This window comes from Phasianus colchicus, chromosome 3, assembly GCF_987193195.1.
Source record: "Phasianus colchicus chromosome 3, bPhaCol1.hap1.1, whole genome shotgun sequence".
NCBI classification, from domain to species: domain Eukaryota; kingdom Metazoa; phylum Chordata; class Aves; order Galliformes; family Phasianidae; genus Phasianus; species Phasianus colchicus.
Window position 1 is genome coordinate 89,681,817 of NC_143438.1, and position 288,358 is coordinate 89,970,174.

Sequence of the window (288,358 nt, forward strand, 5' to 3'; positions counted from 1 at the left end):
TGTCTCATCAGGAGTGTCAGTGTATGATTAATGCCTCCCTGTCACACTGTTCCCTTGTCCTTTCTACATGCAGTTCATGGTCCAATAAATAAAATTGCAAGAAGGAGCCCATACTTTCAACATGTGATCTATCTAGAGACCTAGAATCCTAGAATATCTAGGATATTCTCATTCTCAGTTCATACAAACTCCAATAAGAATATTGCCAGAGTCAACAGTTCTAAATCAAGGTGCATGATGAATTCATAATTTAGCCTGAAAATCTGTTTGGAAACCAACCTGGATAATGAAAAGTTCATCATCTCTTTAGGCTTTTCTTATCAGTTGTGCATATTTCACAAGTCAAGACACAAAAATCCATTTCTGATTTCTAGGTTTAAACTAGATTGATGAGGGCAAGCATTCTTCCATTTCTTAACTCAGCTTCACCAGTACAAGGTGATGAAATGAAAGCCCAGGCTCTGATGGACTCTTCTTAACCTACAAGAAGTGCCAAACTTAGGATGCGGGAAGCAACTAGATAGCTGATGCAAAGATTCTCCCCCTAAGCAGAGATGGCTTTGCAGGGTCATCAAGGAGGACTCCTCATGTTAGGATGCTCACCCTGTGCAGGACTGCCACAAAGCAGCATCCTTTACCCTCAGCAGCATTGAAATATATCTGACAGATCGAAAGAGGTGATAGTGGATTTTTTTAGTAACTCAATGTTTTATTTTCTGTTATTTCCTGGCAAAAGGACAGTACATGTGTCTCGCTCCGATTTATAGGAGGGAGAGGAGGTTCTTTTAATATCTATATCCCCGGCGTGAGATTAAGAAACAACGGTTCAAATGTTGGTCCGACCAGTTTATTACAGATGTTAATTAGGGAGATGGTGAAGGGGAGGACGGACGCTATTATGAATTAGGGTAATGGGGAAGGGAAGGAGGGCAATAGAAAAGGTAAGAAAGAAGAAGCAAGCAGTCTTTATAGGAAGCAAGAGGGACATAGTCACCACCATGGATCCAGCTAGGTTTGTAGTTCAGTCATTGATCTTCAATAGCAGTGGGTCATCAGGTGTTGTTGTTCTGTTGACAATGACGATGGAAACGACAACGACCATGGTGATGATGGCTCCTTTTCAATGCTTTCAAAGTGGTTGAGTCAGCTGTCTTTGGAGTGACAGCTCAAATCCAAAGTGGTTGAGTCAGCTCTCCTTGGAGTGGCAGCTTCTGGCTCTGGGATCTCAGCAGAAATTCCTTTGTTCCCACCTTCCAGGCCGTGCCAGCAGATAAGAGGGAGCAGGGATGCCCATCTGCATCCTGTTTTTCACAGGACACGATGGTACCATTCCCCAGTTTTCCCATACCAGGCTGGAGCTATTTAGTCACAGGCCAGATCTTCCGCCAGTAAACACTCCTGAGCACTCTCTTCCAGAGGTAAGCAACTCTGGAGGAAGGGGCTTTCAAATGTTCCCAGAGGGATGTCAATTGTCACACGGTAGCACCCATCACTTGCCTCCTCAACAAATCAATCAGAGTCTTATCACAAGAAATACCTCACGAAGCAAGCTTTGAGCCAAAAAACAAAGAAGGATTCTCACAACATGTTGATACCATAACATTGTCCATCTCCCTGTGCCATTCCCATAGTACTGAACACTTCATTGTCTGTAACACATCCATCTCCATATCAACCCAGTAGCAACATGAGTCGGTGTAATGGTGAAAGACACTTATCAGAAACTCTTCTGTCAACACCAGGCTAGTTCAAGTAATGCAGCCCAGAGTGCTTCAGCTGATTACTTTAGGATGCTTATCCAGGGTCCAAACCTCTCACTGGAATCACCTAAATGCAGGTGTCACAGCCTAGCTCTGAGCATGAGATTCAGGAACCTAGACATAAACATCTCACATCATTTGAGGTATACATAATCTCCCTCAGGGAAACTCACTGAAGATACTCCCAGGTCTTATGTTGTACCTGGAAGTCTTTTAGACCAAAGAAGAAGAAGAAAGAAGAAGTTTTTTACTATAAGAATACTGAGGTACTGGCATAGGTTGCCCAGAGATGTAGTGGATGTCCCATCCTTGGACACATTCAGTGTCAGGCTGGACAGGGCTCTGAGCACCCTGATCTAGCTGTAGGTGTCCCTGTTCATTGCAAGGGAGTTGGAATAGATGTTCTTCAGGGGTCCCTTCCAACTCAAATGAATCCATGAAATACGCTCTCAATGTCTCTGGTGCCCAACATTCTCAGATGATGATACCCAGATATGCATCAGCATCGCATCCTGTTTCAGAAGCTGCCAAAAAGCAGCCTGTAGCAGCTTAAGGCTTGGACAGTTTTCGCATTAAAAGATCAAAATTTCTCCATATTTTTATTTTCTTTTAATTTTAATTGTATTTTTTCTTAATAGTCCAGAAAGTAAAAGATGTGCTCATCTCTCTGACAGTTCTGTACTCAGAGCATGGACCCGAGGCTTAGCAGCTGCTACATTTTTATTGCATTTCTGGAAAAACACACACATTTGTTTCAGTCCTGAGCAGTACCATTTTGCTTTGATTACACATTTCTCGATAAACATGTGGAACTGAGTTCAACCTTAGACAGTTTAATTATCCCATATTAACGAGAGGTGTGAAAAGGACAGCTCAGAAAAACAACATCACAAGGCTGTAATGAGATGAGCCTCTCCAAAGCAGCAGAGAAGGAGAATAATTTATTCCTTGCTACAGCTCCAAAAAAAGCTAATTTAGAGCAGTTCAGAATACAAGTGTAAATTGTTAAATAATGTAACACAAAAAACTATTTTCCCGAAATTAATCTCTTTAAAATTTAAAATTATTTATTTGACAGGCAAAATATATAATGGAATAATAGTTTGTTTGCTATAACTGTAATAATTTACACAATTGATTAAAAAAAAAAAAACAAAAAACACTCCAGCAGTATCATAAGATGTGTGTATCATTAGCACCATGGTTACATATAGACAATGCATTCTCTGCCTCTCTAATTCCATCTTATCAGTATATTCCCTCTTATCACATGGCTGGCCAAAAAAAAATCATACTAAAATAACAGTGGATTCCTGGGATTAAGTCTCAGACACTGAATAAACTTCATTGTGATGTACCAAATGCTTTGTTTCTGAGACAGGAACATTGAGATGCAAAAGCCACATCCTCATCTTGTTCAAGAGTGGTTAGTAAGCAGCCACACACATTACCTCTGCCCTATCTTTCACCTCCTGCATCCATTGCTGCCTTGCAAGCTGTTTGGCAGACAGTACTGGGTGGCTATAAGCACCCCTGCAGATCTGAGTCTGCAGCAAGTGTCTCATACTCCTCACTACTGACAGACTGTGCTTGGTAAATGTCATGTAGAGGAAACAAGATTTAAGAAAAAGCAGGGAAATGGCATCCACTGAACTCAGAACACAAAGGTAGGAATAGACTGAACAGGTAACAATAAAATAGAGAATATGCTATAGCAAAGGGAGGTAGGCTGTCTCCCCTTTTCTGGTTACAGCTGCCCACTGCAAATTTTTAATTTCTATTGAAGATGTCGGTGTGTCTTGTTTTCCTAACGCAGAGCACTGCTGGCAGTGGCTTTGAGAGACTTGCAGATGAAATGAGTTATCAAAGAAAATAAAAATAAAAAAGGACAAAACAACAAAAACTCCAGAATCTCCTATCTCCTTTATCTAAATTCCAATGTACCATTTTGGAAAGATGAAAGACCCTGGAATTTGTTCAATAGAGCATAATTATATATTTACCTATCACATGGTATACTTGAGTGTATTAATGTCTGTGCCATGCATGGTTTATGCAAATATGCACGATGCAGAGTTTGAGGAGTTTCACATCACAGAATCATAGAATCATAGAATCATTAAGATTGAAAAAGACCTCTAAAATCATCTAGTCCAATCATCAGCTTATCAGTCTTCACACCATTAATGTACTAATATGGGACAATATATGCCTGACCTCCATAAAACCTTCTCATTGCCATGATATTTATTCAAAATGATGGCTCATACTATGTTGAGAGGTCTCTCCCGAGTAAGAAGCTTATTCTACATCACCACTAGAGGAATAAAATCTCATTCATCCTGGACTAGAAAAAATGATGATGTTAAATACTATGTGATCAACATGCTTGCATAAAACTGAACTATAGAAAGCATTACAGTAACATATACTATTGAGGGTTACTAAAAAGCAGTATGCTTTTCATTTCATGATATTTTCACTTTGCTAGGTCTTTCCACAGACAGAATCACAGTAAAATCCAATAGAAGAATTTACTTGCATAGGAAATAGCAAAAATTGTCACCACTGAGATCTACATAGAAAAGGCTTTGTTTAATCTTCTGGGTAAGAAAAAGGCTCCAAGGCTTGCAAATAGTCAGCTTTGGGCTTATAGCTACAGTGTCTGATTTTGGGATGGTTATAGACAGCTGTGCCTTCTGCTTGGCTTAGCTAGTTTGGAAGCACCATGCCACATGGTGAACATGCCAGCAGGGCAAGGGGCCACATTTATCTCTCCAAAAGATCAGATGAGATTTCAAAACAGATTCAGCACTTGGTGTCTGTATCACTCTGGTCCCTCAATACAAACTGCTTATTCAGAAGAGTTTTGGAAATCTGGCTCTTCCATGTGTCTCTGTCAGAAAGTTAGATTGAAAAGTGATCAGTTGTGAATGTCTTCTCAGCCTCTGTCCCTTATTTATTTTCTCAGTGAATTCCCAACATGATTTTGGCAATTAGCTGATAGGCAAAATGGCCTATGTCTGAGTTTTGGCTTTCACTCTCAAACACAATTTCCTCAGAGTTTCTGAACACCTGTCTGTTCTGACTTTTCATCAGAGATGAAAACCAGCCTCTAATCTCTCACGTCCCTCTAAAACACAACTTTTCCAAGTTATTGGAGACTTATGATATGGTGTATCGTTCAGAACAGTGAAGTCCGATGACACTTTGCTTCCTGAGATTTTTAACAGTAGAAGACATTCTGTGTTGCACTGGCAGAATTCTCGGGTGAAGAAGTGATAGATAGCTATGTGTGCATTGACAATGACAAGTGGAATTGGCAGCCCTGAGCTGATGGAGAATAATATTGTGGCTTTTTCAGAGGCATCTCCCTGACAGAAGGAAGATAAGCTCCATCTGATATGAACATACCCTTCAGCTACTGAGGTTATTGCACAAGGAACAGTGATCCAGGCCTCACTGTGAGATTTCACATGGTCCAAAAAAATTGGCTTCTATAGAATTCCAATTCTTTTGCGGACAGAATAATAAATATAAAAGAGATCTTCTAGGGAACACCTTGCCTGTCTATAACTGTATGTCCATTGTGAGCTGAGTGTATTGGAGATCTCTTCCCCAGTTTTGGCATGACCTTATCTTCCTGTCCTCTGTGTGGATGGCAGCTAGTACCACAGTCCTGTGATTACACAGTTAATGCCCCATGCTGCACAGTGCAGGATTTAATTTCAGTTTCAAGGCTAAAGCTTTGGAAAGAATTAACCACAAAAAGGAAAAAAAAAAATTGGTATCAGAATGGTTTTGCATAAACTGCTACACAATGCATCAATGTTATATGCTCTTCAAAAGAAAAAAAAAAAACCCACATTTTTAATGTTTTAATATGCCTTTGTGTTAGAGAAAAAAGAACAAATTCACATGTCACATCAAAGATAATAATAATAATTATTATAATTCATAAAAATAATCTGACCGACCGGCAGCATTTGTTGGCTTTAGAAGGCCTCCCATGAAAGAAACAAAGTTGAAGACATCTGAGAGCTCTTGGCAGGCTGTATGAATTCAAGTTTTAAAAACAAGTCTGGAGATACTCCCTGTATCCTAGGGCCCTTTGACATTGGCGGGCCTGGCAGCCAGGCTTGCATAGTAAGCGCACTGAGCGGGGTCACACTGTCCATTGGCCCCTGGAGGTCCCTGTGGGCCCATGAGACCAGGTACCCCAGCTTCACCTTGAGGGCCAGGTGATCCTGGTATTCCATCTTTGGCATAACCAGGCTCCCCTGGGAGGCCTAAAATAAAAACAAAATGCCCTTGGTGAGCGGCACCTTCAGAGTGCAGTACTTAGTAGTACAGCATCACAGGAGATGGCTTTACTGCCTATACCGGGATGTAGGCATCACCTTCCACAGATTTGGGTCTGGCTGACATATTTCTATGAGAATATGGCAAACATCACTCCTCTGAATGCAAGATTTCCATCCTGTATGCATAATTGGATTAAACAACTGTACTATGTTCTCACTGTGCTGTTGAAGTTGTGCAGCTGCAGAGGTAATGACATATAGTCCTCACAGGGAGGTGGCAAGAATGGGAAAACTTGAGGCAAGAGTCATTTGTGGGAAATAACTCATTGTATGAAGTATAGTGGATTCACTGTTATTTTAAAGCAACGCAGGACCAGCATGCCTGATGCAGCCTATGGAGTAATGAATTTTTTTCCATAATTTTCTCTCCCACCAAAGCAGGGTGAAGGTAAAGCTGATCGATGGCTCCTAATTACAAATTAGAAACAAAATTTATTTGCTTCTTGTTTATCAGCAAAGATAAAGCTTGAGCTGTATGCCTGAGACAGAGGCGTTACATACAATCTTTTATAACAGGCTGAAGCTGCCTGGATCTCTGCGTTCAGCTTGGTCACAAGAAGATTCTGGAAGTGCAGATAAGGCACCACACTGTGTATCTAGTAAATAAAGCCTCACTTTGGACTTGTCCCAAAGGTCAGTTAACCTAACTGTTACTGACATGGGTCATTGTGTTTGCCAATCAGGCTGAAGAACTAAGGTGGCCAGATATGATGCTAGTGTTTTATTTCTTCCCTTTGGGCCACTGGCTATAGAAATAGTGTAATGTCATTATTTATGTCAACGTGATTATTTATCTAATATAGAAGAGACCTTTGCCTTTGTAAATGTTCTGAGTTTTATATATATATATACTTTTGTGTGTGTGTGTGTGTAACTTTCTGAAAAAACATACCTGGAATTCCTGGAGGACCTATTTCACCTCGCTGGCCAATGCCAGCATCTCCTTTCTCACCCTTCTCTCCTCTTTCTCCTGTAGAGAGGGGAAAAAGACAACAATTAATTGATAAGCATTATCTATAGAACAAACTACCACAGGTCTTTTATCCACTCTTAAACCAGTGTATTTGCTAAAAAAAAATAGTTCCTAATTGTTGTCGCTCCTCTGAGAAAGGGAATAAGTGGGAATGAAGATGTAACCCACTTCAATTCTGACCAAAGGTAAAACACACACTCTGCAGTTGCTGGTCATGTTCACAAAATCTACTTTAAAAGACTGAGGCTGCTTTTAGCAAGAGTTTTGAGTACTACTTTGATGCTATTAAGAGAAGAGGTGAATACCAAGATTTTAAGCAATTTCAGCTTATTGCTTATGTCACTGCAACATCTTAATAAAATCTGCCCAAGGCAAGTAAGACTATGATGCAAACTCAGGTCTTAGGTATTCCCAGGACACTCAGATATTTGGCAAGCTATGGGATGGTTGTGTTGAGATCATCAAGGCTTTCAGGAATTACAATTCTTAGGGAGAAAAAACGCCGATAAAAAGCTTAATCAATTTGAAATATTAATTTTTCCTTTTAAAATTAATAGAACAAAATCCTTTTCAGTTTGCTTCATTTTTTAGCATTTCACCAGAACTACTTCTCACACCACTCCTCAGGATATTCTTTCTGGTACTCAGTGCCTGCGCTAAAGAACAGAATCATAGAATAGCTTGGGTTGGAAGGGACCTCAAGGATCATCAAGCTCCAACCCCCATACTGTGCTGGACATATCTCTTTAATGGATTTCCCAAACACACCAGGATTGCTCACCCTTGGGACCAATGGGTCCGGGTGGTCCTTCAGATCCAGTCTGTCCAGGTCGGCCAGGCTCTCCTGGAGGGCCAGTTCTTCCTGGTAGTCCTTCTTTCCCAGGGGGACCAGGAGGTCCTGGTCTGCCATGGGATGCTTTTACATGTGCAGGTGGTATCTGAGCCAAGTGATAGGCTAACTTTGCTGCAAAGAGAGGGGAATGGAGTTTATCAGACAAGAATATCAGTGCTCCAAATGATGGAGAGCTGGAAACATTGATCTAGTAAAGTCCAAATAGGGAACTGATGAAATTTTCAGGACCATTCATTTGTTGTTGCCACATAACCCTTTCCCAAACATCACGATAGTACCATACCCATTGTAAATGATTTCAGCCTAATTTCTCCATAGTTTCATACTGCTCTTGAATATCATGCGTAATCCTAAACACTTATCTCTGCTCCTTGTTCAAGGAGGATCTGAATGTCCTTTCTTTAACAGTACAGCTGGTGGATTTCTGTAGAACTCAGATCATAGCTGATCTGAAAAGAAGAATGTTTCCACTGCTATGCAGTGAGATGCTACGTGGCAGCTCTTTAGGGAGAAAGCTTTCTTTTCTTGTTCTGGGCTGTTACACAAATGGACTGAAAGTCAATGTACTTATCAGCCAATGTACCCTGCCTGGGAAATCAGAAATTGCAACTAAGGCAGCTCCCTGTGTCAACATATCATCTGAATTCCATGCAGCCATATTGCTCATAGCTCTCAGATTCAAACTCTGAGCAGCCTTGAGGGCTCTTTAGACACACTTAGCATCACAAAAACATCCAACAGAATGAAGGGAAAAGGGTTTTCTATGTTCTCTTCAGTGACGCAAACTCTTGACTGCTATTAGAATGGGGTGGAAATCAAATTCTGAGAACATGTAAATAAACTCCTTCAAACAAATCACCTAATTTCACCATGATCTCTAGAATGGAGGAAAATGTGCTTGGATATGTTTCAGCTGCTCCGAGAGCTGTGCGTAGAGAAGCACTACAGCTCTGCAGTTCGCTGTAGATCTAGGTCAATACTGGCCTGCAATTCAAATACTTTGAGAAAAACAGCAACCTACATCCACTCTACATGCTCTCCTTTTACTGGTGGGCATCAAATGTCATTTTACAGAAATGTGCCTTCCAGTAGACTTGTTGCAACAATGCCTTCCATAAGCAGGAGAGTTTCACGTGTTAGCTACAACACCACAGCTGTAGAAAGTTATCTTTCATGCTCTCAGATCTATCTGCTATCTTCTCAGAGCTGATTACTTACCATCTAGCTGCTTAGCTAACTCCTCTTGGATGAGTCTTCTCAGAGTCTCTAGAGACGGAGGTTCCCCCTAGGGAGTAATAATTGTAGTAGTAACACAATATAATAATCACAGCCTGGGGATGTGAAAGTGAAACTTCAGATGAAGGGATTAGAGGATTGCATTTCTTCACCCAATGCACACACAAAGCTGCAGAGACTTGCAAGAAGAAGAACATAACGGGATTCAAATCATCCATAATTCCCATGCTGTTGGCAAGCTGTGGACTCAATGGTGTAAGGAGGGAGCTTGGTTGGAGACTAAATCATAAAGTCATAGAATCATAGAATGGCTTAGATTGGAAGGGTCCTTAAAGATCATCAAACTCCAATCCCTTGCCATGGGCAGGGTTGCCACAGGCTGCCCAGGGCCCCCACTCAATCTGGCCTTGATAAAATCTCTCTGTACACTAATAGGATGAGTAATAGAAATTGGATCAGGAGACTTCTGCTCCACATGACCACTGTGGAAAGCCTGACTCTTTATTCAGCACTGCAAGTTTCCTCCAGGATAATTAAGGTGAATACCCAGAGTAGGTCCAGGTACTGATACTGGATGTATGGCATGCTGACAGGCCTTATCTCAGCAGAACAACAGCCAATCTACCCATTTACCCATTCTTCCAAGCACACACAAGGTTCTGCCTGGCTGCAAACTGTTGAAAGGAGGCAGGGAGACAGGGCTGCCCGGTCCTGGTCCATCCTCTATGGATTAGTGTCCTTTGTCACCTCTCTCAACTCCTTTGTGTGACAGTACATCTTAAGCAGATGTACTACCCACTAAAAGTTATGTAACATTGTGTGTCCACTTGAAAAACAGATGAAAGCATTTTTGGTGGACTAGAAGAATATTTTTGGCTGAGACCTTCCAAGAACATAAAAAGAATAGTTTTAGGGAAATTAGACACGTCTTTGCATATTTCACAAACTCAAAAGAATTATTTTAGCTCTGTTTCAAAAATAATTTTGAACCAACAAGATCAAATATTTTCCTTTGTACAGTGATATGTTTCACTTGAAAAGTACTTTCCTTTTTTTTTTTAATTAAAATTGCTCTTTCCATCTGTTTGAAAATATTTCTCATCAGCCTGCATTCTTCTATGAATTTACATGAAAGTGTTTTTTTTTTCCCTCAGACTTAATACTTCTAACATATAATAATGCATACTGTCTCCCCTGTTTACAAAACCTTAATAAAGTCTTCTGAATCAGAAGTTATTATCCAGTAACAAATTTAGATTTTATTAAATAGCCAAGAGACATTTCAATTTTAACCAGTAAAATTGCTAATAAGGATGGAGTTGTCCATTTGCTGCCTTCTTCCCACAGCAAATTTTGTGTAAGGAAAATATGTGTTTGATGGTGACAAAAGCAGCAATTTTGTCATTACTACTAACCATTTGTGATGGCTCTTAGTGTATATCCCAATAAGCAAACATCATTGTGGAACATAATTTGAAGGCTTACATATTATCTTTTGACATTTTAACTCTATTAGTTGCATTAAGTCTCCACAATCATCACTGGATAGCATCAAATCTTTGTTTTGCTGAGACACACACACACAAAAGATGTTTTGTCTAAAGTTTACCCAGCATTTACATTACTGGAGATTACTTTACTAGTTATTACCCCCCTGCAGTAATCTCAGATTCAGTCTCAGGATGGACATATCAGCTTCACTAATGTCAGGTCAGTCGTTGTTCTCATTCTTGTACATACATTACCCTCAGGCGCTTTCAATAGACAGATTGTTTCCCATTAGAAAAAAAGAAAAGAGAAGAATATTAAACGAAATAGGATTTCATGAATTCTGATGAGCTGACTCCAGAATTTCCAGGAATAGAGCAGTGACCTTTCCATGGCTCAGCACTTTGTCTCTCATAGCAACCGGCAGCAGAGGAAGACATAAGAGCTCCGTATGAAACACTACGCATTAACACCCAAATAGCAAGAAGCTTTTTTGGACTCCAGGTATGCATGGACATAGCTGCATGACCTGATTTAGGCTGTTATGGGAGTCAGAGACTGGCCTCCTTGGCTGTCGGTCTGAATTGTTCAGTTCTTGAAGTTTAATCCAATACCCTCAGAAAAAATAGCTCTGCTTTTTATGTATCAAGAGATGGGAGATAAAAATGCTGTCTCCCTATTGCAGCACATACTTGCTCTGGCTTCTTCCAGCCCTACCACAACCTTAGAAGCTTTTCTGATCTCCCACTATGGCAGTAAAATTACTGTACAAAGCCTTTATCTGGCAGCCTTACCCGTGGTCCTGGAAATCCTGGCTGTCCTGGGGGACCAGGAGGCCCAACTTGCCCATTGTCTCCTGGTGGTCCGTGGGGTCCCATCAGACCTGGATGGCCTTTATGACCAGGTATCCCAGGCTCACCTGGAGGGCCCTTTTCTCCCGGAGGACCTTTTTCGCCTTTGATGCCAGGCTCTCCCTAAGCAAAAAAAATAAAAAAATAAAAAAAATCTGACCTTACCACCACAAAATAAAAGGCAAACTTCTGATTTCCATGCACTGCAAAACACAAACAGCTGAGCTGGCAGTTCTTGAATACAACATCTGGTGAATTACAAATGATCCACAAATTATTACTGACACTGAATGATTAAAGAGAGGGCTGGGAGGAAAGGGGGAGAGTATAAGATCTCTACAGGCCACACCTCACTTTTAAATGATCCCTTCCCCAGCCCCTACCTCAAAACAGATCTCTACTTCAATGTAAGGAGCCATAGAATCATAGAATGGCTTGGTTTGGAAGGGACCTCAAAGATCTAGTTCCAACCCCCCCTGCCAAAGTCAGGGCTGCCAAAAACTAAATCATACACTAGACCAGATTGCCCAGGGCCCCATGCAACCTGGCTTTGAACACATGCAGGGATGTGGCATCCATAAAGAAAGAACTAATAATACTCTCCAACCTACCCTCTCTCCTTTGGATCCAGTTTCACCTGGTTTCCCTGGTGCACCCTGCAACAAAACAAAGGTTAGCACGAAAGAGTCATAATAAGTAATAAAGAGCATGTATTCACAATGATTACTGAGATCTGGAGAAAATATATTTCCCTGTTGGTCCTACAGATCTCTGAGATCTCTGTTTGTTTTCAAATATCAAAAAATCAAGCAAAAAGAAACCCAAACATTTTGATATAACCCAGGTGGCATCCCTGTTTGTTTTTTTTCCTGAGACACCAGCACTGTTTCAAAACAACTTGGAATCCATCTTACCTCCTTTCCTGGAGGGCCTTTTTCTCCTGGATCACCCTGAGAGGTACAGAGAGTGAATTTAGCACCATATTGCAGACTTGGAAGACAGAGCCTACCTTTTATCCATGAGTTTTGCTTTGTGTCTAGAGCACAATTTTTCTGCCACACAGAAGTGAGTTTGGAATATTTAACATTAGCCTACTGCTATAGGTCATTCCTGGAAAGGCACATCCTCTGATTTGTAGTTTTTTAAAAGTCTGTACACAGTGTAAATGTTTATAAATAGAAGGAAAGCCTATCTAAAGAACCAGCTGAGATTACTTTTATTGAAAGCGTGTTCCTGCTTTCAAAAACTGTATTCCTTTTTCTTACAGATATTTCACAAAGCTTCATAACCTTTACTTCGACTGGTTTAATCATGGAGTCATAGAATTATAGAATCATTACAGTTGGAAAAAAACACTAAGACTATCTATTCCAGCCTATTTAGCTTAGGAAGTTCTAGTGTTATAGCCATAATAGTCTAAAGATGTAAAGGAAGCATATTTGTTAAGTAGAGGTGTTATCCTGTATGACAGTAGCTGGATACAGGATATTGAGCCATGGATAAAGAAACTCTGAGCCTGAAAACTTGCCCATATTTTAGAGGTACATAAAATAGCCACAGCCTTAAACAAGCACTCCATCAGGATTTTTTTTTTCGATACTCTGCATTTATGATGTGCCAATAAGGCAGAACAATCTCTGCATTTCAGCATTTCAGCGAAAAAAAAAAAAAAAGTCACTGCAGTCCTGAAGCACACTGCAAAAATTCTATCTACTTGCCTATACTATGAATGGAAGGATGTATTTACAATTCACAGATGTGATCATATCTCTAATGCATGTATGCATACAGTGCTTTTTCCATAACCTGAAAATACACAGAATAGCTTCCACTGCACCGGAACACATCTATGTATGCATGAGCAGTGTATCTAATCACAGATGTGTGATCACATCAGCTCCAATTAGGCAGCATCAGACCCACTTGAATGTTCCTTAGGGCCACTTCAGCTTTAAATGGCCGCCGCATTTGCTGCATTAAATTAATTTTCCAGAGAAATATGTCCTTCTCCTCATCACAAGATTCCCTTTTCAATCCTTAAATTAAAAAAAAAAAAAAAAAAGGAAGAAAAAAAAATGATTCATCCTGTAGAAGACTCATTTCTGCTAGGTTGACATGAAAACAATTACAATCTAATTTTGTCGCACCAGAGTTAGAAATGAAAATGAAAACATTTACCTAACATTCAATCTTTTCCATCCTTCAAGTAGAATTTAACATATTTTTCTTGCCTTGGTAGGGCTAAAGATATGGAATTTCAAAGCTGTGATATTTTCACGTGAATAGGTATTATTTTAGATCACTTTGGGAGCTATCTGAATATTTTAATTGAGATGTACCTCTGTTGAAGGTAACAAAAGAATTTTCCTGGGAACAGCAAATATCAAGAATAACTCTAATACTATCAGCACTTAAAAATTCCCTATTTAGCCATTCTGGGATACATGCAGAGACAAAGTCTGAGTAACCCCATGCCCATGTAAAGAGCAGTGATGAACGAGCCCAATTAATGCACATAAAACCAGTACTGACTGACAAGAACCAGTTCCTCAAATGGGGTCACAGGTGTTTTCCCGTAAGAGTAATGCTAGTCTCTGCAGTGCAGTTTTCTTCTGAAGCGACGCATATGGCTTCTGGATTTGTGATATCTCCTGCCTATGTTTTCTACCTAATTGAAGATGACTGTCTTACCTTCATTGTCCAACACATAAAAGCAGACAATTAGCAGCTCTCATCCATCCCCAACCATACTTACAGGTGGTCCTCGGGGTCCTATGAAGCCAGGGAGTCCTGGGCTGCCATTTTCTCCTTTATTTCCTTTAGGACCCTTTGGACAGAAAGGAGGGAGACACCTAGCAGTCCCTTCTCCAACATCTCTTTTCCAGAGCATGCATTTACTTATACACTGGAATGGGGAAATCTCTCACTGTAGCAGCAAGACTCCCAAAACCGACAAGAAAAGGCAAAACGAAGAAAAGCAGATTTGCAGATACCAGGTCTGCATTATTAACAAGCTGTGTGGGGTCCCTGTGAAAGGTTGATAAGGAAGTGACAGTTATGGAAGTGACAGGAGGTGTGTTCAGCAGCTACTTCTGCTGCGATATGACTTATAATGTGTTGGTGTGCCTGTGGAAATGCTGTGATGCACAACAGCAGGGAAGCAGTGCAGATGGTCATATAGTTCAAATCTGAGAATACATTTAACAGACAACAGTTACTGAGCTGCTCCTTTGCTCTTCTTTTCAGCTTCAATTTAAGAAACGTCTGCCTTTTACTTATCTCTTGTGATGTTCTGCCAAACTGTCCTTTCTTCTTACAGATCAGGGCAGCTTAAATGTCAATTCGGGAAACAGATCCATTTCATATATACTTCTGATTTTTTGTAAGGCTTTTTTTCTTTTAACCTTTTCTTTCACAACTTTGTTTGACACCTTCTAATTCATAATGCAACTTTTCATCTTAGAATAAAACTTGCCTTTGTTTTAAGTTTGCTTTGTGCCAACAAGTAACCAAGCACATGGCTTTCAAGTAGGCAGACTCGAAGTACATGATGCAATGATGAGAAAAATCTGGAGATTTCAGGGGGTTTGTTGTATTGCTGTACACTGGCTTAAGCATGAGCACTGCTGAGCAGTATGGGCACTGTCAAATAAAAGGAGCAGGTTCCTGGCAAGTGTTGTGACTACAACTCAGCAATGATACAGCAACTCATGTGGTGGAAAAGAAATCCTCATTGTCACAATCATCTTTCTCACTTCTCTTTTTCTTCAAACAGAAATATAATACATTGGCTTGTCACACAACATTGCAAAGGAAATCATTGCATTTCCAGACAAGGCTGGAAATAAATGGACTAGTGTACAGTACATGGAAGCACTTCTCATAATAACCTTTATGAAGGAGAGAGGATTCATTTTAATGACAGAAGAATTCTGATGAGAAGACTGTCTGTTCTGCTGACCAATACTGTCATTGTTTCCCCTTTCTCATCCATCTGACTTTATCCTTTTTCAATCTCTTATGTTATTTTTGGAGTATAAATCTTCTGAAGCAGAGAGTGCTTTAGTTCTGTGTTTGTGCAGGAAGGTGCCTGACAAAACTGTGGGTCACTACCTGACTCTCTAAGGAGGTAATGGAATAATGTGATGATGACCAAAAGCTAGTCCTTGTTTGGCACTCACAGAGCATTCCAGAACCCCAGCAACCTTGGACAAAACATGAGCAGCAACCTATACAGCCAAAAAGCAGTAAAAGGCAAAAGGCATAAGGAGGGGAGGTGGGCATGATGAGAAGAAATGAAGATTGAATGGGCAACAGAGGCTATCCATATGGTAAGAAGCAATGGCAGTGGTCTAGGCAAGGTAATGAGTTGCAGCAAGGACAAAAAAAAAGCAGTAGCAATGATTTTGGACTGCAAAAAGGCTGGTAGACTGCATCACTTCTATCCCACCTGTAATCTGCATGCTGTCACCAACCCATGCATAAAAGGTATTGTTTACTTCTCTGTGAAATGTTAGGAGAAGACATCCTGGCAGCAAAGAATCATATGATCATAGAATGGTTTGGGTTAGAAGGGACCTTTAAGATCATCTGGTTCCAACTTTCCTGCTATAGGCAGGGACACCTTCCACTAGACCAGGTTGTTCACAGCCCCATCCAGCCTGGCCTTCAATGCTTCCAGGAAGGGGGCATCCACAACCTCACTGGGCAACCTGTTCCAGTGTGTCACCACCCTCACAGTAAAGAATGCCTTCCTAATATATAATCTAAATCTAACTTCTGTCAACTTAAAACCATTTCCCCTCATCCTGTCACTACCTACCCTTATCAAAAGTCCCTTCCCAGCTTTCCTGTAGGTCCCCTGCAGGTACTGGAAAGCCGCTATGAAGTCTCCTCAGAGCCGTCTCTTCTCCAGACTGAAAAGCTCCAGCTCTCTCAGCCTGTCCATACAGGGGAGGTGCTCCAGCCCTCTCATCATCTTCACAGAAACGTCCTCAGGCCAAATGTCAGCAAGAATGCTGAGATTGCTTTCAGGTAGTGCAAGGGCAGAGTACTACAAAGATGAGTGAAGTCCCACTGCAATATTTTTCAGATTCCTTTTGTTATGTCTTTGTTTCTTTTAGAATTTGCCAGACCAACAAGATGTAATGTCTAGGTGGGCAAAGGGAAAGAAAAGCCCTGAACTGCAAAAGGTGCTGCTGGACAGAAAGGTTCACTTGCATGGATATGCTGAATCCTGAACAATTTTCAGCAGCATAACAGAGAAAAACTCTTCTTTCTGTGCTCCTTACAGCACTTCATTACCATTCTATTCTTCCACACAGGATGGCCCCGGGGGATTCATTCTGCTCCATGATCTTGGTTTACTGCCCACTACCTGCTCTTCCCCCATGTGCCTGGGGAGAATTTCTCTACTGCTGCTATTCTTTCATGGCAGCCTGCCAACTCCCTGAAGCCCTCTCCTTTCTTGTGACAGCCCTCCACTGGCTGCAGTGTCTCTGCTTGACAAAATTAAATCAACTGGTAAAGATGAGGCATGCCAATCTTTTCTCCACGCCAGGTAATCAATCATTTCCTTTTTTTTTCTTTTTTCTTCTTTTTTTTAAATGACCCAGCTAGCAGCTCAATTCCAGGAATGTAGCCAAAACCCCTCTGATATTATGGCTAGTCAATGATTTTCAGGTCACTGACCTCTACCTTCAGACATGGCAACTTGACAGACCGTAAGCAGCTACACATAAACCACCCCATCTGTACTTCATCAGTCACCTCTCCCTGACATAACTGCTGGATGAATTTCCCTTTGTGGTACTTACTGGGTTACCTGCTGGGCCAGGTTCTCCTGCAGATCCAGGCAATCCATTCTTGCCCTAAGGTGAAAAGCAAAAAGATCAGTGAAACAAAATATATTATGATCAATAGAAGTATCCACCTGCTGCTATACCAGCAAGGATTTCTTTAACATTTTCCAACCTTCCCTCTTGGCAGATAACAGAGTAAGGATTTCCTATTTTTTATTAACCCCACAAATTCTGCATCTATGACTGCATGGCTGACCACATCTCTGGATAAAAAGTCAGAGATGAGGACGCAGACCCCCTAATGTGAACAGGGGCAAACTAGCACTCCTTCTCTGTCTCTTCACCCTTATTCTTTTCACATGAATCCTGTACAGACAGAGCTACCCACTATGGCAGCTCCATTAGTCAGTGTTTGACAAACTCTTGGCAACTCCATGATCAACATGAAAACAATCTGCACTCGCCAACAGATACCTCCAGATCACCCCAAGCCTTCTCATGTTCAAAAAATTCCTGTTTCCAATGACTAAGATAGGTTCTGCAAACCACTTTTCAGATGTGTTCACCATTGCACTGGATTGATAGTATAGACCAGCCTTTTTACTGTCTATATTCAAAATCATACCTCATGCTCTTTGATAAAGAAGAAACAACAAAAGAAACTGATACTTTGTCCTTGGCCATACAAAAATCCATGTAGTTCTCCTCTAAAGAAGAATGTTTTGGAATGGTGATAACTTCCATTTTCTCAAACATTTTTATGCATTTCTGGTGTTGTGAAGGGGCATGACCCATTAGTGAATGATGCTAGCAGTGCAGAAATAATGAGGTAAATTATCAGGTAGACAGAGGAGCTTTCCATATGTTCCTACAGTGTAATATAACCCCCTACCCTTCCAGCTCCAAGAGATCTGTCATTCCAGCTCCTGGAATTGCTGGCTGAATCAGCACTTTGCCCTGATTATGGAGCATGTTGTAGAATGTTTCACTAGCATATCTTCCCAGAAGGAAAAGAAATCACTCTTATTATAACACATTAAAGATGTGCTCATGTTCAGCAACTGAGATATGCATTCAAATTTGGAAAGGATTGAATTTTAAAAGAGAATTGAAAAGCCTATTAAATTAATACAAGTAATTTCTCAGCCATTCCAGATGATACTTTCAGAAATGTTAACTGAATTGCCATTTCTCCACCATTTGTCCACTGAAGATGTAATCAAGCTCTACAAGTGTTCAATTAAATAAATGTGTTTTTTTTCTCAAAACTATGCTTTTTTTTTTTTTTTTTTTTTTTTTTTATCAGTATAAATTATAGAGAGGATGACAACGATGAATAGTATCACAAACAGGATCCCAGGTATCCCAATATTGTTACCTGCAACTACTGTCTGCCTTTGAAAACCACGTGCAGAGGCCATGTGATAAGGACTGATATTCCAGTGGCAAGTCTGGAATACAAGCACTTCTGACACTGCAATCTTGGTAGAAATCATTAAACTATCTTTCCCACACAAGTCAGAAACTAACATTACTTTGTGCTCCATATTAGTCCTCATCAGTTTCCATCAATCTAGTTCTAATTTGTTTTTCCCAAATTTAGGTAGTATTTCATCAAACATCACCTGAATATTGCATAGCATTCTTCTTCCAGACCACAGGTCTAGACTGCAGAACATCCCCACTAAATACAGTATACCTCCAGAAACTGCTTATCAGGAGAAAAACTCACCGGCTGCCCTCTGAGCCCTCGAGGGCCCTGTGGTCCTATGGGGCCAGTATCACCCTAAAATGAAGAAAAGTATTTTGGTGAGTAGGAAAGATCTGATAGGGAGACAAACAAGCCATCATTTTAAACTGCTCCTATTAAATTAAACTGTTCACGTATTAAGGAAAAACAAGAAAAGCTTCACTGTCCCCTTCCAGTTATGTATGACTAGCCTCTTGAATTTCAAACATTTATCACCCAGTGCAGATCACAAGCAGAACCCATTAGATCATCTGATGTTAAATCTGGATTCCTTAGGGACTGGAAGTCCTTCACTCTCCCTTAAGCAAACCTTAAGATGTTCCTACCTTCCCTGAGGGGTTCCCCTAGGCCTATCTTCCATTTTACTTTGTAGGGTACTATTGACAACACAACAGCTTTTCCGTGTTATTAGGGGTACAAGGGAGAAACAACTTCCCCAGATATCATGACACTGGCATATCAGCCACTCAGTACATTACTGAGCAGCTGCTGCAGAATGCTGCTTCAATTGTGCTCTCCAGAGACTTTGCTATGTGACTGCATTTGACGCTAATAATGTCAAAGGATCTGTCTGTACCATCTCTCTTTGCTCTGAGCAGAAGCATCTTATTCCACAAGTATGTCATAGATTGTGCTTCAGCTATGCATGCAGTAAGGTACACCTTTTGCAGAGCAAGTGGAATGAACCCTGTCCCAGTGGGATCTTCAGAATGAAACACAGTTTGGAGAGGAGTGGCAAAAAGCAGGTCTGTGGCTACACAGCACAGCCTGTGATTCAGACAGTATAGCTCTCCCTCCTTTTCCAGAGATATCCCTGATATTTACGTGTCAGCAGCTGAGTGGTGAGAAAGGCCCTCAAATCTGTCGGTACTCTAATCAGCTTCATACAAATCACTCTCTGCACTGCTGCAGTAATTTACCCTTTATTTCAGTTTCTGCAGTTGTTTTTAGTGAGGGGTCACCATGAATGATTTTTTTTCATTTGTCAGGGAGAAGATGAATGTCTGCTCAAAATAGTACACTTACGTCCTTTCCTGGTGGCCCCTCACGCCCAGCAGGACCTGTCGCACCTGGTTCCCCCTGCAATTCAGCAAAAAAGGAAGAGATATCAGCTCAAGGTCAATGGCAGACCAGTAACACCACTGCAAGTGGTGTGCGGTTTCAACTGAGCTCAGTGAGGAATTTCTAAAGACAATAAAAGCCTAGTATATCATATGTGACACACAGCTTTTAAAAATAATTCAGAAGCATCTTCTGATAGTGATGCACAGGGCAGTACAGTGCTTTCCAGCAGAATATTTATTGCTGCTAGTATAGTAACTGAAACCCACCAACACACTCATGGTATAGAAACTACTGTAATGAAGAAAAGATGAGCTCAAGTACTGGATTGCTCAGCTAAGGTACTCCAAGCAAAGTATTTTCCTTCCCCGTGGAGAGTCAGTATTAATTAAGTAGAAAAAAATTCAGTTTTGTATTCCACTGTCTACATTAAGGAACATTTTGTACTGCATTGCTCAGAAATGAGAACTTTACATGCAGGACTTGAGTTTTGAGCTTCATTATGAATAGGCAACTAAGCCAAATGGCTAAAGTCATTTCTGCACTCATTTCTTTATGTTTTGTTCTGAACATATTCTGCATGTCTTAGGCATTTCTGGAGGAGAAGTGATACACATTCAATGGCTGAAGTAAGGTTCCTCACCTTCTATATAAGTAGTTTTACAAGTAGGATGTTGTGTGGAGGCCTCCTGTGAAAATTTCTCACACAGGTCTATTTCAAAGGCAGTTTCAGAGGACTCAGATCTACCAGTTGCCTCACCTTATCTGGGAGCAGAACTTCAATTCACACCACCCTTCTACAAAGGACCATCATGCATGCAGTGCAGGTTGCTTACCCGTGGACCTGGGGGACCTGTATCTCCCCTCTGTCCTTTGAAACCCTGAAAAAGAGAATTAAATAATTGCCCATTACACTAACACTTGAAGCAGTGAGAATGCTCTATCTTGACCATGAACTTAATAACCTTCCCAAAAGTCCTCCTCCTCAGGGCCATTCTTTATCCACTCACTGCCCAGCCTAAATTTGTGCTTGGGATTGCCCCAACCCAGCTGCAGGACCTTGCCCTTGGCATTGCTGAACTTCTTGAGATTCTCATGGGCACCTCTCAAACCTTTCAAGGTGCCTCTGGATGGCAACCCATCTCTGCAGCAAGTGAACAACACCACACAGCTTCGTGTCATCCACAAGCTTACTGAAGGTGTACTCAATCTTACTGTCCACATCACCAGCAACGGATGTTCACAACATTAAGAGTTATCATCCTCTGTCAAAAGCTTCCTAGCTACAGTACAGAAGAGTTACAGGACTGAACCTACCGGTAAGCCTCTGGCACCCTCCTGGCCTGGGAGGCCTGGTTCTCCAGGTTTTCCCTATGGGAAACAAGGCAGAGACATTTCCACATCTGCACTGTCATGAACATACACTTTGAACTTCAAAATCAATCCAAAACACCTTTGGATTGATGCACCTTCACAATGTTTTTCTTTCAGAGGGATAATGCACACAACTGCAGCAATACCTGGTCAGCACGTAAAAAATCAGTATGTGCACACAGAAACCAGCTGTTTTGTTGGAAGCAGTTGGAAGCTTGTTTGTTGCAGCTGTTGTGACAAGCATTTCTCCATTCCCCGAAATGACTGGGGACTTGGCTTTTTACAGAAGGACTAAGTCCCATTTGACAAGGTACAGAAAGAGGCTGGCAATGCCAGACAATGAAAGCACATTCTTCTTCTAAGAAACACAGTAGTAAGGGATAACATTCACTGCCCAGTTTATTAACATTTCCTTTTGGCTATCAACTTCATGGCTCAGCTTTTTTTTTTTTTTTTTTTTTTTTGCCTTCAATAAATGCAAGCATAGACGAAGTAGAGAACATCAAATATAAACCTCTCTAATCCTGGACAACAGAACCATTACAGAGCAACTCAGAAAAGGCTTTCTTTTAAGACACCTCCTCTAAACTTTTTATGCTCCATAATCTTCTACCTAAAAATGCAATCCTTAGATTTAATGTTACAAGAGAATCTTCTTTCTTTGTAATATTTGCAGTACTTGTAAAATGGAATCACTACGTTTTGGAGTATTTATAGTAGTTGTAAAAGAACCCAGTTTCTTTTCAAGAATCCCAGAGAGTGAATCTTATAAATTGCTTGAGACAATACAGCCCCTCTGGTGTTATAAAAAGATGTGCCAGCAGATTTCCTGCCCCCATTGAGCCCACAGATAAGCAGCTACAAAAGTAATAACTGGATGTGGTCTGTGATTGCCTGTGTGAAGCACCTTTAAATTACATTACCGGTTCTCCAAGAGATCCTGGCTTGCCATCTTTGCCATCATTCCCAGCAATGCCCTATTAATGAAATGCATAACGAGGTATAACAAGGAGTTTATAGGAGAGATTGGTATTCTTGTGTCAGTATGAAAACTCCAAATAGCACCTCTGCTTCATTGTGACTGTATTTAATTTTGCCCAATGCGCCAGAAATTCTGTTATTTCTATAGCTCAGACATAAACTTTATCTGTAGGGAAACACTTTGTGCTTTTTCCCTATTCAGTATGGCAGTTCTAAGGGGCTTCTTCCTTCTCAGCAAGGCAAGCATGTTAACAGTCTTAAAAGGTTTCTAAAGACAACTGTTATAAATCATTATAATACCATTATAATGGCATTCACCTAAACTACTTTACACTGCAAATAACTCTAGCCCTACTCCATTAAGGAAAAAAAAAAAAACAACTAAATTTTGTACTAATGCCTTTTCCAGAAGAAAAGTGTTTATGCCCCAGATGCACTTGAGTCAGTGCAAAGGAATCATTTCAGCTATGGATTGAGAGAATTGTGGTATTCCAGACTATGAATTCTTATTCCCTTACACTGGTGTTATTACATTAGTTCTGTGTCCTGTATAAGAGTATTTATGCCAAAAATAAAAATAATTAAAAATAAAAATAAAAAGAATTTTAAAAAATGAACAGGCAGATGAGGAACAAGCCTGTTTCAGATAGTTTAACGCTTAGATTTGAAGTGATCAAATCATTATGTCCTGGGACAAGGACATAGCACCAACATTACAGGTATCCCTTTAAAGATCATGCAGTTTTCAGAGCACCTCAGGAATCTGTTTGGTTCACGTCCACATATGCTTATAAACATTTCTATGTATTGAAAGAGAAGGAGCTGAACTGCACTCACAGGAAGTCCGGGAACACCTGGTGGGCCCTGTGGACCTGGAGGGCCATCTTTACCCTGGAAAGAAAGTAGAAACACCAAGGTTCAGATGAGTTTCTCAGATGCTTCTCATATAAAGATCAAATGCAATGTTTGACATGTCACACTGTGAGAATCTGGTCTTGCAGCTCATCTCATGCTGTGTTCGGGTTTTCTTGACTTCATTTCTGCTTAAACTTGAAAGTTTTTACAGAAAACATACAGTATTATTTATAAGTTGTTAAAGTCAAAGAAACCACTAAAATCACCAGTATTTTATTCCTCAGTTTAGTTATATTTAGCACTGAGTGCTTAGCTTCTGTCATGAAGTGTCCATCCAGAAAACAGAAAGTCTATATTTTATATCTCTCGAATCAGCAGATATAAGAAGTGCCTTGTTGACTGTCCCAAGAGAGAAATCTCCTCTTATTCATAGAATCATATAATTGTTTGAGTTGGAAGGGTCCCTTAAAGGATATCTACTCCAACTCCTCTGTAATGAACAGGGACACCTACAGCTAGATCAGGTTGCTCAGATCCCCATCCAGCCTGACCTTGAATGTCTCCAGGGATAGGAGACAGGTCTCACAAAAGCATATGAGGTCCTTTAAATTATTTCAACCTTAACCATCCGTTTGAAAGTTCAGCCAGCTTGTCCATGCAATCTGTGTCCTCTCTGATGGCAGTGCTGACTAATTTCACAGCAGCCACCAGAAAGACAGTTGTTGGGTCCCTTATGATTGAAACAGATGTGCAAAAGGTGTCTTGCTCACCCTGCTCCAGAAATTAATCACAGAATTACAAAGTCCTAAATCGTAATATTTTTTTTTTTAACTTTTCACACTTAGGTAAGCATCAATCAGATTCCAATCAGACTATCCTTCTCTCCTACAGTTTTCTGATGCATTACCATAAAATAGGATCTGAATGACCTTCAAATGAAACAGCAGCAGCAAAATTCTTCATGCATTTCTTGAAGTTTGCCCCCATACAAGTGTTTGCAGTGGTGCCAAGGAATGGTCCAAATGTGTGGGACCCGAGCTATCTGTGGCATTCTTTAAATGCCGAGGCATTCTTTAAAATGTTGCTGGTTTTGTTTTGACAATCCTCAGGCATAATTCAAGTGTTACCCTGGGTCAAGCACCAGCCTAACAAATTAAGTTATTATGCCACAGGGGCTAAAAGATGTTAATAGCAAAGATAGATGCACGAGATATACAACTACTTCCTTAGATGGTAGGCCAAGAGTGCACTGAAGAAGTTCCATATACTGGATATTTCATTCTGGCTAATTTGAAGCAACAGGAACACAGTAATCTGTTGTTATTTGTGTGGGTCCTACTTGCAGGTATAGAGTTGTTTCAGAATGGACGATGTGGGAAGCTTTCAAAAGACATTACTTCAGTTCCAGCTCAGCTTTATTCACAGGGAAAAAGCTAGGTTAAGCTAGTGATGAAACACATAGCCGAGAGCTTACTATGTCTCCTGGGTTTCCTGCTGGTCCTATTGGTCCTGGTGCCCCATCTGGTCCCTAAACAAAACAAAGCAGAAATAACATGAATAATTAACACATTTTGTACATTTGTCAGTGCTCCCTACCACCCTAGAACCACAGGTCCATGCAGACAGAGGAAAAAGGCACATCAGGAAAAAGAATCCATTGGAACATTGCAACTTGCTCTCCTTTGACAAGATCAGTTTTATTTTTCACATTTCAGTTGACTCCATTCACACTCTCTTTGTGACTCCCATGAGGATGTCATGGGACAGCTTTAAGAATTTTATTCCTACCAAAATAAACCTACGGCTGCAGCAGTAAATGTTCCCATATTATCAGTTTCTCTTAAAAATATGCTTCTTAAAATGAACTTGCAGTAGTGCAAATGACCCACAAAAAGGTCCCCATGTATTGTCCTGGTGGCTAAGCACTCAGCAGCCTCCAGGCATTACTACTATCTGAAAGCAGAATTTTAACATGGTCTTTTCCCTTCCAGTACCTCCTTTCCTTTAGGAGTTACAATGTAAACTCAGCTTTAAAGAGACCATGCTGATTCCCATAAAAGACAAATGCTGAAAACCCTTATCATAGTGGAGTCAGATTGCTCTGCAAGCAGCTGTGTGAGTAGTAATGACTGTAGGCAAAGACAGAAGGTTTGGAAAGAAAAGCCCTTTGCTCAGGAAAAGTCCCTGCTCCTGGAGACTGCAAATGGAGAGCCAAGTTATTTCAGCCTTGCTTCTGCAATGACACCCCAGTATTATGACTTTATATATGCAAAGAGGCATAACTGTAATTGTGGAGAGAGCAGAAGAAGAAATAAGGATTGTGACACAGCAGGACATGAGTAAAAGGCCTCTTAATCCAAAAGTAATCCAGAGGATACAAAAATTGGAGAAAATTCACTATCATATTACTGCATAAAACTGAAAACCAAAATCACTTTAGATCTGCCAGTTCCAGACTGACAACATATTCTGCCTATAAGTAAACACCTATACATGTACTCCTAAGTAGTCTCTGTGGAAGAGTTTTCATGATCATTGCCTTGTATAAAGAGAGGGACTGAAGCTTAGCATCAATTTACAGAGTGAGATGAAGCAATCAATGAAAAGTGGCTGATGTATTAAATAGCAATTATCATGAGCAGAGAAATCTATGACACTCAAGGGACTATTAGGAACCCACTGGAATAGGAAAATGCAATGTGCAGGCAGGTGAGAATGGCCCTTTCTGCGGATACTGTTATTAGTAAGGAAAATATAAGACCATCTGCTTTGCAACAGAGGAACTTACAGGTGGGCCAGGGTTTCCAGGAGCCCCTGCAAAGCCAGGCATTCCAGGGTGTCCCTGCAAAATAAAATGAGAGACTTTATACATTATTCATATTTCTACTTGTATATAGGTTAATTGATCATTGGGTACTGTGAGGTAACATCAAAATGAGACAGTACACAGAGTGCTGGTTATAAGGAAATAATGGACTGCAGCTTTTTAAATCAAAGTGCTGGTTTTCAAAGTATGCACTTCAGTAATGAACACAGTTAGATTTAGGGTGTACTTTCTGTAACATGTATTTCATGGTATGTTAATAGGAGCTGAGAACAAATATTGTGGGAGACCAGGCTGGAAATCAATGTTGTTTAAAATATCCTACAATTTTCTTTGAAGACTGAATTTGCACCTTAAACTACTGATTCAGCCCTTGACAAAAATAAGTGTAAACATTTTCTACAATTTGGACTATTTTCTTTCCTGTGGCACATCCTATAAGAGTCCATCACCTTCTAGGATTAATAGCAAAACTGGCCTTTTCAGTCCAGAGGTGTTTAATCTCCTGGACCTCATGTAGATGTTAGCTGGAGAAGTGAACAGAAGTTGGGTACTGCAGAGAACTGAATGTATTGAATGAAGAGGTGAGGAAAAAATCATCTTGGAATCCAGCAACACAACATAGGAAAGATTTGAGTCAGAGATTGGAAGGGAATCCTGAGGAGGACTTCTATGGTCCCACTCTTTAATAAAGAAAAGGTTTAGCAGTGATGGACAGCTTTCATCTTTCCTCTCTTTTTTTCAAGTAGCTGTATATTTCAGCATTAGAGCAACTGTTGATAGAGAAGGAATCACAGAGAAAGCACTATTGGAAATCATAGTTAATTTTTACCTGTTCGCCTTTTTCTCCTGCATCCCCAGTTATTCCACGGTCTCCTTTAGCACCCTTGATAATGAGAAAAAAAAGTCACTGAAAGTCACTTAGATTCAGTATTTTATTCGCTTTTTGACTTATTTCATAAGGCACTTGGTCATCTTATTATAAAATACAGAAATGAGAACTGAACCCTGCTTCTGCTCCTCTTAAATTCTGCCTGTGATTTTCCCTATCAATACTGGAGCTAGCAGTATATGGGAAAATGGTCTTTGAACAGACCCAGGATGGCTTTTTACTTATATATATATATATATATAATTTTATTTTTTTGGCTTAGGGACACAAAGAGGACATAAACACCCCTAAAAATGAAAAGGCTGTTAGGCAACATACTAAATGGGATTCTGGTAAGGAATCATTTGGCTCAGTGAAGGCATCTACAGCATTAGGTACTAATCTCTTTTCCCTTCAGGGCCAACAATGTCAAAACCAGCATTTCTAAGGTGCAGCCAGAAAATTAATGCCCAATCTCTCTGTGTCTCTGACAACAGAGCAGAAGCAACTAACTCAAAAGTGGATGTCTGTATTATCTGTGCTTGGAGTTGCTTACAGGCAAGATGAATGTCACACAGCAAAAAATACTCAGATGCTGGGTATACAAATTACGACCTGAACAACACAGAGGACACTAATGAATTGCAGGCCATTGAAATGATTCTCTGGTTCATTACATGAGAGCTAAGAGCCAAGTAGGGAAGGGAGTGTTGTATAAATTTGCATGGTGCTGGTAGAGACAACATATTGCACTTCCAAAACTGCAGAGCTCTCTAGATTTTTCACCATGAAGAGCCTCCTCAAATATTTGGAAAGGAGTCACAGTGACAGCCTTTTACAAGAGTCTTTGTCTCTTCTTTTACAATATTTGCTCTTAACAATTACAAATGCCATGAATTTGCCAGTTTACTGAATGCAAGTCAGATTATTTATCAATTATTTGATTTTATATTATGCACATGTACAGTCTAAGTCTTGTTATATCATAGAATCATCATCATAGAAATCATAGAATTGGCTAGGTTGAAAAGGACCACAATGATCATCTAGTTTTAACCCCCCTGCTATGTGCAAAGTCACCAACACCAGATCAGGCTGCCCAAAGCCACGACCAGCCTGGTCTCAAATGCCTCCAGGGATGGGGCATCCACAACCTCCTTGGACAGGCTTCAACTAAAGAGGTTGAGAAGTTGTTGCGAAGAGCCTCTGCAGTGAGAGTTGGGGTTGCTCAGCCTGGAGAAGGCTAGAGAGACCTTATAGCAGCCTTTCAGTAGCTGAAGGGGGCTTACAGTAAAGTTGGAGAGGGATTCCTTATCAAGGAGTATACCATACACCAATAAGAGAAAGAGTCGTGGTCTTAAACTAAAATAGATTAGATTTAGATTAGCTAAAAGAAAGAAATTATTCATTATGTGGATGGTGAGGCTCTGGAAGAGGTTGTCCAGAGAAGCTGTGGTTACCCCATCCGTTGAGGTGTCCAACACCAGATTGGATGGGGTCCTGGGCAACCTAACCCAGTGGAAGGAGTCCTTGTCCACAGTAGGGTGTTGGAGCTAGATGATCTTTAAGGTCCCTTCCAAGGCAAATCATTCTATTCAGTCTTGTTACTCAGACCTCCACTTTTGCATAGCATTAAAAAAAGCAGCATATGAGAGTCTCAGACTACCTGGGTTTTCCACTGGTTATTATCTTTATGGGATGCTAATTCATTTGAAAATTTAATCTTGGAAGGTACTCTCATTTTGATCGGCCTTAATGTTTGCTTTTGAGACTCTACTGCTCACCTTCAGCACACTTTAATTTGCAAGATTTAAAATTAATTCATGAATCAGTATTAGTTTGTCCTACACTAATAAGTGCAAATACAAAGATGTTAAAATAGTAGAAGTTGTTTTAGACAGTAGATCAGGACAGGGAAGCATGTAAGGAACTGTGGCCTTCATTTCTTCTCTCTCCTTCCATTGGTTTGTTTTGATTTATTTCACATTAGGTAGTTTTAAAGGTTTTGACTGACCAGGCACTGGCACTGTGAACAGAATGCTGACAGAACTATTGGTGGGAAATGTTCAAAATGTGATATTATTGGAATCCTTCAGACACTGTGTTTGATATTGACCTACATCCCTAAATCATGAGGCAGAAAGATACATCTGAACAAAGTCGTTCTTTTTACAGTGTATTTCAGGGAGCATTCAGGATCTGTGGATCTGCAAATACTACAGATAGTGTATTTGAAGGCCATACTTCAATTTAAAGGGATTCCAACACATGGGATATAGAAATGAGAGAATCAATGCAGGAAGAAGGTTACTGCTGAAACTTTAATTGCTTCCTCACCTGATTTGGACTGACAGTTGATTCTGATTTCCAACTCTCTCCTCAAAATATCAGTGAAATGAAATTCTTTATCAAGAATAAAACCCTTTACATTTTGTTTTGTTTCATTTCTGTTTGTTTGTTTTTGTGAACAGAGGGATGGTAGAAGACTGTATTTAAATGGAACAGTGTTCACATAGAGAGCTGTGCAGTTCTGGGCACCCGTGGTATTCCACTGAATAGCCAGTGCAGGGCCCACCCAATAAGTCAGTGCTACTCCTTAATATAAAGATGGGTCCTACCAAGAGCTTGTGTCAACAGTGCTCTAACTAATCACAGATAATTTCTGCCTACAACACTGAAGATCAACAAACCTTTTGGCCATCCAGCCCAGGTGGGCCTGCAGGACCTCTGGGACCAGCATTTCCCTGCAATGCAGAAGAGGGAGAGGTAAATACCAGTTTCTTACAGATCAAGAAGGCAGAGCCTGTCATCCTCCATGCTGGAGCCAAGGTGGTCAGGCCACCTTTATGCTCAGCACTGCAGACTGAACTGTTCTCCAGCACCTACTGTAATATGCAGATCTTTTTGCATATGGCATTGAAAAGTTCATCAGCACATTATGTATGCTTCCTGGTTAACCTACAACAATGCCTAACACTGTAGTTGGTTCTTTTCCAAACAAGCTAACCCTTAGAAAATCTTTGTGGTTATACATATCAGCCTTGGCCACTGCTGGAGACACATAATCTCAAGGGGAAGCCACAACCAGAGTGTCAACAAGGATTAATTACAAGGGAATTTCCCATGTGAAAAACTCTGGAACCCATCATGCCAAAACCCATATGGTACAGTATGGTCAATATCTCGATTAATTAGAATAGTAACATTCTCCATGTAACTTTTTACAGGAGTGGCTGATTTCCTGGAGCAGTAAAGTTTTGCTTTTCTTCTTCCAAATTCCTCTTTGCAGTTCAAATGGGATGCATTAAAGCTCACTATAGACAGATGGGTCAAATTCACAATTGCACCATACATTTTTTCACTCACTTATTTTCACTTAGAACTGTAGAGATCTACTAGCATGACAGATGGAGGGAAACTGAAACCGAGAACATTAGATGAGCTTTTCTAGGGCTGTGAAATAATACAGGATCTCTGGATGGTAGAGCCATCACTTTTACTCTCACTGTTTCCTGACAGATAATTGAAAAGGTTAAGGGATTAATTTCAGCACATGTCATTTATTAAAACCCTTTAACCTCCTTCCTTTATTTCAAGTCCTCTGCAAAATCTGTGTCTCTTAAACAATAGCTACTCCTAAAACTTCCCTTAGGCATCCTTGTAGCCAGCAAAAAATCCACATAATTATCACGTCTCAATCAGCAATGTACTCCATGCACTCCTCAGTCACTGCTCTCTACTTTCCTTTTACATACCACTGCTATTTCTGCTTCTGAACAATGAACATGACTGAAAAACAGCTTCTGGGTCATTTGGATTCTCCTACAGAGTAGATGATGGACAAGAACAGGTGGACAGGTAGTGTTTTTTTCTATTCCTTCAGAGTCAGCAAAGGCTATTAAGAAGACCAGGAAAACCCATCTCATAAATATGTGGCTGATAGGCTGGTGCAATCACATGAGTTTTGTTTTTTTGACCATGGAGTGGCTTACCAGGTGCCTGTCCTGATGGCTGCAGATGGGTCTCACCAGTCTTAAAGGGGGAAACAGATCCTAGGTCAGGAGATGGCAGGGCTCATTGAGATGGTTTTAAACTAGGTGTGAAATAGGAAGGGAATAAAATAAGGCTCACTAAAGATGAGTCTAGGGGAACAACAGGATGACAGGATTGGGAGTGAGGCAAATGTCTCAGCTGAAGTGCATCAGCACCAATGGACACAGCATGGACAACAAACAGGAGGAGCTGTCATCCATTGCATGGCAGGCAAACTGTGATTTAGTTGTCATTACTGAAACATGGTGGGATTGATCCCACAACTGGAATGTTGCAATGGATGGCTATAAGCTCTTCAGAATGAAAAGGCAGGAAAGGAAGGGTGGTGGCATGGCTTCCTATGTTAGAGACTGCTTTGATTTGTTGAGGTTGTGGCTCACAATGATAAGGTTAAGTCTATGTGGGTAGGGATTAGGGGGAAGGTCAATAGGGGCTGACATCCTGGTGGAGGGTCTGTTATAGACTGCCTAAGCAAGATGAAGAGATGGACAAGTTATTCTACGAGCAGCTGGCAGAAGTTGTGTGATCACCAGCCCTTGTTCTCATGGGGGACTTCAACTTCCCTGAAATATGCTGGAAATATAAAACAGAGCAGAAAAAGCAGTAGGAGGTTTCTAGAATGTGTGGGAAATAACTTCCTGATGCAACTGGTAAAAGAGCCTACCGTAGGAGGTGCCCTGCTAGACCTGCTGTTCAGAAACAGAGAACTGCTGGGAGATGTGGAGGTCAGGAGGTGTTTTGGGCAGAGCAACCAAAATGGTAGAGTTCTCTATTTTTGGTGAAGTCAGCAGGGGGGTCAGCATAACTGCTATCTTGGACTTCTGGAGGGGAGACTTTGAACTATTCAGGACACTGGTAGGGAGGGTCCCTTGGGAATCTGTCCTGAAAGGTAAAGGGCTCCAGGAAAGCTGGTCACCATACTCAGCTCTGGTGAGGCCAGACCTTGAGTACTGTGTTCAGTTTTCGGCTGCTCACTACAAGAAAGACATCAAGGCTCTGGAGTGTGCCCAGTGAAGAGCAATGAAGCTTGCAAGGGGTCTGGAGCACAAGTCTTATGAGGAGTGGCTGAGGGAACTGGGATTGTTTAGTCTGGAGAAAAGAAGGCTCAGAAGAGACCTTATGGCTCTTTCAAGCAGCTGAAATCCAGTCCGTTGACTTCAAAGACAGCTATAAAAGATTCAGTTCATTGTAACTGATAAAAATAAAAATCAACCATGTAAAAATATTGTTAGGAAAAAAAAAAAAGGTTAAATCATATCCAAGGGAGATAGTTAAACCAAATCCAAGGGATGACCACTTCCCTAGCTCTCTTACCATTTTCCCATCCTGGCCGTCTCTACCTGGTGGTCCTCGGAGACCTTTATCACCTTTGAAACCTGGGATGCCTGGCAGTCCTGGTGGGCCAGGCGGGCATTCAGTGCACACATCCTAGGAGAGAACATTAAGAAGTAAATTAGCAACAGATTGAAGGTATCTAGTAGAGCTTGCAGATGCTGAGTATGAATGCAGCAGTGGGGAGCTATCATAACCTGTAGGCCATTGAACTTTGACCACATCAAGGAGGAGCTGGGTTATATCAACGTACAGTGAAGTGAGATTAGTGTGAAGGAGAGAGAGGGCCAGCTGCTGAGCTTCCACAGGATCTCTTGGGGTGTTTTGGACAGCTCTTAACTGATCTTAATGATCAAGAAACTGAGGAAACAAGATCAGATAGCCACAAAGCAACATTGTCAAGAAAAGCTTTGTTTGTAATCTACAAGACTACTTGAAGAAAACTCTGTCTATACCAGTCAAAAAGACCCGAGTTACTGCTAAGAGGGCATACTGCTATGGAAAACTCCATTGTTGCAGCATAGCACCAGAAAGGCTGTTCAGCAAAAAACTATTCTGCAGATAGCCTGTCTAAGGAGAACTCATCTGCTGGAGTTCATGAAGACATCGAAGTGCCTTGGCCAATCTCGGTCATTAGAATTATAACCTCCCTCCCTCAAAAATTATTTGAAGCATCATCTCAACACTCTTTCCGATTCTGCTGTCTTCAAGGTATGACGTTTTCACTTCAAAGACAGACTTCCATTAGTAAAAGGGAAATGAATCCTGGATATGAAAGACAACATAGCCCAAAAGATGGGATATCAGGTCAGCTTAGTACAACTCCCAACTCAGCCAATGATCCATTATGAAATTGCAGGGTAAAATGTCTTTCTGAACCTCAGTTCCTTCATTAATATTTTCCTACTGAAAATGTAAGAGCTTAAGAGATATCCAGAACAACAGAGCCTTCGTTGCATCTGGGGTCTGAAGTTGATGCTATATGTAAAGCAGGGCCAGGTATGGAGTGAAAAAGTAGAAAACATAAAGAATATGCTGTGTGTTTGCAACTGTAACATAATTGAAGTAAAAAAAAAAAAAAAAAAAAAAGGAACATCAAAATGACATTCCGTACCCATGAAACAGTCTGTTGCTACTCTCTTGATCAAAAATACCAAACAATGCAATATAGTGAACTCTCTGGAAAAAAAAAAATAGTGCTGCCTGAGAAAAACAGCTCTTCAATGAAGTAATTTCAAAGCAGCAATCTTAGAAGGGTCATTTTATTAACGTGGCTAGTAAAAAAAGTAATTTTTTAGTTTCTTTTAATCAATAAGGAAGGAATTCTTGCCATGTCTCAAACCTGCTTAAAAACCTCCCAACTCAGCCCACGTAAATCTTTAAAGATTTTGCAATCAGCACCTCTCAAATACAGACTCATTTTCCAGACAACTGTCTACATGGAGAGTAAAAGCAGACAGACAGATCACCATGTTTGAAACACAGGTGCGTGTGGGGTTAATTACCTGCATCCTTTCAGAGGCATTATGCAAACTGAATTTGCACCCACAGTGCAAAGTGTGGTCACTTGCAGGTGTGCGTGAAAGATCAGCCATTTGATTAAAGTGGTTTCCATTTTCTGCTTTAGGTAATACAATTCACAATAGTTATTCCTGCTTCGAAATGAAAGCCTCCCAAAGAGATGAAAAAGTCTCAAAGTTTTTACAACTTAAACCACATTACAAAGATCTTTGTAGGCCATGTCACTAGTGTGGGCTGTTGGAGAGCACTGGGTTTTGATCTCCAGCACATCCTTGTATGTCCCAACAGCTGTGTCAGTAGGAGACCTGCAATTTCCAAGCTCTGCTGAAGTAGTTTAAGGCATCTTTTGCACTTCTAGCTCTGACACTTTCCCATCGCATGGTGTTTGTTAGGTTTCAATCAAACATACATATAAACTCCCATCGTCCTCAGAAGCTGATTACCTTCACTAAGAGATTTATGTCCTCTGGAGAGAGCAGGGGTGAGGTACCCTGTGGAGTGAAAAATTCAGGCAACATTAAAAGGTGTAAATGTAAGGAATCTACCTGAACATGTCTGTGGCCTGGTATAAGTTTCTGTTTGGGCTAAAAACATACCAGTTCCCTTACATTATCAATGAACATCATATCTGAGACCTCTGTGTATTTTTGATCATGTACTTGCTCACAGTAAACTATAGTGTTTTAAGAATTTGCCTTTATAATTTTGGCTTTTTTTTTTTTTGCATGCAAAACATTCAGTTATTTTCATAGTGTTCCAAACCATCACAGGTATTTTTATTATAATCCTTTAATAGTTCCTCGGTTTTTGTTTGTTTGTTTGTTTTTTCCTGGGAAGAGCAGCAGAGAAAAAACACTGAACCGTATTCGAGACAACTTGTACTGGAGGAAAATAAATGAGATAGAAAAGAACAGCAAGACAAAAATTTTGGGGGGATACAGCATGGAAGAAAAGTTACATACTGGTTTTCCAGGAGGTCCTCTTTCCCCTGGATTTCCAGGTAGACCCTATAAATATAGAAAAGGAAAATTCTATGAGATTATGATATGCTAACCCTCTGGTTGCTCCCAAATTCTGCTGATTGCTTTGGACTAACAAACGTTTCTGCTGAGCACCACTGCTGTCTACATGTGGCACACAGTCAACTCCTCCATGTACAAATTTAGAAGTTGTCCTTCTCTGTTTTTTTGCTGTTTCTTAATCACTTCTTCTCATTCCTTCCTAAATCTCTCTTATCTACATTATGACCCAGTGAAATTCATCTGAGTCACACAACTGAAATTGCTCTGGCATGTCTCCTGGTCCCAGGAAACACTATGACTGCAGAAGTGTGAAGGATGAAGCTTTAAATTCCTGAAGACACCTGTAAAATGAAAAATCATGGCCTCTCTTTGCATTAGTGTTGCAAACAAGTCCTTGCACCTGAAACAGCAGGTAAACTTTTTTTCTTTCTTTCTTTTTTGATGTGAAAAAAAGTATTTGTGTCAGCTTTCATGAGATGAAAATAAGGAAATGAGCAGCATTCTTGGAATTTAAGGTGCAGGAGGCCATGGTTGGGAAAAGGGAACCCTAATGGGCATCTCTTGCCTGTTATTAGCAAGTCATTAATTTGTTAAAAAAAAACAACAACAGTTTGTTTTGAATCTTTGCATTAAGTAATGCTTACATGGGGAACTGAGTCTCTTAAACAGAACAGCTGGTCATTACTCAGACAGTGAGAGAAATCTTCAGTGGCATTTTCAGTTGGACTGAGATTTCCAAACCCATTCTCTAACTTCTCTATCAAGCTAGCCTGCTGTCCTATGTAATTAGTCCCATGTATGATCCATTATTATTGATCGTCTTAAACTGTATACAAAAGACTGACCTACACAACCACATTTGCATGTGCAGAACAGTTTCTACTTACTATTTAGAAGTATCTTGTGCTCAGTTTGGCTGCTTCTGCAGTAGGACCCACCTGAGGAGGTCTCTATGACAGTGCCAGATTCCCACCCAGGACATTAATCAACAAAAATAACGTCTGTAAATTGGCCTAGGCTCAGCACACCCAAGGAACACCTAAGGCTACACAAATTAGAACATGGAAAGCAGCTTTAATTAGTCAAAGGCTTTGTTAGGAACAGGCTTAGGAATTATGTCAATCACCTGAATTCAAGTTGGTCCATCATTTCCAATAAGTCCATTATACTATTTATGAAGCCAAGTAGACAGGGAGTTCCTGGGCTGACTGGGGATCTCATGATCTATGTGCACAGGGTGTGCACAGAGGCACAGCTGTGATAACCTACTATACCACAGTTACAGCTATAGGGCAAAACAGAATTTGATCCTTGCATCTTGCTTATAATTTAAATTCTATAGTCCATGTCAGAGCAAAGAGAAAACGAAAAACGTTTGCTCTTTTTCTATGTCCATATTAAACACTTCTGAGTGAATGACAATACTTCAGTTACCTTGGCTTCCTAAGAGATGAATATTAAATATGAACTTAAGTGACATTAGTGGAACTGAAGTCGTACTGAATTCCATGGATGAAAAGCTTCTTTTTAGAGGAAGCTAAACCTTCCACAGGTGAGATTCAAGAGAAGGTAAAGCGTGAAGGAGATATTCACACATTAACTATGTTGAGGAAGATTCACAGAATCACAGAATCACAGAATCACTAAGGTTGGAAAAGACCTATAAGATCATCCAGTCCAACCATCCACCTATCACCAATGGTTCTCGCTAAACCATATCCCTCAACACAACATCCAAACGTTCCTTGAACACCTCCAGGGAAGGGGATTCCACCACCTCCCTGGGCAGCCCATTCCAGTGCCTGACCACCCTTTCAGAGAAGTAGTATTTCCTAATATCCAGCCTGAATCTTCCCTGGAGCAGCTTGAAACCATTCCCTCTAGTCCTATCACCAGTTATACGGGAGAAGAGGCCGACCCCCAGCTCGCTACAACCTCCCTTCAGGTAGTTATAGAGAGCAATAAGGTCTCCCCTGAGCCTCCTCTTCTCCAGACTGAACAATCCCAGCTCCCTCAGCCGCTCCTCATAAGGCCTGTGCTCCAGACCCCTCACCAGCTTTGTTGCCCTTCTTTGAACACGCTCCAGGGCCTCAACGTCTTTCTTGCAGTGAGGGGCCCATAACTGGACACAGTACTCAAGGTGCGGCCTCACCAGAGCTGAGTACAGGGGAACAATTACTTCCCTACTCCTGCTGGTCACACTACTTCTGATACAAGCCAGGATGCCATTGGCCTTCTTGGCCACCCAGGCACACTGCTGGCTCATGTTTAGCCGAGCGTCAACCAACATCCCCAGGTCCATTTCCTCTACACAGTCTTCTAGCCACTCCGCCCCAAGCCTGTAGCGTTGCTTGGGGTTGCTGTGGCCAAAGTGAAGGACCCGGCATTTGGTCTTATTAAACCTCATCCCATTAAAAATCACACAGCATTTGTTTTAAGGAGTTCAACAGAAAGCAAAGACTTGAGCCATGAGAATCATCCTTGATGAGAAAGTAACTAGAACTGAAATTCTCTTAAACATGGCTATGATATCTACATTGCATCAGATTGCTTTGAGACAAAGAGATAGACCTGTCTTCTTGAAAGCTGTACGATGGTGATATATTTTAACAGGATGTAAATAAATCAGGATGAGAAATGCCATGGTTGGTGAACTTGAAAACAACAGCATCTCCAGGAAAAGCCAAAAAGTTAAAATACAAGACAGCAAAAAGAGAGTCTCATTTGATGAATGACTGAGTTGAAATATAAGACAATGGCACTTCAGCATATTGCATTACTGCAGAATAGGCAATGGGCTGAGTCCAAAACAAAGAAAACACTGCTGAGCTATGGAGACCTGGAGTTAGAAAAGCTACAAGCTGCAAACTACTCTAAGTTGACTGAAAATGACAGAAGGTACAGAGTGTAACTGCAGTTCATATTAGAATATCAATTAATAGTGACACTGGATATCAGGGAGGACAAAGCAGGCAGTAACAGGGAGGTGTGATGCACAGGATCCAGAGTACCTGATTGGCCTGCAAAAGCTGACACACACAAATGGTCCCAAAGCGTGAATGGATGGAAGTTGTGTAAATGACATGTTGAAAAATGAAAGAAAGAAAATTTATAAGGAAGCCAGCCACATGCAACAGTAAAATCAAAAGCATATGGTTGGGAAGTAGTACTATAGAAAACTAGACATAAAATCACTAGCATAGATGTGTTCTGATTTCCAGGAATAACAAGAAAAAAGGAAACAATGAGTCTCCTTTGATTCGTAGTGCATGAATTCTAAAGCAAAGACAAAAACTCCTTGGAAATGGCCTTCTAACTGCATGGGAAAACCAACCCCAGGAAAGAATAGCCTGTTCTTCAGACCCAGTGGCAGTAATGTATGCATACATTAAGTTTTTGCAATTACAAAAATAAATAGATGGGAAGATTAACTTCCCAGTAAAATTGGAACGTAGTTATCAGTAATAATTAGCACATTTAAGAATGATTAATGTTTATGTTAATTAAAATTATCATATTCAAAATACAGAAAGACCAAATCAAATGGGTGCCCTCAGTGCTATCTGTAGGACAAGAGACTTTGTCATTCAGATTGTATTTTAATTTAAGGTATGCTGAAAGGAAACTTTTTCTCTCACAGGAGACAAGCAGAGAGAATGGATGCTTCCAGAGAAAAGCATAGAATCATTTTCTGTAGCTTTCAGAGCATGACACAGACTTGGCCAATTTCTCTGGATAAATTACTTAAGGCTATGCTTTTTTAATAGTTGATACAGGAATACTGCCAGCTTTAAATGTGCTTGGATTTTTCTTTTTTTCCAAAAGCAAGTAGAATTAATATTTGAAGTAATTTTATTGAGGGAATGAAATTAGGCATGTAACAGTCCTATTATGGAGAAAAGTAGTCCAACTACAGGGAAATACAAACTATAGAATAATATCATGGAATGGCTTGAGTTAGAGGGGTCCATAAAGCCCATCTACTTCCAACTCCCTGCTATGGACAGGGTTGCCACCCATCAGATCACTCTGCCCAGGGCTTCATCCAACCTCCAGGGATGGGGCAATCACAGTTTCTCTAGGCAACTTGTTCCAGTGCCTCAACACCCTCTGAGTAAGGAATCATCTCCTATAATCTAATCTAAATCTCCCTTCTTTTAGTTTAAAATCATTCTGTTTTACTGAACTTCATTAGGCTCACATGCACACAGTTTTCAAGTCTGTCCAGGTTCCTCTGGATGGCGTCCCTTCCTTCTGTCGTATCAACTGCACCACTCAGCTTAGTATCATCAGCAAAATTTCTGAGGGTGCACTCAATCCCATTAGATTGTTGATGAAGATATTAAAGAGCACCAGTTCCAGTGCAGACTCCTGAGGGACTCATCACCAGTCTCCCTCCACCTGGACACAGAGCCGTTGAATGCAACCCTCTGGCTCTGGTTATGCAGCCAATTCCTTATATTCCATATTCCTTATGAAACACAACACCCAACAAATCCACATTTCTGCAATTTACAGATAAGGATTGTTGTTGTGTCAAAGACCTTACAGAAGTCCAGGTAAGTGACATCGGTTGATCTTCGTTTGTTGGCTGATGCTGTTGCTCCATTCTAGCAGGCCACCAAAGAGGGTAGGCATAATTTGCTCCCGGTGAAGCCATGCTGGCTATCTCAGATCACCTCTTCACCTTGCATGTCTTAAAATAGTTTTAAGGAAGATCTGTTCCATGATCTTTCCCAGCACAGAGGGGACTCTAACCAGCCTGTAGTTGCCCAGATACTCCTTTCTACCTTTCTTAAAAATGAGAGTGATGTTTCCCTTTTTCCAGACAATGGGGACTTTGCCCAACAGACACAACTTTTCAAATATGATGGAGAGTGACTTGGCAGGGACCTCAGCCAGTTTCTTCAGCAATTGAGATGCATGATATCTGGCCCTTTGTCTTGTATATATTCAATCTCATCAGGTGGTCTTAAACTCTCTCTCTGCTTACAGTGGGAGGGATTTTGCTCCCCCAACCTCTAACTGGAGGTGCAGGGACATGAAAGATGTGGAAAGTCTGATCGCCAATAAAGACCAAGGCAAAGAACATGTTGAGTATCTCAGCCTTCTCTGCATCTACTACAGCCACTTCTCCCTTCTCACTTATCAGAGGGGATACACTCTTCTTGGGGATATGCTGTTCTTTTCTAACCACTGAATCCACCCAGAATCTCTATTTTTTCTTTGCTTCCTTTGCCAAGTTCAGTTCCATCTGTTCCTTGGCTTTCCTCTTCCCATCCCAAACATAAAAACAAAAACAACAACAAAAAAAAGAAACAAACAAAAAGAAGAATATAAAAAAGTTTGCTTTAAGTTCAGCCTTTAAGAATTGGGGCTTTAATTAATTAAAATAAATAAATAAATAAATAAACAGCACAAATTTAGAGAGAATAACCCGGGTAGACCAGAGATTATATAGAAAATAAAAAGCAGTAGATTCAGCTGTTCACTGTTTTGTCCAGAAGAAGAGGCTCTGCACAGATTTGTAGACAGATTTTTTTGATCACAGAACCATGGAATCATAGAAGTTGGAAGGGACCTCTGGAAATCATCCAGTTCAACACCCCGTTAAAGAAGGTTCCCTTCAGAAGGCTGCACAGGAGAGTGTCCAGGTGGGTTTTGAATATCTCTACAGAATGAGACTCCACAACCTCTATAGACAGCCTGTTCCAGTGTTCTGTCACCCTCAAAGTAACAAAGTTTTCCCTCACGTTCAGATGGAACTGTCCGTGTTCCAATTTGTGATCACTTGACTCCCACCCATTAGATATTTATAAGCATTGATAACGTCCCCCCTTGGTCTTCTCCAGGCTGAGCAGTCCCAGGTCTCAGCCTTTCCTCGTAAGGGAGATACTCCATGTCCCTCATCTTTGTGGCCCTCTGCTGGACTCTCTCTAGAAGTTCCACATTGAACTCTCCAGCCTGTGAGGTCTCACTGACCTGCAGCACAGCCTAATGGTGTGTCAGCCACTCCTTCCAGGATGCAGTCATGCAAAAAAAACCCGGTGTGTTCCTCTGAGAGATAATTCTGGTCAAAGCTACTGCAGAGGAAGTATTTATTCCTTCACCTCCCAAAATACAACTCAAATATGATATTACAGTATCACGGAATATAATAACCTATAAAAGACACATTTCCAAGGCCATCTGATGAGTCAGCAGCTGGAAAAACAAGGCAGAAAATAGACTGTATGTAAATGTGATTTAGAAGAATTAGTCAGTCTCGGGGAAAAAAAAAAAACAAAAACAACATGAAATACATTTGCAGGGGCCACAGCAAAAAGACAAGAGTGAGGCAAGTCATTAAGGCTGTTGCCACTTTGGAATTATAGCTTTGGAATTATGTGGCAAGCTCCTATCAGCAATTCAAATCAGAGTGCTTCTAACTGATGACATACTGTATAAACATAAGAGAATACAAAAATGGGCAAGCTTCAAAGAACACAGGAATGCTACACTGATACAGAAATGTGCAAAAAGCAGAATCAGAAATCCTTTGTACTACTCATAAATAAAAGTGGAGATCAAGAAACTGGGAAATGCAGGATCTTGTCAAACAAAGTATCCCTGCTGTTACACCAAAAAATGCTGGAATGTGCTCTGTAGTTACATTTACACAGAAACACAGGTAGAATTGCTTAATTGGTGATCAACCAGAAAACATAGTTCTTGAAAGGCATGCTGACTGCAATTAAATCAGTTTGTGTAATAGAAGATGTGCTTTCTAAGTACCGTAAGTGATGGTTTTGCTTGGGTAATTTCCTGCTGGAAATAGGAGAGAGAGAAAGACTGCAGTGCTGCCTCTCCAAGAGCTGACCAGTCAACACTGATCTGAGCAGAGCCAGAAAGAGAAAAGCTGGCTCTGCACTCTCCTCATATGCACTTGCAATAAGCTCACCTGTTTTATTTCCTGTATAAAAGCTCTGTATTTCTAGTTTAAAACCTCTTGGTTAAAGAACTCAAACATTTGCTATGGTTGCTCAGGGACACGAAGTGATAGACCATTTCTGCCACAATAGGCTTTTGAGGAATGCAGCTATCACAATCATTTGTCTTATGATGGAGCGGGTGAACAAAATAACCAAGACCTTCTTTTCCAAACGTTTCAGGAGGAAAGGAGATCTATTTTATAGAAAAGTGCACCCTTTATGATAATTGGTGTATGTCAATAGCAATGCATGAGTGAAAACATGCTCACAAGTACTTAACGAAAATTGGTACCCCTTTCAGATAAGAGCATAAGAAAGCTTGATGAGAAGGAGAGTTACAGAAGGCCACTATCCCTTTCCCACAGCATTCCTCCAACAGGCACAAATGCAAAGATTACATCTCTCAAAATCTTCACAGCCCCCTTGCTGATTTTCCTCCAAGGCAGGTTTCCATGTCACAGAACTGGCTTACCAGCAGAGGAAAAAACTCTTCCCTTTCTGATTCAACACTGTGACAAAACTGGGTAGCGAGAGGGCTCAGCTATCAAGCTGGGAGTCTGCCTTGCTTCCCTCTACCCCTTAGCTCCATGACTCAACTGCAAAGAGTTGAGTGAGGAAAATGCACAGAGAAGAGGTTACAGGGTCATCTCTCAAACACAGCAGCAGCAGTAAAATGAACTCATAAAAGCTTTTTAGTGGGGGTGGTCTTATTTTTATAGAAATATTATGGGTTATCTTAGAGGCTTCTCAGAGTTTTCTAGAGAGCTTAACTACCATCCTTTTCTACTATATCATTTCCCAGTGTACGCTGTCGCATAAGTTGTCCATCGCTTTCCTCTAAAAGTTACTCTGTGGCCTAAATTTCTTTTTCCCTGAAATCCTGAAATATAAGAGCTTCAGTTTTTGCAAATCATCTCCATTGGACTATCCTAGTAACACTCAACAACCAAGGTTGAGTACGCACACAATTTTTAGGGAAACTAGACTTAAGCATCAGCACATTTTGTAAGCACTTACACTTTTGTTTTACTTACATCCTGGCCAGGAGGCCCCTGTGGTCCAGGGATACCAGGTACACCACGAGGACCCTGGCAGGGAGAGAACAGACACACGCAGAAACGTGAGCAGTACTTGCCAGATTATCCTTAGCTGAAGAGAAAAAAATACTGAACTCAATAATTATTTGGTGAAAAAAAAACCTACCAACAACAACAACTCACTATGCTAACAGTTAAATAATTTCAAAAGAGATTAAAATAAAATAATTCCACATTAAACTATCACAGCATCAGTTGTTCCTGTGCCTCCAGGAACTGTAAGTGTATCACTCCAGTCAAATCTCACATACCTCACTGGAAAGGTAATAATGACTCTTTATAAGAAGGCAAGTATATGAATAGGGAAAAAATACAACTGATCGTGGGACTGTGGAGGAGGAAAGACTATTCAATTCCTTGGTCTCAAACTAGTAAACACCATGACTGGGCTATACCACTGGAAATGCATGCCAGCATATAGTGAAACTACAATAAACAGCTATTTGCTTCACACCTATTGACTGCATCCTTGTAAATTATTAAAGGAAATATTTAAATGCAGGGTTTTCTGTAAGCCTTAAGCAAGAAAAATGCTTATAAGTATTTATATGTTTGAGGCTTTGATTATAAGGCATAACAACATGCCTTGAATTGTCTGCCATGACGTACTTTTTCTTTCCATTTGTGAGACTATTCTGAGGGGTGAGGAAATGTCACCAAAACAAGAGTCTGGATAACTCTTTTTCTCATAACCCACTACAGCAAACGTAGTGGTAGTGCATATCTGAAGTCTCATTTGGCTAATCAGCCAACATATGACTCTACCATCTTTTGAAAAATACAGAACCAAAAAATTAATCACGATTTTATGAAATCGCTGATAGTAACAAAATTCATTTTTTTCATTGCCCCCTCCCCATAAAATCTGGCTGTAGTGAGAAAGACATACTGTACCAATGATCCTTTGTCTCCTGGGGGTCCAACAGGGCCCTGCAAATAGAGAAGACAGAGCAATCAAAATACTAGCAGAGCTTAAAATTAACATTCCATTTGGTTGAACAGGTGGGTCCCTGAAGAATGGAGATAAGAAAAAAGAGAAAAGAAAGGGAAAGGAAAAGGAGCAAATCTGACAGGCTGCCCAGAGAAAAATATGCAATATTCACAGTGGGATGTTCAGGGGTAAGATCAAAGGGAGAAACTGAGATGGATCATGAAGAAAAAGTGTGAGAAAAAAAGAGAGAAAGGGACTAAGGAGGACAGCTGCATGTTGACATGTTGCTTGTCAGACTGAGCCCTCCACTTCATCATCACATTCTGCCCTATCTTATCATTAAATCCCATTTGTTACACCCTTCCAAGTGGGTGAGATGATGAATTTGAGCCTGTAGGCCTGAATCTTGCTGAGCTTCAAATCAGACTAGCTGAATAGGAAAAGTGTGAGTGCCAACAACAGGGCTGAGTGGCTGTGAACCTGTGCTTTTTCATGATTACGTGAGTGTTGTTCAGGTGTACATGGGTGTTGATCAAGGCATTAGTTTCTGAACTGACTTGTGTGGTGGCATGTGAATTTGTGTACACTGTACATGCCCACTGGCAATATGGGCTCAGGCTTGCTACTGGCTGAACCCAGAAACATGGAACTGCAGCAGCCTTTCATCTTTTGGACTGGGACAGGAGAACCTCTCCATGGTCCTGAAAGACACTGTGTTCAACTTCCTCTAAAAGTAGGAAAAGCATCTCATGGGATCTGCGTGCTCTTTAAATGAGGTCACAGGAGGGAGTCCAGCAGACTTGCACACACTATTTGTTTGGGAATGCAGCTTACACAGGTGCATAGTGGAGTGAACACAGTAGAAGATATCCACTCCTAAAGGCACACTAGAGAAGTGGTGCAATACCTATATCCAGCAGGGATGGACCAATCTGACATTCCAAACACACCCCAGACATGGTTTGACCTCACATCCCTAGGGCTGTGTTTGAATAAATTGTTTCACACTATGGCTCCTCTCCCTTTTCTTTCTATTTCAGGCATATTAATTCACTAATCCGCACAAAGTTCTCCATGCAAGATGCCCTAATGCTCTGCTAAAGCAAGGGCTAAATGCATCATGTTAAACTCATTGCAATATGAAGAAGGAAAGGCAGATCACAAGTAATTCCCTTCAATTTGGTGCATCACATATTTCTATCAGGGAACTTGAACATGATCATGTGGATTCACCTCATTTCTCCACGCAGTCACTTCTGCTTTTAGTTCAGTTGGGAAAATCACACACTGCTAAAACTCACTTTATGGCTCAGTAGTAATACAATACTTTAGCAGACAAAGTAAAAGCAAACAACAACAACAAAACCCACCCTAATCTATCTAAACCTTTCACACAGGGAGCAAAAATCAAGAGAGATTAAGGGCACAGGAGGAAACAAGGTGAGGACTCCAATTAAAACAAATTGCTGACTCTTACCTATGAAACTGAAAACATTATATACCCAATTTTGTCATATTACTAGAAAGGGTATAGGCTAACACCTTTATTCAGTATATAATATGCACTGAAGCATCTCCACTGAGGATATTCTATTTTTTAGTGGGACTCAATATGTGTGAAAGCCTGATGGATTAAATGTTATACAGCATTTCTCAAATTCTTCAAATTCTGAGTCTTTAAAAAAAAAAGAAATCAATTGGGAGTTTTATGGTATGTACCAGCACCATCTACTTATCCTGACAGTGGTCAAACAGTGATGACATAATACAAAATAATCCTCTGGTGTGTGTCAAATGATGGCTACAAGTGATAGAGTGAAGTTCTTAGTCATTGCATGCATGTATGCAAAGAATAACTTTGGCTTCCTCTGTACATCGAAGTGCAGAAGAGAACTCAGGTAACCCTATAATGGATCTACAACTCATTAATTAAATACTAGCCACATCCTAGTGTCTTTCAAAGAAGTCACTCATTTCTAATTCAAATTTAATATTAATGACCAAACCTTAAGAAATGCAGCAACTTCACTGTTCCTTATCTAAATCATAGCAAAGTAACACTCAGTGAATCTTCTGTCACTGATACCATAGTTAAGCACCACAATGGCTATGATATGGTCACAGTGTGCTATGAAACCAGCCCAGTCTGCTTTACTGTACAGAGTATTCAGCAGGGTAAAACCAAATATTAAATGGAGGTACACCCTAGAAGGCTAGATTTATCAGCCAGTATCATACAATATGACTTATCATTTCAAGATAATTTTATGTACAAACTGAGAAACTTCTAAGCAGATTATTAGAGCATGAAAACGTTGGCTTTGACTGGTACAGTATCATGGCATGTATCAGGGGATATGAAAGGATGCAAGGATTCATGTTCTCCAGCAATTTTAACTAGGTATGAAGTTTGATTCCTTCCAGACTTACTTCACTTGTGCATTTAGTGGAGCAGGAGGGCTACAAAGTCAGAGCACTCTCAAATCCCCTTGATCTCAACAGTAGTCATGCATGTTAAGTGCTGGGATGATCAAATCCCAACAATATCATACTTTCTGGAATAAATCCCACAAACATCTCATGCCCACTAATTGTAGAACTTCAACAACAGCAGGAGATGATGGCAGAGCTGGATCAGATGTAACTTAATCTCTGAGGGAAATTATGAAGGCAATGGCTCTGTTGGAAGGCAGCGATTTAACTAATCTGATTTTATATTTCCCTATCAGAGTACTGTGTCACTGATGTGGACATGTGTGTCAGTGGCATTCCTCCTAATGAGGTGACAGCAGGGTTACATCTCCCTGTTAAAACAACTCTGGTAGCTCAGCACAAACCTCGGCTCCCATCCAGAGCCAGTGTGTCAATATGTTGCGGAAAAATCACAAGTAACAGACAGCTGCATCAGTCACTGTGATAGCACTTTTCTGCCTTTCAACTAAAACCAAATGCATCAAGAGCCCTCACAACAAACTTGTGGGCATCCAAACCATGAATGGTAGCTTCTGGGCTAGCACTGTGCATCTTCGGAGAGTGAAATGCTGTAGGCTCTTGGCACAGGTGAGTACAGGGAGCCCATTCTCCAGATCGTAACAGGTTAAAAAGTTAACTTTTTGTCTCATCACAGTTTGCAACAGCCTCTGCTACTTACAGGTGGTCCAGCCAGTCCAACTCCTGGCACACCTCTGTCTCCAGGCTGCCCAGGGAGGCCAGGAGCTCCTCTCTCACCCTGAAATAAAGGGAAAACTTAAAAGCTTTGTCCACTGCAGAGAAAATGTGCTGAAATACAACAGTTTTCCATCAGAACATAACACTGATACAACCTGACTTGATCCTGCCCAGTATGACATGGGATCAGGTTGTGGCAACACAGTTTCTGTCATGTCATGCCAAGAGAAGTGCCTCCCTACTTCAGAGGGAGCACCTACTTCAGAGAGAGCACTTTGTGAGCACTGACACCACATCAGCATGTGCCACATTGCATAAACTGAAAAGGAACACAGCTTCCACAAGTATTCTAATTCATTTTAGCACACAGCATCCAATTTCCAACAGTAATTCTGTACACGACAGTGTCTGATACACTGCACTAATTTGAGAACATCAGATTTTAGGTGAATAGGGCATCTGCTTTCATGGAGTTTCACACTTGCATTTGCAATTGCCAGCAAGGTGCTATGAGGCACTTCCCCTGTCTTGGGCAAACACTAAGCACAGTAATGTGTTCTCCTTTCTTCACACTTATGTGAAGAAATGCTTGCTAACCTGCAAGCATTGATAAATGCATATAATTTATACAGGGAAGACAGAATAAGGAAGTTGGGATGCATCTTAATATTCTCCTTTACCAACACAAGCTTGTTCATGGCAGTGCATTAACAATTTTTAAAAATCAATTCTACCACTCTCCCTAGGGGACTATACTACAAATGGAGAGATCTCCCTTCCAGAAAACTGAATTTTGAACATTAAAATTTGCAGACCACAGACAGCTACTTGGTGCTATTTAATGGGCACTGTAGACAGAGGGTTAAGAAAAAATCAGCTACAGTACTTAAATTTTATGTCCTTTCTCTTTCCCTGTTATAGAGAGAAATATCAAATAAGATTTTTTATGGATTATATTGCAGTTGTGAGAGTCAATCTCACTCTGGCAGTAGACATATAACAATGAGCCTTATTTATGTTATTTATTATTACACTATTTCCAACTGTACAGAAGCTTGATAGAAAAATGTTTACCCATGGATTCTACCTGGCCCAAGTTCATTCTGCAATATCTCCTACTTTATTTCTTTTCTTTTTCTTAAACTAATCTTCTATTTCAAAGAAACAATACTACAGGGACAGTGAGAGAAAACATATTCTCATTAGTTCAGGCACTCCTGCAGATCCCTTATCTGTTACTTTGTTCAAGAACATAATTTCAGTACAAAAATTTCAACAGTATTTTTCCATGCACAATTAAGATTCCTAACGTCTTGTGTTGATATTGAACAACGTATTTCATTAGATTTCCTTCAGTGTTTTTTTTTTTTCTTCTGATTTTTATATTACTTTCACTCTATTATTGTGTCTACCTTCTGAACTGTCAAAGATATATACAACAGAGTATAGTGTATTGATGCAGAATGCAGCAAAAACAAAAGAAAATGTTTCATAGCAGTTTGGTTATTTCAAAAATATGGGACTTAGATGGATCCAGTCTCATATTGCTGTATTCCTACCTACCATTTACAAAACCTGTTTCAATACCCTATTTTTCTTATACTCCAAATCGGGACATAGTCATTTCAAAGAGGAGAATTTCTGATATATCTGACTGAAAACTCAAGCACAATCCAGATGCTTCCAGAAGCAAATGCTTTTGCTGTTCTATTCCTTTCTTTACTTGCTATCTACTCGCAAAGGAATAAACTTCATTTTCAGTTGAAGACATTAATGTTGTTAACTTAATCAACAAACTAGTCTTTGTCTTAGCTGCAATACAGGAGGGCAAACCAGAACTACCCGGTCCCACTGGAAAACATTTGATTTCCTCTTGAGAGAGGTGAAATAAATAAGCGCTTTTGCTCTTTAGGGGCTGACAGGTGATCTCAAGTGTCATTCATTCTTTAGCTATGAAATGTCTCTCTTGCTGAATGGATTAAAGGTCCCCTGTCACGATTTCCCTGAAAAAGTATGCAGCATTTAGCATTTAATCTGTTGAATTTGCATAATGCTGGAAGAAATTTTAAATGTAGAAAATGAACACAATAAATTCATATCTTAATGTAAGCTTCGCAAACACTATTTTCCAGTGAAAAGCAGACCATATTTTCACCATAACTTTAATTTCAATTCTAGCAGTGAAAGGAAGCAGTCTGTAATAAACAATAAAGCCCATACTCACCTTATGTCCAAAAGGTCCTGGCAATCCTGGTGGGCCTCTTTCCCCCTAAAATGACATAACCAAAACCAGGGAAGAGTCATTGCACAGCCAGAATGGAGCCTGGCCTTTGAGGGAGGCAAGGTAGCACGAGTCCCCAGCACTCACTCTTCCTTGCTCTACACCATCCTGGTAATAATATTTTACTGACAGCTTGCAAGCACATTACAGTCTGCTAACTTAGCTAGAAGTAAATATTTTTAGGGGATTTTCATCAATCTCATGATGGTCACAACAATCATTCAATAGTTATTTGTTGTGGAGGCCATTCTGGATAGCCAAGATGACACACTAATATTCAGAAACTTCAGTCTTCTCTGCCTTTTTGTATACAGCACTGTGATCTGCAATATCCTACATAACAAAGGCTTTTATGCCTTCATGTGTCTTGCAGACACCCGTGAGATCTCAACCTAACACTCTACCTGAAGTCCACCATTCCCTCAGAAGCTGCATTTGTCAAGCTCACATTGAGCTTCTTGAGCACAGAGCTGGCCAGCAGTACTTACCTGTTCTCCATCTTTACCTTTGCCAGGCAAACCCGGCTGTCCAGGAGGCCCTGGCACCCCAGCTGGCCCAGGTAAACCCACTTTTCCTTCTTTTCCTGGGTCGCCCTGCAGAAGACAATCCAATAAATCTGTCAACCATACATTAAAGACCATTCCTGTCTGAGGTCTTTCACTGGGAGTAAAAGATCTACCTTCTAGCTTTCTCATCTGAACATCTCTAGTTATCATAGGAAACCCTCTTTTTAAAGGAAGCCTTTTCCTTCAGAAATCTCAGGGCATTTTATTTTCATTAAAAAAGCAAAACATATCAAAATGTTTTGGGTATTGACTAGGTGAGAGAGTCATTGATCCACACATGGCGCTTAGATGAATGTCAGTAACCTAAAACACTTCGAGATTGAGGAGGCTGGGATTTGTTTCCATTCTAAATCCTATATCCTACATATATGGGTCCCTGTTTGTGATTAATTATTCCTACTCTGGCAAAGAAAAAGAAAAAAAAGATGAGGACTTTGGCATGCTAGCTGCTTGTAATGTACTGGTAAACTACAAGCTACTACAAAAGCAAGCTTTTCTTCCACCTTTGGGTTTACAGTGGTAAACAAGCACATCTCACAAAGTACTGAATAGTGAGGACAAAAGATCATCATTGCATAAGTATGTAGCAGTGACTTCTACATATTCAGTTGTACCTCAGTAGTTTTATTAGGTAAACTATAAGGCTGCAACAGGGTGAAATCCTTGTAGCATGTGTAATAGAATAGGTCAGATGAGATAATCTAATGAGCCCATGTGTCCTAGCAGTGTATGAACCTATGAAATCACTTGCCAGTTCAAGCTGTTTCTGCTCCAAGGAAAAGGAACAAACCCAGGTAAGAACAAACTCACCTTTTCCCCTCTTTCTCCCTCCTTCCCTGGTAGTCCAGGGTTTCCAGGCACTCCCTGAAGAGAAAAGAACTTTAAAGACTAAAATCTTTTTAGGCAGCATTTGATCCTAAAGAAAATGGATAAACCAGCATGTTCAATATGGTCTATCTCAAGAATTAGTATAAGTTTTACACTTTCTTCTACAGACAACTAGAGAATTTAGAGAATCAGACAATCAGAGAACATCACAGAAGAGCTGTGTACCAAGTGCTTACATGAGGTTTGGGTTTTGTTTTGTTTTTTCGATATAAAAAAGAGCTGAACAGCAAAAGCTGGAATGGAGCTAATTCCAGATTTGTTCATTCTTCTACCAATAACATTTTTGTTCTGTGAAATCCTCAGCAGTTCCTAATCCATTACCAACAAATTCCAACTCCTCTCTATCAGAGAAGCCAAAAGTCTCAGAGTATTCCATTTTCTACAGCTAACAGTCTCCAAAGCTACACACTGGAATACTTAACTATGTTTGTTTTACCCTTCATTTCAATTTTTTGTTCCTCTTCAGGTCTTGGCAGATTCCAAAGCATTCCTTGTCAAAATATAGATGAAATCAAATACTGTAGCTTCCTATCTCACCAAAATGTGTAAATTTTACAGAGTTGTACTCCATTTTAAGATATTAAATGATGTTTTGGCACCATAAGATTGGACTGACTTCCTCTCTGAGTGGGAATGATGATTATTTTCTTCTATGTATCAGTAAAAAATATTTACTCATATTAGTTTTTATAAGTAATATATTGGCATTAGTGGTAAAGAAATTTGCTTAAAGGATTGTAAAATTGAACAAAGTCTTCATTTTAGATATCATCTTCCAATTTGAAATGAAATCATTGTGCTAATACAATTAAATGAAATGTAGCTTAACAATTAGGAGAAAGGCAATTTATTTGGACTGCTTAGTTGACAAACTGCCTTCAAGAGCCCTTAGCCTTTGTGCTAAACCATTGTTCCTGACCATATTTCAACCTGAGGTCTAAGTGTTGTTTTTCACTTACTCTACTGTAATTCTAAAGAAATCCCAAGCACTAAATAGAGAGTTATAATGGTGGAGAAGTTAGTCTAAAGGTTTCTGTGCAGACATGAAAAGCTCTGTCAGGCACAATATAATGACGGTGATGAATGTCTACTGAGGTAAGAGGATGTTGTACAACTTCAAGGCACTGATTGTAGGATCTAATATTTACATATTTTCATAACAAATATAGGAGCTTACTATGCAATCTTGATATCAAGAAGTCATGTTTTCAAAGGGAAAGGACAAATGGAAATGAGGTGAAGAAAACAAAACCAGAGAGACAATAAACACTGTAATTTGTCTCTTGAGGAGCTGGCAGAAAAAAATGTTTTTTTACAATTTGAAGAGGAGTGAAGCTTTTCCATGCCTCCCTGTTGTTACAAATGAATATGAAAATATGTTTCATAGAAACACCATTCCCAGGTGCCTCCACATCTTTTGATTCAATTGTAAAAAAGTGTAATGAAACACAGCCTTTTGAATCTGATAGTAAAACACTACGGGAGGAAAATCAAAACATTAAATAAAGAGACCAGGGCACAGATGAGAAAACAAATACACTGGTACATACATACCACACTTCCTGGCAATCCTCTTGGTCCAGGAGGCCCCACTGGTCCAACTGCACCCTGTTTAAAGAAAGTGAAATTTATGTACATATGTAATTCACAACTCGTACCACCATAGAAACAAGATGTTCTAAGTGGAACTGAAGTTTATGTCATACAAGATGTTGTACAAGCACAAAGCAAAAGAACAGCATTTTTTTTGAAACTCTTTGAAGTGTAAAGAAGCATGAAACAATTAAAAAAAAAAAAAAAAAAAAAAAAAGAAGAAGAAGAAGATTCTCAGAAGCTTAAATTACCCACATCAAAATAAATCCTAAGTCCAGCTCAGACTCAGGAAGAAAGGTCTGAGCCCAAAACATCAAAAGAACAGAGAAAAGTATGTTGATTTAAGATGAAAATGAATATCTTGGCCAACAAAATATGCTCTGTTGAAAACAAAAACCTGAAAAATACTCATTTGTGTTAGGTAGACAAGCATCAAAATCATTCAGAGTGTTTTTGTTCTGAATTACAGGTATTTTTGTCTGCAATCCTATTCAGCATGTATGCCTCCAAACATGCACGGGGGACATGGGAGGAAATATTTTCAGATTATGTCCCCAGAGACATGTTCTTGGGGTTACCATGCTGTAGTTAGACATTTTCTTCTAGACCTGACAGTATCAGGTCTAAATCATTATCTCTGGAATTACTCATCACTCTACACAGGCCAGGGTTCACCTGCTATCACAGCTTCACAAGGAAAAGGGTTTCTATCAGCATTTCTAAGCCATTCAGGATGAAAACAGGCAGACTATCTAAAAACATCTGCACTGGCAAAGTGAAGTAATCTACCTGACTTGGAATACAGAAACCCCTTCTACTGGAAGATCTGGGTAGCAATTTCTTGCATAGGGACAACGCAAACAGCTGGGAAACTGTGAAAATCTTCCACAGCACAACTATGAAGGGTATTCACAGCAAATGAATGACTCTCTATCAAGCTCACTGTAAGAGAATTAAAGGTTTCCTCGTTACTGTGTTATTTGCAGTTACTGGTCTATAAGTCAAAAGAAAAGTGGAGCAGTGACAGTCTATGATGGGATGGCAAACAAAAGGCATATGTGTGCATTTCCATATCATTAATGCTCTCCAAGCCACGTTATACTATGAAATAAAATCAGTGAATAGGTTTAGAGGGAGTGGGGGCATCCTTAACTGCTTTTCAGCAGCAAAGACAATGGAGACTTGAGGACAGGCAGTTGAGAGTTTAGGGTCAATGCACTGCTAAATACAATGTCTGAGCACAAATCCAAGCAGCGAAATCATAAACACAAAGACACAAGGAGAAACTCAGTGCACAAGGATTCTTTGCTTGGATTTCCTATGCCTTTCTTCTCCCATATACATATAATCAGAGAATTGTAAGGTCTTTTGAGTTGGAAGGGACCCTTAAAGGCCATCTAGCCCAACTCCCCTGCAATGAAAAGGGACACCCACAGCTCAGTCAGGTTGCTCAGAGCCCTGTCCAGTCTGACCTTGAATGTCTTCATCATCTCTCCCAGTCATTACTTGAATCAGTTCTTCAGTTTTCCTTCTCTGCTTACAAAGAAAGTATGTGGTCTTTTATTCAGACACAAAAGGAGTATACAGCTGCTATAGTAATAAAACAGGGCTTGAATCCTCAGCTGTCCTTTAGCATGTAGTCAGACAATAGCAGCACTCCGTGGAATACAGGCCTCAAAAAGTGGTACGTAATGATTCCTCTGGTGATGAGCCTTTATTAAAGAAAGCAAAATTGACTACGAAGCCTAAAACCAACTGTTATCAAAAACTAATTCTGGCTGCTGCTGGGAAGCTCACTCTGTGCACCAGCTGACTGCCTGGGCTGGGCTGATAGCACAGTGCAGCAGCAAGCTCTGCCTCACTTCACCCTGAGAAGTTGGCTTTTGTTAGAGAGGGAGACATCCAAAAAAAGACAAACAATTTAGAGCTGGGCTGATTGGGGCATCGATTGGTTTGGTGCAGCTGTGTCTGTTTGCCCACCAGCAGTGACTCTTCTTTCAGCTGTATTAGGATGTGCCCTGCTCCCAAGCAGCCTGGGACCATGCAATCAGCAAAGCAGGGAGGGACTTCCAAGTCCTCTTAGGTGTGTTATTGCCAAGGAAAAATGCTGCAAGGGAAAAGCTACTCACAGCCTCTCCAGGGGCTCCAGCTTCTCCTCGGGCTCCTTTCTGCCCCTTTGTCCCCTGTGCAGGAAAAAAAGAAGTACCAGCTGATTAGAGATGGGATGGGAATGCCTGCCAGACAAATAGACTTCAGGATGCTTGAACATGCACTCAGCTAATCAATTCGCAGAGGACTTTAACGGCTGAGGAAATGGCTCCCAGTTCTCTATGCAGCAAGAAAATGAAATATAAAAATAAAACCCTGAGACATAAGAAGAATTACTAATGACTGATCAGCTCAGAGGCTATTTCACTGTACTGCATGTTGGAACTTGCAGACATTCATCTGGGGGAATCTGCTTCCTATCCTCAGGCCAACCTGATGCTTCCATCCTAGCTGAACTCTGATGTTCTCCTTGCATAGGGGAGGTTTTGCCTGCAGTTCTCAAATACCAATAATCATGTAGAAATGGTCAAAATAGATTACAGTGCAGTGAGTTTGCTGTGGCCCTACATACTACTTAGTTCTTTCATTAGGATTTTGGCATGACAGAGTGGAGTCTATCCATTGATCTGCTCCCCTTTTAGCAAATGTTACTTGAAAGTTATATGGTATTATGTTTCTGGGTTTTTTTTGTTTGACTGTTTTCATGATGCTAAGACTGCTGTTAAGCAGTATTTGCTGATGATCCCCGAGTAATAGATGATTATGTGACTTGAATGCAACACAAATGAAGACAGAGTAAATGCTCTTCTATGTTTATATGGAGACATACCTCGTGGTACATGGAAATACTGTGCATGAGCCAGGGATTTTTCAGAAGATAATTAAGATTATAAATCCATTTAACATGAGCAATAGTGCTGTCAGGGTTAAGTAAGTTGGGGTTGAGTCTGAATGCTCTGCAACATTTTGTTAATACATTTCAGTATCTTATCTGTGAGACCTGTGATTTGGTGGCACAAGTACCAGGAGCCTAAAGTTGGAAGAAGACCCTCAGATGACATTGGTCTTTCTCCAGATATCACATATATCCTCTTTGAATCTCCTCATATTGTCCAACATGAGCAAATACCCGCACAGTAGTCCCTGTACTTAGAATGATGTCGGAGAAATGGGATGTCGATGTACAGGGGAGGAATTATTCACAGTGAGATGCACCATGAAGTCAACCCTCTCTGGTCATACCAAAGATTTGCTTTAAGTTATGCTCTTCTTACCTGTAGTCCTACAGGTCCTGGGACACCCTGTTCACCTGGGATCCCCGGTAATCCCTGCAGAAACAGAGGCACAGGCGGAAGAGCTGAAGGAAACAGTTCAATTTTTTCCCTTCATCAAAAGATGTTATTCCTCCCTCACACTGAGAATGGAGAGAGTGTTTTTTACGGAGACTGGGACTGCACAGGTCTCTACCTGTCCTGAGAGCTCCTTCCAGAACAGGAACAGAGCCAAACATAAATGGAGTAACCAACTGTGCTATTTAGACAGGCCACATTTCAAAATCCTTGATAAATCCTGTACAGCCCTACTGTCAGTAAAGTTCTGTCTTGCAAATCCCATACTCTTCTTCTCAGCCATAGGGTACGGAGCTAAAAAATTAGGTGCTTAATTTCATGTAATCTGTCTTCCTGTGGAGCCAAAGCCAAACAACCCTGTGGCTATTTTTGATAAGAGAAGATTTCTGGCTATGGAAAGAGCACTCTCTCTCCAAAAGAGGCAGCTCTCATGTCTTCTTACTAGAATTTAAAACTAAAGAAACACTTAGCTGTACTTACAGGTTCTCCACTTGTTCCTCGATCTCCTTTCTCCCCTTTTGGTCCTGGTTCACCCTAATATAAAACAAGATAAATAGTCTTGTTTTGTAAGAGGACTCATTTGATCAGATATCCATTTCTGGCATTGAGTATCTTCCTCAAAGGACTTTGGAGATTTTTGTCTAGACTTCTAGGACTGGTATAATACTAATTGCAAAAATATTCAGTTTTAAAAGAGTTTTCCTTCATTGAGAAGTTTTCCTTCATCAAAAAGAATTTGCAGTCCTCAAATTTGATCATTTCTGCTCCACTGTATTAATAGGCCAGGTGACATCCAACAGCAAAAGCACCAGGGCCACTGCATTGCATTGCCTCTCTGTAAGACCAAAAGCCTAAAGCTATCCTACAGCATGGAAAGCATCCTACATAGAAACAGATTGCTATTTCACCTTTAAGACTGAAGAAATCTTGAGCACTTCCTGAGATGTGTATTACACAGCTTTTCCAAATCTCTAGTTCAGCCAATAATTCCACACATTTGTGCAACTTACCCTCCCTCCTGCAATGCCAATTCACAATATCATGCACTATCATTAATAACTAATACGACAATATCCTTGTTCTTCCTCATTAAAGATGCTTTCAGACAGGCGTTTATCAGCTCTGTGTTGAGTTCTATAATAATAATCAGTAAGTCCATATTTCTGCTTTTTATAAATTGAATGGAACAGCACAATAATGAAAGCAGCCAGAGAAAGCCTGACACTACTTGCATACCCACGTTTGCTTACTTATAAGATCATATGTATTCAAGCAATAGCAATCATCATTTATTTATTATTTATCATATGAGGTGTTTCAATTATGCAATCAAAAAACAGGAAGAACAGCAGCAAATTAAGCTCCCCCAGCAGACACACGAGGAATAATGATCAGTAGAAATGCAGAACCCACGAGCAAATCACTCTGTATTTTATTTATATCTGCTATTTGCCGAACATTTCTGCAACACCTGGGAATCCAGATTCTGTTTGCAAATGGTTCTCTATCAGACAAAATAAAAGTAATAGCATAAATACTGCTTATGTCTGCTTTTATTATGCATTATGAATAAATATTATGCTTTGTAAGAAATAATTTGAAGAATTTCACTTTACAATCAGCACCCTGTGGGACCAACTTCCAATCAGGCAATCCCTGATGCCATCTACTGGCCTCCTGAAGGATAGTGCAACCGCATGAAGTATTTAGAGATCCTTTGTGACAAACCTGCTCCGTTGTGTCTGGAATTTGTTTTGTGTAAGAGAAGGGCAAAAAGGCACAGGCATATGGTAATAAATCTGTAGATAAGGATGGTATTACTAAATGGAAATAAGGACATGTGTTATTAGGGAGAACAAGACTGCAAAAGAGAAGAAGCAACTCAAGAGAGGTAAAAAGAGGATTTTTAAAAATATTCTCATTTTTCCTACATTTTTCCCAATATTTGACTTGCATGTCAATGCAAAATTGGCAAAATTCCAGACTGATGTCTTTGCACAGCCACAATCCTTTGATTTCCTATCCTACCTGTAAGTCCTTCCCAAATTTGCCAAATCCATAACTGCCCACAGAGACCATTAAGTCTTCCCACCAATGCTGCACATTGCAGACACCTCTGCCCCTGGCAGCTGGACTTAATCAGCTGCCACCTACTTCTTTCCTACAGCTCAATGAACAGAAATGCAATGGTGACAACTAACAGCTGCTACCAAGCTGGGCAAGATCTGTGCTCACAGCCTTCCTGACCTCCTCTCTTGGCAGTGTCCTCCTGTAGTCTCAATTAATGCATTCATCATTTTTTTGTGCCATTTAGAGGAAAGGAAACACAGTGGGGGCTCAGCAGTAACCAGCTGCAGTGGGAGGTGGAAGGCAAAGTGAGGAGCCATCTCCTGTTTTGCTCCTTTCTAACCATAATACCTAACCTTCACTGTGATTCTCACACACCTCATCTCCAAGAAGTACTCAATGCTCTGAATTTGCTGGTGTGTATATATATGGCAGAAACCTCTCTACTGCTCTGCTGGGTCATCAAATTTCTGTGGAGCCCACAGCAAAAGCTGCACCATAAGAACACAACTGAGCTGTGGTGATTGGCAAAGAGGAGCTCAGAGTCACTTGGTTAGAGGTTTCCCATTTCTGACAATTACTGTGGTGTGTTTTAAGTAAAATTGATTTAAGCTAATAATAAGGAAACAGAGTAATGGAGGTGCTGTCTTTTATTCACAATGTGTTTCCTGTCTCTGTCTATGTAAGTCACTGTCTGTTTTTATACACCACATAATCAGTGGTAAGCAGTGGCAAGTATTTGGAGATTGCATGACAATTTTCAGCACCCTGCTAGGGCTGCAGCCTCTAGAACATAATGACAATCTCCTAGGGTATATCACCACCTTCTGACACCTGTAAAGCTATAAATCAAAGGTAACCTCCCTTTTTCCTTCCAAAATTTGCAATGCTATATGCAGTTCTGTGCAATGGTAAATACCATTACCATTAACTTGCACATGGAGAAATCCCAGTGATCTGATCTGCTGACACATTTCAGGCCTTTTAGTCTTCACAGTCTTGCAGCTCATTTACAAGAGCGATGCACTCAAAACTAAAGAGAAAACTCCTGTGACTGCAGCACTACAAAGACCATGTAAGTTGCCATTATTCTGCATATTTCACAGAATCATTAAGTTGGAAAGAACCACTAAGATCATTTAGTCCAACCGTCAACCCATCACCACCATGCTCATTAACCATGTCCCTCAGTGTTGTGTTTTTTGAACACCTCCAGGGATGGTGACTCCATCACCTCCCTGGGCAATCTGTTCTAACACCTCACCAATCTTTCAGAGAATAAATTTTTTCTCATATCCAACCTGAACTTCCCCTGGTGCAACTTAAGGCCATTATCTCTTATCCTGCCACCAGTTACCTGGTGGAAGAGGCCAACCCCTACCTTGCTACATCCTCCTTTCAGAGAGTTGTAGAGAGTGGTAAGGTCTCCCCTGAAGCCTTATTTCTTTTGTTTATATAGCAGCAATCTATGAGCTAAGGTGAAGAGAGAACCAAAGAAATTGTCACCAATTCCAGCACTACCTCACATTCCCATTTCCTCCATCTCTGAAGAACTTGTCATGCACTTTCTTTCTCTAATGCCACACTTGCAGCCTACTCTGCCATTTACGTGCCCTAAAGCCTCCTGATCCTTAACAAGCTTATCTGCAAACCAGAGGTATGATCTTAAGAAATGCCAGTTAATTCCCATTATTTATGTACTCTACAATGCATTCCTCATTTAAACAGTGGACAGCATACAGCTGTGTCTTGGCAGAAGCTGGTTTGATGCTGGTGTAATCAGGACAGATGTGGGCTTCTCATCACTACACAGAATCAGACCCAAACTGACCTCTTAATGAAAGCATTTAAATAACATTGGAATTACAGAGGTACTCTAACAGACATTAGAGACAACAAGCTAGAGGCCATCTTTATTAGAGACATTACTTACAGGAATCCTAGGGTGTGGGGTGAAGAAGGCTGTCTGGAAAAGAAACCAAAGTATTAAAAGAAGCACTGTCTCTCTCCCTGGAAATGCAAAAACTTATGCATTCTCCTTGTCTTTATAGATAATGCATTCCATGTAACCATTAGTAGGTTTATAAATGAGCAACTCATTGTAACATCTTCAGTATGGTTAAACTTTCCAACTCCAAGGCTGAGCTCTCTGTTTTGTACCACTTATAAGACACCTCAGCATAACTAGTTGTCTTATGACATCGGTCATCCTGAAGGAATGGCCAAATATGAAAGGACTGCAATTAGTAGAGACAAGCAGCATCTGTTATCAAAACTGACGAAATCTGGAAAAAAACAAGTCCTTGAAGAAATGAGAATATGCTGAAATTGCTAGCTATCTTTACAGATGAAATGGAAATGAGTTTTCCCCTACAAACAGTAGAAGGTTGAGCTGTCAGGCATATCTTTTTTTACACCTATCCTCGGGATATTGCATTTATAACCTTTATTTTCCAAGCTTTTGATCAAGACAGGTTCATTCTCAATCACAATCTTCTCACATGATCCTATTAAGTACCCCTGGTCACAGACTAACGAAGCCCAGCCGATTGCAAGGAAGAACTTATAATACCTCCTCCACTGCTGTATGAAGGTTTGCAGATGCTGGATTTTCTCCAACAGATCCTGATTAAAATTCTCCTTCTGATCTGTGAATGAGGCAGCTGCAACCAGCTGTGGTGAGTAAAGCTGAAAAGTGGGTATTTGACACTTTCCAGAAGATCTGTAACAGGAATCAGCCTTTCTGTTGCAACAAGGAGCCTGTTCCTAGTGCTTGCTCCAAGCTGCTTACTCAGATTTTGCTGGAGGGAACTGTGAGGCTCACTGAGTGCCTGGAGTTAATTCTATAGTAATCATACTCGTGCATCTGAAAGGAATTGTTCAGGCTCATTTAAGAAACAATAAATAGATGTTTTCATCAATCAATGTTTCAATCAATTTATTGTGGTTTGTTTGTTTCTGTGCTAGATCCAGTTCTGAACCCAAATACCTATCAGTTTCTGTTAGGAGAAGGTCTTTCTGGGCTTTCAGCACAGCATGGCACTGTATGCAGCAAAGGCTACAGCACTGCTCTCCCAACCCATAAGTTACTGTCGGTGAGAAATGAAGCCCACTGCTCTTCTTGGAAAAAGAGGAATTGTTCACCACAAGAGAAAAGCTGTTGTTCATTGATATTTTCTCTTAGTGAATCAGTTTTACCACAAGGTCTCATGTGGGAAAACCTAAATCACCTAGAAAATCAGTACAAACATGCTCTTCATCTTCACCCTGATAATCTTCATCATCAGCCTCTACAGCTGCTGACCATATCAGAAGTTCAATTTAAGTGCTACCACAAAACAAGTGCACAGAAAAGAGCTGTTTGCAAAGAAACAGAAGAGTGCTTAACCTCTAAAAACTGTACAAAAGACCAATGCAACTTCATAGAGCTTCTTTTGAACCAAAGGAGATGGTCTAAGAGTAATGTCTTAATGTTTCAGCAGAGAGGCAAAGATATTGTAAAGCTTTGTTTCTGAGGCACTTGTGTGGCAGAAGTGTGACGATGCCTAGAATGTTTTTGCAGCACAACATCTTACTTACTGTTCCAGGTGTGCCTGGTGGGCCAGGGGATCCTGTGTCACCCTAGAGAGAGAAGAATATAACTATGGATATAAAAGGTGAGGAAAAAAAAAATCAACATTATCATTTAGAAGATACAACATTGTCAGATGAAATGTAACCCAAGGGCAACTGTAGAATTGGCATAGAGCTTAATTTGCATTTTTGGTTGAAGCTTGTCAGAGTTCTTGATTGGAAAGCATGTTTTAGCTAAAACTGTTGTAAAGGGGTAAAAGTAAAGCCACCACCTTTGTGTCTTTCCTAAGTGGCTGTTAGGGCCCACCTCAGCATCTGTGGACCCAGTCTGGGGGACATGGCCTCCATGCACACCACATTCACAAGTCCCCTGGGTGGACCAATATGGACTCACAACTTGCCTGATACGCCGGCCAAGGCCCAAGGTTTCCATCACTTGCCAATTGCTCCACCTTGGTTTGCTAACAAATAAACATGCACATCCCATGCACACCAGCTTTGAGGAAGATACAGGCATGGTCCCCCAGTAGCCAGCACCAGGCGTATGGGCTGTAACATGTGGTCCTGCTCTATCTAGTGGTGCAAAGCCCCCATCCTTACCTCACTCACACCAGTCTCATCCTAGTAGATGGCAGGAGAACACAATAGTCCCATACCAGTGGCAGAGAACATCATAGAATCATTAAGGTTGGAAAAGACCACTATAAAAATTTAGCTCAACATAGTCCAACCATCATGTCCATTAAACTTTGCCCATAAGTGCCACATCTACAAGTTTCCTGAAAACTCTCAGGGATGGTAACTCAACCACCTCCCTGGGCAGCCTGGTCTAATGCCTTACTGCTCTCTGAGAGGACATTTTCCTGATATCCAGCCTGAAAGTAATAGAAGATTTCAGTGCCTCAGTAGCTGGCACCACAGATCAGAGGTGTCCAATTCCCCAGTCTGACTCCCATAGCTGGCACCCACTTCAGTCATAGTGATCCACTTCTACCTAATCACTCCTTTTGGTTCCTCCTGCTCCCCCTTTCCCCTGTATGGGTTTGAGACCATATGGGTTTGAACTCTAGCTCCCTCCCCACAGCCCTATCAATCTTCTCAGTTGGAAAGTTCAGGTCAGTTTTTCTGTAAGTGGCATATGCAGTGTGATAGCCCACCAGTTAGTAAGAATGGGAGATGCTACTGCTCATTGTCTCCCAGCTTCAAAGTCATCGTCACATAACCCTGCTGGAACAGACACTGCTACATTTTCATAAGTTCTCCTCCATTAGTGTGACTGAAGTGTCTTGGTTCCCAACCCTGCCTCCCTTATCAACCCTGGATGCACTGAAGAAGTTCCTTGACTGGGTACCTTTAAAGGAGCAGACACTCTCCTACTACATACACTTACAAAAATCTTCTTTTGCATATTGGAAAAATCCTGTATTTTCCATCAAAAATACAACTTCCTCATTCCAATTCTCCCCCTAATTTTTGAGTCAAAATCTATAAGGTTGCTGGAGTATCTCATGAGAATTGTAGTCCAAATATCTTAGCTGTCATTGGTCTTCCTTCTGGCTGTGCTCCATGGACAACTTTAGTCCCCCTGACAACTGAAAGCCAACATCTATGAAAAGCACTAGTTAACCTCCCAGAGACAGGAGCTTGATGCGCTTCATTGGAGATGTCATTTGACCACCCATAATAGAAGTGCCACTGCCACAGATGGTCAAATTTGCAATTAAATTGAAGGCTGCTGTATCCCAGGAAGAAAAATAAGGAGGCACCTATTTCCCTATGGCTGAGATAACTATGCCAAGTCACGGGCATCTGCAAGGTCAGTGCTTCAGTTTCACTTTAGCAAAAATTTGGTAAACATTGTCTCTTTCTAGTCCTCCTGTTCTAACTATAGCAATGCTATAATGACAGAAGCATAGACCATTCCTTATTGTCCTATCAACACAGTTGGCAGGCACAGAAATGTTCTTTGTTTCAGGCTTGTTTCTATGAGCCACTGCTAGAACAAAGAAAAATCTCTGAATTAAAGAAACTGACCTTAGATTCCATCAACAGCTTACTATTTCTTGTGTTACTCAATACATGGTTGTATCTCTAACACACACAGTTTCTTCTGCTTCATCTTTGTAAGGATTATCTCAGAGACTCCAAAACTGTTAATCCACATAAGATTATCTCCTCTATCTCTTGTCTCTAAGGCCTTTTTCACATTTCTTATATAATGGCAAGTAGGAACAGGACAAGGGGAAATAGTTTTAAACTGGAAGAGGGTAGAATTTGACTAGATACCAGGAAGAAATTCTTTACTATGAGGGTGGTGAGACACTGGAACAGGTTGCCCAGTGAGGCTGTGAATGTGCCCTCCCTGGAAGCATTCAAAGCCAGGCCAGATGGGACTTTGAGCAACCTGGTCTAGGGGGAGGTGTCCCTGCCTATAGCAGGAGAATTGGAACTAGATGATCTTAAAAGGTCCCTGGCAACCCAAACTATTCTGTGATTCTATGATTCTATAAAGAGGAGCATGCTTATTTAATGACTCACCTTTTCTCCCCTTTCCCCTTTCAGTCCTGGGAGACCATCTTTTCCCTTTCCTCCCTAAAAATGGGAAAAGGAAGGTAGGAAGTATGCACAATTTGATTTGATTTAATCAGTTTCATTTTACATTTGCAGTTGACCTTATCTGTCCTCCAGGATGAAGTGTAAGCAATTAAAAGGGTAAATAATATATTTGAAATGGTTTCACAAAATTCACACTCTTTTCAAAAGCCAAATAAGAGTAACCAATTTCATGGAAAGAAAGGCACCAATCCTGAATCAATTTGCACATAGGTTTTGTTGACTGATGCAGTAACAAAGCTCAGAATTTTCCAATTGAACAAGAGAAGCAGAACACACTTAAGACTAATAGAGGACACTCATTCTACCAATTTGTTTATGCTGAAAGATTTCTGGGTCATCCACTCACTGGTGCCTACCTTTTTAATCACCCAGGAAACTTGGTGGAGATGGGAGATGCTTAACAAGGATGATGTGAATATTCCTCAAAGTGCATACACAAATGTATGTATTCAGAATTAAAATCAGAGATAGCTGACCTACATTTATATGATTTCATACATAGAGAGGATATATTGTCTCTCTCTATATATATATCCTACAGTTTGATGTACATATAATATAGCAAATCAAACAAGAAAATTTCAGTTGATTGTAAATCTTTCTTGCTCACATTCAAGCACATTGTTAGCTACCAGAACTAATGGCCTCACTGACCACAGCTAAATTTACTGCCAGGTCCAACTACTTTCCAATGTGTAGGTGCCTTTGAAAGTCTGCAGCTGGCAGGGACCTGGGTGGAAATTAAGCCATTAGATAAAAATCCAACCATCTGAAATGTTCTCCAGCACTTAGTGACAAGAGAAATTTGGGATTTTAGTCGTTTTTATCTTTTTAATGTTCTTAAGTCATGCAGATACATTTGAAAGTGAGGCCTAAAGGATTCTGTGCCTCTTCTACTGCCTAACTAGGAGTATGACACCAGTCAAAATCTTCTGTGTTCAAGATAGACATAGTTCATTAACATCTCCACTGCAATTAGCAATTGTCACGAGGCACTGAAGTACCCTCTTGGAAAGGCTACTTGGGGGTCTTCCTAGATGTCAATCAACTGTTCATCACAACAGGATCACCAAGAGAAAATATTATCAAGGGACACTTGAGATCAAGTCCTCCTGGCACCAAATGGACAAATAAAATCAAGTTATAGCTCGAAGATTCACCTGGTCTCCTTTTTCTCCTCTTGATCCAGGTAAACCCTGAAGACCAGGAAGACCCGCTTCACCCTGAAAGTGAGAGAAAATCATGTGTGAGATACAGGAATTTTCATCAAGCATGGCTTCTATTAAAGAACTTTATTAGTTTCAAATGCGATTAAGAATAAAAGGGAAGACTGGTGGGCCAACTCTTCACTCATTCATGTCAGATTAAAAGTCTGACTCTCAGTGTAGATCAATCTAGCCAGTGTCCTTACGCTAGGAAGGATGAATCCTTGATTTAGCTGTCTAATGGCTGATACTAGATGGCGAATTGCTAAGCATTCATAATGTGTGCAGATGGTTTCTTCTTGATACCTAGTTACACCATGATATATGTAGGCTATACTGTAGGCCAGAACCTGCCCTATTTTTTCCATGTGATTGATTCTGCAAGCAGCCTGCTGAGAGAGAGAACAGGATCTTGTTTAATTATCAGATAATTTCTTTTTCTAGGGGAATCATTACTTAAAACAGCAGCTAAAACCTCTTTTTTTTTTTTCTTCTTTTCTCTTTGTATTGATGTCATAAAATTTAGGATATATTTTCTTTGCACTGTTCCATAATAGCACCAAGTAAGCAAACAGAAAAGAGCACCTAAAAAAATAAATCTAACTGTTATTTTCATCTATTAAGGATCTGGTATAGTCTAGCAATGCAAACACAATACTTTCAATCTGAACAGAAAAGATGTTACCTGATAGGCAAGTCTAGAATTTTCTCAATGCATCTCATGTTTGGATTTGTTTCTGTTTTACCCTTACTTTTCAGTTTCTGCTCTCTGGAGTAATTGTAATCTCTGTGTTATGTGGTTTGTTATAAAAATAACTAAAATTCTCAAATTTAGCTCCAGGCTGAATCAGATTGTCACCTGAAAATAGACATGGTGCACTATATATCATTACCCTGCTACCCACATCTCAAAGGATCTCAGTCATGGACAGAACCCAACTGCAATATGTGGTGTATGAATATGAACCTAGAATTGCTAATCCTGAATTTAAAAAGATTAACTCTTTATGGCAAGAGTCTAAAGATTATAATGGTGTAGATGCAATGAATGCAGAGAAATCAGGTCAGGAAAAAAGATGTTTTGCTAACTGAGAATAGCTGGGAACATCAGGACGGTGTTTAATGAAGTCTGAAAGACAGTGACATTTGGTGACAAGACAGAGTGATGCTTTTTGAGAGCCACTGCAGTATCCTGGGCGATGATGAGATTCCAGAGATTGTAAGAAAGATGAACACAGGGCATAAAGCTAAAGAGGGAAAAAAGAAGGATTTGGAGGGGCAATTACTCGGCACCTGGCATGATGGCTGCAGATGGAAGTAGCCTGTCTCCGAGGGGTAAGAGGATCTTAGCCAAGGATCTTAGCCGAGGAACTGGCAGGACTCATTGAAAGGTTTTAAACTATGTATGAAGTGGAAAGGGGACACAACGAGGGCCACTGGGGTTGAGTGGGTTGTTTGAGGGATTGTACCAAAATTGATGGGCAAAGACAATGGAGTACAAAGGGATGGATTAGGGCAGGGCGATGCTGGGGATGCTGCTGTTCTACGGGATCTTAGATCCTCTATAAATGTGGTGAGACGGAAAGCCCAGCTGAAGTGCCTTTACACCAATGCACACAGCAGCCTGGGAAATAAGCAGGATGAGTTGATGACAAGTGGTGTCCCCCAGGGCTCAGTGCTGGAACTGACACTCTTTAATGACATTGACAGTGGGGTTGAGTGCACCCTCATCAAGCTTGCTGTACCCACCAAGCTGTGGGGATACACCAGAGGGACCGGATGTCATCCAGAGGGACCTACACAGGCTTGAAAAGTGAGCCCAGGTGAACCTCATGAGGCTCAACAAATCCAAATGCAAGACGTTGTACCTGGGTCGAGGCAACCCTCACAACCAATACAAGCTGGGGGATGAAAGGATTGAGTGCAGTCCTGCTGAAAAACGTCCTGGGGGTACTGGTGGATGCAAAGCCAGACATGAGCCAGCAATGTGCCCTTGCAGCCTAGAAGGCCAACTGTGTCCTGGGCTGCTTCAAAAGAAACGTGGCCAGCAGGTTGAGAGATATGATCCTGCCCCTCTACTCTGCGCTGGTGAGACCTCTCCTGCATCCTAATGTGGTGTCCTCACTACAGGAGTGACATGGACCTGCTGGAGCATGTTCAGAGGAGGACCACAAAAATGATCCAAGTGATGGAACACCTCTCCTACGAGGAAAGGCTGAGAGAGCTGGGGCTGTTCAGCCTGAAGAGCAGGTGACTTGATAGCAGCCTTTCAGTATCTAAAGGGGAGCTACATGAAAGAAGGGGACAGACTCTTTAGCAAAGTCTGTGGTGATAGAACAAAGGGAAATGTCTTCAAGCTTAAAGAGGGTACATTTAGATTTGATATAAGGAAGAAGTCTTTTACAGTGAGGTTGGTGAGGCACTGGCACAGGTTGCCCAGAGATGTCGCTGATGCCCCATCCCTGGAGACTTTCAAGGCAAGCCTGGATTAGGCCCTGGGCAACCTGATCCAGCTGTGCATGTCCATGTTCATTGCAGGGGAGTTGACTACATGGCCTTTAAAGGTACCTTCCAACTCTAAGGATTCTATGATTCTATGAGCTCAAAGACAGGAAGGTAAGATAAAGCTGCAGATCTTAATACAATACGGATCTGTTAAAAACTCATCATGTCAAATCCACTCAATTTCTTCCCTTGACGGGATAACTAAGCAGACAAGAAGGAAGCATTTCTGTGATGTATCTTGACATTAGTAAGATGTCTGACACAAGACAACATGATGTGCTCATTAGCAAAGTACAGAAACACAATGTACAAGAAGGGTCTCTGGAGGGTGGTGTAGAACTGATTAAAAAAACAAAAACAAAAACCTACATTCATACTTCTGTTACTAGCTGCTTCCTTTCAGATTCAGAAAGAGATAAAATCCTCTAATGGTCTATACTTACTATTCAGTATTTCAATTTATAACTGAGATGACAGAAAAGAGAACACTCATGTAATGTGTGGAGAATATCACACTATAGAGAGAGAAGTGTTTTAGAAAGTGGGATTAAAATTCTAAAAAGCCCTATTGAATATGGAAAAAATATGCGCAGTTCCTAAAATTGTTTGGGCAAGGAGAAACTAGCAAAACTTATAAAAGTCTTCTGTGTGAAACTTCTCTTTCTTCCTGTGCTCCTACTCCAGCTGGTGGCATAGATAGTGTGTGTTCAGTTTCATTACAAACAACAACATGGGAGCATGGAACCATTTTCTTCCTTCATCTTTACAGAAGTCTGGATTTAGAATGGTAGAAGTGAGAGATGACTGAGGCACTGAAACTATTTTGTTGCTGACTTATACTCTGTAACCCAGTATCCAAAAACGTATGCCGAAGATATAAGACTATCTTATATAGATATCTCTTTCTACAGATTTTATTACTGAGTTGAAAAGTTGATGTACAGATGACAACATTAAAATAGCTGGTTATTGCTCCACACTGGACTCCAGACAGTTGTGTGTTTAGGAAATCCCAGGATGTTTCCCTGCTTCCTTGCTGTTATTTGCTGAAACTTAAATCTTAATACATAATGATTAAGATAACTGTGTAGTTTCTGACAGTCACGTAGGGTTATTTCCTAGCATGCATTTATGATCCAGAAATGACTGCATCGCCCTCTGCATTACATAAAAAAGTTCATCATCATCCAGAACCATCACCAGCACACTGGTTTAACGTGAAGTGAAGGAAAAACTATCACTTTTATGCCACTCTGCCTTCCTTTTCTTCCTTATCTATCAGAAACAAGATGACTGAATTTTCTGAGATACAGGCAAAATATATGCATATTTGACCTGGAACTTTACTTTCTGCAATCATGAGCTTTATTTGCACTTTCTTTGGCAAGGGAAGTTATTGGCAAATGGCTTTGTTACTGCATGTGATCACTTTGCGCATTGCTCTGATGCAGGTTTGTTGCTAGCACCATTTTTTCTGCTCACCTGTTCACCAGGTTGGCCACGGCTTCCTGGTTCACCCTAGAAAAGTAAAAGCACAAAGTTAGCATTGCAAGGACCCAACTTTTTTGCAAGAATGCTTTCTCTTTAGTAAATTGTTCCTCCTACTGTCCTAGCTCATGTTATTCTACCCACTTTCTATAAGGCACTGAAATTATCTTCCTTGATGGCTTGGAAGCCCTGGCTACAGAGACCCAATGCAAGGTCCAGGTCACATCTTCCTATATACATAGACTAGAGAAAGGAACATCAAACAGGGTTTTGTATCTTGGAATGCAATGAACAGTGAAGGCACTGAGCCACATCTGTTCACCGTTTTATATTTCCAGCCTTAGAGGATCCTTACATCCTGACTTCAGTAAAAGGCCTTCTAAAATCACACCCTGAATGACTCAGTTGTTGCAGCAAACTTAGAAACAAAATACCTTACCTTAGGGCCAGCTTTTCCAGGAAAGCCTTCCTCACCCTTTTCTCCTTTTTCTCCCTGCAGGGAACATGAGAAATTAATACACATCTTGCAGTGAAACAATGATGAGGAATATTTTGACTCAGATCCCCAGCATCAGACTGAGGGTCACATGAGAGTATCTTTCCTAGGAAAGTTTTTACCATTTCAGTAGTATTTGCAGACACATCTCCAACAATCATCACCCTACTAGAATGTCTCTAGAATAAGACAAAGTTAACCACTGTTACTTTATAGATATCCGTAGCAAATTACCTGAAAAACAAAATATCCATTCCGTTTCTTCAAAATGTATGTGGTGAAAAGGTTTACATTTCCCATTAAGAATAGAAATAGGTAGCTATGGAATTGGAGCTTTGTCCACTGGGGCTCTTTGAATCTGATCTGTCACTGTGGGTGGTGTCAGGACAGAGAGCAGAAACTGGTGGATTAAGACCAGAAATACGCCGTGTATCTCAGAAATGCAGTCAATACTTCACAGAGATCACAGAGTAATTTGTTATATGCTCCAAATTCCTCACTTCTATTCATCAGTACACTCAGGCTGAGGAATGCTGGACTTGGGCTTCAAGTACAAATATGGTGGGTTCCTGGAAAAATTAGGGGTAATGATAACCAAGCACCAGAGCTGAGAAGACCATTGCTGATGCAGTGCTGCTGCCTTGGACTCGAGGCAGGTTATAGTTAAGTACATATTCCAATCTAGTGCAATCATTTGAGCTGTTGGAGGGGGTCCAGAGGAGGGCCCACAAAGATGATCAGAGGGCTGGAGCACCTCTCCTACAAAGAAAGGTTGAGGCAGGTGGGCTTGTTCAGCCTGAAGAAGGTAAGGCTCAGGCAGCACCACGCTGCAGCCTTCTTGTACTTAAAGGAAATTATAATCGGGTTAGATTAGATGTTAGGGGGGAAATTTTAACACACATGATGACACACTGGCACAGACTGCCCAACAAAGCTGCAGTTGCCCCATCCCTTAATGTGTTCAAGGCCAAATTGGATGGGGCCCTGGACATCCTCATCTGATGAGCGGCAGCTCTACCCACAGCCAGGGGTTGGAACTAGATGAGCTTCAAGGTTCCTTCCAACCCAACCCATTCTGTGATTCTATGATTTCCTAGATTGACTCTTATAGACAAAATACAGTTCATTCCTTTGTCACTTATTTGCGTGACTGTAGGAACTCAACAAGAGTTTCTCCTGCTCAAAATCTCCATTTTCCAACTGCAGAGGAAACAGAACAGCAGAGGAAACTGGCCTTCCTGAATCTGTCATTCATATGAACTTACAAACAGGGCACTAGAGGTAGGAAGGAACAAAGAGCCACCTCTCTTCTACATGGCCCCACAGAAGACCTAGGGGGATGGTATATTTTCTTTCCAGCTCTACAAAGAGGAAAAACAAATGTACTGGGGGCCCAATACACTCCACTGTTCTTTGTGCCTTGGACATGTGCCCTGACTTGCCAGCCTCCTTGGCTTCCCAGTGTGACTGTAGAAGCTTCTCTGTCTGCTATACTCAGTTGTGTCTGATGAATAAAATGCAGTAGCTGAAGAGCGGAAGAGGTCTCTGCTGTATTTTAATCCAGCTCAGTCTTCACAGGGACTCAGTACAGAACAATCACATCAGCTGGCTTGACCCTGGAGCTCAGGGCTGGAAACAGGTGATGTATATCTGACCCTGGAGATCTGCTCCCCTTTCAGCTTACACTTTCTAGCTCACCCAGAAAAGCTGCCCAAGCAAGCTGGTTGTGCTGGTGTATGTGGTGACACTTACCTTTTGACCTGGGAGCCCAGGAAGACCATTTAATCCATCTTTGCCAGGTGAGCCCTAAACAAGAGAAAATTATCAGCTCTAAGAGCCTGCTCCTTAAATTCCTAACAGCAAGATCAGAAAAAGCATGCTGAGTTCATCCTTCTTGGCACTATCTTAAGTTTAAGATTTGTTAAAACACCTCATGCATCTTCTGCTTTTTTCACTACTGTAACTCAAATTACCCAAAATTTCTGGCAATGCACAAATCTGCTTGGCTGTATTCAGTATGGCAGTTTTAGTGACTGACCACATGATGTCAGTGTTGTTACAGACAAACAACAAAGTAGAAGTTTTATGGAGCGTGGAGTCTTTAGAAATAGCATTCTCTGTAAATCTCTATTACCTGTAGCTGTAACTTTTTAAAAACATCTTTCACTTTTTGAATATCAGTAATTTCTTATATATATACATATATATATACAGGTTGGCATTACACAGCATAGAGAGATGGAAGTATTCAGCAAAATAAGAATTAAAATGACTTCTTGCAATACATTTAAATGGTGAGAAAAACTTTTGTCCTCTTTTCAGGCATCAGTTAGTCTTTAAACACTGCAGGCATAAAGTGGCACTTCTCAATACTGCGTATTTCATAATGCACCTTTCTTAACTTAAGAGTCAATAGAAATTGCAATGCTCTGCTATATTTACAATTTTAAGTATTATAATTGTAATTTTAAGGCCTGATTTAAGAAACTCCAGTTTGGAAGAGTCATATTTTACCAAATGCAAACTAAGTTTTGAAAGGTACTGTATAAATCATCATAGTCCCAGTGTGCAGGAATAGTACAGCTACCTCTGGTATGCCAAAGGGCATCAGTCTAATGCCTGTATTAAAGGAAACAGTGTTGGAGCCAGTACTAAAACTACATGTGCAGACAAGCTGCAGGAAAAGAAGTAAAGAGTTTAGAAGTAAAACATGTAAGGTCACAGAGAGAAGGGAGGCACTGCAAGCTGTCCCTCAAAACTTACAGCTGGTCCTGGTGGTCCACTTTTACCAGCAACACCAATTTCTCCTGGCAGTCCCTGAAAAAAGAATCCAGCAGACACAAAAAGCATCAGTATTTCTGCCCTTTACAGGCTGCTTTCAATTCAAATACAATTTTCCCTCCCAAAGTAGTCAGGTCTCTGCCATGGAGCATCCTGCAGATATTGACTCATTTGCTGGTAGTGCTAACATGGCTCCAATATTCAGTGCAGTTGTCCTGCAGGGCCAGATGGGGCTTTTCATGGTGAAAATACAACAGAAAGCATACATTGCCAGAGGCACTGACTCAGTTCCCACTGAAATTCAAAGTCTAAATCTAACATTCTCCTGAAGTGTTTATTTATTTATTTATTTATTTATTTTTCTCTCTTTGATGTAAACTAAACAACAGCGAAACCAAGCCTATTTCCTTACTGGTGCTCCAGGTGATCCAGGGGGTCCAGCAATGCCTGGGGGCCCTGGAGGTCCCTGTAAGAGAAGCAAAAAACAGCTCATTAATAACCATGATAGTGGTAGAAAGCCTCAGGCCCTTCCTGTATGCATCTGGGGCTCTGTTCCAAACAGCGTCAGCACTGAGCTTCATTTCATTAACTTCTCTCCTCCTAAACCTGCAAGATGCCAAACTGAGCTCCTAGGGAACTGTGCTCAAGAGCAGAACAGATCTCCTGCTTAAACCAGTAGTTACAGGTGAGCTCCATCCTGGGCTACACTACAAGAGATGGAAGCCATGCAAGACAGAGCATCCAGCCTACTTTAATCTTAATTAATGGTACAGAGGATATAGTAGATCAGGTATTTTAAAAGACATACCCCACCATTTTAGTGCTCTGTCTTAACCCTGTCAGGAGTGAAATGTCCTCACAAGCTCATACTTCAGTATATACATTCAGCTTCAAATACTCTACAAGTCTTACTCATGTCCTTGCAACAACTATTTCTCTTGGGAAAATATCATCTGAATAGATATCCAGTTTTCAGAGGGATTTATTTCTATGCATTGGTAAATTGTTAAAAGCGACTTCCTGGCTGAGGAGATTTTTTTCCATACTTGATACATCACTGCTTGAGATATAGAGGTGTTTGTTACCTTCAGCTTTGCTGAAGACAAGAAAGATTTTCTCCTTTACTTAAAATGAATCATTTGTTCATGTGTTTTTTTTTTCGAGTCAGGACCTAAGCATACAGCATAAGGATGAAAGAGAAATGGATACACAACTGAATTGAAACTTTAACCTCATCTGTCTCCTTCAGGCTTTCTAATACCATGATCTAAGTCATTTTCAGTTTCCAGAATAGAAGGAGTTCTGATGTTTGCACTCCAAAAGCACAGAAACAAAAAAACAAAAAGAACAGCAAATCCAAAACCAGCCAAAGAAAAAAATATCAGGAGGACATTTTTCACTCAGAAGCTGGTGAGGCCCTGGCACAGGCTGCCCAGAGAAGCTGTGGATGCCCCATCCCTGGAGATGTTCAAGGCCAGGTTGGATGGGGTCCTGGGCAGCCTGAGCAGGTGGTAGGCAACTCTGTCCAAGGCAAGTGAGTTGGAACTAGATGATTTTTCAGATCCCTTTCAACCTAAGCCATTCTGTGATTCTATTATATACACCAACCTATGCAAAAAAATTAAAAGTGAGCAATCAGTACAAGATAGAAAATGGTCAGTCAGCTTCTTCCTTGCTAGAGCTGTGTTACAATCCAATAACAAAAATCACATCTTTCTGTGATTGTGAGTTATGGACCAATATTAACATTTAAGGAAAAAAATGCAGCTGAAGAAGAGAATAAAGTGGCGTAAACAAGAATGAACAAGAAAATTTTGGTGTCAAAGTTTGATGGAGGAGAAAGTGGATGAGCTGTCATTTTAGAATATGCTTGTAAAAATCAGCCAGAACAAATAGTACCATCTCACCAATAGATGGTGCAAAGCAACTAAAAAAATGAACTAGCAGATGCACTTGGCTTATATATCACCCATAATCCACTTCCATTGCAACCGAGTCCAGAACAGACATGGAATCATTCCACAATAACATTAGTATTTGTAGAGCATCTCAAGTGCAAGCACAGCTCAAACATCTGCAGGAAGATATGCCTTGGGATCTACTGACACTGCTGACACAACACCTGAGGAGCCTAGTTTCTGGTTTAGAGGATGAGATTTCAGATGCCATTCCAGTCCTGTCAGAGGCAACTGGATGACCCCATCCATCATTTAGAAGATGCTTCACCATTCCAAACAAGAATCACCATCCAGTACAAGAAAAAATGTCTCACTGCACATACAGTCAGAGGGCAGCTGGATGGAGTGGCCTCAGATGTTAGGGGCCTGCTTGGCTTCACTCTAACCCTCCAAGGGTGGTAGGTATACAGTTGGCATGAGAACCAAGAAAGAGTTGCAATGAAGAGTGGATGCAGCACTGGGAAAGAATTCAAAGATAGCTTTAGATAAACAACAAGAAACTGATTCAGCAGCAAAGTAGATTATATGTAAGTAAAGAAAAGATGAAGTGCAAAATAGTTAATAGTAATTCTTTTGACTTCTTTGTGAGCTTCATGAATTCATAGCTCTTTCTCACGCCTGCAACAATGGAATCTAATAAGAAATTAACCAGTAAAGAAGACAGCCCTCCTTTTTGCCATGCTTGTCCAGAGCAAGACTTGTATACAAAACCCTCTTGTGCTCCTTCTCCTGACTTCTGAGTATACTTCAGAGCAAGAACTACTCTCCCAAGTTATTTGAGAGGTTCAAACTGGCAGTATTTATTTGTTAAAAAAAAAAAAAACCAGCAAAAAAACAACAACACAACCAAACAGCAATAGGACACTGTAATGTTTAACCCCCAAATCTCACACCATCTGTATTCTTCCTTTTTGACACTGAATCCAGATAAAAGCACCTGATTCTGTTAATCACATTTCTCATTGATCATTTGATGAATTATACAGATCCAGTCCTCAGTGTTGTCCCTCTAAAACTCCAACTCAGAAGAAAAGAAGTCATAGAGGGCTTTGTTTGTGGCTTTTTAGAGCTCTGATGTGTGCATCCTACACACTGGAACAAAACCTGGTACATAAAACCTTTGATGTCTAAAACAGGACTGCACAAACTCAGTTTGGAAAACAAATGACAAAACATGGATCTTTTATCAACATGTTTAAGTGAAGCTATTTTCAAACAAATATTTCAAGCTTCTTTAAAATCCAGATATCCATGGGAAAGTGTGTAGAGGTATGTGTTCAGGGAGGAACACCTAACAGACATTCAGGATTATATTTCATCCAGTTCCATTCCTAAGAGAAAGCAACACAGTTCTCAGGAAAGAAATCTGACACAGTACAGAAGGAGCAGCTGTGTCTGTCCTCTAGGAACCACAGAAAGATGCTCTCTTCTTCCAGCATGTACCCTGCTGAAAGACAGGCTGGGAAAGGCAGGACTGTTAGGATGTGGGTTCTGTACTCCCAAAGGAAGTTCTGCAAATGAACAAAAACCTTTTCATGTGAATACATCAGTAGATTGTGTGGCTCGAATCTATTTTCCATAAGAAAGGGGATGGCTATGTTTTAAAAGGTGAACGAATGTCATTACAGGATGGAAACAGGAGTCTGATGGCTTTTCCAGATATCTGTCTCTGGAGGAAAAGCTTGTAGAGACGTATTTTCTGTACACTATTTCATGCCAGTGCCTGGATCCTCTTGCATTGTGAAAAAGGCTTAGATAAGCCTTAAATCCATGAAAAAAAAAAAAACAGACTGTGGTGTGGGCTTTATAGGCTGTATGCCAGTTTTATGAATGAGAAAAACCTCCAGGACATCTAGAAGCATCTCGTCTCCTGCCACAGCTGCTAGCCTTGAGGAGCAGTCCACGTGTCTCACTATGTCCCCTGCTACCTCAACTCTCCATTTTTCCTCTACTACACCTAAGTAGTCTCTGTGATCAGGTCCTCAAATCTGCTTTTCAGTTATCACTCCTGGCACTACCTATGTCTACCAGCACAGCTCCTGTGAGTTATCTTCAGAAGTACTGCAGCAGAGCACCATACTGCTCTCCTTCCTTACAAACCAAGACAAAAATGAGAGGATATAGGAAACCAGTGTTGCTGATAATGCTGAAAACCAATAAGCCTGAGGAGCCAACAGATCTGCTTATGATGCATGTTATATAGAAAACTTCAGTGCTAGTGTCATAATTTATAAATGAATGAGGTCTTCAGTTGTTTCACCAGATGGCATGATATGTGGAATATTAGCATTACTTTAAAAAATAAAGTGCATTGAAGAGAAATTCTGTGAACTGTCTTTCCAGCACTGTAAGAGTGCTGAATAAAGTTGGCTCTGTACACAGCAGTCTCTGTAGGAGAATTCCTTCTTACAGCACAAGACAGAATTTGTTTAATTGCACCATTTAGTGTAAGATATGGACATCATGTCTTTTGTCTACAGATTAAGATTTATTGCCCTATTTGTTTACTTTCAGCTCTTTTACTGTGACAGGGTGGCAAATGAGAAAACAATAACAAAAACTCCCTTATGGTCTTTTGTTTCAGAACTATTAGTGGCCTGCACCAGCAAAGTCTTTTTTCTCTCTTTATTTTGTAAAAGGCACATATCTTATTAAAGATAGCTCTGAGTAGTATCTTCTACAATTTCAAGCAGCACTGACAAAGTCTGAATTCAATCTAAGCTTTGCAGCTGGGGCCAGCATTTTTTTCTTATGTTTCACAGTATTAACTTGCATTATAAAAAGAGACATTCAGAACACCATGCATTTCAAAGGATATAATTTATTTCCTCTGATTTACTTAAGACATTCACGCCCCTACAGATGAGCCTATACTAATTAATTCACTACCAGCCACAACCAAAAAATCGTAGAATCATAGAATCACAGAATGGCCTGGGTTGAAAAGGACCACAATCATCATCTGGTTTCAACCCCCCTGCTATGTGCAGGGTCACCAACCACCAGACCAGGCTGCCCAGAGCCACATCCAGCCTGGCCTTGAGTGCCTCCAGGGATGGGCATCCACAGCCTCCTTGGGCAACCTGTTCCAGTGTCTCACCACCCTCCACATGAAAAAAACTTGTGCTGGTTTCCTTCACAGGTCTTAGTTCTATCATCAGGTTATCTACCGTAAAGCAAACCTCAGTAATAGCCCAGACATGTTACAATTGTGAGGTATAGCATTTTTACTTAAATTTCCAATAGTTTTAAGTCATTTTGTTTTCCCACTAGTGGACAGCATGCAGCTGCTCGGCTCATGGAGCCAGGAGAGTGGCTTAGTGGAACCTGATTTAGGAAAGTTGAATGGCTATTAATACATTTATTAATACATCTTAGTAAATTGTAATAGGAGATTGGACATATGCACCTCCACCATCAATTGCTTCCAATCAAGAAATGTGTAGATTTGTTGCTTAGGGACACGGTTTAGAGAGCAATACTGGGGGTAGCTGAGCAGCTGGACTAGATGACCTTAAAGGTCTTTTTCAACCATAATGATTCTATGATTTTACAATTCTGTGAAGCCCTGCCATAGTAATTCAGTGTCTGAGCCCTCAGTGAGTACTGAGGTATCAACCCCCTTCTTTACTGAGCCAGAAAATGCAGCCCTCATGGCACACCTATATATAGCACATAGTGCCTAACAGCAAATCTCTTGTCTCCACAGGACATCCATCATGCCTAGAAAAGCAGCTGCCTTCAGCCTCTTCTCTGAAATCTTCCTCTCAACAGACAATGGGGTAAATGAGGTACATCAAGATCTCAGGTGGCCACACAGAAAAACACAGCCTCAATGTTGTCCATGCTTAATACTCTTCTACCTATTTCAATTGAAAGTACTTTACAGAAATGTTCATTTTTCAGTCTGCATTTGAACCACCTACTGTAATAGAAGTTTGACCCATGATTAAGTTTCCTACAAACGAGAATAGTGCAAATAAATAATAACAACACAAATATGTGATGTGATCAGATGTCTGTGCCTTTGCTGCAGGAAAATCATTCATATATAGAGAGGAAATAAGACCCAAAGTGTCTACTTCAAGGCTTAATGATGCTGCAAGATGCACCATTTCTAAAGGTCAACAGAAAATAAATGTTCATTTCTGGGGCAGGGCCAGCAGATACAGTGACAACACACTGCAGAGATGATGCCAGTCTGATTCTTAAGGACTGGGTGTCTTTATATTACAGAGTAAGTAGCAAATATGGGTAATATGGAACAAACAAAATCATGGACAGGCCCACCACGACAGCAGATCTAGAAGGAAAAAAAAAAAATCTTAAAATTTAGTTTGAATAGAGCATGTAAGGAAGGAAAAAGGCAAAACTTAGGCTACACAGTTGTCATAGCACATACCCAGGCTAGCTAAGAGGTTGCCTTCTAACTGCTGCCTCAGGATTTGCTACTGTACTGCTTTACTGTAATGTAAAGACACCCAGTCCTTAAGAGTCATACTGGCATCATCTCTGAAGTGGGTTGTCACTGTATCTGCTGGCCCTGCTCCAGAGCATCCCTAAGGCTGGCTGCCTCGCAGTGCTGCCTGTCCCTTCTGTGGCTTCTTGCTGGAACTGGAATGATGGGAATCATTTATCCTGACAAAGCCCAGCAGTAACTGCAGACATTAGGAAAAACTTCTCCAAAGGAGTGGTTAGATGCTAGAACAGGATGAGCAGAGAGGTGGTGGAGTCACCGTCCCTGGAGGTGTTCAAGAAATGTTTAGTTGTTGTACTGGTGGATGTGATTTAGTGGGAAATCTTGGTGATAGGTAGACAGTTGGACTGGATGATCTTAGAGGTCTTTTCCAACCTTGGTGATTGTATGATTCTGTCACTATGCCTGAGTAGACCTGAGTAGGAGGATTGGTTTCCTACCACATGTCACTAGAAAATGCAGTATGTCTCTGAAGGTGTTGAGAAATCAACATCTGTCTCACAGTAATGAAGTGGCTGGCCCACTCTTCCTTGAGATTTCAATGGATACTCAGAATAGGGATCGGGTTAACTGGCATCCTTTTGTGGCTTTCTCTGTGCTTTTCAGAAGCATGGCTTCTAAAGCTCCTATCTCCATTCCATTCTTCTGCCAATTCAGCTTTCAGTGGGAGCAGAAAGGTAAAAAAAATAAATAAATAAAAATAAAAAATTTAATTTAAAAATAGCAGAAGAAAATGAGGTTACTATAGTGTCCTAACCAAGTTTATGTATGGGCAAGTCAAGTTTGGTGGCCCCCAACACCATGGAGACAGCACAGGAAAAGGTGACACAAGACTTCCATAAATCATTTTTAAGAATATATATGTAACTACAATCTAAGGAAACATCCTGGTTATTCTTGGAATATAGTATGATTAAGATAAAATAAAAAAAAGAGAGAAATGCTGATAAAGTGCTTACAAACTTCATGTCACAAAAAATGCTGGTAAGCTGAAAAGTAGTTTAGTCACAAGTTAAACGTAAGCACTTTCTCCAAACAAAAACGTGGAAGATTGCAGTAATATATCCAGGACAATGTGCCACTTCAGGAAAAGGAGCAATATTTTTCCATTCTTACAGTTAGCTGGGAGGAAGAGTCAGTTTACGTATCCCTTGATGGGGCTAGCACACTATGCAGTTTTAATTAACTTCAAATTTGAAAACTTAATTTAGCCTGTGCTGAAAGGAAAACTACTTAATTCTGGGTCAGCAATTCTTTCATATAGGTTTATGAAATTGCTAACACATGCATATACATATTTTGTAAAGTTACAGAGAACTTGAGCTGAGCAAGATGTTGTTTAAGTGGATGGTCAGGTATATCAGAATTAATGAAGGAAGACAAATTTCCCCCAAAAGTAAGGAAAATCTTCTCCCATTTGCTACACACACAGTTCAGATGGCTTGAGGGGATCTTTTAATGTTATTCTGCAGGGGAAATAAAAATAAAAAAATGAATCTGTTGGAAATACTGTCTTCATTCTTCTTGAAGGCTGCTGCTAAAATACTTGCAAACCAGATGCAATACCAAAGGAAGAAGTCTTAAAAGTATATAGACCATTATCAAGTGGTGTGGCAAGGCCAGGTTCCCAGCTGGATACAAGGGTCCTCACCCTCACAGGATCAGAAACCACCAGATTGTATTGCTAGTGGCCTCAGCAGACATGGCTCATTATAAAATGCCTGCTACAGAATTCATGTCTAGATTATGTTCATGCTTACATAGCTTGGCAGAGGAAATAAGTGAAAAATTAGTACCTGCTATCGACTAGAGTGCCATTTATTGCAATATCTCACCAACAGCTGTAGCAGTAGTGGAGGTTCTTTATTTTTGCTCCACACTTAACTGATTATTGTAACAAAATCCCAAAGCCAAAGACCTAGTTTGTTAGCTTATTATTGAAAAAGGAATGGATGAGATACTCAGTTTTCACCTGAGTGGTTGGTGCATCTTCCTTGCTTGAGGACATCCCCAAACATATTTCTCTTATTACAGGGAATGACCCTACACTGTGAGTTGGGTCAACTGAATTTGGCTACAAAGTTAGCAAGAAGCCAAGCCAGAGGCAAGTGTCAGTGCTATTACAGTACACAGCAGCACAAGCTTTTCCAAGGTGGAGTCAAACCCACTTTGTCTATAAGTAATGTACACAGTGCACAGCACTATTTTGTTCTTATGAAGCTACAAATGGTGCAACTTGGAGCATTACCTTGCCAAAAGGGAGCTAATGGGAGTTCATGGGTCATGAACTTCAGACATCGCTCACAACCTTATACATTAGGAGAATAAGCAACAGTTTTAAACTGCTGTGTCTACCTTTCCTAGTAAGCCACTGCCTGACCTCCTCTAACAAGCAGAAATATGACTTTCAAAGCAATGAAAAAGAAGTTGTGCACAAATAAAGGTGCTTTCTGAATAGCAAAAATCTTTAAAACTGTTTCTTCCCTTAAGACTGCAGCACAGGAATCGTATCTGCAGTTACCAGTTCACACTGCCAATAACTCAGGCACTGTCCTAAATATCACAAAACACAGATCTTGCTTTCCCTCCAGAATGATACTGCTCTTACAAAAGCAATGAGAAAGTCACACACAAAACAGCTCCTTATGTCTCCATACAAAAATGCTGAAAAACTCTGGAAGCTGAATGTAATTGACACCAGACTTTTCTCTCTCACTCACATCAGGATAAATCAGTTTGGATCTTAAAGGAGAAAAGCCAGCCTCAAAGACAGTACAGATGAGAAGAGAACAAGGTCATGGCATGCTGCATTGCAGTTCCAAGTCACCTTTTGCCATAAAATACATCTTTCCTAAATATTACTTGAAAATGAAGAAATTGTCACTTACCTGAGGGCCAATCAGGCCATTAATTCCTGGGAATCCAGGTTCTCCCTTCTTACCCTGTGTGTTGAACAGAAAAACAAATCTTAGACACAAGGCAAAAACGGCTTGCTGAGACTTTCCAAAATTTTTTACCCCCAGACTGATACATCATCAGCATGGAAAACACAAGGGCTAGATATAATTATCAGTCACTGGATGTGCAACTCTAGTGGTCTCTGATAAGTGTAATGTCTGTCCAGTTTGTGGATATTTCCACAGTCCAGATTTTGCTCTTGAAAAAAAAAAACCAACAACAATAGTTTGGAAAACTGTGATTGGTTATCCAAGCAGACTCATCTCTGAAGGTACATGAAGGATCATGAAGAACAATTCCTACCCCTAACACATCAAGAAGAAAATGATGTTTAATGCTCACCATTTCTCCCACTTCTAACACAAACTTGTTATTTTCAAGCAAAGAAGATTTCATTGCTTTGAAATCACACCAAAATCAATCTAAATACTTGAGAATTATTTGCAAAGTTTCTATTAAAATATGGTTTATAAAATAAATACTTGATAAATATCGTGAGCTGAATGTAAGTTGAATGGAACCCAGCCTCCTAAGTATGTGCAACAATGGGGAGAATGCCTTTCTAAGCAGTGGCCACACTCCCCAGTACTGCAGAAAATTCAAATTCTCTCCATTATTTCCTTGCATATTCAGATCTACCAAGCCTCAAAGTCTGTATGTAGCCTTCAATCCATAGAGGAGGGTTGGTTTCATGCACCTTTTGGCCTCTATCCCACTCTGCAGTCATAACTGGGTGCTTCATAAAGAGCATCAGAGAATTGACAGTACTGAGATTCAGCCAAGGGTGGTACCACACACAGTAAAAAGCCTCACCCCTCCCCAACCAAGCCAAGCTGTGTCCTTTGTGCTTCCTGCACTGTCTTATGCATAAAGAAAGAAAATAATTAAGAACCCTGGTACATGGATGAATATAAAAGATTCACAGTCTCACAGAAAAGAAGAACACACAAGGCATTTCTAATTGGGGTTGGCATTATCACCAAGGGGCAGAGCTCACCAACTTCTTTGCAATAAAAAAAATTTCCTCCAGAAGAACAGGAGAGTTTCACTGGTGCAAGTAAAGGATAAGCCAAATCTTGGAGCATACCCATGTGGGTAGAATCATAGAATCATTAAGGCTGGAAAAGACCACTTAGATCACCTAGTCCAATCATGCCCACTAAACCATGTCCCTCAGTCACATGGATGCAGCAGATGCGCCTCCCTTTGGGGTTGACCTCAAGTACTAATATAGTAGGGAAAATATCCTATGTGAGGAAAAAGAGGAATAAAAGGCAGAGAAAGGATGCCTGAAGAACTAGAGTTAAAGCAGAAGTTTGGTTTGTTTCTCAACTCAAAAGTTTACTTGCTGTGTTACTTTGGGTAAGTCATATATTCTGTGACTCAGCCTCCTTGTAAAAATAATCTATCCTTCCCTGACATGTAATAGATACTGAATCATTAATACTTCTGAGGTTGTTAGTAATACACTAGGAGGTTACAAGATAAATCATGTAAATATCTGAAAGTCAGAGAAGTGATTTTTCTCCTCATTTCTACTTCTCATCAAAAATGATTTTCTTTTTAGAAGGATATTATAATTAAATAAGTTTTATGTGACTGACTGATGATGTGATTTGTCATGCAGATGTGCAAGTCTGATATATAATTTTTCCTTTATTTTTTTTTACTGAAATAAGTCCAGAAACAATTTATATAATTCTTGTTGACTTAAATGAGTGAAACAAGTAAAACATCACAAGCAAATCATGTTTACATCATATTTTATCTGATTTTGACTAAGTTCAGTTAGCTGAGATGTCAGAATCTGACCTTTTCCATAATTTTTTTCACAATAAAAGTATCATCTCTCATACACAGAAAAGTTTAAAAAGAAAATTAAATGAATTATCATGAAGTGCTTGGGTACCACGAAGAGTTTGCATTCATTACCAAGCTCCTGATATCAACAGGAATCTGCCTAATATACTTAAATACATGCACAATTCATGATAACTCCTTCCACCTTCTCAACATCTGTCACTTCATTCCTTGTCAAAGCCCATTTTAACTTCAGGGTCTCATGTTACCACATGAATCAACACGTTTTCTAGATAAAGACTCTAGATGGATTTTGCCAACTGCCAAAGTGACCACAGAAGACACCCTATTAAAATATTTGTATAAAATATTAAAATTAAAATATTTGCACCTCATCTTACAATGTGTTGCAACTTAGGTTCCATTTAGAAACATGAATTCAGAGAGCACAACTGAATACAGAGCAGAAACTTGATATATAATTGATACAACCCTTTTGACAACATTTTGAAGGAGCATAATGGTATTAGCTCCCTAAGTAATCACCTTAAATCATAGAATCAGAATTATTTGAGTTGGAAGGATCTTTTAAAGGGTCATCCAGTTCAACCTCAAATCAGATACTGAAAGCTGGAGACCGTGAGTACACAATGGTACTTCATATGACACCATAATGACTGATTGTCATGATGTTGGCTGGAATAGAGGCCTGAATGATGCCATATTTTAGATTCTTGATGTGATAACACAGGGATTAGTTGTTGCAGAGTATAGCCATGAACTTTTCAGCTCCTCACCCTGCTCTGAAAGCAAGGAGCAGGGGGCACAAGGTAGTAGGAGAGGACAGAAGCAGGACAGATGGCCCAAACTGACCAAAGAAATATAATATACCAGCAATAAAAGCTGGAGAAAAGAAAGAGAAAGCAGGGAACACTCGGAGTTGGTAGCATTTGTCTTCTCAAGAAGTGGTTTCACGTGATGAGTCCTGCTTTCCTCAAAGTGCTGAACATCTGTCTGCCAATGGGAAGGAGTGAATGATTTCCTGGTTTTGCTTTGCTTGAGCATACATCTTCTGCTTCATTACCGCCCATGAGTTCTTGCACTTTTATCTTTCCAATGCTCTTCCTCTTCCCACTTGGGGAGAGTAGGCAAGCACCTGTCCACAACACTGATGCATGACTGGTGCTCAGGACAGCAAAATCCCAATGAGACTCTTAGTGTTGCAACTGAAAAGATGTGAGTAATGCACAAGGATCTTATATTTGTGGTCCATTAAAGTTGTATGACTTTAATGACTTTGTAACTTAAGAGCATTGTCTAGTTGTGGTTTTCTGAATATGCTGCATTTCAGAAATCTGGTCCCATATGATAAAATTATTTGGGTAAGCTAAGGAACAAGTAGCAGCTACAGCTTCTTCCTGAGGTGTTCTTAAAAGCTGAGAAAGGGGAGGAAGGACAAATTTTGCCTCCTGGGATAAGTATATACTAGCTGCTCTGTTTCCACACATTGGCCAGGCACACTAATCTGCAGCAGCAATAACAGATGTGAAAGGAGCCTATCCTTTTCTTGAGTATAATACCGAAAAACTTTGCTGCTTTTCAAAACACCAAGAAATCCCTTACAGCAGCATATAATTATATTGACACAGAGACTGAGAGTGTAATTTCCCATTGTGAAGGGAACATTTTAGCTGCTCAGAGGTTAGCCAAAATCAAACTACAACAGAGTTACTCCATAATATTACAGCCTGTCTGGAAAGTACAAAAATACTTGCTGGGCGAAATTATACCTATGAGAGCAATGCTCAGTGAAATGTCACATCGCCTAATAATATGACAGAGAAAACTAGCAATTATGCTCTGTTACTTATGGCAAGAATCAGCTAAGTGTGTAAGAACGTCTACCCTTCCACTTTGTGAAATATGTTATTTGTCTTCATCAGCAATTTGAATAATAGCACAGTTAAAAATGTGCTTTATTGGAAATGTGTTTACCTCAGTGACAGTTATAGTTTATTTTTGGATTTAATCTACACCATCAATCCTTTCTTCCTTCTTTCTATTCATTTACCTAATTTCTACTTCTGTGCTGCTGAACTTCACACAGGGAAGGCAAAATCACCTGAACAGTTCAAGCACCCCCCAAATACATATAAACACAACTAACCTTTGGAAACTGGCATACAGAAGACATAGAAACAGGGGGAATTGATAGCTTCACACTGCTAGGAAGGAAATTTGGAAAGGCTTTAGCCTGTTTCTTCTCTTGCTATGCAATACCCTAAACAGCTGTATATTCTCATAGCACGGTTATCACTGAGATTTGGCCCCAACAACAGAGCTTTTGGTATAAAATACATAGAGAGAACCTTAACTGTGAACAGTATAACTGCTAGCATAAATGCCAGCTGTTTTCTATGTAAACTAGGTCAGATGATAGGATTATGACTTTCAGTCATGTTACTTTACCTCTATATAAACAGTAGTGGTAACCAATAGTTGAACTCCCTAAAGGCATCATGCTTTTACAGGCTCCATATGCACTGAACAAAAGCAGTAAATTAAGAATCAAGAGCATCTTCTTGGCTTGAGGATGCAAATACCATTGGGGATGGCCAGCATGTGGTTGATTACATGGAAGTGCTATAATAAAGAGAAATAAAAAACCTACTGGATTACTGGGTGTTAAGAGAAGTCACATCTTTGAACTGTCTCTTTCCAAAAAGTCTGCCTTGTTTGCTGGGAAAACTGTTTTTCATCTGGATTATCTCCCTAATGTTGGTATCTCTGGGGGAGGATGTGCTATCAGCACTTTCTTTCCCAATTCAAGTTATGAGAAGCCAGAACAGGAATATCACAGGCAACAACTCACCTAAAGAGGAGAGAGGTCGACGAGGGGAAAGTCTAATACCTGTATTTCTGTCCTGCTATTAAAACAGAAAGAAGAGTTCAGTAGCCCCCAGAGATCTGGAAAATTTATCTCCTACATTACAGCTAACAGTGATAAACCTTTCAAGTACTGGGATTCAAGTACTGGGAAGTGTTTTTTAACACCTCTCTTCTGGGTGGAGGGTGTGCCCTGAATTCAATAATCCCCAGTTTTAACAGAACCCTTCAGACTAAATTGTAAAACAAATATGTAGCACTTATTGAGACTCACAGCCTTGTTAATCTGGTTGTAAAGAGTCAAGAAAGCTGTTAAGCTTTTTGTGCTGCTCTGATTTCAGGGATAAACATTCAGGGGATGTGAACCCCGGCAGATGAAAACATGCTGAAACATGACAGTTGAATTAAAGACACAGAAGACCCCCTTAAGTAATTCATTCTTGGAGCTGCACTCGTTCCTCTTGCCTACAGCCTGACAGAATGTGATCCTGAACTTCAGAATTCACTCATGAAAGAAGGATCTTGCAGTATATTTTTTACGTTATCTCTGACATCCAACCAACTCCCATTCTATGCTTGACTCTGCACAAATTATCTTGTGCACCAAGTCGAAAAAGGTGGAATTACTTATCAGTCTGATTCAGGTACATTGAAGTCTTAATCATAGATAAGGAAATTCATTAAAGAGTACAATTTTTAAAACATATTTTCCATCAAGAATTTTTTTTTTCCCCCCCACAAGACCATTCTTACTATTCTATGAGACTTGTATTTTTTAGTGTTTTTCACCATTCTTTGAGAATGGGAAAATTCTGACAATACAAATTTAGAAAACTAGGCTGCAATGCATCACATCTGAAGTCAGTCTAGGTAGATGCTACCTCACACCTAAATGGAAAGTAATCTTCTAGGATAAGTAAGTGTTTTCCCTTGGTTTGTTTATCAAAATTTCAATCATTTGAATGAAATTGCACCATTTCAGTTGGATGGACTTTTTTCTCTATATTTATTTGGAGCACATTTCAGAAGAACCCCGTGCTTAGTCTAGATTACACGAAGGTCTGTATGCTTTTCATGAGCGTATCAGAGAAGCACCTTTTGTGTCTGTCATGAAAGAAAGGTTAGGATTATTTCCATTATTTCTAACAATAAGACGTGTCAAAAGACTTTGAAGTAGAATCAGAGTACTTCAAACTCTCCTCCATTTCTCAGGAAGAAGACAGAAAGAGAGGAGAATAAAAGAAGAAGACCTAAAATGAATCCAGATTCTCAGTGTTCTCTTTTTTTTTTTTTTTTTTCCAGGCAATTTTAGTAAAATCAGAGAAGGAGTACTGTCTGTCACTGAATGGTCTTAGGGACGGATGAGAAGAGCAATGCTTTGTTCTTTGCACTGTGTGCAATCAATATGAGGGTATTGTTGTCAAAATATAGACCTCGGGTGCCAGGCACTTGGAAGCAGCTGGCCAATAAAAAGAACATAATTCAGTTGTGTGGTTTAGGTTGGAATTGTTATCCCTTCCTCCCAAGACAAGTTTGGAAGATAGAAGTGAATTATCAGATTAGCAGTTCAGCAGAGGTACTGAGGGGATTATGCAAAATTTTTTTGTATCCATAAAAGACTTCAAGATCTGCAACTAAGCCAGGCTAGTGGAGAAGTTCTTTTAAACGTATAAATGATGATTTGCCTTCCCAACCTACGCTCTTCTTAGCATGTTGCCACTGTTGTGTCACCACACAAGATGTGTGCAGCCCTCCTATTAGCTTCTGTGTTGAAGATCTGTGTCTGGAAGTATGCATTATTACATTGAAAATACACTGTACACAGTAGTGCTCCTAGGAATGAGCTGCAGGAGGAAGAGGTTCATATACAGCAAGGTGAGCTTCTGATAAATTTGGCAATCACATTGCTGCAATACCATCAATTATTTTTTTTTAAACCATAACACCTCCTCCACTTCCTGCTTAATTTTTCCAAATAAAGCAATAGGAAGGTAATCAATCATACCCATAGGTCAGCTTGGGAACAACTTCTCTCTAAAGCCAGCCAGAGTCCAGTAGAATCTACTTCAGAGACAGCCCCTGCTGTCTCAGACTGCATCCTCTTGCAGAGCAGTGATTCCAGCCTTCAGGAACACTTTCTAGGACTCACTAGTTACCTCTGTGCTTTCAAGAGCAGATGTGAGCATCATGATCTGCTGTCCACAGCTTCTGAAAGAGCACAGTGGTGCTCTACGTTCCTTGGAGGAGTCTACATAACACACTTGGTGTCCATAGACAGCAATCCTTATTTGGTGGTGAGGCACCAAATGCAAAATATATGCATTACCCTGGTCAGAAGCCCTGGGCCATCAGAAGCCCTGATGATCAGTGTTCACCCCCCCTGGTTGTTCAGTCACGTTTCTGTGAAACATAAGCAGAACATTCTGCAGCTGCTCCAAGAATTGTACAGTCTAAGCAGGAGTGATTGGAAAAGTCTTATTTTGGACAAAAAGCACAATAAGTGCCTTTATATGAAAGATTAAGTTTGCAATAATCATTTTAAGAAATTAATCCTCCACTTCCTTTCCTATAACACAAATGGTGTCTCGGTAAATCATGTGCCTTATTTACTGCCAACTATGTTAACCCACATATTCTTTTATTTCTTCGGCAGTAACTGGAAATCAAAGTTCATGCCAAAAGAATATCATGCTTCCTTTTTTCTTAGAAATCTTTCTGAAAACTATGACTCTGCTCTTGTTGGCCAGACTATCATTAGGATATTTGGCACAATATGTCATCTTCTGTGAAATTTCATTTACACTGTGTAGGTGGCCCCAGCATCATATTTATGACATCAACCAACAATGGCTTTGTCTTCACAGACCTCAAAAACTTCCACTTCCAGTGGATTGTATTATGAGGCACACACTCCCCTATAAAATTGCTCTAAACATTTTTAGTCCATAAGTAGCCTATGTCAGTTGCACTACAGCTAATTAAAATGCTGCAGCCTTCTAAGAACTCCAACAGAAAATTGTATGTACCCATACATGTCAGGACACACATGTGTGTGCATCATCTTCATCTGAACCTCAACTGTGGACCATATGGCCAAGCTGAAGTTGAACCATACTGCAAAACAATAACTGTTCTACATCAAGCCTCTCTTTGCAGCATGTTACTTGAGAGTGTCCTGAAGTCAAGCAGATCAGAAGCTGGAATTTACCCCTGCACTGTAATCTGTCCATTATGTTACAAGATAATAATGCAGAACAGTTATATTGTCCCTCAAGAATGAAATTTTCAAGATATATAAACTGCTATAACATCACATCCTGAAACTTCACCTGTATAAAATTCCACCTGTATAAAGCAGTAGAGGGATCAACCAAGTAGATAGTGAATTTCATCTGTTCAACACAAGATCTACTAATAACACTGGAAAGGAGACCCAAATCTGCCATTGGCTATTTTTGACTTTCTGTCCTCACCAGAACATGGAAGGCTACACCTATGTTAGCAAATACAATGGGCCAGGGTAAGTGCAAAGATCACAGACATCTATGTTTGTACAGCCAAACTCTCCCTTTCACAAAGAAGAATGTCCTTTTATCATGTAGAGACATTTGGGGGAGACAGCTTCTTGGCATGACTCACAGCTGTGCTGTGAAACATGGTTAGAGTTAAACCCATGCTCTCACTACTGCTTTAGTTCTGTTTGGTGTGCTCACACTGTTATCTAACCATACACACCTGCCACTATTTACAGCAGACACAGAGATGAAGAGATGTGACTAATGTCTTGCAACAACACAGGGCTGGACTCACAACCAAACTCCAGCATCGTGACCACATCCTCACAATGCTGTGGCTTCAGAACCAGCTTTTATCTCACATCCAGTCATTTAAAAAAAGACTTTAATAGATACTTGCAAATATTTCTGTCCATGGCATTTTAAGTTCCACAGTTTTTTTAGAGAAATACTTGTTCTTGCAGCCAAATTTATGAGAGATAGTAATCAATGCCTGGATCCATGCTTAAACAAGAACTGTGCTAATGGTGAATAGCAGCATCTGCTAATCAGGTCTCTCTCCTACATCTGTAGGTTAGCCATGTAGCTCTGCCAACCTCAAGGTTTTGATTCAGCTCAGATATTTAATCATTGAATAGTGGTTTTTAATTAAAAAAAATATATCTATCACCTAAGATGCTTGGTGACTAATAAGGACCCTCAGGAAAAGTAACCAGCTAGACACAACAGAGTCAGGGAAACATTCAAACTCAGTGTGTATCAAATGACATTTCCAATCAAATGATCATTAGCAGGAGCATTTTGTATTGTGTGGCAGACCCTGACAGATCACTGTCCTTTACTCAGCTAATATGCTTTATTAATGTTATTCGAAAAGCAATGTTTCACAGCAGGCTTTAAAACCAGGCCAAATCAGAGCTTGTCAACTCATAAGTAAAGCACAGCAAAGTTATTTGCAAAAGCCATAATCTGATATTTTTCTAAACACTAGAAGACTACAAAAAAGCAGGTAAATGACCTTTTCCACTGTAGCATTAACATGAAGACTGCAAGCATCATCTTCTCCAGCAGAAGATTCTTAAAAGCCTAGCATACTTTTCAATTCAATATCATGCAACTCAACTGGAAGTCTGCAGAAAACCATCTACCAAAAAATGTATGTCAAAGTTGTATTGTCCTCTGCCTTCCCATATTCACATTAGTGTTCTCAAGATGAAACAAAAACAGAATGGCTTCACTTTGTAATATGTATTCTAAGCATCTCTGGAGTTCATTTCCAAGACAACAGCATTTCTCTGAAATTTCAACCTGTCCATCTTATTAGTGGCTCTACATTCAGATTCATATCTCAGTAGGGGTGATACTATTCTAAGTTTCACTTGCAGCAAGACTCTATTTTTACATTTTTAGGAATTAAAGCTTTTTTAAGAGTCTTCCAATCCATTTTCCACCTAAAATGAGGTGATTTTTTTAGGTCAGTTTCCAAGGCTTGGCAAGTTGAAAAATAGCTTCTATGAGATTTCCATAGAAAATTCTAGCAGATTTTACATTCTTGTAGCATTTACCAATAAGCATGGCACAAAGTGATATTTGTCAGTGCTCAAAATATATTTCCAGCAGATTTTTATTTTTTCTTATTAGTCACTGCTTTTTCTATAGAAAATATTTTGCTTTGTTTTTGAAAGACTAACCATTTGGCTGAGTATGACTTAGGAATATTCCTTTAGAAAATAAAGTTTCCATTAATTCTACCTCTGATAACCATCAATATAATTAACGTAGGATCCCATGGGGAAGAGGAGTAAGAATCATCTTGACAGCAAGGAACAGAGACAAAGAGAGGAGAGCAAAGGACAAGAAAGAAAATTTCTCAGGGCAACAGGGCATTGCAATACAGTTTGTGGAATCCAAGAGGTACTGAATGTTGCTGGACCATAAAGAGGGAATAGGAAAAAGGATCCAGGCTTCAAGGATCCTTAAATAAATGGAAAAGTATACATAAAATGAGTAAAAATACCAATACTTACTGAACAATGCTGTCCCTGGCCTACTGAGACTTAACATTAAATAAAAAGAGCAACTCACCCTTTGACCTGGTAAACCTGGGACTCCAGGCTTGCCCTCTAGACCAGCCTCTCCCTTTAAAAGTAAAAATATTTTTAGAAGGTTAACCAACTAAGAAAAACTAATGAACTTTTAAACTGTTTCCTAATAATGATGGGCTACAGTTACTGCGTGGCACTTAGACAACACTTATCTGATAGTTATGTTGTCCTGTGAGAAGAAGAGAATAAGAAAATGGGATACAGAAAAATGACAATTCCTTGATTAAATACAAAGTACACAACAGTGTTTAAATCACATAGTCAAAATCAGATTTACCTAAGTAAACCTTCACAACGCAATCAATTTTACAAAATCAATCAACAGTGTAACAAGGAAAAATTAAAAAGTGAGGAAATACAGACTATGTGCAAATCAGGCAGCAGTCTAATGTGAAATTTACTACATAGTTGTGTTATATAACGTACCTGGAAGACACAAATAAGTTAAAAAAATGCAAGTGTGCCTAAATTATTGCTAATACTGTGTTGTATTCCTTGCTGAGATACAAACACACATACCCACCTCTTATTATAGCTGGGACATTGTGGGGTAAAGCCAACCCCCTTGCAGCAAACATTCTTTGATCATCAGTCTATGACAGCTTACAGGTTTTTCTGGTGAAGAAAACTGTGGGCAATGTATAAGACCTCAGTGCCTGGGTAATGTATAATGTTGTGCATGTATGCCTCACATCAGTCTGTGTTTCAGTTTCTGAGGACTGTAAGCAGTAAGAGAAACTACTTACTGGGAGTCCAGGAAGTCCAGGTTGGCCTTGAGGTCCTCGTGGGCCAGGCTCTCCCTGCAGAAAGAAGTTAAGAAAAAAAAGGATTAAAATATTGGCAGGAAAAATCATATGGTTCTCATACAAGTAAGCTGTACAAGACCTACACCACCCCTCTCCTCATTGTTCCCAAAGCAGCAGTACAGAGACCAGCTGATTTAATTCTTAGCTACTTGAATTACCAGCACTGATTGCAGTGCATGCAGAATGATCCATCCATGCCTAGTCATCATTTAACCATAACTGACTCTCTCTTCCTCAAAGGTTGTAAGTTAACAAAGACACTGGGATACCCTGGATATTCCAGATACAGTTTCACAGAATCACAGAATCACAGAATTCTGAGCGATAACTTTTATATTAACACTGTCCAAGATTTGAAGAATTGAGTAGCTCAATCTTTCCAATTTACACTTGTCACTCATGTCAGATTCACTGCACTTCAGAAGGACATTATCCTTTTCCCTCTTGTTTAAGTTTATAGTCCCCACTATATGTTAACTTGTTTCTTGATTCTCTGACAATGCTTCTATCCACGTTAATTTTGAAATGCCATTTTAAAGCAAAATCTAATCCAACAGGCAGTGGAAGCACATGAAACACCTTTGCAATGGATGCACAGATATCAAATCTCTCTTACTTGCTCTCCTTTCAGGCCTTCAATAGGTACCTGTAATAAAAATGTAGAGTCATCAAGGGGAAAACTGAAAAAGACAACAAAGAGGTGCTGGAGTATGATGGTCCCACACAGTGTATTCTTCTCCCCCCATCATTCCCCCAGTGTGCATGCTGGAGGGATATATTCTATTCAAGCAAATCAGGGTTTGCTCACTCAGCTGCCTGTGACAGGGTTTGTATGGCTGTATAAGCAGTAAGATAATTCATTATCTCATCAATATAAATTAGTTAGCAAGCACTCCTCAGTGCAACCAAACTGGCTGTGACTGACAGCTGTCAGTCCTCTCAGTTCTTCATTAGCACAATTTTATATTCAGTGTTATTGGTCTCAGTGGCTGCTTTATTGCTTTCCACCAATAGACCTAAAGGACTATTTCCTTATTTTAATCCATTTTTTGGAAAGCAAAATGGATATACTCCAAAAGCTTTGTTACCATTCCCTGCAGAAATCAGTCTTAAACCTCTCCTATGCATACTTTTCTGTGCATTTTCTTTCTCCATACACTCGGAAATGAACTCTAGACATCTTGTGCCCCTGCTAATGATACTTTTGGTTTCACTGAAGGCATCATTGAAAAGAAAGGGATGCTTAAAAACATGTAAAGCTTGTGCCACAGCAAAGATCAGCCTCTCTTTATGTTCTCAGACTGCTCTTTTACCACTTTTGTCAGCATGGCTCAGTGATTGTCCTGAAAAACTCACAGTCATGTCACAGCATTGCTTTATCAGATGTACCTGAGGTGATGCTTTCTTTTCAAGTCCTCATCTTCACACTTCAGAATCTCCCAAAAGTATTGGCAGCACATCTCCTTATTTGAACTTATCATGGTCCTTCTTCAGAAATCTTAACTGGCATAAATTTCACTTTTTTTGAAATCCATTTAAGAATACTGCATTTAAGAGAGCCTTCAAATTCCCATTTTCCATCTTCTATTTTCACACAATAAAGCTTATAATATTTGATGAAGATAATAAAAACAAAAATCTTACTGAAGAGCCTGGCAATCCGGGGAGACCTGGTTCACCCTGAAAGAAAGGACAAAAATGAAAAAGAAAAAAAAGTAAGGTAAGACAAAGTACAACATAACACAAAATGTAACACAGAACAAAAGCAGACCTCTCAGCTTTTTCCAATTTCTGTACCATCCCAGAGTTGATAGATACAAATATGCAACCCATTTAACTTGTTTCTTCACTCTGCATATGAATACAAGCAGAAACTGATTGTCTTCTGTTACTATAATGATATACACCAATTTCACTGATACTGTCTTAAAATGGTGCCGTTTTCCTTAAGTCATTTTTACAGTGCAGAATGACGTTATAAGTATTTGCAGGACACTGAGATGCTACATCCACTCTGAATGATTTACTGCCACCCAGGCTATCAGTTTGTTCCAGCAGTTCGTCTCCAGCAGATCCCACTCTTTATCATGCTTTAAGACTCCAGCATCTCCTTTACTTTAGGTACAGTCCAATGCAAAAATGATCATTTATCTTCCTTTCACACTCTATTTCTTCATTATTTATGTAAGTCTGTTTGACCCAACATGCCATTCATTTTCTTTCCTCTTAAGACATGTTTAATTACTATTGGTTATTTATTCTAAAGAAGGTCCACAGTATGTCAGAAGGACTGAAGAGACATACATCATCTACAATGAAAACGGAACAAGGAGCTAAACATTTTCTGGAAGAGCCAGATGCAGCCACAACAGAGATAAGGATGAAGACTTATGAATCAAGATTATGAAGTTCTTTACTTCACTCATGCTGGAGCACAAAGATCTTCCTATCTCTTGTTAACTCCATAGAATCAGAGAATCACAGAATTGCTCAGTTGGAGAAGACCTTCAAGATCATCAAGTCCAACCACAACCTATGGATAAGAGCTCCTTCTGAAACCTCACTTAGATCTTCTGAATATGAACCAGAAAGTAATTAGATTCATTTTAATGTCTGTATTCTTGGGTAAGGCTCACTACTTGGATGAGGAAAGGAGAAATAAAACACAGAGCTAGGCATATCTTCCTATTTATGATAAACGGGGGATATCAAAAACATGTCAGCATGAGCAAGAAGGAAAAGATAAGGTTGTCCTGGAAACTTTAGTAACCCTGCAAAATAATGAAGTGCTTTTACTCCCACAAAGAAGGTTAAGCCTTGAGCAGCAGAGCTATAACCAGACCTGTTTACCCCTCACGTACATCTGTGTCTGTCTGAACCAATATCAGAAAAGTTACACATTTATATCTATACAAGTTTCACTCATACACAAATGAAAGAAGTACTAAGCCAACAGTCCTGATATTTCCAGCACTGGGGCTCACGGAGGAAGTAATAAATGTGTCTTTAAACCCTTCTCATGTATGCCATCCCAACTCACCTTTTCTCCTTTGGGCCCACTGCCACCTGGCGGGCCTGGGCTGCCAGCAGGACCCTGTGAATAGGAAAAAAACAAACAAACAAACAAACAAAAAACTGTTTTACATACACCAGGCCATCAATAGCAATTTCCCTTAAAGTACTGGAGAAACAGAAGGCTGCAGGTTTGGATGTTAACACTACAATCAGCTATGTCCAACTGCACAGTAGTATAAGCTAATGCACACAAGACTGCTTTGTCTCTACTACATAGACAAGAAGGGGAATAAGGATGGAGATGCCACAGCAAGCACGATAACAGCCCTTCAATTCCAGCTGGTTGAAGAGGATTGCACATCAAGGAGTGTATCAGTATCAAACAGAAAATTTAGGATAAAGTGCAGGCATGAAGATTTGCCCACTGCTAAGTGCAAGACATGAATAAGGCAGGAAAGCTTCAGAATAATGCAACTTCTGTAATAGGCTGTCAGTTGGAGAAATTGTTCCTGAGAAGCAGTAAACATCAGCATCCACCTTTACATCCCTCAATTTCTTGCTTCATCCACATTTGTTGCAAGTGCAAACCAGTTTTGTAAACAACGCAATGGGCACAGTGAACATAGTTCATTGAGATTGCAGTGCCACATCTAGCACCAGGAAACATTTCTGTCTTATAAGGGTAGTGATAAACACTAACCAGAGAAATACTTCATAGTATAGGATAAAACATGGCTGAGGAACAGTGCAGAGAGAAAGAGATGATTAACGATCAAACCTCCCACAGAGAAACAGGAAAAAAAAAAGTAGCATGATAATCTCTATCTCGCAGAAAGGAAGGTGTAGTTCAACAAAGGCTAGGATTGTTTACGACACTATACCTTGTCACCTCTGAAAGGGAAACAAAATGACTTTCTAACCAACTCAAATTGAACATCTGATCTCCAAAGGAGCAAAAGCAAAGTAGTTAGGCAGCTTCTCAACTTCTGCAAATGAGAAAACATGCATTCAAATGACCCTTTCCAAAGAAGGGAGCAGTGACAGATAGTGACTAGAATGCAGATGTAGTAGGCTCAAGGGTGGCAACAATAGCTGCATGACTTCTGCCAAATCACATCCCATTTTAGTCTCTTCTTCCTACTCCATCCTCTGCTATTTAGACCAGAAGATCCTTAAGAATGTCTATCATTAGGTATAGCACACTGAGTTACGAAATCCATAAATCCCATCCTGTGGGATGTATGGATAATAGTTTTAGATACAGAGCATTATCTCTCTAATCAGCAGAAGTGTACTGATCTTATAGAATATCTTTCCAGTTTTATCTTGTTTTAAAAATGTAAATAGTTCCAAGATTTTATACTGAAATCAAACACATTAAATTCAGTTCTCCTCCTTTCAAGTTGTGGATGGAAAAAATCCACAACTTTATAAAAGTCAGGCTCAGCTACATTTTTATGAATGCTTCCTTAAGTCTTTAATGAAAATTCAGACAGACTTCTAACCTATTGTGTTCCAAGCACTGGCATTTTTAAATGCGTACTGTGTTATAACTTAAGTCTTAAAAAGAAAAGAAAAGAAAAGAAAAGAAAAGAAAAGAAAAGAAAAGAAAAGAAAAGAAAAGAAAAGAAAAGAAAAGAAAAGAAAAGAAAAGAAAAGAAAAGAAAAGAAAAGAAAAGAAAAGAAAAGAAAAGAAAAGAAAAGAAAAGAAAAGAAAAGAAAAGAAAAGAAAAGAAAAGAAAAGAAAAGAAAAGAAAAGAAAAGAAAAGAAAAGAAAAGAAAAGAAAAGAAAAGAAAAAGAGAAAATATAAGAAAAAAAAAAGGAAGAAAAAAGTAGAAAAAGAAGAAAACGTGTAAAAAAGGAAAATAAGGGAAAAAGAGAAAAAAGAAAAGGGAGGAAAAAATAAGAAGGAATATCAGAGTGTGCCAACACAGAGCCTTAGGATAAGGATTCCAAAAACTGCAGATGCAAGAGTCCTGCCGTAACTCACCAGTTGTCCAAGATAGCTCACAAATTTAAGGCAATTTGTACTCACTCCAAAGAAAAGCCTCCAGTTGAGGATTTACCACATACCTGTTTCCCTTCCACACCTGGCTTTCCTGGGAACCCGTCTAAACCTCGTTCTCCCTGGAGGAGGATGAGAAAGAACCATTATAACAAATCTATGATGTTTAGACTAGTGTTTTACAACAGCCATCCATGTTTTTCCTTTCAAGCATAAAGATACAAGAAGAGCAATTCATATAATCCCAAAAGAGAAAATTCCTGAAGAGTTGTTCTCCGCAAAGTTGCTAGGAGCATCCAGAAACAAGGAGGTGAGCCAAGTGTACTGATTTATAAACTTTTATCCTTTCTAATTTTGCTAAGTGTTGGCACTTGTCTGTCTAGAAAACTCAGCATCAAGTATCCGGGATGTGAATTTTGAGATGAGAAGTGGTTGTATGCCAGATCTCCACCTGGGCATCCATCCTCTGCCTGCTGAGCCAGATTCCAGTAAACCAGATAAATTGTACCAGGAGAATATCAATTTGGAACAGCTCTAACAAAAATAATGAAGTCACAATGCAGCAACAGGTCACTTTTACACAGATAAATGCTTTATTTTTCACCTCTGTTTTCTTTAACCTGAGGGATCAATTAATCTATTCTTACATGCTTTCTGAGACGTACAGTCCCTAAAGTCCACAGGCAATTTATTCCACTATTTTACTTTCAATACCTGTAGATATGTTTTTTACCCTATATCTAAACCTGACTTTTCTTGCTACTGTTTCAAACAAGTACTTCTTTCCTAAGCCCCCTGGACAGAAAGAACAGGCTGTTCCCTTCATCTTTACAATGGCCTTTTATGTATCAGAAGACTTACAAAACTTCCCCTTAGAACTTCAAACCCCAGACTAAACCACCTTAATACTTTCAACTTTTCTTAAAGGCCATATTTTTCAGATCTCTTATCAGTTTTGCTTCTCAGTTTGGGCATTATTCAATTTTCCCATGCCTTCACTGTAACTGGATGCCTGAAGCTGAGCTCAAGTGGGGCTATCTCTGAGAAGAAAGACTATTTCACAATTTGTAGACTACTCTTCTGTTTAAATCCCAAGATGACACTTGTTTTACCCAAACAACCTCTTGCAGGGCAGGACCTTAATCTTAATTCCCAATCTGCAGCAGTGTGCAATTAGGGGTTCTACACATATGTAGCATCCTCTACTTGCTCCTTCTCAATATCACCTTCAGCTTTGTGGTATTACATTTTAAGGACCATTTTGAATTCTGATCCTGACCTCTACTGTACCCCCACAGTCAAACTTAATACACACATTTCATATTCTATAAAGCAGGTCATCAAGAGAAATGATGACAAGAATCAGTGCCATGCTCTCATTAAACTTATTTTTCCCTAGAGATTGTAACCCTTTCCCAGGTAGCCACTTCAGTTTAAAACTCTTTGAATAGGGTCTTTCTCTTACTGCATAATTGCTCAAATCTCTGTAAACATAACACTTTTTGCCTCAATCCTGCACATGGTGCAGAATTCAAAGGATCAAATACATGCACACACTGCTAGTGCTAACATAAAAGTACATGTGAAAACAAACTATAGAAGCACAAGGAGTGACAGCAGAGTATTAACTTTACTTTTTTTTAATGTTTCTTTTTGGTGTTTTTTTTTTTACTTTTTGGAATTTTTAATTCTTATCAATATCCCACAGTAAATCCATCAGACCTTTATCATTATTTTCATTGGGTTTAATTTGAAGTCTGCCTTAATTCAGCATTCAGAAATGGATTTGCAAATCAATTGACTTATTTTCCCCCTTTAGATAATCAATCGGCCTTGTAACAAAAGGTTATTTCAAAAAGATGCACTCAGGGAGTGAAATTAGAGAGACCTCTACCCTACAAAAAGCAGCTGAAAAACCGCTGTAAGATATCCAGACCTACTTGATACTGGGGCAGTAGTTTCCAAGTTCATAAAAACATTTGCACTGCCTAACTGAACTGTGAGCATCCTGAATCTGTGACTTGCAGGAAACGACAATCTGGTGGGTTGCTGACAAAATGAGCACTCGATTCTCAGGAGAATGTTTTAGCATCAATACACTGCAGCAGTGAGTACTTCACACATGCTCATTCATCTGCCAAAACAGAAAAGAGTCAATATTCCTACTGCTAGTAACTGGGAAAGGCAAATGTATTATTTATACAAATGCAAACACTAGAGGTGTTTGAAAATGTTCTAAAGAACTGTGCATTCCAATGTTTCTTCAGAAAAAAATTGTTACTTTATATTACTTTTTTCTTTCTTTGAAAAAAGGCCATTTAGATAAAGAACATTTTTTTCTGAAAAGAAAAAAAATCTCCAAAAGATTTATTCTCAAATTTTCACTTCAAGACCTTACTTTGCTGAAAGAAATTGATACATCAGTATGCACTGATTTGTTGAAAATAGAATTCTACAGAAGTCCACAGTGAGCCCACTGGACACTAAAAGATGTGAGCTTTCACTTCCCTTATGGAGTGGGTCTCCTGAAGTGCAGATGTAACCAACAGTACTGGCTTTGGGAACCTCACTATAAAACCTCAGTATTTTCATTAGGGGTCATAGGATATAAGAACATGATGGCAAGATGGGATACTACTATGGGATGTTAGGTCTTTTATCATACTAGGCATACTAGGGTAGATGTGACACTGAGGGACATGGTTTAGAGGGCATGATGGGGATGGGTTGAGAGTTAGACTAGATAATCTTAGTGGTCTTTTTCAATTTTAATGATTCTGTATGATTCTATGAATAGACCAATACTCAGTGCATGGGTTAGCACTCCTGTGTGATACAATAAACACTCTTTTTCTCAGGCAGAGAAGAAACACAGGTTGCGTAGGTGTCAGTCTTCAAATTACAGACTGAAGAGCAGACAGGGAAATATTTGGCCCGCCACATCAACGCCCACTGTTTTTTGCAGCAATAGCAGCTGGTGAAAGTTAAAGTAATGGCAGTGGGTGCTCTGAGAAGAGCATTAGAGTCAGGAAAAAAATCAAAGCACGATTGCTGTAGCAGAGATCTGTCTACTTCAGGAAAAAGAATAGAAAAAAATACAGGAAAAGAAGAGAGAGAAAAAAAAGGATCACTATTTGTTCATGTCTTTGTAATGAAACAAAACCTAATTTATTTCTTTTGCACTTCAATCTTTTTCTAGTTTAATCGGTCATCAGCCCACACACAGCTCCAGCTTCCTCTCCCATCATAGTGATGTCAGAAAGATGGATTTCCTTCTGGGAGCCAAATATTCCAGCAGATTAGACAACCTTACCTCCAGAAAAGCAGCAGAGGAAGCTATGCACAACACACCAAGCCAGTCCTGCCTGGAGGAAAAGATGGACAACTTTGGCTGGGCTGAGAGCATGGTTGTGCCACGTGTCCCAGGAAAGGATCTGCCCAGCACCCATTTCTCCTGGCAGTGTCATATCTAAGAAACTTTGAGCACTAGCTGGCAGGTCTGCAGCAGAAGTGTGGGCATATCTGAGATCTCTCCAAACATGACAAGCAAACTGAAATAATGAAAGGCTGTGTGTCTGCCCGGCTCTTCTAAATGTACACTGTGGGTATAATGGGCACTTAGTTTCTTTCCTTAACCAATGTAGTTCAAATCCTAGAGAGTCCTATGCTGTGTAAAACCACTAGTCCCAGACAGAAGAGAACAGGAAATTGGAAGCAGCACTTGTTGGATGAATCTCTTAATAGAGAAACTACCTTGTACTCATTAAAAACTGAGCTTACAGTGATGAGAGAATACAGAAATGTAGAAGTTGTATAATTTCAGAAACTACAGTGAGACAGAGAAATGCTGGATGAAGACTTATTTTAGAGATCACACTGCACACAGTGTGGACACCCCACTAACTCTACTCAGCGACATCCTATTACCCGAATCTTCCTCTCTTTTCCTCTCTCCCCAGCTGTAAAAGATCTAAATGTGTGCTTAGTAGACAGCAAAGATCCGCAAACTCCTCCTGCACTCTCACAGGAGGCTGTTTGTGGACAGTACTAGAAGGTGCAGAGCAGTTAAGAAACTCTCCATCATCACCCTTCAGAGCTTCTGGCCTAAAGGACAAAGGTAAAGAGTAGTGTGGCTTTTCAAAGTATGCAGAAGGAATACCTTGTCTCCTCGTGTTCCCTTTTCTCCTCTTTCTCCTTGTAAACCCTAGAAATAAGAGGAAAAAGGGATTATACAACTCAATGCAAGAAAACACATAGTTCCTCCAATTAGTCCCCAAATCAACGGATGTCTGCACAGTCTATTCAAGTGACCCTCAAGGACATTTACTGTGTTACCAGTCCCCAGAGCTGTCCACAAGCATGGTTAAGAAGACTCACAGCAAGGATGACCTGTGGACCCTGTGTAATAATATGTTACTGCAACTCTGCAATTGTTCCCAGACACCTAATCCTCCTGCCAGCAGCAATGTGGAGGGACAGGGAACACATCACAGCTGCAGACGATCTGGAAACCATCCAGCACAGAGCATTTTTCATATTGCTCACAAACAGACAATACTGCTGGAAAAACCCATTGCATAAACAAGGAAGAATGCCCATTCCTGGTGGTTTTGGATGCAGTAGCTAGTCAGACAGCAGGCATCTCTGAGAATCGACAAATGCTAAATAATCCCTGTCCTGGAGACCAAAGTGTATTTGAGCACTGTGAAACCAATGCTGGAGTTCAACTGGATGGTGTAATTCATCTTCTCCCTGGTACATCAGAATCATCTGCTGGAGACTGGTTTGATGAATGACAGCAATGCTAACACTGGAGATCAACTCAATGGGCAGGAATGGATTTCACCCTCTCTTGGCACAGGAAGCACCATCTATTTTGTAGCAACTGTGCAATCAGCTAATGGCTACAGGCGGACAAATACGCTCAGTCAGTAGTGACCTTTCTAAAACTGCTGAAGCTTAAATCACTTATTATAATATATTTATTTTTAAACTTTACACTACACTGAAGACTTAACTCCAAACTAATGAGAACTATCTGTCTGGAATTATTTGTTCCATAGGGTAACTTACCTAACTATTATGATATTCAGATTTCATGCTATGCTTGACTGTGAGCAAACTGCTCAGCCCTGTCTATCTCTAATGACCTGAAATGAGCATGCACTGCTTCCATACCGCAAAGCAATAACCATACTAGTTCCAAAAAACAGATGAGGTGAGGTTTTAAACATGGCTCTTTTAACGCAGCAATAACCATGAGGCCCTCATATACATTGTGTGGATGATTGCAGCCTTCTTGCTTCCCAACAACTCAAGCCAAATGTTAGTCTGATGATGGACATGAACACAGCCTTTGGTGACAGTGCACTACATGTAGATGCTTCGCTTCTCATACATGAAGGAAAGTCAAGGAGCAGGAGTGAATATTCTCAGATCTTTGTCCATTTATCTCATTCATGCTTCAAAAATCTGCAGCATGGGCAGGTAATGAGGTAATGCCACCACTGTATTCATGTCATTTTCTTCAGGCTAAACAGAGTTCAGCTCTATAAGGAAACTGCATGCACCTGTGCAAAGACAAAAGTGCCCATGCCATTCTGAATGTGCTGGGCCTCTTTGTAGTGAGTTTTGAAGAAAGACCTTGGCTGGTACAGGGAAATCTTCCAGTGTATGAACATGTCTGGTATGCCATTAAAGCACACTGATGTATAGCCAGGTTATTAAAAACCAAAAAATCCAATCAGTCTTTGCAACACCTGCTTTAAGGCTGCCTGTGTAATTAGAAAGGTGAGACCACAAGATGGAGACAACATGATTTATTTTGGTATTGCTGTCCACTCATTCAAGGCAAGTTTGTCCCATGAGCCCAAAGTGCTGCTTACTGACAGTTTTGAAAATATCATTGGAAATTTGCTGACAGTTCGTGTTTTTGTTTGGTGTTTTGATGAAGTTTTCAAGCACCATATAAACGGTGCATCAACACAGACCAAAGCAATTGCATTACAGTGGGAGTATCACAAAATTCCCAGCTGTTATCTTGGTAATCAAGTCATTATTACTGACAATTCTCTAGGTACAGCTTTCATTTAAAGAATTCAGCAGAAACTCAATGAAGTCAGGAAAGTGTTACAATTTGGGCACAGTACAGGTAAGAGGTCAGATATACAGTATGCAGGCTAATTAAAAAAAAAAAAAAAGAAAGTGGGCAGAACATACTGAAAAACTGGATAAAGTTTCTAGAGTATCAAAAACTTAATAATAGTCATAACTTACCGGTGCTCCTACGTAGCCTTTAATACCTGGGGGACCCTGTTTTCCCTCAGATCCCTGGCAAAGAATTGAGATAAAATAAAATAACAAACATTTTCACATAAAAGACTAAGGAAAAAAACACTTATTCAGAAATGTAACATACTTCTTGATTTATAGAAATCTGTTGAGACTTCCTGACTGTCTCAGCACTAATATACAGAGTAGCACTTGACTTTTCATCTACTTACCCCAAGTGGCACCCCAGTGTTTTCTGCTGTCCCTCTTGCTCAGGCAATAGCAAATTTTACTCTTCTGTTTTCAGTATTGCCCTACAAAGGCAAACTACCACATGAAGGTTCCTCTAGAGGTCATTTCAGAGGTGAAACACTTACTAAAGTGGGTGGTGAGGTGGGACCCATCAAAAGCGAAAGACATTTTATGGAGAGACCTGGCAGGCAGAAAGAGCAGGCAAGCAACAACTACATGACTACATTAACAAGACAAGGGCAAAGTTCTGCACCTGCAATGACATAACAAAAGAGCCCTGTACAGGCTAGGATCTTTGTTACTGAAAGGGACCGTGGTGTCCTGGTAGACAACAAACTGAACATGAGTCAGCTGCATCAGTGAAGGCAAACCATATCCCGTTTGACAAAACCTGCAGTACTGTGTCCAGTTCTACTCCCAGCAATTCATAAAAGATTCAGAAATGGTCCAAAGGAAGAGAAACAAAGACATGATCAAAGGTCTGGAGAACGTGGCCCATGAGGAAAGACTGAAGAAGTCTTGTAACCATGGAAGGCTCAGAGGTACTTCATCATCCTATTCCAATATTTAAAGGATGGCTGCAAAGAGTACCAGAGGCTCTTTTTTCAGAAGGAGACATATGGAGAAGACGAAAAGGGGAAACTGTACTAGGTACAACAAAAAAAGTTTTATCTTGATGTAAGAGAGAGGTTTTTTTTGCAGTGAGAACAATGAGTCACTAGAGCAGTCTCCCGAGGAATATGGTAGGATCTCCATCAGGGAGGTTTTTAATCATGACTGGACAGGGCGCTAGATAGTATAATTAGGTTCCTTCTTCTCACAAAAGGTTGGATCTTATGATCACTCAAGGTCCATTCCATTCTAGGCTGTTCTATGATTCTATATTCCCAAAGGCCAAAATAGACCACATCTTCACTGTAAATGAGAGAAATGCAAGAGAATCAGAGGTGTTTCAAAAGTTCTTCAGCTGGTTATGCACTGATTTTCTTCCTTGAGATGGTAAAATTAAATAGAAAGCACTCTTACTGATTGCTTTGATGTGCCTTTCAACACCTGTTAATAGTCTGGATCCCCAGATGAATAGGATTGGCCCTCAGAACAACCTGGTGGTGAAAGCCTTGGCCTGACAAGGTAGCCAGGAGAGATGGGTAGGCTTCTTACATCATCTTTCTGGCCAATTATCTTGTTTCTTATTTGACCTCCCTTCTTTTTAGCTGTCCCATCTGTTTAACTCTAGCACTGGATTGCTGCACTGCACAGGGCTTTGAAATAGATCAGGATTGCATTTTAAAATTATTTCTTCATTTCTTATTGATGGATGTTTCTTATTAAAATATATAAATTAAAAAAAAAAAAAAAAAAAAAAAGATTTAAAAATACAATCCTTGTCTTCAATGAACTGTTAGCAGAAATGGGGCTTTTTTGTCCCAACACAAGTGTTCTGGAGGCTGTTCATGCTGCACCACTGTTCACAATTTGCCTTAGTCCAAACGACGATTTCATTTGCAACAGTTGTTAAGCACAGACCTGGCAGGCTGGATGAACTGTAGTGGGCAAGCTTCTCACAACTGTTTTAAGCAAAGCATTGCCAAAACTGTCCCCTTCTTTTGCCACAGAGGACTTTGTTCTTTAAAACAGAGGAAACCGTGCCCTGAAGCTTGTGAGCAGCTCATCAGCCCAGTTTTAAAAGAATTGAACCCGTGTTCAGTATGGAAGCCAACCATGCCACAGAGTCATGGGGAGATTCACAAACAAGTTAACAAGAGTTGAGTATATGCACAAGCAAAGTTGGCTCTGGGACCTCTACATCATCAGGCACCTGAGGACCTCTGCAGTGTCAGCTGTGGAAGTTCTCTAAGAGCAGAGAGAGAGCAGGCACGCGCTTAATCTGTCTTCAAAGTGCAGAAAAATAATACTATCAAATTTCAGGTAAAACCTCTCGAGAAACAAAAGCCTGCTATTAGTTGTCCAGATTATCAACATCCAACTGAGACTGTTACATAAATCATGGTTATAACAGGCAGCAAAAGTTACAGATAGAGAAAGTGGATTTGTCTGGGTGGGAAGACTTGCTGATCCCACTCAAGGCCTGTGCTGAGATCATGTCTGGTAAACCAGAGAAGTGTGAGACCTCCGACAGCTGAAGTGAACAAGAATGAGGAAATTTGTCAAAATGAAAGCCTTACCTAATACTTTAAACTTCAAATACTTATTTTTTCTTCTCCATCTGTTTTTCTATTAAGTGCAGATATCTGTCAGTTCAGATAGCAATGCTATGTCTGTGTCAGTTCTACAGCAATGACAGCCATGAGAAAATCTCTTTAACTATTTATTAAAGATGAAGGGGGGAAAAAAAAAAAAAGGAGGAAAAGATTCAGTATTTGCTGCAGGATTGGAAAAGCTAAAAGGTCGTCTCAACAATTCAAGATTTGTTTAACTGCTATAGTGAAGCACATATAGCGTGCCATATAGTGAAGGGGTTGTACTGTACTCGTATTACTTTGAACCCACTCAGTATCTTTCCGGCTCCCATGTATTAATGAGAGAGGCTTCTCCACTGAACAGTGGATATTTCTTTCCATCCCAGTCTACCACAGCACCTTCTATAACCACACTCTGACCCTGATCAGCACAAGGCAAGTGCTGAGAGCTCTTCTTTGTTTCCACCCAATTGCAGCCAGCAAGATCAAATACCCATCTTGGTGAGCACTGAAGTTTACCCAGATAGTTTGGAGAGTGAAGAAAATCATTTTTATGATGAAGACACTGAGCCAGAAACAATCTACCTTGAAGACTTCATTGAGCAGCAAAAGCTGTAAAGCCAGAGATGACTTATCAAGGGCATTTCATTCCTGTAATCCATATGTGTACCCTAATCATCCATTTAGGGTACCTCTGGGGATTGAAGTCCTATTACCAGAAGTCTGCAGGACTCCCTTCTGTGCTATTGGAAATTTCATCACATAATTAATGAGGTCTGTAAAACCTGCACTTCCTTAAAAGAAATTGCTGGCAATTCCTATTGAGGCAAAAGATTGGAAATCATTCAGCCAAGCAGATAAACAGGGTGCTCAACCTCCTAGGGTGCATGTAAAGTTTCTGAGCACTGCTGCACTTGATCGCCTTAGTGGAAATGAAGATGATTGAGTTGGGAAGGAGCACATCCCAAATGACCACAGAAACTGCAAGGTAGCCCTCGATGGAGCCTTGGGGAGAGCATGAACCCTGTATTGATGCTGATGATTTAAAATTAAAATAAGTGATCAGGCAAAAAGTAATCATTACAACAGCAATTGGAGATATGAACTTTCCTAATGCTAACTCCACCCATCTCTAGACAATCCATTCCACACGAGCAAGGAAGCTGGGCTTTACAAAGGAGCATTGATTCATATTTTAGATTTTAAGGCCCTGTCAGCAAAACCTGGATTGTTTCTTAAAATAGCTCAGGCCAGGATCCAGCTCAAGGGCACCACATATAGTCAGTGCATCCATTAAAATAAGTAAAAGTCACTATGAAAGCACACAGTCATTTTATATTTAGCCATTGTACCTTAGAGGCTGGGGATAGCCAAGCTCACCTCTTCCCTGGGAGCACTTGGCAGTGTCTAACCAAACTGTGTTTAGGTTCAGCCCTATCAACACCTATCCTGCCCAGTCCATAATACTGAAGTTATTCTCAGCATTGTCTCATTATTTCGCCTGACAATCCTTGTGGGAAATATGAAGCTTTTTCCAGAATCAAGCCCTTATGGACGTATAGGTAATAGCCTCAATTTAGCTTGATTTTAAAAGCTTTGAGAAGCAAGAGTGAGGAACTCCACAACACAAGGAAACAGGGCACTATATAGCCTACTGGCTTTTAATTCCACTGTGGGAAAATATGCAGGGCACAGAGAAAACACATATTTGTTTATTATATAAAAGACGATATGCAGCTGATAGTCATTTCTGGGTGATGAATCCCATCATTTCATCTACTTCCTAATTCCACTGAAGGGCAAAACAACATCCAGAGTCCCTTCACACACAGCTCAGCACAGCCTGGCTTTACAGATGTCATTTATCCCCTGCTGAACATTCTGCCATGCCACTTCCACTATCAAACCCTTCGTGTTGCTGATGGCAATACAGTTCCTGCAGAGAACCATGGGATTGCTGCCAAGTATTTCCACTAGTCCACAAATACACCATTACTTCTGATACACTCCTAATGAGACTTAAAGAAATGATGAACGTTTCCCTCAATGAAAATTAGACATTTTGGAGAAGGAGCCTGTCTGTACATGAGACACCCAAAAGGATGACATCTAGAATGGTATTCAGGCATTTAACTCGTACTTGAGAACAAAGCTAAAAGTGAAATCAACAGGAGGTTTAGTTAAACCAGATAGCTCTTCCAGAAAGATGTGACACTCAAATACCTTTGCATGTATGGGAGCAGAACTGGATCAAGGAAGTCTGAACAACCAATCCATTATCCTTGCCTTGCCTTTCATAGGCTGAACTGAGCTTGCTGTGCATAATGTCCCTGAGAAAAACACTCATCAATGTAATGAGCCACCTTCTTTTTGTTTTAGGAAGACAGATGAAAGTAGCTGTTGGTGAGTTATCCTCTCACTAACCAGGGAGGCAAGGAGAGCTGAGATTTTGGAAAGAGGACAAAGCATTGCTCATGCGAAGGGCTTCAAAGCTTAGGCACTTTTCTGATGGTAAGCCAAGCCTCACCGAATGCTCATTCAGAAGCACATTGTTTGATGCAGTAATATGATGGATGGCTCAAGTTCTGTGACATTTTGCCACTGTCTACTGGTGCAAAGTGAAACTCCCATAACAGACAGAAATGTAATTATCCGGGCTAGGATCTACTATGATTTTATTTTTTCCAGTTGCAGACTAGTGACAATAATTCTCACCTGAATCTTTGCCAAAGTTGAGAACATTTATTGAAAACATGAAGCAAGGTTTGTGCCCCAAAAATGTGCTCTCTTCAAATTCTCCAGCTATACTGTTGATCAAATAAAAGGTATTCTCTTTATATGCCATACCTAGTTTCTGGTATGCTATCAGATGTCTTGATAGGAACGAGCATTTTGAGCTTCTGCATTCACCAATGAAAACAAAGGAGTCACAAAGAAAAGAACAGTTACCCAAACAATCCACATCTATAAAAAGTCAGTGTAAAAGATATACTTATCCATTTAAAAAAGAAGTGGCAAGCTTACCTTTGGACCTGCTGGCCCAGGCAGTCCAAATGCTCCTGGTTGTCCTGGTTCACCCTGTAAATAACAGCAATAGCAGCGGTAAATGCTGATCTTTTATCTTCTGGGGCTCATATAACTCAAAACATCATTATTTACAGCTTCAGGAATGGAAACTGGATCTATAGTGCTGAGTACCATTATGCAGAGATTTGAAAGTCTACTTTCTGCTTTCTTTGCAAAAAAAAAAAAAAAAAAAAAAGCTGGAAGAAAGGAAGAAACAAACTGAAAACTGAAGTAGCTATTCATGCATTTTTCAAACCCAACCTCTTAAATAGCAAGAAATGGGTTCTGTAAGTAGTAAACAGCTTACAGCAACTACAATCTGCAATTGCTGAGTCTCTGGAGATAACATAGTACATTTGATGGATGCAATAAATAGATCCTATAAGAAATTCTTTAAATCCACATATGTCGCTGTCTGATCACGGATTGTACCAGGCAGGAAGTTTGCATCTATTCAGGAAGCAATACAAGAAAATTATCACGCACCTGTCCAAGTGAGACAAGTGTCCAGTGTTGCACAAAGCAGAAACAGGATGTAAATGACAGAAAAACGAGACCTTTTCTGATATGTATCACTACTTTTGTGCATTTCTGCCCTTCCAATGAGTTCTTTCCCCAAGTTCATTCAATCACCACCAAATGGCTGCCACAAGAGGACAGCAAATAAGATTTTAAAGGCCTTTCCCCAATGATATCTAAGGTAAAAAGCTGCCACCCTCCTTGACCAGCTTAATGAACAGCAACAGAGCTGACCCTGGGCTCTCTCAGGATGGCTAATCCACAAGACACTCTCCGTTACTACTAGTGACTGGTGAGGCTATTAACCTCCTGCCATTTGTTTCTGCTGCTCCTAAAATTGTCATACAAATCCCCGAGACATGTTCCACTCAATACAGATTGATTTCCACTGCCTGGCTTTCACTGAAAGGCAAGGATTACACAGGAGGAATGAAAAGGCTTACGGTTTCTCCTTTTGCTCCATCCTTCCCCGGGGTGCCAGGCAAGCCAAGGGACCCCTGTAACAACAACAGAGCTGTCATCAGCACAGTATTAACAACAGTTGCAAGCGCAAGGACATAAGCAAGACAAGAATAAGGAATGAGAAGAAACATTTCAATGCAAACATTTATTATTTACAACGTCTGGAGGAACTGCTGCTAACATTAACACGCTACGGCCAATTGATGAGCTGTTAATGAAGAACAAGACACTCTTGGCCACTTATCTCACTTAAAAATAAATTAATATAAAGGCTATGCACCTGATGAGATACTGAAGTATTGAATCATTTTAATACCATCTCCTCTCAGCCTGTCCGGTCTTCCATTGTCACAAAAATCTGCTGTTTTTATAACTAAGTACTAATTTATTATTATTATTATTATTATTATTTATTGTTGACTCCGTGCTTGTACAGCATCCACCTCAAAGCTCAGAAGCCTCTAGGCATAGCTGTAATGCACGGATGTAATGAGCCTAAAAGCAAACAGAGAAGCCTTGAAAAACTCAAGAGTCCTTAGGAACTACTTTACCTACAGGGAAGTGAGTCTCAGAGCTGGTAACATGCAAAACTGGAGGGGAAAAAAAATAGTAGCAGAAGAAACAGGCATTGCTTCTTAAATCTGTCTGCCCACCAGGCTGAATGGGACTAAGTATGTTGAGGCTGGCAGCAAACACAGGGGAAAGCCACGTTTTGCTATGTGCAGCTGGCAATTTAAAGAATAGATGGGAAGAGAATAGACACAGAACAGGCAAGCTAATGTACATGGTAAGGAATGGACCAAGTGTTTTTAATTCAGGGATCTTCAGCAGGTTTGTCATTTTTAAGGTGGATTATGTTAAAAAAGGATCAAATGAGAAACAGGCAATCAGCGAGTGCAGGGACACTGATTAAACAGAATGAGTATATTGTGCATTAATTGGAGTGGGCTCTTGACTTGCAGTCCTGAACGTTTGCTGTTTTATAAAAGGTGGAAAATGTCTAAATTTTTATAACCCCTCCTGAAAATGGCATTTAAGACATTTCTGACAAAAGTATCCAAAGTAAATACAAGCTGATTGAGCAAGCTCAGTCCTGGATAATATTGGGATTTTGGGGGGAGTTTTGGTGGTGGTTTTTTTTTTTTGTTATTGTTGTTTTGTTTTGTTTTTTTATGAGGCTGCCACAGTAGGCAGCAAAAGACCACCTCAGTCCAAAGGTTATTTGTGTTCAGAGAAAAAAAGAACATGATAATCTTTTGCCTTCCGTGTCTCATATTGAAGAAACTGGTATTTCAGTATGATAAAGCGTTTAGCTCTGAGCCGTCTTGTATTCTGTTTCAGTGTTTTAAAGACTTCAGACAAAGTTCCTGCCCTTGCAGTCTCCACACATTTTTCAGATGTGGCTGAGCATGGTTACTCATCAGGTTTAGATGTGAAAGGATACTTTACAGACAAACAGCACAGCAACAAATTCTTCTCTTTAGAGAACTTTGCTAATACAAAAACAAGAAAACACAGAGGTAAAAGAATAAGACTTCCAAGAGGGGAAACTTTCCTCAATAGCTTTATAAAGTTCTAAACCTTACACAGTGTCATAAATAAAGGCTTAGACTTACTTTTTCTCCTTTATCACCCTTCAGTCCAGGAAATCCGGGGGATCCTTCTTCACCCTAAGGCACCAACACAAAAGTTGTATGAAATTACATATGTATGTGTATTTACACAGCACAGTTACCTTTGGGGAGTTGATATCAACCTTTTCTTGCTGTACTGATGCTGTTCAGACACCTTTAACTTGGCCATATATGAATTATTTCAATTCCAGTTTTCCATCCAACTGTCCACCTCTGGCTGTTTTTTCTTTTCTCTATTTGTACATATCAGCCAAGAGGAGTCCTTTTTTCCAAGGACAAAATAAAAGGCATACCTTATTAAATAAAACTATTTCAAGCATAAAAACATTTCACTGAGAAACTCTCCTATTGCCACATTTCAGGGTACTGGGACTTGAAATTTTCCATGGCCAACCTACTGCTAGAGATACCTTATTTTTTCCAGTTTTAACTGCTCAGTATAGGCTGAAATGTATGCTTTGGAAATCACACCATTTAGATCTTTATCAATAGCTACTCCTCAAACTCATCAGCTAATGTCTTCAAAGACTCAGAGCACGTTTCAGTGCTCAGTGGATGGAGCAGGATTATGCCTTCTGTTGTGGATTACTTGGTCGTGATCCAGCAGCCTGCCTATATTTGTTCTGTACGTTCATGCTCCAGTTGATGGCACCTAGGATCCAGCATTGCTGGATTTTACAAGAGACACTATCATGTGTCCTTCAGTGGATTTTTACCAGCACCTCCACTATATGAAATGGTAGGTATCTGTGCATAGAACATTAAAGCAGCTAGTAAGACATAGCACAAAGCAAAGCTAATCCACAGAGATCTTCTCCCTGTCTACTTAGGTACCTAAGTAATGGCAGGAAAAATGCCATCAAAAGAACATTAAAACCAAGCACATGAATATATGCAGCAAAACTGTCATTTTCTATGTTACCTTTAAACACGTATGGACTGCCTACATATGCAGATAAACAGGCCAAATTCTGCCATTCTCAGCCTTATTTGTTATTTTTTTTTCCTGCATGAGTAGTTCAGCAGACTTAGATGGATGTATTCCTAAGGCAAGGTTCCATTCAATGTCAGACAAAATGATAAAATCTGACCTTATTTATTTATAGGTATATTTGGCAGTTAGAGGTTAATAAAAGAAAGTATCTGGAAATTATCTATACTATATATGCAAATTAAAGTCATTAAATACTCTTATAATCACATTACTTGCTAAACGTGAGCATTCATGAAGCACTCGGCCTAGAATTTCCAGTGCAACTGGCGGTAAAAATCAAATCTGCTGTATTTGAATTGGTCCCTAATGAGATAGAAAACCCATAAAATAGCAAATGTGATTTTTAAGGAAATCACTTGTTCTAGGAGGTCAATATAACTTGAAGGAACTGCTGTTCCATGTCAAAGTGTGCAGTACAGGTAGAATGATTTTTGTCTTTTCTTTGCAAATTACAGGAATAAGGTTAATAACTTCTTTTGCCTTTTTTTTTTTTTTTTTTTTTTCTTCTTCTGTGAACTAGCTGAATAAAATAACCCTGATATCAGCCAGTAAGTTGCATGCAAGCACAATACTCATTAAGCCATCCATACTGGACAGAACCTCATAAGGTTTCTTCTCCAGCCTCACACTCAAAGCAACAGTGAACTCACACCAAGTTGTTCACAGTTCATCCATTTTGGCATTGAAGACCTCTGAAAACAAGGCTGCTCCTCTTCCCAAACACAATCGGTATTTGCATCCTATATTAATTGCATCTCAGCAGTGGAGAAAGACCTTTATTTTTTATTAGCTGAAATAGCATGATTTTTCCCGTTTGATTTTTCACACATCCCAAGAAGCTGCCTGCAGAGATGTGAAACCATGAGCCTTCGCAGCCAAGGGTGTGCAAGGGCATTTGCAGGGTAGAACTGCAGACTCTCTCCCTCTTGGTGACCATGTATGCAGAGGCAGCTGGTCAGCCCACAGATCAGATCAAGGGTCAGCAAGAGGGGGAGAGGGCTTTCAAGGTTGCATTAGGCTCAAAGAATATGTGATCCAACAATGCCTAGCACTCCAAGGAGCTCTATTAACAAAGTCATTTCCTCCACCCGTATCTATTGCCACAGCCTCTCCCATGCTGCATAAATTGAAGTGCTGTGAGGCACACATCAAGAAGCCTATTTCAGAACTAACCCTTCACTAGAAATAAAGCTGGAATGTTTAATCAGCTTGCACTGCCAATCTTCAGGTATCCACTGGCCTTACTAGGAAACTGTTCAGAAACAGCCTAGACTGCGGAGACAAATTTAACATCCACTTTAACAGTGGTAATACCACTGAACCCCACCACCCATGAGAGTGGAAAGGCCTCCTGCTTCTGCTACTTCAGTTGAAAAGTGTTGACATTGCTGTGCTCTCATGTAGTGCCAAAGGAACTGTGACAGAGGGGATGGAAAGCTACCAACAGCTTGTACCCTTAGCTTGCAACCAGCTGCTGAAACCCCCACTGAGGATGTAGCTAACTGGAACAGAGTTCTGATGCCAGAGCAATTTATTTCACTAAGCTACTTATTCTACTTTTATTTTTTAACTAGCCAACCTCATGAATGATATCACAGAACAATCACATTTTCTTTTCAATAGTCCACAGGAATTTTTTAATTAGGTAAGATCCCAACTATCATGCTCACCATACCGCCGAGACCTTGGGAAGTAATGGTGTACCCAAAAGGTGTCAGTGTCCTCCTCTCTCTACTACAATGAGGTCAATTAGGTTAGCAAAAGAGCCAGTGCATCTCTCCCGGGAACCACTTAGTAAGGCCCAATAAAGTTGCAATTAGAGAATGACAACATTGGCCAAGAAGAAATCACAAGGGCCCGAAATGATTTTGTTCAAGAGTAGATCATGCTGAGGAGGTTACAACTCCAGAAATTAGGCTCAAAAGGGAGGCAGGAGACTTTCCTGAGTACTTTTGTCCTATTCAGGCTCCTGAGCATGCTGTCCTTTTCTCACTGAAAATCCAGCCACGTATGTTTAGTTTCATCCTCTTTGTTGCACAGCCAGCAGCCTTTAATCAAACCTTCCCACAAATGTTAACAAGAGAATAAATCCATTCATTAGCTCACAGTTGGCAAAATACTTGTCAAAAGGACCTATATCTGGCAAACTGCCACCTGATCCAATGTGACCAGAGGAATTTTCATGTAGTATAGCCCTGGAGTGCTATCAGCTATACAGAAGCAGATAATGCTGAGTAAGAGTGGGCTGGTAGGTTCTGCAATTACTGATGGTATACACTGGCACAGACTATGAGCACAGAGAGTTTATATGTCAAATTTATAGAGATTTGACATATCTCTACAAATGCCACCTGATGTTTTTTTTTTTCAAAATTCATTCTGTGATTATTTACTTGAATTACAGCAATGCCTCATTTGCTTCCTTAGTCACTCTGCTGTGGACGCTGTATGAATAAATATTAAGTGACAGTGACTACACTTGAAAGCTCAGTTCAAAACTGCAAGTGATGAGTAAATATAACAAAGAAATAGCAGAGACAAAGGGCACAGGCTGGTAAAATAGCTGCCAAGCAAACATGGATGCAAGTGCACTGGGCTGAAGGATCTAGGCATTATGCTGTGAGAAACGGGTCAGCTTCAGCAGCTGGCATTAAGCCCTGGGGAAGAAAAGCTCATTGCATTTCTTGCACCAAGGCCAAATGTAGTCGTGCACATTGAGAAGGATAAAAATAATAGCGTGTATTCACAAGTTGGCTGTGCTCCCAGCTTCAACGCAATGAGATTCTGCTGGTGACATGTAAACTATACGTAATTGTTTATCCCATGTATTTCTACTGCTACCCCTCTACTTTGTGGATATCTGAATTTCCATTTGTTGCCCTTTCTGAAGAAACATCTGGACTAGACTGGAAAGTCAGAAGGACCGGACCTCAAGGAATTGGGAAGGAGAGACTACTACTAAGAGGAACAGGGTGGAGCTTCTAAGGCAACTTCTTTTTGGCTTAGCCAACACCTGGTTTTGGTGAAGTACATTTATGCTTTAGGTGGAGCAACCTATTGTTTATTTCATCAATAGTTTTGTGAAAAAAAGCTTGAGTGTGCATGCAGTTGTACCTGTGAGTAGGTGTATTAAAAAATACAGCAGTTTGACTTAGGAATTTCCAAAAATACTGAACACTACAAACTCTGAGGATGCAGCACTAGATGAATAACTCTGAAAACTCTTTCATGAAGGAATCGATAGAAATTCTGTGAGCAAATTGTGAATATTTTCTGAGCCATACTAAAAGAAAAAGATTTTTTCAGATCCGTTGGGCAAAAGGAAATGTCACATCATGAGGGAATTCAGAACCCAGGCAACTCTTAGGTGCTGCAGTGTATTAGAGAGACTACGAATAAAAATATACCTATCAACTTTGGTTTACTACTGAAAATATATAGGTGAGCTGTGGAAGTATAAACGTGCATTGACAGGTTTTTTTGTTAGCTTGTCTGCAATAACAGAGTTATTTCTAGATTTGAATGAAGATGTCTTCCTGGTATACCACTGCCATATGTCATGTCAGCTGTAGGTTAGGGTGTCCCTCCGTGCTCATAAAGGTCTTAAGGTCTTTTTTTAAAAATTATTTTTATTTTTTTTAAACTTCCATTCCACGCTCACCATATGCTCACATAGCTTTATTTGTTTTGTATTATCCAAAGATTTACCTCTCGGGTTATTTTCATACAATTATAAGTTCATTAAGGTTGGAAAAGACCACTAAGACTATCTAGCCCAACCTTCAACCAATAACTACCTTACCCACTAAAATATGTTCCTCAGTGCCACATGTAGCCTTTTCTTGACTACACCACCTCCTTGGGAAGTAGCCTCTTCCAGTGCCTCAATACTCATTGGAAGAAGAAATTTTTCCTAATATCCAGCCTAAACATCCTCTGGTGAAACTTAAGACTATTACCTCCCGTTTTATCACTGCTACCTGGGAATAAAGGCTGACACTCACCTCACTACAATCTCCTTTCAGAGAGCTGTAGAGAGCAGTAAGGTCTCCTGAGTCTCCTCCACTTTGAATAATCCCAGTTCCTTCAACCACTCACCATAAGACTTGTGCTCCACACCACTCACCAGCTTCATTGCCCTTCTGTGGACATGCTTGTAGCAAGAGACCCAAAACCAAACACAGTACTTGAGGTAAGGCCTAACTAGTGCCAAGTACAAAGGGATATTGAGCTTACTACCCCATATAATTGCTGAACACTATGTATATGGTCTGTGACCAGATTATATCCACATCCCATGTATATCCTCAGATGGCTGAAGGGAAATAATTATAAAATTACAAAGTAGATAGCCTAATTATTAGATGATATGTTTCCTCAGAGCAGGAACAACTGAAACATAGATTTTGCCATATCTAGCCTCACAGAATATTTTCTATGAAAAGGGACCTAAAATGGAGGAGGAAGCAGTCTGCAGATACTTGAAAAGATCACAGAATTACAGAATCGCAGAATGGCCAGGGTTGGAAGGGACCTCAGGGATCATGAATCTCCAACTTCCCTGCCACATGCAGGGCCACCAAGCTCCCCATTTAATACTAGACCAGGCTGCCCAGGGCCCCATCCAATCTGGCCTTGAACACCTCCAGGGACAGGGCATCCACAACCTCTCTGGGCAGCCTGTTCCAGCACCTCACCACTCTCTCTGTAAAGAATTTCCGCCTGACATCCAACCTAAATCTTCCCTTCCTCAACTTAAAACCATTTCCTCTCGTCCTGCAGTTATCTACCCTTTCAAAGAGTTGATTCCCCTCCTGTTTGTAGGCTCCTTTTAGGTAATGAAAGGCTGCAATGAGGTCACCCCACAGCCTTCTTTTCTCCAGGCTGAACAAGCCCAGCTCTCTCAGCCTGTCTTCATAGATGAGGTGCTCCAGTCCCCTGATCATCTTTGTGGCCCTCCTCTGGACCCTCTCCAACAGCTCCCTGTCTTTCTTGTACTGGGGGCTCCACACTTGGACACAATACTCCAGATGGGTCCTCAGGAGGGCAGAGTACAGAGAGACAATCACCTCCCTGTCCCTGTTGGCCACCCCTCTTTTGATGGAGTCCAGGATACCATTTGCCTTCTGAGCTGCAAGAGCACACTGCTGGCTGATGTTGAGTTTTTTATCTATATAAGACATGGAGATAGAACAATCCTGTACTACCTGATTCTAGAAAGACATCAAAAGCACACAATGGAATAACCCATCAGTGATGATTTTTAAACAATCTGCTCAAGTTTAACTGCTTTCCTTTCCTCCACTTGCAGCTCCTTAAGCAGCTGCCAAGTTTACAAATATTTCTTCCAACTTGAGAACAGCTGCGGACTATAATCACATATTTTATTTCAAACTCTGGGTTGTGGCCTTCGTTAATAGAAATGAAAGGAAACTAAATGAGAAAATAATGGGAAAAAAAATCAGTCCAAAAACACATCGTTAGATTCTCGTTTTCCTGTCAAATTCAAGTAAATCACTGGATATTTCCTTCACCTTGGAAAGCAGTCTACAGAAGATATACCACACTGAGGTCAATTCTATACACTTTCTTTTTTCTCTTCCAAACTGGTCTACACCTACCACAAAAGTATCACTTTTCTAATCCCAGAATGAGATAAAATTTTCTAACCCTGTCACAAAACATTGATAGAGGTATCAGTGGGTGACCTTCAAAACTCTGCTAAGCAGAACTCCATGAATCAGACACCCAGCATATTGACAGCACTGCAAACCAGGGGATCTATATCCAAGGTAGGCAATGAAAGCTGAATAAAAACAGAGCGAGAAGGGCAAAATGAGATGGAAACAAAAGCGAGACTGAACTGAGCAGTGCTACCACTTCTCTATTAATACACCCCTCTCTCCTTTGTTTATTAAACTCACAGTATCTCTGTGAAATGAGAATTTACAGCAACTGTATTATTGTTTGCACTCCAGGAGGGTGATGAGTCAGAGGTGCAACTGAACAGGAGACATATGGAAGGTCACAGGGTCTGGGACAAAGATAGAAACTGACAGCAGATTTCCTATGTCCTGGGTCAGTGCTCTAATGATAACTTTATTTTTTCTCTCTACTTGTTCTTTTACCTGTGTTCAATTTGCAACCTGACGATCACAAAGTATAAACCAGAGGACTAAGCAGCTTTCTCCATTGTATGAGAAGAAGAAGGATGCAAGAAATGTTGCAAGCTTAGTATTATCTTCAGCTCCAAATTCTTGAGAGCACTTCCAAAAGACTATGAGTTGGGAAGGAAGTAATATTTTTTTTTCCCATTCTCTAGGTTTTTTCTTCAGAAATATTGTCAATTCTGAATTTGGTGGGGATTTTTTGTTTGTTTGGGATTTCTGTTTCCAGTGAAGGTCAAGACTGATCTTCAGACCAACTGAGACACAGAACTGTAGTGTATATATGTCACTCAGCTCCATTTTCAAAAGCCGCCAACCAGACAGGCAGCACAAATGACTGCCATTTTCTAAGGCACAGATGCAGGATTCTATTAGCTTAATGATGCTAAAATCCTATTAATATCTTGGAAAATTTGACACCAAAACTGGCATTATCTTCTCTTCTAAAAGAAATGAGACATTCATCTTATCTGGGAGTTCAGTTCATTTTAAGAAAAGAAGAAAATCATCCTCCTTGTTCACTGCATTACATTCTGATTTAATAAACAGAAAAGCCATATGGACATGATGCACAGGAATCTGTAGAAGCTGTAGGGGTGCCTAATCTATCAGAAAACCCATTATTTAGTGAGCTGATTAAATGATAGTTTTGAACTTTTTTTTTTTCCAATTGTATAGATGTCACTTGGTCCCAAAAGGTACCAAGAGAAATTTCAGGAGATCTTGTATTTCAAGGATGTCTGAACCTTTTAACCTTATCATGAACATCATGGACCCTACCATGTGATCAACAATGGGTTTCTGAGCCTTCATCACATGATCCCAGTCACTGAATGTTTTTTTTCCTAGGGTAAGTGCACCTTTTTTCAGGGATCCCAATAGATACCTTTCTCTAAAGAAACATGATACTCCACCTTTGCTTCAAAATGGTTACAACAAAAGGTGTGTTATCAGTGAATTTGACACAATTTCACTCATAAACTTGGTGCTGCAGGTGAGAAGGTTCAGCAGACTTAGTTATTTGGTAACTAGCTATGCCTCAGTAAAGGTCATTGTAGAATTCATAATAGCCTGAGAACCCCCAAAGACTTCAAAGTACCCAATACCCTGTCCTGTAGCTTCACACTACCCACACCTTACTGTGACACTGTCATAAACTACATATGGGATTTCTGAAAGACGAGGATGGTCAGACATCTTTGGCAACTCTTGAACTATCAATGTTTCCTGCATCAAGGCTGCCCCAAGTGGAGGATTTACTTGAAGTATACATCTACCTCTGCAACAGAGAGAGAGAGAGAGAACATAGTAAATGTTTTATTTGGAGTTCTTCTATTTAACAGCTATATATGTTGTTAGATCAACTGACAAAAAGAATCTTCACAAGCTAAAAAGAAAACACAATTGTTTGCAGACCTAGTTTTGACTGAACATACTGAACAGGAGGCAGAAGGTAACTGGAGTTGATTGGTGCCACAACCCCACTAAAAACAAGAACTGCCAGAGGAAAAAATTGGATTCAAGGGGTTGGACTGCAAGAAGCAAAATCATTATTTTTTGTGAGGTGAATTTCCATGTAGAAAGAAAAACAATGCAAAGGCAAGAAACAACTCAGCTGGCTATGCTTGCATCTCTCTTGCTCTTCTGCCTATGTACCAATCCTTGCAAACAGCAAAAGTTTATCATGGGAAAGCAGGATGAAAGTCCCTGTGCTGATCAAGATGCACATACAGCACAGACTGATGGCCCCTGGAGTACCTAAGTGTGAAGGAGATAGCAAAAATGTCTTTGTGTTGTAGAACAACATGTATCAAGATGAGGATTGATTGGCAGATCATTTATATCCTGCCTTAACACAGTGAACACTAAAATCCCCTGCATCTGAAAGATAGCAAAGGGTTACAAATTTGCTTTGTGTAACCAGATCAGGTAGTAAGATTTCATGTCTTTTTCCAGTGACAATACATGCCCTGAACATTAAAAAATATATATATATTGGGACTTACGGATGATGTGAGCAGATATTTTGTTTTGCCCCGAAAATTCCTTTTGCTCTTCTTCTGGGAAGCCTTGAATGCTTAAGACCTCCACATACCTATCAAACATTCCAGCAGCATTTTGTACAACCAAGAAGAGTGCATTGGGGCAGAGAAGCAGGACTGTAGTACTCCAAACTCCAATGCTAATCTGCTCCTAAATGTTTAATGCTTGTGCTATTCCATATTCGTCACTTACAGTCTCCTTTTTCTGAGAGGAATTTTTCCCAGTATTCCACTCAAGACATTTCTAAGACTGTAGGTAGTGCTAAAGACAAAAGATGGGAGATCCAAGATTGTATCAAGGACAGCATAAAACAGCTTGACACACAGTTCTGCTGTGGTATCAGCTGCACAGTCAGAGTGCCACAGTGCCTAGCCATGGCCAAGGAAGATCAGCCAGGTTTTGATCGATGGAAGCGGAACACAGCACAGGAAGGAGAAATTTGTGATCCTCAATTCCAGCAGGAGACCAGAGCTTGTGACACTGCCCCTGCTCTAAACTTAGAGACTCTTGGAGGAAAAGCTTCATGGTTATAGTGTATTGGAGGAGTAGTTGTAAAAATGTGAGAGGGGCAGAAAAAACTTAAAATGTTTCTGATAGGTCATAGCAACCTGTTTTGTGTAATGCTTCAGCCATCTGTAATTCAATAGGCTAACAGATTCATTTGAATCTTTTAGAAAAGCCAGATCACGTTTTGCAACTAGCAGACAGCTAATCCATATCTATCAACCGCAGTATTGCTCTCAGGACCATCTTTAATTTGAACAAGAGTAATCAATGACAGAATCAAGAGAATAAATTGTTTTTCTCTTTTTTTTTTCCCCTCTTCCCTTCAGCTCTTCTATCAGAAAAAGCAAAAAGATGGGAAATTTTCTCATCTTTCTTCCTTTCTACACTGCAAGTGTAGATCTTGGCTGAGAACTCTAAGAAGTGCTGGAGATTTCACAAAGTCTGCTTGCCAGTAGATGTCATTATATACCAGCAATGCACTTGCAAGCCAGAATCTAACAATGAAAAAAATAACAACTGTTTTCTTAGTTTACGTAAGGAAAAACAAGTTACTAGTACTCTTGCACTGCTGAGAATTAAGCTGTCATGATGCACAATTAGTACGTGATCTGGCTTTGAGTTGTTTATTACAATCTTCAGCTGTTATTCTGGGTCACAGAAAACCACAAAACCCTCTAATTACTGTTAAGAAAAAAAACTCCATAAAACCACAGTTATTTAGCTGTGCAGAACATACTTGAACTACAGTTAAGAGGATTCAAAAATATTCAAGGTGCAGTCTGAAATCACAGAATCACAGAATGGCCAGGGTTGGAAGGGACCTCAGGGATCATGAATCTCCATCCTCCCTGCCACATGCAGGGCCACCAACCTCCCCATTTAATGCTAGACCAGGCTGCCCAGGGCCCCATCCAATCTGGCCTTGAACATCTCCAGGGATGGGGCATCCACAACCTCTCTGGGCAGCCTGTTCCAGCACTTCACCACTCTCTCTGTAAAGAATTTCCCCCTGACATCCAACCTAAATCTTCTCTCCCTCAACTTAAAACCATTTCCCCTTGTCCTGCAGATATCTACCCTTTCAAAGAGTTGATTCCCCTCCCCTCTGTAGGCTCCCTTTAGGTACTGAAATGCTGCAAAATCGCCTGCACACACAAGAGGATTCAGAATGTACTCAGAGCACTAAGTCAGACACTAACTTTAATACACCTTACTCATTAATGGAAAAGTTCAGAAAAGGAATGACAGACAAACAATTCCAGTGAGCTGCATTAAAGCTTTATGAAGTGGATGTGCTTATATTATACAGATGTGTAAGATTATATAGATATGTAAATACTGAACTGGGAAGTTAACCACTGAGTGACTTTAACCAGATGAAGTCAGTAGCTAAAAATGGACTCTGAGAGAGATGATTCCTAGCAGCAGTAAAGAAAAAAAGGAAAAAAATCTGCAGCTATCGCACTTTCACTTTTCATTACCAAGTCAATCTGAGGTATGCTCACATTATTTTTTTATTTGGCAATAAACTAACAAGGTCTGAGTGCTACGAACCAAATGCTGAGGTGGCAGACCTAGTCTCCAATGAATACCAATTATTATGTGACTGGGTTTTTCCTCTGCTTTCCAATTTCAAAGTCAACAGTAACTCTGAACTTTGAGCCATTCTCCCATCTTGTTACTCTCAAGATGTGTTGGCTCAAAGAGTACTGCTCACTGTGCTGGATGCTGGTGCTTTCCAAAGCTCTCTGAGTGCCTTCTCAGTCTGCCACTCCCGGGAGAATTGAGTTATATTTAAGAGGTTTTGGATTTGTTAACTATTTGAACATCACAGCAGCCCAAACAAGGCCTATAACTTCTCAGCAGCACCTTCTAAACTCCAAGGTTTCAGTGGTGAAAGGACACACATCAGCTCCTGGAGAGATCATTAGTCTTACTTGGAAGCAGTAAAGACCAATTTGACATCCTTTCAGTCATAAACTCCATATGGTGTAAGAGCTCAGGGCACATGACCTGTTCCTAGGAGCTCAGTTGGCTACTCCCCTTCCTTTATTTTCAAGCTGTTTTTAAGTTGAGACTCTCACATTTGGTGTTCGCTTGAAATAACACTGAAGCAGCCTGACCACGTCTCCAATCCTGACTTGCAGATTCAGGTTTCTAGCTTGGACTTGAATCAGTTATATCACTGGGGACCAGTCTGGTTATATGGGCTTTTGACAACAATGATCAACCAACTCTGCTCCATATCAGGGGTGTCATGGGACATGCCTGTGAGGTCCCTATGCTGCCAGCCATGGTATCTCAGCTCCCCCTCCATTCCTCTTGGTTTGTAAATAGTCCTTCCTGCACCTGGACACTCATGCACCTAAACTCCCAAACATTATTACTGCTCTGCAGGTCTAAAATGCCACTTCCAGCAACTGAGTCACATGCACAGCCCTTCTGGTCCCCAAATACATTCTTTAAATTCATCCAACCAAAAGCACTCCTTGCCCTCAAACCACCATACAATGCTAGACTCCAGCTACATTTGAAGCGCAGACCTGCACTCCTTTTGCTTGAGCCTCAAGTTCCTCTATGCCAGCCAGCCTTGATCAATATCCGCTGCTTTCATGGAATCATAGAATCATTAATGTTGGAAAAGATAACTAAGTTAATCCAGTCCAACCATCAACCCCTCACCACCATGATCACTATACCTTTTCCTTCAGTGCCACCTTTCCTTGAACGTCTCCAGGGATGGTGAATCTGCCACCTCAGCTGGGCAGCCTGTTCCAATATATCACTACTGTTTCTGAGAAGAAATTTTTCTTAATATCCAACCTGAACCTCCCCCTGGTGCAACTTAAGGCCATTACCTCTTGTCCCAACAGTAGTTTACCTGGGAGAAGAGACCAATCCACACCTCACTACAGCCTCCTTCCAGGGAATCATAGAAAGCAGTAAGGTCTCTCCTGAGCCTCCTCTTCTTCAGATTAAAGAATTCCTGTTCCCTCAGCTGCTGCCCATAAGACTTGTGCTCCAGGTCCTTCACAGCTTCATCTGTGAGACACGCTCCAGTGCCTTAGTGTCATTCTTATAGAGAGCAGCCTAAAACTGAATTCTTTCATCACTGAAATCTGCAGGTTTGAATGGTGCGCCTGTGAGGTCATAGGCCTTGTCTGGGCTGCTGTGCTCTTCAGATAGCTATTAAGTCCAAATCCTCTTAAACGTAGCTGAGTTTCACCAGGGCTGGCTGGCTGAGAAGGGACTCTGAAGGCTTCGGAAAGCACCAGCATCCATTCATGATAATTCGTTAGGTCATGCTGATGGCACAGTGCTGAGGTAAAGAAGTGTCATGGTTTTCAAGCGATACCCTTCCTACATTAGGTTGCCTCAGGGCAAAGCACAAGGCTGGACATGGATAAACTGCATATAACACGGTAGATTTGCACACCTTTTCCTAAAGCTTTTCCAGAATCCCTAAAAATGGGGATTTATCCAGTTTGGAAGACACATCAGAGGGGGGGATGCAAAGATATTCAAAGTCTGGAGGGAAAGTGGTTCTCCAGCTTCATATTACAGGAACAAAGACTTCTTGGGCAAAGTCAGCAAATCTGTAGGAGTCAAGCTTTCTGCCTAGGTCTCCAGCAGCACAGTACAGAGCCTTAGCTATCTGCCTGCTTTTCTATGCTTGGTCCTGCAGTAACTACATCTCTAATAAGCAAGCTACTTCAGAGATATTATACTCATTAGAAATCCTATAATAATTCCCATGAATTTTTATCAGGGCAAGTCATTACCATTAAAAAAAAAGAAAAAAAAAAAAAGAAAATGACATTGTTAGAAGAATATAGACTTCTAAAGTTGTTTCTCATTGCTGAATGTGTTATTATTTAGCAAGAAGAGGAATAGATAAAGCACAAATGGAAAACTCAGATACTCCTGGAAGCATATTATCAACAGAACTCCCATAGGGCACAGTAATCCATAATGAAACCTCCATTCAAGTCTCCACAAATGAAGATGGGTTCTCCTGGTTACTTTTCTCCTCTACAAAGTGCTAGAGTGGCTTTCTATGGAAAAAAATAATTAAAACTCACAGGAGCAATCACTTGACTCAACTCTTCCATTAAAACCCCTTTTTTCCTCTTCTTTGTTTTTCCTACAGGAAAATGTATTAATAACCAAGCTACTCTATACCTTTCCTCTGCATAATAGGAGCCAGAGACTCTTACTCAGTAGCTACAGTGTTGGACAAGCCCTCAGTGGACTGTGGAAAAATCTGTCCCCTCCTGGGCAATGATGCTGTTAGGGATATTCATCAAGAGTTGAACACAAACCCATAAGAATAGATAAGCCATATCTCATCTGCAGCAGTGGCCTCATTGGACACTTCAGCAGCTTATCATCCTGCTATTGCAGATCACAATTAAAAATGACTTGCAGACATCCTGAAGCAGAAACAATGACTTTGTATCGAATAGATCTAGGCAGATGTCTTTCTTCAATGAATTTCTAAGCATTCTTTTTTTAAACACACAACTTTTATCCTCCAGAGCAGACTGCAAAGAATAGCTCCAATGCATACCGCATTAAAAACAACTTCATTTGGTTCCTTTTAAACTAGATGATGGTAAGTTTGTTTTCCCTTAGCATTACCAACCAAATGAAAGAAATATTTCTTAGTGAAGTGCCCCTACCACTCAAAGTGGCTTATTTTCACCATCTACCCTACAAACTTACCACTTCCCCATGCACCTTCTCACCTATGGAGCCTCCTCAGCACAGTTGGCTTTGGGGATATAAGAAAGGGGCTCAGTGCTGCTGGACAATATTCTGTGCTGTGCAAGACAAGATGTAAGTTGCTAGCCTCTAAGCTAAACTTGTTACGGAGGTATTAAAAGGACAGGATTGCTTGTGATGTGGATGGCTGTGCCCCAGGAATGCAAGTCTCATACTGTACAGAACCTCCGTTGTCAAATGCCATTTACCTGACTTTGATCAAGAGTCACTGAAACCCTGTCTTGCTTGAATTACCCTTTAAAATGCTCTACAGTTGTTCTTTCCTCCTCACTCTTCTCCCTTTGGATAAGAGGTCTGAAGGTTTTTCTTATGAGCTCTACAAGACCAGGCTATCTGACCTAACAAATATCTATTTGAATAACACCTATGAAATAAAGGCAAAACATTACCTTCATGGTGTTCATGATATAGAGATCATGTTATAGATTTGGGTATTTCACAGTGTGAAAATTAGAACACTGGTCTCAGGACCTTGTTTAAAGCAAACCAATGAAGACACAGCATGAATTCATGAGCAGAAATGTAACAGACTATATGTAATCTAAACACTTCAAGGGCTGAAAGATGATGGTGAACAGCAGAAATTTAAGATCCAACACAGAGCAGGGGCAACAGAATCACACTTGAATAGGAAAGTTCACCCAAGAGCATATGACATTATCACCAGGAGGTGCATTATGTTACTATCTGTTTTTACATCTATGTGCAATTCTTTCATCATTCTCTGTCAAGCAGAGTTATTTAGGCCTGGCAGAACGTGCTAGGCTGTCAATTGAGACATCACAGCAAATTTCTTGGTTTTCAAAGTCATACGAGGCCTCATGTCAATATGAATTAGGTTTTTAACCACAGCTGCTGTTATCTTCTGGTTTACCACTAGTGATGTGGTTGGCCTGTTACATGTTCTAATATAAGCATCATTCTGGCTTGAACTTAGTGGTGTAACTAGGGAAATAGTCTGGAGAAGCAAGGCCAGTATCTCTGCAGTTGTCCTGGAAAAGCACAGGATTTGCCCTCTAACAAATGCCTCAGACTCCACATAATTGCCCTACACATAATACTTGGCAAAAGCACAGTCTGGCAGGTGTTTGACATTGGCACAGTAGAGAGCAGTAGTCTAAGGGGATGATTTCAAACTCCTCATCTCAATCCTCTCAAAGGTGAGAATCTCCGTCTATCAACACTTAGGATTGTAGCCTTGTCCTTACAAAGGATGTGAATAGCAAAGATTGCTTAGACTGCAACTGTTTGAAGTCCAGTGTCTGATCTGTTTTCCCAGCACTGGCCCATACACACAAAAATCAAGGAAACAAATCTGTCACAGCCAGTGAAAAACATGAATTCATGTTCATGCATCCATTACAGCACAGCAGGAAAACAAAAGGGAGTCATATGAACCCTTTCATTTCAGGTGTCACATTCTTCTGTCTGGAGAGGGTCTCATTTCCTACACCGCCGTCCTCCTTTTTTCAGAAGTATGGATGTCAATTAGCATTGCAGACACTTGCATCCCATCTCTCCACAGTTCTAGTTACCTCTATCTCATGGAGACTTCTTCTGGCACAAAGAAGGAGTCATGGTCTACATCCACTGAATGGAAACCTTTTGCATGGCTGATTCCCCCCAGCCAGCATAAAACTGCTTTCTCCCAAAGGCTCAACTTCACACCTGAAAGCTGACCTTGAAGATGATCTTTTACACTCAAGAACAATTATATACACATAAAATCATTAAGGTTGGAAAAGACCACTAAGCTCATCTAGTCTAAACATCAACCCATAACCACCATGCCCACTAACCATGTCCCTCTGTGCCATATCCCCAGACCTTCTTTTTATTCAAGTCAGTGAGTCACAGCAGATAGACCTGGGATCTCCAACAGCAAAAACAGTGACTCTAAACCATTGGGCACAAATGCATGGGGCACACACACATTGGCTACCACAGCTGAGCACACACTGCTTGAGCTGGCAGGAGTACCAAATAAACAAAAACTGGCCATTAACTCATGGATCTCTGTGCCCACATAGTCATTCAGGGCAGTCTATTTTGTTTGGCTATCCCAATCAAAATAGTTCTGTACAAGCACATCGTGTCTGTTGGACCTTCTTATTTTTACCTCCTGCCCTCCAGATGTGCACACCTTTTTTTTTTCTTCAGGTATGGGGATAACAGAGATGAAGTAATGTTTTCTACCACTTTTTGCAGAGATCAAAACATAAGAAAACAAGAACTTGCTTCAACTGCAGCACAACTTGCATTGTAAACATCATATTTCCCATCAGACTGCTGACTCTCTCCACCTGCCAAGCACAAGCTGGTTTCCAAAGGCTGAATTCTGAGTCTCAGAGGCTAAATACTGGCTGACAGTGGCAGGACTACAGGAAGATGGATGCTGAAATGTGTGCTTTACAACCCCCATGTCTCTAGCCCAGCTCAATAATATTTCCTGCCATGAGCAACCCTCATTTAGATTGTAATTTCACATGACGCATTACCACATTAGCAATCAATAAATCACAGTCACAGAAAGAACAAATGAGAAGATGCAATGGTCATAAATGCCATGTTCATGCTACTGCACCATTCTTCCTTTCAGACCACAAACCAATATTATTTTAAATTCCCTGAGCAGTTAGTTAACCACAGAACTCGTGGAAACCAGCTCTATAGACTTAATCCCATTTTCAGTAGGAAGCATGACTTCTTTATTTCATCCATTTGTCTCCTATACCCTCCTGTCAATGTTTTCCCATTCCACAACATGAAATTCCATTTTAGTGATAAGGAAAACATCCACATCTAGGTGTAATATGGAACTGCACGCAGAAACGGATACTTGTCCTCTGCAGTCTCATTTTGTTGAGGGAAAAGGGGAATGGGCTAAAATTGTCTGGAAACCCAGATCCTTATAAAGGTAGTTTAGTCCAGTTGTGTTTTTTTCCTCATTGTTAATCACAACTGCACACATTTTTCAAGACAGGTGACCCAGCAATTTGCAGTAGTTTTACTCTGTATCTGTAATTTGAAACCTCAAAGTCTTATTTCTCTGTCTCAGCTCATATTTGCAGTAGGAAAATACTCTGGCTTTCATCCTACAGGTTATTAATGAAAAAAAATCCAATGGCAAAAAAGAGTTAGAGCAGTGTCCTCCTAACCCAAATTTAATCCAGTTGAAAATTCAATAAACTTGAACTTATACATTCCATTTACTTTCCATCCTTCCAGCCAGTTGCTTTACAGCATTATCTTCCATGAACTCACAGCTGCTTACATAAAGCAAAGATTATGATTTCAATTTAATAGTTTTACATGTCCAGTGCACAAAGGACAGTCAAAGAATATGAAGGGGAAAAGCAATGAACAATTGAAAGATTTTCTTTAGAGGGAAGCTTAACCCAGCATAAAACTTAGCCACAAAGATCCAACTGTATCACATTTACTGCATCTTGTGCACTCCAAATATACTTTCTGAGATAATGTAAAGCAACAGCTAGCATCTCTCATTTAACTAGTCCAACGAAGGTTTAAATACTACATTACCTTTTCTCCTTTTTCTCCTCTGCCATAGGCTCTGCCCTAAAAATACAAAAAGAGAAGGAAGAGTACATTTGCTAGCAAGAATGTCAAAATGTGCAATAAATATGCATTTCATCCCTTCTTTGATATCTACATGCCACAAATACATACATACACACGTAGTCACAGAACAGATAACATGGGGAAAGTCATTTTTTGCAAAATTCCTTGATAATAATTCAACAGAAAACTCATCACCAATTCTCCTACTTCAGCACCAGAAAAGCATCTTATTTGATATCCATGTTGGAGTCTAAAACTACATTACCAAAATAAAAAATGCCAACAAGCATTAACAGAATGAGTTTTACTTAGGGATAAAGATTTTCTTGTGTAGAAACTCAGCCTGGCATTTGTATTAACTGAAGTTGGAGAAAGCTGGATCTTGGTCAGCTGGATGTATGTTTTTAGGACTGATTTGCATCTTATGAGTACAATTGCCTCTTACTGTCCTCTGCTGGATGTACAGCTGTGCTAAAACCAAGTACAGCCAAGTCACTGATTGAAAGGCTAATACTAAGTTAGTTATCAACTGAGGTCAGGGATGATTCAATTCATTTTCCTCAGATATACCAACAAATACTAGAAATACCAGCTTCTCCCTGATACAAAGGCCCAGCAAGAAAAACATTCAGAGTACCCCAGCATCACTGTAAAAGTTCACAGTAGAGGAGAGACTACTTGTATTCTATTTCCCTTACTTGAAATTGTTCTGATACTTCTTACTTACTGACTCCCCTTTTTCTCCTCTGGGTCCAGGAAGCCCTTGGCTGCCACTTTCTCCCTTGGAAAAGAAGAAAGGTCATTGGTAACACAGAGATATTTCACCCCCTTTCTGACAGGCACAGAAATAACAGATGAGATGTCCTCTTACACCTCCCTGCTGGCCTCACTTGTAAGTTGTACCACGTTGGTGCTTGCATTTCATGGGTAGCTTTGTTTGCTTTGGGGTTTGTTTTGGAAGGCAGTGCAATGAAAATTTGGCTGAGATTGTGGACACTTCTTTTTCCACCTCCCTCCAGTGACAAGATTTCAGCTCCTGTCAGAAGTCCAGAAGGAAGGATATGGTGGACTTCATTGCATTTATAACGACTTGGATGAATTATATACTTTTTTTTTTTTTTTCATATGAAAACATTGCTAGAAGTCTTCCAGGTGCACTGGCAAGGCACAGAGGTACTTCAAAAGTCATTATTTTCTGGTAAGTTGGGAAGGACTTAGAAAGTTGGTTTGCATAAGACCAAGAAGGTGAACACCTAAGATGTGGAAAAAAATAAACCTGCGAATATTGTCAAGATTTTAGAGTTATTTTTATACTTCCAATTTAAAACAAAAACAAAAACACATTGTTTTGACTCACACCACATTTTCAAGATCTGCTAGCAGAAAGGTACAACACACACAACTACTGTCACTGCTTCCTCAAATGGAAATGAAAGAAAGGTAACATACAAAAAGATGGCTAAAGAGAGATTTTTTTCCTCCTCCTATCAAAAAAATAAAAATAAAAAATAAAAAAACAGCCCACAAAGAAACCACAAAGAAACAAGTAGCCATTACTCTTTCTTCAGACAAGGACTGAATAAGCCAGCAGCTATTGCTAATCTAGTTAAAAAACAAGCAACCAACAACAGTGACAAAAACCAACACCAAAACCCAAACCAAAGCAACAACTAAGAAATCTGACTTAGCCTAGGAAAAGAGTGCTACAGTTGTCTCCCCTTTCTTACCATTATCAGCCTCTCCACAGATCCCCATTTTGGAACAAGCAGGTTGCTTTGGTTTTGAACACTGACCTAAAAGTACTCCCTCGTGGGACTAATTTCTCAGGTTACTCCCATAAACTGAATAATGAATCAGCTTCTTTCCTGGGTTCTTATACAGCTGCAGAGTCCCTTCTAGGGTATTTCTCAGTATTGGTCTTTAAATTGTTATTTGATAATGCCCAAGTGTCTACAGTCCCCCTAAATACTCCTTGAGTTCAAGTCATTTAGGATTTGATTTCAGCCATGCAAATCACTCCTAATTAGAGATGCTCCATACTAATAATGTCTCTATAAAAAATCGTGACTTCTGACTCAGAGCCCTGACATCACTGTTTCCACCTTCTTGTGATAACTCCTTTCCTTCTTAATTAGTTTACTTTAAATAGAGACATTTAAGTAATTACTGCATAATCTTTTCTCATGCTGTACTTGCTTGACAGCACATTTTAAACAACTACACTCTTAGGTTTGATCTTTATTTATTTAATTTACTTAGGCTTTCTTGAAGACACAGCTCTCTGATTTATGTCACACAACAGCAACACAGCTTTCAAACATAACTCATCTCAGAAATGAGGAGACAAGCTGAATGATTCTAAAACATATTATGGACACTTCAAAGCCATAATACAGAAGCCACTGATTTCTATGTGACCTGGTTTACAACATGTTAATATTGGGTTGCTGCAGATAGCATCCACTTTCTACCACTTCAGCATTTTAGTCTGGGTACCTCAGTAACACAGTGAGGAAGAGAGAGGCATTAGTTTCTGCACATAGAGCACAGACTGTGACAAGCTGGTCTTTAGCTGATCTCTGCAAGAACTGCTATTGACGATGCTAATAATTTAATTTTTGCTAGTAAGGAATCATAGAATTGTGCAATTGTAGAATTATTAAGGTTGGAAAAGACCTCTAAGTTCATCAAGTCCCACCATCAACTCGCCACCACTAAACCATGTCTCTAGGTGCCACATCTATTTATCAGTTTATCCTGAACAGGCAGCTCTGTCTTATTCTCTGTCATACTACTTGAGCCACTCCCTTCGACTACCCTCTAGAAGGTGGTCTTTTACCTACTTTAGAAGAGTTTTTCATGTCTAAATATGAATTACAATCATTGAAGGAAGGTGAGCCATACTAGCCATAGAGCTGGCCACCGTGATCCATCAATGCTGAGAGCTGGCAACCATCCCCAGAGACCAAAGGCATGCCCTGGGGATGAACCAAATCTGTGCTTTGCTAGCAGATAAAGAAGCTAAATTGTCTGTATTCAACCATCAGTTACGTTCTCATCCCCAGTTCTACGAGCTGTCACACAGTCCTGCCTTGGCAGTATGCAAGTCATGGACCACTAAACTGAAGGAGAAATGACACATAGCTGCAGAGCCACTGAGTCACCCACTTTGGGGGAGTGGGACACCCACTTAGGGGATCTGTTAATGAAAGCCTTCTGATGCAGTGCTTGGACATGCCCGTCAAGTAATCACCTAATATCTCCCACACAGTGCTGCTTTATACAGTACTGACATCCTCACCAGTGCAAAGACCTTTTCAAAGCAGAGAAAGACAACAGGATGTTGCTGCAGGGTGGTTTTATTATAATCATAATCGTCCTTCTGCAGCCTCCTCATGACACTACTGACTCCACCATTCTTCAAAACAGACCCTTATTATTTAAGCTGTCACATATTAAAATAGAAAGTTACTATTTATATTCTCATAAGGAAATAATTTCTGCAGTTTCAGTTGTGCACATCAGAGCATCAATGCACCTATGATCCTTATTGTCACGAGAAACATACCCCAAAGCACATATCCTCATAATTCAAAATTTCTCTCTGCAGGCAGGAGAGAAGCTGACCCATAAAACAACTAACAAAAAGAAACCACCACCAACTAAAAACAGTGCTGAGGATATCTGGCCTTCCAGAACCCTCAGATTTTTCCTCTTCCCTCCAACAGGGAGTTGTTTCAGGACAGCTGAATACCTTTTCCTGGGTTGCAGGTAGTTTTTTCACCAGTTTCACAGTGACTGAATTTTCAAAAGTGATTCAGATGGACACAGTTCTGAATACAGATTGTGCCCCAAAGGCTTTTTAATCACACAGATGGTGAAAATAGGAACCACCACCATGACCAACTTTCATCTCCAAAGCAATGCGAATCTCTGTTTTCTTCCACTACAATTGCTCCCCTCTCAATCTGCTGTTTCACATCTCTAACTGGAGCCAAACAAGAAGCAGAATGTTTGTGTTGAAGGTATACATATGGGCGTCGAAGAAGGTTGCAGAATATGCAGGATAATACGGAGGTTGCACTGTGAAATTTAAAGCAACAATCACAACCATTCTCCTAACCTGTTATCTAGGAAGAAGCATACTAAGGGTAGTGGTCTGTATTTAATAAAAGCTCATGACTCAAACACACTTGATAATAACAGACTGTGGGTAACTCATTGCCCCAGTCTCAAGAGATTTTGTAGAGTAATTGAGAGGCTGCTGCCTAACCTACAGCTCTCTATTGCTGCTGAGCAAGGCTCAGCACAGAAGGGTTTCCAGGTGACTCATCATGAAAGTTGTGCATGACATAGTCAATTACACTGGTTTGCAAAAATGCCAGTTTATAAGCAGCAGGAAAAGCTTTTGGAATACATTTATTCTAAAGTAACGTAGAATAGAAACAGAGATTCAAATGCAAACCTAGAGAAAAGATGTAAGTCAGGCAGAGCCCCCAGCACTCCAAGGATCATTGAAATGCATCTAAACTAAGTGATATGCTAAATTAATTCTTATTTCTCAAAATATTCAACTCCTCAGCATACTCTGAATTTTTTTTTTTTTGCTGCTGTTTTTATTAAACAGATGAATAAGCACATCCTACTGACCTTTTGACCTTTAGGACCTTCAGGGCCAATTGAGCCTCTCTCCCCCTAAAGAAAATACATGATTAGTCAGACTTCATTATATAATGCAGTGAGAGGCTCAGTCCCACAGCCTCTGAGAACAACAGAAAAGTTTTCTGGTTTTAGGGGATAGCAGACTGAAAATGACATGTCCTCAAGAGAAATGACTGTGAAGCTGGCTGCTCAAAGATTGCAGTCACAACCAACAGAAGCAACCACTTGATCATTAAAAGGTATGAGATTTTTTCAGCATGGCTATATTTACCTCCAGAATTTCTTCTTACTCATTTGAAGAAGGATATACACATCTGAAGTAGATAAAAATAACCTGTTTGTTTTCAAAGCTATTGCCAAGACCATCAGTGTAGTCAAAACTCACTTTGTTAGATTAAGAGAAAACATCTGGAAAGATTGCCATTACCTCTACGGAGATCTCATCTGTGAATAACACGTCTAGCTCTTTCTATTAAATACTTACCACCCTAGATCTAAAAGCACATCACAAATAAAAGCAGTCCTTCTTAGAACTCACTTGCATGGGTATCATGCCTCTATTTCCAAACCCATACAACGCACCAAAAAGAAAACACGCTCAGCACTCACCTTTTGTCCAGCAGAACAGGAGCAATTGAAAGTCTTGAGGTGGGCAACTTGCTCACTGCCAACAGTAGGCCTCACTTCCACCGGAGGTGCTTCTGTCAGGACCGTGACCTGGCACTATATCCAAACACTCAAAGTCATGATGAAGCCTTGATGATAGAAAGCTTTCTCTTCCACCCACTTTAGAGAAACTGAATAGGCATTACTGGATAATTCATAGTTAAGTATAGTTAGGAATTAAATACCATAAAAGCAATTCATTCAAACAGTAGAGGAAAATGTGGCAAAATGAACAATGAGACTCTTTAACCAGGATCGAGGGGAGAAGAGGGAGAGTGGAAGTGTCTACTGAGAGCTGGGCACAGGAAACTAAGCAGTTATTGGCACTGTGTTAGCTTTTCCCAAATAAAACCAGTGGGATTCATGCTGAATATTTTATGCTGAAGTTCTTTTGTTCCATCATCACTTTAGACTTTTGTTTGCCATGACAGTTTGACAGGGGAAAAGTGACTTGGAAACTTCAAACTCCTCATACTCATCACTTTACATTGGTTCTCTTCAGGCACTGCTAAATTACCAGTTATATAGCTAGGTTTGATTAACCATCCTTATAAAAATGATAAAACCACACTGTCATATATTTCCCGGTTTGTGTAATAGATTTCAACAAAGAGTGTTCATATGAAAATAAATTAATGACAAAAAGAAGCTTACTGGTCCTGTAGGAATGTCACAGCAGGTCTCCAGCTCAGCATGCCGAGAATCACAGTAAATAACCATCCGCTGAAGATCAAACTGGTAGACAAAGTGAGGCAAGTCTCAGAGACATTGAATTATTAAAGACTGCATGTCCTTTTGTTTGGATATGTACAGTGCAGAGGAATACAAATAAAATCCAGATAGAGCTAAATTCATAATGATTCTGTGGCTCTGTAGCCAATCTCTCTCCATCAATAATGGACCAGTACCTCAGCATTCTCCAAGAGAGCTGTGTTAATGAGCTTGATATGCCTATCACACCTTTAAGCAGTTTTTAATACAAATAAGGTTTGCTAATTTCTTTGTCCTGGCCAAATTCCTGTCTGAGAAAACATACTCTGCCCACCTACTTCCTAGAATGTCATCTAGACTTAAGTTTTGTTCTTCTTCTTTTGCACCTTGTGCCTCCTGACCATTTACCCCAGCATGAGAAATCTTATTAGCACTTTCAATATGCACATTCCATCCTTCTTGTGCAGCTTAGAAAGATTAACTAAGTCTCAAACCACCAAACAATCATGCTTAAGTTATACCAGGTTATCACAGCTACCAGGCAGTCAGATCCAAAGTGCAGGTCTCAAGTTCAATTGGAGAAAGAGACATTAATATCAGGTTTATTTTCCAAGGAGCTGAGACTATATTGTGACTCAAATGAGTTAACAGGCTTCCTTTTTTCACCTTGCTGTCACAGGTGGAAACTTTCATAATGCCAGACTGGACAACAAAACACCCTCATATGGGTAGCTCAATATTCATTTTGATAGTCTTTGTGAATGATTTTGTCTCTGATCTTAATGATACTGCTTTCTGAGACTGGTCAGAAATATGAAATGGGTTTCTCATTTTTAATCCCTTTCACAGAGATACTGGCAGTCTCACATAAGCAGGCAACAAGTCTTGTACACAGCGAGATGCCTGCCTGTTTTATCTACGTAACACAGGTAACATTTCAGCAGTGCTGCTTCAAGAAAAGAGCCAATTATAATATAAGCACCCCAAAACACAGCCACATGCTGAATGCTCAGTGCTGAATGCTACACCAGTTCTAATCAGCACACTCAGTACTTACATCAATGGGGACACTATCATACAAGCGTTTGCCAATCACAGTCTTTCCTTGAATGTCGATATTTTCCCTGTCTTCAATAGGCAGCATCTGCACAAGCTTGCAGTCTATGTACAGTGAGACAGCCGTTGACTGAATGCTGAGGGCAATTTTGTGCCAGCTGCGATCAAAAAGATCACTGACTCGCGCACTTCGAAAGACCACTCTCACAGCATCCTTGGTGAGCCCAATGGCATTGTACTCCACAGCTTTGTTCTCTCCATCCAGTCGAATCGAGACCTGAAAACAAACAAAAGTAATGCAAGTGTTACTGCTAATAAAACACACAGTCTCCTCCTTCTTACTTCCTACTTGCCAACTAACACTCCGAAGCCAGAGATGGTACAAGATGAGGTTAGAAGCCCAAGCAAAGAGCAGAGGACATTACTTGGGTATGATATTAAATTGGATGGATGCCTATAGCTGTTCTAAAAAACAAGACTGGGCAGGGCACAGGTTTGAGCACAACCCTATGATCATCTATAGCCATCACTCACGAGCAGATTCCTTGGCATGTTTTCATCCCATACCACTGTGATGCCTCCTAGGCAATGTTTGGGCATGGCTGAGTAGTATCACATGTCCAGAATGTCTCTCCAAAGTTTTACAGACAAAGCTGAGCCTGTTCTGGATCCTGTACAATCCTCCACTACTTCCCATCAGAATAGACTCTGCTATTTAGACACCATCACATGTTCTCAACTCATCCCATTGGGCATGAACAAATCCCTCATTTCCTGATAAGAAAACAGCCTGCTGAGCTGTACTGCCTACATGTTATTTCAGACACTTTCAAATGAAAACCAAAACAAACAATAATGATTATGCCTTAGGCTCAGAGGAGACCTAGGACCAGGTTTTGCACAGTATGGATTCAGCCAAACCGTGCAACTTAAAGACAGTGCTAAAGACTGGTTCCTGGCCTAATTCAGTTAATTAGAAATGGAAGAGACAGTGCTTAGGGATGCAGGAAACCTAGAAGGGATAAAAGATGGCCTCAATAGTCTTCTTTTCAGTATAAATCAAAGAAGTGTAGCACACAAGAAACAAAGTCCTAACTGACCCCTCTTGGGCAAAGCACTTTCAGTGAATGAAAACAAAAGTCCCATTTCATATTGTATTAAATCATGCCACTACATTTGAAACAATGCAGAATAAATAGCTCACCATTGCCTCTCTCCATCTTTCTTTTATCTCTGCCTTTCTGCCCCCACAAACTATTCTACGCATACCCCACGTTGCAAGTTATGGAGTGGGCAAAAATAGGCTTCTGAAGACATGATACCTTTAGTTCATTTACAAATTGATTTTCTCTTTTACAAAGTTAAGCAGTTACTAGCCAGTAGCAGGGAATGGAGCAGAGCACAGAGCCTGCAGGGGAAGCAGCAGTGCACTCACGAGTTGCAGACCTGGAAGCAGTTTGGCAGCACTGGCACTAAACTGTACCTGATGGAAGTCACATAGGCTACCTCTAGACTTCACCCAAAATATGCATGCAACAAGGACCATAGTGGCTGGAAATGCCCCCTCAGATCAGTGCTAGCTCAGAAGTGCCTGCAGTCCATAAGCTAAGCAGGTCTGCAGACTTACAGTGGCCCAAACACTACTGGACACACGAAACAAGGCTCTTGAGGCTCTAAGACAATTCTAGCACTATAGTTTAAGGAACTTTTGAAAACATTACTGAGAATCTAGAGTTCTTTTTCTCTCCACGTCCAAGCAGTTCAAGTTTCAGCTGTCGCTAACAAAACATACGAAACTGAAAAACAAACAACTCAACCAAACCACCTCCTTCCAAAGCACACCTGAACCTCTACACTACATCATGCTGCTAAGAATGCCACATAGGATCAAGTGACCCACTGTTACAGGATTTTTCTTCCATGTTCCTGAGAATACCTGCCAAATACTATTGGATCAAATTCTGCAGCAGCCAAGACACATAGCACAGTGTTATGTCCATTTCCTAAGTAAAGAGTCCATAATGTCTTCAGATGATAACTAGAATGTACGTAGGCAAACCTGCTATAGCACACTGCTCTCTTGTTCTGCTGTGTATCTGTGTGGCTATCCTTTCCCAACGAGGCAAACATCCAGTTTTTCATTCACCAGAACCCTCCACATCCTTCTCCACAGAGCTGTTCTCCTCCCAGTCTGTACACATACCCAGAAGCAGTTTCAAGAGCTGTATTTCCCCTACTCTTTCCAACTAACACATATATCTGCATGCTAACAAAAATCAAGGTCTGTGCAATACTTCCTCCAGGGTTCAAATTAAAAGTAAAACAGCAAGAAAAACTGAAAATTAAGGAGTGGGAGGTTAAGGCAAGAAGGCTGATTCATGCAGTCAGAAGGAAACAAGGCTGCTCTTTCTGGCAGCAAAGGGCCTCATACCTGTGGTATGCCATACTTGTCAATAATCTGCCAAATATACCAGTCTTCTTTTCTGGAAGCCTTTCGGAATTTGAAGGTAGTTACAAAGGCATATTCATCAGGCAGACCTTGTGGGAATACATCTCTGGCATGGGGAGGGAAAAAGACAGAAATGTATCAGGCATAGCAATGTAGAGCACAATTTCTAAAACTCTGCTTGCCCCAGCAATGCTTCCCAAAAATATCACGTAGCTCCCACAAAATCTGCTGTATTTGGCAGCCTGAAAAGCAATGAACATGAGCTTGTTCCCTCCATGTGGTTCTGTCCTTGAGGAGACCTTCTCTATTCCAACACAGAAGTTCTCAACTTAAATAAAGAACAGTGAAAACTTCATAATTGGATCCATCAGGTCAAAGCAGCTGAGTTGCACCTGATGCTTTAGCTCACACATTCAGTAAATCATATGCTCTTCTCTAGGTACATAGGAGATCTGTGACATATGGCAATGGACAGGCACACCTAAAATCCTCTATGAATGTACCAAGTTATAGCAATAAATATTGTAATATTTCCCCAAAACAGGCACAACACCTCATGTCTGCCCCAGAAGATTTTCCTTAGCTGGTGGCCTGGGAGAACAGTACCTTCTTGAATCACGCTTTATAATTATATTAGGCAGAAATTTACTCATTGTGACTCCATCATCCATGCATAAATCTGAATTTACAAAAAGCAGAACTGTTTGACTCAGCCCCAACATAAGAACATACCATAAGTGAGAAGACAGGACCAGACAGAAGTGATAATTTACCCAGTATCACCATTTTTTGTCATTAGCTGTAAATGGACATCTACAAATGAGAACAAACAAAACAAGCATGTCCTCCCTGCCTCCAACTCTGTGTGATTCAAGGGCCAATTTCAGAGACAACTACAATTACTATACTTATAACTTCCTATGCACGGTCTTTTCCGTTCTCCCCTTGACGTCTAGTAAACTTACAACATCCACAACATCCATTGGCAAGTAATCAACTACTCTACTACCCACTGTATAATGAGCCTCTTTTTGTTTATTTAGGACTTAGTTCTTGCAAGGGGAAACATAATGAACCAATTTTTTTTCTTTTTTTCTCTCTTTTTTTTTTTTTGGTAAATGCATTCATGATTCTATAAAATTTGTTTATATTGCCCCTAAGCTATCTCTTTTTTCCCAGTTGAATAGTCCCAGTTAACTTCATTGTTCATAATGCCCAAGCCAGCCTGCTCCTCTGATTAATCCTAAATAGGCCTTTCCTAAATATCATATCTTTGCTTCTGGACATCTGAGCAGAGAGGCATAAGCACTCATTAAAAAATACAGGCAACAGCAGCAATTAATAAAGAGGAATACACTGAAAAGTGATTTTCTTAAGGAATACTTCACAGTTAACCCAAAGGCATTCTCAACTAGAAGCTGTTACCGGCATTTAAAGCAAAAATCTCATACTCAAAATTTCCAAACTGTTGTGTTTTACAATTACAGCAAATGTTGAAAGCCATAATGTTCAATCATCTTTTAATCTGTGCTTTGAATTTCCTACTTTTTAGCCAAGTTAGAAATTCAGAACAAGTATTACTGTGGCTTCTTCCACTACTGTAATTTTTGCTGTATAAAAAGCCCATGGAGACTGTATACCATTACAAGCTGGTCTTCCCACTGAGGACATAGGAACTATCTGAGGCTTTCCATCACAAGAGAAAACATAGTCAGGCTCCCACCAGCTTGTTTACCACCAGTTTCTTCCCTTTGGAGAGTTGACAAGGTTGTCTCAATACTCAGAAACAGCTATTCACAAGCCATACCTCCCTGATACATCAGCATGCCAGCATCCACTTCCCTCAAGGCACACAAGATAACTTAAGATCCCCACTCTTTGGGCTGAAAAAAGAAACCTGTCAGACATCACTCTGTTGGCAGAGATGCTATGGTGAATAACACTGGTGTGACTGGGGCACTGAGAGCCACCAGGACTAGGGAATACTTGGCAGGAGGGAGCCATGTTGGTCACATCAGCCCTCCCAAAAAGGCACCCATCCAGGTCTCTTTCACTGCTGGCCTGTCTTAGCACAAGTTTCTTGTCAAATGGCTTTGTATACTTTCTGTCTCTAAGTTTGTCAGAGAAGAAGAGGCATGTCTTGGCTTTTACCACCACTGACAGATTGGGCTGTTTTCCTTCACCCCATCAAGAAACTCCACAAGGCAGCAATGCTGATAGTTGAAAAAGCATTTTTTATCAGTGCATCCTCTTGAACATTTCTAAGTAAGAGTGGTGTTAGTGGGAAGACTTCCCTGTGGCTCAACTCCTAAAACTTTGCTATTTCACAATATGAGTCTAATGCACTTTCCTCGCTCACTCCTTACCACCTACCTTCACCATCATAACTGGATGTAGTGAGCTTCAACCCAGCCCCTTAGGAACCTGATCTGCATTTTGGGCACAGGTCGTCCTACTGACTTACTCATCTGTAGTGACTCTAACTGTAGCATTACTACTTTGCAAAGGGAGTAGTTATACGAACGTATGGTTGGGTTTAATCCCTTGTATTGATAGCATAGTGAGCCTGACAGTCTGCAAGCAAATCTGGTGGCAGGCCTCCGTGCTCAGTCTCTCCGGATACCTCTGAGCTGGGAACATGAATATCACCATGAAAGCCAAATTCAGAAAAGGTTTTCAGATGCTTAACGCCCACAGAAAAAATAGGAGTTAGGCAGCTAAACATCCTCATAAGTCCAGCCGCACCTCATCACACTGTGGCTGACAAATAGTCCATTGAGTAGATTTAAAGTGATAGAAGACTATAATGACCTATTCGCAGTCACCCTCAGCTGATTTTTTAAGGTGTTGAAGAACTGACTGCAAGCACAAGCCAGAGAAGGGATTCCTGCCAAAAGCAAACCTGAAAACACTCTCATTGCTCTGAAGATATGACAAAAGCTGTTTCTGAAGTCCTTGGTCCCTGCATCTTTTACAGAGATGCATTACTGCATAAATAACAACACCTCTGTTTATGAGTTTTCATTTCTTTCCTCACTAAAAAGTCATCTCCATCTAGAAGCTCAAATTTACTCAGGAACTGCTGTCCTCAGAAATGTTTTATTTCCTTCTTTTATTCAGGCTGAACTGAGCTGATGATCCATATTATGGACCTTTGCTGGATGTCTGGTACCTACAAGGGAGCTCTCTGCCAGCTCCTTGGTCTATAACTCTGACAACAAGATGGATTGCAGAAGAACTTCTTATAAAACTCTAAGACATAAGAATCCCCCAGGTGCTGCAGGTTAGTCTAGGAGTTAATTAACCCATCTCCAAGGTCAGGTGAATCACAACTTCTACAAAGGAAAAATGGAAATGGTAATGGCCAAGGAGGAGGCTCTCTTAGCCATTACCCACTTACACAACATGGTCTCCTTCTTACACGTATTTTTTTAGCATAAAAATTTACATCTGTAATAATCAGCATGAGATCCTACAACTATAAAAATAATACAAATGAGAAAATAAGATTATCAGTTGTCATTTTAGACATTTAATGTAATGGTTACTAATAAGGTGCTTGCAGTTGATTAAAAAAAGACACAACCCACGTATCTGAAAATTCAACCCTTTTCACAGCAGCTAAAAATCACTAACAGTCAATTTCCCTAGAGCCTGTGAAATGAGGCTCGAGAAAGCCAGTTCATTTCCACACACATCAGATAACTTAAGGTTGTTAAGATGGCAGAAGTGGAAGATGAAGAAAGAAAGAAAGAAAATAAGCATAAGGTTCCAGCATCACAAGAAATTTTGTGACAGGTCACAGACCAAACCTGCCAGCTGCCTCTGGTCGTGGGAAGAAAAGGTGAAAGGGAAAAAGACATGGCTGTAAGAGAGAAGTAGAGAGGATGCAGTACTGAAGCACACATCACAGAATCACTGAGGATGGAAGAGACCTATTGAAATCAAGTCCAACCCCTCTGCTCAAGCAGGGTCAGCTAGAACCAGCTGTTCAGAACTATGTTCTGTAAGGTTTCCAATATCTCCATGGATAGACACTCCCCAACCTGTTACATTGTTTGACTACCATTTCATTAAAGAAGGTTTTTCTTGTGTTTAGATCAAGTTTCATGGTTTTAATTTATTCCCATTGCTTTTTGTCCTGTCAGTGGATCCCACTCAGAATTCTGTCTCCATCTTCTTTGCTTTATATCCTATCAGGTATATATGCACATGGATAAGATTGCTCCAGAGCCTTCTCTTCTACAAACAGAAGAATCTGATCTCTCTCAGCCTTTCCTAATAAGATATATATATGCTTGAAAATAAGTAAAGAGCAAAGAAACATTCAACAGGATTCATGTTAAGTGCAGGAAGTTTTGGCAGCTCTTGATAGAATGTTCTTCTCTGTGGTACAGAACTGATGATGATACCAAGGCAAGAGCTCACGAAGGAACCTAAGACAACTGAAGACAAAGTTGAAGTAAGGATCCAGAATGCCCTTACCCACATCCATAAACATATGCATGCTGAAGAAAAAAATAATATTTAAAAATTGGAAAGAGCAAACAGATCATGACTAAATGTCAGGACAAGCAGAATCAGATCAGGCAAGAGAAGAGTGAGGGATATACATGGCAGGAGGAAGGATTAGAAGAAAAAATTGGAGGACAGAATGGGAAAAAAAAGTTTGTAGGCTTAGGATCAAGAAGATAAATAAGTACGTTTCACATGCAACTAACCTGGCACTTTGTAGAAGTACTAGTTACTTATATAAAATAATACAGACCCTTTAAAAAGATAATAAAGTGAATTAAACATAATACTCAGTTAATGATTTTGTATCTAATTATGAGATGTTGCTATCAGTTGCTAAATATTGCTTGAGGTTATCTGCAAGACAGGACAGATGTTTTTGTTTTGCTTATTATCAGTTATCAGCTCTGTAAGCTTTATGAGATTTCATTTTCTGTGAGCAATGACCCTGTATGTAGCATCTCAGAATCTTGACGTCCAACAAGTAAAATGGACTGAACATTCAGATGCTTTCTGCAGTTACATATCCATTTGGCTTAATTTCCAAACCACAGGAGTCTGTAAGTTAAAATACAAGAGGCCGAAAACAGAAAAATTCTCTAATTCTTGTTTCAGTTAACCATTTAATGGGAAGCTTAGTCATTTTGATTAACTAATTTAGGATATTTTATTTGTAATTCTCCTGGACAAAAAAAATATTCTACTTATTTTAAAAACAACATCAACAGATAAATGGATGAAATCTGAGCAGGCAGAAAGTCATCATAGTTGGTTGGCCTGTCTCTGCTTCTTCAGTCTTTCTGAGAGAATATCAGCAACATCAAAAAACAACAAGGTACTTTAAATCTTAATTTCTAAAAGGAATGCGGATGGACAACTCTCTATAAACCGTAGTAACTTGTTCCAGAATTTAAATACATCCATTAAAAGTGTATATTTCTTCCACAATTGGTTTTTGGTGCTGCTAACAGGTAGACATTGACTTTTAGCCTAGCATTATTCATTGCTCTACAGACCCTTCACTAAACTTTGATTCCCCAAAGGTTCTTACAAATGGTGAACGCTTCAATTATTAACATCTTAATTTTATCTGGCTACATTGTACTTCTTCTAGTGTTTCTCACTATTAGACTTGTTTCCTCTTTAACATTCCATTCACTCCATTCTTATCTACTGAACTGTGGACACAAAGACTGAACACAGCATCCTCATAGTAGTGACAGAGGTCCCCATACTGGAGACAGTTAACTCGTGTTTGATTATTTCTGCTTATAACCCCAAGGATTGTATAATTTCTGTTTCCCAGAGCTTCATATCAGTGAATCATCACTCCCAGAATTTCTTAACCAGAATCTGGACTTCCCTACTTCATGGGCTTCTTTCTGTGTGGTCCTGGTGATAACTCCCTCTAGTGATAGCAAACATGCTATCACTTGCTGTTAGAAGCCACAGCAAGTAAGGATGCTATCCAGAAACTTCAGTGAGCTTAAAAATTGATTTATTCCCCTTTCTACACACATGTAATGTTTATATGCCCTGTCAAGACCAAGGTGTCTGAGTTTACCAGCCTTCTCCCAGATGATGAATTTGAATTTACTTACCCTGAGACTTGATATCATTTAAGGACTTTAGAGTGAAGAGTTTGCCTTTCAATATAGTATATTTGTACTTTTATTTTTTTCAAGACTCTATGTTTAGATGGAGAGAGAAGGAGAGGAGTAAAAGGAGAGAAAGGAAAATCAATCCAGGTGGGCTGCAGGTTGAAAAAATGTTGTGAAATGAAACAAATGCAAATCACAGGACAATCTGAAAGATGCAATGAACTAAGTAAAAGAACCAAGACTGGAAAAAGAAAAAAAAAATCAACAGCTTTTCTCCATAAGAAGAAAAATAATTCCCATAGATTTTTTAAGCTGAAGTTCAAACTAGCTCAGTGAAATTTATTGCAGGGATGTTAATGATGACAATTCAATCTACGTCTTGTGGTTACTCAGTGAAATTAGGCACTCACTCTTCCCAAGGCTACTGCTAGCAGGACTGAGATGACAACCTAAAGAGAAACCATTCTGATAGTCTATGACAAAGCTGACAGCCTCAGGTTATAAAAGGCTCTAAGGACTGAATTGACAGTGACAGAGGATTAAAAATTGCTCATTCTTTTAGGAGATCTAAAACGTTATTAGCTAACTGAAAACAACTTCTACCAGGAACTGGTCTCTTGCTATTAACAAATATATATTAATGTATTCTGAACTAAAGCTTTCAGCAGAATACACACTTGCACTCAGAGACTCACCATTGTTATAGAATTTTCAGTGTAGGGAGTTACTTTGGTAGCTTGTAGAAGACAATTTTTAAAAGAGACATTACAGCTCTGTATATGGCATTCAGATTATGCAGTAAATTATTTGCTAATATTTGAAGTACTGAGGCACAAGTGAGCTTATAGAGTCTTTTGCATTGTCTCAACAGGATTCAGATACATTCTAAAGACCAGAAATAGGCTGTAGACATGTTCAATAATGATCAAGGATGCCTGAACTGCAGTTCTCTATCGTCAGAACTGTTAGACTCTGTATTACTTTGGCATTATCTTAACTTTGGAGTTAATTTTCACCTTACATATACAGTTAACTGACAGATGAGCAACTGATAGGAGGAGTTTCTTCTAACTGCACAGAGTTTGTTCATAGAGCTTGGTATATCCTAGACACCAGCAAACTCCTCTAAGATTTCTTTATTAAAACTTGTTTTTACTTTTCCTACTTAAGACAGTATGTTCAAAATAAGCCTTACATCAAAGATAATGGACTCTCAGCAGGATCCTTCCCATCCCACGGCAGAGCCCCATGCATTTGTGATGCCCTCACATACAGTGCAACTCCCCTTCTTCACTGTCCCAGCCTGGCCCTCCTGAAGAACCCATGTCCATGGTGGGTGGGGTATGCTACCTCATCTCTGTGATCCCAGTGAGATCAATGCCCTCTCCATATTATGTGGCGGATCTCTACCTAGTAAAGATTCAGATGAAACTCCAGCTGTGCCCAGGGTGTAGAAGATATGAGAACCTCTGGGAGGCAGAGACCCAGGTCATGACTTGCATCTCCTACTCTGTTCTTGATGCCAACAGTGAAAAAGTTTAGACCACCATGCAGACAAGACCCACATCACCAGCTGTATCCATGAAGTAGAAGACACAGGTCTTTGGAGAAGCACAAACTGCAAATCCAGCTTAAGATAGTTAGAGTTGATAGTCTTGAAGATCTTTTCCAGCCTGGATGAGTTTATGATCCCCTATCTCAGTGGGAAAGCTACCAAACATTTCCTTTAGATTCACTTTACTAAGCTTTAAGTTCTTTTGTGAATTTCTTAATGTTGCTCCTAAAAACCATTGACAATACACAGAAACTAGTTCATTCTCTATAAGGATAGAGCCTCATGTGGCTATAGAGGATCTCAAGCATCTGTTACAAATTTTGTGCCAGCAGGACTGAAAGAGCGTGTAGGTACCAGATACTTACCTCATGATTCAACTAGAGGAACCAAACAATGGAAATCAGAGACTCAGATGAAAATAAAGTGAAAGACCAAGGTACTCACTCAGTTTTCTGAACAACAGGGAAACTTCCAAGTCGTACATAAGAGCTTTGAATTCCATTTTCTTTCATTCCAAAGATCTGTTTCACGCTGAACGAATCCATTAGGTCAAACCCTGAACATAAGTGTAAATACAGGATATTGATCAGACTGCTATTTAAAAAAGAGAGCAGTGGGGTATGTCTTTAATTCCATTTTGGTTATCTCAGCCCAGAGATGCAGCACATCAGAGATTAAAATTTTTCTTGTAAGGGAAGGAACAACAAAATTATGATGTGGCCTGATCTGCTTAGCCCAAAATCTCAAAACCAAACTCAAAATCATGATGTAACAAGTCCTGTACAGATTAGAAGAAAGTTCTACATAAATAAGTAGTTATTTGATCTGCATTGTACAACACCCTGAAAATATTGTATAATTCATTACTCGCTATAAACTATAAGATAAGGTAGAAAAATGCACAGGTGCAGAATGAAACATTTACTGAAAACTGCTAGACCAAGATTTGTTTACGTTCAATTTTCATATCATTTTATTACAATTTAGTCTAATTAACTCATCACTACCATGAGCAGTTAATCTGTTTTTTTCAAAATTTAAAGTGCCTTGTAGTTTCATGGAAAAGTTGAGCCCTACATGTGTGAGAGAGCACCTAAAACCAGCAAATGTTCTTGTCTTTATCACACCATGACTCTGCTGTGTGTTCAATTCAGATATTATCTCTACTTTCCTTAGAGAGAGATATGATATAAACCCATGATCACAGAGCACTTCACAATCTAGATAAAATTCAGCTCTCTAGACAGTGCAATAATACAGATTCTCATCCAGTTAGGCAAAGAGTTGAATAGAGGTGCTCCTAGGGAAAGATTCATCTCATAATAAAACAGATGCTAACTGTGCTTGTTTCTCTCCATTGACATAAAGAGAGTTTAGGATGCACAGTTTGCATGCTAAACCTCAGCTAGTAAAGGTCTATAGCTAGTGAGATGAGACTCACTCTCTTCATTGCCAACCAAAGCTCACGAAGTAATAAACACTTCAAACATCCATTATCTCAAGGATTTCAATAGCATTACAGAATATGTGACCATACACTAAAGAAAGAAGTGTGTATTGAGGGTAAGATGCACCTCATCTAATTTCAGCTGTCTGAAAATGAGACGTAATGTATGCAGGTTGCTTCAATTTCCTTATGAGTCAGCAGAGAAATATAAGAGTTTCTACAAAGATGACTCACTACACCTGTCTTAGAGCTATCTAAAGACAAGCTCAATGTCTATTTGATATTCCCTACCTTCTTACATTCACCATGGAGGAGAGCTATACAATCATTTTAAGATTACTGAAATGAGGAATGATACATTCCACTCATAGGCTGTCCATTTTTGCAACGAATGAGGCAGAAGTCAAGAGGAAAAAATGTTAAATGATTACATAGAACTTACATTAATATTGTCTGATTTGCATTCAAGATTGAATAAATGTTTCAGATTTTTAAATTCAGAATAATATAATCATAGGATTGCTATCCTGACCATTTACAGTATCTCCTTAAACAGGTACTATCCCATTTCTAAGTGGAAGAAGACAAATAAACCCAGAATATCTTCAATTGAATTGAGAAATTAGTCAGGGTAGATTGCCCAATTAAGATCAGAAGGAAGACAATCCCTAGAGATGTTCAAGAAACATTTAGATGTTGGTTTAGTGGGAAATATTGGTGACAGGTGGACAGTTGTACTGGATGATCTTAGACATCTTTTCCAACCTTGGTGATTCTATGATTCTATGAAGGAGAGTTCCAAATAAATGTATACTTGAAAGTAACCTCTAAGATTATTCTAGCAGAAAAAGAAAATATATACAGTATTTATATTAATTTCATTTGTTATTTATTTCAGATGCCTAGAAATGCTTGGGACTGAATCATTCCCTTGTTGACTTTAGGACTGGGACTACGATTGTGAAGGAAAGAGTGTGATCTTTTCAATTTAGTACTGAATACCAATGTTAACATAAGAAATAAGTGATGATGTAACCACTTCTCCAAAACTCCAATAGGAGTTTACATCTGGCATTACCCGGCTGAGCATTAAAAACTTACATCTTTCCCCATTCACTGCCCATTTAGTTTGTTGTACTGCAATTCTGCACTGGAGTGACAGTAGAAATTTGGATTGTACATTACTTTTTCTACCATCAAGGAGGGAGCACACTGTCAGTACCAGTGAGTGGCACTGAATGGAGATGCTCCTAGATTTAAATTAAAAAAGCATAGAATCATAGGAGCATAGAATGGCTTGGGTTGGAAGGAACCTCAAAGATCATCTAACTCTAACCCATCTAACTCTAACATCTAACTCTGGTTGCCAGACACCAGATCAGGCTGCCCAGGGCCCCACCCGACCTGGTTTTGAATTCCTCCAGGGATGAGGCATCCACAACTTCTCCAGGTAACATGTTCCAGTGCCCCACTACCTTCTAAGTAAAAAAAAATCCAACTAAAATCTAATCTAAATCTCCCCTCTTTTAGTTTCAAACCATTCCCCCTTGTCCTTTCACTATCAGACCACGTAAAATGTCAATCTGCCCTCCATTTATAAGCTTCCTTTAAGTACTGGATTTCACACGTCCTCAACTCTCTTTAGCCAAATCTGGGAAGACAGGACTTCAAGGGCTTGGCTATGGTTAGAAGACACAAACTAAATGCTGACTGAGGGCTACAGGTAAAATTAGATCCAAGACATTGCTTCCCAGTCCCCTCCGAAAGTGAAATGGAAGGAACACACCTATTTAGCAAGAACAAAGCTACTGTAACCCAGTCAGTGCACCATGTACAGGATGAAAGGGTGGGACTTTCCTGTTCTCAGGTGCTTTGATTTAAAAGGTATTTTTTGTACAAAAGGACAGGTGTAATTTCCTGGTTGCCTTATAAACTATTTAATCAGTAATGCCATAAATATGACACTTAGTAAGATGAATAACGCTCTTTGATCTTAAGCTTCCTACTTCATTTTAGCTACTAAAATATGGGGCCAATGAAAACCTCTAACCTGATTATCTCTCCAAAAAAGCAGTATACCCTACTCCATTAATGTTAAAACAGTGACTTAGAAGAGAAGCTCAAATTCCTAACATCATACTTTGCTTGAAAAGCAATTTCTTATGCACTGCTCTACTGATCAAATCAGCCGAATGTTTCTTTACTTGCAAGTAGTAACTCCTTACAGGAAGAAGTCAGTTCTTCCAAAATCAGAAAGTAGGCTGCCTGTTGCAGTGTAATGTTGGTAAAACTTGCCATTGGACATGGTTTAACCATAACATTCAACAGATGCTCTTTGGCAGGAAGGATGCTCACACTGCACTCTGCCATACACTAAGGCATGAACAAAGGATGATCAAACACCTCTATCTAGAGGCTCCACTATATCTTTTTTCAAGATAATTATTTCAAAATCAGACTAAAGGGACCATTGTCTGTTGCCTTAAGAATGAGTTGGATTTCTGTCTCACTCCACTAGGGATCTGATATGGATAATACAGTGGAAATTAGTGTGAATGCTGAAGTTTTCTCACGTTCTGGGGAAAAACAAAATTATATATATATTTATATATATATATATAAAATTATACATATATATATATATATATATTTCTGACATATATATATCAGAAAAAACAATATCCAAATCCAGAAAATCAGAGGAACAAGAAGTTTTAATGGCCAGAAACACAGCAGTGTGCACATTTGGAAAGCTTTCTTAAAGTATGACTTTTGTCCAAAGAAGCTTTCAAAGAAAAGTCTTGTTTCTCACAAGGAACTCAAGATAACACTCACAGGGAAAGCCACTGGGCTGACTGTCATTTCTTCGTCTAATTGGTAAGAAACCCCAGAGGAATAAGTTGAAAGCAGATAAAAAAAGAATACACCAGTCTTGATTCAACTCTCAGCTGAATTTTCAGTTTTGTCAGCGTTCTAGTAGTGTATCAACAATTGCTAAGGTCAAGAGAGGTTGTCATCAACTACTGTTTCTCTGAGACTTCTGAAAATGGCAATCTGTATTGCTTGTGATAAAATAGCACATTACTTTTAATAGCTGGAGGTCAATGGCGGTAAACCTTATGGTAGATTAGAGAAGCATATAAATTCCTAGGAAAAAGAGTGTCACTTGGGAGCCTTTCATCAAATACAAGATCTTATCAATTTTCTTCCCTAACATTTCTGCATTCTTGAAAGTTAAGCTTCCATGGTTTGCTTACGCTCACAAGGAAGAACCTGCATGCTCTCTACACCCTGAACACATACCATTCAATTTCTCCAGTATGGTCTGAAAGACTATTACCAATAATGAGTGCCCCCTGTTTTTGTTAGCACAAAACAGAAAAGGGAAAAGGAAAAAGGAAAAGGAAAAAGGGAGAGGGAGAAAAAGAAGAAAAAAAGAAAAAGAAAAAAAAAGAAAAGAAGAAAAAACATTCTCATATCATATTCTGAAGTTCAGTAGTTCATTTAGCCAGCTATGTCTTGCAATTATCTACTTGAAATCAGAATGTAGATGAGAGGTATGGCTTTTCTTCTACCATGTCTAAACCCTTGGCATGCTTACCTTCCAGAATGTCCTAGGCTGAGAACAGTTCTTTCTGGACAGACAAGATGTGTCTCAGTTTTTGGCTGGGACAGAAGTAAGTTTCAAAACACTGAAGGGGAAACCTACTACTTTACTGTACATGTGTTGCTGCTGTTATAGCAGCCTTCATCTGCTACAGCATATTTTTTTTTTCTGTTCTGACATTCTTTTCTTCACAGGAAAGTAAATCCTGGCAAGAGCTAAAAAAATCTCAGGTAATTAGGGATATTTTTAGGAGGTGACAGAATTCTCTGTCACCAAGGCTCTTCTACTATGAGAAGTATGGTGAAATTATCCAAATCCATTAGGGCAGTATATAACTGCCCTAATCACGTTGCAACAAGAGGTGATGTTGTGCACTGATGTTACCACAGAATCATAGAATGCTTTGAGCTGGAACAAACCTTAAAGATCATCTAGCTCCAACCTCCTTGCCATGGGCAGGAACAATGTCCAGTAGACAAAGTTGCCCATAGCCCTATCCAACCTTGTACTTGGCCTTGTTGAATTTCACAAGGTTTACATTGGCACCCTTCAAGGTGCTGGTCTTTATGACATGCTGACAAGGACGTAGTCAGAAGGGCCTTTTCCTCTTTTTCAATCACCAATTATTTCTGTTGATTGGCACTATAAGGTTCAACATCAGAGCAACCAGATGCTAGATCTTCACATTGTCCCAGCATCCCTGTGGGGCAAACAGGACTCAATTGCTTTTTTGTGGTATTACAGACTGAAGAGGATGTTCAGGAGCTGTTATGACCTTCCTCATTATAAATGATTGTGAAAAGGGGGTGGAGAGCAAGTCTTCTCCTGGACAGCCTTTCTGGCTCTCTCTCTCTAAAGATTTCCAATGTCTAAAAATTATTTTTGCATTGTTTTATTACCATGTAGTTCACCTCTCCAGCAAAGACAGAGAAAGCAGAACCTTATATTCTGCATAGATATTTCATCTCACGTCCAGCACTCAAGAGTTTAATTCAGCATCAAGATACAGCAGCTGTTATCTGACTTATTCCCAAAATTTCAAGGTCTGCATCTTCAGAGGAACAGACTGAAGAGATTTACTTGCTTTTCACAAGGCCTACATCAAGTAGTGCAGTGAGCAAATGTGTTGTTCAAGTCATTAAACATTAATTTACTATAAATTACTAGCAGACTGTAAGGGAATTTTGGAATTATAACATTCTCCAAAGCCTATAGATTAAAGGGCCTCAGGAGTGTTCTAAAGAAGTTCTTTATATTAACCATTTGCTCTTTGTTTCCACAGATGTTACAGTTGAAATTTAGGCAGCACTTTGTGATGGCCTGACTCTCCTCCCACAAGATCCACTGGACTTGTTCTATGGTTTCACTGAGGAGAGCAGGTAAGAGTGTAAGTTAATAACAAGTCTCTGCTGAAGAACAAGGAACAGCTCTTACAGCATGAAGAAGCTATCTTCCAGTAAGCCTTGTATCTTCTATGTGTTTACTCTATAAGGTGGCCAAGAGGACATTCTAGATGGTCTCTGTTTTATAACCATAATAAGGCAGATGTATCGTGGTACATGTTGCCACCATTCAGGTTGTTAGTTTAGTGATCCTGATTTGTTTTCTTGGCTCCAGCAAAGCAGCTGCAAGCCACAACAGTCTCATGCCAAAATGAAATTGACCTCAGCTTGAGCATCAGTCCATGTTTGGATTAGCAGGAACAGGATCATTGCATGAGGGATATCACATAGTTATACTCCAAAAAGTGAGGCAGGTGAGCTGGAGGTCACCAGGTTGAACTACAGAGCTTCTCTGTACTGCAAACATCAGCCTAAAGCTTCAGCCAAAAAAAAAAGAAAAAAGAAGAAGAGGATAGAAATAATCACTTCATACTTTTACACAGGAAAAGAAAGATAACACTTCAGGAAAGATAAGAAGAATAAAAACTGAATAAGAAAATGAGACCAAAGAGAACATACGAGAGAGAGAGAGAAAGAGGTCAAAGCCAATAGGCAAGTATATGAATAAACAATCACAGACACACACAGCAAGAGAAAAGGGATGCTGTAATCTAACCTGCAGCCCGTTGTAAAAAAATAAATACACATCTACAGCAGCAGCTTCTAGAACAGCACATTTCAACACCAGATCTCATGTTAATATCGTGCCACTTTAACTGATGCACTGTTGTGTTTATCTACATCAGTTCACTCTTTCTTCCTAATCAGTTTGCCTTTCAGTTTTTGGACAGTTGCGAGTGGCATATTGAACAACACTAAAAGCTGGTTTTGACACTGAACTCTTTGCCTCGTTACTGCAGGCTTTTCTGTGTTGAAGTCATTCTCCATTTTCCCATTGATGGACTTCTGGCTTACTGCCACAGGGTCTCTTTGAGCTCCTTTCCTGCTCCAGTGATTTACAAGATTAAACGGGTTCATTACTCCTTTGATGTCCTTGTATGCCTGATAGGCTTGCACCAGCTGAACCTACCAAGACTATTTGTATTAGGTTCTGATTTTAGTTAGTTCCTTTATTTTGAAGCCCTCCTTTGAGTTTCTTGGGAGCTAAGGTGCCATGTTTTCCTCTGGAAAGCCATAAAATAGACTAAGTACCATCACCCCTTGAGGAGTGGTGGATTCCACACTTCTTTGAGTAAAGGTTTTGCTGACAGCAGCACAGTGGTCTCAAGAGGATTCTATGACTCTACAACTCTATGAGACAGTAGATAAATATTCATGAGAGTGGTAGACTGGCATAACCAGATAAATTATGCTGTTTCTCATGCAATTCCTACTGTTTCCTTGAACAAAAGGCTAGGATTTTTTTTTCAGGATGAGAAAAGGTACCAAAGCAAAAACACTTTACTAGAACATAACTTGCTAAATTCTCCTTGCAGTTTTTCTATCTGAGCTAAAGGAAAACCCCACAAGTAGGTTATTCATGGAATTAAAGTACTCCCATTAATTTTAGGTGCTGTGATTGAGTACTAATATAACTGCAGGCAGAGACTGTGGTGGTTACTTTATGCCAGTTAATCGGTACAAAACAGATCAGACCTGTAGTAATCCAAAAACTATCCACAGAAGTCATTGGAAAACATTCACATCAGACAGGCTGATTTGTCTCCAAGCACAGGAGGAGTTTCTGGAAAGTGTATATACACCTTCTTCCCATTATATGTGCACAACGGACAGAAATCTTGCACTGGTGAATCCAGGAGATGCTATTTCCAGTCACTTCTTTTGCAACAATCTCTTTCTGAAGTAAAATGATTAAAACTATCTGGATCAAGGACCATCTGGAAGATATCTCACCATTCTCTACACTAATAATCTTTCTATAGCCAAAAGATTGGTTGTTTCTTGGGCTATGAATAGTCAGAAGTTGAACCTATTTCCCTTTTATCAAACTTAAACACACTGGAATAAGAAAATGTCCTTCTTTTCACTTCTGGGAGAAAGCAAATGCTACTTGTTTAAAACAAAACACAAAAACCTTTCAGGATAGCTATTTTCTTAAATATCGAAATACCTGAATACTTTATGTGCAAATTTCTTTGCTTGATTAGCCCATGTAAGTCTTTTATGTAAATGCAGAAGCCAAAATTTGTTAATGTTGAGACTCAGAGCAGAAAAAAGCATTCAGAGGGACCACTCAGCTTTCACCAGATATCCCAGTTTTCTCACTTTAGTAGCAAATCCTAAGGTAATTTCACCATTTATACTCCATGTTTCCTGCTGTCATTGAGCAGATCACTAGTGCTCCCTGCTCCAGCATGAATCTGATGTCTAGCATTGGTCAAGTCTTTCACATGAGAAGTCCACTGAGATCCATGATTTTGGGTAAAAGCTACAACTATGAATATATGAAGGAAAAAAAAAAAAAACATCCTAAAATGTGGGGGTTTAATTCAGAGAATTCCTGAACCTAGCTCTACTGGTGTCAGTGTGGGTAGGCAAGTTTTTCTTAGAGTTACTACATACTAGAATGTCCTTGAACTCAAGTATTCAGTGACTTCTGAGGAGTCTCTCAAAGTCCTCTTAAGTGTGATTTCCCAATTATAATTTGAGATTGGTTCTTGTACAGTCCATAGACTCCTGGAAAGCCATACTGAAAGTGCCTTCCTAGAATTACCTCCACATGTATTCCAACTACCAGCTCACAGAATGAATCCAGCCCACAGCAAAGTCCACCAAGTTTCTCCAGCTCCTGGACATAAGGTACTGATCAGCTCTTATTTTCCCTACTTACTTCTCATGGAGACACAGCAGTTATAGCCAGATGTATTTTTTTTTCAGGAAACAGATTTCAAATCACTTTCCAGATCCCTAGAGAATGGAGATTATTAACACTTAAGGAAATTCTGATCACTCTTCTCCAAATTATATATGGGTTACTTCCTAGGAAACGTATAGGGGCAGGAGGGAAGAAAACTATCGATCCTCATTTTGTTATTATTGCCTTGTGAGTGGTGAATGTGACAGTGAAGTGAATCATAGAATCATAGAATTTCTATCCTATGAGGGATGTTCCAAGGGCAATGCCTCCTATTTTATTATGTTGACCCACAACATCAGAGGCGGATTTTGGTGGCATGGCAGTAGAGGTTGAACCTTCCCGCCAATATTCCATTACATTTTGTTATTGTGTGACAGACAGCAGCAGAGGGACGGTCTGACAAAATGGTGTTTGACGTGGAAGTGTGTGTGAAGCAAAGCTATGCGACTGAATTCCTCCATGCAGAAAAAGCAGCACTCACTGACATTCATCAATGCTTACAAATGTTTCTGGAGACCACCCAGTGGATGTGAGCACAGTGAGGCAGTGGGTGGTGCACGTCAGCAGTGCTAACAACTACGGTGGTTCACTTCTGTTGGTGCACATTTTTCATCACTGGCAAAAATGCATAGCTAATTGTGGTGCCTATGTTGAAAGATAGTGTTCTGTAGCTGAGAGTCTGCTCTATCAAATGGAGTTACTGTGCTCACTGTATCTGCTGTAATTTCCATATAAATAAATAGGAGGCACTACTTCTGGAGAAGCCTACATATATGCAGCCCAAGACAATTTGGCTTCACTCAGAATCATAGAATCATAGAATCACTCAGGTTGGAAAAGACCTTAAAGATCGAGTCCAACCGTGACCTAACCAAACTACCTTAACTTACAACCCTCCACTAAATCACGTCCCTGAGCACCACATGCAAACGGTTTTTAAACACATCCAGGGATGGTGACTCACCACCTCCCTGGGGAGCCTATTCCAGTGTTTAACAACCCTTTCAGTAAAGAAATTTTTCCTGATATCCAACCTAAACTTACCCTGGTGCAACTTGAGGCCATTTCCCTCGTCCTGTCACCTGTCACCAGTGAGAAGAGACCAGCCAGCTCTCACTGTAAGCACCTTTCAGATATTGGAAGAGAGCAATAAGGTCTCTCCTCAGCCTCCTTTTCCCAGGCTAAACAGCCCCAGTTCCTTCAGTCTCTCCTCGTACGGCATATTCTCCAAGCCCTTCACAAGCCTTGTTGCCCTTCTTTGGACCTGCTCCACTACCTCACTGTCCTTTCTGTACTGAGGCCCAGGCAAGCAAAAAGGTTGGACACCCATGATATCATCCAACTGTTGACCCAACACCACTATGCTCACTAAACCATGTCACTCAGTGCCACATTAACCCTTTTCTTGAATACCTCCAGAGGCACTAGAATTTGTGGCTCCACCACTTCCTTGGGCATCCTGTTTCAGTGTCTTACCATACTTTCTAATAAAGAAATTTTTCTTAATACTCAACCTGGCTGCAGTGTGGCAGAGAAAAGCTCCATTTCTCTTCCCCATCTCTCTTCTCCATCTCTCATCCAAGTCACAGCTACAATTCTGTCCTGCATATTTGGTTGTATCACTGTGGATGTAGACAAGCATTACTAGTGTCTACATGAACAGCCAGTTTCAAGTTCGCTGCACATATGCAGCCTTTGCTGAATACTATGTCTGTTCATCTACTGTCTGAAGTCAGTGATCCACTACAGAGCCCTGCAGCTGTTGGTGGATTCACCACTTATCTCTCAGACGGATTCCCAAGGAGACTATGAGATGGACAATACAGAGTGCCAAATACTAAGGGAGGGTTAAACGCCCATCACATTGTCACTACAAGAGCACTTCTGTCCCCTGAGGGACATCGGTTAATGTGTTCCTTCTGTATGTTCAACTGCCTAGACACTACTTTCCTCATGCTACCACATGGCTTAGTGGGCAAACATAAATAGCCCTATGAATATTATAATTAGCTGGTGACTCACTGGCATCTCTGGAATGCAAACCCTGTCTGGCAAACCACAGGATACTGGAGACATGCTGACAGTTAAACAAAGCCATTGCAGTCTATAATTGCAAGCTACTAGTTTTACAACCAGTGTCTCCATAGTAAAATGCCCAAATGTCCTTTATAAAGCTATATCAAAACACAGAGATCGTACATAACTCTGGCATTTTGTTTGTGCACAACGGTTTCGGAGATGGGGATGAGAGTCAGACAGCTGAGGTCAATGTGTGGTACAATCCATAATGCAATTTCTGCTGTTCATCATACACGCTTGTGTATGTGCCTTTTTGACACAGGAGTTAAGAGTCAGGGCTTTGATGTTTCCTCCTTGGCCCATTAACACCATCCAGCGTGGCTTGTATGTGATGCGTAACGTCATGTAGTAGTTGGAAGTATGTCTCCCCAGGGTTAATCTTTCTCAGTGTTTTATGTGAATTATTACAAGTCATTCTATACTTCCGTAGCAGATTCACTCTGAAAAGAGGAGCCAGTATCTGCTAAGGAGTGCTGTCTCATCTGGTGGAATATGTTGAAGAGCAGAGTTCAGCTCATTTGTAATTATTGAGATCATCTAGATTACTGCAATCAAACCTCACACTCTGCAGGTCTAAAATATTTCAAATAGTTCAAATGTGAAGTTTTAAAACCCCATGAAGTACAAATCATTTGCAATAGCTTGGTATTTTATTTGTTGTTTCAATGCAATATAATTGTTCATAAAAATACACAAGGGATACACCTTCAGGGTGCAAAATCATAATGTGTTTTCCTGCCTCGTTATGATTAGTAGTAGGCTATGATCCCTCGCTAAATGCTGACGGAAACAAAAAAACAATATAGCAATATAGGAGGGATTCAGTCTAACAACTGCAGTTTTGTTTTGCATATTTCAGGGCAGATAGGTCAAACCCTCTTTTGTTTTCATTTCCCTTCTTGATTAAAAAAAACAACTACGCATGGTATCCACTAGGATGCTATAAGAACTTCATTTTAAATATCATTAAGCATTGCTTTAATATATCAGACTTTCTGGAAGAGAAGAAGTGTTTATTTTGGTATCCTAACCAGATTTCTCTTTCTCTTTCAAAATTCCCAGTGTTATTTCTAATTTCACATTTATATTCAGAACTTACATCTTGTGAACGCTTCTTCACTTTACTGCCAAAATTTGCATCAGTAGTACAGTAAAACTGCCTATATTTTGCAAACCCGTGCAATCCTATTTCATTGTGTCAGTTCTCAATGGATGCTATAGATGTGTTTTCTCATTTAAATGCTGTGATACCAGTGGGTCACAGAGTTTAGCCCTCTGCTATGAGAAGTAGCCCTGTTCATTGCTCTTTATTTGTCTCCTTTACTACTATTTTGCTGCTTGTTCCAGGACTTCATATCTCTGACAGTTTTAGACCTTCCTTTAATGTCTTACCTGAATGTATTTCTTAAATTGCTGATATCCATTCTTTAATGACAGTCTTTGTCCTTTAGCTCAAGTGATTCCCCTAATCTCCCTCCAGCTACTCCCCTGATCTATTTGTGGAAAGCAATCGTATCTCCCTCTTCCACCTGCACACAGTAAGAGTAACCAAACTCAATTTTGTAATCTATTGAAAATAGTCTGTCTGGCTTCTGAACACACTATTAGCTCCTCAAGACCAAATCCGTATTTCCTGAGCAAAGGAAATGTGATCACACTTTTCTAGATAAGCTGCAGCCAAAGCCCTGTCCATTCGCATAATTTCCTCCCTATCTCTATAAGACCTACTCTACCTTATCCTGCTTTACCTTATCCAGTAACAACCTTTGCCTTTTTCTTTAACTGTAAAACACTGTAGCTTCCAAGAATCTACAAACTAGGACACCACCAGTTTTGAGAAATTGGATTTACAGCATAAATTCCTGTTCCTGATCTTTAATTCCCCTAACAGGTAATTTCAACAACTAGTCCCAAATCAATGGAAAAATTCCCAAGCTTTTGAGGCAAACCAGTTCTTCCCAGATCATCCCTCTGTATTCAGCCCTGGTGAGGCCACATCTTGAGTACTGTGCTCAGTTTTGGGCCCCTCACTACAAGAATGATATTGAGGCCATGCAGTGAGTCCAGAGACAGGCAATGAAGCCGCGAAGAGTATGAAGCACAAGTGTTATGGGGAGTGGCTGAGGGAACTGGGATTTTTCATTCTGGAAGCTTGAGGGAGACACTGATATCTGCAACTACCTGAAAGGAGGTTGTGGCAAGGTGGGAGTCAGCCTCTTCTCCCAGATAACAGTGATAGGATGAGAGATCATGGCTTCAAGTTGTTCCAGAGGAAGTTCAGATTGGATATTAGGAAAAATTTCTTCTCAGAAACTATGGTAATGCATTGAAAAAGACTGCCCAGGAAGCAGTGGAGCCACTGTCCCTGGAGGTGTTCAAGAAACGTTTAGATGTTGTACTGAGGGGTATGGTTTAGGGCACAGTGGGGATGGGTTGATGGTTGTACTAGATGATGATCTTAGCAGTCTTTTCCAAACTTAATGATTCTATGATTCTATTCCTGCATGACAGCCTGATCCTAATTTATATTGTGAATATTAAAATCATAGAATCATAGAATGGCCTGGGTTGAAAAGGACAACAATGACCATCTAGTTTCAACCCCTCTGCTATATGCAGGGTGGCCAACCACCAGACCAGGCTGCCCAGAGCCACATCCAGCCTGGCCTTGAATGCCTCCAGGGATGGGGCATCCACAACCTCCTTGGGCAACCTGTTCCAGTGTGTCACCACCCTCTGAGTGAAAAACTTCCTCCTAATATCTAAACTAAATCTCCCCTGTCTCAGTTTAAAACCATTCCCTCTTGTCACATATTCACAGAGAAAATTAGACTTCTGGCTTGTTATTCCCTTTCCTAGAAACTCCACCATTATTACCTCCATGCTAGCCAGCTTCTTACTCACTTTACAATGTTTATTTATCTCTACCATTTTTAATTTTAGCAATGATTTTCAATAAAATACAAATTGATAAATGCTCACTGGAGTCCAGATAGATTAAATCATCTTATTTCTGTTTATCTACAGAAAAAATCATCTGTATTTTGAAGAGAAAATACCAGTTTAGCGTTTGGTTCTCTTCCAGCTCATAGAATGCTTTTAGATGCAATTAGTCTTCTGATTGTGAATGTACTTCTCAAGCTGTACTCACCCTCAGCATTAACAAAATCTCATGCATCTGCCACTCCTCAGTCACACACCTGACTCCCTTCATATTGCAAAGTTTGTCACAGAATAACAGAATCACAGAATGGCCAGGGTTGGAAGGGACCACAAGGATCATGAATCTCCAAGCCCCCTGCCACATGCAGGGCCACCAGCTTCCTCATTTAATGCTAGACCAGGCTGCCCAGGGCCCCATCCAATCTATAGCCCATGTTATGATCGAGCCCTTATTCTTACTTTTGCTAATCTACAATGATTCAATTCACATTCACCTAACTGCAGACACACACCAAGTTGTTGGTCGTGCTGCAACTTATATGTCAGTATGGTATACAAGACAGGGATGGCACTGGTAATGTTCTGTGTGAAACAACTGTCTGTGACATCAGCTGCTGCATTATTTTCCATAAAAAGACAATAAAAGAAAATCCCCAGGAAGTCTGTTCTTCCTCTTATTCTGTGATCTCCTCCCTATCCATGAAGGGTAAAAGGTGTGTGCTGCAAGAAGTCTTTTAACACAGTTTTCCCTGCCCTCAAAAAGAGATTTACTGCAACTTCCATCTTATTGGGCTCCACTCTGTGTCAACTTAGAAGCAAGCTTGGACAGCATGCAGCTGTGAAGTGCAGTGCTAGGAGCCTGTTGGACAAGGCTCAATTTTAGCGATCCAAGGGGAGTGCAAGACAAAGGTATTAACTGCAAAGCTTTGAATGTATGAGAATGGGTTAACAGAGGAACTGCCTTCCGCTCTGTGCTGTTAGCAGTAAATCCATAGAAATCCACAGAACTCTCTCAATGCTCTCACAAAATGCTCTCACAGGTGTGAGGCTGTTCCCCAAAACTGAAATGCAGCATATAAAAGCCCTTCAGCAACAACTAGCAGCACAATACATTCCTTTGGAAAAGTATATACTGCACCCTAAACCAATGGAATTTTTCCAATTAACTTTAGAGAATGCAATGATATTCTGTTGGAATTGGACCCAAGGGCCTACAGTCTTCCAAAACCATTACAGTGAATGTAAGGAATACAAAAATAATGAGAAAGCATTTTGGTCCTGTGCCGATTCATCTCCAGCAACACAATGACCCTAAGCAGACCCAGAACTTCAGTTCAGCATTGTACAGGTAAAAGGCAAACATTCCCTAAACATAAGGTGCAAGAACAAAATGAAATCACTGCTGCACAATGTAAGAGCAATCAGGAGCCTTACACAAAACCTCTTGCTTTTATGGAGAGTGGACAGAGTTGTTTTTAGTCAAATTATTATAATAACCTTGTTATTATTGTTCATTATATGACGAGCCTTTATGCTGAAAAGACATCTTTAAAGTTAAGATACTGAACAGCGACGTGCAGTCTAGGATGGAAGTGAGATTCAAAAATTAAAGGAGCATAAATACTTACATATGTAGATATACATGCATATATGTATATACTGTAGTAAAAAAAATGTATCAGATCAGAAGTAGAATGTTTGTTCTTTACAGTTCTCAATGGAAGATACATTTTCGAAAACAAATAAAAGGATATAGTGCATCAAATAGCACATGAATTAAAATTCTACTCTGATTAACACAGAGTAGATGCTTACAACCATTTGCAACATCAGCTTTCTGGAAATCATCATATAGAAGATGGTCATGTGAGAGGGATACAATTCTGCTCTTTTTAGCAGCAACTTCCATGACAAATGGAATCACAATCAGTAAGGCTAACTGTTCAATAGCTCTACTGTTTGCACAGCCGTGTGACTGGAGGACTATCAGAACAGGTTGATACAAGATGTACAGGTAGACAGCTGTTGAGATTGTGTATCTGGGGCTATAGTTTTGGATCTAACAACCAGAAAAAGTGTTACCACTCAGCATTATCACAGGTACCAGTAAAGCCAGACTGCAGCCAAAATAAGCTGCCAACAGACAGTAGAGTTGAACTGATACTTTGTGCAGGCAGTGCAAATCCCCCCCCCAATGAAAAAAACTCCTGAAGTGTAGCAGAGCTGTCAGACCTTTACCATTTCTATTCATAATCAAGTTGCAGAAGAGTCTCCTGCTTCTCACTGCAATTTTTGGGTCAGGCAGAGATATTCAAAGCACATCCCTGATGGAAAGATTTTCTCTGCTGACAGCTCAAACTGTATTTGGGGGTTAGAAAAGAGGCACAGCCTTTGCATACATCTGACATGTTAATTTCTTTAGCTGCCTGGAAGAATGTATCAGAACTCAAGGGAAAGCAGAGATCCCAGCAAACCTGCTTTCCTTTGGCTTTCTCACTAGTATTTCAGATGAACTCATTCTTTTGGGGATTTCTTTTTTCTCTCTCTTTTTGTGTTTTCTTGTACACGCACACACACATATATAAGCTGTATTTCAGTAATAATTGCTATTGGAGTTTGACATCCCACAGCACAGATCAAATAAATGGACATTAAAACTCATAAAAACTTGAGTGGTAAAAAACAAACAAACAATCAAAAGGCTTATTGCTTTCCTCTATCCTCTAAGTTCCACTAGATTTTTAATTTGCTGTCATGAAAGAAAAAAGCTCGTGACTGTTTTTCTGTTCATGGTCAACAGATGGTCAGCTCTTCATTGTCAACTCTTTTCCAGCCTTACAGTCCTACTTCTCCATCACTGAAAATGTTTTAGATTAACAAAATGCCAGTCAAAAGAGATAACATATAAGAATATCACACATGAAACATACAATTACACTATTTCAGCTCTCAGCTGTACAGTATGTCTGTTTACCTGGAATCTCATCTGTCTCCCCATTAGTGTGCTTGAATCGATCTCCTTCCACGTGAACATTTGGACACAGAACATCTGAAAAACAACAGAACCAGTACAAAATTATCACAGGTTATTTAAATATTTTATGAGTTATGGAGGTAACAAAATCTGATTTACTGGGTTTTGTCCTACACTTCCACATGGTCTCGAAACAGTAATTCTGTTTCCTGTCTCTACATGCCCTAAATTCTTTTCCCTTACTCTATCCATTAACCACAAGTTGAGGAAGAGACCCAACATGCTACATCTGGTTTTAAGCCACTTTCTTACTGATTGGCCAGACAAGAAGCCAAACATAACAAATGACCAGAGTCTTCGTCTAAGCTTGGACATTACACTGGATTTCTCTCTTTCAATGCTCCGTAAATCTTAATGGAAGTCACTGCAAAAGTTTCAAATATAATTCCACTATCAGATTTGGTGAAAGTTAATTTCTCAGTGCCCAGCTCTCACTGCAGTGCTGCTCAAACTTATCAGATAGGACAGCTCCTAGTTGAAAAAATCCCAACTGTAACTAGACAAAACAGAAGCAAGATGGGAAACAGAATCAGGAGCACTGATTCTGTGACTTCAGTCACACAGTGGTCCCATAGCTAACTAGAATCAGAGACAAAGTGAAGGCCAGTCTCTTATATCTTACTGAACTTGGTTCCCCTGTCCTCTTCTAGGGCCATGACTGTTTACGTCTATGTGTTCCTTGAGTTTGTTCGAGCATTGAGTATGAGCAAAACTTTGAAGAATATTTAGCCCAACAAAAGGGTTTCAAAGAAGACTGTGAAAAATAAGAAGTCATTTCTCAAACTTCCAATCAGCGTCAACACCATATGCTTTCCTAAAGAGATCTGTCTACCTATTCACCGCTTTCCTGCCATACCACTGAAGTAGCATTTATTTATGCTTTGCTTTACCAGATCAGTAGATAATTGCACACTTGTAATCAGTGAGGTCAGATAGCTTAAGAAATCAGTTTAATGAGACAATAGAAATTAACCCCTAACTTAGGGGCTCTCTGAAGACTTTCTACAGCAGGACCACTTTGATCTGTTTTTGAAGCTACATCTGAAATTGTGCTATAAGAATGACTCTTCTGAGGATGCTGCCAGCAGACCGTATTTCTCCTTCCACCTCCTGACTCTCAACAAAAAAAAATATGATATTCCACAATGTTTGGTTACGCCTAGCAATGAAATAAGATATTTTTCCTGTTCCATTGCACTGATGAATTTACAGACCAGATTATCAGCTGCAGCTGAGGTACTCTAAGCTCAAAGGAAAGGAGACCGTAAAAGCCACTGCCAAAAGCCCCAAAAGCCAATGCAGAAATCAAAAGCAGTTGAATACAACCACCCACTCCTCTGCTGCAGCAGAAATTGAGGCCAGAGATCTGTTAGTCCTGCTAGCATATGTTCATCAGGGCATTTAGAACCGGGGCAATTTTGTATCCACACAAAATTGGTGTGATATTCGTGCTGAATAGTTCACTTAGGCAAGGAGTTTGTCAATACATTTAGAATATCTCAGCCAAATTCCCATCGGAGTTTCGAGATAATCACAAGCATGCTTACATATCTTTGCCAAGTAGAATCACGCAATCAGATTTTTATTGGTCTATCTTCAGGGCTGCTGCTTCTACAGATAAAATGCAGAGGAGTCACCTTTTTCACCACACAGAACCATAGAACGTCTTGTGTTGGAAAGGACCTTAAAGATTCTGCCCTTCAGTGGGCAGGGCTGTCAATCATTAAATCAGGTGGTCCAGGGCCCTAACTAACCAGGCCTTGAACATCTGCAGGGATGAAACATCTACAAGTTCCTTATGTATAATCCAAACCTATCTTTTTCTTTTCATTTAAACTGTTGCATCTTATCCTATCCAGACTATACAGTCTGGTAGAGAGTGTCTCCTCATCTTTCTTGTAAGCCTCTTTTATGTACTGGAAAGCCACAGTAAGGTATATCCAGAGTCTTCTCTTCTCCAGGCTGAACTGAACAAGCCCAGTAGCCTCAGCCTTTTTTCATAGTAGAAGTGCTCCAGCCCTCTGATCATGTTCATGGCCATTGTCTGGACCTGTTATAACAAATCTATGTCCTTCTAGGCCTGGAGGCCCAAGAGGTAGATGCAGTATCACACAAGGAATTACATAATTATAGAATCATTAAGGTTGGAAAAGACCACTAAGATCATCTAGTCCAGCCATCAACCTATTCCCACTGTGCCTACTCAGTCATGTCCCTCAGTGCCATATCTATCCTCTTTTTTAACACCTCCAGGGATGGTGACTCCATCACTTCCCTGAGCAGCCTCTTCCAATACCTACCACTCTCTCTGAAAATAAATTTTTCCCAATATCCAACCTGAACCTCCCCTGGCCCAACTTAAAGCCATTACTTCTTGTCCAACCAAACCAATATGGGTTGATGCGCAGAGTCACTTCATGTACATTTTAACTATTAGTCTCTAGTGCTCTCAGGTGCCTGGTGGTTTGAAAGCCAAAATACTTCATTCAAGCCTGTCTACGTCTGCACATTATCAGGTGAAACCATCTGGTTCTTTCTCCTTCTAAGAGGTCTGCACAACTTCTCAACGTAACAGGGGAGCTCTACTCTGTAGGTACACTTTAAAAATTGAGGGCTTGAAAGAGCCAAAGTTAAACTACTTTTCCTTTTCATAAGCAAGCTGTACTGATAAAAGATTTGCTAGAAGTATCAAAAGTTCTACACTGTAATGATGTTTTGGATTTATTTATTTATTATTATTTTTCTAAGAAATGCACTTTTGGCTATAAGTACTGAGTCAATTACTATAAGCAACACTTTTGAGACCCAGTCTCAAAATGAAATGAAAAGAGGCACAGTTATCCAGTAAAATAAGCAGAGAAAGAAATCAATCTAAGCAAAATTCTTCTAAATAAAGAATAAATAAACAGAAAGCACGAATAAAATCACTAAAATGTCTTTCATGCACACTGTCAAGGATTCCCGAGAGATATAAAAAGAAGAATAAAACAAGCTCAAACACAGATGGGTACCTCTTCATGAAATCAGGAACTAATGTTGATCAATTGTAGACGTATAAATTATCATTCCAATCTTAATGACATTACAAGTCCCTCAACAGGTCTATGGCTTCCTAGCAGGGAAATAAGACTGGACTAGCAAAATCTTCCTGGCTTTAGCTGATATGTTTAAACCAGGATTATAAAGCAAACCCATATGCCTGGCCTTGATACAGAACTGTCTTGTCACAAAAAAAAAAAAAAAAAAAAAAAAAAAAAAAAAAAAAGAGGAAATATCCATGACAATAAAATAATCTTTTCTTGTAACTTTGTCCTTAATATCTCTTATTACCTCTTAAAGAACTGTAGCCTCACTTTGGCCTTCATTTACAAGTGTCTTGTGCTCCATGCTTGCTTTCCAGCTACAGAATAATTCACACAAGCATATAAAAGATTAGTGCTTTATTATCTAACTTAGCAGATCCTTGCATCCAAAGTAAGAGTGTGCCAGACTGAAAGTACATCAATTGCTCACAACTAACACCATGTCCTGGCACTACATCCAACGACGCACAGAGAGAAAAGGAAGGACAAAAGCCATTCCCTTCCCTTGAAGTCTTTCAACAAGATCCCCAATAAAGGTGAACATTTTAACACCAAGAGTGCTTATACCCATTCTTTCTGCTATTGCCAGGCCAAACTTCGAGCTAAACCTTGTGGTGCTTTGAGAATTCCTCAGAAGGCTTGCAGCAATGAGATCCAGCACCAATGGCAGAAAGAATAATAAAGTATGCACTGCAACTACATTGTTACTTATGCATTTTGTTCAAAATTACTTCCTTATCCTCTATCTCATGCATTATTCCACCAATCCTTTGTTCTATCTGCAAATTCTATCATCCAATATTTTACACTTAAGACCATGCAGCTCATGGAAATTTGGGAGAATGTCAAGATATCAATATCTTCCAGATATATTTACAATTAATCTAGAAATGATTACTTTCTGCTAATATCTGCTACATGAGATCAGCCAGTTCTTAATCCACCATTACTTTTTAAAGCAAGTGTCATCCAGTAGGCTGTAACAATACCTAGAAAGAAATGCATTGTATCTGGGTAGTTACTATATGAACCAAACTGTAACTTCTCACATAAAGGAATAACTTGTGTTAGAGATGACCTCTTTTCCATAAAACAATAATCCCTGAATAGATACATAATAATTCTCATTCTTTAATATTTTCTTCACTGGTTTCCATATCAGTGCTTCTGGTTGGTTTTTTATTTGTTTGGTTTCTGTTTTTTTTTTGTTTTTTTTTATTTTTTATTTTTAATAAGGAGATCAAGCAAACCATTTATGAATATGCATATATGTATAACTTCATTTTTGAATAGCAATTCATTATCATCATTTCAAAGGCCTATAGTTAGTGTTACACTTGGCAGCTAAATGTTTTCCCAGGTATCTTTCTTCTCTCATAATATTGCTATGCTCTAGTAGTTCACACTTGCCAGTGTGAACTGCAGGACTGTGTTTTGTTGGGATAACTGTAGATCATTTCCTTCCACTACAGACAGATTCCTCAACAGCTAACTTGCTGAATGTAGGATAAACTCTTGATTTTCTCTAGCTTCCTTTTTCACATTCTTTTTTTCAGAACTCTTTGTGGATCTCTGATCACCCCTTCAAAAAAGTGTTCAGTCATTTCTTTCCAAAAGGTGCTCATACATCTTACAGTAACAGTGCACCTGATAGAGTACTATTGTTTTTCATGAAATAAGAATTGGGACAGGTATTCACAAAGTTTAGCTCTAGAGTAGAAAGACTACTCTCCCTAGATTTCCTCTACACTAAAAAAAAAAAGAGATAACTTCTAAGTCGTGTATTTGAGATGGAACCTTATGAAAAATGTTAAAATTACCCCTAGAAGCTTTGTTCCTCTACCAAGAATGATCTCCCCAGAGAGGGAGACCTTTACAGTCATCCCAGACCTTTACAGTGCTTCATTTCAAAGTGGAAGCACCAAGAAATGGTTCAATACATTGGGCACTGAAAAGTTTTTACCTAATCTGAACTATCTTAGCACCCTGTACAGTTGTCCTGAAAATCAGATTAAAGATGAGATGCACCACTTTTTGGAGATATCCTTCTCTGCATTGAATATAGGCAGATTACACATCTCTTTTGCACTGGATGCTTTATTTTAAGACTTTTAACTTTAGGTGAAGCATTCCATCATAATATCCTTAAGAAACTTAAGAAAACGGGGCTTTCTGTCTCACTTATTATGATGGTGATGTTTTCCTCTGAATCCTGCTAATCATTGGACATGTTGACTTGGTATGTCTGAGCTTCTTGGTTCAAGGAAGCACAGTGTAGTTTTCTGTAAGTGAAGCTAACATTTTTTTATTTAAGAAAATCATACTGAGATTTTTTTTTATGATAATGAGTGATTTAAGCCTCAGTTATACATTTCATCCTTTAGCCTACTCTCTATGAATAAATCCCAAAGCTGTTAAACATTTTAAAATTAAAAGAGGCAGTACATCTTACAGAATATTCTGACTGTAAGACACATGTCAAATCAGGAACTTTCACTAGTACTAAATTAGCATTAATAACATATTGATGCAAAACTGTAATAATAGGGCTAAACTTATAGAAAAGAATAATGTGAATGATCTGATTGTTCAGCTCTCTTTGCCTCCAGGAGTTTTTAAAGAAAAGTGAAGGAAAAGGGGCAGAAGAAGGGAAAAGCAGAAGAGAGAAAATAGAACAAAAAGAATGTAAAAGTGATGAGAGAGATTGATGAGAGAAAGGCTGATGAGAGGAAGGAAGGAAGGAAGGAAGGAAGGAAGGAAGGAAGGAAGGAAGGAAGGAAGGAAGGAAGGAAGGAAGGAAGGAAGGAAGGAAGGAAGGAAGGAAGGAAGGAAGGAAGGAAGGGGAAAAGAGAATTTGTTCTACACAAAGACTCATTTAGAGTCTATAAACATAGAAATGGAGAAATTATTTTGCACTCTATTGAGTTATTACATCTATCAAACTCTCCCTTAGAGCTGAATCAAGACAGATCTAAACTAGAAAACCATTTTTCCTTTCTGACATTACCTTTTTCTACCACTAGACTAGGCCATGAGGTCCTCTTCTCCCTCTCCTGAAAAATCCAACATTCTTTTGAAGGCAACTCCATCCCTTGGAAAACTTAGTTAAAGGCACATCACCATGTCTGTTATCAATGATCCCCAGCTAGGAGTGGTGCAGTCCTACTGCTCCTCAGGGTTCTCTATGGAGAAGCCTTCCATACAAAGTACTAAACACAATCCTCAGTTGCCAGCACTCTATTCCTTTATCCTTAGGACTCTTGTTAAACAGTTTCTTCAATTTCAGTTTTATTTTTTCAAGAATAAGTCCTCAGCTGCCAAAGGCTTCTCCAGGGACTTATGTATAGTGAATGCTGAACACATGTAGCTGTCAAGTTACACAAGAATAAAGCAGAGGTGAGAAGAAGAACAGAAGGTTAAAGCAAGCATTATTTATTGCCATGTTTTGCTTTTTTTCCAAACCAAGAACTTCCAGAATTTCAGCAGAATCCAGTGCACTACCAGACTTTCAGCTATTCTGTGTCTCTCTACTATTATTTTCTTCATTTTCGGCAAAAGAAAGTTCCCTTTTTTTCTCAAAAAGCTTATTCCTGACCTAAACATTTGAACTGTCTTATCCTCTGACACAGATCTTTACCCCATCACAAATTCTACCTATGGCTAAGGAAGCAGTCTGGCAAAGCATGCCTCATTAAAACCTGTCTCCCAGAAATTTAGATCCGAATTCAAAACAGTTGAAAGGAATAACTGCCCTTTGGCTATTGTCCAAAGATGAATTCTGGAGCTGATGTGCTTTTCAGAGCTACACAATAAGCACGCGAGAAAGATTTGAAGGATTTAGTGGGGAAGAGGTTGGCTGTATAGAACAAGCTTCATTTATTTTTCTATTTTTTTTTAATTTTTTTTTTAGTAGTTAACATTGTTACTTCTTTCCACAGTGAAATATTTTTTCCCATCAAAGATTAAAATTAAAGGAGAAGGGCTTGGTGAGAAAATTCTTTTTAAAGTTAAGAAGATTTCATGAAACCAGTTTTCAGTGAAGCTTTCCCAGACCCCATTAGCTCTGCTCTTCACCTACTCAGATGGTTTGCTGTGCAGCAGTTCCTCTGGAACACTTAACTCCCTGCAGGCACTTGATAATGAAAATGGCTCCTATATATAGCATTCCTTTTATTTGTTCTTCTTTTTCTGCTATCAAACATTCTGCATGGACTATTATGAAGCCTCAAAATTCAGGCTTTCTCTTTTTTTGTACTCTTTTAAAAATACATTTTCTTTTAAAAGTATGCCTCCACACTCTGCCCATATGCATCAAATACTTTTTGAAAATATTCATTGTCAGATGTTCTTTCTCAGCAAATGAAGTGATCCTGAAAGCGCCACCCACCCTTGAAAACAAATTCATCAGGAAAAAACCTGGCACATCTTTCAATTACTGTGGCTGCACTGACAGTGTAATGATACTGCAATTGCATCTACACTAACATTATAATTTGTAGCAATGCGTAGGTAAAACAGAGCATAACAGCAATTTTATGATTCCACCTTGCAGTTTAGTTCCTAATGTAATTTTCACTTTTTTTTCCTGAAATCATGCTTTATTTAGTGCACTGTGAGGTCTGCCATCCATAAATGCCAAGAAAATCATTCCTATAGCCAAGGTGGATTTTACCTTTTCCCATCTGAATTGTGCCTACATTGATTCAGGCTGAGGTTTCCATGTTTGTGCACAAAAGGCCCACCACAGTGAAGGGTGACATGATGAAATGGAAAGTGGACAATAGCTCATAGATTGAGCAGACAACCCACCCTGCTCCTTGTAACATCACAAGGCAGTGGCACTGCTACATTTCTCCATATTATGGTGGTGATAGGTTGGTGGTTGGACTAGTAGTCTCTTACAACCTTAATGATTCTATGAGTCTATGATTCTATTCTAAATATGCACCAGCACCCATCTGGATCATTCTTCACACTTCCCTGGCTGCTGACTGGGTCCCAAGTGAGTGCAGTGGAAATGCAGATGTCTGCAATTCACAGGGTCATCACTCCCTCCCTTTCTGTCAGTCCTGTGGTCAGAAAATGGGTTCCATGAACAACCACACATTCAGTGCCCTTGACTATTCAGAAGGTGTCATATCTCACATACAGGGAAAACAAAGCTATTACTAGTATTAGAACCTTAGAACTATTATACATACCCCTGAAAAACCTGGTCTCTTCCTACTATTAGAGGGAAACCTAGGGACAAGCTAGATACCTATCAAAGACACCACAGTTACATTCCCCCAGTGTATGCATGATTGGGTGCATTACCTGGATCTGACACATGTTCAGGCTTGCATCTATGCTAACAAAAGGTATTTGCCTCCAAACTCAGGCCTCTGATGACCACGAACATTCCTTGGCTTCTTATGAACACCCATCTGGACCATACAAATGTTCAGACATTTCAGAGCATTAACAAGCCTGGGCCAAAATGTGCCAGAAACCATTCTCAAAGTTTACCATCACAGATGAGTGCATAACATTGCCCAGGAATGCCTCCAGCCACATTTATGGTTTTTAGCTCAGATACAGCCTGTAAATATCATCCTTTACTCTGTAATAAAGATCAAAAGGTGCCGCTTGGGAAAAAAAAAAAAAAAAGAAAATGCTGTATTCATTTTATGGTCACAGGTCACCAACTTTACATGCATTCATTTCACAAATGAAAGTAGGAAGGGGCTGATTGCAGAGCCAAAAAACACAATATCCTATTTAAGTCAGGACAAAGGAAGTAAGGGGAGTTTTGAAATTTGTAAATGCTTGAAGTAGTTTTGAACCTGGTGAAAAAAGGAAAAAAAAAAGTTGAATTGTGCTGTCACGATTTACCTTCTGTCTTGTACCACTTACACCTGCATCATGCCTATAAATGTGAAAAATATTGTTTTTCCATCAGTGTGGCAGGCCATGCTGTGTACCTACATCCCTAACAGCTTGTGTATAAGAGTCTCACTTTTCTCTTTTTGACACAGTCCACTACATCTCTTTATTTCTAATTTTCATCTGTCCTATGCTCATAATCTTGATTCAAAGAAGGACCATGCTGCGACTGGTACTCATACCTAAACAAACATGGAATGACAACTGCACAGTGACAACAACATAGTGTACACTAAACAGCCCTATAGCCCATTTCCAGGTTGATCTCCTACTCTAATAATTAGTCTATCACCAAATCTCCACCAAAAGTTCTCAGTGGAGCTTTTGAACCTTTGTAAGCACTTGTCTTTCCAAGACATATCTACATGTAGGATTCTCTGATAGCCTTTCCCTCTCTAAGATGCCCACAGAAATGCAAGAAACTTGTTGGATGGCTGACAGCAGACACATATTGTCAAGAGGACTGATGTAATTAGTACCATTTAAATGAGCAGCCTCCAGAATTAATTTGCACATGCTCCCACAGGAATAAGTGACGCTATGGGAGCTGTGAATATAGCATCAGGCCTCAGCACTTTCAGGCTCATTTGCTGTGTCTGCCCCTAAACAAACAAACAGACTGTGTGCCAAGGAACTTGTCGGCAAACAGCACAAGGTTTTGTGGAAAGCAATTAGCAGCAGCAGCACTTTCCACCCACACTGTGAGCTGATTGCTGCTCTGGGGCATGAGCCCACCCCTTTCTGGTTCACCTATCTGAGGCAAAAGGCAAAGCTTCACCTTGCAAAATCCTTGCAGGTGTTCAAAGCCAGGTTGGATGGAGTCCTAGGCAACATGATCTAATGCCTTATTTAGTGGTTGGCAACCTCGTTTGTTGTAAGGGGGTTTGGAACTAGATGATCTTTGAGGTTAGCTTCCAACCCAAGTCATTCTATGGCTATGAATTCTATAATTCTATGAAAATCCACTAGAACTCAAAGAACCACAGGGTTTCCTCTGAGTGGTTGATCATCGCCTTAGCAAATATATTGATGATGACCTATAAAGCACACAATGGAATGACATTACAGTGTTGAGTTGGAGTTCATCCCCATTGCTACTCTGAGCACAGATGGATCATGTCACAGGTGGATCATGTCATGTCATGTCATCAACAACTGTTGACAGGACAAGGGGGAATGGTTTAAACTAAGACAGGGGAGGTTTAGGTTAGAAAAGTTTTTCACACAGAGGGTGGTGATGCACTGGAACAGGTTGCCCAAGGAGGTTGTGGATGCCCCATCCTCAGAGGGATTCAAGGCCAGGCTGGATGTGGCTCTGGGCAGCCTGGTCTGGTGGCTGGCAACCCTGCACGTAGCAGGGGGGTTGAAAACAGATGATCTTTGAGGTCCTTTTCAACCCGAGCCATTCTATGATTCTATGATAATAATTCTATATATTACATATATTTGTATTGAATTACAAGATAAAATTAAAATGCAGATTAATTTATGCTAGTTTTCACCATGAAATCTATTACCATTATAATATGCTTCTAATTCAAACACAATAAACAAAACTACAAAGGAGTCTGTAGACTATGTCTATGGAGTCTATGAATGGCAGCGAGAGGAGGCTTAAATATGTTCTGCCACACACCATAGCTCTGCTACAGCAATGTTTTGGGACCCGCACAGAAGAAGAGTTTGACCACTATTAACATATCCTCATCTTTTTCTTAAATGACTTGCACTTTAATACAGGTTAATTATACCTATCAAGGTAATGAACAAATATGACTTATGTGGTCCTTCAGAAGAGTTGAGCTGAAACATCTGTGCTTTATATTTTTAATACTTATGAGAATCAATGCTACATGTGCGAGTATCGATTATAGAAACAGAAGAATCTCTGCTAACATGGATGGATCTCTCTTTTTTCCTGCACTATTAAACAAGTAATATGGAAACGCCAGCAGATCTCACAACAGGGAGATGGAAACAAAAGTAGAAAAAAAGAAAAAAAAGCTAAATCTCCTATTTCAATGGCTGCTTTTAGGATGGGCTCAAATGTTGTAAAATGCTTCTGACAGGACAGAGAAGATGTTTTCATTTCATTTGTTTTTCAAAGCACACAGCAATTCTGTTTGTCCTGTAATTGAAACAACTGAGATTAAAAATAAATTCAGTGCAAAACTTGGATACACTGTCTTTCCCAGAACAGGAACATTACAATATTTCTGCTATAAAATCTTATCAATCTCACTTGCACTCAGCACTCATGAAAGGCATATTCCCTAAATGAACCCAATGGAGAAGTAAATCTATAGATCTGCTGAAGCAGTCAGCTCCTGCAGCCAGCTAGAGATACAAACCCATCCATCCATTATCCTCATGCGTGCAATTACAAACAGACAAGAGTACAGAGGTTCCTAAGGCAAGCAGTGGCCAAATAGTGATGCCCAAAAAAAAAAGCAAATGAAAAAAGCAAATCCCAAGAAAACCAAAAACTTTATTTGTGGAACTTCTATGAAAACTTCTCCAGAACAATAATAATAAATCCAAGTGTGACATTCTATTATCTCAGAATGTTTCCAAGACCGAGTTAATTAGAAGCAACTTGGTTCAAAGCTGGTGCCTTTGGAGCTGATCAATAAATGCACACTAGTTTGTATTCAAATATCTTTCAAGAGAGATATAGAGCTTAAGGACGTGTTTAAAAGGGACTCTCACTAGTGTTACTTTTCTGGTGTAATTATACAACTGCAGATTGAACAGTATCATCTTCCATGTGGGTATTTTTTGGTATACTCTAGCAGTGGCTCAGTACTCAAATCTTCAGCAATATAATTATATCATAAGAGCAAAGCCAGGAAATTTCCATAAAAATACAAGGCTTGACTTCGGTTAAGAGTTTCTGTTTTGTAAGGAATTGTACCATCTTTGTGAAATAAAGGGTTTTTGAAGACAAATAAGTGACTTTAGTTCCGTCTTAGAAGAAGGAAGGATAAATTAGTATCCCAGCATGAGGGGTGGGTGCACCTGGTGGATGCCATGGCTTCAACCTCAAGAAAACACAGGCAACCTCCATCCTCCCCAGCAATACATGTGATATCCCTGGCTCAAGAGTGTTGTTCACACACATTTCAGCCCAAGCTATAGTCTTCAGGACTCACTGTCCCTTTTCTCCAAGGCTCTACTATAGCCCAGCTTTCAGCTTTCTTTAGAAGAAGGGATAATGGCTACATGGGCCACACATGGACTCACCTGAGTGCTTTTCAGTATGCCTTTTTGAATCAAAAGCCACAAATTCCATGGGACTTTTTTTTTCTGCTGGGGAGCTGTTGTTATGCCAAAGCAGCTTCCAGCTGTGGGACTTTGTGCAATAAAGTCAACAGTTGACGTTTCTCATCTTTCCCCTTAAAATTCAGTGGTTTTCTAGCCTGTAGCCCACATCCTTCCACTAAGTGAACTGGGCCTGTGGGGAGCAAGACCCTGATCCGGCCAACCACAGGCAGAGTGTAGCAGCAGGCCACTAAAAGGCTCTTGGCCAGCTACAAAAACTAAAGTGCCACTTCTTCAGTGACAAAGCTCTTCAGAAAACATCCTGGAAGAGCAAAACATCCCCTTGGACTGTCCTTGTGGGGAGAAACTTCAGGGACACCCCTTGAAACAGCATAGGATGAAGTGATTGATGAAGAAACAAGGCCTTATGCTACACCAGGTACCACCACAAGCTGCTGGCCTTCAGAGCTCAGCAAAATCCCTGGATCTGCTTCCTTCTATGCTACAGACGCATTATTAAAACTGACTGAAGAATCCCCAGTGGCTGCTTTCTTACATGCTTCCTTGACTTGAAAAGGGTGATTGGTATCAATGTTTGACATCTTTACTGATTTAAATACTTTCAGATCTGGGTTTCACAGCTCTCAAACACATCAGCCTGAAATTTCTGATTCATGTTTTGAAAGGTAACTTCAGACCAATATTCTCTTTATCTAAACAGCCTTATCCACCTCCAACTCATACATGCCACCACGTCCATACTTTCTAAGATGGCTTGTATGAGACCGGGGCACTTCACTTTACAGGCACTTGCAGGAATCTCTCTTCTCCAGCCTAAAAGCAGCTGAAAGGAAAACAAATTGGAAGTGGTTTTGATGATATCTGCCCCCTCTCTTCCCAGCTACACAACTGGAGCCTTGATGGCAAGCTTTTGGGGGCCATAAATCAAAGGCACAAGCTGAACTCTGTTCCTTAAGCCAGGAGCACACACTGGTCAAGAACTATCTTCCCCCCTTTATCTATTACAGAGCTTTCCCTGTTCAGAAACAGCAATTGCTCATTTTGTTAAGGAGATATAAGAGGTCTGAAATTAAGCTTCTTCAAATAAGACAACTGCATAAAGCGAGGAAGGGAAAGATTCAACTCAGAACAAAATGGAAACAATTTAAGAGACAAAAAGCACATGAATATCCATCAGCAGCTGCAGTCCTGCCAGTTCTTGATGCTAAGTTCCTCACTCCCCACTAAGAGCCTGTCTCTTCTAGGAAAGCTCCTATTTATCATGCCCTATGCCATAACACAGAGCTGATGCACTGTGCAATACCCATGCGTTATCTTATCTGTGTATATGGAATCAAACTGTGCTGTTTTTCTGCTAGCTGACCAGCAGAAATACAAACTAGGCCTCCACAAAGATATGCCAGGAAAAACCCATGCTATAAAAGTTGCAGCTACATAGCCACAAAACATACACCACTGCATGGGCGAATGGGCGACTCCTGAGGATCTACCACAGTGTCACAGTACTCATCTTGTACTTCCTCTCTTGAGAGCTGAATATGCTATCAGACTGCTGAACAGGAACTTTTTGTTGTTGTTGTTTTCATGTTTTAAATAACTGACTTTTTGAACCAAAAATGGAACTTATTCATTTTGAAAAAGAAGGTCAAAATAAAGTATTTTAATAACTTCAAAACTTTTTTTTTTTCCAATTCCTCTTCATCGACAAAAACTTTTATATAAGATGTATTTTCCCAGGATGTTTCTGTCTTGATGAATCAGTATCCTCTCTGTGACAGGTATTTAATTAAAAGGTCCCCAAGCAGTTCTGAATGATTTCCTTTCCCACACAATGCAATGTCCACAAGCTCATGCACACAGGCCTATATGGTGTGGGAGGCAGATAATTTTATCTGCTGCCCATTAGGAAAGAAAGAATTGAAATTGATGTTTCAATAAGAAATATAATACAAATTGCAGGCAGAAGAACAGCATTTCAGCTCAAGAGCCTCTGATTAGTCCTGAAGGACAACTTCCAGCCATTGCTCCTACTGCATATTCCTCTCCAATACCAGATGGAAAGTAGATTTAGCAAGGGTTTTGAGATAGAACTCCTTCCTCTGCATTAGGATAGAGACAAATTAGCACTAGTGAAGTCATTACCTAAAAAAGTAATTTTTTGATGTCTTGGTAACAATTTAGCAGTTATTTCCTATGCTTTACACAGAGTGTATTGGGCATACAGCAAAACAAAAACAGGGAGGAGCAGGGACAGAGCTTGGCTGGGTTCTTCACTTGTCTCTGCACATAAATAGGGCACAATTACAACTTCTCAGAACTGCTAGAGATGAATGGGGCAATCAGCCATTAATTGTATCAGGGAGCATAAGAGGAAAGCAACTCTACAGATAGCTCCCTATGGTTCATTCCCAGTCCCTCATGAGAGCCAGAAGCAATGAGGAAGGTGTGTGTGTGCATGATGCAGAGGACTGAATCACAGCATCTGTCCCAGATGGGCTATGCAAAAATACTACTGCATGTTTAATTACTAGGGAAGTTTTCTGTTCAGTGAGGTTTGGCTTGCAGTTATGTGTTACTGATGTAGAGGGGGAACTGGAAGAGAAGTAATGCTGTTGTAGGAACTACAATGCAGAAGAAAACACCAGCTACTTTTTGGAGGCTAGCTGCTTCCACTTTTAAAGAGAGAGTTAAGCCTTAGCTGAATATGGTGAATGTTTTTTTCATGTTTACCTAACTTACTTCACAGAGGCAGAACCTTGGGATCAGATTTTTTATGCTGGCCTAAAGAAAAAGGCCTTGTTTCTTTACAAGGATCACAGGAGGATGAAATTGTATTTTCACGAGTGTAGCAGGGCACTGGGATTTTGTGTGTGAATAGACATGGAATTAACAGTGGTAGAGACTGCTATGGGATTATGACCAGACGTATTAAAGCTTTTCATTCATCACTTTCTCATAAGATTATAACTATTCTGTATAATTGCTATTAGCTGGAGCAGTTTAAAACATAAAGTGGCAGAAAGTATAAGTTCATTATAAAAATTATGCAAGATACATAAGAGAGAAGTGCAGGAGATGAAAAAAGAGAGCTAAGGAAGTTAATCCATGTTTTACAAAACTTCTAATAACACCAAAACACATCCTGCAACTTCCAATGTGGGGTATCTGGCCCTTTGCCACCTCCTATATCAGACTGCTGGACACAGGAACCATCAGTAAACACCATGGGTGAACAAAGACCTCACTGCCAGAGCTTGTTGGCACCAGTGCCATTCCCACGCATTGCCCCGTGTCTCCTCTGGAGAGCAGGACTGCCTTCAACATGTGGAGTCCAAAGTGTCCCTGCCTGGCGATGGCACCCAGAGCTTTGTCCTCTTCCCCCTCCCTGCTTCCGCCTGGGTCTTTTGGAGGCTTCAGCTGTCTGAAGTAGCCAGGGGTTCCCTCGCATGCTGAGCAGACATCATTGTGCTCTGCCCCAGTGAGCACAACTAATAACCACAGCTCCCCCTCCTTTAATTGCGGCTCTGAATAACAGAAAGCAAGCACTAACCCCTGCAACAAAGGCAAAGCTACCCCGACCGCACAACACAGCTGCCACTCACACAGGTTCACACTGGTATTTCACAAAAACCAGTCTGTTTGCATGGAAACCAGCTATCACAAAAAGAGACACAAGCAAGCATCAGCCAGCACAAATTCCAGGAAGTCCCCATGGCAGACAGCATGTGTAACTTTCCCTGCACTGCACTTCCTTACCACCAGCAGCCTGGCTACATAATTTTGTCCCCCAACAGGATTTTCTAAGCAGCTGTGAAAGCCCAGAGGAATGACATACATGCTGGTGATGAAAATTACTGCAAATCAGAGGGTGTTTTTTTCAGCTTGGAATACAAAACAGATTGGCTTTTCTGCAGGCAGTGGTAAGAAAAATACTAATTAGTGCTAAGTGTGGTGATAGGCCAACTCTTTTGCTTAGTTGCTCATTCATTAAAGTGAAATTAATCTGGATTTAGATCAATGTAAATGAGCACAGAATGTAGCTAGCTGTTTTGTTCTGTGACCACCCTCCTGCTGCTTTTGCTGATAGCAGTGAAACAAAGCTAAATGCGCATCATAGGACACCACAAACTAAGCCACATCCCTAATGACCAAGGCACAATGAAACAGCAGTGTCTCCTGTTACCTCTGCTAGTCTCCAAAACTCAATTTGATGTTACACAGACATTCGGATGAACTGAGGTTAATCTTGACAAGGCTCACAGAGAATAACTGGAGAGAAAGAAAAGGAAACAGAAAAGGAAGCTTGCCTCAGCTTGCCTTTTCTGGAGAGGTCAAAGATAGCTTTGGCTTAATAAGCAATGATGAGCCTTTATATATAGTAGGTCAAGTCTTGGCTTTGGCTGTGAAGTGCCCTGAGTTTCTGTATTTCACTTGACTTCTATGCTAGCATAGAAGGGGGTATAAGAAAGCAATATGCTAGCATAGAAGGGGGGTATAAGAAAGAAGTACAAGGGGAAATGGTTTCAAAAAAAAGAGGGGAGATTTAGACTGGATATAAGACACAAGTTTTTCTTTCAGTAAGGGTGGTGAGGCACTGAAACAGGCTGCTCAGAGAGGTGGTGGAGACTTCCAAGGTCAGGCTGGACAGGGCTCTGAGCAACCTGATCTAGCTATAGGTGTCTGTTGGAACAGAGGGGTCAGACCAGATGACTTTTAATGGTCACTTCCAAGTCAAATAATTTGATGATTCTATGATTCTGTAAGAAGTAAAACAATGCAGGACTGAGTCCTTTTCATAGAATCATAGTGTCATAGAGTGATTTGGATTCCACTCAAATTGCTCCAGTGCTGCCTCTGCAAGAAGTAGGCGACTCAGAAGATACAAACCCAGAAATTGTGGTAAGAAAGTAAGAACTATCTTCAGTAATGACCAGCATGAGCACATGGCCTTTTTCCCTGTGAAGTGTTGGATATGTGGCACTGTTTTCTGTGCCCCTAACTGATTCAGGATTAGGTACTGATAAACACTGTGGCAGCCCTCCAGGCCAAAACACAAGAAAACCACTCTATTGCCTTATGTACAAACAAAGTCTTCAATTTGTCTCTAATCATCTCCATTAGAGCACAGTTTGCCTTCTAATCAGGGATGTGTTCGCCATTTTTCCTTCTTCCCATCTTTCATTCATGTGAGGAAGTTTCTGAAATGATACAACTTGATACACAGAGACAGACACAGAATTAAGCACCCCTTCAAGCAAAATCTGAAAGCTCAGACCTGCTCTGGTAGCTTTTTGTTTAGATGAAACCATGGAGTTAATTTATTGGCGATCTCTCAACGAAGAGCTTTTCTCAGCTCTTGCTATCAGATTATTGGAATTTACCAATATAGGAAACCCTGATCAGCATCAAGGGTTCACAAGCAAGAAGAGTTACAGGCATGCACATGTGGGCTATGATGTCATGGCACCGCTGAGACATGGTAGGATGGCTCTCATGACTGGAATGTAGAAATAGATGGTTATAAATTCTTCAGGAAAAACAGGCAGGGGAGAAAGGGAGGAGGTGTTGCCCAACAGCTTCAGTAGATATAGGAAGAGCTACTGGTGTCACCTACCTGGACTTGAGCAAAGCATTTGACACTGCCCCTCACGACATCCTGGTCATCAAATTGGAGAAAAATGGATTTGATGGATAGGCTTCTCACTGGATAAGAAAGTGGCTGGATGACCACTGGATATCTCAGAGTTGCAATCAATGGTTCAGTGTCCAAGTGGAGACTGGTTACTAGTGGCATTCCTCAGGGATTGACACTGGGACCAGTGTTATTTAATATCTTTGTAGGTGACATGGACAGTGGGATCAAGTGCACCCTCAGTAAGTTTGCAGACGACACCATGCTGAGTGGTGCAGTTGACACACTAGATGGAAAGGATGCCAACCTCGTGAAATTCAGCAAAACCAAGGGGAAATGGCATTAAACTGAAAGAGGGTAGATTTAGACTAGTTATTTGGAATAAATTCTTTATTGTGAAGGTGGTGAGACATTGGAACAGGTTGCTCTGAGAGCTTGTGGATGCCCTCTCCCTGGAACCATTCAAGGCCAAGCTGGATGGGGCAACCTGGTCTAGTGGGAGCAGTTCCTGACTATAACAGAGGATTGGAATGAGATGATCTTAAAGGTCCCTTCCAACCCAAACCATTCTATGATTCTAGGATTCTACAATTCTATGATTCTTGCACGTTACATCAGACTTCACGTCCCACCTATTAATTCCCAAAAGGGAATTAATATCCTTTTCATGAGAAGAAAATTCTGCTAAGTCCAATTTGAGGCCAAGCTGGACAAGACCATACCTCTTAAAAGGGCATCAGCCTGCAGTTAAGAGACCAAAGGGACTCTACTTTTGCTCTTGGTGATACTGTCCCTCAGAGATTAAAAAAAAAAGAATCTCATGTGTCTCTTGAGAACTAATCTTCAATTTCCACTTCAATACTGCTGAAGGAATTCAGCTTGTCATGGTGTTTTCCAGAGTGGTTATGGTCTGGTTTATTATGCAGAGGTTGCGGTTGACTCCACAATCCCCATAAGTGCAACAAATTTTAACATAGCTGACCAGACCTTTGTTTTCATGGTTCTGTACTTCTTCAAAGGCTTGGATGGCCATATTCCCTAATATATTATTCCACAGGTGGTTTGAGAATTTTGATCATTAGCAAGACTGGTGTTTAATGTGGCATGAATTTTTTAACTCGATACAAGGTCATTTGAAACTCCAAATAAAACAGTAACATAAAGATAAGATTCAGATTCAGCCCAAAGCAAAGAATAATACATTAAAGAGACTAGCAGTCTTGTTCTAAAGGATCTAAAGGAGGACTATAAGAAAAAAGGGGACAGACTCTTTAGGAGGATTTTTTGTGGTAGGGAAGGAGGAAACGATTTCAAACTAAAATAGGGGAAATTTAGACTGGATATAAGAAGTATTTTTACAATAAGGGTGGTGAGGCACCGGAAGAGGTTGCCCAGAGAGGTGGTGGATGCCCCATCCTTGGAGACATTCAAGGTCAGGCTGGACCAGGCTCTGAGCAACCTGATTGGACTATAGATGTTCACTGTGGGAGAGTTGGACTAGATGGTCTTTAAGAATCTCTTCCAACTCAAATGATTCTATGATTCTGTACTTTCAACCTTTTCCTTAGACCAGGAAAATAAAGTAAAATAAAATAAAATAAAAACAGAACATACAATCCATTATCTTAATATGTTACTGGCATTGTGTTTCTCCAAATTTAATGTAGCTGAGAAACTCCAGAGAGACTCCAGAAGCCTTTTAACAAACATGGAAAGATTAAAGAGAGAATGCAATATTATCTCTGGCTGGTAAAGTTCTTCTGATGAAAGGACAAATTTTATCCCTGGTCAGAAGGAGGCCTTGAATTGTGAAGCAGATTCACACCACTGTAATTACTGAGCAGGAATGAATTTGGACCTATATATTTAAAACAGAGACACAAGTCTAGACTATAGGCATGTCTTCTCTGCTGATTTTAAAGGAGGGCTGGGAAAACAGCTAAGGGTAGGACAAAGAATCAGTGGGCCTATATTGGAGGCAGAAACAGTGCCATGTCTGAGGACTAGGACTCTCACACTAAGATATTTCACACAATTATTAAATAAACACAAGTTTTCATCATAAAGTATCTGTCCAGGAAAACATAAAGCTCTGCATGGGGATCCAATCTATTATTTGCATTAGCTACACATACATTAACTGCTAAGTGTAACTGCTTTTTAATTATCATTGCCATGGTGTACATTATTAGCTGGATCATACACCACTTGCAGTTAGATTTCATCTCTTTATGCTTCACTTTCACTGAAAAGAGCTGCCATAAAAGAAACAATGCATCCAGTATGGAAGGTTAAATGCTTGTAGAAGGATTCTTAGGGGAGTAAACATGGTGTTTTATTTTTCTAGGTGAAATATAATATTTGACATATCTTCAAACATCACCCCAGCACAGTTCCTCCTCAGCTACAAACCCAAAAGTGTAGGAAGACTCAAACCTGGCATCCAGCCTTGATGCTTCAGACTTGGAGTGAGATTAAAAGCTTCAAGTACAGCAGGAATAAACTGACACCCAGACACTGGTTTATCTTTACTGACTCCAGCTGCTTTTAATATATTGGACGTATATGAATGTATTCTCCACTGTCCCCTTCAAAACTATATAATTAAACTTCCACTGATTCAATGAAAACTCAATCTGTGCTATTCTGAAATTAGGACGTTCTGCTCCCCCTGTGGGAGAACAGATCCACCCAGCATGAATAGCACGTTTGGCCACCCATGTGGTTTACATTCCCCAGACTTTATTTGCATTTACTGAAAAAAAAAAAACCCTCTTGATTCACATCCAGTTAGATACATACATATGTGCACACACATACATTTAAAAACAAATCCTTCTGCAGATGCCGTAAAAAGAAGTGAGTGCAGATGAGGATGGAGCACCTTTCACAGAGGAGCTTAATTTCAAGCTAGAGTTGTGAAACATGCTTGAGTCTCTCAGTAGACATGGAGTTCCTTATCAAGGATAAGCCAGGAAGGGCCTATATTCACACAAAGACATCTTCCATTTTCCCACTTTCTGTGGGAAACCACGCAGTCACAGGCAGAAGCTCTGGAGGATAAACAGATAAAAAGGGGAGCAGGCTTGGTGCACACAGCCCCGTGGCCTTCTGGTGACATCAGGTAACTCGGAAGCTTATGCCATAAAAAAGTATGGGTGGGGAGAGAAAAGCCACAAACTAACCAACCTCTTTGTGGCTATGAATGTATTGGCATAAATTTATCAGCTCCTGTTGGCACTTTTCCCTCTCCTCCCACCGCAGCACAGATTTACGGGTAGAAAACGCTTTTCCTGAAAAGCTGTTTTTCTCCTGTACATTTTGTGGTGAGGGGAAGGCAGTTATTGGGAAGGAAAAGAAAAGAACAGAAGATGAAAGGGCCAGCCCTGCACGATTACAGCCTCATGAGTTCCTGCACTGCTCCTGAACTGCACCAGCACCAACATCACCCTGGCGTGGCACTGAACTTATCAGTGAGAGAGGACAAGTTAGCAGAAACATAATCTGCAAACCTATAGAAACAGTTAGGGTCCACACTCAGTACTCAGACTGTGCTGAGCATGCTAGCAAAGTATAGGAACATCACCCCCATATCCAATACACCCACATATATTCAAGGGTGAGGAATGAATTACTAAAAATAATTTCTAAATTGGCTGCTCATATTTTTTCTGCTAGTAGGAAACCCATAGTTTAAGCCTGAAACGGTTGGATCTTACACCCAGCCTTTGCGTCTTCTTTATGCACAGGAGCATCAAGCTTCTTGCATAAAGTCTTTCCCATAGTGGAGGGAGCTGCACCACATCTAAAAGCAGATTTGTGCTTTAACAACCCAACAAAATGGCCAGTGTGGTGAGGATATTACACAAACCCAGCTCCACAGTTTGCATAGATGGGGTGGAGGGGAACGTGGGTGGCTCTTTCAGCAGCAGAGATGTTCCTTCAAGGTGAGGTTCAGAACCTGCTGAGAAATACCAGCAGACTTTTGCTGCTGGTGCAGTGTTTGAGTAGCATAATCCCGGCATGACATGCACGTCAATCCTGTCACTTCAGTTTTTCTCTGCAATCTTTTAGTGCCTGTTGTATGACCTTAAGAAAACCACTGGATATGCTAGAACTACGTCAGGTCCGAAATAAATAGCTGCACAATGCTGCAGAAAATCACACTAATACTTTCTCTGAGCTTTTGTCTAATTAAAAAAATTATCTTACTACATTACTAGTTCATGGAAATTATTTACAGTGAGATATTACTGAGGATAAACATAAATGAGTGTAACCACTCTATGCTCTAAATGAGAGCCACTGAATCAATCTTCCTGCTTTAGCAATAATCTAGACTGAGATCAGTTATGTTAAAATAAGAAGTTAAAAAAAGGAAACAACTTACTGTAGGATCCGAACAAGGAATAACTTCCTTGCTCTCAGGTGACCAAGACAAAGGTTTGGAAATTTCAACATGGTATGTAACATTTTATGACCTTGGCATGAGCCCATGAAAATCAAACTAAAAAGCTGAAACCTTATTACAGGCCCCTTGCACTACAGTGAGCAAATAAATGTACTTCCAAAGCCAAGTTACTTGAGATATGTAACCATCTCAAAATAATTGGTAGAGCTGAATGTGGTCTCGGGGAGTGGCAATCCATCTACTAACTCCATTTGTTTAGTAGTCCTGTGCTTTATTCCCACGCTCTCAGCAAGTACCCTGGACAGTATTTTTAGCTAAATAATAATATGCAAAAGAATTTACAATAAAATAAAATATATACATATACCCCCCCACACACACTAAGATAAATTGCTAATTATGAACGATAAAAATCCTTGATTGTGAACCAGCCGTAAAGTAAAAGAAACCTCATACCATACAAAGCCATGAGCAGGTAAAAATTGAGTTCCTGAGAAACACATTATAAATACAGTATTAGTCCAATGAAATTAATTCTTCAGGATATTATCAAGGCCAAGAACAGCTTATCAGATAGGTAAAAAAGCCAAGCATTAGCTGCTATGCTTAACAAAAGAAGTAGGAAAAAAAAAACAAGGGAAACGAGATTGAATTTTCAAAAAATTCGTAGATTGGCAGATTTTACTCTCATCCTTAAACTACTCTGTTAAGAATCAAAATGCACAATTCATTATTCCAGTCCAGTTCCTTTTGATAGCCTGGAGGAATAGTTAGCAGGTACCTCCCTAAGTATATTGATTTGTAACTAACACAGTAAATTTTCTGGGATATTTTGCCTTTTTTTGTGAGTATATAACAAGATGTTATATACTCACAGTTTAGGAACTGTCTCATGACATATGAGATACAGCTGAGATAATGATGACTTCCTTCTGGCTTCATGCTGTTAACATTTCCATTAATGCAATGAGGTTGGCACTAATAGGACATGAGTCTAGAATGAGGCTGTGTCTCTGGAAGGGGAGTATGAATGCAGGTTCTCCATAAACTACACTGACAAAATATATAGGAAAATGAAGCATCAAAAATGAGAAAAAAAATATTTTGAATCATGAAGGTGATTTTCCCTCCCAGAGTGCCCAGGCTCATGGCTCATGTCCAAGTGGCTTTAGAAGATTCCCAGGGATGGAGGCTCCACAGCCTCTCTGGACAAGCTGTACCAGAGCTCAGCCACCCACACAACACAGTACAGAAGTGATTTTTCATGTTTGGAGAGAACCTCTTGTCTTACAATTTGCACTCAGCGCCTCTTGTACTGGCACCAGGCACTACTGAAAAGAGTCTGGCTCCATCTTCATTGCATGCTTCCTTCAGGTATTTATATACAAAAATATGATCATTGATGAGAATTTGAGAAAAGATATTTTAATTACCTAACCACATACTTGGGCATGCTGATGATTCGAAGCCATTTTTCAGACTTCATAGCTGAAAAAGCCCAAAAGACACACTCACAGTTCTTCTATCAGGCTTTTTCACTAGCTCCTACATGTGAAGTCTTAGCTTGCCTGTATGGGAAGATGTTTGGAATGAACCAGTAACATGGACTTGACAACATGTGAACTGTTCTGATCTTTCCCATTTTGATTCCAGTGGAGAGATCCATTTCTGTTTGGGTCTGGCTTTATTACAGTGAAAGCCTGAAAAATCATTAAAGAGAAGTGGATTTGTGAGCCTGTCTTAGGATGCAACCTTCGTGCTAAAATTAAGATGTAAAAAAGGTGATCCTTAGTGAAGGTTTCTTTCAATGACTTTAATTAAAATAGCTGTCTCCTTCCCTGGTACTCTTAATCGTATTTTAGCCATTAGTTGCTTTTTAAAGCATTATTTCCTTGTTATAATGAGTCAGCAGATTGTAGCAAATAGTATCACAGTACACTTTAACTCAAGAGCCAAATTACCTCAATGCTTAGGAAAAAACACAAGATAAGGAAGAGGAGAGCATTCTTTTCACAAATGTAATCACTTCTGCACATGATTTAGAGATGAAGTACAATTTAATAGAACAATCATAGAATGATTAAAGTTGCAAAAGACCACTGAGATCACCTAAACCAACCATCAACCCACCCCCACTGTGCCCACTAAACCATGTCCCTCGGTGTCACCTCTACCCTTTCTTACCCTTTACATATAGCAATACTTGAAAATACTTTTCTGACCTGGTATATTGTCTCCTGCAACTGCACCGATATCATGGCCTCAGATAGCTAGACATTGGCTGTCAATATGAGGAATACGAGCAAGTTACCTAAACTCTTTTGAAAGTTAATGAAAAGAGATAGGCACCCAGAAGCTGAATCATGCCACTTGTCTTGGACAGTCTCTTTGGAAAGAATGAATCACTCTCTGGATGTGTCTATTCCTTTCCACTGACTATCAAAAGAGTCTAGACAAATAACTTGAGAGTCACTGAAGTTAGGTATGAATCCCACAGAAGGATTTACTTGAAGGTAAAGCTACAATATTGTTTAATTCAATTTGCGAATCTCAGTTCTGATCCAACATCTGTTTTAAACTCAGTAACACCTGCAAGATTTAGAGTGATTTCTGAAAAAGCATTAGTACAAGCAACTAAAATTCTGCAGCACCTTCCTACTTCTGTCATAATAGCATTGCAGTCAGAGATATGTTTTCACTGCCAAAAGAGCTTTTATAGCAAATAACTAATATATGTCATCCATCTTGCTATAAAAACCTGGGGGAAAAAGCACAGGGATTTTGACTGCAGTGTAGCTAGACGAAGTCTTGCCCAACAGTGGTGGATTGGTTGATCTTGTGTAGTTACACTGCAGTAAAAATGCGCTGTATTTCATCTTCACTAGGGCTTTAACATGTTATGGTTTTTTGTCTGCAGCACTGTAAAAAAAAAAAAAAGAACTGATGCTTCAGGCTGAAAGGACACAGCTTTATTTTTCAGGGTGTATATAAATACATATGCACATATATGTTTGTTTCTATGTATTTTTCAGTTTCCTGGAGTTTGGATTAAGTTATAGTCAAACTAACAATTTTTACTATTAAGATGTAATGAAATGAACTGAGTTTTGAAACCTAGCAACACACAAGGCTACTGTTTAACAGTTTAGGAACAACAAGGTAAAAAAATCACTGTATTCAATTGATCCAGCTACTTTTCCTGAAAGAAAGCCCTTCTATTTCTAGTCAGCATTAGCATTAATACTTGCAGTTCCCAAAATGGAAAGCATATTGAAGGGTTTTTTATGCAGAATTCCAGAACACTCTCCATGATTTGCAACTACATTAATATCACAGGACTCATTACAATTTCTTATTTGCATTTTAAAGAAACTGTTTACTACCTTATCAAAAAGCTAGGTGTTCAAAATTACCTCAATGCTTTTTGTTTTACATTATAAACAGATTACCAATTTAAAAAAGAATATGGCTTTTGGGTGTAACTTGTAGGGACCTTGATGGGATTTAAACACCCTACAATTTACTAACAAAAATAGTCTACCAACTTAACCACACTGTCGCTCTACCACTGGGGAAGAAATATTCTCAGCAGGTCAGTACATAGCAATTGAATTTTGTCTGTTGGCCCAGCTCATTTAAAATAAAATTAGGAATTAAGTTCAATGACTGAAAGGACTGATAAACTTCAGAAAACTTTCCAAAGTAAAAAGTATGAATCACTTTATGTTATCAAAGAATCAAAATCGTTTGAGTTGGAAGCAACCTTTAAAAGTCATCTAGTTCAAATCCCCTGCAATAAATAGGGATGCCCACAGCTTGATCAGTTCGCTTAGAGCCCTGTCCATTCTGAACTTGAATGTCTCCAGAGACAGGGCACACACCTGTGCCTCTCCACCTTTACTGAGGCACTGCTGAGTGCTGGATGAAAAAGGAAATAATTACTTCATATGAGTTTAAATTCAAGTAACAGCCTCTGGGTGAAGATCTCTGTAGCAGAGAGTCTTACAAAGAGATCTACCTAGAAAACTTCAAAATAAGTCCTTAGAAATTTAAATGACAAGCTTTGCTTTAGTCCTGGGCACAGAGAAACATCCTGGTCTTCTAAACACAGATCAGAAAGGCACAGAACTGGAAGGAGAGGCATCATAGGATCATAAAGGTTGGAAAGGACTACAAAAATAATCGAGACCAATCATCAGCCCATCATCACCATGCCCACTAAACCATGTCCCTAAGTGCCACATCTACCTTTTCTTGAATACCTCCAGTGATGGCGACTCCACCACTTCCCTGCACAGCCTGTTTCAATGCACTATGATTCTTTCAGTGAAGTTCAGATTAAGAGTCTCCAAATTAAGCAGGGAAAAAGCTTTGGCTGCACAAGAGAGCTATTAGCTTTGCAATAGACACCTGGCAAGGGTTTTCTCTTCATCTATCCACTTAGGATAGATGGTAAGAAAAGCTTGCAATAAACCTGAAACCTCAGAGGTTTTTGTGTTCCCTGCCCTTGCCTCCTGCTGAGAGTCTGAACGAAGAGTCCCTGTCAGAGTTTGTTTGTTCTGCTGAGGGTTCCTCACTGGTCCATTAGAAAGAGAACACCAAGACAGGTACGGCTGTCCCAAGGACAAGCCCTTTCTTTCACCCCATCATTTGGAGCCTATTGCAGCTGACAGAAAGCCTCTTTCTGATTGCATTTGGTATGTGTTGGGCTCCATGGCCTCATTTTTGAAAGTGCTGAGCACTCCGTGCTCCTGCAAAATCAATGAGGGCTGCAGGCAATGCTGAGAAACAAGCTGCTAATAACTTTGAGCACATGACAATATGTGACAGCTTTTTGTCTATTCCTATTTCTGCATTTCTCTTTTATTCCTACACTGTTTAGGAATGGCTCCCATAGTTACCATATTTTTCCTCTTTGTTCACTAAATATCACATTATTTTTTCATAAGATGTAATTTCTCCTGCCACTGAGACTCATACTTTTCCTGATTGTCTCAATGTTTCTTTCTAATGTCTGGGACTCACTTTTATTTGTCATAAGCCTAATCTTCTCTCTGCCTTTACAATTAGTTTTACTGTACATTAAACATTGTTCAGAGAGATTTCTTTTTTGAAAAGCAAGAAAGACTATTTCAAGCTAGGATAGATGTTTCATTCAACTAGATTCTATGATTTTGGACAAGGTATTGTTGTCAGTTCAGAGATTCATTGTTTTATGTAAAAGTTTGTCTATATTTTATGATATTATTTCAATGTAACTGATAAAGAAAGAAACTGGAGATTAAAAAAAAAAAAAAAAAAGGCAAGTGCAAAAGATTTAATTGATGTCATTTTATTCTATCTCTACTTTAAGAATCTCTTGATAAGGTTTCCAGTGGTTCCGTCAGAAAATAAACTTTTGGAGCAGGCTAATTTTCTCAGCTGTGTCAAAGAAGAACAGAAGTAACCCCATGTTCTGCCCTGGCGTTGCTTCTAAACCTGTGTTGCTTCACTGACTGTTGCATCCATACTTTTCTTCCCAAAGTAAAAGGCAGGAACAAGATCACATCTGCTGCAAGGCAGCACTGGAAGACAATACGTGCATTTTCCAGCACACAAAGAAAGAAAAGCAAATTGATAAATCACTTTCCAAAGCTGTAGCAGAGTTGGGGGAAAGAAAGTACAAGCTGTAGGATCACAGAAATATCCATGTGTTGCCTGGAGGAACTGACAGCCACTTTGTGTCCAGCTGGGAGCAGCAGGCAGCTCTCCCATCTCACCTATCAGTAATAACTATGGAAACTGAAAAACCTATTTAAGGTAAAATAGAATCATGAAGAGATTAGTCTGCAGTGGACTATTTTTGTTAAACAAGCAGTGTACTCAAGGCAAAGCAGGCTGTGCTGAAGCCCAAAAGCTGAGTTTGGATGGGAAGAACCTGTCTAGCAATCCACTTTGTAGCAGAGTACCAGCTCACCTTATAGCAAGAACTCTGCTCAGCTTTCTGAAGTCCTTAGCTAATGTTGTACAGTCCATCAAGCTGGTATGAATTAGCAACGTACCAAAAGACACAACACAGCTCTTCTTCCCATCTCCAGTTACCTACTCTCACTTCGTGCCAGTTTTTCCTCTGGGACAGCAAACAGCCATGTGGCTTCACAGTGAACTAAATCTGAGAGAAAACTAATCCAGGAAATAAAGTAAGAACATTCACTGGCTCCCTGCTGTAGTTCATAGCAGGGCCACTTAAAAGCCTGTGCTGACAGATGGGAGAAACAAGCAAGGAGGAGTAAGACATTTTTAGCAGCGGGGCTGGGTTTAACTGGTCGTAAAAGAGCACTGTTGCTAATCTCAGAATAAACCTATTCATTTCAGAGTCACAAGCAAAATAGGAAGTTATTTAAGTGAATTGGAGATGGTATAGTAGAAGAACAGGACTGCAGTCGCAATCTGGGAAAACAGTTTCTTCTAAATAGTCTGTAGAGGAACTGAATCAACCAGAAGTCACTCAGCTCAGCTCCTGAGCTCTGGTATTTCACCAGTTCTGGAGTGATTTTTCACTAATTCAAGAATTTTAGACAAGTGTTTGGTGTGAAATCATAAAAGAATGCTGGAACAGAATAAAAGAATATTCTTGCTGTGACTGCTAGAGCTACAGACCAAGACAGGAAACTGTCCTTCAACCAATGACAGAAGAAAGGTACATCACCACTAGGCATCAGTCATTTTATGTCCTCCCAGGCCATCATCCATGAGAAGTGAAAGTTTTGCTCCTTTTTCAAGCAAAATATAAATTGATAGCCACATTGCTTGAACATATAGTTTAAGCAGACAAATGTGCAACAACCCACTGGGAGTGCAGCCTGTGGCATGTGTGATATACACAGGAGTTGGAGGCACAACAGTGAGATTATCCTCATGGGACATATGGTGCTAATGAGACTTTAGCCAGTCTGTTAGACAGCTCAGATTACTCTAGAACACCCTAACACACTTCAACCTTCTCTGCACCCAACATGGAAGAGGGCGTCGCAATTTTTTACAAGTAAATTTATGGCATGCCCTAAGTTTTGCCCAAATGACAAGAAGGTATGTTCACATTTGTGAAAAGTCTCTACAAGTGATTACAACACTAAAAAACAGCTTCTAAACCACCTTGCAGTAAAGCCAAGGCTTGGAACTACCACAAAGCTGAACTTCTGGAGAACACAAATGAAGTTATATTCCAACTATGAAAGGAAGAGTAGACTGCAGATTCCCAAGTCAACAAATTCTATCTCCTTCCCTATTCCATGATGCCTAAGGCAGAGCTATTTATAAATAGTTTTTTCAGTGAAACCTCAGAGCACAACAAGAAGTAAAAAATGCTCATGTCATCAGGTAGGTGAGTACTGCTAAGTGCTGATGTGCTCAGATATTTCAGTACTCATGTATGATTCCATTATACTGATAAGTTTCTTAGGAACTCTCACTCATGATGCCTATCTTCTGGCATGTTCTCTGTAAATGAGATTTTTTTTTAATATTAAAGTTCATAAAGAAACAGACTGTTTTTTTAATGCAAATTCCTTGCAAATATATCATGAACCTGAGGAAGCTGACTAAAACAATTCAAGAGTTTTAAATATTTTGAATGGTGTTCAAGCTGCTGCCTTAAAGGTTGGAAGCATTTTTGCATTTAGAAAAAGAGCTGTGGTACTATAGGACTTACATTTTATGAACTGCACAAGCAATCCAAAATCAAAAGAGACAAGTACAAAATAGAATACACTTTATGAATTATCTGAACATGTGATTGCTTTTGAGACTTGATTGCAGGAGTTGGTATCTGCACTGAAGTTAATGATAAAGTATTGGTACCTACCAGATACTGAAATATTTCAGCTCTAGCTCAACGTGCTTGCAAAGAATTTGAGACTGATTTAACAACATACTCTTTTAGTCTTCCACATACTTACAGAAGAACTCATCGTGAAAGATAAATCAAGCTCACAGGCTACTGAAAGCTGATTGTAGAAAGAACTGCATTACAAATACAACTTACTGATGGTCATGGACCAACGCCGAGCACAGTACTTCCTTAGAAAACATCTGCTTCTGGTTCTCCTATTACTAGGTGTAGAAAAAAATAATCTTCAGCAGAGACTATAGCTCTCATGCCAAATTTACTTTCAAACTGTGGAATTTGACCTTTGCAATAGAGTAGAGGCTCAGAAATCAGCCTGAGGTTGCCAAATCACAGGCTTCTCCTTTACAGAGCAGAGAATGAGATCAAGAATGTTTTAGGAGAACATTTTTGCTCAGTTTTGCAAACAGCATCTTATCATGTCTTGCTTAACAACAACCGAAAAAACTGATCCAGAACACTGTAATCAGTTTTGTTTAAGAAACGATTATCCCTGACCACATGTGGGTGTTCTAGGGCACCACTGCAATGTCTTCCTTATTGAAGTTAACCTCCAGAGCTACCAGATCTGTGTCAGGTCAACAGCTTTATATATGCACTAACATATCAAGTTCAGCATCAGATGAAACCTGTATTGAATCTGAAACAGTTGGCTCTGTTTGACAAGCATAAACCTTCTATTTACCTACCAGAAGCAGGTGCCAGTATATTTTTAAATATTCCATAGCTGCCTGTTGTTACCTAAACAAAATATAAGCAGAAACTCTATTTAGAACGCATATCTGGAATTTTTAACAGAATACATCTCTCCTGCTGTCCTGTGAAAGAATCACCCATTTTTGCCTTCTAAATATAGTCCACAACGTAGTGGAGACTTTTGTCAAAAATATCTGCCATTGCCCCAACATCTCACTCTGCAGACATGTTATTTTTTGATTCTGTCTTGCTCATTTCCACAAGATCAAACGGGAACTAAGAAGTTATTAATGAACATAATGGCATGTTCCTAACAATAAATTCAGTCAGATATAGCAAGATGGAATGACAGACTCTAAGACAGACATCCAGTGAGACCAAAGACAAGTGATTATGAACAACTGTTGGCATGAAATCCTCTATTTGCAACACTGCACAAGTCTTCCCATTTCGTAATACAGTAGTAAAAGACTGGAAAACTCATCACTGGTCAGTACAACAAAATAATTTCCCCTCTATCATTTCCACTCACTGATTCATGTCTCCCAGGAGCTCAGAGAGGACTGCATCTATTAAAAGCCTAGGCTGCCTCTGATGATACACACTTTTATCTCAGAACGTGCACAAACTAAATAGCATCTTGGCATATGCCCTCATCATGTTCTCCACCCACCAGTGGTTTGTATGTTCCTGTTTTATTCAGAGTTGTCACATTGAAATTACAGAGTGTTAACCACAACATCTATTATAAGTCTTACCTTCTAAATACGTGTAAGATATAGCCCTTACAGTGAACTCTTCTTCTGTTCCCAACATATTAAAACAGCATTTAAAAGTGACACAGGCACCAGAAAGACTGGATTCTCCACCAGCTCCCTTTCATCCTCCAGAACAGTTCCACTTCACATATTCAGAGAATAAAAAAAGGTTATGCAGTGTCTATGCTAATATAGGACAGGTTCGGGCTCAGATTATAGTGAGAAGGACTGAGGCCAGATATTGAGTAGAAGTCTCCTCTACCAAGGCTGGAATGAAGGATCTAGGGATGTTGTAGCATCTCACTGGGATCCCTGAATCAGAAAAACACCCACTAGGAACACCTTTTGCACCTTTGTAATTGCTGTTGATGTGGTAATCATGCCACTGTAAAGACTGATACACTTTAAGGCACCTGTGTTTGCTGTCCTAGTTGTTAACTCCCCTTTCTATACTGGATCCACTCCGCTCAAATTCCCCATGCGCTCAGATGGTTATTTCCCCTGTGTCACTGCCAACTATCTTACACTTCATTATTCTGCCTGAATGTCCCTCAAAATGTACATATTATCCACTCAATATTTGTTCATCTAACTCCCTTTCTCTCTGCTCCCTCTTTAATTAATAATGTTCATTGACAGCTGTCCAATTCCCTTTGTTCTTACATAGAAACCAATCCATATAGCAGTCAGCTTTCTCCTTAAATTTCCCTGTATCTAGTACAACTAAACTGTTCCCTTTCATTTACCCGTTCAGAGGCTTTATTTCTCCACACCAAACCTACTGGTGAAGGTGGAAACAAACACCTTGGAGAGTGACAATTATCACATATGGATGAAATATGCTCCTATTAATCCTTTGGAATCTATTGAGTAGTGACATGAACACGTGTGTGAATGTAGTATGGACTCAGAAAGCCACAAACAAATGGCACTGTACTCTGTCAAATGGACAAATGTTTTCTTGAGAAGGCAACAAACAGGTAAGAAGTACTGAAAGCAGTTTTCCTGGAAAAGAAATGTGACAGATTTTCAAAGGAAAATTAGAATTTGGTTGTTCAGCAGTTGCAGTAAGAGGTTGTTTGAGATGTATGAGTGTATCCGCCAAGAAGGGCTTACCCTGCCTTATTCTACTCTGGTCATAAGTGTATAATTACATACATTTTCAAGGAAAAACATTCAGCTCCTTCAATCCGCAACGTGTAGCGAATATCCAGTATGATTTTCACTTGTATCAGACTCGCACTATCTACAAGCATTTTTATTCAATGTCATATCATGACATTGTGGGGCAGTGTCAACAGGCCTAGGTCTGCAAGTGCAGCTATTTATTTAAGAAGCACTCATAAGTCCAGAGCATTACATTAACACATTTTCCTTGCAAAGGAATGTTATGGAGAGCAAAAACAGAGCTTCACAACATCAAACTGGAAGGCCTGCTTTTTTCCAGGTAAGTTTCTACCAGCAGGCAGTAAGACAACTTCCTAGCCTGTAACCAGGTCATTGACACTGCAACGTTACAGCATCCCACAGAGATTCATCTGCTGTCTTTCAAATTTAGACCTATGATCCAGAACAGTATCTAATTAATTTGACTCAAAGAACCGCAACACACACTGAAAAGCAGCAAAACCAAGAACAAGAGAACACTGTTCTCTACTAAACACCACTCAAAACATCACCAAGATTTGTGGGGTTGCTAGGCAGAGCACTAGTTGTTAGTAGAGTTAGGATGTTGAAAGACAGAAACGAATGAGTTTCCTTTTGTTTCCTATTCTCAGTACATTATATAGGGCACTTTTTTTTAACCTAATAAAGACAGAAAATAAGAAAAACAAAACAAAATAAAAAACTTCCCCACTCCAATTAAAAAAAAAAAAAAAAAGCAAAACAAAACAAAAAAAACCCCACAAAGATTCCCATTCAAACTTCACCAAATTTGGGGTATAATTGTCAACCTTCTCACCAATGTCAGATTAAATCAGATGAAATCCATTCAGCCCAAAAATACAGGCAGTTGAACTATTTAAGAATGAAAAGGGAATTCACGATCTGCTTTCTAGCTGACCACTAGAAGCTGATCAATACTTTAAGCTAACTTGGGCAGAAGAACCCAGAATGGGAGTAGTTCAACGCAAGCCAGGTAGTAAAATGACTTCAGTATAGAATTATAACCAGGTAAGCATGAAAGGAAAAAATCAGAGCTTTTCACACCTACATGTTAATCGAACCTATTAATTCTCTTTGTGTAAAAGAATTGTGAGGCCTACTTACTTTCACAGAGACGTCTTCTCAGCTTCCCCCGAATTTTATCGATGGCATTGTAATCGGAGACATGAAACACGTGAGCAGACTTTGGTTCTGAAGCAATCTCATCCAATTCTTCTTTTAAGGCTTCACCAACACCCACAGCAAAGATCCTGATTCCAGCCTGACGAGCTGCATTGGCTGGATCCAAGACATAATCCTGGCTCCTTCCATCAGTCAGAAGGATAGCCACTTTTTTAACAGTTCGATCACTAAGTCTCCCACCTGCCTCTTTGGAAAAACTGTAAGTGTTGATGTACCTGAGAGCATCTCCAGTGTTTGTATTACCCCCGTAATACCTAATTTTTCGGGCGGCCTCTTTGATTTCCTCTCGGGTTTTGTACTTTCCCAGGTCAAACTCAGTGGTTGGCCGGTCACTGTATCGTACCACACCAACGCGGGTTTTGTCAGGACCAATCTCAAAAGTTTCCACCAAATTAGACACCCACTGCCGAACTTTCTCAAAATCTTCTTTTCCGACACTGGAGGAGGCATCCAAGATGAAAACAAGGTCATAATGAACATTCTTGCAACCTGCAAAAGTGGCAGAATACACTGCTGAGGAAAGTTGAAATACAAGTATCAGACACAGCAAATATTCCACAGGCATGGTTCCTCAGTGAGTGATGCTGAGGAGACAAGAAACCCTCTCCCTCTTCTGCAGAGAAAGTGCAGATTCTCAGCCTTTCTTCCTTGTGATTCACTTCTTCTGTTTCAGATCTACAGTGGATCAGCACGCACTTCTCATTGAAATGCATACCCTTCCTCTTCCTGCACTACTAACTTCCTCTGCTCAATCTTTCACCTACACCATCTGCATGTATATGAAGCTATTTTTTCTCTTTTAAAAACTTCATTGCAGTCACTTTGCTCAGGCAATGCTCTGAAATGACCTTCAGCTCAAGAGACCTGTTCTGACCTTCCCTATGCCAATCTTGACCTTGAGTAGTGAAGCTTTCATGTTCCCTCCTGCGTTAACATTAAGATTTATGTATTCTTAGCTAGAAGCACTTCTTCTGCTCAGCGTGATAGCTTGGTGAAGCAACTTTGTAACATGATTATTTCGATTTTGAGGCGCTCTGCCATTGACTATTGACTAAAGGATGACTCACTGAATACTGGGATGGCTTCCCTGACAACAAAGGGCAGTTTCTTTATAATGAAAAAGTTCACTCATCTCTACAAACACCCTTTTGGCTCCAGCCATGATATTTGTAATCTGTGGCCTGCGTAATCTGAAAGGCAAATGTATTTGAATTGCAGATTTTTTGCCCTATGAAACCAGACTGATCACATATTTGTCAGCTGATTGCCAAGAAAATAAATCTCCCAGGAGATGTTTTCTAGCTCTCTCTGAATATATGCAAACCAGCAGGCAAAATATAAATAAAAATTCCCAGAGATGACCAAGATATATCAACATTATACCACCTGGAAAAAACATATACATGTATATATTTAATCTACCATTATAAACCATAGTGCCTAACAAACCACACAGCTTCAAGACTGAAGGCTCTACAGAGTCAATTTATAGAGGGTCACAACCACCTGTCATCACTTCTGCATTAGTTCTTGTCCTACACCGTCTCACAAGCATGACTGATTGTTTGAACCAGTCCTAAAAGGCTAATCTGACAAAACGTGTGAAAAACCAAGCACATATAATGTGACTCAGGACAGAGAACTGGTCCATACAAATGCCTGCACCATTTGATTATTAATATCACAACCATGACATTAACTTCCTCCATGCTCTGGACTGATCAACACACTTCCATTGATCAGAAAATCTGGGAGTAGTCAAGGAAAGTTGTGACTCTAAAGTATGCTCACTGAGAACAGTTTTGCTCTCTATGTATCAGTGACATCCTCACTATATGGTTTCTGTGTTTTCACACCTAGATTAGTTCCAGCCAGGCTCCAGCAGCTAAACCTGCACATACCAGTGATCAAGATACATTATATCATAGAATGATAGTGTCTAGTCCAGCCTGATCCTGAATGTCTGCAGGGATGGGGCATCCACCACCTCTCTGGGCAAAACCAAACACTTATTTCTTAAGTATAAATCTCTTCTCTTTTAGTTTAGAACCACTTCCACTTGTTTTATCACCTCAGACCTCAGACATGCCTCTCTTCTGCAGGTCTGCCTGGTAGGTGGCTGACCCCAACTGCATCTTTAGACCACATCTGCACTATGCCATGCTGAGTCATGTTCCTGGATTAATCTTGGACCTATTTCATCACTATGAGCTCCTCTGATGATCTGGATCCTTGGTTGAACCACCCTCAGTCCTGCCCTCTCACTTGTGGCTCCCCAGGTCTTAGGAAACACTCGGTCCTTCCTGCAGTCTTTAACAGATCTAAAATGCTAATGTAAAAACATCCATTCCAGGTGTTAGTTGAAGACTAGAAATTTTTCCCTACAGGCCAAAGAATATGGAGATATCCAAGTATTTGCATGACAGCCAGCTCAGTGAACAGAAATATGAAATACACTATCCAAAAGTGGATGGGTATGATACTGTTAGCATGTCTTCACAGAATTCTGATATCTGAGCCTAAAGCTAGGTCACAAAGTCTTCTCCCACATTTGAGCTTACATTTCAAATATTAGTTTTGGTGCTATTGATCATTTTGATGTTGTGCACCCGCCCTACTAAGGACAGGAGTTTCACAACAGCTCCCTGCACTGGAAAGGAGTGTGTGGATGGCTCAGTAACATGAAGAGGACTTGCCTTCAAATAAGAGAAGCAGCATTACAGTCAGGCATTAAAACACTGTAGAGCAGCGCTCACGGTACTACATGATAGCTTCGAGAGAGGCTGAACATATACTTGGTACATTATAGATGATGAAAAAGGAGCATCATCTGTTGCTGCGTTTACTTCTGATACAGGGGACATGCCAGAAACCTGAGCCAGGTGTTGTCGTTTCTCCTGTGACAAAGGAACAACCTGCCCATATGGGATTGAAGTCATGTTAGAAACAACTTATCCATATGGGGTCATGTTTTGTGATGGAATTTTATAAGAGAGGAAATCCTTGATTGTAATCACAAAGCAAGAAGGATCTGTCTGGATATATCAGCAGCATGAGCAGCTACTTGGAAGCTGCTGCTCAGAGACTGCAGTAATTCTCTTCAGCAAAGAGAGTGTGAAGATGATGGTTTTATATTATGAAATGTCAATTACATTGCAACCATGTATATTGGCTAGATTACCAAGTACAGTTCTATTTGCTTTTTGCAGGATTTAAAGGATGTAACAGAAAAAAATAAGCAAGAAATCTCTTATTTCCATAAGGAAAGAAAAAATCACTGTTAATCTCTGCTGTTTGAAAGAATATTAACTGAGACTAACCACAAAATATAAAGGTTTAACTATGAAACCCACAAGGTAAAGAGCTTCCCATTGCTCATTTTAATGACTTTCAGCAGATGAGATGACTGTACTTCAAAAACAAACAGAACAGAAAGAATCCATCCTATCTGTGTCCAAGGGCGATGAGCCTTAAAACGAGGTGTTTTTGAAGTCTAAAATGTGATGCCTATTCAGGAAGCATTGCAGGGCAGAAAAATATGGTCTTTCAGGATTATTTTCTTAAAGTCAGTCATTCTTTGCTGATGGCAGTGAGATTAAATGCTGCAGAAAAGCTTTTAGTAAGTATGAATCTGCATTTTTATTACCGCATTGTCCACTGCTGGGTAAAATTGATTGTTTTCCAAGAATGCTATTATAATGTTGTTTACTGGCAGAAACAGTTCACTTTAAGGGAATATGGGACATAATTCATAGAAAGTGAACTTTCAGTTTTTTTAATTACAGGAATGCTCTCCAGAACCACAATTCCAAGAGTTGTAGTCACCTGCTCAGACAATGGCTCAACCATTTTGCTACACTGCCATTATAAATAGCTCACAAACAAGCCATAAGATCAAAATTATTTAACATAATTATATAATGAAATTATAAACAGTACTTCCTTTCTGTAACTGATCCACTAGAACTAAAAAGTATGACATTTCACTTTTGATTTGTTAATAAGTAGTCATTCCTTTGAAACTTGATGCTAAAAGACTTACAAAAATCATAGAATCATAAAAACAAAGAATCACAGAATGTCTTGGGTTGGAAGGAACTGCAAAGATTGTGTAGTTTCAACGCCTCTATCATGAACATGTTTGCTAACCATTAAATTAGGCACTAGATCAGGTTGGCCAGGGTCCCATCCAACCTGGCACCTTGAGCATTTCCAAGAATGGGGCATCCACAGCTTCTCTGGGCAGTCTGTGCCAGTGACTCACTGCCATCTGAGAAAAAAATTCTGCCTAAAGCCTCATCTAAACCTCCCCTCTTTTAGTTCAAAACCGTTCCTCCTTGTCCTATCACTACCAGACCATGAAAAAAGTCAGTCTCCCTCCTGCTTATAAGCTGTCTTTAAATACTGCAAGGCTGCAGTGAGATGTCCCTAGAGCCTTCTCTTCCAGACTGAGCAGATCACATAACATCTCTGTAAAGCAGTGATTCCTCAGACTGAGAGAACATCTAAAAACTCCTTTTTATTTTTTTTCTCCTTTTTTTTTCTTTTTATTTTTTTTTTTCTGGTAAAAACTAGCCCCAAGTACAAAATAGTATATTTCCTAGAAAGAAATAGAGAAACCCTCTATCTCAAAGTACCTTTGGGCTTTTATTACAAATAAGCTGTGTAGGTCTCCCTGACCTTTAGCATCATTCACTTGTAGATAAATAAACTCAGTCCTATTCCTCCTCAAAAAAAAAAATCTGCCATTGTGAAGACTACCTGTAGGAACACGCTCTCAATTGCACAGTTCTCTAATCCATTCACAAAAATCACAGATTAAATGAGGTCGGAAGGGACCTCTGGAGGCCACCTAACATTCATTCAGTGGCATTTCAGCAGACACTGCTAAATGGCACAGGCCGAAAACCATGCCAGGGACCCAGATAGACAGTATGTACCACAAGATGGAAGAATATGAAGATTACCCTGACTCTGTTTAGTTCACTGGGAAAGTCCCAGTCAGAATAAAGATTCACCAGGTCTAATGTGAAACCCACTGAAATCAATGTAAAGAGTGATCTCCCTGCCACCTCCATGGATAAGGCATATCCAGAGCAAGTTGCATGCTGTACCTTTTGTTCTGGATGGCTGAAAACCAGAAACTCTAGTTAAATCATAACCCTGATCCCTAAGCTCCATTCCTAAGGTCTGTATTATGTCTTTTAAGTAGCAAACATCTTGCTTGTATTTTATTGCTTTCTTCCTACAATGATAACAGTGATAGCATCTCAGACTTGCAAAAGCCCCAGCAGCTATTTAACAGGAGTGGAATGGTGCATACCTGCTCTCTGTGCTTCAGTTCTCTCCTCACTGAACACAAGTGTGAAAAGAATCAGGAGACAGGGTAAATGGCATCTTCCCATAATAGACATATCTCCTTTCTCACATCAGCTTGTCTTTTCACCGTGGTGGGAAGCTCTCTAGAAATCCAATCTGTGGCCTACCAAGGAAAATAAAGAACAAGCGTTATCTCACAGAAAAGCAAACAAAAGTAATGATGCAAGGCATGGGAGCATGGTTTTGGGGAGTTGTCTCTTCCGCTTCTCATTTTGTTGACGAGACACAAACCGCTCAGACAAAGAGGCAAGAAGTTCACCTACTTTTCAAATGCTATAGCCTTTCACTGCCTCTATTCAGTGTGCAGCAGCCTGAGTGGAGAAGGAGAGAGATTACCAGATTATTATACTTTAATTGAGCTCACTGCCAACTGCACAATCAACGCACTGGAGTGGAAACTATTCTTGACACGGCCCTCCCACATATTCATCATTAGGAGATACAAGACGAGGAGCTGGGATACAGCCCACTGCAAATCACACACAACGCAGTGCCACTTTGCCCATGGCTGCTTTCAGTTCCCAAGCCTCAGAAATGCTGAACACTAAAAGCACATGGCTGTTTTCCTATACGTGCTTGCTGCTGTCCATGTCTACAGTCATAAACTCAGCAGCTTCAAAATATATCTTTCAACTATTTAGGTAAGAAATGGGAATACATTCAGTTTAAGGTTATTGTCTCAAGTATACCTTGTCTGAAGCCACAGAATTCAGACAGTGCTGTAAGAAGCCATGCCAAGTATAGCTACATTTTCTAACACTGATCTAAATCCTTCCTTATTGTTTAATCATTTATTTACTATTAAAAATTAATTTTTACTATGAGGATCCTGAAAACATTGCACTTTAAAGTACTAAACTCCACACTTGCAAGGGAAAATAGTTTCCACTTTGCAGCTCTTACTGCCTGAGGAATCATTTTGGAAAAGTTTTTCTCAGCTCCTGCTTCCATCTTTCATTCTTTAGTGCACAGATTTCTTGGTTCATTTTCTTAAGGAATTTCTGCTTCCTCTCTCTTTTAACGTGCACATCAGCTTCTTCCCCTTGATGTGTAAAGAAGGCATAAAGATGACACTGTATGCTGCAGATCATTGCTGTAGGGCTGATTATGCATTCTAGGAAATTTCTCTGCAAAGCAGTACAGTTCTGGGGGAATCACGAACAAAAAGCATAGAGGTGTCAGCATTTATTCACGTACAGTCTTGATCAGTCAAAAATTGGGCCAGCCTCTACTACGTCTCTCAGAAATAAATCGCATATCATTCTGCTTCAGGAAATATAAAAGGGAAAGCCTCCTGTACCTGTAAATCTTTATTCTCAGTACAAAATGCAGGCTCCTGTATTTTCAAAGGTCTTTATCATATGCAGACACGAAGAAAAAAAATGTACTGAATAGATTGCGTGCTCTACAAATAAGAAGTTGGAAGCAACTGCCAGAAGTGGAATATAAACGCTAGATAAGATCCAAAAAACAAAATGCTTTATTTAAGTACCATCCCTAACTCCAAAGGGCACAAGCAGGTGCTGTAGTTTACACCTCAACCAGACAGTGTCTCTGTGAGACAGTGAGGTTCTCACAGAGCTTGCTAGAAAAGGTTGCAAGGTAAAAAGGGCATTAAAATATCACCATGCCCTACAGTAGTAGTTAGAATTTACTTCTAAATAAACACATTACTGAAATACCGATCAGGCAGCCGCCTGTGGAGGGATCAGGGCAGGCATCTTTAAATAGCTATGGGAGCCTGCAGCCCAAGGTTTTTTTTTTCTAGGAAATGTTGGTTTCTGGCATTTAGGGAGAGATGGGAAACCAGATCTGCCATGGGGCATTCTGCACTTTCAGCGCTCAGAGCTCAAACGTCATTTCTGTGTGTCTGGGCTTGCACGGCAGCAAAGTTTTATAAATACATTATTAAAAACAGCCTTTGCCAGCTGCTAACTCACACAAGGCCAGGATAAATGGAGAAAACCACACCAGCTGGTGTCACTCAGCAGAACAGCAGCGGGATGGACGCATGCAGGCTTGAAAGGCAAAGATGTGGAGTTTGGTGGACAGGCTTCACTTCATCCACTTCTGCTGAGGCAGAAGGGCTACATATATGACCAGACATGAGAAATGTGCTTTTAAGGAGTCACTCATCCCCACTCTAGGCTAAAACACTTCAGTAGCTCATTGCTGTCTTATGTATGCTGAAAAGTATCTCAGAGCAGTCATTTAGTCTAAAAATAGGGGAGGAGAAATGCAAATTAAATCAGAACATCTGCTTAAAATCTAGAATCATAACCTGTGGTGGCTTTAATATGCATTTGTGGTTCAGTGTTATTCTTGCACTCAGGCCAAAATACATTATTTTATCCATTTTCATAGCATGGAGAATTGAACCAAGTCTCTTAACTTTCAAGCATTTTATGAATGGATGTTTCAGGAAGATGAAATTGCCCCATCCACATCAACAGTTTTCAGAGGTATTAAAAGAAAGGTTGGAGATAAAGCATTTCTCATGTGAGGTTCTGTGCAGTATTTCTCCTCCATTTCAGTTCACCACTGTGAGACTAAGCCCAGTCTGTGATTCCAGAAGCTGACCAACATCTATGTCCCATTTCAGGAGAAACTGTTGAAAAGGAGCCCAGACTGGGACAATTCAGGCTTCAGAATGATCCGGGAGTAAATAATTTATTTTTAGTGTATCCTATTTCCAGTTGCCCAACATGTTTTTCTGTTATTATTACTTATTAATCATGTGAAAATATTTTTCCTAATGTGGCATAAGTCAGCGTGCATCCGTTAAAAACACCTCTTTTTCTTCTGTTTATTTTGCAGACTTCACTGTCAGATTATTTTGTGACATATTTATATGTATTAGGTGATACTGCAAAAAGAAATGACAAACCCTATTACGACTGAGTTTGTAGACTCCAAGCCCGAGGTTCCATTTTTAATAGTTTAATGGGAAATAAAGAAATGAATAATTCTGACTGCATGCAAAAATGATGACGCAGAAATGGCATCCAGGCTGAAAAGAAGGCTGGTAAATGTTAAAGTGAGCTCTCCATGCTTAAAATATAGGCACAGGACCAAGCTATTTGTACAGCCTCCCAGCTGAACAAACAACATGCAGAAGATGGACACAAGTTCTATACAACGTTTAACTTTGCTACTGCTTTTTTGGAGGAGTGGTATAGAGTTCTAGGTCAGTGAGAATCCGTGGTAAGGCCTATCTGTTCTTGAACAACAGTTAAACTCATTTTGGCAAATATTTGCTCATAAAAAGCAACATTAAATATATATATATAAATATATAAAAAAGAAAAAAACGATAAAGGAGAATTAAGTATTCTCATCTCAAAATTACTTTATTCTTTTGTTCAGTGTCAGGCTTCTCTTGCACTCCTGCATTTCAAGAGATGCTGTTTTGTCTTCTTGATCCTTATGGAGGCTGGGAGCAGAGCCATTGTCCAAAGCATCACATACATATCCAGAACCAAAATGAACAGCTGAGCTGAATTTTTCTGCGTTTGAATTTTTTTGTTTTGTTCGTTTTTCCTGATTGAATCAAAATGAAAGAATGTCCTCACAACAGTTTATTTGGAAAATAAAGCCCCTCTTCCTTTGTGAATAATATGATGCATTTTTCTGTCCTGCTCTCTCTGTCTTTGTCCCACCTGAGCGTGATGCTGAAGGGACATGCAGGGATTTGTTTCAGCCTGATTCTCAGATAGTATCTTCACATCATCATAATTCAGGGATGAGGAGGGGAAATTGTATGATAGCAGCAAAAGTGTGTGCTTAGAAATGGTATTCTGCAAAAATGAAGGCAAAAGAAGGGACATTTGTAAGGACAAATACCAGATATTCCCTCCCTGGCCCACCCAGCCACTGCTGTCCTGTTTGAGAAATGTCATCAGTACCAAAACTCTTGTGAATCAGACATAGGGGGGAAAAAAAAAAAAGAAAGAAAAAAAAAAAGGTCAATTTCTGTGATCTCTTTTCATCCTTTAGAGGAGTGAGTCAGTCACAAAATTGTATTAATAAACAAAAAAAAAGCCCACAAAATAATGTCAGCATTAACATGAGAATTTCAGCAGCGTGATTTAATAACACTCCTACCTGATGAGAGCAGAAGTTCAAAGATCGTACAGGGGTGGCATAAGGAGCAGTGATTAAGGTCTGAATGTAAAAAGTATATCCTGTTTTGGACTATGGTGTGCTCTTTAGCATATCCGAACTTATGCTGGAGGATATGCCTTACTAAACCCCAACACTGACCTGTGCATCCTACTGTTAAAGTCAAAGGGGACTGCTAATACTTTTTGCTTAATTTTACCCATTTGTCTGCTGCCACTGAAGCTCACTGTATGCCATATAAATTTCCCATGCTGGCATTCAGAATGTGATTTCAAATGTCTTTAGTATGCTCCTCTGAAGAAGAAGCTAGCCTAGGGTGAAAAAGACAGTATCCAATTATAAAGCTTTACATATACACGCAAAAAGGAAAAAAAAACAAAACCAAACAAAAACTACAGAACACTAATGCATCTGACGTCTTAGCAGAGTCAGCTTGCTGATCATGTCTGTTCCAACTACTGAACTAAGCAATTTAATTATCTAAATTATTGCTGATATGAGCAGGAAGGAGACGATATAAAAGAGAAATGTACTTTCTTTCTCTTGATCTGTCCATGCTATCATATATCTTAGTTCAATGCTTTTTAAAGAAATCATCCAGCGGCATTTCTGGTAGATGTGAATCTTCTCAGTCCTGATCCAAAGCCAACCGCAGTTAATGAAAAAAAGGGCCACTGATTTCAGAACGCATTATTTCAAAATTTATATGAACAAAGCAGAAAACCTTCTGCTAACACCAGCATTGCTCCTGAGGTACTTTGTTGATAGAATCCAGGAATCGTTAAAGTTGGAAAAGACCACTAAGATCACCTAGTCCAACGGGCAACCCATCATCACCAGGCCCACTAAACCATGTCCCTACCAGCTGTGTTTAACAACAACTGAAACTGATAAAAGTCTGCTGAAACCAGAGAAGAGACTGTCCACACCTCTGCAGCTTGTTGGATGGGACATTCACGTACCCTGAGAGCCAACAGACCCCCAGTCTTTAAGTACTGCCAACACTGCAGGAACTGAAGATTTTCTTCCCTCCTTTTTCACTACTACATCTCAAGAACAACTTCTACCCTGATCCCCAAAAACATATCACTCGTATAGAGATGGTTACCATGACTGCTAGCCAAAGAGATATGTCATTTTGATGGGAGACTAAATGGAGTGCTGAGGAAACATCAGTAGAGCACTCAAACCCATCAATTTGTTTGCCTCAGCTGAACTCTTACTACTCTGAAGTACTTGGTGCTGGAACTACAGGTCCCAGGGAATGATTAATATCAATGCATTTGGAAAGAAGTTTGATTGTACAACAAATAAATTCTATATAAAACAATAAGGAAGAGAAATTTAATAAATAATTGCTCGGTATGTGATTGGTGTCTGTCCAGGAGACTCAACAAGACAGGAATCGAATGGAAAAAAATACACAGAGAAGGGTAACAAAGTGCCTAAAAGGGTCATATGGCACACTCCAAAAGGGACTGGATTAACTCAGCATGAGCATTTTCTAATTTCTCCATGTTCCACTTTTCAAACTTAGAAACGTTATTTTAACCTCCATAACACTGCACATGCACTTGTGGGAAACCTGAGAGAAGGTCACGACTGGAATTCAACAGTTTCTGACTCCTTAACCTATGCTTAGATCATGCATCCTTTAAACTGATTCCTTTGTAAAAGCACCTACCACAATTTAAAACAAGCTATTACTGGTTGCCTGCCAAACTGCTGCAATTCTAAAATGCCCTAAGTACCAGGTGAGCACTTTGCAATGTATTTTTGTCTGCTGCAGCTATGCAGTGTCTGCAGGCTAAAGCCTTGGTGCAATTACTCCAAGTATAACTTTATACTGATTTGTTCAGAGACAGTAACTACAAATCTGAATTATACCCTTGCATATCAACATTGAATGTCTTTCTATTGACTGGCTTAGAAAACCAAAACTAACCTGACATAAAAAGTTTCTGTGACATAATCTCTGAAATCCTGAAGCCTATGGCTAGGTACCTCCAAATCCGTATCACCATTCCAAATTTACCTTGTTATCTCTCCTACAAACACGCTGCACTCACACAGTTGGACCAGTAGTCCAAACTACGTCACTCAGTAAGGCAACTCATCCATCCCAATAATGACTCCATTGCACCCTGGCTGTTAGAAAACTTTTTCCATATTTTCTCACCTATATTTTTTTTTAACTTAATACATGAAATGTGTCTTGTGCTGCCACTTTGTCAGAGTTTGCAGTATACACACACCCTACAATTGGAAGTCCAACATCTGCATGTAATTCAGAGTGCCAGCAAATTAGGATTACAGATAACACTGTAATCCTCATGAGAAGTCCAATTCAGACCTCTAATTTTACAGTCACTGGTGTAATGGATATCCAGCTCAATGAGAACTGATGGAAGCAAGGCAAAGACCAAACTGATGCCCACAGAGGAAGCGAATATTTCAAACTGTAGAAATGTTTTTTTCAAAATCCTGAGCTTGTCCCGAGTACAACCTTACTGCCATATATGTGGAGCACAGTGATTTTTTACAGGGTCACAGAACTCCAGCCCTTTGTCCTAAGCCCTGTAACCTGCATAGGCAAAGACCCACAAATCCCATTTCCTCTCAAGCACAGACAGAGAGGTTCCAGCCCATATTAACTACTAGGAAGAAGCCTTTAACACCGAGCTCCTTGAGGCTATTCAATATGAGGAGTGCTCTACTCATAGAGGGGCCCATTTCCTGCTTTTTATATCCTCATGGAAGTTCTTCCAACTCCTGGAATGAAATCTAATATTTTCTTTTTCAGTGCAGTACAGGATTACATTAGTAAAAAGACCCATATGTCATGGCTTTATATAGTCAGCTAACAGAGCCTGAGCCAGGAACTGGGATGGTGGTAATAGCCTAAATCTGGAAAATAGGCAACATATATTTTAACAGGAAGGAGCATGGTGAATGTATCTCCCAGAAATCCTACTGAGGCCAAGGAAGAATTGCTTTGTATTTCTTGCCCTATGCATTATGTTAATGGCATGGATAAAGATTACTAGAATCCCTAAAAGCTTCAGAAATGAGCTGATGTCAACTGTTTCACACTCCCCGGGTTAATAAAAGAGCTATACTAATTTGTAGTATACCACACACTCACCCACCATTTCCCCAGTGCTTCTGCTGAAATGTCCACATGACAGAAAATTTCCCAAATACAGGAATACATTTGCCTCCTACTCGCATTTTGTGGATGAATCTCTCCTCCACTTGTTCCAACAATTTAATAGCCATCTAATTTCTGTGCAAAAAACAATAGCTACATTTGACTAAGTGATATTGTACTGTAAAGTTTTTTCATTATGCAGTTTTCACGATCTTGGCCTTTTAAATGGAACTCAGACTCTCCTGAAGACACAAACACCCTCGCAAAAGTGAAAGATCAGTGACAAGGGGCAATAAAACCAGGAGATACCTGTCACTACATGGGAAGGTGCAGATAGCATCTCTTCCCCTGATGCTTTCACTCTTCACTCGACATTTGCAGGAAGCCTTATTCCCTGTTAGGGATCCACTACCAGAAACCCATCCCTCTAAGTACTTCCATGCTCTTGTTTACTGAGAACATGCATTGTCACCTCTCTATTAAAACACTAGAAAGGAAAAGTGCAGCTAAAGAGACAAAGAAACAGGCAGCTTGCAGGCAATCCTGGACATAATCTTATTGGATATAGGGATTATTTTTTTTACATTAAGGGTAGTGAAGCACTATAACAGGTTGCCCAGAGATGTGGTAGATGATTCATCCCTGGAAACATTCATGGTTAGGCTTCGGAGGGCTCTAAGCAACCTGATCTAGCTGTAGATGTTCCTGTTCAGTGTAGGGGACTGAACTAGAAGACCTTTAAGAGTCCCTTTCAATTCAAATTATTCTATGATTCTATGATTCAATGACTTCATAACTCCCTCTACAAATTCTAGAGGTCATTCTTTGCCTTCCTGTTCCAGAGGGGCCTCGGGGTAGAAAGCAATTCACAGGTAATTTTCATGGTAGCAAAGCACTTGGGATACTAGCCTGAAACACAAAACAGGACCCCCTTAGGATTGCTACTGTTTATTTCTCATAATGCATAGCTAAAATCCCTCAAGGCAAGCAGTTTTGGTGAAGTCCAACAACAGAACTCAAAGCTAATCACAGAATCATAGAACATCTCAAATTGGAAGGAGCCTAGAAGGATCGAGCCTAACTCCTAGCTTCACACAGGAGCATCCAAAAACAGACTCTACATCTGAGAGTGTTGTCCAAATGCTCCTTGAACTCCGGCAGTTTGGGGACATGACTACTGCTCTGGAGAGCCTGTTCCATGCCCACCATCCTCTGTAGGCTGCCATGAGGCCTCCCCTCAGCCTCCTCTGCTCTACACTATTCAAACTGAGTGACTTTGGCTGCTCCTCATCCATCTTGCCCTCTAGACCCTTCACCATTTTCATTTCCTTGCTTTGTACACTCTCTAATAGTTTTATGTCCTTCTTATACTGTTGCACCCAAATCTGCACACAGTGTTCAAGCTGAGGCCACACCAGTGCAGAGCAGAGCAGGAAGGTAAGATGAAATCAGTTTAGGTATCTGAAGAAGTAGGAGGCTTTACAGAGGATTGAAGGCTGCCTAAATGTTCCCCAAGACTGTTCTGGCTCTAATCTCAAATCTCAGCCATATAAGGTGTTGGGGCTAGGCAGGAAAGACACAAATTCACTGACCATATTGGTCTGAAATATAGGTGTCTTCACCATCACAATACACTTCTTTAAATTAAGAGAAATAAGAAGCATAGCTTTAAGGTAGCATTAGCTTTGTGTCAAGGCAAGTTGAACAGCATATCCTTGACATTTCAGGAATCTCTGCCCAGAGATGACTGTGGCCATCATTAATGCAGGACAAGTAGGCAATACAAGAGTCAAGCAAAAGCAGAATTACAAGGATCCTAAGTCTGAGATTGAGATAAAACACACTTCAATCCTCTCTCCCCTAGTTTCCGAATGCAACAGGAAGAAAGCTACTGTCCATGAATCCTGTCAGGATCCTGCCAGAAGACCTACAGCAAAGCTTCATGTTTGCTCCCTTCTTGGCTTTCATGTTTCCAAGGCTGTGAATAAGAACAACAGGCAAGTACTGATGGAGACAAATAAAAAAAATTAGCAAATAAAGATCCAGAAGCTGTCAATGAAATAGAAAAGAACTTCAGCCAGACAATGCATACATTACTCCCATTTTCTTCCATGAAAGGCTGTCCCCATCACTGCCATCCCATAGAAAGGAAAAGAGACAAAAATTTGTGTTCTACAGCCCACACACAGCTGTTCCACCAGGGAATGATGGACGCTGAAGAATTATCACTTAACTGGTTTACAAGAAAGGCCAATACCTTCCAGTCTCACACAACAGCTCAGTCTGCCTTTCTGTGCTTCAGGCAGGAGGTGGCACAGGGTCAGGTCAATAATTTTGACACTGACTGGAAGAATCACCTCAAGTCTCATTGTATCCAATTTATCTAATCAAAATTCAGACTGTATGTGTCTAACACTATATGTGTTTTCATACTTTAGCTACTAAGAATGGGTTCCCTTTCTAGTTCACGAGAAACCAAAAAAATCCATAGCTAGATTGATTTTACATCTTCCTAAAGAGGATGAGTAAAATAAATGAACTACGTACAAGAAGTGCTTATTTTCCCCAAAAGCAATAAAGGCAGCCTAGACAAACAGTAAAGATTTAGGTACTGTTATTCCAACAGATGTCTGTCTGGTTAAGGTGACATAAGAAAGCCAGCCAAAAGCAGCAACTACAAACACATGAATACCAGTAATAGGAAACTTTAGCATATTCAGATGCAGAGGGTGTAAATTGTTGAAGTAGAAAGTCTGCCTAATGGGGAGCTGAAGAAGCACATCTGAATTCCGAAGTATCCTTTCCAAAATGATGAAACTGTGTTAAAAAGGCAGGTTTGAGGACAAAATTGAAGTTACCTGAGGGCAGAAAATACCGATAAAAACAAAGGTAAAAAATAAAGCACAGTTCCTTGACCTTTTCCAGGACTTTTTCTGTTATGGATCTCTTTCCCCACCAAGTAGCAAGCATTTTCCTTTGCTCTCCTCATACAGAGGAACATGCAAAAGTACTAATGCACCATCATATGAAGAGATGCACATGAATTCACCCCATAAGCAAAATTTCCAGTGCAGTAGTTTTCTGAAGAGTAACAGTTTTAAATAAGATGTTGCCTTTTTTCAAGTATTTTGAGCATATCTTCTTATTTAATTACTTTAAAAGATGAAAAAATATTGTGAGATTGTGCTTGTTTTGCTCTTTTGTCGCTGTGTTAGCATGGCTGACAGTCTGCTTCTTATTGGATAAAAAAGGAGTTACAGCTCCTGCATTCCATGGGTCTGCAGAAGGCCAAATTTAATGAATGAAAGATTTTGATAGTCATGTTGATGTATTCAAAGAAAAAATCCTTATTTAGAGTTTATTACAGACAAGAGGGAGAATTATGTGCAGTCTGATCTCCTGCAAAACACAGGTCCAAAAATGTACTTAAAATACCAGTATGTTATCTACATCTTGTACAAAAGATGCAGTACATTGATTGCTCTATTAACTGCTCTAGAAAGCCTTCAGTCTTGATTTATGAGACAAAAGTGAGTCCGACACCAGAACCACACAGTTGTTCAGGTGTTCAGTTACCATCACCCAATATATTGAAACTCTAGAATGAATTCATTAATCTTCTCTTTCTAGCATCCTTAAATGGTCATACTTTAAACTGAAACTCTTCCTTGTTTTTGGGGTCCAGAGTGAATTGCTACACTCAAGTAATACATTAAAAAATTAAAATTTTTGCTATAAAGGCAAACATGAAACTGCACAATGCCAAGTCATTCCCTAACCCAAAAAGAACCCCAAATAAGGAGCAAATAAGAAATAAAATACCATCAGTGTTTCATTTGTGCAATAAAGGAAAAAAAATAATTCTCAAGATCATAGCACATCACATTATATGCCCTCCAGAAACTCTGGACACTGTGGCTGCTTACCAGTGGCACCTTAAATTCTCTAGGAGAGAAGCCAAACATAAGGTGATGCTGATTCCTCAGAGTGAGAACAACTATGCATTTGTCTACAATTAAACAGTAAGCATCCCAAGAAGTTCTCCATAAAAGCCCCCCAAGTAGCTATAGCAACTGCATTCACTGTATTTTTCACTAGGAAACATTTTTTAAAGCTATCTAAGAAAGTTCATTTTTCAGCTATTGTTAAGGTTTTTAACTTTCAGGTCTTCCAATGCAATCCTGCTCTCCATTCAGCTTCCACCCTTCCTCATCCACTTGGCATGCATGGCATGCAAGTTGCTGGGGTGACTCCCAAATTCTGGGAAGGAATTTTCTCTCCAAAATTCAATGTGCTTAAACTTAGATTGCTGGACTGTGGCTTTCATTTGCAGTGAAACAACATGCCGGTTCAAAGACTTACATCTCTCAGGCAAGTCTAACACCCGAAGAGTTTTACGCTAAAGCAATAACTGATATAAAAAATCCCAAAATGCTCTGAAGGAAATGGGAAAAGATATAACCTTTGTTCAAGATGGCTAAATAGTTAGATGTGGAGAAATATTTGCTGTTTCAGAATTCTGCCTTATTTTTACTTACACTACCAAGTGCAGTGAAGTGACAAATCTTCAACTTGGGATATGAAAGCTTTGGAAAGCCATTATACTCAGCTTGACTTACATAAGCTATGCTTTTCCACGTCATGATCTTCTTTATATGACTGGCATCATATAGTGCAATGGTCATGTTTGACATTTATCTGTTGAAAGGGATATATTTTTTTTTTCTATTGAAGTAGCAATGTATGACCAGAAGAGAGTTCTGGGTTTCTTTCATTCTTTGAAAAAAACATCCAACCGAAGACTGCTGGTTTAACTCGTCTCTGGTGCTCCCAACTGTATGAACACCAGCTCTGACTCCCAAGTCACTTGGAGAGAAGTACCCCAACACTTCACATTTGCTATCCTTTTTGAACAGAGAGAATTCTACCTCCCTCTAAGGTGTGTGAAATACAGAAAAGATCAAACGCATAGTACAGTTCTTCATACCTGACACCAACTTTCTACTTCTGATGCATGTGGAAAAATATTTGGCAGACAAAATTGCAAGGTACATCCACTCACACACTCCCAAGTTTCTTCACTGACATTGGACACCTTATTCCCTTTCCATACAATGATACTAATTTGGCATATTGACTCATTTACCCACTTGCAGCAGCTCATCTAAGTTGCCTTTGACTTGGCTAATTATGAAGAGTCCACCACAAAATACAACACATACCAGAACAAAAAAAAAAACAAAAAACAAAACAAAAAAAACAACCAACAGCACAACATCCTTCGTAGCTTACTATCAGATTTCATGCAAAAGCTTTATTTCAGTATGTTTTCTTATAAAATTTAGTCCATTGCTTTCATAAAGCATTCGATTATAACCATGCTGATGCCACCAAATAGCTACTAGACCAGTGCTTCCCCTTCTTTTGTGTGCTTTTCACTTGAAGTCCCTGTAAGCATCAAAATCAAAGACCAATGTTAGAGCTAGAATACAAGCTTCAGCACTAAGATTTGCTATTGCTCTCTTCCAATACCTGAAAGGTGCTTACAGCAAGGGTGGGGTTGGTCTCTTCTCACTGGTGACAGGTGACAGGATGAGGGGAAATGGCCTCAAGTTGCACCAGGGTGAGTTTAGATTGGTATCAGGAAACACTTCTTTACAAAAAGGGTTGTTAAGCACTGGAATAGGCTCCCCAGGGAGGTGGTAGAGTCACCATCCCTGGATGTGTTTAAAAACCGTTTGGATGTGGTGCTCAGGGACATGATTTAGCGGAGGGTTGTTAGAGTTAGGGTAGTATGGTTAGGTTGTGGTTGGACTCGATGCTCTTTAAGGTCTTTTGCATCCTGAGTGATTCTATGATTCTATGATTCTATGAAAGCTAGCTGCAACTGAATGCAACAGAAACACCAGTTCTTCTGTCACAAGTAACTATGATGCTATCACCAACATTATTCAACATTCCAGTGTACGAAAGCATTATGATACCTGGAAAATATTCATAAGTTGTTATCTTGTTTCTAGTAACATCCTGGAGGCAAAAAAGATTTCTTTCCCAGTGCATACCAGCATACAAGAGTGTCAGCTTTATGATTCCAGCCTATGAATTACATCAGGAAGACTCAGTTTCACTGGCAACAATTCAAGAACAGGAAAGTCATGACAATGACATGACTTCAGAGGAACATGAGTTATTGGAAAGATCATGCAAGCGCAGACTAAGTATTTAGGCTCAACACATTTCAGTTTCATCAGATTCCAAGTAGCAGGAATCAATTATTTTTTTGTAACAGCAAATCTATGGTATCTCACTCTAAATCCCTCCTGATGTACAGCTGCAACTCTATGTATCAGTGTAAATCAAAGGAAAATGATAGCAAAAAATAATAATAATAATAATAAAAATAAAAAAACAACCTCAGTGGAATTCCACAAGTCTGAAGCACAAATACAGCTGCACTGCACACAGTGCTGAGCCTTAGCCACCGTTCTTCAGAGGATAAGCTCCTAAATTATATTACCAAAGCATTTAAGCCCATTCAGCAGTTACTCAAAAATGACTCTTCTACTTGATGAGAGACTGCTCTTCAAGTACAAGTTATAAATAGTAACATTGCCTTTGCATAATGTGCTTCTCACAGCAAAGGGAATATTTATAGGGGAAAAGCAAAGATTTCAATTAGGACCATACTATGTTCTCCCATTTCTCAACTTGGGAAAAGAGAGGAGGGACAAGTAATTTTTTCTACTAGGTATAAGACCTACCTTGTTTCTGATCTCTGCCTTGTGGCAAAGGAATGCCTTTCTCTCAGTCTGGAGCCCTGCAAGTAAACAGGCAGGGACAGGCAGGATGTGGGCAGAGCTCAGCACTGACAGTACCCTCCCAGGGACCAAAGTAGCCTCACCATCACCACAAAAGCAGAAAAAGAACAACAGTGAAGGGCTATCCTCACTGCAATGCTTCCCATGATTACTGCTTGGGCAACACCAGCTCTTGCCTCTCTCCTCGACCAGGACAGCACAGAAGCACTCTTTGCTTTCCCCTTTGCCTGAAGACAGATGCACCAGTTGCCGTGCTGAGCCCTATTTCCTCATAATTAATGGGAAACACCAATCTTTGCAGACACTCATTTAATTGAGATTGCTGAACAACTGAATTTTAACAATTACTGAAAACATTCTAAATGTTAAATATTTTCATTAGTTCAGCTGGTCCTACTAAACTTATCACATCAACAGATGCCAACTAAGACAATTTTTCTTTTTGTTTTAATACCACACCCTGAATTATGTGATTCAGAAATGACTACAGTATACTCGCCAGCCGTGCTGATTTAGCAACACAGCTTGCAAAAAGATCGATGTTCAGACAATCCCTCTGGTATCTCAGCATACCTCTTAGCAGATTAAAATACTCCGTAATTTATTTATCAAGATGACAGAATCTACCACTAAATAAAGAAACCAGTGCAGAAGCCTCAATAAATTGGGATTCATTTTCCACTTAAGTCCATATGACACTAAACACACTGCTGAAACATTAAATCACAGAAAACTGTTGCTAGTGACGGAGCCCTTCCTAGACTTCATGGATTTATTCCCAGAAAGCATTAAACCTAAAGGCAAAATTGCATTAATTTTCCTACCTATATTTTCCATTCTGCTCAGCCACGAGTTTAAACTATATTCCAAGAATCAGTTTTTACTGTCTGAGAAAGCACTGATGAGCACAGGGTTAGAAGTATCTCTATTCAGAGGATACAAGGAAAGACTCCGGGAAAGTTTACTTCTGTTCTTCAAGCATGGAGTTGGATATAAAGTAACCTGTAAGTCCCCATCCATCTAGACTTCTGCAATCTTCCAAAATGTACTCAGTTTCATCACCAGCTTTTCTCATGAGCACATCAGGGATCTTAAAATCAATGGCACACAAGCAGGTGCTGAAAAGGAGATGCGTGCCATTATTTTTGTTTATTTTATACAGCCTGTATTTTCAAATGCATCTTAAAGCTTTTACTTCAATAGAACAATCTGAAAAACATTTAAGTGTTTCTTCTTCTTCATATGTTGGGTATTTCATTTATTTAGTAAGAGATGGGACCCCTATTTCTCCTAGAAAACAACAACACAACTTTTTGAAAATTTTCCCCCAGTATCTAGAACTTCTAATTCCATTCTTTTCAGCTTTTGTGCGACATATCAGAGTGATTTCATAACTCAGGGACTGACATCCATAAAAAAAAAATATTTTTGTTATTCATTTTGACTTCCTCACGACAACCACAAGCTTTTCTTTTGTGATAAACCTGAGGACCTGAGGATCAAAAGAGCTCATCTCCAGTAAAACACAAGACTGAGTAACTCCTAGAATCAAACAACTGGTCTGCTTCAATGTGCACCTGATCTTCTTATAAAAGGACAAAACCAGCCCAGCTGCCTTTCAGATGCAGAAAAAGAAAACTGTTCTTGGCAGCAGGCAACACACTTTAAACAGCAGTGATTCCAGAATCACAAGTTGGTGATATTTGACTCTTTCTAAATCTCAGTAAAACATCAGGAAATCATAGAAACATATAACAACTCAGGTTGGACAAGATCATCTAGCCCAACTGTCAACCATCACCACCATGTCAACTACACCATGTCCCTCTGTGCCACATCCACACACTTCATGAACACCTCCAGGGACGGTGACTCTACCACTTTACCAGATTGTAAGACCCAATGTAAAACTTGTAGTCTCACACTTCTTATTGCTGAGGGCTCTAGGTACTGCACTTTGCACTGCCTGCTTCCAAGCAGTATAAGAAGTTAGTGATCTAGAGAAAGGCAAGTTAGCTGATGAATAAACAAACAAGCAGATGGTGGGAAGAATAAGGGTAGGTAGGAGAAGAGTATTCAGAAATCCTCTCATAACCTGCCTGTCTTCTGAAGCAAAGCTGTGTATCCTCACCCCAGATCTTGTTTATGTGACACTCCCTCTCAGTGCACCTTAGGGGATTTTGGCAGGGGAACAATTCAAAGTCAGACTCTACCCTAAAGAATTACATATGATTTTCCCATCCAAATTTCTCCGAGTTTCTCTCTCCTGAGTGTTTTATAGTCTTCAAATAAATGTTCCCTCATCTGATCTTCCAGATGTTACCGTGCCTCAAGTCTCTGATTAGCATACATCTCCCAGCCAGTCTCTGCTCTGAACTGAGATAGGAGCAGGTCCTGAAGAGATGAAAAAGGGTTATGATCAGTCTCTTTACATGTTAGCTAATCTGTAAAATGCCACTTTTCTCCATACGGGGAACTTGGACACTGAAGGATTTGTTTTGCCTATGGTTACCATGACTTTACAGAGAAGTAAGCATAGTTCAGCAGAGCAAGTCTTGTACCATAAGGAAAGCCTCCTTCTGCCACATTGTCTTTGCAGGGACAGGAGAAAAAGGTGTCCTATTTACCAGACATGATCCTTGTGCTTAATGAGTTTACAATCTAACAGATAGGATTTCACAAATCCTGTGAGTACACAGCCATAGAGGACTCAAAGAGGATTAATAGCCTTTCACCCTTCCCATTCCTATGCAGAGTATTTAAGGAGAGAAGCTTTCTTATACAGCATCGTGTGAAGGAACAGAGAATGGATTAGCACTTATCATCTGATCAGACAAGCAAGCTAGAACAAGTTAGGCAAACAAGAAGAGCTGGTAATGAAGCAGAAAAGTCACAATAGCATGGAACCCATCACCTAAGCATGGATCAAGAGCATTGGTAACACTGTTGTTTCACTAATAGGTTCCATAGATTATCCAATTATCCAATATTTGCAGATGGAGTAGGACTGACAATGGAAAGCAATCATTTCTCAGTGGGAAATGAAAAATAGTAAACATTAACCCATTTATAACAAGAATAAGCAAAAAGATCATTCACATAAGTGTCTGCTTCACACAGAAATGTCACAACAGCCTAAAACTTCCTATATCATCTGCACATGACTAAGCACTTAGTTCACTGGCATTACAAACACAACATGCATCTCCTGAAGGATCCTAAATCTGGGATATAATTGCCACATCACCCTGGTTGCAACTTATCCAGACCCTCCTGCTCCCTTAAACTGCTCTGATAGTATTAATATATACAAAGCTCTTATGCAGTGTTAATTTATTGAAATGCTGCTGCTTGTTGGTCAACAGCTACAGCTTTCCCAGCTTGTCTGTGGGGAATGCTACCCTGCTGGCTAACTTTGCTGATGGATGTACTGAAGTTCTGTAGCTATTACAGGGATTAATCTGTCCAAGTAAAAGGATTTACAGTGTTACTGTCTATATCAGAGTAAACCACTACTGTTCTTTATAATCCACAGAGAGAGGAACAGACACTTCTAGAGAATAATAGATTTCAAACAGGTCAGATGAACTGTGCTGTAAAACTTTATATTTTTCTTCACCAGTTCCAAAGGGAGCAAAGGGATGCTGGCTAAGTGGGAAGACTGTAACAGATATCTAAACTAGATGAAGTGATCCACCATGACTGCTAGGGCTGAATGAGTCTGTCTCCAGACATGGCGGCCTACAGCTTCCTCATGAGGGGAGAGGAGGAGCAGGCCTCAGAAAGCCCTTCTCAGGGGGACAATTTCCTCCATCCTGAACAGTCAGTGTGCCTGCAGGTTCCTTCTGAGTCTTCCTGGCGACACTGATGAGGCCACATCTTGAATACTGTGCTCAGTTTTGGGCCCCTCACTACAAGGAAGACAAGAGGTCCTGAAGCATGCCCAGAGAATGGCGACAAAGCGGTGAAGGGTCTGGAACACAACTCTTACAGGGAGAGGCTGAGGGAATTGGGATTGTTTAGTCTGTTGAAGAGGAGGCTCAGAGGAGACTTTATCACTCTCTACAGCTCCCTGAAAGGAGGTTGTGGTGAGGAGGTGGTTGGCCTCTTTTCCCAGGGAAGTAGTGATAGGATGAAAGGTAATGGCATTAAGGTGCACCAGAGGAGATTCAGTTTGGATATTAGGAAAAACTTCTTCTCAGGGAGCTGGTGAAGTCATTGTCCCCAGATGTTTTCAAGAAAAAGGTAGATGTGGCACTGAGGGACATGGTTTAGTGGACATGATTCCTCAGCTGGAGGAGATCCGCCTTATGCATTATTACCTTCCATACCACTGTCTGGGAGAGAGACTGAAAGCAAAAACACTGATGTGGCAATGAGAAGAAATTGAAGAGTGAACAATTTTACGTTTATCATACAAGTGGAGATCTCGTATAAGGTTACTTTATACTTTATCTGTTTGTTTTGTCATGTGTTATTATCAGTCTTAACTCAGAAACAGCTTAAGTAAGGGAGTCTGCTCTACTGGATGGCATCTTAGAAAGCAGCATTTCTCTGACTTCCTGAATTGCCGCATCTAAAATTAACAACTTTGTTTTATTGCCCACTCATAACTGCCACAGCTTTCTTGGGGTCATGGCCTGTATTCGTGAAACAGCTGCTAGGGAAAGTGAAAAGGACATTAGGGAAAGAAAACATGATAATAAGAACAGCTACTGATAAGAAAAAAAAAAATCAAAGATGGAAATAAAAAAGTGAATTAACTAGAGAATACAGAAGTACTTAGAAATGCACAAATGAGTGAAAAAAAAATAAAGGAACAGAAAATGCACTCAGTTATAAACCCAAGGGATGACAAAGAAAGAAGATAAAATAAGCCCACATAGTAAACTGCTTAAATTTCAGGAATGAATCATAAAAGTACTTACCCGTGTAATTAAGAAAAGCCTCCACAAAACATAAAAACAACTCTTAGAAGTACACTGCAGGTGGTACCATAATTAAACAGCAAAGCAAGACGGGGCAAATTGGTTTGAAATACATCAAGTACGAGATTTCTTATGAAAAGCCAAGATTCAAACAAAAGTTGTCAACCCATCTGCTAGCAAAGGGTAAATCATTACTGCTCCAGCATCCCAGAGCAGCTGACCAGTTTCATATCTATACTACAACACTGTGCTTTACAAAAGAAATGATTTTTTTGTTTACTTCCCTGCTGATGGACTCTGAAATCATTGCCCATTGCTGAACTGGATGTATTTAGGCTGAGGTTATCCTGGGCTGTGATAATGCAGAGCTTATAAATGAGCTGGGTCTGGACATTACCAACACCAGCATGGGACCTGCTTATCCTCAGGTTCCAGAGAAGGGTTGCACCAGTCTCTTATCAGGGACTGAATTAATTTAGGCAAATGGATATGAACTGAAGCTCAAGAGGTGCTTGTAGGTGGTCCTACTTGAGTAGGGAACTGGATCAGATCATGTTCAGAGATCCTTTCAAATCTCAACCATTCTGAGAGTCCATGATTTTCCAATCAGTTATTTGCAACCACTATGCCTTTGACAATCCTGACTAGATTTAATCAATAGGGTTTGTTGAAGATCTTCTGGCTATTATCTATTATGGATAAAGGATTGCAGAGATGGCCATTAGAAGACGCACTTTGAAATGGATACCAGTTTCACTTCAAAAAATGGTAGCAATAATCAAGACAGTCTATATACACTATTTGTAGCCTTTATCTACTGATAAAATTGGAATTACTGACATGCTCTTCTACAAGTGGCAATTACTTTAATAATAAATGTGGAGCCAATAGTAATTCCCCTGCTTCCCCTCATCTTAAACTTTCCAGCTCAAAGAAAGAAATTGTGATTGATACACAGAATAACAACTTCTTATGAAAATCAATACAAAACTGCTTGCTTTTGAAAGAAATACCAGGCTGCTGCCAACAAGCACATAATTCAACATGTTTAAGCAAACAGCACTGCAAAAATTGCACTTTGGTAATAAGCAGTCAAACCACAATCAAGTGCTGGCTAAGCTCAGATCAAAGAACATGACTCCAAAAATATTTAAAGCTGTCAATAATTTAAACTTTCCCTCAAATGTTGTATGAAATATTGTAGTTTTGACATCTCTTATTAAAATTACTTAAGAATCAATATTCAGGACACAACAATAATCAAATCGAGTTGCTTAAACAAAACTCAAGGGATCCTTCTATTTTGCAAAGAATCAAAGATTCATTTCTAAGGAACTGAATCAATGCAAAGTAAATAGATTCCTATAAGCTGCAAAAGGATAGCTTGCATCTACTGCATAGTAGATAAGCTCTGTGACAGCAGTACTCCCTAAGCAAAGGAAATCTAGATGACTGCATAATTAGGACTGACAGCACTCACAATACGTGACCCATAATTCAATTTCATTCATTCCTAATGAACTGTCAGTGTTAACAAAGCTTGGAGAAGCTTTGTGATATGTAATCAGATCAGCTCTGGGTTCTGCCCTTTCTGGCCACTCTGCAGCCACATCCATCCTGGTGTGGGATTTGTGGCTCTATGGGGGATGCTCAGGATGGTCTGAATCATTATTTCAGTGCAGCATTCTCAAGCAGGTGTCAATGCTCACAGGCACCTGACCTCTCTTTATTGCTAGCTTTCCTACCTCTCGGGGAAAAAAATTGGAAGTTATTAAAAAATATTCATACCACATTACAGCAACCAGCCTTTAAAATTCAAAATATATCCACAAGTCTGAGGGCCTGAGATTCTTGTTCATCACTGTCTGCAAAAATACCAGCTGTTTGCCATAAAAAAAACTCAATATTATAAACAGAATGAATGGCAACCCAGCCCAACTTTCAATCTCCCAAGAGTAAACTCTGTTTCTAAAGTTGTTTCTGGCAGAACAAGAAAACAAAAACTACCTCACTACTTTTCATCACCTAGTGAAATTAGTAGGATGCAACACCTGTTGTATATCAATAATGTTTATTAAAGAGGTGGGTTGTTTCTTTTTTTCATTACTCCAGATTCAATTTCTGATCTAGATGCCAGGTCTGTAGCATAACATACACTCACCATCTACCCACCTACTGCCAATTCTGAAATAGTTTCCCCATGGCAATAGTAATGTATCCACACCTTTTTTTTCTCACTAGGTAAAGCATCAGCTATTTAATCTTCATAGACCTGTTACTGATGTTGGAAAATAAGTATTATCAGCCCTCTCCACCCCCATGTTCAGACTAAGAATAGAGGCAAAGAGGGAACGGCAGTTCTTTCATCAACCAGAACTACCAGTCCTGTTTTGCAGACGATATACGAATGCTACAATATTTAAGGCTGGTTACTGGAGTCAGACATCAGGAGCAGACTTGGGAGAAAAATCTGGTGCATGCTCTTCCCAAAAGCCACCACAGCTCCTTTGCTGGGGGTGTCAGTCTAAGGATTACAGTTGCAGCTCACTACTCCCATGTCAGCCAGCACCAACAAGTGTGAAGAAGAGCATATAAAGGAAAGGAAGAGTCCTAACGTGGAAAAAAAAAAAAAGAAAAAAGATTGCTCTCAATGTTGCATTACTATCTCTGAAGACCATGTTATCTTTATTCTCACTGCTCAGTACTAGTGTACAAACACACTGCAAGAGTCATGGAAGTGGGCTGAATGCTGGTAGGGTACCTTCATGCACTTGTCTCATAGAATCATACAACAACTTTGGTTGGAAGGGACCTGGAAATCAACTAATTTCAACCCGTTCCCATGGGCAGGACTGCCACTTGCCAGATCAGGCTGCCCAAACTGGCCTTGAACACATCCAGAGTTGGGGCATTCTTAACTTCTCTGAGCAACCTTTTCCAGTGCCTCACCACCCACTGAGCACAGAATTTCTTCCTAGCATCTAACCTAAATTTCCCCTCTTTTAATTGAGAGTCATTCCCCCTCGACCTATTACTATCAGACCAACTAAAAGCTGACATTCTTTAACTCACCACATACTTGTTTGCCAAGAAGACAATAAGCACAAGCACGGTTTGAGCAGAAAACTTTAAGGCTTAAGAGGTGCAAATCTCCCAAAAGGACAATAGGAGAGTTTTGCATAAGTCTTTCTCCCAGTAAGATAAGAGCTCCCTGCTTGGCTCCATTAGCTGAGCTGGAGCAGCAGCATCCCAGAAGGCGTTTGCCTGTGACAGTTTCAGAAGCCTGATGCCAGTGAAGGTAATCACAGAACTTTTAGCAGCAATAGGAACAAGCCATTAGGAAAACACAAAGTATAGTCAAGTAGAATGAAGATCAAAATTGATAGACAGTGGGAATGTTTGATTGGACTACAAGTAAATAGTTTCTTGTCTTCACTTTGGTGTTCTTTTCCTGTTCTACCTATGTTTCAGATATTTCAAAATATTCCCAATTCCTCAACTACAGTGATTTACAGATTGCAGAATTATTAATTTCTGTACATACTATTTTCTCCATTCCTTGTTCCCTGAACAAGATTTGATGACCCAAAACATCTTTTTAACACCTGGTAGTGCCTAATACAAAGTGTTCGTAGGAAAGGACTTAATATTGATATCCCGAGACTCATTTAGTCAAAGAACTGCAAGAATGGCTCTTCTCTAGAGAAGAAATGAAGAAATGCACTTGCACATCCTCCTCACTTGAAAAAACAGAATGGAAAAGACTGAGAAGGGTATCTCAGTACTGTGGGAGACAATATACATTTACAATTTGCCTATGAAAGCTTGGGGAATTTGATACTGCTCAAACAGTTGAAATAGCCCAGTATCTTCTGCACTATTTAGGTATGATGGTACAGAGGAGACATGGATCTAATGCAGGTTTTTGTCTTAAGGTTTCTCTCCTCATTATGAGAAAGGGGAACAGTTTAAGAATGGTATTTAAAAGGAAGGGATTGCAATCACCCAGCAGTGATTAATCAAAACAAGCTTTAGGAGAAAGTGTTACAGTGTGACAAATTGAAAGATCCTTTGAAGCCACAATAATTGCCAAGCAAATCTCAGAAATATATTTCAGTAAGAAAATTATCACACATTGGGAAAAAAGGCCTTCTTTTATTCCTATTATTTTCAGTATCATAATGTCCAGAATCAAAAGATAGCTTTGGCATGTAGCAGATACATTTGCCCTAACACTGTATGAAGCATCAGTGGAAGTAAAAAAAAATAATAATTGTATGTATAGGTGCCACAGATACATTCACCCACACATTGTCTAGGTCACTGAGCTCAGAAAAATCTTCCCACAAAACACAGGATCAAACTAATTCTTCCTCTTAATTCTTCCTCCATTAGGTGCCCACCACGGGCCTCCGTCTATTCTCATGCTAATATGAGTCATCCTCATGAATCATACTGATACTTCCTCCAGTAAGTCTTCCATTCCATGGGCTGTTGCAACTCTCAATCTTTTTTTCCTCTACGCCATGGTAGAGGTTTCATATGAGTTGGAGACGATTGATCAAATTAGAGAGAATACAGTTTGTACTGAGAAAAGAAACAAGTCAGACTGATCTCTGGAGAGAGCAGCACCATTACTGCTGCTCCTGAAGCCAGAAGAAAAAATGTATTGAGATCTGCCCTGCAGCAAGTTACTTTGAATCATTCTACTCAAAATCAGATGACATCCATTTGTTGTCAGGCTGCCCATCGCTGAGTTCAGAATGAGATTTCAACTCTTCCAAGCCTCAGTTTTCATCTGGAAAGGTGACCATTCCATCTCAAACCATTCTATGAAAACATCACACTGCATCTTATTAGGAGCCACAGCAACACAACACACTAAAGATACATGGAAACTCTGCAATATACAGTTAGAATTTTCTTTAGCCATAATATTCCATCAACACTTAATTGATGTAATTTCTGATAGACATTTTTACACACTCGATACATCTTAACTGCTTACTGTTCAACCACAGACAAGGAGCATATCCAAATTCTTGTCTCAGTAAAATATGCTGTCAGAAATGCTTACACTTTAAAAAAGTCATGGAGTTTTTGAGGCGGACAAAACCTTTTGATTGCCTGCCTGGCCTCTTACAGAAACTGCCTTTCTTCTTTTATAAAGTAGTATATATTCCTTAATATTTACACAAACACCCTCTCAGTCAGATGTCTAAACAGGTATTTGTGAAAGAAAAAGAAGACATTCAGGCATGCATCTAGAGTACTCCTCAGTGCAAATTAAGCATAGAGTTACACGTGTAGGGTTTGCAGGTGCATCTTCCTGAGAATGATTCCATTAGTGTCCACACTGAGCAGATGGGCCGTGTTATTTTAAGGTCTTAATCAAAATACATGCAAACACACACAGTGCTGTGCGCATACTAATGCCTGGGAAGTGTCAGCATTGAGGCAAGCAGTACAATTTTTTTTTTTAAGAACACTGGGTATATAAAAATACAGAAGTGAAAGAACTGCTGAATAAGGCAGCATAGAGGAGGACATACAGGATATAGAAATAAAATGAGGCAAAGCACATTCATAATAAATACAAACTGAAAATCAAATATCTTGTTAGCACATCAGGGTATTCGCACATACCAAGAGAAACTGAAGTGCCATACAAAGAGAATACAAGATGTTAGGCCACCAAAATCCCAAGATATACATGCTTAGGAGAACCAACACTGAACAGAGTAATCATTATGCAATTTTGACAGCTATAAGCATCTGTCAGCTCTGAACTCTTTTGACGGCTTTCCTCCATAAGGGCATTTCCCCAGACTCTGCTGATAACCACAGTGAAGACTCTGCACTGCTGATCACAAATTGTGGGCTGACACAAACTGATTGAGATCCACCTAACAGAATCTGTGCTCGACAAACTTCGTTGACTAAGGAAAAAAGTAAGTCCTAATTAATCATAGAATCATAGAATCATTAAAGTTGGGAAAGAACACTAAAATCATCTAGTCCAACCATCAGCCCATTTCCACCATGCTCACTAAATCATATCCCTCAGTGCCACTTCTACCCTTTTCTCAGACAACTCCAGTGATGGTGCCTGCACCATCTCCCTGGGCAGTCTGTTCCAATACCTCACCACTCCGTCTGAGAGGAAATTTTTTTCCAATTAAGATTAATTTAACACAGTTCCTCCTCAATTTTCTTTTTAACGTACAGATCCTGTTTCTGCATGTCTGCATACTCAACAAAAATTCTTCTGAACTTGAGCTGCCTGGCTATACGAGGGAAAAAATTAAAAGGAACAACCAAAACAAGGGTTGTGTGCAGAGCCACAGTGTCCTGGGTGTCAGGATGTCCTCTTACCTGCGCAAGCACAACAGCACCAGAAGGGAGCCTGGTGCCTACACTCAGCCTCAGCCCCGCTGCACTCTGCAGCTGTCAGCTTGAATGGGATGGGTAGTGGGTGGGCGTGCAGGGGACACACAGACATGCAGGCAGACAAACACGCACGCACTCACACAGAGGTGCTGGTGACAGAGCGAGGATGGGAAAAATGCCACATCCTCTGCTCCCCCCAGGGAGGGGAGAGGGGGAGAGGTGAAGAAAATGCAGGGGAAAAAAAAAGAGAGAGAAAGAAGGGAAAAGAAAAAGAAAAAAGAAAAAGAGAGAAGAAATTAAATCAACAAGGGAAGAAAAGAGTAAATGGAGAAAAAAATTACAGAAAAGAAGAAAAAAAAAGGGAAAAAAGAGGAGAGTAAAAGAGGAGAAAGAAAGATAAAAAAAATGAGAAAGAAATGAAGAAATGTAAGAATGAATGAGGAGCGATGAAAGAAAGAAGAAATGAGAGATTTGAAAGAGAAGAGAAAAATAGAGAAAAATAGAGAAAGAAAGAAAGAAAGAAAGAAAGAAAGAAAGAAAGAAAGAAAGAAAGAAAGAAAGAAAGAAAGAAAGAAAGAAAGAAAGAGAAAGAAAGAAGGAAGGAAAGAAAGAAGGAAGGAAAGAAAGAAAGAAAGAAAGAAAGAAAGAAAGAAAGAAAGAAAGAAAGAAAGAAAGAAAGAAGGAAAGAAGGAAAGAAAGAAAGAAAGAAAGAAAGAAAGAAGGAAAGAAGGAAAGAAAGAAAGAAAGAAAGAAAGAAAGAAAGAAAGAAAGAAAGAAAGAAAGAAAGAAAGAAAGAAAGAAAGAAAGAAAGAAAACCAAGCAAATAAAGAAAAGCAAAGGAAGAAAAGCAAAGGAAGAAAAGCAAAGGAAGAAAAGCAAAGGAAGAAAAGCAAAAAAAAAAGAAAAAAGGCAAAGAAAAAAAAAGAAGCAAATTAAAAAAGACGAAGCAAAGAAAGAAAGGGAAGCAAAGAAGAAAAAAAAAAAAAAAGCAAAGAAAGAAAGGGAAGCAAAGGAAATAAAAAATAAAAGGAAAGCAAAGAGAGAGAGAAAGAAGAGCAAATAAATGAGAGCAAAGCAAAAAGGGAGGGGAGGCGAACGAGGTGCACAAGGACGGAGCCGAGGCGCGGTGCGGGCAGGGCCGGGCGGCAGCGGGACCCGGCGGGAGGGAGCGGGCCGGGCCGGGCGCTGAGGCGGGAGAGGCACGGGGCAGGCAGGAGCGGGGTTTAAGGAGCGAGGGGAGGGGAAGGCGTGGGGCGGGGAGGGCTGCGGGCCCCGCCGCCGGCCGGGAGTGGTCGGGGGGTGGGGGGTGGCCTGAGAACGGGGGTGAGGCTTGGGGAGGGGGAGTGGAGGCTGAGGGAGTCGAGGGGGCGTGGGGAGGGGGCTGAGGGTTTTTGGGGATGAGAGGGGTGTCAGAGGAGGGGGCACTGGGGGTGTACTACCAAGGGGTGTGTGGGGCACGCGGAGCTCCTATCCTTCTCCTCCCCAAGGAGGAGAAAAGTCTCCAGGGAAGGCAACTCCTAGTTGAGAGATGTGTCCCCAGAAAGTCTGGTAAGGGAAGGAAATGCCCTTTCTGGATTGGCGAACAGGTGGCTTCTGCTTTTACCCCTCCTTAACCTCAGTATCTATATAAAAAGCCCTCTGCTGGGATATTTCTGTTTGAATTGCAGCTCTGACTTGGGTACTGGAGCCAACAGTCCTTCATCCTTTCTCCAGACACGTTCAGTCATTCCTCCTCCAGCAGCATCACAGCAGCAAGCATCAGAACATGCATTTTTTTCACCTTAAGGAAAACCACTGGTAAAGTTTAGCAGGAGCAGCAACAATTCTATAGTACTGAAATCATAGGATCTTTTGAGTTGGAAGGGACCCATAAACGTTTTCTAGTCCAATTCCCCTGCAGTGAAGGGGGACAGCCACAGCTACATCAGGGTGCTCAGAGTCCCATCCAGCCTGTCCTTGAATGTCCCCAAGGATGGGGTATCCACTACATCTCTGGGCAACCTGTGCCAGTGCGTCAGTACACTTACTGTAAAAAACTTTTGCATTATATCCAATCTAAATCTTTCCTCTTAGTTTGGAAACATTTTCCCGTGTCCTATCACTGCAGACGCTATTAAAAGAGTCTGTCCCTTTTTTTCCTTTAGCTCCCTTTTAGATACTAAAATGCCATTCTCAGGTTTCCTCAGAGCCTTCTCTTCTCCAGGCTGAACAGCACCGGCTCTCTCAGTCTGTCCTCACAGGAGACATGTTCCATCCCTTGGATCATTTTTGTGGCCCTCCTCCATATGTGCTCCAACAGGACCACATTTCTCCTGTCTCCCTGAAACAAAGTTTTCAACTTTACAAAGAAAAATGTTTGACCAAACTCAGTTTATCCCACCACATCATATTTCAATATCATTGAAATATTTATGTATACATTATATATAAATGTATTCACTTAGCAAATGTATGTATCTGTATATAATTTCAATTTATTAAAATAAACACATGTATTTCCAAGGGTTTCAAGAAAAAAATAAAAAGGCCCAAATTTAACATCAAGCTGTCCCACTATGATAAATTATTTTAGCACTACCATAGCAGTTGCTGATAAGTGGTAAACTGAACTGAATTAGATGCTATTTTTTGTTTAGCCTCTCACACTTTTCTGTCTCATAGGGCTCACACTAATAATTGCCATGAGTTATAAGCTAACACAACTGAGGAAGATCAGGATCTCTAAGACTTTGTGACCAATTGCTGTAGTAAAGAATCAGAGTTTCACATGGCAGAATATATCACAGGATACCAGAACAGTTGAGGCTGTATGGGAGCTCTGTTTTTATCTGCTACATCCTCAAGCAGGACACTCAGAGTGGGATGCCCAGACCCATGTCCAGGCCAGTTTTGAAGGTGTTCAAGGAGAAGACTCTACCATCTCTGGGCAACTTTAGCCAGTGCTCCATCACCCTCACAGCACAGAAGTGCTTCCTGATGATTATATGGAACTTCCTGTGTTTCTCTTTGGGCACGCTGCCTCTTGTTCTGGCCCTGGACATCACTGAGGAGAGCATGGCTCCAACTTCTTTGTGACCTCCCTTCAGGTATTTGTACACACTGATGAGATTTCACTGAGCCTCCTCCTCTCTGGGCTGAACTGTTCGAGCTCTCTCAGAGGAAAGGTGCTCCAATCTTGTCATTATCTTGGTGGTCCTACATTAGAAGCTTTCTAGTATGTCCACATCTCTCTGGTACTGGGGAGCCCAGAATTGGACACACTGCTCCAGGTGCAGCCTCACCAACACTGAGCACCAATACTGAGGGGAAGGATCACCTCTCTTGAATTGTTGGCAGTACTTTGCCTAATGCAGCCAAGAACATTATTAACTCTTCTCCAAGGGTACTTTGCTGGCTCATGTTCAACGTGGTGTCCACCAGCACTTGATACCTGTGGTATTTCCCTCCCAGGTGCAACACTCTGTACTTCTTGCTGAACTCCACGTGGTTCTAGTCAGCCCACCTCTCCAGCCTGTTGAGGTCTTTCTGGATGCCTGTGCAGCCCTGATGAGTCAGCCACTCCCCTCAGTTTTGTATATGGTATGTATATGGTGCCCACTTGGTATGACACGGTGGTATACTGTGTATTTCTGAAGGCTTCTCCTGGTGTAATGCCTCCAGGAAAACAAAGCTCCCCTTTGCACATTGCTCCTTCTCCCTCATACTCGTACAGCCAAAAAATCTTTTGGCAGACATAGATTATTTGAAGCCACTTTGGTTTTCTGTCTAATGACTACGGTGGCAGATCTCTAGTGTTTCTGTAAGCCCTTTTGCCAGTGACAGACATTTTCACTCACCTCAACACCATTGCTGCTATTGCCAGTGAGACAAGGTACAAGAATGTTATCCTTTGAACATTGTTAAGACCAATTCACTGTCATCCTGTCTGACCAATTGCATCTGGAAGAGAGGCATTTCATCTGTCAGTTGCTTCCACCTTTGTGCAGAAGACAAGGATATGTGGTTATGGAAAGACTTTGCTAATGAAGAAAGATCATCATCATTACTGTTCCCTTTCAGGTTTCCTGCAGGGATCATTACCTCAATACAATTGAGAGCCTGATTCAGCAAAACACTTAGGTACATATTTCCTGAAATAGGACGTGAAGTTAGTGTTCCTGGTGTGACTGTTTCAAAATTTTAGGATTGCATTTCAGGCATAGCTTGCTATAAAAATCTTTTCAGAGGTAAGAAAGAAAATACCTGCAAGTGAATGAAGAAAGTGAAACCCACAATGTGCTTGACTTCTACACGGCTTCTGGAGTGGTTGTGCAGTTTATTCACTGCTCTACCACTATTTCTTTTTTCATTATTTCACAAACACAGAAAATAATACATACAGTAGCTAATTCTGCATGTGTATCTGTAAGCCTGGGAAGGAAACATCTGTCTTAGACTGTTCCCATTTCAGAATTCACATATAACATAAAAAAAAAAAAAAAAAAAAAAAAAAAAAAAAAAGCAGATTGATAAGGAGTTGCTCACTTCTAAGATGAAGTAAAAAAAAAAAAAACACACCTCAAAACTTTTCCCATGACGGAGTGATAAAATATCTATGCCAACAGTCTGCATTCCTTTTTCTTCAGGCTACTTCATCTTTCAACCCAATGTTTGATTGAACATTATCTTTACCTTATGTGAAAAGTGGTGCCTTTCTGCACAAATCTGGAGATTCCCAAGAATTTGGTGGCACTTAAAGCAAAGGAAGATTTGCACGAGCAGATTAGTTTGATCAGCTCTAAGAGACTAAATCAAAGGATGCATCAAAAATGAGTGTTGCGTATGGTGAAGAAAACCTAAGATCCTCACTTTGTCTTCAACAGTGTCACAGTATGTATATAAATATATTTTCTAGCACTTAGCCTTTCAGCTACTGCATATAATAATCATGAAAACATACCTCAAGAAAAATAAGTCGTTAAAGCTTTTGCTTCTCTTTACATTGTATCAAAATAGTTAACAGAAGGTAAAATATTTCCTGTGAAAAGCATCTTTGCAGGTATTCTTTCTCCAGTGACTGTGAGAGAAACATGCAGTTTTTCAATAATACATAGATGGTAATTCAAAATGCACTCTTATTTTGTACTTTACTATTGCTGTATTATTTTCTGTTGGAAGCAACACTGTATCAGCAGCTCTGAGAACTGTGATAAATGTTGCATGGATTTATGCTTTGATTTATCTAAATTTTGCAATTCTTTCTGTTCTGATCGTGAGCCTTTGATTTCCATTTTCACCCCGGGGTCAGGAACATGGCTGGAGCAGGTCAGGAAGGTCTGCAAAGCTGGTATCTTATCCTCAGGAATGGATGCCTCAGCAGGTGGCTAAGAAAACAGTAATCATTTCATGGCGCTCCCCCAGAATAACTTCTCAGTCAGTGACTGTGGTGGAGGGATTTCACAAAGATGTGGTGTGTGACTCCAACAGCTCAGTGCTTTCTTCAGTAAATCAGACCAGCCGCATTCGTATCCATATAAATACTGCTTCCAAACTTGTGGCAATGTATCCCACAATAGTTCACTCCCGGGAGTTGCACAGGCCTCAAATCACAGGGCCTTAACTGCTTGAAACTACTACTTTGATCACAGATAAAACTGTCCTTCTTTTACAAATTTCCTGAAAATTGTGGTGCTAGCAAGGCTCAGATTAGTAGCTGCGTGTTGGTGATTCCTAAATCCCTAGGAAAGAAGGATTTATATCGCTGGGGAATACTCTTGTGCTTTTTATACTTCTATATACATTATCCTGTACTCATCATGTGTTATAGTCCCAAATGGCTTACATTTCAAGGCATGAAATGGATTCAGATGATCTCAGTTAAAAAAATGTCTACAAGAAAAGTAGATTTTGTTTTCCTTTCCTGCAGTATAGAATTTTTTACACCAAAAGCTATTATAAACAATGAAAGACAAATATTAAATTCTGCAGTAGAGTTTTTGTGCCATCTCATGTTGTGCATTGTGTGCTCTGTCACGCTGTTGTGCTAATGTCACAATTTGGTTTGAGTTTTATATAATATGTGTATCAAGACATCATGATATTTCAGTCTTATTTCTTGTTATCTTACTTTGTTGTCAATAAATTACAGGATTTATAATTCCCAAATCCTGATCCATAAATAATTTCTGTTTGATGAGCACTGCTTGCAGCACTTCATCCAGTACTGAAAGTTACAGAGTCATGAATTATGAAATCCTCAGAGTTTATTGAAAAGACTCACAGAGTTAATCTAACTTCAAATAAAAATTCCATTTATTCTACAGTAGTTTTTGGAATAAATCCTTGAAGATTAAAGAGAAATAGCAACAAAATAAGAAAAAAATGAACCATCACTAGCTAAGACTTTCAGGATTTATTGCCTTGTCTTTAGAGAAATCATTCTTTAGTTGAGCTATATACTATTAATTTCCATATTGATAAATCCAGCTACATCTACATCCTATTTAATCTAAAGCAGCTCTAAGAAAAATGGTAAGCCACAAAAATCATTATTCCTGCTATATTCTAAGTATTTCTTGTTTTCTCATTCACCTAATGATAGACACATACTGCACCATCTCTCCAGTCTGCAACTCTGCATTCACAAAACATCTTTATAAACATACAGCTTTTAATTTGATAAGATAACCTGTACCTAGATCATGTCTCAGATGCAATACTTAGTAAGACCCATCTGTATTTTCTATGTAATTTGGGAATGAAAATTCAGTTCAAGATAATCCAAACTTTTAGAATTCATTTTAGTAAAACATCACTATTCGAAGCATGTCACTAGGCTGACACATAAACAAAATGCATGGTGGAACAAAGTTCAATATATATAATATATGTGGTTAAACATACAGCTCCTTCCACAATAGTCTGAAAAAGCAATGTAAAAAAACAAACACAAATTGGTTCCAGTTAGCTATATGAATATCAAAGAGAACCAAATATAATTTGGCGACTTAATTATCGAAAATTAAGACTACTGGTAATTTAATAACTTCTCTAAAACTCCCCGAAAGAAGGATGTGGTGAGCTGGAAGTTGGCCCCTTCCCCCACATAACTAGCAATAGGACAACAAGGAATGGCCTTGAGTTGTTCCAGGGAAGGTTCAGACTAGATATTAGGAAAAATTCCTTACCCAAAAGAGTGGTCAGGCACCTGAACAGACAGCCCAGGGAGGTGTTTGAGTCACCATCTCTGGAGGTGTTCAAGAAACATTTAGATGTTGTATTGAGGTACATGGTTTAGTGGGGAAAAATTGGTGGTTGCTGGACAGTTGGACTAGATGATCTTGGAAGTCGTTTCCAACCTTAATGATTCTATGACTCTCTAAATCATACCATTGACCGTAGAGGACAGTGCAGTTCTAAAATTATGTGCTGTATTTCTTCTTTCCATCTGTGGGTCATAATCTTCTGTGATGGCAAGTTCTAGAACAAGGAGATATCAAACTTAAAATGGGACACATTTAATTACACTGATACAGTTGATCACTGCTTCTGAAAATGCCTGTGATGACCTGCTGAAATAGCCAGAACTGAAAATGGATCTTGCCTGATGGAGCAGCACTGACCAATTTTTCTTCCTTTTTACTGAACAATAGTTCAAGCATTTGTCTGGAGTACACTTTGTATTTCCTTGTAGTATGGTAAATCAACACCAGTACCTCTTGGGATTTGGTGGAGCCAGGCTGGATCACATCAAACAACACAGCATTCTCTTATCGGTTGCTCAAAGTAAAACTTTCAGCAGTAAAGTACAGCATCTCTGTCTCTGTTAAGACAGTGAGACATCACTGTTCCTCTCTTCCAGTTACATCTCAGAAGCCACAAAACAAGCAAAGAATCTGAAATTTCAAAGTCCTAATTCATTTAAAAAAGAAATGCTGCTTAGTGGCATTGCATATGCCCAGAGCAGGACTGTATGTTGAATACATTCACTAAAACATTAGTTCATCTTTAAATATGAGGAGAGAATTTTTTCATCCTCTTCTTGAGAATGTAATGCAGATTGAGAGATCAAGTTAATTCTATTAAAAAGGTTTAAAAGATTCTGACACTAGAGTTAAGGGTACTGATATAGGTACAAGATGGTAGGTACAGTTTGAATAAAGCAAGAGAGCAGCTTCATGCCCTTGTTGTTACTCATGAACCTGAAACAGTACTTATAAGAAAATAGGTTTATTCTGATATCTTAGTCAGCACCATGCCCTTTATTATACTGAAATATCCTCTACAAAAGATTGATCTGAAATGGTTTCCTCTCCATCTTCTTCTGGTTGCTGTATATGCAACAGCTCCTTATCAGTAGGATTTGTTCATGTACTGAGCATCCTAGATTAATTCTGGAACCACATTAGAGAATATGTAAGTGAACTTACAGGAGCATGAAAGCAGTAAATCAGATGTAAGAGACTGTGTGTATCATACACAAAAGAAATACAAGGCTATTATTAAAATAAAAAGGAGCTGGACATCCTAAGTATGTGCTAATCATACCTCTGTTTTTGCAGTATATTAGCCTGTCATTTGGTATGCTAAAGGATTGGAAGTTGATGTTGCATATCCCATCAGCCATAGATTCAACCCACATCAGTGTCTTTTGAAGCTATTTTAAAAGACCAAAAATATTTCTGAAACACTTTTTCCATATAATTTCAGTACAAAATTCTCAATGCAGAAATAACTTTCCAATGTAAATTATTTCATATTTTGGTACTTTTTAGGTCTATAAGTCACTTTTTATATCCCACTGGGAGACAAAAATCTTATTTTAATCCAAAAATAAACTCAAATTTCTTATTCTGTGACTTCCAGAAAGCAAAGTTCTATAGATTTTTATATACAGAAGATAAAAATAATGACCCAGATGGAATCTGGCTTATTTATGGCCTCAAGCCAAAGCAAACACAGAAGGAAATTTTTAAGGAATAAGGCTGAGAGATGAAGATGATATTCTCAGACAAGATAACTTATTTTAAATGATAACTGCCTGAAGTTTTTTCAAGGTTTAAAATATTACAATTAGTCTGGGAAGATAGGTTAGAGGGTACTGAGCTGGTGAAGGGTTAAAAGGCAAATAATTTATGAATTTATTACATAGATATTTATATTTAATTTATAGTATATTTATTAGATGGAGATATTTTTCCTTTCCAGTGGATTTCAACATATAAAGAAAAATCAGTGTCAGCAATGACAACAAAAAACAAATGCAACCAGAGCAAAGTGGTGAAAAAATATAGGAATATAAAATCCTTTTTTGATGAAGGAGTTGATTGTATTTCTTTTGGTCCTGTTAAAAAATATTTACACACAAACTCACAGATCGTTTGAAGAGAGGCATGAGGAAAAAAAAAAGCAGAGGTTTTGAGAAGAGAAAACTGAAGACAAGGTTTGTCCAATCAGAAAGATGGGGTGAGATGATGTGAAACTGGGGAGGAAAGTAACTTTGAAGATTATTCTTTGAGTATAATACACCACACAACTGATCTAGATTCTGTTGTGAGATACAGGGGACTGCAAGTTTGGCCTTCAGACATAATGTAAAATATGAACAGATGGAAAATTTCAGAAGAGAAGAAGTCGTGAGGGCTCTGTAGGAATACTAATGAAGATTGAGTTTCACAAAGTGCGTATCAGGCTGCTTAGGGCAGGATGGTCTTGTCACTTGGTGGAGTGGCTAACCAGAAGGATGATTTTACTGGTTGCATTATGAAGACTGCGGGATAATACACACATTTTAGAAATTACACGAACAGACGAGCTATACTGAGTCAGACCAAAGTTGCACCCTTAGCCTGTCTCCACTACTAATCAATGAGACAAACATAGAGGAAAACTGGGCAAATAGACAATGAAGCTCACTTAGAATAATCTCCCTTGCTTCAGTATTTTGTAGTTTAGTTTGTTTCTAGATGAAAGGGTGGTATCTATCAACTTTTCTTTCAGTGGATTTCTTGTTCATGAAATACACAATCCTGTTTGGAACCCATGCAAACTCTTCCTGAAGGAAGTTTCAGACCTAAACCATATTGTTGAAAGAACCAATTTCTCATTTTGTTGGATGGCCCTTGGTACATCCATTAGACCAGAGTACAACCATTCCTTGATCAAAACCTCCATGTCATTCAAACCCCTACCATAGTCCTCTTAAGTCTTCTTTTCTTGAATGCTGAAGAATCACTTGTTCACTTGTTTGCCCTTCATATTATGAACTTCTCGAACATTTATCTATTCCTGACAGTTTTCCACATAACTGTTAAATTTCCAGTTTATTCATATTTAATGTAAGGATTTCTTTGAGAAGCAATAAGAACGAGACTCGATACTCAACATTTGGTCATACCAGGATATATCAGATGGCTTACTGCTTATTGTTTTGCTCTCCGTGCTTCTCCTGATAATTGTGACACACTTTTTCCTTAGACTGTTATTAAATATTTCATAGATCTAACTAACATAATTCCATGACCTTTTTCTAATAATTGGTTCCAATTTCACTGCTTTGCATATATATTTAGGAATGGTTTCCCTTGTGTCCTTTTATATCTAGCTATAAGAAATTTCACTTGCTCTTTTAGTCCTTTAATGTCATTAAGTCTTTTTGTCACTGTGTGCATTTGGCTTCTGTCTTTACTAACATGAATGATTTACTACTATTAGAGGGCTTTGTCTTCTTGTTACTCAGCGCTTTTTCTAGGACAAGATCTCACACTCCATTGGTGACCTCTGTCCACTGTGAAGCCATGCACTGTGCAGCACTCTGCAGGAAGCTGTAACAAAGACAAAAAACTATCACTTGCAGTGGAAGGGGAGACTGAAAGACTGGCAACAGTTTCCAGCTTTTATTGACCAAGTGCATTTGCTTTCTGGCACAATTACATTCATTTAAAATAGAATTTGTCAAATTTCAGATATAATTCTGCTCTTAAGGGAAAGCTCTGCATCCTGCCAAAATCACTGAAGATCTTTTCCTTGAAATACAGATTCAAAAAAGCAGATGTGATATTCAAAGCAAAAGGACAAAGGTCTGTATGTTTAGCAAGTGAATTATGAACTCATGCTCTTTTGGTTAATGTGATAATTTGTACTACATTAAGCTCGACTTCTCCCTCCATAACAGAGAGGCATCAAAACTGAGGCTGCAATGGAGTGTAAAGTGTTCTCTTTTCAACCTGCATTGAGGCAGGATGTAGTTTATCCAGGTCATTTTCTGACAGGTGTTTGTTTACATTGTTCATGAGCTCTTCTCATGGAGGAATTCCCATAACATTCCCTGCAGATTTTTCTAAATTTTCATGGTCACTGAAATTATGTAGTTTGTTTTTTTCACATTACTCTGTGACCACAAATGAAAATATGCACTACCTCCATTACAGCAGCTTTTGCACCCTGAAATACTTCTCTGCTTTACAAGGTGCCAAGTTCATGCAAGAGCATGCTTTTGCGTATTGAGGCAATTGCACTTTCCTCACATTGCTGGCTTTAACCCTCTCACTGGCTGCTCATAACTTGGAATATATTGCCCACATTCTGCTCAGGAAGACCCATGCTCAAGGTTGCAAAATATTTCATAGTTCTTTCATAGAATCATCACAGAATTATTAAGGTTGCAAAAGACCACTGAGATCACCTAGTCCAAGCATCATCCCATTCCCAATATGCCCACTAAACCATGTCCCCCAGTACCACATCTGCCCTTTTTTTGAACAACTCCAGAAACGGTGGCTCTACCACTTCCCTGGACAGGCTGTTGCAATGTCTTACCACTCCTTTTGAGAAGAAATTTTTCTTAATGTCTAGCCTGAACCTCCCCTGGTACAACTTAAGGCCATTACATCTCATCCTACCACCAGTGACATGGAATAAGCAGCCAACCCACACTTTGAAACAACCTCCTTTCAAGTAGTTGTAGAAAGCAATAACCTTCCCCTTCTCCAGACTGAACAATTCCAATTTGTTCAGCCACTCCTCCTAAGACTTGTGCTCCAGATCCTTCACCAGCTTTCATGGTGAATTCTTTGCTATGTTGACCATGAAATCACTCAAGAAGTGATTGGTAGGTCTCCTGAAATGTTTACTGAAGGACTTGTCCTGAGTATCTTCACATATATCTCAGCTCCATCTGCACTGTATAAGGTAACAACAGACACTGACTCTGTGCTAACAGCCTGAAGATGCAAATGTCAGCTCTGGGACTCACGCTGATGAATCTTCTTTCAAAGTTCAAGTCACAGTACACAATGTAAAAGATAGGTAAGGGTAGCCTGAGTGCAAACATAGACCTACGCTTAATTGACAGTTGTGCACATCACATCTCTTGTAAGCTTTTGCTTTCTAAAACAATCATTCCAACCAATTACAGTCCTGTCAGTCTCACTTCAGTGCCTGGTAAAATTACAGAGAAGATTGTTCTGGGAGTTACTGAAAAACACCTGAAAGACAATTCAGTCAGTGGTCACAGCCAACATGAGTTCATGAGGGGAAAGTTCTGTTTAACTAATTTTGTTTCCTTTTATGACAAGATTAACCATTTAAATGACCAAGGGAAGCTAGTTGATGTCACAGGGGAACAAAGCATATGGTGAGACAAATCCAGTAAATCCTGGAGGATGATAAATAGACAACAGGAAAAGACAACAGCAATGGTTTTCTGGATTAGTTGTTCACATTTTGTCCCATTGTGATTCAATCCCTTAAGAAATAAAGATGTAGAAATAATAAATCCGGGAAAGAAAACCTCAGCTGAAATGTAAGGTAAAGAGATTCACTAAAAATATTTTCCATTGAAAATTATATTTTTTTCTTTCTAAAATTCCCTAAAATTTGAATGTGAAAAATCTAATTTGCAGGTGCTTTGGTAAGAACCTTGTGATGAAAATTTTGAGAATCAATCTGATCTTTGTTTCAGACTCCACAATAAATAAATAAATAAAATAAAATAAAATAAAATCATATCAAGTCCACTTAACTACACTGTGCATATAAGAAATATCTTATCTTCAGGTATGGGTTTCATGAATGCTCTGTTAAATACATGAAGGAAAGCACTTTTCTCAATCTCTAGCTTGGACAGAGCTGGACCCTTTTCTGGTAGCAATGAATGTGGTTTATATCATATACAACAATCAGTCCTGATCACTGAGCACAGCTAAGAAATTGGAAGACATACATGACCTTATTTTTGCTCATATCTATCTAATTAGTCTAATTAAAATGTGATGTCAGTAACTGCACGTATTCTTCTATTCATAAACAAACATGAATAATGATAAATAATTTAATCTCAGCTTTTTTTCCATGGTGTTAACCATACATTTTACTGCTGCCTCTTTTCCAACACGCAAGGCTTTACTGAAGATAACTCAATAATTGTGGATTTGGTACAGACACTGGTAGGAGCCTAATCAGCATTTCCACTCAATCACATTTAGGAGTACATTTAGGAGTGGATTTTCCAATGTCATTCACATGTCATCTTTTGCTCATTGTCTGTATCTGAGAATATCACACAGGGCCTTACCAAAAGTAGCAGTAGTCAGAAGGTACCATTACAACACTTTCCCTCTAACTACTAATCCATTACTTCCTCATGAAGGTTAATACATTCATTTAATATGGTGTGATAGTTTGGTATACCCAAGAATTTAGCAGTCTGAGAACTTGGACAAGCTTCATGAGTGAGGATTATACCGTACTTTTAAAAGAAGACATAAACTATCAAACTGGCACTAGCCAGTCTTTTTGTCATTAGAATGAAATGAAACACTTTCCCACAGTATCCCACAATGATCTCCTGTAAGGTTAATGGTACCTTCTTTAAATATCAATGATGACAACTGTCAGACAGAAAATACTGTCCTGGATGACCTATGGCTCTGTTTGTTCCCTTGGCACAGATGGGATGTGAAAGAGGACCTTTGAAATGCAGTACTTTTATGGACCAGTTCACATTCCAAGTATAAATTCCAATACAGTTATTTAGAATACAGGCAAATATGTTTAATCCCTTCACCTCTTCACCTGGAGAGGGCATTGCACTAACAAAAAAAGACAAACACATGCAGAACTGACAACAGCCATATGGCAGAACAGGTGCATTCATTTGCAGATCTAAAAATGCTCATCCAATAGTCTTAAATACTAGTTATTTGGAACTCTGTTCAGGCCCCACATTACAGAAATGGCCAAACCAGACAGTATGCAGAGAGTTTTATGAGTGCATAGAAGTCAAGAAAACATGACCTAAGAAAAACAGATTGAAAGGAGTGGATAGTTTAGCCTAGTAAAGAGGAAATTGAGGGTGAACATGGCAGAAGCCCTGAAATATGCAGAAGGTTGCTGGAATGAGAAAGGTAGTAGATATTTCTGCATAACCATCTGGGTTAGGTCAACAAACAATAGACTCCAGTTGCATTTAGGGAGATCAATTGCCAGAGGAAAGATGAATGTTCACAAAGCTATAGAAATAATGGAGTAGGTATGGAATCTCTATTCTTGGAATGTTTGGAGTGAATTTTTCTTGTTTGTTCATCTGAGATTAAAAAAATAACTAACAAAACAAATGCATTTAGGATAGTTCTGTGCATACAGGGAACATAGATGAGGTGACAGACCATGAAAGTCCCTTTAGCCTTGTTTCCTGTGATTCACTATGTCATAATATTCATCCTGCAGTTGTGGCTCACTGGCAATAATTTCATCCCTCTAGTGAATACAGTGGCAAAACTCATTATTTCTGTCAACTTAGCTATTGCACAGGTGGCAGTGACAACACCAGTGCATCAGTACTGGGTAAACTTCCATGCTTGTTATTTATGACATCTAAATTATAGACAGATTTTCCCCCATTGGAAAGTTGGAAGAACTAGGATTTAAATACTTTTGCATGTGATGAGACTGAAAAATGGAAGATTTCAGACCATGTTTCTGTGTGAAACAATGTGAGTCCAACGGTTTCCAATATTGAAGATCTCCTTCTTTCCTCCTGGGTGTGCTCTGATTGACAGTTTTGAAGGCTCAAGCACCACAAGATCCCTTCATCTGCCTTCTTTTGTTTCATCTTCCATACTCCCACCAAGACAGATCAGATCTATTTGCTTAAATGTGCACAGGTTTCCCTTAGGTTCTGGGGAAGGGGAATGACAATTTAACATGACCCAAAGAGAATCTATCCAGAATAAAAGCATTAAATACAAAATGCTAAAGTATTGCCAGTTGTTTTTGTTTTTGTTTTAAATGAGAGTTAAACCAGAAATGGAGTTCAGTGATTTTGGGGGACATTTTTACTCTTTTTATGTCAGCATTTTACTTTGCTATGTCATATTTGTCTTCTTTGAACTGCACAGAGCTGTTTTTATTTTTAGCATCATTACCAAGTCCAAAGTGGAAAAAGATCTGCTGTATTAATCAACAGCCAAAGGAAATAAATCTCTACTCTTTCTGCAAACACGCTGCTGCACGATACGTTTTCCTTGGGCAAATTTTATTCATGACAGAAGCCAGCCATCTGCTGGAGTGCTGCTGCAATAACCCTTTCTAGGACAGCAGGACAGAGATGCTTGCTGATGTTTGAAAAATGCATCATTTTCTTCAAACTTAATGTTTGAGGAAGGGGAGGTTCAGACTGGATGTTAGGAAGAGAGGTCAAACACTGGAACAGGCTCCCTAGAGAAGTGGTGTGATGTCCCATGCCTGTCAATGTTCAAGAGACATTTGGATAACACCATCACTAATATACTTCAACAAAAATTTCACAGTTCTGGGAGCAAGAAACACAATATTCACAATTTTTAACTCTGCCTAATAATCAAAGGATCAATGCATAACTTGAAATATTCTTGTCCATAATTTTCCTCAAGGATTGTAAAATAAATTAATGAAGGGTATTTATTTTTGAGGTTAAATTGATCCAAGACAAATTCCCAAGAACGGAGACTCTGTTTTCTGCCCTGTTATGTGGCCTTCCAAGCAGTGCCTGGGCCTTTGGCAATCGGTATGGGCCAGGAATCATTCCTAATGCATACCCTAGGTGCAGTCACCTTCTTTCGACACGTAACAGAGTAAAAAAATATAGATGAATATTGCATGTGTCACCAAGCCTCCACAATCAGACATTTAACTTACCTCTACAGATAGGGATATAGCATCTATGAATTAGACTTCTGTTGCAAACCAGCCTCTGCAGCTGTTTCTTATTGGCTGATAGTCCCTGTATAATTTAATTGCCTGACTCAGATTCACAGTCAAAAGAAGAAAATGAACTAAAATCTCAGTCTGTGTCAGGTCTCAGATAATCTACTCAAGTCTCATGCAGCCCATTCATGACCAGAAGTAAGAATGCCTTTCTTCAGCTTTGTGGATCTGCTGATGGATGCTTATTTAGTTATACCAGATAGAAACTGTAGTTCTGGTCACAAGTTTGTCTTCATTATTTGCCACCACGGCCTAGTGAAGAAAGGATCAAGTTATCTTGCCCTTTGATAAGTGTAATGCTCTGCTCTTTGCTCTACAATTTGAATTGATATTTAGTAATGATCCAAGAAGCCACATCAGAAACAAAAGGTTGAATTTTCTGTTTGAAGGTGAAGCTGATTAGCATCTTTGCTTGGGCAAAGAGGTGTATCCCATAAGCTAATGGGGCTGAAATAATAATGGCTTGTGTAATAGTCCCTGGCAGGGACCTGATGCAGCACTGCTCAGAAATGACAGTTTGATGATAGGACAAATTGGTTGATTTACCAAATGAATTACCTCTGGAAGTGCACTCAGACCTCAAGCTGTGATTTTTAACTTAATAACAAAGTTTATTTCCCACCCACACAACCCTGGATTACTTACATTTTCATTACCTTCCACTGACAGATCTCTGAAATCAGAAGACGTTGAACAGTAAAAACCTGGAGATGGAAAAATATTAATTGAATTAAAGACATGAAAAATGATGTTCACTTTCAAGAGGAAAAATAAAAATTTTCCATGCCTCTGTTGTTAAGCAGTCATGATTGTTTTAAGAGATTATGAAGATGGTAATAATCACCTATTGCCTGTGGATATGGAGATTCCTCGAATGGATGCGTGGCTCAGACTGAGCCCATCACTCATTTTCCAACATAAGGAAAGGGGAAAACCAGCAATCTTAGCCATCTCTCACTGTGCATTTGATTCATCTCTAGCACAGTGTAGTACTATCAAAACAAATCCCTGTTTAGGCATCTGTCAGGATGTTGAAGAGTTGTATCTGCAGAGACCTAAAAAAAAATATTGCCTCAGAAACGAGTACTTCTAATTGATTCCTAACAAATACAAAACAAAATAAAAAGGCTTGGCCACACAGAGGCCCTGTGATCTATATACATCTCAATCTTATTAGACTTTTTGGATCTTTCTTGAACTGAAAACCTGTCTGAAGCTTTCGCATGGTGCTTACATTCTGCTTTCTCTCCCTTACTGGGCCGGAAACATTAAAAAGGCCTTTCAGAGTTTCTGCTCTTATTTCCATCAGTAACTTGCAAGAAAATAAGTATGAGAAAGAAAAACACAATGTTTTGTAACCCTAAGAGACCATGACTTGGATTTGCTTCTGGATTTGGCTGGAGACTCTGTACATTCTTTGTTTTAATGGAACCTTTTTCAGGTTCGTCTTCTATGATGGATTTCTGGAGACAGACAAACTCTTTGCAGTCTGCCCAGGGTAGAAGCCCATGTACTCAAGGAACAAAGTTAAAAGTACATTCTGCTAATGATTTTCCAGCACTGCTCCTTTTATTGACATTTCTGCTATAATTGTCTGAAAGCATGTCACCCCAGGGCCTCAGTGAATATTCAGAGGAAATGATTATGTTTAAAATCATGTCTCTAACAAACTGAAAATTAAGGCAACCTGTTGGTACAAACGGCCTGAGAGCATTAGCACATTGATCCCAACAGCAATCTCAGTGCCAGCTCATTTCTGAAGTTGCAAAGTTGTTTTCCATGAGTTTAATGTGCCCAGGTTATGTGATCAGGAAAAATCAGAGCCAGTAATTGCTCTCTCCCAGCCTCACCTTAGCAGATAGAAATGCTGGTTTACAATAACACAACTTTCCCTGCAACTGCTAATTGCTCTTCTGGAAAAGACTCTACTCTTCATTGAACTCCAAATCACACAGTACTACCAGGATCACCTCTTTCCCATGTTACAACTGAGAGAAGTACATGGAGTCTAATGCAGAATCTTTAATTCATTATTACTGGCTCCAGAGTTGTACATAGTGCTAGGCGCAGTCTTGCGCTGTGATTCTCAGAAATCATAGGAACCATGGAAATCACAGAAAGGCCCAAGTGAGCGACCTCAGAGATCATCCAGTCTAACCTATCATCATAAAAAGAGGGCCTGGACAAAATTATCTAACACCCTGTCCAGACAAACCTTATAGGTCTCAAGTGTTGGAGAATCCGTTACATCCTCCTTATCTTCACAATTTGAGGAGTTGTGAGACATAAAGAAGCAGAGAAAAGTTTACAGCTAATGGAAATTGAAGTCAGATTGAGGACAGTCTCTGGAGAGATTCTTAGTTTCCACACTGCTGGCTCTTACCTTTACCTTCCTTTTTCTGTTGATGACTAAATTGTTTCCCAAACAATAGTGTCTTTTGTTTTTTTCCACACAATACGTTTGGGAATCAATGCCAACTTAAGGGCAATTGCAAAGAGAATTTAATCATAAGCAATAATAAAACCAAAAAATCTTATCCTGTTGTTCCATATCTTCATGTTTAAAAGCTTTTCTGAATGTTTTCTCTGTGTCTTACCTTTGATTGTTGAGTTTTCCTGCTGCAGGCTGAAGGGAGGAAGAACAGCAAGCAAAAAGACTGTCTCCAGTAGCACTTCTGCACAATTTGGGGGACATCCATGACAAGTGGCTATTTCATAGCATTTCAAACTGTTACAAGTTGTGACTGGGATCCAGTTATCTCCAGGATTTTCTCCTCAGACTTCCAATGAGCCACCATATATCCCTGTGGAGATTCTTGATATGAATCCTTTATAAACAGAAGAACTGATCCCTCTTTTTATTTGTTTGCTAGAATTTTTGTTCATATTCTTGGCATTTGAAACTATTTTTATGAGCTGATTAGGTCTTGGGTGCAGGGGGTGCAATGAGGGGTTACCTCATTGCAGCATTTCAATACCTAAAGGGAACCTACAGAGAGGAGGGGAATCAACTCTTTGAAAAGGTAGATAACTGCAGGACGAGGGGAAATGGTTTTAAGCTGAGGGAAGGGAGATTTAGGTTGGATGTCAGGGGAAATTCTTTACAGAGAGAGTGGTGAGGTACTGGAACAGGCTGCCCAGAGAGGTTGTTGATGCCCCGTCCCTGGAGATGTTCAAGGCCAGACTGGATGGGGCCCTGGGCAGCTGGTCTAGCATTAAATGAGGAGGTTTGTAGCCCTGCATGTGGCAGGGGGGTTGGAGCTTCATGATCCTTGAGGTCCCTTCCAACCCGGGCCATTCTGTGATTCTGTGATTCTGTGATTCTTCCTCCAGTCATCCGGGACCTCACCTGACAGCCATGACTTTTCAAATATGATGGAGAGCGGCTCGGCAACCACCTCAGCCAGCTCCTTCAGAATCCTGGGATGCACGCCATCCGACCCCATAGGCTTGTACACATTCAGTCTCATGAGGCGGTCTCAGACCTGCTCTGTCCTCACAACGGGGGGGGATTTACCACCCCAGTCCCCACCCAGAGGTTTAGGGATGCAGGGCTCACGGACGTGAGAAGTACTGGAATCCTGGCCGCCAGTGAAGGCCAAGGCAAAGAACTCAGAATTCAGTACTTCAGCCTTCTCTTCATCCGTTGAAGCCAGTTCTCCTTTTACATTTACCAAAGGAGGTACACTCACTTTGGCCTGTCTCTTCTGGCCAATGTACCTGTAGAAAGTCTTCCTATTGTTTTTCATGTCCCTCGCCAAGTTCAGTTCTGCCTGCGTCCTGGCTTTCCTGATCCCACATCTGCAAGTCCGGACGACATTCCTGTACTCTTCCCAGGTGGCATGCCCTTGTTTCCAGAGCTTGTATGCACCTTTCTTCACCCTCAGCACGCCCAGCAGGTTCTTACCGAGCCACGCCAGCTTCCTAGCTCCTCTGCCTGATTTCTTGTTCAGAGGGACGGAGAGTTCTTGTGCTCTCAGGAAGGCATCCTTGAAGAGTAACCAGCTCTCCTCAGCATTTTTGTTTTTAAAGAAAGCAAAGACACTTCCTCCTAAGTTGGTGTCATAATTGATCCTCACATAGCAATTCACTTTTCCATTATGGAAAATACGTGACTCTCTTCATATTTCAGTCTGAATAAATTTTAGAAATCTAGAAGAACAGAAAGATTTGAAAAGGAAAGTGAAGCATTATATTCCCTAGACTGCTTTTCTAGCGAATACTAGCTGGGCATTTCTAAACCAAAGATGCAATTATTCTTCAGTATACAGAAGTTTAAGAATAGAGCCCAGATTTTTCAGGACTTAATTTCATGTCACTCTGCTTCTTTGTACTTTGATACAGTAGTTTATTGCCCTCTGTGTATAGTTTAGATGCACTTTAACATGACAAAAGAACAGTCAGTCACCAAAATGGATGTGTTCGTCCCTTTTCTTGCCTCCTTCATGCTGACATAAGCACTGCTAAAGTCATTCAGTCATTCAACGCTGGGACAGATCCCAGTTGAAAACTCATCATTTTGAGGAATTTGCTATGTGAAATTCCCTGTTTCAGGTCACTGCACCACTATCTGAGAAGCAGTGCCAGCAGAAAGCAGTGGTGGGAAGGCCTAACCAGCACCAAGAGCCAGGGCAGCATTTATAGGGATGAAAGAGACTGCAGCTTCGGGTGAAATGCTGCACCCAATTCCTGTTTGAATTTCCCAAGCTTCAGTTTCCACTATTTTTTTTTTTAATCTTGTTTTTGTCCTCTAACTAAAATTATCCTTCTCATGCATCCAAAACACAGCTTGTCACTGCAGCCACAGGTAAAAAACTGGGCTCTCCTGATCCTTTTCAGTCTCACCATTTTATGTCTTTCAAGCAATACTGCATCACATGTTCCTGGACACAATTTTGCATTTATTCGGACTAAAAGAGTCAAGTAAAGGAACAAAGCAAATCATTCTCATGTATGCAATGGCCTTCCCACAGCTCCAGCTTATTTCATGTTATTCATCCTAATTGAGTTGTCAGTGTATTTCTGAGACAGAAGTCTCATTAGGATGGCCTCAAATATGCACTTGAGGAACCTTCTCACATTACCTTTTCATGAGTGATGCGGAGCAGCTTCTCAAGTGAGCCAGGCCAAACTCAAGAACCCAGCTGTTCCATCATGCTGCTCCTTTGCCTCTTCTGTCAAACCCAAATTTTAGTAGCAGTGATCTTCTTTGGAGATCACGTTCAACATTTGGAACACCACTTTGCTGGGAACTGATGAGATGCAGCCAAAACACATTGAGATTGCTGTTTCATATTCACAGTTATGTAGGTGCAGTGAGTCAGAGGTACAGCTGCATTTATGAGCTAAGTGACTATTTTTCCCTCTGGCCCAGACATCATGAGGAACACATATTCCTGCACTTAATTTTCCTGGCTTAGCATCTGATTTTAATTCCTTACCTTCTGTTAACAGGTCAGATGGCTTCCTCGTATATTTTCTGCCATACCTCTACTTCTGTTCCCCTACTTTTTTTTTCATTCATTCTTGTATTCACTCTTACTGCATTAGAGAAGCTTTCTGTGGTTTCTCTGATGCCTTATTCTTAATACTGTGCCTATTTTACACAGCATAAGTGCTTAGCGCATTTGCAACTGTCAATTTCCTAAGCAACTCTTTCTTTTTGCCTTAACATGTCTCCTTTTCTTATAAGACACTTTGCCTCTAGGTCTACCTCTAATTAATTAATTCCTATTGCCTGAATTCAAGTGCTTGCTGCCTATGGAGCCCTGTGGAAAGGTCTGGGTACTAGAGAAGAGCAAAATTATTCCATTTGATTTGTAAATGCATCATATAATAAAGAATTGAAATCTATCTGTGGGGTAACAGTTAGAGTTCATGAAATGTTAGGAAAAAGCTGACATCAGGCAATTGATAATTTAAAACAAATTGAACCAAAGCAGTCCCAAAACAAAGAAAGACCAAAAAGGTGAGAATAAAATGCAAGCAAGCCAAAACGAGGGCAAAGCAGGGAGGTAAGAGCAGCAAAAAGGGGCAAGGTAAAATCTTCATTTTCCCCGAGAAAGAGATTCTCAAGAATCATAGAAACCTAGAACATCCTCAGTTGGAAGTTACCCATAACGTCCAATTCCTGGTTCCCCATGGGACCACCCAAAAATTAAACCACATATCTAAGAATGAATTCCTGAAGCATCTCTAGATGCTGTGTTTTCTCTTAATGAAGAAAACAATCAGGGAACCTGTCAATAAAGAAAAAACAACGTACTATGTTTTGCAATTTCTGTCATGGCTGGAATGTAGAAAATTACTTGACTGATAGTCTCTTTTGCTCTAACTTTGGCTGTCTTCGTTATCTACACATTAGAAGAAAAAAATAAAAGACAATGGAAGGCTCACCTCCTTTGTACAATAAAGATTCTTTGTTCTTCTTTTCTTCCACCAATTCTAGCATGTTTAAAGGCTTAGTTTTGTTTTTTCTAGTCATCATATGTAACTGCTAATTAAAAAAAAAAACATGTATTTTTCTAACTTCTGAAAGTTTATGACAGAGATTGCCATTTGGCTTTTTTGAAATATCAGTTTCTAAGGTAATTTAATATCCAAACAAGATCGCCTTTGCTGAAAAACAAGCCAGCCAATCAAACAAGCAAACTACCAGAAGGAAGTGAACATCCCAATTTTTGCTGAAAATGTCATTTACAAGACAATCTCATCCAGGTTCCAGGAAATCCAGAAGGATCATCCCTTTCTTATCCCAGAAGATAGAGCACATCACTTAACCCTCTGAGGGCCGCATCCGGAACTGTTTGTTTGATGGGGAATTCATAAGTCATCACTTTTTGTATGGCCATTTTGACTCCAGATCGTAGTGGTGACACCATATCTCATGACCAGTAAAACTGTCACCCTCGACCTCTTGTTTGTTCCATAGGTCCTGACAAATTTGCACATCATATTCTTTCTGTTCCTGTTTGAGCATCTGTGGGACCCACCTTGTGCAAACTGTATGATATTCCAACATTGCCATCATCATTTCCAATGCACTGAAGCAGACATGCACGTCCATACAGAGTTCTCCTATTGTAATTTGCCAATTACATAGTTGGTCAGCATGGATGAGCTGTTCAAGATGCTCAACATTTCCTGGTGTGACAGCTGTGCATGGCATTTTTGAATGTGGCTTGTCTTTCACATCGTTGTTGCCACTGCTGAAACCCACCATCCAGTACCTCACTGCACTCACATCCACTGTTTGGCCTCCACAAACGTTCAGTGTCAGTGAATATCAATGGATTCCATTTTTTCCGTGTGGAGGAGTTCAGTGACACACCATTGCTTCATATGCACTTCCATGTCAGATGCCATTTTGTCAGCCTGCTACTCCACTGCCATCTGTCACACCGCAACAAAATTTATTGGAATATTGGTGGGAACGTTCAGCTTCTGCTGTTATACTACCAACATCTGCCTCTGACATCATGGGACAACATAATAAAATGGGAGGAATTTCTTCCAGAGCAGCCTTCGTAAGAATTCTACTCAGTCTTCAAATTCACAGAACTACAGAATCACCAAGGTTGGAAAAGACATATAAGATCGTCCAGTCCAACCATCCACCTATCACCAGTAGTTCTCACTAAAAAAAAAAATAAAGACAGCAGTGGTCTTAAAAGATGACCAAAGATGAAAATGTAAAAAATGCAAGACAGCTGTTTAACAAAGACTGTTAAAATATAAGGATTGTGTGTTCCTTTCTTTACCAGGAAACTGGGAAGTAACAAGCAGAGGTGCATCTGAAGAAATCAAGGAGACTAAGACATTTATTAGATAAGATTTTTTGATATTCATCAAATATTTTGACACCAGTTATAAGACAACGAAGAAGAATCAGTGCAAAGTGAAAAATTACTTTTATTGTATATTTTTGTACTAAATAATGATTACATGATAAGTAGTCCTATAACAGCGTAACTGAGAAACACACTATAAAATATAAGAAAATATGTAAGAAAATACAGGTGGAATGACATTACAGATCATCTACCTTTTACTGTATCTGAGTGAAGGATTAGCTCTGCTGAAATCATTCTTGGCAGATGTTTGTCTAATGTATTATTCAAATTTTCAATGACAAAGATTCCTATCTCTGTAAACAGTATCGTTTGCTGTTTATTGTCCTTAAACCATTTCTCCTTTTATGTCTCTTTCTAAACTTTAAGCAATTTACTTTTTGCCCTGCCCACAATGGATAGGAAGAACATTTTCAGTCTTTCCTTTCTTCAGCAGACTTGCCACAGCTCAAGAAGACAGGGCTGTATTCTCAAGAGAAAATAGTGCTATTTCTTTAGTCTTATACCAGACAGAATATTTTATAAGATCCTGCTTTTCTCTGGGTGCTTCCACCCAATCCACAACTAGATTTTCCCTGCATAGTCCACATCTGATTTGCAGTCCACGCTGACCTAAGGAATTTAGCTGACGCATTTCTAATACTGATCAGAGTAGGAGGATATTTACTACTTTTGTGCATCTCAGAAATTAGAGGGATGTTCAACAGTGTTAACTTGTTTTCACATTGTGCTCCACTAATGTCTGTAGATACTCTTTTGAAGACTTCTACCTAGAAAGTCAGTCTAGAGCACTTTACTGAATAGCTGTTATGTCTAAATCTCCTGTGCATGACCTGGAGCGTGATATTCAGTCTTCATCCACCTGGATAATGTCTCCTAAGGCCATCCTTCGAGTAGACTGTCTCTTTACAAAGGAAGCTTCGTCTGTTTCCTCTTGCTGTGCTCCTCTTTCCTTTTGCTTTTTGGCCACATTCTCAATGAGCTTGCTTGCATCACTGAGGGTTTTTTGTGTTCGCTGACCTGCAGATTTCTTCTTCCCTTCTCCCACACTTGAATCCGTGACCTTTAAGGGTTTGGCTTTCCCCTGGTCTTCCTGCTGTTCTTTCATGTGCTTTACTCTGAATCGGCGTCGACAATTGTTCTGGTAAGGATCAGAGATGCTGTCAGGGCTGCTAGACTCTTCATGTACATCCACCTGGAGAGTGGGAATTGATGCCTTATGAAGTGTCCTGGGAGCCTCTTCAACAGCTGGTTGCTTAGTCAATTTTGAGCCTGTCTCTGGAGGCAAAATAACTTGAATTTCTCCCAGGGGCTTGCTGCTTTTAGGGGAAAGGGGATCATTTTTATTTTCCATAGCAGCCTTCTCACTCAGCTTTATCTTATGAAGGTTTTCCAGCTCCCCCTGAGCCAGATTCTTTACTCTTTTTACATGGGGTTCATTGCTGATGGAGCTAATAGCTGTCAGCTTCTGAGCAGCCATTTGGGCTTCTCTCTGGATGCTCATAATCTTTTGAAGCTGGGCTTCTTTCACTTCCACAGGGATCTCCAGAGGAGCCAACTTCACTGGCCTCTTCAGGGTAACATTCTCTGTGCTATATGACTCATTTGCACGGTGCAGGCTGGGAGACAAAGACCCCTCTCTCTTTACCTTTTCTGGCCACAACTTTTTATCTCCCTGGGCTATCTTCTTCTCTGACATCCTGGGTGAAGAAGGATGGATACCAGGGTTTCTGTGTTCACTTCCTGGCTTCTCTTTTGGCAGGATAAGTGTAGGATTCTTGTTGGGCTGCAGGTTCACAATAGTGACTTCACTGACATTGCAGTGTCTGGGCATCAGCTTTTCCTCAGCCATTGGTGCAGCCTTAAAGAAAGCAAACAGATACAATGTTCACTATCATACATCACATTAGTGGTCTATTAGCTTTTTATATAATGTTTGATAGTCTGGAAAGAGTGCAATCTTGGTGTCCCTTGAAGTGTACTCATATTTACAGGCACTGAGTTCTGTGCTCAGTTTGACACAACCCTGACTAATCTATAAAGAGGGTTCCATGTGTGGAGACTTGAGAAGTTATTGTTGTCCTATATATAGAGTGTCCTTTCTAAGCAGTGGGTAGCACCAGTCTGTACGCTGTGATCGCCAACTTAAGGGAAGACAATGACTTCCAAGACACATGGAACGTAATATTTTAACCAGAGCATTAATGTTAGGTTGGAGGAGCTCCCAGTTGAGAATCAGGTGTGCATCTTTCCCTTTGTCCTCTGACATGCTGAGAGATGGGCATTTTTAAGAAGTGTGATCACCCATCCCATTCCTGTGCCTACAGAGACATGTGTCTTACAAGGGCCTTACCTCAGAAAAGTGCCTTAGTTTTCCCTCAAACTCTCCCTGATTTCATAAGGTGTTTTTCTCTAAAGGACAGACACTTAAGCCAGTGATGATTTTGCTAGTGTCAATAGAAGAAAAACTGAAATGGGTCTTGAAAGTGCTCTTCATACCCTTGGTCTTGTTCCGTTTCGAGTACACAAGTGACATGCTAACTTAAAGACTTACTAAATGAGAAACTTGAGGAACCTGAAGCTCATTTCTTGCCTTTGTTCAGAGGAACTTTATTTCATGGTTAGGAAAAGGTCCTGATTATCATCAATAATATAAGCATCTCACTGGAAAAAGAGTTTTGCCGTTGAATTTTCTAGCGCTATGTAAACAATGAAGGGCTCATAGGTGGCATCAGAAGATGAGCTTTGTTCCCATTTCTGCCCAGATGAGTAAGTCCTCCTCCCTTAGGTCCTCTCTTCATTCCTGCTCTCTGTGTCTTGAACAGACTACACATTTTTTGATCAGTCATGAGCAATATTCTTAGCTATAGCTGGGACCTGTAGAATCAATTATAATAAAGATAGCTGACTAAATGATAGCATTAACTTGTTCTTCCTCTGGTGAACAGAGGAGTACATGAGCTATTTTACTTCACAACTCCTATCATTTCTCAAATCAATTTCTGCATTGGTAATTTCTGTTCACTGATGTTGGTGGGATTTTTTTTTAAGTACCTGGATCTAGTATCATCATAAATAAAATAATACATTTCTTGCTCTTCCCGTATCTTGCTGTGTTCCAAGAAAGCAGTTAAGGCTGCCTACAGCTCTGTAAAAGTAAAGTGAAATACAATAAACCTAAATAAAATCTTGCCTTAAAATTCAGACACATAAACCACTGAGACAGAATGAAAGTTCCAATGCACAGTGAAGTATGGAAATGGAAAGGAAGAAAAGGTAAACAATGTAGTACCTCCAAATGATTATTCTTTAAAAGTTCTGGGTTGAAAAGCCTTTTACCTGCCTTTTAAAGGGTCAACTAAAACACAGCTATTTAAGCCTACGGAATGACCTACCTAGACAGTGCCTCTTTCTGGCTATGACCATTCTTTGTTTTTAAGATATTGTCTTGATTTTGTCTGAGATAATTTTCTTCCTGGTAGCTGGTATGGTGCTCTGTAGTGGATATAGGATGAGAATAATGTTGATAACACACTGATACTTTAGATGCTGGTGAGCCGTTCTCACACAAAGCAAGGACTTTTGCTTCTCATACTGCCCTGCCAGTGGGGGCTGGGACCTAGGAGGGAGTTGGGAGCCTGGAGGGAAGATAATCAAAACGGCTGACCCAAATTGTTCAACAGGATATCCTATCCATATGACATTGTGCTGAGCAATGGAACTACGGGAGTTGGCCAAGGGGCTGCTTCTGTCTGGGGACTGGCTGGGCATCACTCAGCAGGTGATGAGCATTTGCACTGTGCATTACTTTTATTATTATTATTATTTTCCATTCTATTTCCATCACATTAAATTGCCTTTATCTCATCATATGAGTTTTACCCATTTTCACGTTCTCTCATCCACTGGACAAGGAATTGAGCACATGGATGTATGGTGCTGAGCTGCCTATCAAGTTAAACCACAGCAGATAGTTTCAGAAGAGGAAAATTTAGCCATGCTAAGAAGGCTAGGAGAAATTTTGCACACCATCTAAATCCTATTGGACTCTTAATGTTAATGCACTTAAAATCTGTCCAAGGCTAATGTACAAGATAAACTGCATCTTCTGTTACCATGCACACATTATTCAATACCTTCTCAAAATGTCCATCTGCTATGTGTATGCTCCTACATAAATTTTAATTAAGTAATTGGCCCAGTCTTGTGTAGGTAATTGCTATGTGCCCAAAATTCCCTTTGCAGTCAGTGTGAGACCCATACAAAGAATGACTGCTTCAAAATCTCAGGATCAAAGTATTATGATAGTGGTATTATCAAAGGGATCACCAGTCTTTATTTAGCAACCACAACCTTTATGTAATTTAAGGACTTTCCTCACTACTCTCGGCTTTCTGATCCTTCTGAAATAAGCTGCACAGTAGTGCAGAAACGCAGAGACAGAAGGGCCCCAAAAAAGTCCAATTAGCATGAAGTGACTTCAATTATAAGAAATTTGGTGTCCCTCCATAAACAGGAATCTGATGATCCTCTGCTTAAAGCTAGCTTGACTTAGCGCCCAGACTGGAGGATCCTCAGAGAGAGGTACTTTTACTATTTTTACTTCAATTTGATTTCAAGAGTCTGTTCATTGCAGGGCAATAAACACTTGATTTATATGCAGAAAGTGAGATTTGAAAATGAATCTTCAAGAAATCTGATGCTGTTTTGAAACCTTGTTCACCATCTTGACTGCTAGGTTAAGAGATAGAGCTGAGGAACCCTACCAGTGATTCTATGATTCTATGGTATTCAATCTCTATCATTCTACAGCTGGTGAAAGCAGACAGGTTTAGAATAGACACAGGAGCCCTGAGGTTTCCTCTTTGTAGGTACATGCAAAAATGGGGAACAGAAAAAGGGCATATTTAACATGAAATGCAGATAGATACCCTGCACCTACATACCTACATACTTCCAGAACCAGCTGGACTTTAGCCTAGCTATCCATCAGCAGAAAAAGCAGCAGCCTGTTGTGGTATCACACAGCTCAGCAGGGCTCAAGATCCAAATCACTGCTTTATGCAAATCTCTTTTATGTTGACTCCAAGATGCTCCCCCATTTCAGATCCATTGTGAGCATAATCAAAAGGAGGCAATACTGGGATTGTGCTATACCTCATTAGGTACATCATGATTGATGGGTATCCTTTAAAAATCCCTTTTTCGTTAGTCACAATTTTGAAGTTTTCTCTCTTTCCTCAATGAAACCGTATTTATAGCAAATTACATTAAAAAAACAAAACAACAACAACAACAAAAACCCTAAATCCCAAGCTCTTCCTACATAAGGAAAAGCTTTAATCTCATTGCTACAGGATAATCTATAGCGATAAGCAGATGTTACACAACTCAGATACTTTTCCTTCCTATCATCACATGTATCAGCTGATGGCTGCAGTTCAAAGGTGAGGACAAAAATACGTACGGAAGGAAGTTCACAGATCAAATCCTTCAGCTTATCTAGCTGAAAGCTTGTCCCCAGAGTGGAGATTTCTGAGTTCAATTCCAAAATAAACACCAGGCCTTCAGCATGCCTTAATTCTCCATGTGATGCCTGAGTCTCTGCTATTCAAAAGCCCTTTGGCACGTGGATATCCATTACACATGCTGTCATTCAACAGGAGCAAGAAATGATTCAGTTTAAACATCCAGGAATTAACGCCTTTGCATCCACTGCAGATTCTGCATATACAGTCAGTGGTTCAGGCCATTATGAATGAAACACATAGCAGGAACAGTCAGAAGCCAAGTAACTCCCAGAAAATCTCTAAATATCCAGTCTCTTGATACAGTCTCTTGATATGCCAGCTATTTTTGGCAGCTGGCATAAGGATCACAGGTGCAGTATCAGGAGCATGTACTGCTACATTGTCATTTGCTGCTCTGGGAAAAATTAATAAGACAGTGATGTCTGTGAACCAGTGGGTTCTAGGGCATCAGATGGTTCATCAGTCTGGTGATACTAAAGTATAACACTATTTGTAATTAGCATTACTGAAGACAGCGTTAATATCACACCTAGATGCAGCGTTAATATCACACCTGGTCCAGAGGAAGGTGTCCCTGCCTATAGTAGGGGGTTTGGAACTAGATGATCTTAAAGGTCTCTTCCAACACAAACCATTCTACAATTCTATGATTCTATGACTTTAACCTCAATGTAAGCAAGTACCAAGGTGGAGTATGTTGTTTTGTTACAGTTCGCCTTCCATTGTACTTCTCACTATCTTAATATGATGATAGCAAGAAGAGGTTCAAAACAAAACAAAGAAAAGACATTGAGTAGTCTAAGCTCCAGCTCAGCATCAGGAGACCCACCTCAAGCCCTGTTCCACCACAAGTTGCTTGTGGAATGGCGAGGAAGATGCTTCATCCTTCTGAGTCTGTTTTCCATCTGTAAAATTGATCTGATTCCCTCTCGTAGTTCATAGAATCATTATAGATATAAATATATTGCAAGTTACTCAGAAAAACTTGAAATGATGATATGTTAGATCCCAGAATAGGTTCACTTCCAAATAACTTAATTTTCAGAAAACAAGTGCTTCACAGAAGCTAGCACCTGTTGAATAGCCAAAAATTGATACACTTAAAGATCTGTAATGACTCAAAAAGTACAGTCAGTAATGCTGAGTTATGTATAAAATATTTTCCCCTATGCAATTCTGTACACTTCTTTACATATTATATTGGGAATACATTATACAGATCCTTTTCAGAAACAAGCAGAGGACTTGTTTTTATATTATGGATTTCATTTTGTAGGTGAGAAAGAGTTTTGGACATGACTTAGTATTTGCAGTCATTAACTTTATTATTTCATAAAACCATATTTAATATTTACTCAAAAAGTGGGGGAGATCCTAAGAGGAATTAAATTATTTAATATAATTCGGCACTGTCTCATTCCTTTTGTTATCACCACTTCTGTAATTCCCTCCTGAATGCAAGAAGAGTCACATTTCAGTTTTAGAAAACCTACAGTAGATTTACCCTTGCAGATACAAACAATTTTCCAATTGTGGACCCTCCAAGACTTCCCATTGCATAACCTAGCTTTGCTGAAGAAGGTAACTCTTCAGAAGATTCATGTAGGGAAGAAGTGGAGCCACAGGACTCCAGTCCTGGACTTATTATTGACACTCTTTGACCACAGTTATGCCACTTAAACTAACTTCTGCAACTTCTACATCTAAATTGGTATACAGTTCCTTATTTAGATTTATAAAAAATGAACAACTAATACTAGATTTCTAAATACAGACATAAGGTAAAAATAAATGACCTGTTTTTCAATTGCAGTCCTGGCTTCATACTTCTTAAATTTGTAACTGAAGATGCAAGTTTTAGCTTCACAAATCTTAGACTTAGCTGTCAAAACAAGGAGACTGATATCCCAAAGACCTGAGCACCTGAAGTTCCCAGCCCCTTCAACAAGAGAAGTGAAGGTTTGCACACGCAGTTGGACCCAGGATGGAGAGCCCAGACCTATAAGGCTGTGGGCTGCGTTGTGTGCCTGTGTGGCATTACAGCACTAACACAAATCTCACTGGAGTGGAGCAAATCACAGCAGTATCACAGAATCACAGAGTCCCAGGTGTTGGAAGGGACTTCTGGAGATCATCCAGAAATGATGGTCCAAAATGCCTGCTACAGCAGGTTCCCTAGAGTACATTGCACAGGAAAGCGTCCAGGTGGGTTTTAAATATCTTCAGAGACGTAGACTCCCCGTCCTGTTGGGACAACCTGTTCCTGTGCTCTGTCACCCTCACAGTAAAGAAGTTTTTACTCATGTTTGTGTGGAGCTTCCCATGTTCCTGTCTGTGCCTGCTGCCTCCTGTCCTATTATGGGGTACCACTGGAAAGAGTCTAGCCCTATCTTTTTGACTCCCATGCTTTAGATATTTGTAGGTGTTGATAAGATCCCACTCAGTCATCTTTTCTTCAGAGAGCAGTTCCAGTTGTCTTAGCCTTTCCTCATAAGGGAGATGCTCCAGGACTCTCATCATCTTCGTGGCCCTCCACTGTACTCTTTCTAGCAGTTTCCCATCTTTCTTGAAATGGAGAGCCTAGATCTGGACTCAGTACTCCAGGTATGATCTGATTTTGACCTGCTGGCCATGCTCTTTTTAACGCAAGGTCCTCTGACCTTCTTGGCCACAAAGGCACAAGAAATGGTTCATGGCAAACCTGTTGTCCACCAGCAGCTCCTGCTTGCCTTACACGTCCACAAAGATAGCAGCGTGAGCAGAACTTGCAGACAAAGAGATTGAGCTCTTTCCCTGCCAGTTTTTCTTGATTTTGAGGTTGGCACTGTAAAAACTGGAGAAGTGAAGCTATCTGCTACAGTAGAAACTCCTGTCTGGAAATAAATTTGATATCTTGCCCTTTCCTACTGATAACAGAGGCCATCACCTTGGAGGCAGTGAAAGCATCTCTGTAATCATTCAGTCTGCCTCTTCTCTGTATGCCACTCATCCACTGCACTCAGAAATGCTCTGGGAGACAAGCATCTATTTCTCAGCTCTCTCTTGTAATGTTTCATTCCAAATAGAACAGGACAGAACAGGACAGGACAGGACAGGACAGAATGGAATGGAGTGGAGTGGAGTGGAGTGGAGTGGAATGGAATGGAATGGAATGGAATGGAATGGAATGGAATGGAATGGAATGGAATGGAATGGAATTTTTTCAAATACAATAGGATAGTAAATTAACTTCTTATAAGACAGACCTTATCCCATGGCTTCACATCATTGAGAGGGCATTATTTCTGCCAGATATATTTCTTTTTACTTTCTTAAACCAATTAAGCCAAAAGTGAAAAATTGTCATGACTATACAGGCTGGCAATAAGGGTCTTTGTCTTGGAGATGCCTTTTGACAAGACAACTTAATATAAAGAGATCCCATACCAAAATCTTCCTGTTGCAAATCTCAAAGCATTTCCTTATCCATTACTACTACATTAGCACCTCCACAGGTTAAACAAAGGAGGCTGAGATTGCTTTCAGCCCATGCTGACCTCACATTGTAGTTAGGATATGCTCCCAGTGGGAATTTTTAGGTCCATTCTCATCAAACCAAGGATTCCTTGAAGTAGAAAAGGCTTTGAGCAGTCAGTTGTGCATCATTTATTTAAGGCTACCTCAATAGGAATGGCAGATGACCAGTCTGCACCATCTGAAAACAAATATCTCAGACATTACTTCAGATAGCGGGGTGACTCATCTGTCAGCAGATCCTGTCCTACTTCAGTGAGTTTGTGGCTTCAGTAACCACAAGCAAACTGCTAAGGTAAAGGAGAAGAAATACAGACCAGGGTGCTTGCAGCAGCACCTGTGAAGTAGCTCTCATCTCTTTAATGCATAGGACATGCCCTGAATATTTTTTCTACCCATTGGGATGATTTTCATACCCACATTCTGTATCTATTACTCGTTTAATACTGTCACTTCAGAAATACATTCTTCAACTGTTCCCATTAAGCTATTGGCAGCGTTTAGTGTTCTACCAGTAGCGATGCTGCAGCAGAATTACCTGCTAGTCCTGTTAATCCACTGATGCTCTGACAGCAGGCGTATTACAAATAGAGCTTCTTTTTACAAAATGATTAAGCATGACCTGAAAGTTCACAGCTTTCCAATTCCCTGAAAATTTACAATTTCCTTTCTGAATGCTGCAGCGTTTAAGGCCAGAAGAGTCAACGACAGTCCATCCTCTCATCCATTAATGGCATGGATGTTAAAAGATTTTGATGTCATTTCTTTTATCCTCAAGCTTATTATCTGGCTCTTATCCTTTTCTCTCTTCAAACAGGGGATGCTTTGTAGAGCAGTGCAGTGGGCAGGCAGGGGACATAGGAACTGTTACTGCTTTTTCTATGGACTTGCTCCACAAAGTAGTCAAGTCACTGAACATCTCTGTGCCTTGGAATCAGGGGATGCCCTTTAGACATTTTGCAATTGGAAGTTTGTTAAACATACTGAGTTGCTCAAGAAAATCACTGTAACCTCTTCCATCTTAAATTTACCTCTAGCTTCAACAAGACACTCTTTGCTTCATTCCATATTACCCAGTGCTCCAAAACTTGGGCACTTATTCAGCTACTATGCTGTGCTCTGGGAAGAGCTGCATTTCAATGACACACAGATCCCTGCACCATTTGGAGACCGCTGTAGGACCTTCCAGATGGTAGGCAGAATTCATTAATCTGTGTCATGAAAATTTAATTCATATGAAGGTAATAAATTGTTTATGTATAAAATAGGCAGGGCTAATACATTAGCATGCAGGATTGAATCGCACCAGGATGCAGGCACACACAGCTCACAGTGAACTCAGTTTTTTTGGCTGCTAGAACAAGAAGCAATTGAGCAGAATTATTAAGTGCCGATATGCTATTTGGATAGAATATGCCAACACACTAGCTACTGTACTGCTAAAACAACCCGCCCCTCTCCATAGTAAATCTAGTTCAATCATAAGAAAACAGCCATGATTTAAGAGAGAGAGAAAAAAAACCACCATGTAACAGCATGGGCTTGCTGCTACATTTGCATTGACGTCAGAGCAAACAAGATTAAATGAAAGCAAGCACCGCTACAGAAATGTGACCTTAAACACAGTCCCAGAGTTGCAGATATTGCCAAAATCTAAGCTGTAACCCCACCTGCTCTGCTGATGTAGCCCCAGACATAATGTCTTCAAGAAGCAACTGAAGATCCCTGCAGAAGCTTGGCACGGTGGGAACTTCAGTTGCCTTTGAGGAAAGGGCATACTGCTGCATAAGGGAGTCAGAATGTGGCAGAAAGGGTCACAGTCCTGTTGGTATGGCCCTACACAGAGAATCATTGAAGCTGGCATAATCTGCAGTGACCTCTTAGGTGCCATTAGCTCTGCTGGGGCTGCTTTGGCCACCACCTCATCCAAGATTACAAAAAAGACAAAAAAAAAAAAAAGGCTTGATCTCATTTTCTCAGTTACTCACTTTTGTTAACATTGCTTATTGAAGCCCTGACCCTTTTGAGATCCAGTCTCAGAAGGCCCAGGCCGCATAGATAACCAGGCCATTGGAAACAAAGATTAATGGCACCTTCAAATAGCTAAGAACAATTGCAGCTAAAAATCTGTTACCATAGGAGCAAAGCCCATTCAAGTCTGCCCATTCATATCTACCCATTCAAATGCAGCGTGATTACACAGTGACACTGCCAAAATCTGTACCAGTGCTCACTGAACAGAAAACAAAGGAAAATTACCACAAGCAAGAAAAAAAAAAAAGCAGATCAAATAGAATCGTGGAATCATCTGAGTTGGAAGGAACCTTTAAAGATCATCTATTCTAACTCCGCTGCAAGGAACAGGGACACCTACAGCTAGATTAGATTGCTCAGATAGATATGATCTCAAACTTACCAGAAATTGTGACCTAAACTGAATGACAAGTTAAAGGACAGAATTAGCTGCCAGGCATTCATTTTCACCTCTCAAAAACCGGCTGGACTGGGGTAGAAATGATATAAGGACTCCACAGCGTCTCAATGTCGGGACTTATTTCTCTTTATATATATGGTAAAACAGATTCCACCTTGAATCTAACAATGTTTGTAAATGTCCATCTGTTCAAGTGGAATCAATCAGAATAGCAGTTTCAGACTATGTTTGGAAAAAATAATCCAAACACAAAGATGCCTCTTCATTCATGTCTGTGTATAGAGATGTTTTGTAATGGTTAAAGCATACTGGGAGAGCTATGGCAGACAAGTCATGCTATAATACCTTTGCTAACCAATTTGTCTCAGCTAAAGAAATCTTGAAGAAGTTTCATTGTGAATTACTGAGAATTAAATTCTTATCCAAGTGGCACACTTGGGATTCCAACCAGATGCTCCTGTTATACAGTCACTGTATGAGGACAAGCATTGTGCTATGAGATGCTAAAATCCCCCTCAGAATTTTTGTGGCATACAAAGCTCATGGGAGCTTCATGTCCTTCTCCTCTTGTTTCAGGTTCAGCATTCAGCCAATATTTCTGGGAAGGGCAGGAGCGTTTAAAAGCCTTTGAGTCCGGATTTCAGGTTCCTCTATCAGTTTCTGATCCCTTTAATTAAAAAAGTGGGTTTTTTACCCATGCAGCTTTTTGGGTGCAAAATTCTTGAGGAGATATGCTGCTCTGGTAGTGGTTGGTTCAAAAAACAAGAACGCATCTCTAATAAAACTGTACCAAGCAATTTTCCCCAGTCCTTAAGAGCTCAAGAAGCTAAGCAGTATTATGTTACTGAGCTTATTACTAAAAGGTCAGTTAAGGGTTGGTGAATTCTGCACTGCTTTTCTTCTGTCCTCTCTTTGACATCCAGGACAGTAATGTTGCAACAGGCCTTCTTTTAAGAACTTGGTGTAACTCTTTGAAGAAGAATTTGCTTTTCCCATCCGTACATGTCACTAGTGGTACCATATAGACTTAATGTAAGTTGTACCACTGAATGGTAGAAGCAATTTTTGTTTCTTCTCACCTGTGAGATATGAGATCTTAGCACTTCAAGTGCCTTCTTAGCACACAAGTTGCCTTGTGCTTTTTACTATGTTCTAGTCTGTCAGTCAAGAGTCATTTTTTTGTTTCAACAATTAGCAGATGACTTCATATACTCTGGATAGATAAACAGAACCCTTTGCTTTTCTCTGACTCTGCTCATCTCTTGGACGAGAGATAACCACTTTAAAAACAGAAAAAAAGCCCTATTGCAGCTGTAGCTCTTGTTCCATCCTCTATATCTTGACATAGAAGCAAAGTACAGTCACTGGGAGAAGGAGCACCTATTTTGCCAATCCTGGGAGCATCAGAATTCTTTATGGTTCAATGACTCTGCCCTTACTTGTCAGTAAGCACTTCAATTCAAAGGGAGCTCTTTTCATTTCAATGTGCACTTTTGGCATTTGCTCCTGACTGCCAGCTTCCTGGGAACTCTGAAGTCTTTATTCACCTCCATACTTTCTTTTTTCTTTTTTCTTTATTTCTTTTTTCTTTTCTCTTTTTCCTTTCTTTTTTTTCTTTTTTCTTTCTCTTTTCTTCTTTTTTATTTTTCTTTTTTTTTCTTCTTTTTTTTTCTTCTTTCTTCTTTCTTCTTTTTTCTTTTTTCTTTTTTTCTTTCTTCTTTTTTTTTCTTTTTTCTTTTTCCTTTCTTCTTTTTTTCTTTTTTCTTTTTCTTTCTTCTTTCTTCTTTTCTTTTCTTTTTAACTTACAGGAATAGTTTTGCACTTGGGAGTTAAGATGGAAAAGAAAATAGGTTTTCTCCTGAGAGTTAAACACATTTCACCACAAGTAACCGAAGCCTGTATGAATAGCAGCTTTCCAGCATCATGACAGGAACAAGGCAGCCCTGTGCTTCTTCAGGAAATCACAGAGTCACAGAATCAAGGAATCATAAGGGCTCGATTGGACCTCCAGAGATCATCTAATCCAACCTTCCTGGTAAAGCAGGTTCCCATTGCACAGGAAAATGTCCAGGTGGTTTTTGAATATCTCCAGAGAAGGAGACTCCACAACCTCTCAGGGCAGCCTGTTCCAGTGCTCTGCCACTCCCACAGAATAGAAGATTTTCCTCATGTCAATGTGGAACTTCCTATCTTCCAGTTTGTTCCCATTTCCCCAGTTGTTCTATCACTGAGCACCACTGAAAAGAGTCTGGCCCCATCCATCCACTTGTCTCCCACCCTTTATACATTTTTCACTGATGAGATCCCCTCTCATTCTTCTCTTCTCCAAACTGAATAGTCCCAGATCTCTCAGCCTTTCCTCATAAGGGAGATGCTTCAGACCCCTCATCATCTTTATGGCTTTCCACTGGACTTGCTCTTTCTTGAATGGAGGAACCTAGAACTGGACACAATATTTCAGATGTGGAGTCACCAGGGCAGGTTAGAGTGGGAGGATCACCAACCTCGACCTGCTGGCCATGCTCTTTTTAATGATCCCAGCTTTCTGTTGGCCTTCTTGGCCACAATTGCACACTGCTGGCTCATTGTCAGATGTTGCTCTTTGGTGAATTCACAAGCCCTTCTTCTGCTACGTGACTGGCTGGACATGGACATAACTCCAGTTCTTCTGTTGAGGATGGTCTGCAGCTGAAGAGTAAGCATCACAAGCTTCTCCAGTATGCTCTGTGTCAGTAGTCAAGTTCATTATATTATCAGAGACCTTCCTAATACATGATTGTTCTGCACTGAGGTGTGCAGCACAGCACTCAGAAATTGCTGTGCTCAGTGGGAATCTTTCCATTAACTTTGGTGGGTGCTAGAACGGATTCAACAAGTTCCTTAGTGTCACCAGAAGGCATTATGTATGTGGTAATGCACAGACAGGCCCTGGGAAATCCCTACAGGTCCTAAAATAGCTTGATCCTAAACCATTTGCAATCAGTGAAGACACCACTTGATTTCAACAGAGGCAGAATAAAAGGGGATGTTTTCCAAATTCCTGCACACACTTTTACAAATTGCATGTATTCATCACCTAAACTAATAAAAGGCTGAAGAATAACGAAGGCAGTCTCTTGATAACAACTCCATTAAATGCTATTCAGAACCTTCAAGACTCTTCTCTATGAGGCTCTTCAGATCTTTAAATTCACCTTGTGGCAGGAATTTAGATCAAACTTTTTAAAAGCTTCTACATATCAATATCAGCAGCATTCACTATTTCCACACCCAGAGGGAAAAGTTGCAAAGGTTGGACTTCCCCAAACTGCTGACTATTAGTACCTTGATCTGACAAAAACTATTCTATTTCTGACAATTCTGCAAAACATATTTCATATTCATCCTCAGCTTACTGAGTGATCCAGTTCAGGCACACACAATAAATTGTCTTTCTCCTCCTCTCCATTTATTTGTAAACCTACAATTTCTACTTGCCCTGTTCATCATATATTTGCAGCCTCCCACTGACAACCCTCCTGGGCACTGGGCAAACCTTGTGTCTAAGGATCCATTGCTAAACAATGGCACACAAAGGTCACTGCATACATGAAAACAGTTCCATCAAATTTCCCTTAGTGGAAAAGGGTGAACACATAATCTACCCCCTTTCTGAAATTCATGGAAGGCTGCAAAATAAGTTGCTTATAGAGTCTTGCATCCTCCTGAGCTTCTGGAAAACTGATGTATTTTCCACATTAAGTAAAATTGCACACTTGGTATCAGTAGAATTGGGCTCTGGACTCTATCAAAAGCACCTTTGACAATTTTATGTTCAGCATAAAGAAATCCCACCACAAATTCTATCCCTCAGAGACCCCAGACCACCCAGATTCTTCCTCCTAGCATGCCATAGCCATCTGCTAGTCTTCTCAAAACCTTGCTCTGTCTCACCAGAGTTTCCTGATGCCTGCAATTCACTCATGGAAGAAACAGTTTCTCTCCCCCCATCAGATTTGGGAAGACTTTTTCTCTGGCAAGGGATGCAGTTGGCTACCTTAGCCATCAGATCGATGTGTCTTGGGACTTCCAAACCTCTGTGTTCATGTTACTTATTCCAATTTACCAGTCTACTGCCTTACCTTGTCAGAGTGCTTTGAAAGGCAAATCTTATCAGAGCATAATAGGAACGGAAGTTAAAGCTATTAATACACAGCACTTTCTTAGCAGGTCAGAGGTCATATGGGGTGCTTTCTAATCAGCTTCAGCTCCATTTTCTTTCTTTTCTCAACATCTGGATTAATAACTAAATATCAGCTCCTTTATAGGGTTTTAGGTGTTAATAGGTATCCAATAAGTAATGCATAAAGACACAAGTATGTGTGAACAGGCATTGCAGGGCCTTGACTGTGGAGAAGCAGTGGCTGCTGGCTCCCCATCTCTAGGAACATCTTTATGGGAAGGGCTCCACATTAAATAGAATTATCCACTGGCTGTCCTTCCCATCAATTTTGCTTCCAACAAAAAAAAATACAGAGGCATAGAGAAACCTGGGAAGACACATCATACCTACTAAAAAGAAGCTTCACTGAAGCAAGTGATGGAGTCACCATCCCTGGAGGTTGTCGAGAAAGATGCAGATGTGGCAGTGAGGGACATGGTTTAGTGGGTATGGTGGTGATTGGTCAACAGTTGGACTTAGATCTTAGTGGTCTTTTCCAACCTTAATGATTCTATGTTTCTGTGATTCTAAGTTTTTGTTATGCTTCAGTCGGGTATCAGCAAGAAGAGTCCTAGTCCTGTTCTTGCCTCCTCCATGGCCCTGCTCAGTATTCCTAGTTGGATTCCTCATCTGTCTTCTTAAATGGCTTACCTCAGGTCTGAATTATTACTCATTTCCTATCCTTTCCAAGTCACCTTACTGTCTATATGTATCATTTAGCAACTGGATGCTATGCACATTTTTTCTTGGATAGGACAATTGGTAGCATGCATGTCTTATCATCCTCCATGAACCTCCTACTCAGGACTGTTTTTAAGCATTTCCTTCCTGAAAGGGTGAAGGAATTAAAGAGGATACGAAGAGACTATTGGCATCATTTGAGACAGTCTTTAGCCATTTCAGAGCAATGAATAGCACTCTGGATACTGGAGATGTCTGTAAACTGCACGGTGAATATGCAGGGCTTTTATTTTCTATTGCCCTTTTAGATCAAAATTGGGCTTAAATTGCACATATGAGTTTTAAATAATGACAAATCAAGTCCTCCTGGTGTGCTGCAAGTCATTTGTTCCAGTCTCTCATTGCAATCTCTCATTGCAGTTTCCAGAAAATTGTAGGGAATCAACAGAAATCTCAGCTCAACCAAGTGCTCTGTGTCTCAGGAGAAAAGTAAAACCAACTACTCTTGGTGTGGTTCCTGCACAGAAAGAGGACTAAATAAACATCTCCATAGCCTGAAGGGTGGCATCAAATCATCCTGTCATAAAACCAAGGTACTGATTGGAAGGTGTGTGTTGCTCTTGTTTAATGTTCTCTTGCTTCTGTCAGAGACTTGTAAGGAAGCGTTCCCCAAACACTGCTGTCATTTCTATGCTGTGACAGCAGCAGCAAAGTTAGCCTCACAGTGTGACTGAGGCACAACCAGCCTGCTCTGGTCTCATCCAAGAAGCCATACAGTACCACACACCTGCAAAGTCACCAATAGGCACAGTATGTCTCACAGCATGGTCCTGAAGATTTCTTCATCCTAATGAGCTATAAAAAGTTTGCATCGTTCAGGAAGAGAACGTGCTCTGAGCTCTGTGCTACACACAGTTTCACTCTCAGCATCATACCTCTTGCCTTTCCATATTTCTGTGTGCTGTTCCAGGATTTTATAGCACCAACGTGCTAGGAAAGCAGCATGACTAGCATCTCTAATAGCAGAACAGAAATGTCAGCTTTCTCCCCATTTCTCCAACAGGCATCTGAAGTGCTTTCCTCATGTGAAAAACTACCCACTAAGAACCAAGCTTACAAATTCCCTGAGCCTTATATCCCTCCTTTGGGCTTTTCCCCATTTAGATGCCTTCATGTATAGGAATAAAGACCAGCAGTTTCATCTGTTTTCCATTAATTGCCTTGTTCAATCCTTGGATCTTCTAGATCTCCTTAAGGAAATTAGGCAAATCAGGCTTAAAATTCTCCTGGAACCTTTCCCCAACAGTGAAAAGCTGATGGTGGTTGTTATTTTGTATCTTGGCTTTAGAGCTCCTTATGTGACTGGATAAACGAGTCTATTTTAGTAGCAGTGATTTTCTAATCTATCAGAAGACACTAGGGATTTCACCAGAGAAGGCAAATTTTTCAGGAAAAGCTATAAACATTCTTTATGTATAGACAGAATTCTAAGAAATGTAGTAAGAAGGAATGTAAAAAGGTTTTACTGCTATCAGTTAAAAATTACATCTAATTTTGTACATGTCTCCAGAGTTGGGCACCCATCCTAGAAGACTAAATAGGAAGAATAGACATTGTCAGAGATGCAGCAGTGCTGGGGGAAATGCTTCATTTTCATTCACATCTACAGGCTTTTTCCTCTAAAACTGACCGTAAGTGGTTCTTCAGAGAAAGATACCAAAGACCAAGTGGGACAGTTGCATAACTGAAAATGGTCCCTGCAGATGAAGGTATCTGTAGAGCCTAGACATTCCCTTTCAAACTGTGTGAAATTGTCGCCCTTCTAGCAATGGCTGGAAGAACTGAGACTGCACGCTTATTTGGCATCTTTTGCCAGACTTAGTTTCAATTTTTACATGCTCCAAAGACCACTTATTCTGGTTTATAACCCCTGTTAAATATCTTGCAATACATCTCTTCTAGAAATTGTTCGGTTTCAGCCATTCTTTTAAATAGATGCTTCCAAGAGGAAAGATTTCGAGTCAGTTCTTGCTGAACAGTTCATTGTTTCTAATCTCTCCGTTGCCATTACTGTGACAGTCAAAGTGCCTGTGCAAAGCCTCGACTAGAAAATATACTTTTTTATTTGATTAGCTCCCAAGTTTGGTCTTATTAATAGTCTCATTCCACCTGTGCTCTGCATTGATTCCTCTGTTTAGCATTAGCTCATGGCTTGTTCTCAGCTTCCTCAGTGTAACATTTTCGAACATAAAAATTTCTATCCATTTCCCTAAGCAGACCACTGTACAATCAATTAGAAGCCAACAGCTCCCACACTTACCAGCCGGCCTGGCAGTTCTTGCTTTGCTCGTTGTTTTATCATTCCTGAGAAGTGTCTCCTCCTATCAGTGAGATCTGGTTACCCCGTGGTGTTCAAGTTGCTCTGGCAGTGTGTGTGGAGAAAAGGTACCTTGCTCACTCAGGAGGACTGAAAGGCTTAAAAACCCTACAGAGAGATAAGAAGTGGGAGATTAGTGCCAACGTTTCTGTGGTCACGTAGGGAGATGGGTCCTGAGCAGATTCCGTGTGCTAAAAAAATAACCAACCCAATCCAATCCAAATGTGTTACATTCTTCTTACTCCTTTACAGAGCAATATTCTTACTTCCATTTAAGTATTCATCTTAAAGTGAATTATCTTTATTCTTACTGTGCACTTTTTCATCCTTTCATTTTTTTTTTCATTTTTTATGTTCCTTGCTTGTCCTTTACATTCTCTTTACTCTTTGCACTACTGCTTACAGCCCTAAAATCCTCAAATCATGCCTGTCCCAAAATTAAGGAGTTTATTCCTAAAACAATGCCCTGAAATCTGTGTTTCAGCATGTAAGTAGAAATTAGCTGATTGCAATCAGAATCACTACATCCAAACAGTGTGGGACAGTGGAGATAGTATATGGACCCTTAATATCACTCAGATTATACCTGTGAACATGATTTTATATAACAGCATGAGAAAACTCTATGGAAAAATCCAGAGCAGTGATACTGTTGTGTTTGTTGTCCACGTGTAAGACAAAATGGGAATGAAAAATTCACACTGACCAGTTCTCAGACTTTTGCAAACAGATAATGCAGGACATGGAGCCAAAGGAGAAGAAGTGACCTTTTCCAGTGACAGCAGGAAGGTTAATTGCAGCCATTCAGGCAACCCAGGTGTCTTCCAGCTCCCTGGCTCTTATGGATCATGTTTCTAACCCTTTGGGCTTTGCTTTTGTCTTGCAACCAATGTATTCTGCTTTGATTTTTCAGCCTGACTGAGCCAGATGGCTAATATTAACCCTATAAAACATACTCCTGAACCAGTCCTACCTTTAATGAGGTGCCAATACTTCTGAAGATTCTTGGGGCTTTGCTCTCTCAGAAGGACCAGAATCACTTCCCATAGAATCATAGAATGGCTTGCGTTGGAAGGGACCTCAAGGATCATCTAGTTTCAACCTCCTTGCCATTGGCAGGGTTGCAAATCACTAAATAAAGCACTACACCAGGTTGCCCAGGGCCCCATCCAACCTAGCCTTGAATACCAGCAGGATGGGTAATCCACAGCCTCCCTGAGCAGCCTGTGCCAGTGCCTCACCATATAGGGCAGCACCTCACATATAAGGCAATACTAATACTGCTTAGGATAGATCCTTGCAGATTGTGATGGGTAATGTCTGGAAAGATTCAGCAGACCCACTGTCTCTTAAAAAATTAGAAACCAAAACATGATAAAAAGAGGAAATAAAACTTTTCCAGAAAATAGAACTATAAACTCTTCATTAGGCTGTAAACACGAATATGAGCTAAGCACAGCACTATAGGAATTAGTTGTTTAAATTAGTTACCTCTCTACTTCAGAAGTTTCCACTGACTGTGCCAGGATCCACTCCACAGATAACATGGTCCACAGGACAAGTTTTTCAACTCTCATGAAAATGGGCTATTGATTTTTTTTTTTTTTTTCATTTAAAATTCTTTTCTGATCTCTGATGTATTTTGCTGCTGTTTGTCTGAAGTTCACTGAGTTGCACTGAAATGAACAGAGAAGAGATGTGTGCTTACAGTTTGCCATAGAATTGCTTGGGCTGGGAGATTTCAATACTAAAAACAAGCAAGAAATGCCTAAGCATATTTAGTTAATCACTTGCTCTGTGTAATGCAGCTCATGGGAGTAAAGTAGCTTGTGAGTCAACATTATGTTTAAAATCTTCCTAAATCAAAGGTTGGAATGGACTTTCTGGTGTAAGAGTCAAATAAAAAGTATTGGGATGCACCAATAGATCATCAAGACCTTTGGGGAACCCCTGCTTGTGTAAATTGATATGAATCTTTTTAAAAGTATAAACTTAAAAGATCCAAAAAGTATTCAAAAATGGCAGCCAATATCATCAAAGCAGCGCAGAGGTTTCCTGAAGGATCTACCTAACTTAACTGTTTCAAAAACATCAGTCACAGCCCACTTCCCCATGAACCATCAACTCATGAGCTCTCTCTTAAATGTGCACATACAGCAACGATAGTACAGTCACACTTAAGCTTCTTATGCCAGTGCCCTGTTCTGACTTTTCACCTGACTTCAAAAACAATCAGAAATTGCCTCAAGCACAGTTCTCAAAAATTGTGTGTGGGGGGAAAAAAAAGGTGTCTATTGAGAGAAGATACAAAGAAAAATAAGAGGATTTGTTTTTTCAAAAGAAATAATATACAAAATCTTGTTCTTTAGTACGGATGAAGAATAAAGGAAAAGCAAAAGAAAAATGACAGTGCAGTCTGAAATACAATGGAGATGAAGGATAATCAGCTTATGGGTTGCTTTCATACAATAAATAAAATCATGCACAATTTTCAGACACCTTCAGATCTCACTGTCTTCGAACAACATCCCTTTTGTAAGCAGATGCTCACCCAAGCAGACGTGTATTGTTTTCTGCCTTCCATTATGCATCACTTTAGACATCAGGGATAAATCCAGTCAGAGTCCTCTATTCTTATGAAGATGATAAATAATTTTAACTGCATCCATGGCATGCAATGTGCTGAATTACAGAGTAGTTACAGTCTGTACACAAGAAGGCTAGGTGACCTCTTACACCTAGAGGTGTTCAACTATGAAAATACCCACACATAGCCTAAATTAATACATGAAAGTTTCACTTAAAAAAAAAATCTTAATTTTCCTCCTTTTTTCTTTGGTACTACACTAATTCTTCCAGCATTTGGCTGTATCCTGCAGCTGATCCATTCCTTAAGAAGAATTGAGGATGGGTTATTATGAGTTGTCTGAATCCTGAGATATCTGCCATGTGCAGTGTGATATTTGTGATGAGGGTTTCTTCATCCTCCATGTTAGGCCATAGTTATATGACTGCTAGATAGCTGCAGTCATAACAAGAGTTAAAATCAGATCAACCTAGGCAAGTAGAGGCAAATCCTCAGTGTGATCTGACTCAACCTTGACTATCAGATCAAGGCAAATATTGTGACCTTAAAGTAGTAATAGCAGAGATCATAACTACTGGGCTACATAGCTTTACTGTGAAACATATGGCAAGACTTCAATCCCAAAACCTTCTCAGCTGGCTCTAGAAGGAGACACTTGGGTTGTTGCCACAGGCAGCTTTTAACCATCTGATTAGAGCTGACGTTTCCCACCTCAAGTATCATCCTGGCTGTTTTTCCAAACCTCCCTGGGGTTCACATCACAGCTGGCTGCTCCTTGGCTGCTCTTTTGCTGCTTGAGCCTGGTTCTTTACTCTGTATCTCTCCCAGCCATTGGATCAGCATGAAGTTTTTATCATCTCCATGCTTTCCAAGTGTCTGACTGTAGTCTTCAATTACTGCTAAAGACCAGCTCCAGCATCCTGGACTAATTAGGAGGTTTGCAGTGCTTAAAAAATGTTGCCAGAATTTAATTCTACACTGTTGTGCTTTCTACTACTTTTAGCACTAATTTCAGCTTCTTCTGTAATAAACTTGTGCACACCGTATACAATCCCATGGTTCATCTTACATTTCTTTGTATCAAAAAGCAGTAACTTTCTGTGAATTTCAAATGCAATAAAGCATTTGGATATGGGGCTTAGGGACATGACTTACAGAGGTTTGTTAGAGCTGGGGTAGTAAGGTTAGGTTGTGGCTGGACTTGATGATCTTGAAGGTCTTTTCCAACCTGAGAGATTCTATTATTGTATGATTCTATCAAACTCTTTTTAACCAACTTCAGTTTTATGTGATCACGAACTACTGTAAATCAGACACTGCATTTTTCAGAAGTTTATTTCAAGTGTGCTTAAAAAGCTGGAGTTATTACACAGAATAGCTCCCAAAGCCTTTGACCAAGAAAGCTCTCACTGAATGGAAAGGCTAATCGCAGACCACATACTTCGGCTCACTAAGTGCACATGAATTGAAGCAGATCAAATATCAACTTTGTTATCCTCAGCCTATTAGTTTACTGGTGTTTGTCTTTACAAACTACGGAATCACAGAATATTCTGAATTGGAAGGGACCCACAAAAATCACTGAGTCCTGGCTCCATGCAGGACCAGCCAAAATCCAAACCCTATGTCTGAGAGTGGTGCCCAAAATCTCCTTGAACTCCATCAGCTTGAGGCTGTGCCCACTGCCCTGGCCAGCCTGTTCCATGCCCACTGCCCTCTGGTGAAAAACTTTTCCTAACCCCCAGCCTGGCCCTCCCCTGACACAGCTCCATCCATTTCTCTCTGTGTAAGGACTGATGGAGACTCTGACACAACGTCAGTTTCTCCTCTGCTGAGCTGTAACTTCTGTCAGTCTAATATTTCAGTTTCATAACACAGCTCTAGATATCTTCCTCCTTGCCCTTGAGGAAGATTGCTGTCTTTTGCAGTCTTAATGCCTGCAGGACTCTCTGATGCCTGATACAGTTTCTATGAAATACTCAGGAGATGAACTTATCTCCCTAGACTGCACGCCATATACAGCACTACTTATAACTGATATAGTGACATCTCATTTTAGGTTTGACAGTTTCTTCTCCAGTGGCCTCACTAGGCCACATCAGGGGCTGTGTTTAGATAAAGCAGAAGGCTGTAAAAATGACCATTCCTCTGTTTAAAGTGTTACCATGTTATCTTTTGGAAATATTAGTAGATGCTGATGATTTGTAACACAGATACTTTTGCTATTATACTCAAGCTAAAAAATTGCAAGGGGAAGAACATCTATGTTTTTATTAACTAAAACTGCCAGCAAACTTAAATATATGCTCAATTACTTGGACTTTCTCCTGTTTTCTGGAATTCATCAGTTTCAGCTTGCCACTGTGCTGCTCAGTGTCCATACGGAGTACACAGGAATGAAACTGTATTCTTCTTTTTTTTCATTTTCTTAGTGCTGTCTTAGGCACATCTTCCATGACAGTAGTAACTAGCTGGAGTCATTATCCCTTAGTTTATGTTTAGGGTTGGAGTAGCTGGGCATCTACAAGATGCATCCACATTACATCTATCTGATTTTTACTTAGACCAAGCTGTTAACAAAAAGGCATAATCAATATATTGCATGTTCAGCAAGCAAAATGTGTTTATTCAGATTAAATGTATCTTGGTCTTGACTGCCAAACATCCATGCTCTTGATCAGTGTCCCTTTACTTCACTAGAAGGGCTTGGTTTATATCTAGGTGAACAGATGAACCCCAAAGGCCTTTGAAAATGCATGTTGCAGCTTTTTCTGTCTCACCATCTCGTGAAGGGCTGTTTTATGCTTCTAGAGCTTCACATGATGTGTTTATGCTTTTCACATCTTTTCAACTTAGCCTGAGTGTAGTCTAATTTTTTTTTTTTTTTTTTTTTTTTTTGCCTATCTTTTCTCATGACGATTACCTTCTTGGCCAGTCTACTTCTTTCTGTCCTTTCTTTCCTTTAGGCTGAGTCCCTGCATTTTTCATCACTTGCTGTTTTTTTGTATTGCTTAGGCAAAAAGTCTGAGGTCTGATCACTAACGAACTCAATGCTGTTATTACAAAATTAGAAAAAGGCTTCTCTATAGGATTCCAGGGGGTTCTGGTCAATCACCAAATAATCCAGCCATGGACAAACAAGGAGTTCTTGGCATCACCTGTCTCTTCTGTGCTCTTCTCCTCTCATTCTACTCAAATCTCTGCTGCCTAGGGAGTTATGTAGGTTGCTCTGAAAGTAATCCCTCCAATACATTTCCAGGGAAACACTTCTGAAACCTACCACCCAATACCCCACTGTGCTGACATCCACTGTTTTGTCTTCAGAAATATTCGCTAAATGCTGATTAATGTCAATGGGTGTCATTTCACTGGCAGGAGAAATTCAGTGACATTCCTTTCCCCTTCATACACGCTTCCATGACAGATGCCATTTTGTCAGACTGCCCTTTGCTGCCATCTGTCACATGGCAACAAAATGTAATGGAATATTAGAAGGAAGGTTCAACTTCAAATGCCACACCACCAACATCCACCTCTGATGCTATGGGCCCACATAATAAAATAGGAAACATCACCTTCAGAGCAGCCCTCATATATAAAACTGTCCAAACTTATGCACTTTCTGTACAAGGTAATACACTCTGTTTGAAATTGAAATTACAGATGGAAATCATTGTCCATTCCCACTGGACTAATGCAGGATTGATTGTTCCACACAGAATATTATCCAATTTGATCAAGAAGAACACAAATAATTGCTCTCTTACTGCTTTTCCTGGGAGACTCTGCCACATCCTGATCAATGGCTTTGTAAGGAGTTTGCGCTGATAATCAGATTCTTTTTTTTTTCTCAGCTTTAAATTCAGCCTACTACTCTGAGTTACTTTTCACTGTATGGGCCTTAATCAATTCGTCATTATTATTGTTGCTGTTTACATTAATGAAGTAAGCAGTGAAATTGCTTGGCTCTAGAGCAATTATTGCCATTTTATATGTGTATAATAAAAATCTCCCTTGCACTGAGGAGTTTATAATCTCTTTATGACTCAAGATAAGAGGCTGATGCAAACACTGAGGACTTACAAGACAAGGTGATGACACAACAAATCTATGTAACAAACCAGCCTCCAAAATAAGCAGTCTGCCTTTCTGAAACCTGTTGTCTATTATTTCATTATGTAAACATTTAAAAGCCATTCAGGGTCATGACTGCTGTCCTTTTGTATTTATATACCAACAGCCTCTGCCCCAAGAAGTTCACAGTAACAGGATTATCAAAGATATATATAGACACGCGTGTCCTTGCCTCCTGCACTACGTTACTAGGTGATATTCATGCATCTTTCTCAGCAAATGAATTGATCTCCAATGAGGAATTCAATCTGGAGTTGATCAGGTTAATCCACACTGAAGTAAAACATAACTTTTGACTTCGAGCTACAAAAATGAAAGTTTGGAGAACCACGGAATCATAGAATTGTTTGATTTTGATGGGACTGTTAAAGGTCATCTAGTCCAACACCCCTGCAGTGAGCACAGACATCTACAGCTACAAAAAGAGTCATATATGATCACTGTTCTGTCTACAGGTCTTTCTGGCATAAATGGAGTGTATTATGTGTAAAGCCACCAACTTCTGTCGTTTTATCAGTCTCAGGTTTTATTCGAGCTGTCCTTGAATTTCTATGTCATAGTAAGAGAACAAAGAATCTGACACCCTCCCCTACAGTGGGGGAGTATCCTTCCTGAGTATCCTTTTCTGAGTATCCTTCTGTATCCCAAAAGCTATCTTTGCACCTACAAGGTCCCATCTTCCCTGCTTGAAAGGATTCATCAGGCACCTGGACCCTGCAAAATTCCCTTTCAGCTGCCTGTAGCTGCATATATCTGCAATGACAAGAGCAACTGCCTTCTGCAGACAGTATTATTTTCTTATTGTAAGGTACAAAGCTTCCAGAGCAATGTCTAACAACCCCTCCCGAGCTAAATGCATGAGTATTAAGTGTATCTTCATAAATTTGCATCCTTTCATCCCTTAGAGTTAGAAACATCTCAGTCTGTCTCCATATCTTTGTCTCCTGCCTTCCTGTGAGACAAGCAGGCTGTCAGCCTTTCACTATCTCACATTAGCCTCACTTACTCAAACTCCTCCCTTCCTTTCAAGCACAGTTAAAATTTTAGGCCCCCTTTGATTTTTATGTCATTTTTAGCTTCAGAGGAGTACCACTTTCTAGCTGAATTGAGCAATCTCAATTGTGGATAATTCCTCCCTGTAATTCATGGCCAGCTGTTGCTATGTAACTCCTAAGCGATGTACCTGGAGTGCTTTATCTGTGTTATGGCTTTGTCTTTCTTGCTTGGTACAGTGTCTTTTTGCTTCAGCCTGACTGCAGAAAAAGAAAAAAAAAAAGGAAAAAAAAAGGATTTCAACCAGATTATCAATTTAATTGGAATTAATGGTGCATAGAGAAAAGGGCAGGTCAGCATGATTTAAATAATATTTGAATAAGTTAGGTGCCTGCAAGTCTGTGGAGACTGATGAAATATGCCATGAGATACAACAGGAACAACCAATAGTAACTGTTTTACTGTTGGTAGATAGTACCAGAAGAGCAAAGAAGGGCAAACATTATAGAGAGAAAAATGAATTACTTATGAGCCAGCCTAACTTTGTTTCTTGGAAAGAAAATAGAACGATTAAAACAGTTGCTACGTAAGCATCTAAAGGAGATATCAAGAAACAGCCAACACTGGTTGGTCAAAAAGCAGATTACTTCCATCTAGCCAAAGACAATTTACCTGGTGAATAAGGGGAAGCACAAACCATTGCATGTTCCAAGTTGGAACAGAGGGTTTTTTCTTCATAGTGTCACTTACGATGGTTTGTTTTGGTTTTAGGAAAAAAACAGTGTTGATAACACACCGATGCTTTTAGTTCTTTGTAAGCAGTGTTGTACAGAGCCAAGGCCATTCCTGTTTCTCAGCTCCTATTAAGGAAGGGCTGTGGTGTAGGGGTGGAGGGGACAAGTTTCTTGGAGAAGACAGAAGAAAGACATGACTTTAACTGGCCAAAGGAATATTCCAAGCCATATGATATCATGTGGAACAAGTGTTTCAAAGAGAGGTGGGAGTCCATCTCTCTCTCTTCTGCTTTTTAGGGTGATAGAATATATATATATGTCATAATTTTCCTTCTATCTATCTTAGTAAATAGTTTTATCTCAACCCACGAGTTCTGTCTTTTTTTTTTTTTCTTTCAATTCTCTCCCCTGTCCCCCTGGGAAGGGACGAAGTAATCAAATGACTGTGTGGTGCCACCTGATGCACTGAAGTCCAACATGTTGCTAGCTCTACTATTATGCTCCATTGCCATTGTGAAGTTTGCAACTTCAACTTCTCCAGTTGTGGAAATATATTTCTATAGACATTCAACAACCTCCTCCCAGTAGATCATGAATTTTTTATTTCATTTAAATTGTAATGATTTAACTTAAAAAAAAATAAAATTAACTTCATAGCCTAAGTTGACAGCTTATTGCACTTCTGAGTGAGTGTAAAAGTGATGAAAGCACCATTGCTGCTTCTTTGAGATCTACCTGCTTACCCAGTCAGTTGTGCCAAGGGAATGAACACAGCTTCAGCATCATAAACAGCTCTCTGGAACTGACATACTTCTTGGAAGGAGAATATTATCTTTCTGTGCAAGCAAAAAGAACGCACTTTTTCCTGGAAAAAGTGGAAAATGAAACCATGAGGAAAATGAAACCATGCTCAACACCTGAGTGTGAATAACTGAGCTGAGCCTTGGATGCTCAATGGAGAAACAATCAGTATATTTAATAGAGCAGAAAGAGAGCAGCAGGTAGGGGATGAGAGTGACAGAAAGACCTCCATGGAGTCTTAGTCAATGTAGTCAGTGGCTTTTGGTGAGTAATTAAGCTTATCCTATACCAGGTACAAGGTCTCAACTCAGTTCCCTATAGTTTAGTGCCTAATAATGTCTCAGATTGTTTAGAGGTCTTCCAGGTTGGGCTGGCAGACAAAACACAGTATAAGGAAAGGCTCTGCCCTTTGGAATTAAACTCCAGAGGTGAGTTGGGGTTCCCTGGGGAGCTTCAGCTTCAACAAAACTTATAAGAAGAAAGAGAACAGACTTTTTATACGGTCTGACAGTGGTAGGACAAGGGGGAATGGTTTCAAACTAAAAGAGAGGAGACTTAGGTGAAGATATGATGAAGAAATTTTTTAGTCATAGGATGGTGATGTGCTGGAAAATGTTGTCCAGAGAGGATGTGGATATCCCATCTCTGGAGGCATTTAAGGCCAGGTTGGATGGTATCCTGGGCTGCCTGATCCAGTGGTTGGCAACACTGCCCATGGCAGGAGGTTAGAACAAGAGTATCTTCAAGGTCTCCTCCAATATAAGCCATTCTATGATTCTGTGATTCAATACTTCTAGACAGCTTTTTTTAGTTGCTTGCGTCTTGAGTGGCTAAGTTAAGATATTCTGCTGACAGGCAGAAGCCTACCTGTAAGCACAAAAAGGTAGGACTTTGTTTTAGCTATATCATACCTTGTTAGCTCACAGTTTTACTCTTGAAGCAAGGCTCTTGCACTTAATGTCAGTCTACAGAGTACCTACAGGGAATTTATGTGGAGAAAGAGATTTTACAGTCACTTTATTCTGTAGGTAAACCTTGTGACGCTGCTGCAAACAAGGTACATGGTGTTCAGGGGCTTCTTCAACACCATAATTTCCATAAGGCCCTGGAGGAAATTAGAACCAGGTAGGGAGGACACTCCAGCAAAAGAACCATGTGTGGCACTGCTGCTTAGCAGGGAGGCAGACAATGGGACAGCACAGAGCAAAGAAAGGAGTGATAGAGTTGCTGAAAAAGCATAGTTGATAAAAGGAACAGTGAAATAATTGGGACCTATGTGAATGTGTTGTAGTCACCTTCAAGTGTCTGTGAGGTCCATATGTAGAGAATGTTTATCCGTTGCTCTTTGTGTGCCTGACAGGGAAAGAAAAGGTAAGAGTCTTACTTTTCAGCAAGGGAGAAGTATGTTAGTGAGTAGGAAAGGAGAAGCAAACATAGCTTCCAACAGGATGGATAGGAGAGCTCAAATGCAGATTGCTTTCAAGGGCAGAGGATTACATGCTAAGAAGCTTCTGAGATGTTACACAAACTGGAAGGGTGACCTCTTATTAACCCTTCTAGTCCTATAGTTTGTCGTTTTTTAAAAACCTAATTTATACCTGGCATCTGAGCACTGAATTTGGTTGATTTAGACAGATGGAACATAAAATTGAACAAGGAAATAGGAATGCTCATGTTCTTCATCCAGAATAAGAAATTCACATTTCCAGTCTAATGATCTTTCAGATCTATCATTCCTACCACTCTTTAATGAATCCTGAAGGCATTGATGGAATCACCATCTCTACAGATCCTGCCTATAAATCCTTCCTGTGAAGATGCCTTTTGCTCTGCTTCCTCTAGAGCAGAGAGGATCACAATGAGAAGACAAAATGTAGGGCAAGAAATAAAGGCTTTAAGTTGCTCCAGGGGAGGTTCAGGTTGGATCTTAGGAAAAATTTCTTCACAGAAGGAGTGGTGAGGTATTGGAACAGGCTGCCCAGGGAGGTGGTGGACTAACCAGCCCTGGAGGTGTTCAAAAAAGGATATATGTGGCACCTGAGGGACATGGTTTAGTGGCAAGTTGGGGATGGGCTGGGGTTGGACTAGATGATCTCAGAAGTCTTTTCCAACTTTAATGATTGTATGATTCTAACACATCAGGAAAATGCAGAAGAAATAATAGAATGTGGAGCTGGGTTAAAAAGAGGAGGAACTGGTGGAAGGAGAGGAAATGTGGAGATGCAGAATAAACAGTGCAAGGCAAAAGGTGATGACAAGAAGAATTCTCTAAGGTGAAAAAGCAGGGAGGATACAAATAAAACTGTGTAATAACAAGGTTAATGATGCTGCATAAACACAATTTAGTGTATTTCACTTGGTGGTGAGAGAAATGAGACGAAAAGCATTCTTTCCTTTCAAGAAGACCAAGGAAGAGTGAGTATAATGTACCTACCATCCACTCTTTGTCAAGCAAGACAAAGTCTGAAGATGAAATTTTGTTATTATCATATACAAGAGTGAAGGTAGGTGAGGAGTGATGTTGCCCTGATTTTGGAGGCTTGTGTGGATCTCATCGCAGCCCAGGAGTAGCCTGCAGTGTGCAGTGCAGTGGAGGTATGATGCTGAATTCATACACTTCTAACAGCAGAGGATTTTTTGTCCTTATGTAACTGATGAGAAGAAAGACTTCTGTCTGCAAGGGTGAAATCATTTGTCTCAATTCAGCAAAGCACAGCCTCTGGGGCTTAGACTACATAGCATGATTGCAGGGTGTATAATTTCCAAAAGCTTATCCACTTCCCCAGGAAAACTCAATGCCTGAAAATACAACCTGTGTTTCTGACTTATGCCATGCAGTAGCAGAAATGCAGGTTTAATAGGTGACTATCAGAGAATGGTCTTTTTGAATGGACTACAGCACACCAGGCATTGGGCTATTACCTTCAGTACATTAAGATGTCATCCACACAGTGGCACAGTTATCAAGTTCTACACATCAGCTAGTTTTTAGAGAGAGAAAAAACCATACTTCAACAAAATAGTTACAATCTGATATTCAGAGATGGAGCAGCAATTAGTAGGTAGAGGATCATGGTCACCCTTGTTAGCAAAGCAGTCTTTAAATCAGAAGATTCAAAATTCCGTATCTTTATTTGGAAATAGCCATGGTCTTCTAGGATGTCATCACAGACTGGGTAGATGGAAGGAGAGCAGTGGATGTTGTAAACCTTGGCTTCTGCAAGGTGTTGGGCACTATCTCCCACAAAATCCTCATTACAAAACTTAGAAAATGTGGGATAGATGAGTGGATGGTGAGGTGGGTTGAGAATGGCTGACTGGAAATGCTCAGAGGGTGGTCATCAGTGATACAGAGCCTGATTGGCGGCAGTAACCAGCGATGTTCCCCAGGATTGGTGTTGGGTCCAGTCTTGTTCAACACCTTTGTTGATGACCTGGATGAACAAAACCTCAGCAAGTTTGCTGATGACACAAAGCTGGGAGGATTGGCTAACACACCAGAAGGCTGTACTACCATTCAACATTCTCTGTGGAGAAGGACCTGGGGATCCTGATGGAAAACAAGATGGCCATGAGCCAGCAATATGCAATTGTTGCCAAGAAGGCCAGTGGTATCCTGGGGTGCATTAAAAAGACTGTGGTCAGCATGTCAAGGGAAGTGATCCTCCCTCTCTGCTCTTCCCTTGCGAGGTCACATTTAGAATTCTGTCCAGTTATGGGTTTTCCAATTCAAAAAAGACAGGGATCTCTTAGAAGGACTCCAGTGGAGAGCCATAGGGATGATGAAGGACCTGGAGCATCTCCCTTATGAGGAAGATTGAAAAATCTGGGTCTGTTCAGCCTGGTGAAAAGAAGACTGAGAGGGGATGTGATTATGTTTATAAATATCTGAAGGGAGGTGGGAGGCAAATGGATGAGGCTCTTCTCAGTGTTTTGTAGCTATAAGACAAGGAATAATGGTCTAAAACGTGAACATAGAAAGTTCCATACTAACATGTGGAAGAACTTTATGATAAGGATGATGGAGCTCTGGAACAGGTTGCCCAGAGAGGTGGTGGAGTCTCCTTCTCTGGAGATATTCAAGACCCATCTGGATGCCTACCTGTGCCACCTATTGCAGGGTACCTTCTTCTCTTGAGGTCCTTTCCAACTCCTGCTATTCTGCGATTCTGTGATTCTGTGAAATTTGCACAAACACAAGGTTTTCATTCTCAAACATAATCTTGTCATGTGTGTATACTGATCTCCCACTCATTGAAGTATTTCTGCATCAGGCATATGGATTGTACCAGATCATCCTCAATGACTCACTATTTATGTGCAAAATGTCATGAACATCTGAGAGTGTTTTACACCTGGAATGCTATATTTGGCAGCATCAAGTGACTCAGTTTTGCTAGAAACGTTAGCAACAGTGAGAAAAATAAATGGTGATTTTAATTACATTTTGTAGATATTTTATTGCAAGAATTTTTATTTTGGCAAATAAAGACATCTGGAGTCTAAATATTTTACCTCCTCTGTTCCCACTGCATTAGAATGACAGGAAAGGGATGCTATACGTTGATATTTCTGTATGTATGTGCTGTGCTGATCACAGCTGATCAGGCACCATGGAGCAGGATAACAGACAGCACTGCACAGTAGTAACAGGCACAGTCATCTTCTGCAGAGACAGCTGATATTGCAGAGGTTGTAGGGTGAGTCTGAGTGTACAAAGGACAGAGAGGATGTACTAACTGCACATGTTAATTTCTGTCTTCCACAGTATCTGTAGCTTGGATGCCAGGTCCTTCCAGGCTCTGTACCACAGCTCCTTTTGCACACCCCAGCCATGCCCATACAGCACACTTGAAAGGAAGCTGAAGGTAGACAGCTCACAGAGCTCACAGTTTTGCTCTCCTTCATTGCTAAATATACTGTATTAGTCTAAAGTTACCATATATGCTGGAAACAATCCGTAAGGGACACTACTTTAAGTGTTCTCTATTGTTGAAATAAAGAAGTTGTTATGCCCCATTGCGGAGTATTGAGGAACACCCATTCCTCTCTTAAATTTGTGATCTGTGAGTTTATGTTATTTCTAACCTGTAGTAGGGAGGTTGGAACTAGATTATCTTTGAGGTCCCTTCAAACCCAAGCCATTCTGTGTTCCTATAATTCTAACTTAACCAGCTAGTAACTAATGAAAAAAAAAACAACGGCTGTAGCCAAGCATTAGGAAGTTCATCAATACGTGTCTTCTCATGGAACACTAGGGATTTTTCTTCCAAGAATGTAAACTGTGAGATTTGAAGTCATGAAGCAGATGTTCTGACCCCAATTAGTCTGAATACTTCTTGCCACATAACATCCCTGCATTCTCTAGGAACCACAACTTCTATCTTGAAGTCTGAACCTGGACTAAGTATTCCATAGTTCTCCTAAAGCTCCTCCTTCAGATTCAGTGAAACTTTGCTTTAAGATTTCTGATATCAGATATCCCATGGAAAAATAATCTTACATGTGAAGATGTAGTTGCATACATTCATTTGTTTTTTTTTAACTAAGGGTGTGGGAACAAGTAGAACTAGTTACTCAGAGTACTTGTTTGCAGCTATCTGTAAAATGAGATACAGCTCTTCTTAAAAATATTCAACAAACATTGTGTTAAAGGACAACTTTTTTTTTTTTTTTTTAACAGCAAATTTGCTGCATTTAATTAGCTGACATAGAGGGGAAGAGACAGACGTGAATGACAAAGCAACAAATTTATTCCTATTTGGCTGAGTCATAGCCCTAGCATTTGTGTGTGTGCCATTTACCTGACAGTGCTGCCAGGAGGCCTTTTGTTAATTCTAGATTTTGGCTGAAAGTCTTCATGAAAAGGACATAAAGGCACATGACAGACAGAACTTGACTTGAACTGGGTTAAGTCCTTAGCTTGTTAAACTTCATGGTTAAACTTTCTCTTAAACAGTAACAGTGCAATCAAAACAAGAATATGTGAACTAGGAGTTACACATCTGAAAATAGCATAGAGATGGGACAACTCCCCTGTACTCTCAAGATTGTCTGTGTCCAGCCTCAAGGTGAGTGCTCAAATCATTGTAGGCTACTCATTGCCACACATTTGAATGCAAAGTTTTTTGGTATCTTATATACTTACCTCTTTCCACCTGGAGGTTTGGCATTTTTTCCCTCAAAATCTACTGAAGGCTGAAGAAGAGGCTTCTCCTACAGGCTAAGGTCAGGGCGGACACCTGTATCTCTTGGTCTTTTAAGTTAGAATGTCATCAACAGCCTCCTCTGCAAATCTGAA

At 40.0% G+C, this 288,358-nt stretch overlaps 2 protein-coding genes and 1 long non-coding RNA gene across 4 annotated transcripts; 1 reads left to right on the forward strand and 2 right to left on the reverse strand.

The window, feature by feature from the left end:
* Nucleotides 1-5,675: 5,675 nt before the first annotated feature.
* COL22A1 (collagen type XXII alpha 1 chain) lies at nucleotides 5,676-230,404 on the reverse strand. Of its 2 annotated transcripts, none has more exons than XM_090138032.1 (65): nucleotides 229,983-230,404; nucleotides 204,533-204,691; nucleotides 199,132-199,698; nucleotides 165,129-165,203; nucleotides 148,263-148,374; nucleotides 140,130-140,253; nucleotides 137,700-137,975; nucleotides 136,586-136,666; nucleotides 135,875-135,988; nucleotides 135,254-135,298; nucleotides 131,331-131,384; nucleotides 130,565-130,600; nucleotides 112,508-112,561; nucleotides 110,873-110,926; nucleotides 109,869-109,922; nucleotides 104,398-104,451; nucleotides 102,281-102,325; nucleotides 98,190-98,243; nucleotides 96,141-96,194; nucleotides 94,745-94,780; nucleotides 93,717-93,746; nucleotides 93,041-93,094; nucleotides 92,275-92,328; nucleotides 81,919-81,972; nucleotides 73,008-73,061; nucleotides 72,578-72,631; nucleotides 71,567-71,620; nucleotides 69,758-69,811; nucleotides 69,313-69,348; nucleotides 65,281-65,343; nucleotides 64,043-64,096; nucleotides 61,511-61,552; nucleotides 59,865-59,897; nucleotides 56,345-56,398; nucleotides 55,790-55,843; nucleotides 54,596-54,649; nucleotides 52,428-52,481; nucleotides 50,796-50,849; nucleotides 49,908-50,012; nucleotides 49,363-49,407; nucleotides 47,122-47,199; nucleotides 43,934-43,969; nucleotides 42,977-43,030; nucleotides 34,912-34,956; nucleotides 34,393-34,440; nucleotides 32,411-32,524; nucleotides 29,734-29,787; nucleotides 27,005-27,058; nucleotides 26,137-26,190; nucleotides 24,823-24,876; nucleotides 23,331-23,384; nucleotides 22,436-22,489; nucleotides 21,456-21,509; nucleotides 20,975-21,019; nucleotides 20,103-20,156; nucleotides 19,059-19,112; nucleotides 17,342-17,395; nucleotides 14,281-14,352; nucleotides 12,440-12,475; nucleotides 12,137-12,181; nucleotides 11,469-11,648; nucleotides 9,169-9,235; nucleotides 7,879-8,061; nucleotides 7,017-7,094; nucleotides 5,676-6,049 (listed from the first exon to the last, which is right to left on the reverse strand). In XM_090138032.1, exons 2-65 carry the CDS (start codon nucleotides 204,621-204,623, stop codon nucleotides 5,862-5,864), a joined length of 4,845 nt encoding a protein of 1,614 aa, XP_089994158.1. In that variant the 5' UTR covers nucleotides 204,624-204,691; nucleotides 229,983-230,404; the 3' UTR covers nucleotides 5,676-5,861. The 2 variants fall into 2 exon arrangements, with proteins under 2 accessions (XP_089994158.1, XP_089994159.1); XM_090138033.1 differs by lacking the exon at nucleotides 229,983-230,404 and adding an exon at nucleotides 218,623-218,707.
* Nucleotides 230,405-231,382: 978 nt separating this feature from the next.
* LOC149918735 (uncharacterized) lies at nucleotides 231,383-234,117 on the forward strand. The gene is made up of 4 exons (XR_016465677.1): nucleotides 231,383-231,794; nucleotides 232,659-233,083; nucleotides 233,448-233,576; nucleotides 234,057-234,117. It is a non-coding gene; the product is annotated as an uncharacterized LOC149918735 (long non-coding RNA).
* Nucleotides 234,118-254,918: 20,801 nt separating this feature from the next.
* On the reverse strand, nucleotides 254,919-255,923 carry LOC149918736 (uncharacterized). The gene has a single exon (XM_090138364.1). It carries the CDS (start codon nucleotides 255,921-255,923, stop codon nucleotides 254,919-254,921), a length of 1,005 nt encoding a protein of 334 aa, XP_089994490.1.
* Between the last annotated feature and the right edge of the window lie 32,435 nt (nucleotides 255,924-288,358).

Bases quoted from the DNA above. Each gene is read 5' to 3' on its own strand.
- COL22A1 (XM_090138032.1), bottom strand. From the start codon at position 204,623: ATGTCTATTATGGGAAGATGCCATTTACCCTGTCTCCTGATTCTTTTC. The intron at 135,299-135,874 runs GTGAGTGCTGAG...TATTTTCTTTAG, and splicing joins CCTGTTCTGCTGGACAAAAG to GGGGAGAGAGGCTCAATTGG. The intron at 43,970-47,121 runs GTAAGTAGCAGA...CTCTATTTGCAG, and splicing joins TTGGACTGGCTGGACCACCT to GGCCCTGTTGGACCCCCAGG.
- LOC149918736 (XM_090138364.1), bottom strand. From the start codon at position 255,923: ATGGCTGAGGAAAAGCTGATGCCCAGACACTGCAATGTCAGTGAAGTC.